Here is a 288,358-nt window from a genome sequence, read left to right as displayed (position 1 = left end):
ATGGGTGCGTGAAAATCACGCGCAGCACACGGATGCACTTCCGTGTGTCGCGCGTGATTCGCACAACAGTAGATAAAGAAATTAAGGAAAAAATAAAAGCACTTCCTTCGTTTCTTTTTCTAAACATCAAAACCGCGTGTCATCAGGATGGCATATGCGTGAAAATCACGCACCATTCACTGATGACACACGGAACTGCAATGCGCGCAAATCGCTGCATTTTTTTTGCGCGCAAAACGCACATGTTCGTGTGAATAAGGCCTGAGGGTATGATCACACAGAGTTTTTTGCAGGCTGAAAATTCTGATTTTGATCTGCCTGCACATCGTTCGCCGTGTTTTTCGCGGCGTCTTTTGCCCGCTGCCATTGAGCGCCATGGGCAAAAATGCAGGAAGAAAAAGCTTTCTATACCTCCCATTGATATCAATGGCAGGTCAGAGTAGTAAACACCAGAAGATAGGGCATGTCGCTTCTCTTTCCCAGAAGCTGGTTTCACCGCTCGCGGGGAAAAAAAAGCCTCCGCCACCCATTGATTTCAATGGAAGGCATTTTCAGACGTTTTTTTGGCGCGATGTCCGACACGGTTTCCACATCAAAAAAACGTGTAAAAAAAACTCTGTGTGAGCAGGGCCTAAAGGATTTTCTGCATGTTCCTAAAGCCTTTAAAAATTGTGCAGAGAACACAAGGGTTAATTTACTCCTGATCACTATTATGTTCAGTTAAAAAGGGGGATGAGTCTTTTCAATAATACCACATGCTGGCGCAAGTCTCATCAGTACTCGATGAGAATAGGCTTGAGGAGGGGATGACCATTTTATGTTTTCAAACAAGAAAGTTTGATGTCACTCGGCATATGGACAACCAACCTGGACCACTGCAGACTGGAAAAGCTGACTGATTTGATGAATCCTTGTCCTGTTCTCATTATTCATTATAGGCAGCGTCAGACTTGCCCACTGGAGGACCGGAGGATCCAATGGTGGGCCCTGGTGCTGATCTGCATCTCTCTCAGGCCACAGAGCAGAGAGCCATTGGCTTCCCAGCCCCGCAATTTAATATAATAGACCACAGGTTGTTTAAGGCTTGTGGCCGACTAGAGTTCGGGAGGACGTCGGTGTCACTGCATCGATGATGCGATGACGTCACTGTGCTAGTGACGTTACAATGTCATTGCGCCAGGCCACGGAAACAGGACGAGTAGGTACCCGCTCGTCATGGGAGCGGGGTTAGGTGATTTTTTTTTTTGTTTTTTTTCATTGGAGCAAGGGGCACCTAGCTAATATATGGAGGGCACAATGAGGCATAACTACTATATGGAGGGCACAAATGGGACCAAACTACTCAAAGGAGGGCACAAGGGGGCCTAACTACTCTATGGATGGCACAAAGGATGCCTAACTACTATTTGGCTATATGGAGGGCACAAGGGGGCCTAGCTACTATATGGAGGGCACAAGGGGAGCCTAGCTACTATATGGAGGGCACAGGGGGGGACAAACTACTATATGGTGGGAAAGGGGGCCTAACTACTATATGGAGGGCACAAGGAGGGCCTAAATAATATATGGAGGGCACAAGGGGGGCCTAACTACTATAGAGGGGCACAAAGGAGCAACTAACTACTAGGGAACCATTTCCTGTGTAGGGAGGGCATTATTGCTGTGTGGTGCCTAAAGGGGGCACTATTACTGTGCGGGGGCACTATTATTATGGGGAGCACAAAAGAGTGGTACTATTACAGTGGGGGTCACCAAGAGTGAGCATTATTTCGGTCTGGGGCACTATGGATGGTGAGTTTTTGTAGAGGATGGGGAATAGGTGGGGAGGGGTGCTGTGAAAGCGAGAAGCCAAATATGTTTGAGTTGCAAATTCTGCAGAGGCGATTCATAGCTGGAAGAAATCATCATGGCGTTCTGGGCTGGATGAAGAAGAAGAGGGAAAGTGAACGACTCCAATCTGAGAACACGTCACCGGTGAGAATCTGGATTTTACTGTACTGTATTCACTTATATGGTCTGCAGAGCACCTGTTTAGGACTGATAACTGTCACTAAATGGTCACTATATAGTGGTAATATTGGTCTTTGTTTTACTACACACGTTTTGCTACACAATTAAGAGTGGTTGCATTATTTCTATATAGCTGAAGGGTGGGCCCGAATAATTATTTCTTCTAGTTGGCCCATAGTGCTCCAGTCTTGCAATGATTATAGGATCTAGAATTTAGTGAGTCCATGTATATGCACTAAGGGCTATATAATGACGATAGGTTTATTCACCTAACACCCATCTCCAGATCTAAAGTCTCAAGTTCTTAACTCCATCAAACATCTCTAAAAGAAAGAACAGGCTGTGCCATTATGTCAGCATTCACTAGAGGGACAGAAAAAACACATGACACTCCATGGTGTACCAGTTTATTGAGATCTGATCTAATTAGAGATGCAGTTGGAAGACCAGGCATAGCACTGTTAAGAGCATCAGTGTAGAGGATATTGTGGCTGCAACACCATCCAATGAAGCCGGGTTCAAATCTCAGTCTGCTGTGAGAAACTGGAAGGATATTTCCAAAGGCCAATGTAGCGGGCACTTCTAAGTCAGGAACCCACAATAAGGGCAAATATTCTTTAATTTATTATTTTTTTAAGTAACATGTGTCAAATTAAAAATATGAAAACCCTTAAATAAACTTTACCTTTATCCTTCATTTCTTTCCTGACTTGGCAGTGCCTGCTAAACCCAGTACACCGACCTTTTGAAATGCCCTTCCAATACGTCAGCATGGTACAGAATCCCAGTAGCATATTTCAAACTTGTAGAATCCACTTTTTGGATCACATTACACCTACAGGAGCTTTCATGACATCCCATTCTAAATCCACAGGCATTATATGTAGTAGCACCCCCCCCCCCCTCCCCGTTGTAGCTAAACAGCTTCCACTTTTCTGGGAAGGCTTTCTAATGGATTTTGGAGTGTCTGTGGGAATTTTTGTCTTGTTTGTCCACAAGAGCATTTGTGATGTCAAGCAATGATGTTGGATGAGAGGGCCCGGCTTGCAATTGGTGATCGAGTTCATCCCAAAGATGTTCCATGGAGTTGAGGTCAGGGCTCTGTGCGGGCCAGTCAAGTTCTTTCACAACAATCAGAACAGAAAAGAGCAAAACTGTTTACAGCGGTGCTAACATAATTGCGCAAGGGTTTTCAAGTGTTTTCTAATCATCCATTAGCCTTCTAACACAGTTAGCAAACTCAATGTACCATTAGAACACTGGAGTGATGGTTGCTGGAAATGGGCCTCTATACACCTATGTAGATATTGCATTAAAAACCAGACGTTTGCAGCTAGAATAGTCATTTACCACATTAACAATGTATAGAGTGTATTTCTGATTAATTTTATGTTATCTTCATTGAAAAAAAACTGTACTTTTCTTGCAAAAATAAGGAAATTTCTAAGTGACCCCAAACTTTTGAACGGTAGTGTATATATATATATATATATATATATATATATATATATACACACATACACATATCTATATATATACATGCATATATACACACACACGCACGCACACACAATGGCCACTTTATTAGATACATCTGCCTGATGATTGGAGCTTCCCTGAATGAAAGTTAGACATGACGTGACCCTGGAGTACAGCAGAAAATCAAGTAAGCATGTTTTCCATAGATCAGTTTCAGTGTGAATACCCATTAGAATGGGTAAATTTAGCGATCTGAGTGACTTCAAACTAGTCATGGACATTGGTGCTAGACTAGCCAGGGTACAGTGGCGTAACTACCGCTGTAGCAGCCGTAGCGGCTGCTACAGGGCCCGCGGCTTGAGGGGACCCGTGCCGCTAGCTGACACGCCCCCCCTTATGCCTGGTGGCGCAGCTAGCAGCCGCTATGGCTGCTACAGCGGTAGCGCCGCTACTATGGGGCCCGGCCACCGAGCCTCCAACAAGTATGGGCCGGACGACACAGGGCCTTTCATGCCTGTAGGCGTCGCTAGCCCCGGAGGGGGCCACGGTGCTAGCGACAGCCAAATACATGCATTAGCGCTGAATGGCCAGGAATGCCCAACCATCCAGCACCTTACAATGATGCTGGTTGGCTAGTGGCGCGATGACATCATCGCGCTGCTTCCATGCTTGAAAGGCGCTGATTGACGCGGCAAGTCATTCTGCCCCGCCAATCAGCGTCATTGGACGACGCTTGTTCAGCTCCGGCAGACATGCTCAGAAGAGAGCAGATCTTCATCGCCAGCGAACAGCGTGGGAATGGGATCATGTGAGTATGTAAAGTTTTTTGTTTGTTTTCTCATAAAACTGTGAGTGGCATTATCTATAGTGGGGGCTCTATCTACTGGGGGGTCGTCTATATGTGGGCCACTATATACAGGGGGGTCTATATGTGGAGATGTGGGGCACTAGCTACAGGGGCGGTCTGTATATGGGGATGTGGGTCACTATATACAGGGGGCTCTATATGTGGGCCACTATCTACAGGGGAGTCTAGATGTGGGGCACTATATGTGAGACACTATACAGTGGTGGGCTATATGTAGAGCACTATCTATAGGGGAGCTATTTTTTCGTGTACTTTATATAGGGGTGGGCTATATGTGGGACACTATATACAGGGGTGGGTTACCTGTGAGGCTCTAGCAACAGGGTGGCTATATGTAGTGCACAGTCTACAGGGGTGGGCTATATGTGGGACACGATATACATGGGGAGCTATATGTGAGACACTATCTACAGAGGTGGGCTATTTGTGGAGCACTATCTATAGGGGAAGCTATATGTACCTAGTTGTTAGCACTATTGGCTTGCAGCTCTGGAGTTAATATGTGCGCACTGTCTACAGGGTCTTCTATGTAGGGCACTATCTACAGGGGCTTCTATGTAGGTCACTATCTACAGAGGCTCTATGGGGGTCACTATCTACAGGGCACTATGGGGGCACTATCTACAGGGAGCACGGTGTGTGTGTGTGTGTGTGTGTGTGTGTGTGTGTGTGTGTGTGTGTGTGTGTGTGTGTGACAGTGTATGGTACTTATAATCAGGGACAGTGTATTTTACGCTGTACAAACCTATACGGCAGGGGTTGCACTAAATTGAACTGTATTTGTTCTGGTGTTGTATATATGTACTGATCTTGGTTCTGATGCTGTATGTAAGTACTGAGCTTGGTTTTGGTGCTGTATATACGTATGAGATTGGTTTTGGTGCTGTGTGTATATGTAATGAGTTTTGTTCTGGTGCTGTATATAGGTATTGAGCTTGGTTGTAGTGCTGTATTTATGTACTGAGGTTGGTTCTGGTGCTGTATTTATGTACTGAGGTTGGATATAGTGCTGTATATATGTATGGGCTTGCTTCTAGTGCTGTATATATGTACTGAGCTTTGTTCTGGTGCTGTATATACTGTATGTCAGAGCTTGGTTCTAGTGCTGTATTTATGTACTGAGCTTGGTTCTGGTTCTGTATATATGTACTTAGCTTGGTTCTAGTGCTGTATTTATGTACTGAGCTTTGTTGTGGTGTTGTATATATGTATGGGCTTGGGGTTCTAGTGCTGTATTTGAGTACTGAGCTTGGTTGTGGTCCTGTATATATGTCATAGCTTGGTTCTGGATCTGTAGTTATATAGGATATATTTATAACAAAATTTGCAGGGCAGATGGAATTGTTCTCAATTCATTGTATATTTAATGGGAATCTTGCAGGTAGTTTTAACCCCTTGAACCGCCGACATGCGGTAATACATGACCTGACAATATTTCCAAACATTCCCTTGTATGTTTTTTCAGATACAGCAAAATCCTTAAAATCCACTTTTAAAACAGCACACACTATATGCTAATTACTCATTAGAGGGTCATGGGGCAGTGCCACTATACTGAAGAGTCACATAGTCCTGCCTCCAAACCCACCTTTCCATGTTTGAGTGACATCTCCCTGGCTGATGCAACTTCTTGGATGCGCCAATGCCTTGTGGCACTATACCCAAGGGGGGGGCTGTGTGGCACTATACACAAAGGGGGGCTGTGTGGCACTATACACAAGGAGGAGCTGTGTGACACTATACACAAGGGGGAGCTGTGTGGCACTATACACATGGGGGAACTGCATGGCACTATCTACAAGGGGGAGGGCTGTGGCTCTATCTACAGGGGGCTGAGTGTGGCGCAATCTACAGGGGTCTGTGTGTGGCACTTTCTACTAAGGGGGGGCTGTGCGGCACTTTCTACTAAGGGGGACTGTGAGGCACTGTATACAAGGGAGGGGGGCTGTGTGGCACTATGTACAGTGGGAGCTGTATAGTGCTATATACAGTGGGGGCTTTATGGCGATATCTACAGGGGGGCTGTATGGCACTATTTACAAGGGGGAGGTGGGGGCGCTATCTACAAATGGGGTGTGACACTGTCTATAGGTGGGGCTATATAGCACTGTCTACAGGGGGGCTGTATGCCACATTCTACAGGGGACACTATTTATAAGGGGGGCTGCTTGTGGCACCCAGGGGGGCCCCGGTCAAGAGTTTGCTAAGGGGCCCAGTCTTTCTCAGTTACGCACCTGCCAGGGTAATTAAAAAAAACTAAAATCTGCCAACCTTGTGGGTTTTTCTTGTGCAACAGCAAGATCAAGAAGACACAGCCAGCGAAAGGGGATCATCTGGACATCAACAACTCGTCGACGAAAGGGGTCAAGTGAGATCTTCAAGAATCGTTCTGACAAACAGACGGTGCACAGTCAAGCCAATTGCAGCTGAATATGATGCTGGTGCACTAACTATTGTGTCCGAATGCATAACCCATTGTTCCTTAGCACTAATAGGCCATAACAGCAGATGACAAGTTCCAGTGCAATTAATGTCTAAGGAAAATACAAAGGCAAGACTCCAGTGAGCAAAGGAGCACAAAAATTGGTTCACTGAGCAGAAAAAAAAAATTGCATGATCAGATGAAATTTAGAAATTTCCTTATTTTTGCAAGAAAAGCACAGTTTTTTTCAATGAAGATAACATTAAATTAATCAGAAATACACTCTATACATTGTTAATTTGCTAAATGACTATTCTAGGTGTATAGAGGCCCATTTCCAGCAACCATCACTCCAGTGTTCTAATGGTACATTGTGTTTGCTAACTGTGTTAGAAGGCTAATGGATGATTAGAAAACACTTGAAAACCTTTGTGCAATTATATTAGCACCGCTGTAAACAGTTTTGCTGTATAGAGGAGCTATAAAACTGACCTTCCTTTGAGCTAGTTGAGAATCTGGAGCATTACACTTGTGGGTTCGATTAAACTCTCAAAATGGCTAGAAAAAGAGAGCTTTCATGTGAAACGCGACAGTCTATTCTTGTTCTTAGAAATTAAGGCTATTCCATGCGAGAAATTGCTAAGAAACTGAAGATTTCCTACAACGGTGTGTACTACTCCCTTCAGAGGACAGCACAAACAGGCTCTAACCAGAGTAGAAAGAGAAGTGGGAGGCCCCGCTGCACAACTGAGCAACAAGACAAGTACATTAGAGTCTCTAGTTTGAGAAATAGACGCCTCACAGGTCCTCAACTGGCAGCTTCATTAAATAAAACGCCAGTGTCAACGTCTACAGTGAAGAGGCGACTCCGGGATGCTGGCCTTCAGGGCAGAGTGGCAAAGAAAATGCCATATCTGAGACTGGCTAATAAAAGGAAAAGATTAATATGGGCAAAAGCACACAGACATTGGACAGAGGAAGATTGGAAAAAAAGTGTTACAGACAGACGAATCGAAGTTTGAGGTGTTTGGATCACACAGAAGTACATTTGTGAGACGCAGAACAACTGAAAAGATGCTGGAAGAGTGCCTGACGCCATCTGTCAAGCATGGTGGAGGTAATGTGATGGTCTGGGGTTGCTTTGGTGCTGGTAAAGTGGGAGATTTGTACAAGGTAAAAGGGATTTTGAATAAGGAAGGCTATCACTCCATTTTGCAACGCCATGCCATACTCTGTGGACAGCGCTTGATTGGAGCCAATTTCATCCTACAACAGGACAATGACCTAAAGCACACCTCCAAATTATGCAAGAACTATTTAGGGAAGAAGCAGGCAGCTGGTATTCTATCTGTAATGGAGTGGCCAGCGCAGTCACCAGATTTCAACCCCATAGAGCTGTTGTGGGAGCAGCTTGACCGTATGGTACACAAGAAGTGCCCATCAAGCCAGTTCAACTTGTGGGAGGAGCTTCTGGAAGCATGGGGTGAAATTTCTCCCGATTACTTCAGCAAATTCACAGCTAGAATGCCAAAGGTCTGCAATGCTGTAATTGCTGCAAATGGAGCATTCTTTGACGAAAGCAAAGTTTGAAGGAGAAAATTATTATTTCAAATAAAAATCATTCTTTCTAACCTTGTCAATGTCTTGACTATATTTTCTAGTGATTTTGCAACTCATTTGATAAATTAAAGTGTGGGTTTTCATGGAAAACACAAAATTGTCTGGATGACGCCAAACTTTTGAACGGTAGTGTATATATATATATATATATATATATATATGTATATATATACAGTATGTACATATACATATATATATATATATATAGAGAGAGAGAGAGAGAGAGAGAGAGAAAAGCAAAGGATTGGAGCAGCACTGTGAACAAATGCCTGACTAGGCTGGTGCAGGGCTTCAAAATTAAAGGAGTGACCTCTCCTTATGTGTTGGATATCCAAAAAAGAGAACGTGAAGCAGCACTCAAAATAAAGTGAATTTATTCATCCAACATGGAACCACAACGTTTCACCTACTCTATGAAGGCATTTTCAAGTGAAAATGCCTTCATAGAGGAGGTGAAACGTTGTGGTTCCCTGTTGGATGAAAAAATTCACTTTATCTTGAGTGCTGCTCCACGTACTCTTTTTTGGATATATATACAGTGAGAATGTGGCTTAAATTTTCACACATACACACACACACACACACACACACACACACACATATATATATATATATATATATATATATATATGTGTGCAAATTGAAGCCACATTCTCCATGCTCCCCAGTCTTGTGTCTACAGTTTCATAGGCTTTAGACTGCTTTTAAATGTCTGAAATAAAAAACTGCCATAAATAACTTAATAAAGTTTGAGTTCCTCATTATTCACTACTGAAATAAAGGAAGTAAAGAATAACAATCTCCATTGAAAGTTTTATTCTGAAAGGAAAGGTTACAGCATCCTAGGGCATTTCAAATGAGTGATTAAAAAAAGAAAAAAAATGCATAAATATAATTTTGCCATAAAAGAAGTACTGAACAGGAAATATATAAACATTGAGGGAGATCGAGACAATGTGCACTTTTGTATATGCATGCACTACACTATGTTGACATGTGCTCTCTTGTGTATATATTTTGCAAAGATGCAAGTTAATGCAGACTTGAATAAAACAGTTTACTTGTGGCCTCTGGCTCTATACAACCAAGGAGAATGTGATTATGCTTATGAACACTTCTACTGTTGGGAAGAAAAACAGAGATGATGGATGAATTTCTCAAACGGAGAGTTAAGAAAGTGTTCTGAGTTATATTTACTCTTTTTCCATCCAGGCAGCTTGCTAAAAAGTATTAAGTGTTAGCCATATCTCTCCCAAATGTTAAAGGAAAATGTATAGGACAGGGTTCTGTTCAATTAAACACATTTATTTAAAAGTTTTGCAACTAGTATAATCAGGGCAAATCATTTACATATGCAAATATATTTTCCATATAAAAGCACATACTTAAAAATGGGGCGTACACTTGATTACTTAAAGGGGTTATCTCCCAGCAAGAACCCATTTCCAAATTCTAGACCTCTATGAGCCAGGAAGGAGAGCAACCTACTATCAGTGGCTCCCGTGCTGGCAGACTATCGCCAGCCATTCATTTGACTGGACTCCTTGCAATGATACATTTTCCCTACAGTGGTACATAGTGGCTGTACCCAATCTGCTGATTGCCAGCTCGGCTTCATCTGCAGCAAGGGTTAGCTTTGTGAGACAATATAATAGTTTGGAAAATACACAATCTACAGGTGCTCCCTGCTTTGGCTGCTCGGGCTGGAGCAAGTGCGGGTGCTTGGCTGTCTGAGGACAGCCTGCTTCTGCTTTAACAGCTGGGATAGGAGAAACTTCAGATCCAGGACATTTAACTCCTTAGATGTCAATAGTAACCAGAGGCACAGTTTAATAGACTGCCTATCAGTTTTACACTGACTGGCAGTAATGTTCTAGTATACTAAGTATACCAGAGGATTACAGTATATCAGCGATCAAATGATCACTTTTTGAAGTTCCCTAGTGGAATTAAAATATTAATCAAAGTAAAATAAAAAATTTAGGGGCATAGTAAAAATAAAATTATTTCCATAAAAAGCTTTCATTTTGTAAAACTGTAAAAAAAATTTAAAATGCAGAAATATATAATTGCCACAATTGTAACGATCTGAACAATAAAGTTAACATATTATTTAAGCCACATGGTGAACGGCGTAAAGGAAAATGCAAAAAACATTCACGGAATAGCTTTTCTTTCACCCCAAAAAATGTTATTAAAGTAAATCAATAAGTCCCATGTGCCCCAAAAGGGTACCAATAAAAACGACATCTCGTTCCGCTAAAAAACAAGCCTTCATATGGCTATATCGATGGAAAAATAAAAAAGTTTTGGCTCTGGGAAGGGGCAATGCAAAAGCAAAAGTGCAGTAGTAAAACATAAAGAAACCTATACATAGTTGGTATCTCCGTAATCGTACTGACCCAATAGAATAGAGGTAACACAGTGACTCATAAATTTAAACCGCAAAAAAAAATTGCTAAATAGTTGTTTTTTTGCATTACCCCCTAAAAAAGTTTAAAAAAATCCATGCGACAATGAAAAAACAAAACAAATTTCTTCATTAAGCTCTAAAATAGGCTGGTCACTAAAGGGTTACTTCTCTATGTGTCGCCCTATCCCTTCCATACCAATTCCTAGCTTTCTCATTTCTAATTATAATTTTATATATTCCTCATACAGTACCTTACTTTAGTAGGGTCCACCGGCTCCTATCTCCATCCCTAAGCTTATGTCATATCTACTGCATCCCTTCAATCAGTGCTATTTTTGTCTAAAAGTATAAATTGCGCCCTTCCCTCACTCAGGGATTCCCTAGGTGCCTTTGTCGTGGTCTGTGTGTGAACGCAAATATGTGTGTGTCTGAGACTGTAGCCCATACAACATACTTTTCTTGGATAGATCAGAGATGGTTCACATTAAACTTTAGTGACTTATTGCATCTGTGACTGATTGATCCATGCATATATGTCACTACAGCTCTATACTGACACATCAGTAAATCATTTTAATTAAATTACCCATGTAAAGGGGTTGACTGTTTTAAAGAGGACGTGTCACTAGATCAGAACAAGTTGAACTGGTTAGTTGACATGAATAGCGCTGTTTCCCTGATTCCAGCACTGTTTTGTTTTTCCTGGACCCCCCCCCCCCCCTTTTCAGATATATGGCCCATTGTTGCATTGAATCCCTATATGCTAATTTGCTATAGTTAGCCAAAGGGGCATGAACTACCTTCAAGTTACCTCGCGCTGATTGGTGAGCATTAGAGGCATGGAAGCTGGCTCCACCTTGGGAGAATGAGGGTAGTTCACGCTACCTTAGCTAACTACAACAAATTAGTATATAGGGAGTCAACACAACAGTGGGCCATATCTCTGGATTGGGGGGTCCAGGACAAAAAAATGGTGCTGGAATCAGGGAGACAGCGCTATTCAGTTCAGTAAACCAGTTCAACTTATATGACTCAGTGACAGGTCCGCATTAAAAGGTTTGTCCAGAATTTGCTGCTTATTCGCCACAGATTTTTACAATATCCACAGTAGAGAGAATCCTGACCTCACTTGAAGCTACTATGAGAAAAGAATATCATATTGTACAATATATTTTAAAAAAAAATCCACCAAGAAAATAAGAAGTACAAGTTAAGTGAAGCAAAGTTTTAGAAATGTTATATTATATATCATTTATGTAAATGTACCATATATTTCAGACTATAAGACGCACCCAGGTTTTAAACAACAGAAAATAGGAAAACATTTTATATTTTACTTATTTTACAAATAAAAAACTATTGGTTAAAAAAAAAATTTCTTCAGTTTCACCACATTCTGAGAGCCGTAACTTATATTTTTCCATCGTTTGAGCGGCTTGAGGACTTGTTTTTTGCGGGACGAGCTGTAGTTTTTATTAGCACCATTTTTTTTGGTACATACAATTTTTATCACTTTTTATTTCATTCTTTTTAGCGCTATGGTGACCAAAAGACAACGATTCTGGGGTTTTAAAAAAAATGTTACGCCGTTCACTGTGATCGTTTCAAACTTTTACGGACGCAGCGATACCATTTTTTTAATAATTTTTTTATGTTTACATTGTGCTTGTGTATAAATGGGAAAAGGTATTTTTTTTAACTCTTAAAAAATGTTTACACTCCTGAAAATTTATCAAACTTTTTTTTTACACATTTTAATAGTTCCCCTGGGGGACTTGAACCAGCGATCATTAGATCGCTGATACTATACACCGCAATACATGGATGAGTTACGGAAACTGAGTTTCCGTAACTCCCATAGTAGTGAATGGAAGTTACAGAAGCAGTGTAGCATGCTACGCTGTTTCCGTAACTACTATTCAGTTCTATGGGAGTTAAGGAAACTGCGTACCTCAAAGAGTTATGCTGTTTCCGTAACTCGACGATGTAACCAGGAAGTGGCCGGAAGACAGCGGAGCCGGGTAAGATAGAACGGGGCCCCGTTCTAGAGATAGAGGTGGGACCCGCATCTATCTGACATTTATGACATATCCTGTGGCTATGAAAGATTGGTAATCCACAGCACTCACTTGATCGGAATACAGCTACTCAATTTCAGCTGGATGCAAATTCCAAGTCCAGTGATCCCTCCTGGACAATCAATTGTAGCAAAAAACTTGAGGACAGCATCCGGATGCTGTCCTCAAGTTTTTTGATATCCTGTGGCTATGTCATAAATGTCCTTCATGGAAAAACCACTATAAATGTCGCGGTCGCTATTGACCGCGGCATTTAACGAGTTAAACGGCCAGGAACAATGCGATCGCTGTTCCTGGCCATTAGAGCAGCATGTCAGAAGCTGACACATGCAGTGTATGGAGCGGGGTCAGCGCGTGAGCCCGCTCCATACATCATCCCCTCCCCGCTCCATGATGTGCCGGCACATCAGGGGTCGGGAAGGGGTTAAGCATACCTTCCAACTTCCAAGTATCACAAAGAGGGACAATTTTTTTTCTTTTAAGCCATGCCTCTAATCCCACCCAATTCCCGGCCACACAAACAATTCAGCCAACAAAGTATCATGCTCCCATAGTGCCTCCCACACAATATAATACCAAATAGCTGCCCCTACACAGTATAATGCCCTCTAGCTGCCATGCCACCATACAGTATAATGCCCCCATAGCTGCCACCATACAGTATAATGCCCCATAGATGCACCCATACAGTATAAAGCCAACACAGATGCCCCCATATACTATAATGCCCACACATACTCCCATGCAGTATAATGGCCATACAGATGCCCCATGCAGTATAATTCCCAAAGAAATTCCCCCATACAACATAATGCCCCCATAGCGTCCCCCATACAGCATAATGCCCCCTAGCTGCCCTTATACAGTATAATACCCCCAAAGCTGCGCCTAGTACCATTGCCCTTGTAGATAATGACACAGTGCCCACAGTATATTGCCCTCTTGCTGTCACCATACAGTATAATGCCCCCATACAGCATAAGGCCAACACAAATGCCCCCATACAGTATAATGCCCACACAGATGACTCCATACAGCATAATGCCCCATAGCTGCCCCATACAGCATAATGCCCCCATAACTGCCTTATACAGTATAATGCCCCATAGCTGCCCCATACAGCATAATGCCCCCATAGCTGCCCCATACAGTGTTATTCCCCATAACTGCCCCATACAGTATAAAGCCCCATAGCTGCCATATAAAGCTTAAAGCCCTCCTACAGCATAATGCCCCCCATAGCTGCCCCATACAGTATAATGCCCCCCTAGCATGCTTGAGAAAGGCCCATGTGGGCTGAAACATTGCACTGACGTATGGGTGAATAAACCTTTTTTCACTGAATTGGAACCTGTGTTGTGCTGCCTATTCGTTTACAAATACCTATCTATCATCTATCTCAGGGCTGCACCATCCATGAGGCAAGATAAGCATCTCGCCTCAGGAGGCGGCCTGCTGCCTCTCTGAGGGGGTGGTGGCGCCACCCCCTCCTGCACTATAATTGTACCTGCATCTATTAGACGCAGATACAATTACATGCCTAAGTGCTAAATGGATATTCAGAGCCTTTCAATGGCGTAAGAAGTGCGATGCCGTCATCGCGCCGCTTGCGTCGTTGATTGACAGGGCAAGATAGATAGATAGATAAACATCTCTATCTAAATTGCATTTTTTTTTGTGTTATACAAATAAAGATTATTATTACTTCTATCTCTTTATCTATATCTTTCATATCATATGTATAGCTGTATTGTACAGTTGCAAGCTGGGGCTACACGGTGACTTTGGCTGCGACACTGGTCGCATGCACAGGGATCGCTATGGAATCAGCTTTGTAAAATTTGCTCTCCAAAAAACAGTTTGCGCACCATTTATTGTAAGCTCCGCCTTGTGCCAAGCATGTAAGATATGCCCACACATTTGGTATAGCTGAAGTCGGCAGAAGCTGCCAAATATGTATTCAGGTGTGTTTACCCAGTGGCATGCACCAGATGTCAAAAAACATCACCTAAAATTATATATTCACATTTTTTTATAAATTCATTTCCCTTTTTTCCCTTTTCCCTTTTTTAAAAAGTAAAACATATCACTTATTTTTTGTACACAATATGGAAGCCCAACATGTTCTGAGAAAAACAACACCAAATATGTAGGTTGGAAGAGTAATAGAAGAACAATTTGCTTTTAAATTGGCACATGGCTAAAAATCTCCTATTTTCGGTGCGGGTTACGCCCTGAAAATTCACTACAAATCACAATATAACTCATGTGAATGGGGTTTACCTTTTTTTTTTTTTTTTTGAAGGATGGAATAGCGTAGTAGACTAAGCTATTCCATCCTGAGAGATCCCACAAAAAAAACTGTATACTGCTCCTGACAACACTATATGTCAGTAATGTCAGGAGCTTCCCAATGCCGGAGTCTCCTGGCAGAGCATCGCAATCGCATTAACGGTTATTAAAACCAGGGCATTAACTGGTCATGTGCTTGACCCATAGTTTTGTTTACTGTAATTGACATCAGTACCAAAATTAGTTAACGCGCATAACGTACAAACGTGAGTGCACCACTTTCCGTTGCCCAACCCTCGCTAATGGAGGGGGGTCCAGACTCCTTGACTGTATGGGGCCCAGAAATTCTTGATGGCGGCCCTGGATAGATAGATGATAGATAGATAGATAGATAGATAGATAGATAGATAGATAGATAGATAGATAGATAGATAGATAGATAGATAGATAGATAGATAGATAGATAGATAGATAGATAGATAGATAGATAGATAGATAGATGTTTAATGGAGAAATGTGTTGTTTTTTTTTATTACCACAATTATTACTATTCTCCCTCTCCTGCCAGGAAAGGGAGAGGTTGCAGCAGTCCCGTGAGGGGGGGTGGTGAGGGGCGGAGCAGGGCGACGGGAGGACGGGTCGCGAGGGGGTGGCGGGAGCCACAAAAAGAATGTGCCTGGAGACACGAGTTTCTAAAATCATAAAGTAATGTCATTTATTTTATGATATAAGAAATGCTAGTGTTCCCAGGCACTAAATTGTTTAAACTGTGTACTCACCCCTGTCCTGTGGCTTCTTTTCCTCTGCAGTGCTCCGCTCCGTTGTGTCTGCTACACTCTGCTCCCTCGCTCCAGGCAGACGGCTGGGCAGGCAGCGTCGTTGCAGGGGGGCATGGCTGGCATCAGGGATGGTCCGGGGCAGGGGGGGACATTGCTCAGACCGCCCGGGACAACGGTGAAAAATCTGGACTGTCCCGCCGGATCCAAGACGGTTGGGAGCTATGGGTTAAGTAAGGAGCGGCCAGATCCCTTGACTGCCGACAATAAGACGCAGGCACTTTTTAGCAAGATTTATTCTTGCTAAAAACTGCGTCTTATAGTCCGAAAAATACAGTATATGTCAACTGCGAATTATTGCATATATGTTGAGCAATAGTGGCCATTTCCTTTAACTAGTATTAGATAATTATCAGACCTATTAAACTTAGATTGTTTTTGAGGTACAATTTGTTATTTTTAATTGTGTATTTTTTTTAGAATACCAACAATGTTTAGCAACAGAAGTCAAAGGAAGCAGGGACATGGCAAAAATCTGACATGTGAACATCGCCTCAATGTAAGTATATTGAGAAGTTTATAATTTTATTCTTTTTGGCATGAGTGACTTTTTTCCATCCTCAGAAAAGCCCTTTTATTTGTTGTCACATTGTATTAATTTTTAAAGTGACATTTTATATAATTTAATCTCTTTCTAAAACACACATTCTGCATTATAGCAAAAGTATGCATTTATTGTTATTAATTATGTATCATCACGTAATATACAGTACTATAAGAGATAGACCATTCTACAAATGACCTTTATTACAGAATGTCAGCCTTAAGTATGTAGTTTACTTCTTACCTTGCAAATAATAAAAGGTAAATGATGACTTGTGAGTGGTACGATATTGCTCATTTGTCGAGTGCTGAGCTTACTGATGAGCTTGCATATATTCAAAGGTTACAAAGCTGCCCTGTCAGCAACAGAACATATGCTTCTGAAATTGCATAACTTTAACTTTAGACCGATTTTCTTTAAAATGTGTTCTCATGATATTTTGGTCTTTTTTTTTTTTAAATAATCTTATCTGAAAGATGTCAGACAGCAAAGTCCAATCACGCAACATTGATTGTAAAGACACATGTTTTGTCGGTTGTCTCTATAAAATGTTGCTGCCTGTATGTTCCGGTAATCTGGGCTGTAAGATTGTATTAGATAATGGATACAGTCTCAGGGAATTAGGGACATAAATCCATGGTTTCACCATGAAGATGAGATGGCCCTATAGAAAAATGTACCGATGAGAAACAGCACCGCTAGAGCTCGACGGGATGCTGGAGTTCTTTCTGCGCCACGGCAGGATCTGTTAAGGATCTGTTAAGAGTATAGGAGTTTCGGTTATTGTGGGTCACTTCTTACATAGGTAAATTTACCTTGTGGGTTTTTTTTTGTCATCTCCCACAATGCCCTCTTTAACCCTCTTTCTACGACTCTTGGACCTTCTTTTAGATAGAATAAATGAGTATAATTACCATAGTCTCCCTGAATGTTCCGGGTTTGAACCTCCCTTAGAAAAGATCCTTCCTGCTCCAGCCCCTCTGGACAAAGACAGCGTCATTCTCTTTTTTACAAGAAACCAATTTTCGTAGGGACCAAATCCGCAAACGTACTAATAAAAGGCTCTCAGAAGCGTACCACATTTGCTCAGTAGACACAAAAGTCGAAGGGAGTCTGAATTTTCATTGCTCATTTCACGCATACTACTACTCACGGTATAATCTTAATCCCCACCTAAAAGATAATGCCTTGGAACAACAGAGTCAAAGTATAGACCAGTATCTGATGCGATCTGCTCTTCCAAAATTAGGCTGTGTTCACATCAGCATTGTGTTTTCGTTGAGGGGTTCCGTCTAAGCTTTCCGTCGGGGGAAGCCCTCAACGGAAAGGCAAACGAAAACCATAGCTTCCGTTTTCATCACCAAAGATCTCAACGGTGACAAAAACTTAACTAATGGTTTCCATTTGCCTTTCCAATGAGGGGTTCACAACAGGCCCTTACCCCAAGAAGATATATCAGTTTTAGAAATGCCAATTTCAGAGAATAAATTATATATAGGCTTTATGGAGTCCCATAGAGGAAAGGCACCAGGCCTGGATGGGTTTACATTTCATTACTATGAGTATTTTGTTAAATTTTACAGAAGAACTTTCTGGCTCCTATTAACTCCATGAACAGGTTATCCCGCTCCAACGGACCCCTTTAAGGGCTCATATTCCGTGATCCCAAAGGAGGATAAAGATCATTCGCAATGCTCAAACTTTACACCTATGCCTCTTCTTAATGTCGATCTAAACCTATTCTCTAAAATCTTAGCTAAACGTCTCATCCCATTAATAGAACATATTATACATAGAGATCGGGTAGGATTTATCCCCACTAGGGAGGCAAGAGATAATACCACTACAGCAATCAATGTGGCTCATTTTATTTCTATCTCGAGGATTCCTGCCATTTTTGTTTATCTACGGATGCAGTAAAGGCATTAGATCAGGTAAACTAGGTTTTTTTTTAGATAAGACCTTGCGATATATAAGGACAGGTCCCAAAATGTTATCTTGGATAAGACAACCTCAAGCAGTGGTTAATGTTAATGGAGTACTATCGGAATATTTACCAATAAAGAATGGAACACGACATGGTTGTCCTCTCTCTTTTCTTATTTTCATACTTTGTTTAGAACCGCTGTTGTGTACCATATGACGAAATAAGAACATCTCAAGGATATACATGAAAGAGGTCATACATAAAATGGCAGCCAATGCAGATGATTTACTGTTTTTATGTCCAAAAAGTTTATTTTGATTCCTAATGTTTTTAACTGAATTATCTACATATGGTGTCATTTCTAATTATAAAATTAATATACAGAAATCTGAGGCCCTAAATATCTCGTTATCCCAAAGCACAGTGGAAGCGTTATCCGCGTCTTTTACATTTTGTTGGTCATCCTCCTCAATAAAATATCTGGGAGTACATTTAATGTCCCAGGTATCAGAATTATATCAAAGGAATTTCCTTCTTCTCCAGACTGTAATTAAAAGCGACCTAGACCGATGGCCAAAGGGAACATTAACCTGGTTCGGCTGCTGTGCGATATTCAAGATGAATATCCTTCCAAATGTTTTATATTTGCTGCAGGCTTTCCAATGGAATGTAAGTGGATTATTACCCTTGGTACAATGGTTCCCACTGACCTTAACCCCTTGACGCATTATCAAGTACATGTACGTGATAAATGTCATAGGGAAATCTGGAGGGTGCTCACGGGCTGAGTGCCCTCCATACCTTACGAGTGTCAGCTGTGTTTTACAGCTGAAAGCCCAGACTAATGGGTGGGAATAGCGATCGCGCTGTTCCTGGCTGTTTAACCCCTCAAATGTGGCGGTCAATCGTGACCACAGCATCTGAAGCGTTGAAAAGAGGGGGCAGCCCTCTCCCACAGCTCACCGGCGCCCCCACATCACAATTGGGGGGTGACGGTGGTTGTCATGGCAGCCCAGGGGCCTAATGAAGGCCCCCAGGTCTGCCTCTGTTAAGCCGTGACACGGCTCGGCATAATGGAAGCCTGTGAAAATGACGATATACTGCAATACATTAGTATCGCAGTATATTGTACAAGCGAACTAACGGTCGCTGGTTTAAGTCCCTTATGGGGACTAATAAATGGTGTAAAAAAAAGTTTAATAAAGTTATTAGTAGTTTAAAAAAAAAAAGTTTAAAAAAAACCCTTTACCCATTTTTCCTCTAAAGTAAAGTAAAAAATAAAAAAATAAACAAAATTGGTATCGCTGCGTCCGTAAAAGTCTGAACTATTAAAATATACCATTATCTAACTCCCACAGTGAACGCAGTAAAAAGCAAAAAAATTGAACCGCCAAAATTGATGTTTTTTGGTCACCTTAGCTCGCAAAAAAAATGTAGTAAAAGTGATCAAAAATTTGTACATACCACAACTTAGTACCAATAAAAACTACAGCTCGTCCCGCAAAAAGTAAGCTCTCACAACGCTCAATCCACGAAAAAGTTATGGCTCTCAGAATGTGATGAAACAAAACAAATTTTTTTTAACAAAAAGATTTGTTTTTTTAAAGTAATAAAATATAAAAAAACTATCTAAATTTGGTATTACCGTAATCGTATTGAGCCACAGAATAAAGTTAAGTTGCTGTTTTTACTGCACAGTCAGAACCGATAAAAACACAGGGACATATACAAAAACACCGAAAAAGGCCATACTTACAAATGGACACAGCCAGGCCAGAAATGCTGATGAAAGGGCGAGCAGGTGCTTTAAATAATAATAGCCACTCCCACTAGTCTTGAGGGGAGTGGTGTGTGGTGCATGGGATGTGTAGTAAGAAATAATAAATGAATAGTCTGTGTGCAAGTGTAATACTATAAGTGAAATATAGGGGGCAGTAATGAATGAAGTGCCTCAATAGAAATAAATGGATAATGGGGTGCAAGTGAGTGAAACATGGAGGGATAGTGTGTACGTCATGAGGCACAGCGTGTATAGCCAGGTAGAAGCCTATTTGTGACGCCTTGATAATTCATAGAGCGGGCTACCCTGCTTGCTATGCCAAACAACAACACACCATGCTCTCCCAGCATCAAAGACCCGGCTGTGTCCAAGAGAAGCGAATATACATAATAATGAAAAATAACTGGGGCATTGGTAATCATTTTGGCCAAAAGGACGCAAGCTCGCAATCCACGACAAGGATCCCCAGACTTGCGAGTCTTGGACACAGCCGGGTCTTTGATGCTGGGAGAGCATGGTGTGTTGTTGTTTGGCATAGCAAGCAGGGTAGCCCGCTCTATGAATTATCAAGGCGTCACAAATAGGCTTCTACCTGGCTATACACGCTGTGCCTCATGACGTACACACTATCCCTCCATGTTTCACTCACTTGCACCCCATTATCCATTTATTTCTATTGAGGCACTTCATTTATTACTGCCCCCTATATTTCACTTATAGTATTACACTTGCACACAGACTATTCATTTATTATTTCTTACTACACATCCCATGCACCACACACCACTCCCCTCAAGACTAGTGGGAGTGGCTATTATTATTTAAAGCACCTGCTCGCCCTTTCATCAGCATTTCTGGCCTGGCTGTGTCCATTTGTAAGTATGGCCTTTTTCGGTGTTTTTGTATATGTCCCTGTGTTTTTATCGGTTCTGTTTGTGCATCAGGAACGTTCTGTTCCAGTTTAGGAGTTAGGGACTCGCAAGTCTGGGGATCCTTGTCGTGGATTGCGAGCTTGCGTCCTTTTGGCCAAAATGATTACCAATGCCCCAGGTATTTTTCATTATTATGTATATTCGCTTCTCTTGGACACAGCCGGGTCTTTGATGCTGGGAGAGCATGGTGTGTTGTTGTTTGGCATAGCAAGCAGGGTAGCCCGCTCTATGAATTATCAAGGCGTCACAAATAGGCTTCTACCTGGCTATACACGCTGTGCCTCATGACGTACACACTATCCCTCCATGTTTCACTCACTTGCACCCCATTATCCATTTATTTCTATTGAGGCACTTCATTTATTACTGCCCCCTATATTTCACTTATAGTATTACACTTGCACACAGACTATTCATTTATTATTTCTTACTACACATCCCATGCACCACACACCACTCCCCTCAAGACTAGTGGGAGTGGCTATTATTATTTAAAGCACCTGCTCGCCCTTTCATCAGCATTTCTGGCCTGGCTGTGTCCATTTGTAAGTATGGCCTTTTTCGGTGTTTTTGTATATGTCCCTGTGTTTTTATCGGTTCTGTTTGTGCATCAGGAACGTTCTGTTCCAGTTTAGGAGTTAGGGACTCGCAAGTCTGGGGATCCTTGTCGTGGATTGCGAGCTTGCGTCCTTTTGGCCAAAATGATTACCAATGCCCCAGGTATTTTTCATTATTATGTATATTCGCTTCTCTTGGACACAGCCGGGTCTTTGATGCTGGGAGAGCATGGTGTGTTGTTGTTTGGCATAGCAAGCAGGGTAGCCCGCTCTATGAATTATCAAGGCGTCACAAATAGGCTTCTACCTGGCTATACACGCTGTGCCTCATGACGTACACACTATCCCTCCATGTTTCACTCACTTGCACCCCATTATCCATTTATTTCTATTGAGGCACTTCATTTATTACTGCCCCCTATATTTCACTTATAGTATTACACTTGCACACAGACTATTCATTTATTATTTCTTACTACACATCCCATGCACCACACACCACTCCCCTCAAGACTAGTGGGAGTGGCTATTATTATTTAAAGCACCTGCTCGCCCTTTCATCAGCATTTCTGGCCTGGCTGTGTCCATTTGTAAGTATGGCCTTTTTCGGTGTTTTTGTATATGTCCCTGTGTTTTTATCGGTTCTGTTTGTGCATCAGGAACGTTCTGTTCCAGTTTAGGAGTTAGGGACTCGCAAGTCTGGGGATCCTTGTCGTGGATTGCGAGCTTGCGTCCTTTTGGCCAAAATGATTACCAATGCCCCAGGTATTTTTCATTATTATGTATATTCGCTTCTCTTGGACACAGCCGGGTCTTTGATGCTGGGAGAGCATGGTGTGTTGTTGTTTGGCATAGCAAGCAGGGTAGCCCGCTCTATGAATTATCAAGGCGTCACAAATAGGCTTCTACCTGGCTATACACGCTGTGCCTCATGACGTACACACTATCCCTCCATGTTTCACTCACTTGCACCCCATTATCCATTTATTTCTATTGAGGCACTTCATTTATTACTGCCCCCTATATTTCACTTATAGTATTACACTTGCACACAGACTATTCATTTATTATTTCTTACTACACATCCCATGCACCACACACCACTCCCCTCAAGACTAGTGGGAGTGGCTATTATTATTTAAAGCACCTGCTCGCCCTTTCATCAGCATTTCTGGCCTGGCTGTGTCCATTTGTAAGTATGGCCTTTTTCGGTGTTTTTGTATATGTCCCTGTGTTTTTATCGGTTCTGTTTGTGCATCAGGAACGTTCTGTTCCAGTTTAGGAGTTAGGGACTCGCAAGTCTGGGGATCCTTGTCGTGGATTGCGAGCTTGCGTCCTTTTGGCCAAAATGATTACCAATGCCCCAGGTATTTTTCATTATTATGTATATTCGCTTCTCTTGGACACAGCCGGGTCTTTGATGCTGGGAGAGCATGGTGTGTTGTTGTTTGGCATAGCAAGCAGGGTAGCCCGCTCTATGAATTATCAAGGCGTCACAAATAGGCTTCTACCTGGCTATACACGCTGTGCCTCATGACGTACACACTATCCCTCCATGTTTCACTCACTTGCACCCCATTATCCATTTATTTCTATTGAGGCACTTCATTTATTACTGCCCCCTATATTTCACTTATAGTATTACACTTGCACACAGACTATTCATTTATTATTTCTTACTACACATCCCATGCACCACACACCACTCCCCTCAAGACTAGTGGGAGTGGCTATTATTATTTAAAGCACCTGCTCGCCCTTTCATCAGCATTTCTGGCCTGGCTGTGTCCATTTGTAAGTATGGCCTTTTTCGGTGTTTTTGTATATGTCCCTGTGTTTTTATCGGTTCTGTTTGTGCATCAGGAACGTTCTGTTCCAGTTTAGGAGTTAGGGACCCGCAAGTCTGGGGATCCTTGTCGTGGATTGCGAGCTTGCGTCCTTTTGGCCAAAATGATTACCAATGCCCCAGGTATTTTTCATTATTATGTATATTCGCTTCTCTTGGACACAGCCGGGTCTTTGATGCTGGGAGAGCATGGTGTGTTGTTGTTTGGCATAGCAAGCAGGGTAGCCCGCTCTATGAATTATCAAGGCGTCACAAATAGGCTTCTACCTGGCTATACACGCTGTGCCTCATGACGTACACACTATCCCTCCATGTTTCACTCACTTGCACCCCATTATCCATTTATTTCTATTGAGGCACTTCATTTATTACTGCCCCCTATATTTCACTTATAGTATTACACTTGCACACAGACTATTCATTTATTATTTCTTACTACACATCCCATGCACCACACACCACTCCCCTCAAGACTAGTGGGAGTGGCTATTATTATTTAAAGCACCTGCTCGCCCTTTCATCAGCATTTCTGGCCTGGCTGTGTCCATTTGTAAGTATGGCCTTTTTCGGTGTTTTTGTATATGTCCCTGTGTTTTTATCGGTTCTGTTTGTGCATCAGGAACGTTCTGTTCCAGTTTAGGAGTTAGGGACTCGCAAGTCTGGGGATCCTTGTCGTGGATTGCGAGCTTGCGTCCTTTTGGCCAAAATGATTACCAATGCCCCAGGTATTTTTCATTATTATGTATATTCGCTTCTCTTGGACACAGCCGGGTCTTTGATGCTGGGAGAGCATGGTGTGTTGTTGTTTGGCATAGCAAGCAGGGTAGCCCGCTCTATGAATTATCAAGGCGTCACAAATAGGCTTCTACCTGGCTATACACGCTGTGCCTCATGACGTACACACTATCCCTCCATGTTTCACTCACTTGCACCCCATTATCCATTTATTTCTATTGAGGCACTTCATTTATTACTGCCCCCTATATTTCACTTATAGTATTACACTTGCACACAGACTATTCATTTATTATTTCTTACTACACATCCCATGCACCACACACCACTCCCCTCAAGACTAGTGGGAGTGGCTATTATTATTTAAAGCACCTGCTCGCCCTTTCATCAGCATTTCTGGCCTGGCTGTGTCCATTTGTAAGTATGGCCTTTTTCGGTGTTTTTGTATATGTCCCTGTGTTTTTATCGGTTCTGTTTGTGCATCAGGAACGTTCTGTTCCAGTTTAGGAGTTAGGGACTCGCAAGTCTGGGGATCCTTGTCGTGGATTGCGAGCTTGCGTCCTTTTGGCCAAAATGATTACCAATGCCCCAGGTATTTTTCATTATTATGTATATTCGCTTCTCTTGGACACAGCCGGGTCTTTGATGCTGGGAGAGCATGGTGTGTTGTTGTTTGGCATAGCAAGCAGGGTAGCCCGCTCTATGAATTATCAAGGCGTCACAAATAGGCTTCTACCTGGCTATACACGCTGTGCCTCATGACGTACACACTATCCCTCCATGTTTCACTCACTTGCACCCCATTATCCATTTATTTCTATTGAGGCACTTCATTTATTACTGCCCCCTATATTTCACTTATAGTATTACACTTGCACACAGACTATTCATTTATTATTTCTTACTACACATCCCATGCACCACACACCACTCCCCTCAAGACTAGTGGGAGTGGCTATTATTATTTAAAGCACCTGCTCGCCCTTTCATCAGCATTTCTGGCCTGGCTGTGTCCATTTGTAAGTATGGCCTTTTTCGGTGTTTTTGTATATGTCCCTGTGTTTTTATCGGTTCTGTTTGTGCATCAGGAACGTTCTGTTCCAGTTTAGGAGTTAGGGACTCGCAAGTCTGGGGATCCTTGTCGTGGATTGCGAGCTTGCGTCCTTTTGGCCAAAATGATTACCAATGCCCCAGGTATTTTTCATTATTATGTATATTCGCTTCTCTTGGACACAGCCGGGTCTTTGATGCTGGGAGAGCATGGTGTGTTGTTGTTTGGCATAGCAAGCAGGGTAGCCCGCTCTATGAATTATCAAGGCGTCACAAATAGGCTTCTACCTGGCTATACACGCTGTGCCTCATGACGTACACACTATCCCTCCATGTTTCACTCACTTGCACCCCATTATCCATTTATTTCTATTGAGGCACTTCATTTATTACTGCCCCCTATATTTCACTTATAGTATTACACTTGCACACAGACTATTCATTTATTATTTCTTACTACACATCCCATGCACCACACACCACTCCCCTCAAGACTAGTGGGAGTGGCTATTATTATTTAAAGCACCTGCTCGCCCTTTCATCAGCATTTCTGGCCTGGCTGTGTCCATTTGTAAGTATGGCCTTTTTCGGTGTTTTTGTATATGTCCCTGTGTTTTTATCGGTTCTGTTTGTGCATCAGGAACGTTCTGTTCCAGTTTAGGAGTTAGGGACTCGCAAGTCTGGGGATCCTTGTCGTGGATTGCGAGCTTGCGTCCTTTTGGCCAAAATGATTACCAATGCCCCAGGTATTTTTCATTATTATGTATATTCGCTTCTCTTGGACACAGCCGGGTCTTTGATGCTGGGAGAGCATGGTGTGTTGTTGTTTGGCATAGCAAGCAGGGTAGCCCGCTCTATGAATTATCAAGGCGTCACAAATAGGCTTCTACCTGGCTATACACGCTGTGCCTCATGACGTACACACTATCCCTCCATGTTTCACTCACTTGCACCCCATTATCCATTTATTTCTATTGAGGCACTTCATTTATTACTGCCCCCTATATTTCACTTATAGTATTACACTTGCACACAGACTATTCATTTATTATTTCTTACTACACATCCCATGCACCACACACCACTCCCCTCAAGACTAGTGGGAGTGGCTATTATTATTTAAAGCACCTGCTCGCCCTTTCATCAGCATTTCTGGCCTGGCTGTGTCCATTTGTAAGTATGGCCTTTTTCGGTGTTTTTGTATATGTCCCTGTGTTTTTATCGGTTCTGTTTGTGCATCAGGAACGTTCTGTTCCAGTTTAGGAGTTAGGGACTCGCAAGTCTGGGGATCCTTGTCGTGGATTGCGAGCTTGCGTCCTTTTGGCCAAAATGATTACCAATGCCCCAGGTATTTTTCATTATTATGTATATTCGCTTCTCTTGGACACAGCCGGGTCTTTGATGCTGGGAGAGCATGGTGTGTTGTTGTTTGGCATAGCAAGCAGGGTAGCCCGCTCTATGAATTATCAAGGCGTCACAAATAGGCTTCTACCTGGCTATACACGCTGTGCCTCATGACGTACACACTATCCCTCCATGTTTCACTCACTTGCACCCCATTATCCATTTATTTCTATTGAGGCACTTCATTTATTACTGCCCCCTATATTTCACTTATAGTATTACACTTGCACACAGACTATTCATTTATTATTTCTTACTACACATCCCATGCACCACACACCACTCCCCTCAAGACTAGTGGGAGTGGCTATTATTATTTAAAGCACCTGCTCGCCCTTTCATCAGCATTTCTGGCCTGGCTGTGTCCATTTGTAAGTATGGCCTTTTTCGGTGTTTTTGTATATGTCCCTGTGTTTTTATCGGTTCTGTTTGTGCATCAGGAACGTTCTGTTCCAGTTTAGGAGTTAGGGACTCGCAAGTCTGGGGATCCTTGTCGTGGATTGCGAGCTTGCGTCCTTTTGGCCAAAATGATTACCAATGCCCCAGGTATTTTTCATTATTATGTATATTCGCTTCTCTTGGACACAGCCGGGTCTTTGATGCTGGGAGAGCATGGTGTGTTGTTGTTTGGCATAGCAAGCAGGGTAGCCCGCTCTATGAATTATCAAGGCGTCACAAATAGGCTTCTACCTGGCTATACACGCTGTGCCTCATGACGTACACACTATCCCTCCATGTTTCACTCACTTGCACCCCATTATCCATTTATTTCTATTGAGGCACTTCATTTATTACTGCCCCCTATATTTCACTTATAGTATTACACTTGCACACAGACTATTCATTTATTATTTCTTACTACACATCCCATGCACCACACACCACTCCCCTCAAGACTAGTGGGAGTGGCTATTATTATTTAAAGCACCTGCTCGCCCTTTCATCAGCATTTCTGGCCTGGCTGTGTCCATTTGTAAGTATGGCCTTTTTCGGTGTTTTTACTGCACAGTGAAAGCTGTAAATTCTAAAACAAAAAAACTATTTTTTTTAATGTAGTTTTTTCCAATTTCAGCCCGCAAATAATTATTTTTCAGTTTCCCAGTACATTATATGGTACTTTAAATGGTACTATTAGAAACTACAACTCCTCCTGCAAACAAAAAACCCTCACATCGCTCTATTGACGGAAAAATAAAAATGTTATGGCTCTTGGAACGCGAGGAGTGGAAAATGAAAATGAAAAAATGAAAAATGGCTCGGTCAATTAAGGGGTTAATGAAAAATGTAGTTTTGCTGCATTTTTGTAGATTGTCTGCTTTTTTAACTGTGTTTGTATTAATTTTTGTCTGTGTTCAATTTGCATTTTTAGATATCCTTTTATTGCCCTAGATGCTGTATCCTCATAATGAAATGCCCGATTTCAAATGGATCGGTGACCATTGACCCTCTTTGGACCAAAATGATGCTAGCTTTCTATAGCGTTTTAGTAATGTAATTAGGTTACAATATGATTGAGAGACTGCCCCCATCCCATTTCCTCCCTTTTTTTCCTCATTTTTTCTGTTATTCACATGTGTATTTTTCTAATCTTTCATTTCATTTTCCACACCTGTTTTATTTCATAATTATCGTTTTGACTTTTCTTTTTTCTTTATTTCCATTATGCTTTCCTTACTTCGTTACTTGTGAGGTTTTTCACTTTTTGTATAGTGATATATGTAACATACAATATGTATGTGGACATGGAATCACAGCTGTTTCGACAGTGATATATGTAACACCTGTTTTGTATGTAGTCATTGAATTACGGCTACTATGATCTATGTGTTAAGGATCTGCCAGGCACAGCTTCTGTATCCACGCCCATAGGTAATCAGTCTGCACCTGCTTCTATGTCTGTGAGACTGACTCCATCTTCCACCACTCAGGGTGGCAGGCTTAGGAGTGGGAGAGCCTATCACAGCCTGGCCAGACGGAGCTAGCTCCCGCCCTCTGTCTATTTATACCTGCCTTTCCTGTTCCTCCTTGCTTGTGATTCTTCTCTGTTGGTTTCCTGGCCCTGCTGCAGCTTCTGAACTACTTGTCCCAGCTTCGTATTGATCCTGGCTTACTGACTACTCTTCTGCTCTGCGTTTGGTACCTCGTACACTCCTGGCTTGACTCGGCTTGTTCACTACTCTCCTGCTCTGCGTTTGGCACCTCGTACTCTCCTGGTTTGACTCGGCTCGTTTACTACTCTTGTTGCTCACGGTGTTGCCGTGGGCAACTGCCCCGTTTCCCTTTGTTCTGTGTTTCCTTGTCTGGTTGTCTGCCGTGCACTTACTGAGTGTAGGGACCGTCGCCCAGTTGTACCCCGTCGCCTAGGGCGGGTCGTTGCAAGTAGGCAGGGACTGAGTGGCGGGTAGATTAGGGCTCACTTGTCTGTTTCCCTATCCCTGTCATTACATAATCACAAGCCTATATACCTACTCTACCCTGGTCCCTCACACCACTATGGACCCCCTTGAGACCCTGGTTCAGCAAATGCAGGGTCTCTCCCTACAGGTCCAGGCCCTGGCTCAGAGGGTCAACCAGCCTGATGCTACCATGCTAGTGCCCCTCACCTCACCTCTTGAACCCCACCTCAAGTTGCCTGACCGGTTCACAGGGGACCGGAAGACTTTTCTCTCCTTTCGGGAGAGTTGTAGGCTCTATTTTCGTTTAAAGCCCCACTCCTCAGGTTCTGAGAGCCAGCGGGTGGGTATAATTATGTCCCGGCTCCAGAAAGGGCCCCAAGAATGGGCCTTCTCCTTGGCTCCTGACACCCCTGAACTTTCCTCCGTTGATCTTTTCTTTTCTGCTCTCGGACTCATTTATGACTAGACTGACAGGACTGCCTTTGCCGAGAGTCAGCTGGTGACCTTACGTCAGGGTAAGAGACCTGTTGAGGAGTATTGCTCTGACTTTAGGAAGTGGTGCGTAGCTTCTCGGTGGAATGACCCTGCCTTAAGATGCCAGTTTAGGTTGGGTCTGTCGAACGCCCTGAAAGACCTGCTAGTTAGCTATCCATCTTCTGACTCCCTAGATCAGGTTATGGCTTTAGCGGTACGACTTGACCGACGTCTCAGGGAACGACAACGTGAACGTTTATGTGTTTTCCCCTCTGACTCCCCCATGATGCCTCCCGAGGTTCTGTTGCTTCGTTCTTCCACGGAAGACTCGGGGGTACCTATGCAACTCGGGGCCTCCGTGTCCCCCCAACAACGTAGAGAGTTCCGCAGGAAGAATGGTCTCTGCTTCTATTGTGGGGTTGACAAGCATCAAGTGAACATCTGTCCTAGGCGTAAGAATAAGCAGCCGGAAAACTTCCGCGCCTAAGTGATCATCGGGGAGGTCACTTGGGCGCACAGGTATTTCCCGTAAATATGAAACGTAATAAAATTTTGCTTCCCTTTCAGGTCTCTTTTGGTGGTAGGTCTGCTACCGGCAGTGCCTTCGTGGATTCAGGGTCGTCTGCTAATATCATGTCTGTGGAATTTGCTATGTCTCTAGCTATGCCTTTGATTGATTTGCCTAAACCTGTCCCGGTAGTGGGTATCGACTCCACTCCTCTTGCTAATGGTTATTTTACACAGCATACCCCTGTTTTTGAACTCCTTGTTGGCTCCATGCATTTGGAGCAGTGCTCTGTAATGTTGATGCAGGGATTATTGTCCGATTTGGTTTTAGGCCTTCCCTGGTTGCAGTTGCATAATCCCACGTTTGACTGGAATACTGGGGATCTTACCAAATGGGGTAATGAATGCTTGACGTCATGTTTTTCTGTTAATTCTATTTCTCCCCCTGAGGAGGTGAACATGCTACCTTAGTTTGTTCAGGACTTCGCTGATGTTTTCTCTAAGGAGGCCTCCGAAGTGTTACCTCCTCATAGAGAATACGATTGCGCTATCGATTTGGTACCAGGAGCTAAGCTCCCTAAGGGTAGGATTTTTAATCTCTCTTGTCCCGAACGTGAAGCCATGAGAGAGTATATCCAGGAATGCCTGGCCAAGGGTTACATTCGCCCCTCTACTTCTCCGGTAGGAGCTGGCTTCTTCTTCGTAGGGAAGAAGGATGGTGGTCTTAGGCCATGCATTAACTACCGTAACTTGAATAAGGTGACTGTAAGGAACCAGTATCCCCTTCCTTTGATTCCTGATCTCTTTAATCAGGTTCAGGGGGCCCAATGGTTCTCTAAGTTTGATCTACGGGGGGCGTATAACCTTATCCGCATCAGTGAGGGGGATGAGTGGAAGACTGCGTTTAACACGCCCGAATGTCATTTCGAATACCTCGTCATGCCCTTTGGGTTGTGTAAGGCTCCCGCGGTCTTCCAGAATTTCATAAATGAGATTTTAAGAGATTACCTGGGGGTATTTCTTGTAGTGTACCTTGATGACATACTTGTGTTTTCCAAGGACTGGTCCTCCCACATTGAGCATGTCAGGAAGGTGCTCCAGGTCCTTCGGGAAAACAAACTGTTTGCGAAGACCGAAAAATGTGTGTTTGGGGTGCAGGAGATACCATTTTTGGGTCAAATCCTCACTCCTCATGAATTCCGCATGGGCCCCGCCAAGGTCCAGGCTGTGGCGGAATGGGTCCAACCTGCCTCCCTGAAGGCGTTACAGTGCTTCTTGGGGTTCGCTAATTATTACAGGAGATTTATTGCTAACTTCTCGGTCATCGCTAAGCCTCTTACGGACCTCACTCGCAAGGGTGCTGATCTCCTCCACTGGCCTCCTGAGGCTGTCCAGGCTTTTGAGGCTCTTAAGAAGTGCTTTATCTCAGCCCCGGTGTTGGTTCAGCCCAACCAAATGGAGCCATTTATCGTGGAGGTTGACGCGTCCGAGGTGAGAGTGGGGGCTGTCTTGTCCCAGGGTACCAGGTCCCTCACACATCTCCGTCCCTGTGCCTACTTCTCCAGGAAGTTTTCGCCTACCGAGAGTAACTATGATATTGGCAACCGCGAACTCCTAGCCATTAAATGGGCATTTGAAGCATGGCGCCACTTCCTGGAAGGGGCTAGGCACCAGGTAACGGTCCTTACCGACCACAAGAATCTGGTTTTCCTAGAATCGGCCCGGAGGCTAAACCCGAGACAAGCTCGATGGGCGTTATTTTTTTACCAGATTCAATTTTTTGGTTACCTATAGGGCTGGGTCTAAAAATATTAAGGCTGATGCACTGTCGCGTAGCTTCATGGCCAGCCCTCCTTCGGAGGAAGATCCTGCTTGTATTTTGCCTCCAGGTATAATCATTTCCTCTATTGATTCTGATTTAGTCTCTGAAATTGCTGCTGATCAAGGTTCAGCTCCCAGGAACCTTCATGAGAACAAGCTATTTGTTCCGCTGCAATTCCGGCTAAGGGTACTTAGGGAAAATCATGACTCTGCACTATCTGGTCATCCAGGCATCCTGGGTACCAAGCACCTCATTGCCAGAAACTATTGGTGGCCTGGGTTGCCTAAAGACGTTAAGGCCTACGTCGCCACTTGTGAGGTTTGTGCTAGGTCCAAGACTCCCAGGTCCCGACCAGCGGGCTTACTACGTTCTTTGCCCATTCCCCAGAGACCATGGACCCATATCTCCATGGATTTTATCACCGATTTGCCTCCATCTCAAGGCAAGTCGGTGGTGTGGGTTGTAGTAGACCGCTTCAGTACGATGTGCCACTTTGTGCCCCTCAAAAAACTACCCAATGCTAAGACGTTAGCTACCTTGTTTGTCAAACACATCCTGCGTCTCCATGGGGTCCCTGTCAATATTGTTTCTGACAGAGGAGTACAATTTGTTTCTTTGTTTTGGAGAGCCTTCTGTAAAAAGTTGGAGATTGATCTGTCCTTCTCCTCTGCCTTCCATCCTGAATCTAATGGCCTAACCGAGAGGACTAATCAGTCTCTAGAACAATATTTAAGGTATTTTATCTCTGACTGTCAATATGATTGGGTCTCATTCATTCCCCTCGCCGAATTTTCCCTTAATAACCGGTTCAGTAACTCGTCAGGGGTCTCCCCCTTTTTCTGTAATTTTGGGTTTAATCCACGGTTCTCCTCCGTTTCACCTGGTAGTTCCAACAATCCCGAGGTAGAGGTCGTTCATCGGGAACTGTGCACAGTCTGGGCCCAGGTTCAGAAGAACCTAGAGGCGTCCCAGAGCATACAAAAAACTCAGGCAGATAGAAGACGTTCTGCTAACCCCTTGTTTATGGTCGGGGATCTGGTGTGGCTATCGTCTAAGAACTTGCGCCTTAAAGTCCCGTCCAAGAAGTTTGCTCCCCGGTTTATAGGGCCGTACAAGGTCATTGAAGTCCTCAATCCTGTCTCCTTCCGACTGGAGTTGCCCCCATCTTTTCGAGTACACGACGTGTTTCATGCCTCCCTCCTTAAACGCTGCTCCCCGTCCTTGGCTCCCTCGAGGAAACCTCATGTCCCCGTTCTCACCCCTGAGGGGGTAGAATTCGAGGTGGCCAAGATTGTGGACAGCAAGATGGTCCAAGGCTCCCTCCAGTACCTGGTCCATTGGAAGGATACGGGCCTGAGGAGAGGACTTGGGTACCCGCCCGGGATGTTCACGCTGGGGTATTGGTCAGGAGGTTCCACCTTCGTTTCCCCAATAAACCAGGTCCATCTAGAAAGGGTCCGGTGGCCCCTCATAAAAGGGGGGGTACTGTTAAGGATCTGCCAGGCACAGCTTCTGTATCCACGCCCATAGGTAATCAGCCTGCACCTGCTTCTATGTCTGTGAGACTGACTCCATCTTCCACCACTCAGGATGGCAGGCTTAGGAGTGGGAGAGCATATCACAGCCTGGCCAGACGGGGCTAGCTCCCGCCCTCTGTCTATTTATACCTGCCTTTCCTGTTCCTCCTTGCTTGTGATTCTTCTCTGTTGGTTTCCTGGCCCTGCTGCAGCTTCTGAACTACTTGTCCCTGCTTCGTATTGACCCTGGCTTACTGACTACTCTTCTGCTCTGTGTTTGGTACCTCGTACACTCCTGGTTTGACTCGGCTTGTTCATGGTTTGACTCGGCTTGTTCACTACTCTCCTGCTCTGCTTTTGGCACCTCGTACTCTCCTGGTTTCACTCGGCTCGTTTACTACTCTTGTTGCTCATGGTGTTGCCGTGGGCATCTGCCCCATTTCCCTTTGTTCTGTGTTTCCTTGTCTGGTTGTCTGTCGTGCACTTACTGAGTGTAGGGACCGTCGCCCAGTTGTACCCTGTCGCCTAGGGCGGGTCGTCGCACGTAGGCAGGGACTGAGTGGCGGGTAGATTAGGGCTCACTTGTCTTTTTCCCTATCCCTGTCATTACACTATGTTTACATTACAGTTCTTTGTATATAAAAATATTTTATATAATTGCACTTTTTGTTTCTACTTCATTTATGCTTTATCATGCTTTAATTATAACAATATTTATTGAACATTTTAATTCTCCCTTATAGAAATGTATATAACACTTTTGTTCAACTTTCACTGTTTTAATATATAGTGTATGTACCTGTCACCTACATATCCATAGAAGAAATGGGTATTCTGGAATGGAGGGGCAATTCTGTGTCTCTTTTTTATATTGCCATATAGTTCTCTTTCCGTAAACTAACATATATGCATTCTTGATCCATGTTTACCTGGGGTTGTGCATGCGTTGTGATTCGATTTGCAGAGTCTCGGCTCTGGGATTCAATTCCGACACTGTGCATCTGCGCCGTCTCCCTAGTGACGCATCCAGGACGCTGCGCATGCACAGTAGCGTTTGATGGCCCGGGACGGTATTCTCATGTTATTTTGATAAATCGTGCGGATGTGCCGTTAACCAGGTTTACTATTGGTCTAGATATAATCATAAAAAATGGAGAGGAAAAGGGGAAGAAGGGAAAGGGAAAGGAAAAAGGGGGAAGGAGCAAAGGAAATAAGCAAGGAATAACCACTGGTAAAGCAGGCACCAGGCTCAGCGTAAATATAAAAGTATAAAAATTTATTAACACGATTAAATAAAGTATGACAAGGGTAGCCCCAATTGCAATCCTATGTCTAAATAAAAATTAAACACAACACAAAAAAACAAACATACAATAATAACAAACATACATAGACGTCACAAGCCCAGCCGGGTCACTAATATGTAGCCCACATAGAACATATATCCCGTTAGTTTATAAGAGCATATATTATGTCCAAACAATGTTACATATAATTGCATGGAGTAATTCTTGAGCGGGTTTAATCGTATGTAGATCATACGAATAGTGAGCCAGGTATAGTCCCGTCCAGTAATAGGGACTGATAGGCAGATAATCCAGCTGATGTGTACCACGTGGGTATTATGAACGTATCGTCTGCAAGTATAGGATAAGTATTCTTGCCTCTTAAAGCACAATTATAACAATTGTATCAATATTTACAAACAGCGATGATTGGCGTTATTGTATTCATATTGTAGTAGCGGTTACTTTAACATGGCGGGCAGAACATAACATAAGATAGGAGCAGCTGCAGTCAATCAAAAGCATATTTCAAAAAACGTATACTTATCGCCATATGATGTAATTTCTGCAATGTAGGTCAGTGTATGATCATCAGTTTCCACTGGCAGTTTCAATCTGTTGTTTTATAAGCACATCGTTTTTCCAGCAGGCAATGTAATGGCCAACAGCTTAGGGAAGAGCCCAATAGCGATAGTGGCTGAGAATAGAGATTGTCCGTCTCATTTATACATTTCCTTTTGTGGCTTGCAAAAGACCATACAATTAGGACCAAATGAATAATACGTTCAGTCGACACAAACCACATGTGTGTTAACCAGCAGGTTTAGTCCGTGCAGATCTCAGCCAAATGTACACAGCACAGCTTAGATCGCATATATGTCCAGGTAATCTAGCAAGTAAGTTCACACATTCCCGGCTTGTGACGTCAGACCAAAGACAGTACGCTGACGCGTTTCATCACCCCGTGACTTCCTCAGTGTTACTATTGGTCTAAACTGCATCACCTGACTTATACAGCCTCCTATTTAAAACTTGGTATGAACACACTTCCAGTACCCCTTGATAAAGCTATTTATGCGAAATGCTTCCTGGGCTAACTGGAAAACACTCTACCAATCAGTGAGGCACTCTGTTTATGGTACCCCTGTGGGACTTTTTTCTCATGCATGGTTGTTAGGGCTTTTCGCTAGTGGCAGCTGACTTTACAGACCTCCTTGAGGTTGTCTATATACATATTGATTTTTTATCTCTGCCAACATCTACAGTGTTTAGAGTGATACTTTCCTTCTGTGGATATGCCAATCTTTTTCTTGTACTATCTGTATTACCATCTCTGTGGTAGCCACTCTTGTGGAGCAACTTTTTGCATTATGTGCTTTTTGGCTTCTAACTTGTCCCAGATTGGGTACCTTATATCCATTGGATGATGTAGCTGATATCACTTATTTCTTACTATTATGATTATATGAACTCCTAGAACAATATAATAACGGGCTAGGTAGTGTCCCAAAGAAACACCCTCCTTTTCTCAATGAATGAGCAACTCCCTATTTAATATTTATACAGAAAGAGCGGAGTACAGAGCCATAGGTATAAAAATATACAAATTTTATTATCATAGAAATAAGACAAACATTTAAAAAGGTATGTAATGGATAGAAGACTCTATAAATGTTACACGGCATAACAGGGAAACAGACAAGCCATATGCATGCTCCCGTGAGGAAGCACACACCGCGAAACGCAAGTTGGAGTTCTGCACATGGCATGCAGGGTTTCATGACCTTCGACATGGGTAAGGGTTCCTATATATTTTGACATTTATGCTTTCCCTATCTCTACCAGGACTATATAGTCCATAATCTATAGTCTCTCCTACCTGTTAGGGATCAGCTATTTTTAGGGGATTGTACCACCCATTCCATATAACCTTAATACAAGGACTCTAGTATTTTTTGCTAGTGCTTTAAGCATATGGCTTGTCTGTTTCACTGTTATGCTGTGTAACATTTATAGAGTCTTCTATCCATTACATACCTTTTTAAATGTTTGTCTTATTTCTATGATAATAAAATTTGTTATATTTTTATACATATTTCTTACTATACTTATCTATGAGATGTACACCATTGTGATATTTTTATTCTGTGTAGCCCTTATACGGTTAATTTTGTTTGGATCTCCTGTATATTTTATACTCCCCATTTGTTGTGATACAATAAAAATTGATATTTTCACTTTCATACTATATTGTTCACTTTTGTAATTAGGCTTTGCCATTCATGTACCCAGACTTTTCTTTGATAAATCTTCAGTTTTTCTCACTAAATTTATCTGGAACAACAAGTCACCCAGAATTGCCAAGTCAATATTGTTTCGACTGAGTAGTGGATTGGCATCATCATGCAGAAACTAAAATATGGGTAAAGATGGAGACAGATCCAGTTGACGATATTACCTTGGTTAGATGGGATACCACAACCAGTAAATTTATGTCCTACTACTACACCTACATTAAAGGTGGTTAGAAAGACCTTAATGAAAGGCCATTTATCTCCCCGTCGAACCCCAATGTTTCTAATTCTGAAAAATCAAGCATTTACCCCAGGGGTTGAAGATCGGATTTTTCACCAATGGTATGGAAATGTTATGGTAATGACCAATTTCATGTTTTAGATTTTAAAGAGAACGGTCACTGGCAGTCCGTTGACATATTAAATTCTCTTTCGGAACCATGTGGGTTGGGCTTCTGAGCTTCGCCAGCCCATGCTATAGCCTATCTTCATCCAAAAACACCAATAGAAGGATTGTGTTCTGGAGCGGGCCGTATTAGACAATCACTTTAATATATGTTATGTTGGGGTCCCCACCTTCTCAAGTCATCCCCATTTATATATAGGTGGGAGAGGGACTTAAATATATCTTTTTCTGAGACTTAGAGGGGAAGACTGTACAAAATGGCCCTTAGTGCCTCTATTTCAAGCCACATTCAAGAGGCAGGCTATGAAATATTCTCAAGGTCGTATAGAGTTCCTTTTAAATTATGTTTGATGTTTCACACAAGATCTGCAACAGGTTGGCGAAGCCATAAATCTGAAGGGACTGTCTTGCATATTTTCTGGGAATGTCCTAAGTCATTACCCTACTGGAGATAGATCAGGAGAATTGTGGCAGGTTTTTCAGAGTACCCTATCCCTAACACACCAGGATTTTTTCTATTACATCATAGTAATATCCCAATAAAACATTATCAAAAATCTATGGTAAGACACCTGGTAAACGCAGCCAGAACCTGCATTTCAGTACTTTGGAAACAGTCAGAACCTCCCTGTAATGACGGGGTAGGGAGACAGACAGGTGAGCCCTAATCTACCCGCCACTCAGTCCCTGCCTACTTGCAACGGCCCGTCCTAGGCGACGGCGTACAACTGGGCGACGGTCCCTACGCTCAATAAGTGCACGACAGACAAACAGACAAGGGTACACAGAAGCTAAGGGAAATGGGGCAGTTGCCCACGGCAACACAGTGAGCAACAAGAGTAGTCAACGAGCCGAGTCAAACCAGGAGTGCATGAGGTACAAATCGCAGAGCAGGAGCGTAGTCAGTAAAGCCAGGGTCAAAAATGAAGCATGGTCAATAATCATAGCAGGAGCAGCAGAGCCAGGAAACAGAAAAGAATCACAGGCAAAGGAGGAGCAGAAAATGCAGGTATAAATAGACAGAGGACGGGAGCTAGCTCCGTCTGGCCAGGCTGTGATAGGCTCTCCCACTCATCAGCCTCCCAGCCTGACTGGTAGAAGATCGTGTCACTCTCTCAGACTTAGGAGCAGGTGCAGACTGATTACCCACGGGCGTCGACACACAAGCTGTGTCTGGCAGATCCTTTACACTCCCTCTATGAGGATGTGATTTCAGAAAATGGATGAGCTGAAGCAGATAGAGGATTTGACATCTCAAATGTATAATAGGCAGGAGAGTTTTGGTCAAACTCGAGAACAATGGGCTGAATTTCAGAGAACTAATGAATACAAAAGTAGGATGATAAAGGAGCGGGGAGGGGGAGGAATGGAGAGTGTGAGTGAATTTTTTCCTTCCTTTCTTTTTTTTTTGTCCGGGTGTCCATTTGATTCCTGTAACATACAGGCAATATTTTCATGTTTTTTGATATGTTGTTTTTTTAAATGATTGGCTGATTGATTGAATGATTGAGGGCCTACATGCTCTTATTTGTAATTGTGTTGGTTATCGCTTTCTTCTCTTATTTTTCTCTTTAATCGTATGTACAAGTATATGATGTATGGTTATTATGGGAGAGAAGAAAAAATAAGAAAAAATGGAAAATGACAAATAGAGAGTTTAAAAAAACCATGTTTTGGTAAAGCTATTTCATATGTAAGTTGTGTTACATGGAGGGGTTGAGGTTGCTGTTAATAAGAATTTCCCCTTTAAAAATTGTGAAGAAATTAAATTAACTCTATTATCATGCTTATATTCCATGGGGGGGTGTCCCTTCACTGCCTGCCTATAACTTTCTATGGAGGGGAGGGGGAGCAGGAGGAGGGAGCAGAGAGAGAGTGTGACTCAGCAACAAAGGCTGCATGTAAGTCTGTGGACTAGAGAGGGGTGTGCATGGGGAGGAAGTAGAAGCAGAGAGAAACACACAGATGTGATAGAAAGATTTTTATGTTACCCCAGTGCTGGATTCTCAGCTACACTGCTCAGTACTGTTGTATAATGTCCTCCATGTTGCTGCCTCTATATATGTGATAGATAGAGATAGGAGAGCAGGATTATCTCTTCTCTGTGTGAAGTGTATAGAAGACATGATAGTCATTAGGCTCCGCCCACTAACATTGAAACAACTGAGCATTAGAGATAGAGCCTGCAGAGGGAAAACTGCTAAATATTGCCACACACAAGTCATATAATGGCCAGAAATAGTGTTATTCCTCTAGTACGCACATATAGCAGCTTAATCTGAAAAGTTAGGTACGCTTTAAATATCTTATGCCTGCCTCAAGTTATTAGAATTTCAAGTTATGACATGAGATTCACTTCCTCTGTCCCCATGACAACAGTTCCCATATGTGGCTCAGTACTATCACAGGGACACTGACACGCATAGCACCCAATTATATTCTAGCTTTATGGAAAGAAGAGATTTCAAATGAAGTTCAATGTTCAAATGATGATATTGAGCTGGTAAAGTAAAGAACAAGAATATTGTCATGTTAAAATGTACTAAGGGGGCTATGATGTATATGTTTCGTTAATACTCCTTGGAAAGGTAAAACAAGACGCATCCCTTAGGCCTAACAGGATAGCTGTTGCCTAGCTCCTTGTCTCCCTCCAGTTATGTTATATTAGTCTATTTCACTATATGATATGGTTGGGACACTAATATGTGACATTTGTGAAAATGTGTAGCATGGATAATTGTTTTGTAAAGTCTGAATTACATGTACCTTTTCTATCCATTTCAAGCTTTGAAAAAAGCAATAATATCTCTGAGGCAATCCAAAGTGACATTTAAGTGAAATAGCAATAATATATCCAAGTTAATATATAAAGACCATTTTGTCTCATCAGCAATAATGTTTCTACTGCTGTGCTAATAGTTACATTTCAATCCATTACATTTTGGCATATATTGATTTGTTATACACATTTCAGTACAATAAGGGCTCTTGCATAAAAAGTGAGTCTCCTCTTCACCATAGTGGACATAAAAGCGTAACTAGAGTCCTATGGGTCCCAGAGCAAATGTTGGACTGGGCCCCCATCGAGCCCTTTACAGCCCAGATAAGCTATTCCTTAGGGCCCCCCTGCAGCATAAAGTACATAAATGTTCACCAGAATTGTGGCTCAACTTGAAAAGTACATCTGGCCCAATGAGTCTTCTCCAGACTACTATCTTGATATGTCCATGTGGCTGCTCTAAAGCAGACCACTGAGCTGCTCTTAATAGAGCAGAGCAAGAGATCATGCAAGATGGCTGCCTCCATAACCATGTACGAAAAAATAAAAAAATAAAAATAACAACAGATAAAAAAAACACCAATGATTAAGTCTAGTTTTTGTTAATAAAACAAATATATAGGTGATACGTTCACCCCCCCCCCCCCCCCCCATGACTGCCTTCACTCTGTCTCTGTTGGCACGGCTTAACAGAAGCCTGTAAAAATGTCAATATACTGAAATACATTAACATTGCAGTGAATTGTACCAGGAATCTAACGATCTGAAAACATTCCCTAGGGGGGCTAATGAAATATGTAAAAAAAAAATGTTTAATAAAGTTATTAGTAGTGAAAAAAAAATTAAAAGGTAAAAAAAAAACTGTCAAAAAAAGGTCAAAACTGATTCTGTCAGCTCGGTTGAAAGCCGTCAGTTTAGCTGACCTCAAGGAATCAGCTTTGACGGAATGATACAGCTTCTATGTATACAGGATACATAGAAGCTGTATCTTAAAAAGTAAAAAAATATATATATTAAAAGTAAATTTAAAAGTTGTTGCAATTCACTTAAAACATTAATTTATTTAAAATGTGATTCAAAGCCTTTATATTCTGAAAACAAACAGAGAAGACAATTATACATAACTAATCATTTAAGATGGGAATTTCAAGCACCCAGATATAAACTTGGATGCTGAAGGCTGGAAGGGAGTTTGGAAGCATTAAAAACCATACAGAAAAAAGTTTATGAAAGTATAATTATTTGTCGATAAAGAAGGTACATCTAATTTAAAATGTGTTTCAAGCATCTACATAGGTACAAAATATAAAATGTAGAGTGTAGGACATCTGAAATAGATATGGAAAAGTTAAAGAACTCCCATGAAATTTTCTATTGCTCTGCCGGTTTGTAATGGGCATCTTATACATGTAAATTATATTTTTTTCCTCATCGAGCGGCTAGCTTTCAATACATTCAAGACTTTGTTCGGCTCCCCCGTACGGTCATGTAATCTGTAAACTGACCCGCCGATTCACACAGCGTCTTATGTGTGGACCAGAAGCTGGTTTCTCTATGTAAGTCTATGAGACTGTTATCTGCCCATTTCACCCCACACTTTCTTCCAGTTCCCCAGTACATTATATGGTACATTAACCCCTTCAGGACGCAGCCTGTTTTGGTCTTCAGGACGCAGCCAATTTTTTCAAATCTGACATGTTTCACTTTATGTGGTAATAACTTTGGAATGCTTTTACCTATCCAAGCAATTCTGAGATTGTATTCTCGTGACACATTGGACTTTATGTTACTGGCAAAATTTGCTCGATACATTAAGTATTTCATTGTGAAAAACACCAAAATTTTGTGAAAAATTGCAAAAATTCGCATTTTTCTAAATTTATACGTATCTGCTTGTAAGACAGATAGTAATACCACACAAAATTGTTGCTAATTAACATCACCCATATGTCTACTTTAGATTGGCATTGTTTTTTGAACATCCTTTTATTTTTCTATGACATCACAAGGCTTAGAACTTTAGCAGCAATTTCTCAAATTTTCAAGAAAATGTCAAAAGGCTATTTTTCCAGGGACCAGTTCAGTTGTGAAGTGGATTTTAGGGCCTTATATATTAGAAACCCTCGATAAGTCACCCCATTTTAAAAACTTCACCCCTCAAAGTATTCAAAACAGCATTTAGAAAGTTTCTTAACCCTTTAGATGTTTAACAGGAATTAAGGCAAAGTATTTATAGATGGCACTGTTGCAGTATCTACAGAGGGCACTGTGGCAGTTTCTGCAGAGGGCACTGTGACAGTATCTATAGAGGGCTCTGTGGCACGATCTAAAAAAGGGCTGCCTAATCTTGACATTTGTGTGTCTGCCAACGCTGCCAACTGAGCTGCCGAACTGCCTTTAGCGACACTTAAACTGTAAAACTGGATTGTGGAAATAAGCACGTTTCCGTTAGGTTTAAACCTGCCGCTATTATTATTATAGTAATGTAGTATTGTTATAGTAATGTAGTATTATAGTAATATAGTATTGTTATAGTAATGTAGTATTATTATAGTAATATAGTATTGTTATAGTAGTTCAAATAACTAATTGATTAACAATAATTTTGATGTTTCAAATTTGAAAGTAATGCGGCCCGTCAACTACGCATTTTTTCTATAAGTGGCCCACATACCCGGCCGAGTTTGAGACCTCTGTTCTAAAGCATTCTTTTTCATGTCTACTCTAATAAAAGGATGAATGCATAATCTTCCCATTCTCGAAGATGATGAGAAGAATCACACCAAAGATCTGTATATAGTAGACTTGTTGGTAAGAAGGAATCTACAAAAGGGAAAAATTATTTTCTTAATGTATATGTAGAAATAGAGTCCTATACTAGCTTCATTATTGCAAATGTTTACTTCACTTACACTGCCTGTGTATCATTGTGCATTGTGGCGTTCAGGATAAGAAGTTTTATGGTCCATCGTGTCTGGAATGAGGCTTTAGGTAAAGTACAGTGTATCACGGGAGAGTATTTATTTACAATATGTACAGTAATATCCAGTATGTCACTTGGGTCACATTTGAGCTCCTGCATAGACTCCTTTATAACTTCCCTATTAACATTTACTCATTACATGCACGTATAAATATTCTTGCAAAATATCGGCTGAAAATAGGGCCCAGTTACACAAAACTATTCATAAATCCTTCATTACTGGAATGTATACTACACTGTAAGTCACCTAACACCTTGTTGGCCTCATGAGGAAAGTTTTCCATCATTAATCCCTCACTGAAATGTTGATTTTTCCTTTTACATTGATAGCTTTATGTTACTTGCTAAGTAAAATGTAGTTCCGTAGAATAACTTTATATAGAATTTAATATTTTACACAGAGGAATTTAATAGCAGAGTAACTGCGATTATCTTGTGTCTTTTCTGTACAGAATGTTCCCATCAATGGTAATGCTACATTTTGGATAGGACAGCTGAAGAACACTATGCTCTTTGTTATAAATATAAAAAGTATAGTAAATTAAAATGTATTTAAGTGGTCATTCCAATGAAACACCCAGTGCTTTTTTTTTTTTTTTACAATATTTTATCCTTAGGGTTTACCTATCCAGTCTTTTTGCAAACTTGGATCTTCTTTTAAACTGATTCAAAGTAATATAGAATGTAGCTCACAGAGTACATCATATTGCAATGTTTAGCCATGGTATTTTGTGGTAGCAGTAAAATAAGGGCAAAAAAATAATTACCTAAACCAAAATGTCTGAAAACATATAATCCAAAATATAAGGGATAGCACAATCACCCAGATCATTTACAGCTCTTTTTAAATTCTTTGGTAGAGGAGTCCAAAAGCAAAGAGAAGAAATACATAAAGAACCTAAAGAAAAAGTCCTTTAGTTTACATTAAAAACAAGAAAAAAAGTTTTTAATTATTGACTTTGTTGCTGATACTAGAAGTTACAAGCCCAGAGCCTGAGGCTGCACTACTAATAGATACTGATGTCAGTATGACCATTTCAGTTTTGTAATGTGCAGTGTGGTCATGGATGTCTTGAGTGGATGTAAATGTCCAAATGCATTCATGATCCACATAGACAGTACACATATCAGCCACTATTCAAAATAATAGTAAATAGTGTTATATTTGTTGATTTGGATCCACAGTTACCTGAATAAAAAGAGAACATATTGTCATCAGAATCTCTCAGGATTGTACCACTGTTTCTGGGTTGTTTTAGTTATGTTAAGTTTCTTGTGTGAACATACACGTACAGTATATGATATACTTGCAGGTCCCAAATCCTTAACTTTTGTTTCTGTAACCAATTTGTGTAAAAAAAAAAAAATAGATTACAGATTTACTCCGAAAAACAATTTTCAGTAATTCTTTGAAAAAATAAAAATTATTATTTTGTGCAAAATATCTGAAAACTCTGAAAGTGAAAAGTTCTGGGCCATTTAGGGAAAATTGGAGTCGGAAACATGTAGGATCAGTGCGTGTGTGTGTGTGTGTGTATATATATATATATATATATATATATACTATATATATATATACTAGTCCTTCTCAATGAATTAGAATATCATCAAAAAGTTTATTTATTTCAATAATTCAATTCAAAAAGGCAAACTCATGTATTATATTGATTCATTACACAAAGAGTGATCTATTTCCAGCATTTTCTTCTTTTAATGTTGATAATTATGGCTAACAGTTAATGAAAACTCAAAAAGTCTCAGAAAATTTGAATATTATATAAGCCCAATTTCAAAATGATTTTTAATGTATTCTGAGACACTAAATTTTGGGTTTTCATTAACTGTTAGCCATAATCATCAACATTAAAAGAAAAAAAATGCTGGTAATAGATCACTCTGTGTGTAATGAATCTATATAATGTATGAGTTTCACTTTTTGAATTGAATTACTGAAATAAATTAACTATTTGATGAAAATCTAATTCATTGAGAAGGACTAGTGTGTATATATACATATATATATATATATATAAAATAAATATATATATATATATATATATATATATATATATATATATATAAAAATAATTGGTTAGGATAAAAATTGTCTCGTGGAATGTAAAAGGACTAGATGATTTTCTCAGAAGGCTAGCTGTCTTTAATGCTCTTAAATCATACCTTCAAGCTATTTTATGCACACAAGAGAAACATCTAGTAAAAGATAAAATCTTTCAAATTAAGAAAAGTTTGCTTGGGACTATCATTCAGTATATTCCTTATAGTTCAGAGGTGTCTCCATACTAATACACAAATATATCACTTTTCGGTGTAAAAATAGCAAAGTGGATGGTGAGATTACTGCTGTATAGATTCCTCCCCCTTTTTCCATAGAGGTTCTTTCCTGTTTTTGCCAATTTTTGACAGACAAAATTTATTTGCCCTTGATGATTATAGGAGATGACAAATAGATGTACTTCCTCTACTGGTCCTTTATATCGACCCCGAATTCCATTTCATATGTTATGCCAACCTAAACTCAATGGCGACATTAACTTCCCAAATGTACGACAATACGTTTTGGCCTTGCTTTTCAGAATTGTTGGAGACTGGATCAATACCACCTCATCCTTCGCAGACAATTTTATTGACCAACACCTTACCCCTCAGATTTTCCTCTCCACAATGCTGCATCTCCCTTTTTCACAACTTCCGGATACAGCGAAATTACTCAGTTCATCTATCCCTCATCCGTTATTCTAATTTCCAAAATGGTCAAGCTCACTACCGTTTATATCACTGGCACTAAATGGAAATTGTGTCTATCGACAACTTGCTAGATCACACAGACATCATATGTTCACTCTCTCAGAAATTTCTGACAAATACCTAGAGATATCCTTCACATTCTTCGCGCATCTTCAGGCCAAATCATATATTTCCACGATTTTGCCGCGTTTTAAGGAATGGAAATGGAATCCATACCGGAGTACTTTTCTCTCCCTGCTGCCATCTGAGGCCTAAATAATTAAATTCTACAAATTGCTCAACATCCCTATCAATCCTGCTACTCAATAACAACATTCTCAAAATGGAATGTGGATATTTACACTTTTACTACATCCTCTTTACTGAACGTCTTTCAACACCAAGGACACAATTTTCTCGCAACAGTAAGAAATGTTGAGATGTTCCATAATATGCCCTACAGGGCAATAAAGGGAAACAGAATGTGTCCTTCAAATGTGGCCTACTTCAAATGTGGCCTCCCAAAGAGCAGACATACAGATGTAGCCGTCTTTATCTTGGCTTTTAATGCATTAACCCCTCCCCGCTCCTTGATGTACTATTCCGTCATGGTAAGCACATTGTTCGCGCTCGTACAACAGTTGACGCAGCTCCTTCAACGTGGACCGATTGTGGCGTCCCTGCTGATTAACCCCTTAGAAGCCGCATTCAATAGCGATCGTGGCTTCTTAAGGGTTAAACCACCATCGACGGCCTGCGACATCATAGTGGGCGGCGATGGTTGCCATAGCAACTGGAGGCCTAACAATGGCCTCCGGCTATGCCATTTACGAAAGCCTAGTGGGTCCTGACGAAGTCAGGACTCACTATGCTTGCTGTCAGCGAGTAGCAGACATCTCTAATACACTGCACCAAGCATGTAGTGAAGTGTATTAGAATTGTGATCAGGGCCTCCTGCTCCCAAGTCCCCTAGTGGGACAAAATAAAAAAGTAAAAGAAAAGTTGTGTAAAAATAAAAAAAGTAAAGTATAAAAGTAAAAATCCCCCTTTTTTCCTTATCAGTCCTTTATTATTAAAAAAAAATAAGAATAAATAAACTATACATAATTGGTATTGCCACATCCATAACGGCCTGCACTACAAAAGTATTTTGTTATTTATCCTGCGCGGTGAACACCATAAAAGAAAATAATAATAAACCATACCAGAATCACAATTTTTTGGTCACTTCACCTCCCAAAAAATGGTATAAAAAGAGATCAAAAAGTTGTATGTACCTAAAAATGGTCCTGATTGAAACTACAGTTTGTTACGCAAACAAGTCCTCACAAGACTTTCTTGATGGAAAAATAAGAAAGTTATGGCTCTTAGAACATGGCAACACAAAAAGTAAAAGATTTTGTATAAAAAGTATTTTGTTGTGCAAACGCCATAAAACATAAAAAAAAACTATAATTATATGGTATCCCTGTAATCGTATCGCCCCGCAGAATAAAGTGAAAATGTCATTTATAGCGCACAGTGAACGCTGTAAAAAAAAATTGGAATAAAAAACAATAGTAGAATTGCTGTTTTTTAGTCACCACGCCTCTTAAAAAACAGAATAAAAACTGATCAAAAAGTCGCATGCACCGCATGAAAACGACAATGAATCCCTCAAGGGGTCTAGTTTTCAAAATGGGGTCACTTTTAAGGGGTTTCCCCTGTACTAGTACCTCGGAAGCTCTGCAATTGTGACATGGCGCCCAGAAATCAATCCAGCAATATCTACATGCCAAATAGTGCTCCTGCCTTTCTGAGCTCTGTCATTTGTCCAACTAGCAGTTTATGACCACATATGGGGTAATGCCGTAATCGGGAGAAATTGTTTTACAAATGTTGGGGTGCTGTCTCTCCTTTATTCCTTGTCAAAATTAAAAATGTGTACCTTTTATCTGAAAAATTAGATTTTCAATTGCACAGCCTAATTCCACAAAATGCAGCAAAAAAACCTGTGGGGTCTAGATGCCCACTATACCCTTCAATAAATTCCTTGAGGGGTGTAGTTTGCCAAATAAGGTCACTTTTGGGGGGTTTCCACTGTTTTGGCACCACGAGACCCCTTCAAACCGGAGATGGGGCCTAATAAAAAGGAGGCCTCAAAATCCTCCAGGAGAGCATTTGCTTCTGAGGCCTGTGCTTCAGTCCATTACCACACTAGGGCCACATGTGGGATATTTCTAAAAACGGAAGAATCTGGGCAATAAGTATTGAGTATTCCGTCCAAAATTTAATAAATAGGATTTTCTGACAAAAAAAGGAAATATGTCAATTTCACCTATACTTTGCTTTAAATTCCTGTGATACACTTAATGAGTTAATAAACGATAAAAAATGCTGTTTGGAATACTTTGAGGGGTCTAGTTTCTAAAATGGGGTGTTTATGGGGATTTCTAATATAGAAGGCCCTCAGAGCCACTTTAGAACTGAACTGGTACCTTAAAAAAAAGAGGCTTTTGAAATTTTATTCAAAATATGACAAATGGCTGCTTATGTTCTAAGCCTTGTAATGACCTAGAAAAATAAAAGAATGTTCATAAAATTATGCCAACAAAATCTTAAATGGCATGGGGGGTTGAGTGGGAGCTCATTTGAAAGCTCTTTTCAATACAAAAACGATGCTGCAAACCATTTTGAAATTGCTTTTTTTTCACTGAGATACAGTGAAGGAAATAAGTATTTGATCCCTTGCTGATTTTGTACGTTTGCCCACTGTCAAAGACATGAACAGTCTAGAATTTTTAGGCTAGGTTAATTTTACCAGTGAGAGATAGATTATATATAAAAAAAAACAGAAAATCACATAGTAAAAATTATATATATTTATTTGCATTGTGCACAGAGAAATACGTATTTGATCCCCTACCAACCATTAAGAGTTCAGCCTCCTCTAGACCAGTTACACGCTCCAAATCAACTTGGTGCCAGCATTAAAGACAGCTGTCTTAAATGGTCACATGTATAAAAGACTCCTGTCCACAGACTCAATTAATCAGTCTGACTCTAACCTCTACAACATGGGCAAGACCAAAGAGCTTTCTAAGGATGTCAGGAACAAGATCATAGACCTGCACAAGGCTGGAATGGGCTACAAAACTATAAGTAAGACACTGGGTGAGAAGGAGACAACTGTTGGTGCAATAGTAAGAAAATGGAAGACATACAAAATGACTGTCAATCGACATCGATCTGGGGCTCCATGCAAAATCTCACCTCGTGGGGTATCCTTGATCCTGAGGAAGGTGAGAGCTCAGCCGAAAACTACACAGGGGGAAATTGTTAATGATCTCAAGGCAGCTGGGACCACAGTCACAAAGAAAACCATTGGTAACATATTACGCCGTAATGGATTAAAATACTGCAGTGGCCGCAAGGTCCCCCTGCTCAAGAAGGCACATGTACAGGCCCATCTGAAGTTTGCAAATGAACATCTGGATGATTCTGAGAGTGATTGAGAGAAGGTGCTGTGGTCAGATGAGACTAAAATTGAGCTCTTTGGCATTAACTCAACTCGCCGTGTTTGGAGGAAGAGAAATGCTGCCTATGACCCAAAGAACACCGTCCCCACTGTCAAGCATGGAGGTGGAAACATTATGTTTTGGGGGTGTTTCTCTGCTAAGGGCACAGGACTACTTCACCGCATCAATGGGAGAATGGATGGAGCAATGCACCATCAAATCCTGAGTGGCAACCTCCTTCCCTCCACCAGGACATTAAAAATGGCTCGTGGCTGGGTCTTCCAGCACGACAATGACACGAAACATACAGCCAAGGCAACAAAGGAGTGGCTCAAAAAGAAGCACATTAAGGTCATGGAGTGGCCTAGCCAGTCTCCAGACTTTAATCCCATCGAAAACTTATGGAGGGAGCTGAAGATCCGAGGTGCCAAGCGACAGCCTCGAAGTCTTAATGATTTACAGATGATCTGCAAAGAGGAGTGGGCCAAAATTCCATCTAACATGTGTGCAAACCTCATCATCAACTACAAAAAATGTCTGACCGCTGTGCTTGCCAACAAGGGTTTTGCCACCAAGTATTAAGTCTTGTTTGCCAAAGGGATCAAATACTTATTTCTCTGTGCACAATGCAAATAAATATATATAATTTTGACAATGTGATTTTCAGTTTTTTTTTTTTATATAATCTATCTCTCACTGGTAAAATTAACCTAGCCTAAAAATTCTAGACTGTTCATGTCTTTGACAGTGGGCAAACTTACAAAATCAGCAAGGGATCAAATACTTATTTCCTTCACTGTACATCATGTCAAATGTGGTTTATATTCTAATTCTGTATATTCTCTAGAAAATGGAAGAAAAAATATTGACTTAGATGTCAGTTTTATTGCATGTCATGGAGCCATATATAAGTTGAACCACTTTGTAAGTGAACCCTCTGTTCTGATACACGGTGTATAGGGTTACTGTATAGTAGACCTGATACATGAAAATGTGACAGGTTAGCATACAGGTCCTGACTTTGGTTACCACGATACACGTAATGGTGAATCGTGAATCCCGGGTCCACGTGTGGGACAGTAGGTACAATCATGTCTTACGAACATGCAATCTGCGAATGTAAGCTCAGAAAATAGCCGTTTATATATCTTCTCTTTCTATTGATAAACAGTCATAACAGATATCAGGATGATTATCCTTCCCCTTAAAGCCAAATTTTTCATTAAGTGAACGTATGAGACTCATCATCATTTGAAATTATACGAAGTTACTAACAACGATACATACTACTTCAGGTGCCTGTGCAGTTACTTTTGTTTCATGTGGTTGCATAGCAACGATCTACTTCCGGTTAAGATTACTGTCACGCACACTGACGCGGCAGGTACGCCATGCAATTAACGAGAGCATGGTTTTTGATATTGATAGCATACCATTTATGATGTTTGCTCCGGTAATGTATGTATGTATGTACTGTATGTGTATATTTGTTGTCTGTATGTATGTACAGTATGGCCTCACGCACACAACCATTTTTTCGCGGCCGTAATTTATTCACATATTTGCGGATAAATTGTGGATCCACTCATTTCTATGGCCCTATGCACACGACCGTGATTTACACGTATCCGTGTGGGGGCCACAAATTCGGACCGCAAAAACTCAAAACAAGTAATTTTACGGTCCGGATTTGCGGATTTACCAATAATGGTGAATTGTTGTGGATCCGTGAATCCTAATGATACACGAATGTACAACTAACCAGTGCGTTTGTGCGCATGAGGCCATAGTGTGTGTAATGTGCGAGCGTGTGCGTGTGTGCGTGTATATATATATACATATATATATATATATGTATATATATATATATATATATATATATATGCATACATACACAAACACACAGGGGCGTAGCTAGAGGCTCATGGGCCCCGATGCAAAAATTCTTACTGGGCCCCCCCCCCCGCAAACTTCTCATGGCCGACGGTCCGCAGCTTTCAGCTGCATCGCTGGGTCTCCTAAGTGACCCAACAATGCAGCACTTGCAACCGGAGCGTCACTAAGGCTGGGTTCACACACCCTATTTACAGACGTAATTCGGGCGTTTTAGCATTGAATTACGTCCGAAAATGCGGCTCAAAAGCGTTGGCAAACATCTGCCCATTCATTTGAATGGGTCTTACGATGTTCTGTGCCGACGGTAATTTTTTTTTGCGCGCCGCTGTCAAAAGGCGGCGTGTAAAAAAGACGCCCGTGCCTGTCACTTCTTCAGACGTAAATGGAGCCGTTTTCCATGGACTCCATAGAAAAACAGCTCCAATTACGTCCGTAATGGACGCAGCAAAAGACGCCTGCACATGCCATTACGGCTGAAATTACGGTGCTGTTTTCTCCTGAAAACAGCACCGTAATTTCAGCCGTAACAGACGCTGCCGTGTGAACATACCCTCAGGGCTTAAAATGAAATAGCCCCAATACATATGTGTCCGCCCCAAAAAAAGTGTGTATATGAGACAGCATAGCATATCTATAGCACTACGACCCTATAAACTATGGATAGGATTAGATACAGTGGCTCAGCAGACAGTATCACACATGATAGGATTAGATACAGTGGCTGAGCAGACAGTATCACACATGATAGGATTAGATACAGTGGCTGGGCAGACAGTATCACACATGATCGGATTAGATACAGGGCCCAGCTCGCTGACATTGCGGCTCCAGCGCTGGACCCAGGATAGGTAAGAATAATAATTTTGCTTCTTTATGTGTTACTGATTATTTTTGTGTGTTTGTGGTTTTTTTACAGGTTCGGTTGTTGGACTTCGGATTCGAGGACTTCAATGACGGCGTTTTTTTTATTCTCAATAAAATGGTTAATGAGGGTTGTATTTTTTTATTTCAATGAAATATTTTTTCTATGTGCTTGTATCTTTTTAAACTTTATTATCACCGCCTTAGTAATGATTGACAACCTCCATTACTAAGGCGAGGCTTAATGTTAGCCGGTGCAGAGGCTACACTAACCCCCATTATCACGCCGGTACCCACCTCCACCAGGAGCACTGGGAAGAGCTGGGTACGAACCAGTACCCGACCATCTGTAGTGACGGTCAGACACCGGGGTGGCCGCAGGCTGGTAGTATTAGGCTGGCGAAGGCCAAAAACAGTGGCCCTTCCCACCCTTGTAATGCTGCCTGCTGCTGCTGTGTTGCAACTGGCTGGTTATGAAAATTGGGGGGGACCCCACATCGTTCTTTCCATTTTTATTTTTTTATTTTTTTTAAATGATGTGGGGTCCCCCCCATTTTTCATAACCAGCCAGATACAATAAAGCAGCAGCAGCCTAGCATCACCAGGGTGGGAAGGGCCACTGTTTTTGGCCTTTCCCCTCCTGATAATACCAGCCTGCGGCCACCCCAGTGGCCGACCATCACTACAGATGGTCAAGTACTGGATCGTACCCGGCTCTTCCCAGCACCCCTGGTGGCGGTGGGTACCGGGGTAATAAAGGGGGTTAGTGTTAGCCTCTGCACCGGCTAACACTAAGCCCCGCCTTAGCAATGGGTGCTGTCAATCAGCCGGCGGCCATTACTAAGGAGGTAGAAATATCGTTTAAAAAAAAACACAAAGACATAGAAAAAATATTTTATTGAAATAAAAAAATACCCACACAACCCTCATTAACCATTTTATTGATAACAAAAAAAAAAGCCGTCATCGAAGTAGTCCTGGAATCCGCCGTAGTCCAACGACCGAACCTGTAAGAAAACACACAAAAAATTATTAGTAACACGTGTGTTAGGCTTAGATACAGGGCCCATGTGTGATACTGTCTGTGGGACCCTGTATCTAAGCCTACCACAACGTAGGCTTAGATACAGGGTCCAGCAGACAGTAATCTTATACAGTATAAGATTACTGTGTGCTGGGGCCCTGTATCTAAACCGACAGTGTGGTAGGCTTAGATACAGGGTCCCACAGACAGAATCACACATGGGCCATGTATCTAAGCCTACCATGTGATTGTCTTAGATACAGGGCCCAGCAAACAGGATCACACAATCTGTGATCCTGTCTCATGGGCCCTCTAAGCCTGCTACATCGTAGGCTTAAAGGGGTTGTCCAGTCCCTAAAAATTGATGGCCTTTCCTCAGGATAGGCCATGAATAGCTGATGTGTCTGGGTCCGACTTCCGGGACTTTCCTGGTTCCGGATCGCAGCGGAGGTCCTGACGTTACAGCGCTATGCGCCGCGCACAACATCGAGAGGACAGAACTTCCGCCGCGGCTGAAGAGGAAGGTAAGATTAGTTGCCCTGACTGGCGGGGTCCGACTCCCGGGACACGCCAATCAGCTGTTTTGAAGGGGCCGCAGCACTCGCACTCAAACTCTCGATGTTGTGCGCGGTACATAGCGCTGTGACGTCAGGACCTCCGCTGCGATCCGGAACCAGGAAGGTAAGGTCAGTCTGTTACTATAGTAACAGGGGCCCGTGGCCCGAGTTACTATAGTAACTTTTTTGTGATGTGGTGCGGGGGGCTGTGGGCCCCCTGGCTTCGGGGCCCGGTCGCAATTGCGACCCCTATAGCTACGCCAGTGTAGATATGAGATAGATAGATAGATAGATAGATAGATAGATAGATAGATAGATAGATAGATAGATAGATAGATAGATAGATAGATAGATAGATAGATAGATAGATAGATAGATAGATAGATACTTTGTCTGTTATGCTAAACTGTCAGCCCTGAGGTGTGACTGCTCAGCATGACAGACATACATACACACAGTGAAGGGGTTAAGAGCTGGATTACTAGTTGCTACTTACATCTGCTGTGGGGTCAGAGAGCAGCCTCTTGTTCCCCCTCCACGCAATGACTCTCTGACAGCTGAGCTGCCACCAATGCTTTAAGCTACATTACTGGGTCTCTTTTGTACCACAGCAGGGACCCAGCAATGTAGAGCAATCATTGCAGCGCTAGTGTGGTGAGGGGGGCCTGCGGGCCCCCCTAGCTACGGGGCCCGGTTGCAGTTGCGACCGCTGCGACCCCTATAGCTACGCCACTGCAAACACACACACACACACACAGGAAAGCCGATAAGAAACGAAGCGGCATAGCGCTCACCCGAGCACTTCTGCTGTTTCGTTTTAGCGATCAGGGGGTGCAAAGTGCTCAGACCCCCAATGATCAAAATTTCTGATATTTTACTATGGCATGTCAAACTTTAAAGGAAAGTTATTTTTTCGTATGTGTTTTAAGTTATGAGCCTAGTTTTTTTCTAACTATTTTAATATGTTCCCTAATGTAACTGTATTTATTCATATATTTGTACTAATAAAGATGGGGGCAGCCATCTTTATTAGCATCTGTGTATGTGTTTCTGCATGACACATACACAGGTGCTATATGGCGCACCCAGGGCATAGGGTCGGCTCCCATCCCTTCTTTCCTATCTCCTGCTGGAGCCGTTCTAGCTTTGAACTGTGCATGCTCTATGGCATGTATGGTTCACAGGGACCCACAGTGACCCTCGCTTCTAGGGGGAAGACGGGTGCCATTTTATCTAAGAGCGACAGCCACTGCATCAGTCATCGCAGGAGTTGTCTGTCAATTGAAATGAATTGGGTTCCCCGAGTTCTCTGCGCGTAGTCCGGCCTCCTACGATGACGTTGCAGGCCATGTGACGCTACATCCTATGATTGGCTGCAGTAGTCACAATGGTTGAAACGTTATCCCGGGAGGCCGGACTGCAGGCAGAAGGAGAGCATTCTGGGTAAGTATGGTTTTTTTTCCGGAGTTGCGATTTTTGCGGAGTAATCGCTGCGATTACGCCGCAAAAGTCGCAACACTTGGCTTTCTGTTGCAGGTTTTGCATCCCCATTGAATTCAATAGGGAAAACCCGCAACAGAAAATCAACAAAAATGCAGCATAAATTGACATGCTGTGGAATTAAATTAACGCTTACGTTTTTTCCACAGTGTGGGCATGAGATTTTCTTAATCTCATCCACTTTGCTGCTACTGTAAAAGCTGCAGAATTTCCGCACAGAATTCCGTTGCGGATATTCCGCAGCGTTTACGCTATGTGGGAACCAGGCCTTAGGCTGAATTCACACTCTGCTTTTTTGCTTGTTTTTAATAGCATTTTTAACTTTAGCAATTTTGTTTTGCGCTTTTTAGTGTGGTCAAATGTCACATTAAAGTCTATAATGAAATATAAAAAGTAATACATACAATTTTGTGGTCAGTGATATTTTTTCACAGCGCAAGATGCTCTGGCTATCGCTTTTTTGGGGCATTTTTTTCATGGGTTTCTCTATAGGACTAAATAGCAGAAAAAATGCATGTACAAAATTACACTGAATGGAAAACACCACTTAAACCCAATAAAAAAAACACTGGTACATTTTACAAAACACTGGCATTTTTACATGTACTTTTTCATGCAAATGCCCAAAAAAAATCTATGTGTGAATGAGGCCTTAGCCCATGTTCCCACGTAGCGTAAACGCTGCAGAATATCCGCAACAGCATATACAGTAGCCACAAAGTGGATGAGATTAAGAAAATCTCATGCCCACTCTTTGAAAAAAAACACAGCGTAAACGTTAATTTCATTCCGCAGCATGTCAATTTATTCCATACTACATAACAAGAAAAACTAAGAAAATGTTCAGAGTTAAAATTATATTAAACAAAATATTATGTAGTACAGACACTATCCCAAAAGTCAATGATGGAAAATCAACAGTCACCCCCTAAAACCCTTGAAACTATCGTGTCGGGAGGAGAGAAAGAGAGAGCGAGAGACAAAAATAAAAAAATATAATAACAAAATGCAAATAAAATAAATAAATAAAAAATCATAATAAAAAAAACCAAAAAACAACATTACTCCTCAAACAACTACTAACACATTTTAAACCAGTCCTAAGGTCTTTTTCAGTTCGGGGGAAAGTTCCATTATCCATCTGTTCCAGCTCTTATAAAAATTTCCCCCTCCTCTTTACTTAGCGTCAAGTGATATGATCTTTCTAAAAGCATCACTATATTCACCTTATGGTGCCATTCTACTTCCCGTGGGAAATCTTTTGAGATCCATTTATAAATGACAACCAATCTTGCCAGAAACAAAATCTTTCTAATTAGTTTGCTGCAACCACAGTCTTTCAAAAGACCGGAGATACCAAAAATAAATAGCATCAGTTCAATTGGAACCTCTTTCCGAATTAATTTACAAATAGATGCTGCTACTCCACTCCAGTATCTATGTAGCTTGGGACAACGGCACAACAAGTTGGTCAGATTCGCTTGATGTATACCACAATTCTGACAACTATCGTTATTCCTTAACTCCATAACCTTTAAGAGCTTCCGTGTATAATAAAGTCTGTGATTGATCATAAAACAAATATATCAGTGATTGTGATTTAATGATGCTTCTCCGATATTGTAAGGTCCATGGCTGCGGGCCGTCGGGTTTACTCACCTCCTGACGCCCGCAGCCATGAATCCGTCAGCGCTGGTCCCTGTCTCCTTCCTAGGAGACGCCAGCGCTCACTTCCGCTCCGTCCTGCTGTGTCCCGTAGGGTGCGCGCGCTCGCTCGCGCATGGCCTTAAAGGGCCAGCGCGTGCACAAATGATTTCGTCATCATCATCATCTGCCCTGATTTCCTGGTCTATAAGAAGGTCCCAGGCCTTCTGATCCTTGCCTGAGCGTTGTTAGTCTATCCGAGTCTGTCTCGCAATGGTCCCTTAGTGTCTCCCGTTCCAGCTGTTACCCGTACCCTGTTACCGTTCCTGTATTCCGTATTGTTATAGTTCCTGTGCCAACCAGCGTTGGAGTAGTGTCTTCTGCCACGTCAAGTGTCTTCTGCCACGTCAAGTGTCTTCTGCCACGTCAAGTGTCTTCTGCCACGTCAAGTGTCGTCTGCCACGTCAAGCGTCCTCTGCCACGTCCAGTGTCCTCTGCTTCATCGGATACTGCCCGCCACATCTGGCGCCACTTGCCGCACCAGCCTCCATCCATGCTGAAGCCACAGCCACCTTCCGGACTATTTGAGGTACCCAAGCATTACTGTCTGCCATTGACTTTCGCATAGACTGTGACCTGGTCAGCTTCCTCCCCGCTACGGCAGAGCGGCCTAGTGGGTCCACATACCCTGTGTCCGTGACAGTACGCTCAGGCCATGGAACCCGCTGGCCAGCCCAAGACCGCAGTACAGAAGATTCAGACAGAGATGCAGGACCTACGCACACGTCAGGATCAACTCCTTGAGGCGGTGAATTCTATCCTGGTCCGTCTGGATCTACTCACTGTTCCACCTCCGGTTCTTCCTCCTGAAGCTGTTGCCGTGCCACTGCCTGTTGCTCCCCCTGTTTGTTCCAAATCCTCAGTTCCTCTGCCCCTTCCTCCTCGCTACGACGGTGACCCCAGAGCATGTAGAGGATTTCTCAATCAATGCACAGTGCATTTTAGGCTACGGCCTCATCTCTTCCCCTCCGAGGAGGCCAATGTGGCATTTATTATCTCCCTCCTCGCTGGCAAGGCCCTCGCATGGGCGAACCCAATCTTGGAGCAACAAGGACCTGTATCTGCGGACCTAGCCTTGTTCCTGCAGTCCTTTCGTGCCGTGATCGAGGAGCCGGGTCGAACATCCTCTGCCGCAGCCACTTTGTTGACCCTCAAGCAAGAAGGCTCCACAGTAGGGGAGTATGCGATCTCCTTCCGTACTCTAGCAGCCGAGCTGGCATGGAACAATGAGGCACTGGTGGCGACCTTCTGGCAGGGACTGTCCTCTCACATCAAGGACGAACTGGCAGCCCGCGACCTTCCTTCTACCTTGGATGCCCTCATCCTGTTAGCCACCCGGGTTGATATGAGAATCCGGGAGCGCTCTCTAGAGGTTCGTCAGGAGAGACGGGCCCACAGACCAGCACCCTCTGTCCAGAGACCACTATTGTCCTCTCCTAGTGCGCTACCTGAAGAACCCATGCAGGTAGACAGAGTCTGGTTATCTGAACAGGAGAAGCAGCGCAGACGCTCCTCTGGACTTTGTATGTATTGTGGCCTCAAGGGTCATTTTGTGCGCCAATGCCCACAGAAACTGGGAAACTCCAGTACCTAGGGTTGATTGGAGAGGCAACTCTAGGTGGAACGTCTCCAAACGTTAAAACCTCTTCCAGATTATCAATACTTGTGGCCATCGTCACCGGACAGACATCACATCCTTCCTCCGCCTATCTTGACTCTGGAGCGGCTGCTAATTTTATCCAGCAGGATTTAGTGGATCGGTTTCGACTACCCAGAGTCCGTCTGGAGAGACCCCTGGCAGTTGCCTCTGTGAATGGTCTACCATTGCCTGATCCGATCATGCTCATCACTGAGCCGTTGACACTACGGGTCGGATCTCTTCACTCGGAACAGATCACCTTCCTGGTACTACCCAAGGCTATCAACCCTATCCTGCTGGGTCTGCCATGGCTCCGTCTACACGCCCCGACACTTGACTGGCATTCTGGAGAGGTTCTTCAATGGGGTTCCAGATGCCATAGCCATTGCCTGTCACAAGTCCGTCCTGTTGTGCCCCCGCTGCCTCAGTCACTTTCCGGCCTACCATCTCAGTATGCCAGTTTTGCGGATGTCTTTTGCAAACGAGAGGCTGAGACGTTGTCTCCACATCGGAATTATGACTGTCCCATTGAACTGGTTCCCAATGCTTCTCTTCCCCGTGGACGAGTATATCCTCTCTCCTTGCCAGAGACTTTATCGATGTCAGCCTATATCAAGGAGAACTTGGAGAGGGGTTTTATTAGAAAATCTTCCTCCCCGGCCGGGGCAGGCTTCTTCTTCGTTAAAAAGAGAGATGGATCTCTCCGACCCTGCATTGACTACAGTGGTCTCAATCAGATCACGGTCAAGAACAAATACCCGTTGCCACTTATTTCCGAGCTGTTTGATCGCATACGAGGAGCCCAAAAATTTTCCAAGCTAGATCTGCGGGGGGCCTATAATCTAATCCGGATTCGCCGGGGTGACGAATGGAAGACGGCATTTAACACCCGCGATGGGCACTACGAATACCTAGTGATGCCCTTCGGACTATGTAACGCTCCCGCAGTATTTCAGGAGTTCATTAATGATATCTTCCGAGATCTCCTATATATGTGTGTTGTAGTTTATCTCGATGATATTTTAATTTTCTCCCCAGATCTGATGACCCATCGGAGGCATGTTCGTCAGGTTCTTCTGTGACTAAGAGAGAATCGCTTGTATGCCAAGTTAGAAAAATGCACTTTTGAAAAGAGGTCTTTGCCCTTCCTGGGCTACGTCATCTCGGATCAAGGCCTTAAGATGGACCCTGAGAAGCTAAAGTCTGTCCTGGAATGGCCACGTCCTCAAGGCCTAAGGGCCATACAATGGTTCCTGAGATTCGCCAATTTCTACCGGCAGTTTATTCCGAACTTTTCTTCTCTGATGGCTCCCATCTCTACCCTTACCAAGAAGGGTGTGAACGCCAAGGTGTGGACTCCAGAGGCAGAGTCCGCATTCATTAGCCTCAAGAAAGCCTTCACTTCAGCTTCAATCCTCCATCACCCTGACGTATCTCAGCAGTTCTCACTAGAGGTGGACGCCTCCTTTATTGGTGCAGGCGCACTCCTGTTCCAGAGGAGCTCCAAAGGAAAGACAGTTGTATGTGGCTACTACTCAAGACTGTTTTCCTCTGCTGAGCGCAATTACTCCATTGGAGATCGGGAGCTACTGGCTATCAAATTGGCCCTGGAGGAGTGGAGACATCTTCTAGAAGGCGCAGCTCACCCCATCCTGATCTTCACCGACCACAAGAACCTCACCTACCTTCAGTCCGCTCAAAGACTGAATCCTCGTCAAGCCAGGTGGTCACTGTTTTTCACCCGTTTCCAATTTCTGCTCCACTACCGTCCCGCTGACAAGAATGTGAGGACCGATGCCCTGTCCAGATAATTTGAGATGGAAGACACGGTGGAGTCCCTTCAGACTATCATAGACCCATCCTGCGTTGTCACTGCCAATCCTCTGCAGCTTAGAAATATCCCTCCGGGGAGAACTTTTGTTCGGTTGGCAGACAGAAAAATAATTCTCTGCTGGGGACACAGTTCTAAACTAGCTGGGCACGCTGGTGTCCGTAAAACCCAAGACCTGATTGCTCGTCACTTTTGGTGGCCCACGCTACCTAAAGATGTTCTGGACTTTGTCTCTGCTTGCACGGTGTGTGCCTCTAATAAAGTGACTCGCTCCAAGCCTGCCGGCCTGCTTCAACCTCTGCCTGTACCCAGTGCCCCCTGGCAGCATATCCCAATGGACTTCGTCACAGACCTTCCTCTCTCAGCAGGATGCAACACCATCTGGGTGGTGGTGGACCGGTTCTCTAAGATGGCACATTTTATCCCGCTGACCGGCCTACCTTCTGCTCCCCGACTGGCGAGTCTCTTCATTCAGCACATCTTTCGCTTGCATGGCTTGCCTCTTCACATTGTGTCCGACCGGGGGGTTCAGTTTACCTCTAAATTCTGGAGAGCCCTCTGTAAACTCCTGGATGTGAGTTTGGACTTTTCCTCTGCCTATCACCCCCAATCCAATGGGCAAGTTGAGAGGATCAACCAGATCATGGAAAATTATCTCCGCCACTTCATCTCTTCACAGCATGATAACTGGGTACAGCTTCTTCCATGGGCCGAGTTTTCATACAACAACCACACAAGTGAGTCCACCACTTCCACTCCGTTTCACATCGTGTACAGTCAACATCCCAGAGTTCCTCTTCCTGTGTCGACTTCATCTCAGGTTCCTGCTGCTGACTCTGCATATGGGGACTTCCTGCAAATCTGGCAACAGACCCGGTCCTTTATTTTTCTGGCAGTGGATCGCATGAAGCGAAATGCAGATACTAAGAGAAGAGAGCCGCCTCAGTATCTTCCAGGGACTAAAGTCTGGCTGTCCTCTCGGAACATTCGCTTGAAGGCACCCTCATACAAGTTCGCTCCCAGGTTCCTTGGTCCTTTCGAGATTCTGCAACAGATCAACCCTTTCTCCTATAAACTGTGGCTGCCTCCTACCCTCAGAATCCCTAACTCCTTCCATGTGTCCCTCCTGAAACCAATGGTCCTGAACCGCTACAGCAAGACTTCTAGTTCCACAGTTGCTCCCAGCGGTCCCTCTGATGTATTCGAGGTAAAGGAGATCCTGGACCGCAAGAGGGTAGGAGGAAGGACTTTCTATTTGGTGGACTGGAGAGGGTTTAGTCCTGAGGAGAGGTCCTGGGAGCCAGAAGAGAACCTCAGTGCTCCTGCTCTCATTAAAAACTTCCTCTCTCACTCTGGCCCCAAGAAGAGGGGGCGTAAGAGGGGGGATACTGTAACGTCCATGGCCGCGGGCCGTCGGGTTTACTCACCTCTCGACGCCCGCAGCCATGGATCCGTGAGAGCTGATCCCTGTCTCCTTCCTAGGAGATGCCAGCGCTCACTTCCGCTCTGTCCTGCTGTGTCCCGTAGGGTGCACGCGCTCGCTCGCGCACGGCCTTAAAGGGCCAGCTCGCGCACAAATGATTTTTTTCATCATCATCATCTGCCCTGATTTCCTGGTCTATAAGATGGCCCCAGGCCTTCAGATCCTGCCTGAGCGTTGTTAGTCTATCCCAGTCTGTCTCGCAATGGTCCCTTAGTGTCTCCCGTTCCAGCTGTTACCCGTGCCCTGTTACCGTTCCTGTATTCCGTATTGTTATAGTTCCTGTGCCTATCAGCGTTGGTTTAGTGTCTTCTGCCACGTCAAGTGTCGTCTGCCACGTCAAGCGTCCTCTGCCACGTCAAGCGTCCTCTGCCACGTCGTGTCCTCCACTTCATCGGATACTGCCCGCCACGTCTGGCGCCACCTGCCGCACCATCCTTCATCCGTGCTGAAGCCACAGCCAACTTCCGGACTATTTCAGGTACCCAAGCATTACTGTCTGCCATTGACTTTCGCATAGACTGTGACCTGGTCAGCTTCCTCCCCGCTACGGCGGAGCGGCCTAGTGGGTCCACATACCCTGTGTCCGTGACAGATATGTTTATAAACTAACCACCATTCGATCCTAATCCCAACATCCTTATCCCATTTTCTTTGTGATTTAATATGGTTTCCTTCATCCCCAGCAGCAGCAAAGTGGATGAGTTTTTCAAAATCTAATTTCCTCACAGCGGAAAAAAAAACGCAGTGAAAATGTTAAGAAATTGCCCTGCCGTGTGGACTTTATATCCGCAACAAGTCAATTTATGCTGTGTTTTCGTTGCTTTTCTGTTGTGTGTTTTCCCCATTGAATTCAATTTGTATGCAAAACCCGCAACAAAGTGTTGTGTCTCTTGCGGCGGAATCGCAGCAATTCCGTCACAAAAATCGCAGCTCGGAAAAAGAAAATGTATACTTACCCAGAACTCCCTGCTTCTTTCTCCAGTCTGGCCTCCTCGGATGATGTTTCATCCCATGTGACCGCTGCAGCCAATCACAAGCTGCAGCGGACACATGGGCTGCAGCGTTACCCCGGGAGGTCGGACCGGACGTCAAAGGAGGGACACGTCACAATGACAACGGCCGAGGTAAATATTAACTTTTTATTTTTTCTACTACCACTGCATAATGTGGTGCAGTTTTTCAGACGGAATGTGCTGCTGGTTCCAGGTCGAATATGCTACGTAGTTTTACGCGCCGTATCCAACCCGTGGGAACCCAGCCTTAGGGTATCCTTTATTTTGTCTCACATCAGCAGTTCTGGCCAATCCGAGAACAGTGGGAGTGTCTCAGACTCGTAGACTAAGAAGCCCTGCAGTCATATTGGGATAGCACAGAGGAGACCCTAAAACCACGGCAGAGGGTCACAACTGGAGGGCACATGGTAATACTACTTCATATACAGCATCATATCAAAATGTTTTCCCGGGACCGTAAGGGTTTCTTTAAGGCTGATTTATAAGAGAGAAGACAGTAGAGTATGCTCATGGTTTTAGTTAAAATGCTACCGAACCACTATTTTTCCTCCACTGACCTACAGCACAATACAATTATAATTTGTAGAGGTGGATAATACAGGATAATAAGGCTATTAGGATACATGTTGCATTGTAGAAATTAGTTGTTATTGTAATAATAAAACATTCTTGATCTAGAATATAAGGGGGGAAAACATTTTCTGGACTTCCTGTCAGTTATCTGAGAAACAAACTTTATGCAGTCTCTTTTTAGTAAAATAATAATAATAATGGAGCCCAAATACTAGTCTGTCATGGTATGAGAATAGACAAAATGATTGGGTCTGATTTTCTTGTGGGTATGAAGACCGGTTAGACTGAAATCACTAAAAGAAAATGTGAAAATGATATTAGGGTATCTATAAGATTCTCTAATAAAATAATTTTCTAAGTCCCATTCAACTATTGGACACACTGTTGTGTTCTAAACAGTGCTACCTTATCAAACAATTGCCCACAGCACCTCTACAAGAAAGCAAAAGTTTAATTAGGCTACTGCACATAATAGATTGACTATCTAAAAAGTATTTCTCCATAACAGATTCTCTTTAATTATTTTTCAACAATATTTTTTTTAAACACAAAAGGCTCTGGAATTTGGTAAAAATATGGAATCCCTAAGAAAATGAAAAAACTACAGTGATTTAATGGAATCGCCAATGAAGACGGTTATTCCAGCTCAGATGGAGGAGATACATTAGCTAACCCAGTGATTTGATCATTAGCCAGCTCAGATAATGAAATGTCTGATGTAGTGTGAAACACATAGATGCAATTTACTGACTTTGGCATAATGAGATCTTTCTACCCTTCTTAGAAAATACATAAGACGGAAATTCAATTGCTCCCTTGTAACACTATCAATACCACCTGTATTCTATGCATACAGCAAACAACCCATAATAAATCAGCACAGTCAAGTAGATATTATTTTGTGTAAAGTTTATATGACATCACATGCCCGTTAGTCAGGAATATAGGACATGAAAGATGCAGCAGTCACTGCATTTTTTATAAGTTCCAAACACAAATTATTGTAATGGATTAGCTAAAGAGATTGAGGTAGGAATTATAGAGGAAAGGAGAAGTAATAAATGACTATGTAACTTAATTGCTTATGTATAAAATTCTTCAATTATCACAAACCTTCACCAGACCTCCTCCTTACAGCAATGTACATTAGAAATCTGGAGAATTTATTATCTTAGAATTCCTAGTAAACTCTTTCTATATAATAAAATGTGGTGCTTATTGTCCATATAAACCGCAGTACACGGGCTATTTCTATCTTAATATCTCCTACAACTAGATAAACAGAACATATATTAATCCAGTAGTTGTTTAGTTCACTAAATCTTATATTTATTTACTTGAATAATTCAACACTAGTGGGCAAAATTAAAAAATGTTAGGGTGAGAAAATGTGTTGCAAAAGACGCCTGGTATATGTTAGTGAATGTTAGAAAACATTATAAACTCAGGACATGGTGGTTGATGTGAAAAAATTTAAATATTACATTTTCAATAAGAACCTACTTAACGTTAAAAAAAACCACAACTGATAATGAAAGATCAAATTCATTGATATAGGAAAAACAGAAAAATTTATAATTTTGAATTAGTTTACAATCTTTAAAAGACATACTGAAATAAAAAAAAAAACGTTAGCGTTGACGGATGTTTTTTTTTTTTTTTTTTACCCCTAACAATGAGCCCCAATATGCTTCAAATGACTAATAGCAACATGTAATATACTTACTATTTAAATTTTGTGCAGAGCTGTGTTTCCCCCACTGCATCTTGTTTACTGTGAAAGCATGATAACGTGAGGTACATAAACACATGAACATGGCAGCCAATCGGCATGTCACTGCTGTGGTCAGCAATTGACTTCTAAGTTCATTGCACAGGGATCGGCTACGAATTCAAATGGTAAGCTTATTAGAGTATCTTATATTTAGGCAATTGGAGCAGGTAATAACTACACAATAAATTCATTATCTTTAGGGGCCAGAATTTCCAGTTTGTAGCCCTTTAAAGGGAATCTGTCCCTATTTAATTCTAATTTTGTTGCAAATAATTATACTTTTGAAAAGAGTTATAAGTTGTATTCTGCTATGACTTTTTTAAAAAAATTCATGCACAAATGGCATAGGGGAGTAGGGATGGCGGTGACCCTATCTCTTATTGTGGAACTGTACAAGCTGTGAACTGGGCATGCTCATTGGCATGTGAAGTTCACAGTGTTACTGGTGTGGTAGGAGGAGCACAGGGCCATGATGTTGCAGTGGTGGGTCCAGGAGGTGGCCAGCAGCAGCATTGTACAAAGCTATTAGTGGTGGGTACAGGAGGTGGCCAGCGGCGGCGGTGCACAGAGCTATCAGTGGTGGGTCCAGGAGGTGACCACTGCCAGTGATGCACAGGGCTATTAGTGGTTTATCCAGGAGGTGGCCAGTGGCGGCGGTGCACTGCACTATTAGTGTGTAGGTCCAGGAGGTGGTCAGCGGCACTGTAATTTTAGTGGTGGGTTTAGGCGATGACCAACAGCAGCGGCAGTGCACAAAGCTATTAGTGGTGGGTCCAGGAGTGGGCCAGCAGCGGCGGTGCATGGAGCTACCAGTGGTGGGTCCAGGAAGTGGACAGCGGCGGTGGTGCATGAAACTATCCAGTCGTGGGTCCAGGAGGTGGCCAGTGGCGGCGGTGCACAGAGCTATCAGTTGTGGGTCCAGGAGGTAACCAGCAGCTGCGTTGCAAGGAGCTATCAGTGGTGTGTCCAGGAAATGGCCAGTGGCAGTTTTCAGAGCAAGAAGAAGATGGCGGCAGTGCCAGGAGCTTGTCAGCAAGCAGTGGTGTGTCCAGGAGGTGCTCACAGCAGTTTCAATGCTGCTCACAACAGACTAACATTAAGTTTAAGAAAAAAGGGCAATAGGGAAGTACAAGTAAGTGGGAAATGGGAACACTTGTAGAAATTCCCCTCACAATTTTTAGTGGTCCGCCCCTATATTTATGTGTTAGCATGCTATGTTTTTACACTTCTATAGCTTGAACACTGTGGCACATTTTATTGTACAATAATATACTTGTCAAAATCTGACAGGTGCCAATTTTTACCTCCCCCTCTTTTTGCAGACAGTTACAAAAGGGAGGGGGAGATAAAAAAAAAATGTGATGTCATCTCCAGGGAGAGGGACCAGCCCTAGTTTACTGCAACCATTTTACAATTTGCTTTTCTGGAGCACATTTCAGATTTGCTCCATCTGTTGGCCAACCGTGGGAAATATGAACAAATAATATGTAATTTTTCATATTTCCTGAAGAGTGAAAAAAATACAAAAAAATGTTTTAAAAAACATACAAATAATTATTTTAGCCTTAATAAAAATAAAAAAAACATATGTGGTGAACCCATTCTCTTTAAAATGAAGTGACTGCAGACCATCTGTTGTTATTCATCGAGGCCAACACTGCCGTGAAGAAAATCTATACATTTGAAAGCAAAAATGGATGTATTATTATGATCTATAAAAATAGATTCTAGTTGTTTTGTTTTTTTGTGCTATTTGATTTTTCTATACTGCTGTCTAAAACATAAGGTAATATGGCTAGATAAGGCTAAGTTCACTTCTGCGTAGTTGCCCGACGTTGCCTGTTCCGTTACATGACGGAAACCATAAAAGTCCGAATGGCCATTCTTGTTGATGAGTGCTTAGTAGGAAATGAATAAAAAGCCCTGGCCTTACAAATATACAGGTTATTCTTTTTTAACCAGCACATACCAAAAATAGCTTATCTGTCTAAGGCAATTAATGACAGAAATACCCTGGTCACTAAGGGGTTAAACAAAAATGTTAACATAACAAAATGTAGATTCCTATCAAAGCTATTAGCCTAATTTTCTACTTTCCTTTGGGAAGCTATTATGATGAAGACAGGTAAATTCTAATGTTATTACTAATGATAAATTATTAAACTACTTAATTATACTGGATTAAATTATAAGAAAATGCCAAATTCGAATTACTTATTGGAAAGTTTTAAAATTGTCAACATGTGTGAGATATTTAAAGCAAATATACACTGCAAAGTGTGTTTTCCCTTATTTCACTATACTGTATAGCCAAAAGTATGTGCACAACCCTCCCAATAAATTCAGGTGTTTCAACCACACCCATTGCTAATAGGTGCATAAAATCAAGCACACAGCCACGCAATCGCCAAGTAGTCATACTGAAGAGTTTAGTGATTTTAAACATGGCACTGTCGCTATATCTGCCCCGATCAACCCTAAGTTCTATTAGTGGAAAGTGGAAGTCTCTAGAATAACAACAGCTCAGGCACAGTCGAAGTGACATCAGCACAAGAACAAGAACTTTGCGTTGGGAGCTTCCAGTGTCAGATGGATTGGTGAAAACTTGCTCTCTGGAGTGATAAATCACGTTTCAATATCTGGCAGTATGATGGCCAAATCTGGGTTTGGTCGATGCCAGGAGGATGCTGCCAAAGGAATACATAGTGCCTACCTAAATTTAGTGGAGAAGGGATACTGGTCTGCGGATGTTTCTCAGTATTTGGGCAAGGCCTCTTATTTTCAGTAAGGGGTAAGGTTAATGCTAAAGCACAAAAATACATTTTAGACAATTGTAGCTTCCAATTTAGTGGCAACAATTTGGGGAAGGCCCTTTCCTGTTCCAGCATGACTTTGCCCCTGTGCACATAGCGAGGTCCATAAAGACATCTTCTTTTTTGTGGAATGGTCTAGGAGGAATCAGCTTATCGTGGTCTGTACTCCCTCGACTTTTTGGTATCTGTTTGGGAGCATTTAATTGTTTTTAACTTTTTTTGTCTGTTTTGTTTATGCAACCCTATTAAAGATTGATTTTATATCATATATTTAGTGCACATTCTTGTTTGTTCTTTCTTTGTCTGGCTCAAAAATGTTTTTGGTATGTGGCGAATGGAGCAGGAATCTTATTAGTGTAGTGCCCGTCTCTTTCTTACTGTACCATAGGGGAATACTAAAACAGGCCTAGTGAGGTTGGTGCCATTCCTGAGATTTGACCTTAATTTTATTCAGCTTTTTAACAAGACCCCTAATACCCTCAGGTAATATACCAAGTCTAAAAATGGGTAGGTTCAAATGGGCTGTAATATGAATATCTTAAACTTAGAGAGCTTAAAACTAGACCAGGCAGTCAGAAGATTCCTGCGGTGCATGCTCTATGATAAATTGGGTGCATTTTAGACACTTTTCTATTCTTTACGCCACCTCTTAGTTGGCTTACATAATTTTTTTTCGTTACAATTTGGCACATTTTGAATGGGTTTTCTGAGTTATTTCTGAGTTATTTTTCTGTGCTCTCATCTATACTAGCTCTTAGTAAACAATTACTTTTAAATATACTTACATTTTGAAAAGTGACCCGTTCTGCATTCCGATTGTGCATTACGTGACCTGTGACATCACCTTTTCTTCTAGCTCTCGTGACATCCCGTATACCAATAACCTGGGCTAGGAGCTGATAGTCATAGCCCTGTATATGGCATTTCACTAGTAACATATCGTTTTGGGGCCGTGAAGTTTTGCATGGTTCCCGCTTTACTGTTCTTGAGAGTTGGCTAGAAAACAAGGGAAGGAGCTTACTACACACTCTTACATCGTGTCAGGCCTCATGGTAACTGTAGACTCAGCATGAAGCTGAGTAAACAAACATGCCTCGCAATTGCAGGCCAGCAATGAAAACAAACGGTGTTCGATAGAAACGCAGATATCGGTAATTACGGGGGATCTGAGTTGACTTTCTTATTGCTGTATTATTACACTGCCACGAATGAATCTGGCATGGACAAAAATTATAGTACCCTTAACTTTATTTTGTTCCTCAACCTTTTGAGGCAATCAATGCAAACAAACGATTTCCGTAACTCTCAATGAGACTTCTGCACCTGTCCACAGGTATTTTCACAGACGCAAAAATAAAGCATACAAAGAACATTGTACCTACTGTGATACATGGAGGAGGCTTGGTTATGTTTTGGTGCTGCTTTGCTACATCTGGCACAGGGTGACTTGAATCTGTGCAGGGTAAAATGAAATCTCAAGACTAACAAGGCATTCTGGAGAGATATGTGTTGCCCAGTGTGAGAAAGCTTGGTCTCAGTCGCAGGTCATGGGTCCTCCAACAGGATAATTACCCAAAACACACAGCTTAAAAACATCCAAGAATGGCTAAGAGCAAAGCATTGGACTCAGTGGCGTAACTACCGCTGTAGCAGCCGTAGCGGCTGCTACGGGGGCCCACGGCATGAGGGGGCCTGTTGCACCCACCGACACGCCCCCTCCCCCTCCATATGCCTGGTGGCGCCTCTAGCAGCCGTTATGGCTGCTACAGCAGTAGCGACACTACTATGGGGCCCGCGCCGCCGAGCCTCTAACATTTATGGGCCGGGTGGCATCACTAGCACTGGAGGGGGCCCCGGTGCTAGTACAGCCACCCCCACTTGCACTAATTGTACCTGCGTCTATAGCACGCAGGTACGAATACATGCATTAGCGTGGAATGTTCTGTGCCCAACCATTCAGGGGGAGCTATTTATAGGGCACTTTCTACAGGGGTGGGCTATATGTGGGACACGACATACAGGGGTGCGTTACCTGTGGGGCACTATCTACAGCGGGGCTATATGTAGGGCACTGACTACAGGGGTGGGCTATATGTGAGGCACTATCTACAGAGGTGGGCTATATGTGGAGCACTATCTATAGCGGAAGCTATATGTAGGGTAGTACGGTGGCTCAGTGGTAAGCACTATTGCCCTGCAGCTCTATGTACAGAGGGCTGTATGTGGGGCACTATCTACAGAGGCTTCTATGTAGGGCACTTTCTACAGAGGCTCTAGGGGGTTCACGATCTACAGGGGGCTATGGGGGCAATAGCTAAAAGGGGCATGGTGTGTGTGTGGGACAGTTAATGGTACTATTATAATCAGGGACACAGTGTCTGGTGCTATTATAGTTAAAGTTGCAGTGTATGACGCAATTATATTCGGAGGTGTTGAGAATTTTTATCTTTGTTTATAGGTGCAGAAATGTTTTAAAAGTGAGAAGCTGAAGACATCTGAGCAGAAAACTGCAGAAATGAGTCGTGGCCAGGAGCAATCCATCATAGAGGTCTGGACCAGAGGGAGAAGAAAAGAGAAAAAGAACTAGAATCTGAGACATCACGGGGAGTCACTTAATGTAAATGTTTATTCTGCCTCTAATTACTGTAGTTACTGTATGATCTGCAGTGAGATGATCGGTGGTATGATTTTTGTTTTGTGAAACAGCATCTCCCAGCATATCCTTACCATTGTTTGGGCCATGCTGGGAGCTATAGTTTTCCGCCATACAAACCTATACGACAGGGGTTGCACTAAATTGAGCTGTATTTGTTCTGGTGTTGTATATATGAACTGAGCTTGGTTCTGATTCTGTTTTTAAGTACTGAGCTTGGTTCTGGTACTGTATATATGTACTGAGCTTGGTTCTGGGGCTCTATTTATGTATTGAGCTTGGTTCTGGTGCTGTATTTATGTACTGAGCTTGGTTCAGGTGCTATATATACACAAGGGGGAGCTGTGTGACACTATACACATGGGGGAGCTGTGTGGCACTATATACAAGGGGCTGTGTGTCACTACTAAGGGGGGATGTGTGGCACTATCTACTAAAGGGGCTGTATGGCACTATTTACCACAGCATTTAATTAGGTAAACAGGCGGAATCGAAATAATCTGCGATTCCACCCGTTGCACTGGTGTGTCAGCTGTAACATACAGCTGACACCCGCTTGGTATGGAGCACGCTCAACCCGTGCGTGCTCTCAATACTTTGCCTTGGCGGCTGTCACATACATGTACGTGACATGTCGCAAAGGGGTTAAAACTTTCAAATTACAGAGACCTTTTTTTAAGAATCTTGTCACTGCTTCACAACGGTGATGGTGATTTGAGCTCCTATTCCATTGCTTGATTATAGGAGACACATTTCTCTTGCTATATTTCCGGCTTGATGGTAACCTTTTTAGTGTAGCCATACCGTGTGTGTGTGTGTGTGTGTGTGTGTGTGTGTGTCATCATTGCATAATCTTTGAGACAGCACACACACATATTTGGCTAATTAGCTACATAATTTACATAGTTCATAATAAGAAAACTGTCTTAAGACCTTCCTGGACTTGGGGGTAAATGTACACCCTCAGCTAAATCTGTTTCCTACATTTCAGCATACATGTATTCACTGATGATCACACAGACACAGCAGTTAAGTCCTTGCCATCACCGGCAGGACTGCAGCTGCACTAATGACTGGAATTGGAGAAAAATTCAATCCCCAGGTGTTTATCCATTTAGGCACAGAAATCAATGATAAACATCAACTTTGTAATTTACTGTTAAAATTGACTTGTTTTATCCATGCTAATTTTGTGTGAAGTTACTGCCACTAGGTGTCTCCCTTCCTGCAATTTGCTATGCCCCTCCTGTTGTCAAGCAGTGGCCACCCCTGGTTAAAGATGGGTTACAGAAAGAGGGGGTGTGTCACTTCACTGCCTGGCTATAACTTTCTATGGAGACGGGGAGAGAGAGAGAGAGGGTGACTCAGCAACACACGCATGTAAGTCTATGGAGGGGTGAGCAGGGGGAGGAAGCAGGAACTGTCACATTGGGTACGTGGACCCACTGGATCCTACCGCCTTAACGGTATGGCAGCTGGCCAACAGGACATAGGTCAAAGTCTATAGTTCGTATAGGTGTACCTGAGGTAGCTTCGGACAGTAGCAAGGCGGGATCGGAAGGGACTTTGGCAGCAGGTGGACACCAGGCGTGGTGTAACAGGGCAGGCGTGGTATACGGCACAGCACAACTCCAACTCAGTACGGCACTAGAGCAGGATAGCACGGGATACAGGTAGCAGGAACGGGAAACACTGTGGAACTGGGAGACACTTGGAGACCATTTGCAGAGACAAACTAGGGAAACGACAACAAAGCTCAGGCAAGACAGGAAGGGGCTGGGCCCTTCTTATAAACCAGGGTGCTCATGGGCTAATTTGGCACTTAACTCACACATGTGTGAGCTCTGGCTCAAGGCTGGACTGAGCTCGACAGCGCACCCTAGTGGTCACTGTGGAACAGGACGGCCGCATGTGCAGACATCTCTGGAGAGAAGGGTGTCGACTGGATGGAAGGAGTTCGGGGTCAGCGACCACGGACGTTACAGGAACACAGTGAGAAACACACAGACACTGCTGCAGGCTCCTGGTAAGATTTTTATGTCATCCCAGTGCTAGATTCACAGCTACACTGCTCATTACAGCTGTATAAACTCCTCTATGCTGCTGCAGCTGCGTCTATATTTATGATATAGAGAGAGATAGAAAAGCAGGATGTTCTCTTCCCTATGTGTGAAGTGTATAGAAGACAGGATAGTCGTTAGGCTCTGCCCACTAGCTTTGAGACAACTGAGAAATAGAGATAGAGCCTACAGAGAGGGGAAACGGCTAAATAATGCCACATACAAGTCATATAATGGGCAGAAATAGTGTTGTTCCTTATGTACACACATATGACAGTTTATTCTGAAAAGTCACCTAAAAAATTAGGCACATCCCTAGTGGGACTAAAAAATAAATGTAATACTAAATAATTACAATAAACAAGATATTTTAAAATCTATTTTTTACTACATAAAATGTAATAAACAGTGAAAATATATATAAAAATCTGTGAAACAATAAATGAATATTGTCGGAATTGCTTTTTTATGTATTCTGCAGACTTTGTATAGCTATGTAGACATATCTGTAACATCCGTGGTCGCTGACCACAAACTCCTTCCATCCAGTCGACGCCCCCTTCTCTGAAGAGATGTTTGCACATACGCCGTCCTGCTCCACAGTGACCAGCAGGGTGCGCTCACGAGCTCAGTCTAGACTTGAGAAGCCAGACCGCAAGCATGTTTGTGATTGAGCTAATTGGTCCAGAGTACCCTGGGCTATAAGAAGGTCCCAGCCCCATCCCCCACACCTGAGCTTTGTTGTTGTATTCCTAGTCTGTCTTGCAAATGGTCCCCTAGTGTTTCCTGCTCCCAGTGTTCCCTGTTCCTGTAACCTGTATCCTGAATCCTGATCTAGTGCCAAGCTTAGCTGTAGCCGTGCTGTGCTGTATACCACGCCTGTCCTGCTCCTCCATGCCTGAGGTCTACCTGCTGCCTAGTTCCTGCCAAGCCTGCATTGCTACTGTCCGAGCGGCCACAGGTACCCTATATAAACTATAGACTCTGACCTGCGCCATGTTGGCCAGCTGTCGTACCGCCAAGGTGGTACGGCCCAGTGGGTCCACGAACCCTACGTGAGCATAAGCTCAGGCCAAGCACCCCGCTGGTCGATCCAAGACCATGAGAACGTCGCAAAAGATACGGGCGGATATGCTAGACCTCCGGTCTCGACAGGACCAACTCCTCCAGGCTTTGAACATTCTCACACGTCGGCAGGAGGCACGAGCTGCCGTTCCTCCTACTACACCTCGTGGCAGTGTTGATCCTCAGACTACACCTCCTGGCAGTGTCGACCCACGTTTTTCTTTGCCACTTCCGGACCGCTATGATGGAGACGCACGTACCTGTCGTGGATTTTTGAAACATTGCCAGATCCACTTCAGCCTGTATACTAGGACAGTTTGATCTGACGGCGCAAGGGTCGCTTTCATCATCTCTCTCCTCACTGGCAAGGCTCTTGCATGGGCGAACCCTATCTGGGAGAGACAAGGACCAGAAACCTGTGACTTCCAGGGCTTCCTCCGGACTTTTCGCATGGTGTTTGATGAGCCTGGACGGGTCTCATCTGCAGCGGCTTCCTTGATTAAGTCCAAACGTAAGAGTAGTATCTCTAATAAGGACAACAAACAATTTGTGTTGTCTTTTGCTTTCATCCCGATGAGCGATGTAATACGTTCTACTATTTACAATAATTGGCATCTGGTTGGGAATGATCCTCTGCTTACGGATGTCTCAACCAGACGTCCAATTATTTATTTTCGTCGATGTCAGAATTTGAGGGATGTACTTGTTGAAGGGAGATTTTCTTCCTGTACTGAGACAGGAGATTGGTTGACAGCATCTCTACCGAAAGGTAATTATAGATGCGGTCAATGTAGATTTTGTAGTCTTCTTCTACCCACAAGGTACCTTAAAATAGGGGGCTGTACATTTTATGTGGATGACATGATCACTTGCAAATCGCAATTTGTTGTCTATGTAATTTTCTGCCCTTGTCAGAAATTTGACATAGGCAAAACAATTTACCAGATGCAAAAGCGCTTTGGCGAACATGTCCGATCTTTAGACACAAGGAAGGGCTGCCCAAGATTTATGCAGCATATGAACGAGTGCCAGCCATGGTAATAATTACTGGGTACTGCGTTTTGCAGGATTAACTCAAATTAAATTGGAACCATTGGGGGGGGAGACAGGCACTGCACCCTATTAAGAAAGGAGGCTGAAATTATTTTAAAAACGGAGGCACTGGGACCGTTGGGTCTCAATGACCGCAACGATCTCAGCTCCTTTTTAATGTAAACTTGTTTCAATTTTTGAATAAATATTGTACTGATTGTACACTGTTCTATTTTAGTATCTTGCTATCTACTTCTATGTATCCTTTTGCTCTATTTATGTTTTTTCTTCATTTTCTGTTAATGTATTATGTAAGCTCTTATGGAGCGTGTTATAAAAGGAGCAATGAGGAAGTGACGTATGAGCCTTGACAAAGCGCTTGTAGCATGAAACGGTCGTTGGCATCCTCCACATCATTACTGACCGATATCAACCTCAATAAATCTTTTTTATTGCCACTGTGGTGAGTGCCTCGTAATTCCTATCTGTCTTCAATCGGCTTCCTTGATTAACCTATGCCAAGGAGACACCCCCATGAGCGAGTACGCCATCCACTTCCGCACCCTGGCGGGAGAACTGTTATGGAAAAATGAGGCCCTGAAGGCTGAATTCTGTCATGGACTGTCTCCTAAAATGAAGGACGAACTTGCCGCTCGAGACCTGCCATCTACCCTGGATGACCTCATCCTTCTGTCCACCCGGATTGATATGCGGATCCGAGAACGCCTCCAAGAGGTTAGTCGGGAGGGAGGCTTTCCTAGTCTGGTACCTACTTTGCAGCAGCCCCTGCTGTCCTCAGATGTCGATCCTTCTAAGGAGTCTGTGATGATGTTCCAGTGTAAGCTATCCAACCAGGAGAGACAACGCAGACGCCCTTCGGGAATCTGTCTATATTGCGGCCTCAGCGTCCATCTTGTGCGCCTTTGTCCCCAAAAATCCCAAAGCCTAGGGTTGCTAGGAGAGGCAACCTTGGGTAAGAAAGGACTTCTGTCTAAATTGTCCATACCAGTGACCATAGTGTCCGGCGAGAGAACGCATCAGGTCTCTGCTTATCTGGACTCTGGATCCGCTGCTAATTTAATCCGTAGAGATGTGGTGGATCTTCTTCAATTACCCACTACCCCTTTAGAGAGGCCATTGACAGTAGCATCAGTGAATGGACGACCTCTACCTGACCCAGTTATAGCTGTGACCAAGTCGCTGGGGCTCCAAGTAGGAGCTCTTCACTCCGAATTCCTGTCGTTCTATGTCCTATCCAAAGCCGTTAACCCTGTGTAGCTGGGCCTGCCTAGGGTTGCTAGGAGAGGCAACCTTGGGTAAGAAAGGACTTCTGTCTAAATTGTCCATACCATTGACCATAGTGTCCGGCGAGAGAACGCATCAGGTCTCTGCTTATCTGGACTCTGGATCCGCTGCTAATTTAATCCGTAGAGACGTGGTGGATCTTCTTCAATTACCCACTACCCCTTTAGAGAGGCCATTGACAGTAGCATCAGTGAATGGACGACCTCTACCTGACCCAGTTATAGCTGTGACCAAGTCGCTGGGGCTCCAAGTAGGAGCTCTTCACTCCGAATTCCTGTCGTTCTATGTCCTATCCAAAGCCGTTAACCCTGTGTTGCTGGGCCTGCCTTGGCTCCGACTGCATGCCCCAGTCCTGGACTGGAATTCTGGAGAGGTTCTCCAGTGGGGCCCGGAGTGTCAAAGCCGATGCCTGGTGCAGATTCATTCGGTTCAGCCTTCGCTGCCTCGGTCATTGGCAGGATTGCCGGGTCATTATGATGCATTTTCGGACGTCTTCAGCAAGAGGGAGGCGGAGACATTGCCTCCACACCGGGCGTATGACTGCCCTATCGAGCTGACTCCTGGTGCATCCCTTCCCCGTGGTAGGGTATATCCTACCTCCTTGCCAGAGACTCTGTCCATGTCCGCCTATGTAAAAGAGAACTTGGAGAGGGGCTTCATACGGAAGTCTTCCTCCCCAGCAGTAGCTGGGTTCTTCTTTGGCAAAAAAAAGGATTGTTCTCTTCATCCTTGTATTGACTACCGAGGTCTCTACCAGATCACTGTGAAAAATAAATATCCGTTGCCGCTGATCTCAGAACTGTTTGATCATATACGTGGTGCCAAGATTTTTTCCAAACTAGACCTGCGTGAGGCTTACAACCTAGTCTGGAATCAGGAGGCTGATGAATGGAAGACTGCATTTAACACCCGTGAAGGACACTATGAATATCTAGTAATGCCCTTCGGCCTGTGTAATGCTCCCACGGTCTTCAAGGAGTTTGTTAATTACATTTTCCATGACCTCCTCTATGTTTGTGTAGTAGTCTACCTTGATGATATCTTGATTATTTCTCCAGATACTGCGACTCATCAGAGACATGTCCGTCAAGTTTTACTGCGGTTAAGGGAGAATCGTCTGTACGCTAAGTTGGAAAAGTGCATGTTTGAAAAAGATGCTCTACCCTTCCTGGGCTATATCGTCTCGAATTGAGGTCTTGAGATGGATCCTAAAAAGGTAAAGTCTGTTCTGGAATGGCCACGCCCTCAAGGCTTGAGGGCCATACAGCGCTTTCTGGGATTCGCCAATTTTTACAGACAGTTTATTCCAAACTTCTCCTCACTGACTTCTCCTATCTCTAACCTCACTAAGAAGGGCATGAGCGCCAAGGTGTGGACTCCTGAGGCAGAGTCCGCATTCAATAGCCTGAAGAGTGCCTTCACGTCAGCCTCTATCCTCCATCATCCAGATGTCTCTCTACAGTTCTCGTTGGAGGTGGACGCATCCTCTGTTGGTGCTGGTGCACTCCTGTTCCAGAGAGGCTCCAAGGGCAAGTCAATGGTATGTGGATATTTTTCTAAGCTCTTCTTGTAAAGGATCTGCCAGGCACTACGTCTGTGGATACTCCCAGGATTAATCAGTCGACACCTGAGGCCAGACCTCTTAGACTGACACCGGCTCCCACCAATCAGGGTGGCAGGCTCAGGAGTGGGAGAGCCTATCGCGGCCTGGTCAGTCGGAGTTAGCTCCGCCCCTGTCCATTTATACCTGCCGTTTTCTCTTCCTCATTGCTTGTGGTTGAGGTTGAGGTTTGTGTTAGGTCCAAGACCCCTAGGCCCCGACCTGCGGGCTTACTACGTTCTTTGCCCATTCCCCAGAGACCTTGGACCCATATCTCCATGGATTTTATCACCGATTTGCCTCCATCTCAGGGCAAGTCGGTGGTGTGGGTGGTAGTAGCCCACTTCAGCAAGATGTGCCACTTTGTGCCCCTTAAGAAACTACCTAACGCCAAGACGTTAGCTTCTTTGTTTGTTAAACACATTCTGCGTCTCCATGGGGCCCCAGTCAATATCGTTTCTGACAGAGGGGTACAATTTGTCTCCTTATTTTGGAGAGCTTTTTGTAAAAAGTTGGAGATTGATCTGTCCTTCTCCTCCGCCTTCCATCCCAAAACTAATGGCCAAACGGAAAGGACTAATCAATCCCTGGAACAATATTTAAGGTGTTTCATCTCTGACTGTCAATTTGATTGGGTCTCATTCCTTCCCCTCGCCGAATTTTCCCTGAATAACCGGGTCAGTAACTCGTCAGGGGTCTCCCCGTTTTTCTGTAATTTCGGGTTTAATCCAAGGTTCTCCTCCGTTTCTCCTGGTTGTTCCAATAATCCCGAGGTAGAGGACATTCATCGGGAACTGTGCACAGTCTGGGCCCAGGTTCAGAAGAACCTAGAGGCGTCCCAGAGCGTACAAAAGATTCAGGCTGATAGAAGACGTTCTGCTAACCCCCGGTTTGTCGTCGGGGATCTGGTGTGGTTGTCGTCTAGGAACTTGCGCCTTAAGGTCCCGTCCAGGAAGTTTGCTCCCCGATTTATTGGGCCTTATAAGGTCATTGAAGTCCTCAACCCTGTATCCTTCCGTCTGGAGCTGCCCCCATCCATTCGCATACACAACGTCTTTCATGCCTCCCTCCTTAAACGCTGCTCCCCGTCCTGGTCCCCCTCGAGGAAACCTCCTGTTCCCGTTCTCACCCCTGAGTGGGTGGAATTCGAGGTGGCCAAGATTGTGGACAGTAGGATGATCCAGGGCTCCCTCCAGTACCTGGTCCATTGGAGAGGATACGGGCCGGAGGAGAGGACTTGGGTACCTGCTCGAGATGTTCACGCTGGGGTATTGGTCAGGAGGTTCCACCTTCTCTTCCCCACTAAACCGGGTCCTCTTAGTAAGGGTCCGGTGGCCCCTCATAAAAGGGGGAGTACTGTAAAGGATCTGCCAGGCACTACGTCTGTGGATACTCCCAGGATTAATCAGTCGACACCTGAGGCCAGACCTCTTAGACTGACACCGGCTCCCACCAATCAGGGTGGCAGGCTCAGGAGTGGGAGAGCCTATAGCGGCCTGGTCAGTCGGAGTTAGCTCCGCCCCCTGTCCATTTATACCTGCCGTTTTCTCTTCCTCATTGCTTGTGATTCTTCTTGGTTTCCTGGCCCCACTGCTGCCTTGCTCCAGCCTGTTTCTGCCGTGCTTCTGCCTTGCTTCAGTTCCCGCTTATCCTGCTTCGCTCTGCCCCCGGCTTGCTTCCTGCTCCGTGCTCTGCGTTTGTATACTCCATTACATCCTGATCCTGACTGGCTCGTTCACCACTCCGTTTCCTCACGGTGTTCCGTGGGCTACTGCCCCTTCCCTTGCTTGTTCCCTGTTTGTATCCCCTTGCACTTAGTCAGCGTAGGGACCGCCGCCAAGTTGTACCCCGTCGCCTAGGGCGGGTCGTTGCAAGTAGGCAGGGACAGGGCGGTGGGTAGATTAGGGCTCACTTGTTCCCTCACCTCCTTCCCGCCATAACATAATCACAAGCCCATACCTAGTCTACCATTTCTCCTACGCTGACGCTATCATGGACCCCCTTGAGACCCTGACCCAGCAGATGCAGGGCCTCTCCCTACAGGTCCAGGCCCTGGCTCAGAGGGTCAACCAGTCTGACGCTGCCATAGTAGTACCCCTCACCTCACCTCTAGAACCTGACCTCAAGTTACCTGACCGGTGCTCAGGGGACCGTAAGACTTTTCTCTCCTTCCGGGAGAGTTGCAGACTTTACTTCCGTCTAAAACCTCACTCCTCAGGTTCCGAGAATCAGCGGGTGGGAATCATTATATCCCGACTCCAGGAAGGGCCCCAAGAGTGGGCCTTCTCCTTGGCTCCTGACGCCCCTGAACTTTCCTCCGTTGATCGTTTTTTCTCTGCCCTCGGACTCATTTACGACGAGACTGACAGGACTGCCTTAGCCGAGAGTCAGCTGGTGACCTTACGTCAGGGCAGGAGACCTGTTGAGGAATACAGTTCTGATTTTAGAAAGTGGTGCGTAGCTTCTCGGTGGAACGACCCGGCCCTAAGGTGCCAGTTTAGGTTAGGATTATCTGACGCCCTGAAGGATCTGCTTGTTAGCTACCCCTCTTCTGACTCCCTAGACCAGGTTATGGCCCTAGCAGTACGACTTGACCGACGTCTCAGGGAACGTCAGCTTGAACGTTTCAATATTTTCCCCTCTGACTTCCCTGCGATTCCCCCCGAGGTCCCGTCTCCTCGCTCTTCCACGGAAGACTCGGAGGTACCTATGCAACTCGGGGCCTCCATGTCCCCTCGACAACGTAGAGAGTTCCGCAGGAAGAATGGTCTCTGCTTCTATTGTGGGGATGACAAGCATCAACTGAACACCTGTCCCAGGCGCAAGAATAAGCAGCCGGAAAACTTCCGCGCCTAAGTGATCATCGGGGAGGTCACTTGGGCACACAGGTATTTCCCGTTAATATGAAATGCAATAAAATTTTGCTTCCCTTTCAGGTCTCGTTTGCTGGCCGGTCTGCCACTGGCAGTGCCTTCGTGGATTCTGGCTCATCTGCTAATATCATGTCTGTGGAATTTGCTATGTCTCTAAAAATGCCTTTTATTGATTTGCCTTATCCTGTCCCGGTAGTGGGTATCGACTCCACTCCTCTTGCTAATGGTTATTTTACTCAGCATACTCCTGTTTTTGAACTCCTTGTTGGCTCCATGCATTTGGAGCAGTGCTCTGTACTGGTGATGCAGGGATTATCGTCCGATCTGGTATTAGGTCTTCCCTGGTTGCAGCTGCATAATCCCACGTTTGATTGGAATACTGGGGATCTCACCAAATGGGGTAGTGAATGCCTGACGTCATGTCTTTCGGTTAACTCTATTTCTCCCCGTGAGGAGGTAAACACGCTACCTGAGTTTGTTCAGGACTTCGCTGATGTGTTTTCTAAGGAGGCCTCCGAGGTGTTGCCCCCTCATAGAGATTACGATTGCGCCATCGATTTGGTACCTGGTGCTAAGCTTCCTAAGGGTAGGATATTTAATCTTTCATGTCCTGAACGTGAAGCTATGAGGGAGTATATCCAAGAATGCCTGGCCAAGGGTTTCATTCGCCCCTCGACTTCTCCTGTAGGTGCTGGCTTCTTCTTCGTGGGGAAGAAGGATGGTGGTCTTAGGCCGTGCATTGACTATCGGAACTTGAATAAGGTCACAGTAAGGAACCAGTATCCCCTTCCTTTGATTCCGGATCTTTTTAATCAGGTTCAGGGGGCCCAATGGTTCTCTAAGTTCGATCTACGGGGGGCATATAACCTTATCCGCATCAAAGAGGGGGATGAGTGGAAGACTGCGTTCAACACGCCCGAAGGTCATTTCGAATACCTGGTCATGCCCTTTGGGTTGTGTAATGCCCCTGCCGTCTTCCAGAATTTTATTAATGAAATTCTGAGAGATTACCTGGGAAATTTTCTTGTAGTGTACCTTGATGACATACTGGTGTTTTCCAAGGACTGGTCCTCCCACGTGGAGCATGTCAGGAAGGTCCTCCAGGTCCTCCGGGAAAATAATCTGTTTGCGAAAACCGAAAAATGTGTGTTTGGGGTACAGGAGATACCATTTTTGGGTCAAATCCTCACTCCTCATGGACCCTGCCAAGGTTCAGGCTGTGGCGGAATGGGTCCAACCTGCCTCCCTGAAGGCACTACAGTGTTTTTTGGGGTTCGCTAACTATTACAGGAGATTAATTGCCAACTTCTCGGTTGTCGCTAAGCCTCTTACGGACCTCACTCGCAAGGGTGCTGATGTCCTCCACTGGCCTCCTGAGGCCGTCCAGGCTTTTGAGACCCTCAAGAAGTGCTTTATCTCGGCCCCCGTGCTGGTTCAGCCCAACCAAAGGGAGCCATTTATTGTGGAGGTTGACGCGTCCGAGGTGGGAGTGGGGGCCGTCTTGTCCCAGGGTACCAGCTCCCTCACCCATCTCCGCCCCTGTGCTTACTTCTCTAGGAAGTTTTCGCCCACGGAGAGTAACTATGATATTGGCAACCGCGAACTTTTAGCCATTAAATGGGCTTTTGAAGAGTGGCGTCACTTCCTGGAGGGGGCTAGACACCAGGTAACGGTCCTTACTGACCACAAGAATCTGGTTTTCCTAGAATCTGCCCGGAGGCTTAATCCTAGACAAGCTCGATGGGCGCTATTCTTTACCAGATTTAACTTCTTGGTTACCTATAGGGCTGGGTCCAAAAATATTAAGGCTGATGCACTGTCACGTAGTTTCATGGCCAATCCTCCTTCTGAGAAGGATCCTGCTTGTATTTTACCCCCTGGTATAATCGTTTCTGCCACTGATTCTGATTTAGCCTCTGACATTGCGGCTGATCAAGGTTCAGCTCCCGGGAACCTCCCTGGGGACAAGCTGTTTGTCCCCCTGCAATACCGGCTAAGGGTACTCAGGGAAAACCATGACTCCGCACTATCTGGTCATCCTGGCATCTCGGGTACCAAACACCTCATTACCAGAAACTATTGGTGGCCTGGGTTGCCTAAAGACGTTAGGGCTTACGTCGCCGCTTGTGAGGTTTGTGCTAGGTCCAAGACCCCTAGGCCCCGACCTGCGGGCTTACTACGTTCTTTGCCCATTCCCCAGAGACCTTGGACCCATATCTCCATGGATTTTATCACCGATTTGCCTCCATCTCAGGGCAAGTCGGTGGTGTGGGTGGTAGTAGACCGCTTCAGCAAGATGTGCCACTTTGTGCCCCTTAAGAAACTACCTAACGCCAAGACGTTAGCTTCTTTGTTTGTTAAACACATTCTGCTTCTCCATGGGGCCCCAGTCAATATCGTTTCTGACAGAGGGGTACAATTTGTCTCCTTATTTTGGAGAGCTTTTTGTAAAAAGTTGGAGATTGATCTGTCCTTCTCCTCCGCCTTCCATCCCAAAACTAATGGCCAAACGGAAAGGACTAATCAATCCCTGGAACAATATTTAAGGTGTTTCATCTCTGACTGTCAATTTGATTGGGTCTCATTCCTTCCCCTCGCCGAATTTTCCCTGAATAACCGGGTCAGTAACTCGTCAGGGGTCTCCCCGTTTTTCTGTAATTTCGGGTTTAATCCAAGGTTCTCCTCCGTTTCTCCTGGTTGTTCCAATAATCCCGAGGTAGAGGACATTCATCGGGAACTGTGCACAGTCTGGGCCCAGGTTCAGAAGAACCTAGAGGCGTCCCAGAGCGTACAAAAGATTCAGGCTGATAGAAGACGTTCTGCTAACCCCCGGTTTGTCGTCGGGGATCTGGTGTGGTTGTCATCTAGGAACTTGCGCCTTAAGGTCCCGTCCAGGAAGTTTGCTCCCCGATTTATTGGGCCTTATAGGGTCATTGAAGTCCTCAACCCTGTATCCTTCCGTCTGGAGCTGCCCCCATCCATTCGCATACACAACGTCTTTCATGCCTCCCTCCTTAAACGCTGCTCCCCGTCCTGGTCCCCCTCGAGGAAACCTCCTGTTCCCGTTCTCACCCCTGAGTGGGTGGAATTCGAGGTGGCCAAGATTGTGGACAGTAGGATGATCCAGGGCTCCCTCCAGTACCTGGTCCATTGGAGAGGATACGGGCCGGAGGAGAGGACTTGGGTACCTGCTCGAGATGTTCACGCTGGGGTATTGGTCAGGAGGTTCCACCTTCTCTTCCCCACTAAACCGGGTCCTCTTAGTAAGGGTCCGGTGGCCCCTCATAAAAGGGGGAGTACTGTAAAGGATCTGCCAGGCACTACGTCTGTGGATACTCCCAGGATTAATCAGTCGACACCTGAGGCCAGACCTCTTAGACTGACACCGGCTCCCACCAATCAGGGTGGCAGGCTCAGGAGTGGGAGAGCCTATAGCGGCCTGGTCAGTCGGAGTTAGCTCCGCCCCCTGTCCATTTATACCTGCCGTTTTCTCTTCCTCATTGCTTGTGATTCTTCTTGGTTTCCTGGCCCCACTGCTGCCTTGCTCCAGCCTGTTTCTGCCGTGCTTCTGCCTTGCTTCAGTTCCCGCTTATCCTGCTTCGCTCTGCCCCCGGCTTGCTTCCTGCTCCGTGCTCTGCCTTTGTATACTCCATTACATCCTGATCCTGACTGGCTCGTTCACCACTCCGTTTCCTCACGGTGTTCCGTGGGCTACTGCCCCTTCCCTTGCTTGTTCCCTGTTTGTATCCCCTTGCACTTAGTCAGCGTAGGGACCGCCGCCAAGTTGTACCCCGTCGCCTAGGGCGGGTCGTTGCAAGTAGGCAGGGACAGGGCGGTGGGTAGATTAGGGCTCACTTGTTCCCTCACCTCCTTCCCGCCATAACACTTCTCTTCCGCAGAATGCAACTACTCGATTGGGGATCGGGAGTTACTGGCCATAAAATTGGCTCTGGAGGAGTGGAGACATCTACTAGAGGGCGCAGCTCATCCCATCCTGATTTTTACGGACCATAAGAACCTTACCTATCTTCAGACGGCCCAACGGCTGAACCCTCGTCAGGCCAGGTGGTCACTGTTATTTACAAGGTTCCAGTTTGAGCTCCATTATCGCCCGGCCGACAAGCATTTGAGAGCCGATGTCTTGTCCAGGTCTTACGAGACGGAAGACACCTTGGAGAGTCCACAGAATATTATTGATCCATCTTGCATTATCTCTGTCAATCCCCTGCAAGTTGGGGACATTCCTCCAGGGAGGACTTTTGTGCGCCTGGCTGACCTTGGAAGAATCCTCCGCTGGGGACACTCCTCTAGACTGGCAGGTCACGCAGGGACCCGTAAGACTCGGGATCTGATTGCTCGTCATTTCTGGTGGCCTACGCTGCCCAAGGACATTATGGACTTCTTCATGTTCAGCGTGTGCAGCCAACAAGGTCGCTCACTCCAGACCTGCTGGTCTGCTCCAGCCATTGCCTGTGCCCAATGCCCCCTGGCAGCATATAGCTATGGACTTTATTACGGCCTCTCTCTGCCGGATGCAGTACTGTCTGGGTGGTGGTGGATCGATTTTCTAACATGGCCCACTTTGTTCCTCTGACCGGTCTTCCTTTTGCTTTTCTGCTTGCCAAGCTGTTCATCCAACACATCTTCCGCCTGCATGGCTTGCCGCAGCATATTGTGTCTGATCGGGGGGTTCAGTTCACCTCAAAGTTCTGGAGAGCCCTCTGCGGACTCCTGGGTATAAAGTTGGACTTTTCCTTGGCCTACCATCCTCAGTCCATTGGTCCGGTCGAGAGGATCAATCAGATCTTGGAGAACTACCTACGTCACTTCATCTCCAAACAGCATGATGACTGGGTGCAGTTGCTTCCGTGGGCTGAGTTCTCTTACAACAATCATACCAGCGAGTCCACACAGAAGACACCGTTCCTTATTGTCTATGGCCAGCACCCACAAATTCCTCTCCCGGTCCCTGTCACGTCCGAGGTGCCAGCAGCTGACACGGCCTTTGGGGACTTTCTATAGATCTGGCAGCAGACTCGATCCTGCATCCTGCTGGCGATCGACCGCTTGAAGCAGAAGGCGGACACATGGAGAAGAGAACCCCCTCAGTTTCTTCCTGTCACAAAGGTATGGCTGTCCTCCAGGAATATTCGACTGAGGGTGCCGTCGTACAAATTTGCTCCCAGGTTCCTCGGTCCCTTTGAGATCCTGCAGCAGATAAACCCTGTTGCCTACAAGCTTCGGCTGCCTCCTACCCTCAAGATCCCCAACTCCTTCCATGTTTCTCTCCTGAAGCCAGTGGTTCTGAACCGCTTTACCAAGACTCCAAGCTGTGCGGTTGCCTCCAGCGGCCCTTCAGACACCTTCGAGGTTAAAGAGATCTTGGAAATTAAAAAAGTAAGAGGAAGAACCTTTTATTTAGTAGATTGGAAGGGGTTTGGTCCAGAAGAGAGGTTCTGGGAGCCAGAGGAGAATCTCAATGCTCCTACCCTCATTAAGAGGTTTCTCTCTCGTTCTGCTCCAAGAGGAGGGGGCGCAAGAGGGGGGATACTGTAACGTCCATGGTCGCTGACCACAAACTCCTTCCATCCAGTCGACGCCCTTCTCTCAAGAGATGTTTGCACATACGGCCGTCCTGCTCCACAGTAACCACCAGGGTGCGCTCACGAGCTCAGTCCAGACTTGAGAGCCAGAGCGCAAGCATGTTTGTGATTGCGCTAATTGGTCCAGAGTACCGTGGGCTATAAGAAGGTCCCAGCCCCATCCTCCCATGCCTGAGCTTTGTTGTTGTATTCCTAGTCTGTCTTGCAAATGGTCCCCTGGTGTTTCCTGCTCCCAGTGTTTCCTGTTCCTGTAACCTGTATCCTGATCTAGTGCCGTGCTTAGCTGTAGCCATGCTGTGCTGTATACCACGCCTGTCCTGCTCCTCCACGCCTGACGTCTACCTGCTGCCTAGTTCCTGCCAAGCCTGCCTTGCTACTGTCCGAGCTGCCACAGGTACCCTATATAAACTATAGACTCTGACCTGCGCCCTGTTGGCCAGCTGCCATACCGCCAAGGCGGTACAACCCAGTGGGTCCACGAACCCTACGTGACAATATCAATAGAAAAAAGTGAAGACTGACAGAATGCGAGGAGACCAAAATCAAATTCCAGAGGTCCTAAAGACCAATGTTTTAAAGATTAGAAGCACTGACAGTAAGGGTATGTTCACACGGCCAAATTTCAGACGTATACGAGGCGTATTTTGCCTCGTTTTACGTCTGGAAATACGTCTCAAATACGTCGGCAAACATCTGCCCATTCATTTGAATGGGTTTGCCGACGTACTGTGCAGACGACCTGTTATTTACGCGTCGTCGTTTGACAGCTGTCAAACGACGACGCGTAAAAATACAGCCTCGTCAAAAGAAGTGTAGGACACTTCTTTGGACGTTTTTGGAGCTGTTTTCTCATAGACTCCAATGAAAACAGCTCCAAAAACGGACGTAAAAAACGCCACGAAAACGGCGTGAAAACGCAGCGAAAAATGCGAGTTGGTAAAAAAACGCCTGAAAAGCAGGGTCTGTTTTCCCTTGAAAACAGCTTTGGATTTTCAGACGTTTTTGTTGACTACGTGTGAACATACCCATAGAAAGTAATGGGCAGATGTTTGACGACGTATTTGAGACGTATTTCCAGACGTAAAACGAGGCAAAATACGCCTCGTATACGTCTGAAATTTGGCCGTGTGAACATACCCTTAAGAAGAAGGAACTCACAAACTTGGTAAAAAAAAAAAAAATGTTTTAATCATGCTATATGAGATTGAAAAACATTTAAACTAAATATATTATGATTGTTACCAGCACCTCAGACATATCAACCTCTGCTTTTAGACATGTTTACAACTGAGACTCCCCACCCTGTACATATGAGCGCAAAAACACAGAGGCTATTTTAGTCAACATTCAATTAACTACCCAATATGGGATTGGACTGTTGGAGGTATCAAAGGCACCTTAAAGAGAACCTTTCACCTCCCCATACATGTGCAGCTGAGTGCAGCGTGTAATGGGGAGGGCTGAACAAACCCTGGGGCATTTTACATTTTTTTTCTACCTCCCTCCGTTATTCAGATATCGGTGCCGTTATATTTGGCGCCTGATATTTAAATAACCCCCGGAACAGTCAATGGGGCGTGTACTGGCAAGCGGGAGTGTTACTATGGCTGTGACACTGTCCAATCAGATATGGACAGTATTACAGTTACAGCAAGAGCGAGGAGAGAGAGTGGGACATCCTACTATTGCTAATAGTAGAGTGTCCCATTGAAAAGACAGCTTACTTAGAGCTGATGGGCCATAGGATAGCGGCACTATATACTCAAGCTGTACCTAATCTGCAGATAGTGGAAATCAAGGAACAATAACATAACTTAAGGGAAACATTAACATAATAATTTGGGTGGTATCATGTTTAATTTGAGCAGATAAGGCTTTAAAAAAAAGTCATATTAGGGTGGACATGGGTAACTATATTTAAAACAGCAATATCTTATAGCTCCACAAATTTATTTGCAAAACTGATTCTTGATTCTTTTTCATACAGGATGGGTAATCAATGATGAAAGCCCACAGGCCCCACACTGAAACTTCCAGGATGGCTGGATGCCTTTTCTTGACTACAGGGACATGACTACCAGCAATTAGTGAAATGTATAAGGAGTCATACTCCCCATAAAAAAACCTCAAACATATAATTAATTAAATAATATTAAATAATAAGAAATGGAAAAAGGAACTCTTCTTTGGTTTAAACCCTGCCTCCTGCATGCATTCTGGGCCCTAATGACCAAGCAATTTTTTTTTTTTCGTTTTTCCATCGTCACATTCAAAGAGCTATAACTTTTTTATTTTCAGGTGGACATGGCTGTATGAGGACTTGTTTTTTTGCAGGATGAATTGTATTTTTTAATGGCACCATTTTGGGGCATATCGAATTTTTTTATTAACTTTTGTGAACTTTTTTTGGGGGGGATATAAAAAAAACAGCAATTTAGCCTTTGTTCTATGCATTTTACATTTGCCATTTTCTGCTGGAACAACCTGGAGAGAGGTATGAGATAAAGTGTCCCTAGATTATATAGATTCCCAAACCCCACCTCTCAAGTGACCCCTGTAAACAAAACAAGAAAAAGGTTGGGGCCAAGGAGAGAGCAAAACAAGTTTTCCCACTTTGACCTGCATTTGCCCTTTAGTTAACCCTATACTGCCCTGTAGCCCAAGGCACCATCCTCAAGCAGTATGGTGCCTGCTAGACTACAGGTACATGTCTACCGCCAATTAGTTAAATGTACGTATAAGACGTCATACTCCCCTCAAACATATAATTAATTACATAACATTAAATAATAAGAAATGTAAAAAGGCACTCTTCTTTGGTTTAAAGTGGAAGGCCACAGCTTTTAGCTTTTATTACAATAACAACCTGCTGTCACAAAGGGTTTGTGGACCCACTGGGCCGTACCGTCTTGGCGGTAAGGCAGCTGGCCAACAGGACGCAGGTCAAAGTCTATAGTTCATATAGGGTACCTGTGGCAGCTCGGACAGTAGCAAGGCAGGCTGTGGAGAAGCAGGTCAGGCGTAGAATACAGCACGGCACTAGATCAGGATACAGGTTACAGGAACAGGAAACACTGGGAGCAGGAAACATTAGGGGGCCATTTGCAAGACAGACTAGGAATACAACAACAAAGCTCAGGCATAGAACTAGGGGTCTGGACCCCTCTTATAGTCCAGAGTACTCACGGGTCAAAGTTCAGGAACGAGGTCCGGTGAGCGCGCTGCCACTTTAAGAGCGGGCACGAGCGTGCGCGCGCACCCTACGAGATCCGGCAGTGGTGAGTAGACGTGAGCGCTGGCTTCTCCTGAGGAGGTGGCTGGGGCCAGCGCTTGCCGACTCGTGGCTGCGGCTGTCAGGGGGAGAATGGAGCTGACAGCCCGCAGCCACGGACATGACAGTATACCCCTCTTACGCCCCCTCTTCTTGGGACCAGAGCGAGAGAGAAACTTTTTCGGAAGAGCAGGAGCATTGAGGTTCTCCTCTGGCTCCCAAGACCTCGCTTCAGGACCAAATCCCTTCCAATCCACCAAATAAAAGGTCTTTCCTCTCACTCTTTTGGTGTCCAGGATGAAGTCTGAAGTGCCGCTGGTGACAACCACAGGGCTAGGAGTCTTGGTGTAGCGGTTTAAGACCACTGGCTTCAGGAGGGATACATGGAAGGAGTTGGGGATCTTGAGGGTAGGAGGCAGCCGAAGCTTATAGGTGACAGGTTTGATTTGTTGTAGGATCTCGAATGGTCCGAGGAACCTGGGAGCAAACTTGCATGACGGTACTCTTAGTCGCTTAGTCGAATGTTCCTGGAGGACAGCCAGACCTTTGTGCCAGGAAGAAACTGAGGTGGTTCTCTTCTCCTTGTGTCCGCCCTCCATTTCATACGGTCAACTGCCAGCAGGATGGAGGATCAAGTCTGCCGCCAAATCTGTAGAAAGTCAGTAAAGTTCGCGTCAGCATCTGGTACCTTGGATGAATCAGGAACCGGGAGAGGTATTCGTGGGTGTTGGCCAAGGACTATGAAGAACGGAGTATTCCTTGTGGACTCGCTGGTATGATTGTTGTAGGAGAATTCAGCCCACGGAAGCAACTGTACCCAGTCATCATGTTGCCTAGAGACGAAGTGACACAGGTAGTTCTCTAAGATTTGATTGATCCTCTCGACCTGTCCATTGGACTGAGGATGGTAAGCCGAGGAAAAGTCCAACTTCACACCTAGAAGTCCGCAGAGGGCTCTCCAGAACCTCGTGGTGAACTGAACCCCCAGATCAGACACAATATGCTGTGGCAAGCCGTGCAGGCGGATGATGTGTTGGATAAACAGTTTGGCCAGCTGAGGAGCAGACGGAAGACCGGTCAGAGGAACGTAGTGAGACATTTTTTAAATCGATCCACCACCACCCAGACAGTGCTGCATCCGGCAAAGAGAGGCAGGTCAGTAGTAAAGTCCATAGCTATATGCTTCCAGGGAGCATCGGGCACAGGCAATGGCTGGAGCAGACCAGCGGGTCTGGAGTGCGACCTTGTTAGCTGCACACACAGAGTAGGAGGAAACAAAGTCCATAACATCTTTGGGCAGCATGGGCCACCAGAAATGACAGGCAATCAAATCCCGGGTGACAGATCCCCGTGTGACCTGCCAGTCTAGTGGCGTGTCCCCAGCGAAGGACTCTCCTTTGGTCAGCCATGCGCACAAAAGTCCTCCCCTGAGGCATGTCCCCATCTTGCAGTGGATTGAATGAAACAATACAGGACGGGTCGATAATGTTCTGGGGCATCTCCATAGTGTCTTCCGTCTCAAAAGACCTGGACAAGGCATCGGCCCTCACATTCTTGTCAGCCGGGCGAAAATGGAGCTCAAACTGGAACCTGGCAAAGAACAGTGACCACCTGGCCTGACGAGGATTCAGCCGTTGGGCTGTCTGGATGTAGGTGAGGTTCATGTGGTCCGCAAAAATCAGGATGGAGTGAGCTGCGCCCTCTAGTAGATGTCTCCACTCCTCCAGGGCCAATTTGATGGACAGTAACTCCCGATCCCCAATCGAGTAGTTGTGTTCTGCGGAAGAGAAGAGCTTAGAGAAATAGCCACATACACTAGACTTGCCCTTGGAACCTCTCTGGAACAGGAGTGCACCAGCACCGACAGAGGACGCGTCCACCTCCAACGAGAACTGTAGGGAACCATCTGGATGATGGAGGATAGAGGCTGACGTGAAGGCACTCTTGAGGGTATTGAATGCGGACTCTGCCTCAGGAGTCCACACCTTGGCATTCATGCCCCTCTTGGTGAGGTTAGAGATAGGAGATGTTAGTGAAGAGAAGTTTGGGATGAACTGTCTGTAAAAATTGGTGAATCCCAGAAAGCGCTGTATGGCCGTCAAACCTTGAGGACGTGGCCATTCCAGGATGGACTTTACCTTTTTAGGATCCATCTTGAGACCTCTATTCGAGATGATGTAGCCCAGAAAGGGTAGAGCATCTCTCTCAAATACTCACTTCTCCAATTTGGCATACAGATGATTCTCCCTTAACCGCAGCAAGACTTGATGAACATGTTTCTGATGAGTCATAGGATCTGGAGAAAAAATTAAGATGTCATCAAGATAGACTACTACACAAACATAGAGGAGGTCACGGAAAATGTAATTAACAAACTCCTGGAAGACCACGGGAGCATTACACAGGCCGAAGGGCATTACTAGATATTCATAGTGTCTGTCCCGGGTGTTAAATGCCGTCTTCCATTCGTCACCCTGGCTAATCCGGATTAGGTTGTAAGCCCCCCGCAGGTCTAACTTGGAAAAAATCTTGGCATCACGTATACGGTCAAATAATTCTGAGATCAATGGCAATAGATACTTATTTTTCACCGTGATCTGGTTGAGACCCCGGTAGTCTATATAGTACAGGGACAAAGAGAACCATGCTTCTTTTTGACGAAGAGGAACCCGGCTCCTGCCGGGGAGGAAGACTTGTGTATGAAGCCCCGCTCCAAGTTCTCTCTAACATAGGCGGACATAGACAGAGTCTCTGCCAGAAAGAGGATATACCCTGCCACGGGGAAGGGAAGCACCAGGAACCAGCTCGATAGGACAGACATACGCCCGATGTGGGGGCAGTGTTTCCGCCCCTTTCTTGCTGAAGACGTCCGCAAATGAAGCAAAATGACTCTGCAATCCTGCCAGTGACTGAGGCAGAGGAGACTGAGCCAAACAAATCTATCCCAGGCAACGATTGTGACACTCAGGGCCTCACTGGAGAACTTCTCCAGAGTTCCAGTCCAGGACTGGGGCATGCAATCGGAGCCAAGGCAGGCCCAGCAACACAGGATCAACGGCTCTGGGTAGGACATTGAACGACAGCAGTTCGGAGTGGAAAGCACCTACTTGGAACCTCAGTGGTTTGGTCACAGCAATAACTGGGTCTGGGTGGGGTAGACCATCCACTGAATCAATTTTCAACGAGCTCTCCAAAGGGGTGGTAGGCAACTGAAGAAGGTCCACCAGGTCTCTACAGATGAAATATAGCAGCGGATCCAGAGTCCAGATACGCAGAGACGCGATGCATTTTCTCGCCGTACACTATGGTCACTGGTATGGACAATTTGGACGGAAGTGGCAAAGAAAAACGCGGGTTGACACGGCCATGAGGTGTAGTCTGAGGATCAACACTGCCAGGAGGTGTAGTAGGAGGAACGGCAGCTCTTGCTTCCTGCTGACGAACGAGAATGTTCATAACTTGGAGGAGTTGGTCCTGTCGAGACTGGAGGTCCAGCAAATCCGCCCGCAACTCCTGTGACGTCGTCATGGTCTTGGATCGACCAGCGGGGTCCATGGCCTGAGCTTACTGTCACGAAGGGTTCGTGGACCCACTGGGCCGTACCGTCTTGGCGGTAAGGCAGCTGGCCAACAAGACGCAGGTCAAAGTCTATAGTTCGTATAGGGTACCTGTGGCAGTTCAGACAGTAGCAAGGCAGGCTAGGCAGGAACTTGGCAGCAGGTGGATGTCAGGTGTGGAGAAGCAGGTCAGGCGTAGAATACAGCACAGCACGGCACTAGATCAGGATACAGGTCACAGGAACAGGAAAAGGAAACACTGGGAGAAGGAAACACTAGGGGGCCATTTGCAAGACAGACTAGGAATACAACAACAAAGCTCAGGCATAGAACTAGGGGGCTGGATGCCTCTTATAGTCCAGAGTACTCAAGGGTCAAAGTTCAGGAACGAGGTCTGGTGCGCGCGCTGTCCCTTTAAGAGCGAGCACGAGCGTGCGCGCGCACCTTACGGGATACGGCAGTGGTGAGTAGATGCGAGCGCTGGCTTCTCCTGAGGAGGAGGCTGGGGCCAGCGCTTGCCAACTCGTGGCTGCGGCTGTCAGGGGGAGAACAGAGCTGACAGCCTGCAGCCATGGACATGACACCTGCCCAGCTAACAATGGGCAGCAACCGTCCTGGTATGTCCTAGCAATATTTGCAGTGGACGTGTGACATGCAACGGCTATAAACGGCTTGCTAGGCAAGCCAAACAACGCCTCAACGGGTGCCGCGTAAACCTTCAAGGTGTCCCGGCCCCCAACCAAAAGGAAGGGGGCCTTTTCAATCCCATCCTGCACGCCCATCAGAAAGATGTCCTGATCAATAGGATTGAGGTGAAATCCATCCTGCAACAACACTATTTCATTGTTGTCTCCTTCGAGCTTCTGGTGGCGAAACACCACTCCACCAAGATTCTGCACATAAAGGGATTCCCTCACATTCAGGACTCGACTCGCCCGCTCGATGCCTGTGAGGTTTTGTGCACCGCGCCACGCCAAGTGTGGCATCACCTTCGACCACACCAGAACCATCCTCTGAAAAAAACTGGGCAACTTGTCCAAATCGGTCTTGATAAGGGAAATCAGCTCCACCAACTTAACCAGACATAGGTCATTTCCTCCGGCATGTACCACCAGCACGACCAGACCACCCACCTCCTAGCTGTACTGGACCACTTCAGGCAAAACACGGAACCATGCCCCTGCAAGCCGTCCAAGATACATCCGCATAATCAAAGCCCAGATGAGACCCTCTGGGACGAACTGCAGCCCTCTGTGCATCCCAGTAGATGTACGAGTGCCCGATGAGACACACTTGGGGCAGCCATTACCTGAAAAAACAACAAGTAAAATAACAACACAGAGGAAGCATGAACATGTCAAACAGTCCACATGCAGAACAACGTTTCACTACACGAGATCTGGGCAAATATAACTACAATAGCTTTGAGACTGCCATTGGCCTAAGCGCATAATACCCGGTTCTGATAACCCCATTGCATCCGCCATTGTGGCCGACCAATGGGGAAGTAATGAGTTCTGAACTCTCTTGGGTTCAAACCCAACGAAGATATGCAATTCTTGAATAGTGATTCAAACTGAAACTTTGACAATGGCGAGCCGTCCAAATGAATTAAAAAGGTAGAAGACACAGAACTAGCAGGTCTGCACCGCACGTACTCACCCACGATGGCTACAGGGCATACCGCGGTACCTAAAGACTTGAGCGACAGCCAGGTACCCCTCCCAAAAGTATACGTTTTTGATCTCTGCACACACAGATTAACTCCATCCTTGACCAAAACCACATCATCTCCCAAGAGACCACCCGATCTACGAGCGCTGGGGGGCACTAATTCGTCATTGCGCAATGCCCCAAAAAAGGCCAATGCAAAGCACGTTCGCAACAGCACGCCTCATAATCAGAAGCACAAACAATTGCGGAGGCCCGAAAAAAATCACCCAACAATTCCAAAGACATAGGACGCATGCGATCCACCCTGGTCACCTCCTTCTTCCAGCCTTTTATAGCCTGCCCAACCACAAATTGCTTTGTAACATCCAGGAAACCATGCAGCTTAAGCATAAAAGCCACACCAGACAGGCGTCTGGAGGCCAAAGCAGCAGACACATCTAGATTCCTTAGAAAAACCAAATAATCCAGCACCACTGTGGCATGAACACCATCGGAAGACGAGTGCGACCGCCAGCCACCGATAACCATTCAGACCACGCCTTACCATAACCACTCCATGTGGACAGAGCCACAGACCTCTCAACCAAACTCAGGAGTTAGCTTCTGCCAGACCCATTAAGTCGACTAGGTACGGATGCGCCTACTCCAGAACAGATGGATGTAGCTCCCTAAAGTGACAAACCTGAAAGCGAGACAAAGCGTCAGCAACATCATTATTTACACTCGGAACATGCTTAGCTCTAAACCACACATTCAACTGCAAACAATGTAACACTAAACGCCAACACAGGCAAAGAACTTGATAATAAACTGTTCAAAACGTGAACCACCGACAAATTGTCAGTTCAGAACAGGATCCTGTGATTAGCCATATCTGAACCCCACAATTCAACAGCTACCACAATTGGGAATAGTTCTAACAGCATCAAATCCTTAGTCACACCAAGCTCGTGCCAGAAAAACCATGGAAACCGTATCGAGCTCAAGCCCTAGAAAAGACAAACAAGTAGTGGGACCTTCATTTTTTTCCGCAGACAAAGGAACCCCGATAGACAACATCAGAAAATGGAAGGATTCCAACAAAATCTCACATACCGGGGAATAATTAGGATCTACAAAGAGAAAGTCATCTAGATAATGCAACACCGAAACAAATCCCGACTCAAAGCGCACCATCCACTTCAAAAATTTACCAAACAACATCAAGCATTCATCCCAACGGGTGAAAACCCACCAGCAGCAACCAAAAGGCAACCTCTATGTAAGACTTTGCCAATAATGCACCCTTACCTGCCTGACCGCACCATAGACACGCCTTTGTCAAAGGATATGTACGACACAGCAGACTCGTCTTTTGAAATTCCATCATTCAACGATTCCACCTTAGGAAAAGAAAAATGGTGAATTAAGCAAAACTTTCCTTCCCCCTTCTTGGGCACCAAACCCAAAGGGGGAAACCTGCAAACTGCCATAAAGAGGTACGGCAAAGGGGCCAGGCATTTGGCCCAAATCCACCGCCTTCACCAACTTTGATCTAGCTACATCAAGGTTACTACCAATAGAATGTAAATTCTTCGACAGCAACAAACAATTGCCGGGTACATAGAGAATCAAATGTAAAGCCTTCACAAAGCAGTTCTGCCTCGCGTCTTCTGTGGTAAATATCGAGCCACCGCCGTATCACGATGACGCTCACATACGTTCTCCGCTCCACTGGAAGAACCCAATCGGGCAGGCTGCTTAGCCATTCGGAAGCAGCCTATCGCCAAGTGGGCCCCCCCACAGACCGAGCATTCATGCCAAAATTTGCAAGCAGCATAAAACCTGCAAGGGCCCTCGTTATATTACCAGCACGCACCGGTTGGCTTGTTGCTATTGTTGGCCACAAGCCCTGGTGGACCACCAGAACCAGTGGCCCCGGCGTGAAAGAGACATCATCAGCTGAATCCAAACGTCGGTGGCCTTTGTTGCCCAACCTAGGGACGGGCTCAAGGCCAACCAGCGCCTGAATTCCTCGTCATAGTGCCACCAAGCCGCACCATAGTGCTTAAAGGCACTATGAATAGTATCCAGATAAACAAAAAATTCCGAACACCGCTCCGGGAAACGCTGACAACACACATGAGCCAAAATGGAGAAACATTGAAGCCAATTAACAAAGGTTTTAGCAACCTTCACCTTTTTCTCTGACCCCCTCTCAAAAACGCAATCCTTGTCGACCGTCACCTGATCCATGGAAACTAAGGACCAAATGTCCACATATTCACCCTTCAGAAGCGCCAAGGGGAGTGACGCCACAGAAAACAGAATCACGAAAAGTTAGGCCAGACAAACCAGCCGGCCATTCAGGCAAGGGCACCACACACCCCGGTAAAGGCAAAACCCCTTCAGACCTCAAAGGATTTTCTAAAGTAGCTAAACAGGATTTCAAAACAGAAACAATATCAGCATTACCACCACCAAAATGCACGGACCATGGGCTCACCATGGTAGACTCACCAGACCCTGCAGTCCCCAGTGGACCCAGGAGTAGCTCCGGAGGTAAAGAAGAAGCGTCAACGGCGATCCCATCAGACAGTTGTACCGTCGACTGCACAGACTGGTCACTCCAACTGTGTGTCACGCTCCGTTCTGTAGTCCCATGATGTTGATAAGGATGTCTGATGCAGCCAGCCGTCCTAGAGGAACAACTGCAGGAGGAACACCCCGGCGATCCATTCCATGAAGAAGAAAGACGGCTAGCAGAGCTCGAGTGCTGCCCATGGCCACCACGGTTATCATACCATCACCGAACGTGATGATGTTTATGGTGCATGCGTGAGCCGCGTCTACGGCAACAAGCTCTCCCATCACTGATAGATGAGCCTGAGGAGGAGGACCACCTGGAGGGGTAGCCATGTCTCTGATGCTGCTGCACTGAACTATAGGTTGCGGGGGGTAAAGGAGTGGACAACTGCGATCCATTAACCTCAAGAGGATGATAAGGCACAGGAGCCGTAAAGCGGCTCTACTCAACTCCTTAGGGGCAGATTGAGCAACAGGAAGGGTAATCAACTCAAAGCCGCCATGCACAAGCGGGGGGAGGGGTGAATCGGTACAATGATTGCCAATGGCCCTAGCCACGGCAACATGGGTGGCGGGGACCGGGCTGCACAAAACAACAGCACCCGCGGGAGGAGGAGATGAACCGGCAGCACAAACCCCCCCCGCCGATGCAACCGAGACAGGCGGGACAACCCATATAGGAGGGAAGCTGGTGAGTAAAGGCTAATGAGGGAAAGGAACGTTACCAGCACTTAACAGTTAACAGCACTGTCCAAGCTAATAGCGGCTGTTGGCACTAAATCAGCTGCAAGAGCATGGACTGACAATATGCTGTCCCCAGCCGGAGGAACAGCTGGAATGAACAGAGCTGCTACAGTGGGCTCTCTTATGGCATGTTGGGGGACTATTTTTGAACCGCTCCACCCGCGCTCATTGCTATTTGCCAGGCGCAGGTGGAACAGGGTTTAGCCGGTGTCGCTAGCGAGCGGACACCTTGTGCAGACTGCACATGCAGCTTCCAGGGACGAGGCTGGCTGGCTCGTGGCCTAGTGGCCTCTACCCACACCTGACGCCAGGACTGAGGCGCTGCAGTAGGATGCGGTGTGGGGGAGATGAAGTCGGATCGCCTACTGCCGCTGTCCTCGAGCAGCAGTTAGCGATCCAGCCGGAGCAAGAGCGTGGCTACTTTGTTTTTCGGAGGGAGGGGTTTCGGGACTAAGGCGGGACAAGGGGTGAGAACGCATGCGTGGTCTACTCACAGCAGGTGCCTCCCCATCGACCGTATTAGCAGCATGAGGAGAAGCCTCAGCTGGACGTAACTGCAGAGCCCTCTCCAGCCAGGCGGAACCTTCCAGCCTCACCTTCTCTATCACCAGGGCGGTCAGCTCATCAGAGGATCTGGCTGCCATGGTCCAATTTTCTGCTGGAACAACCTGGAGAGAGGTATGAGGTAAAGTGTCCCTAGCTTATATAGATTCCAAAACCCCACCTCTCAAGTGACCCCTGTAAACAAAACAAGAAAATGTTTGGGGCCAAGGAGGGAGAGAAAACAAATATTCCTGCCTTGACCTGCATTTGACCTTCAGTTAACCTACACTGCCCTGTAGTCCAAGGCACCTTTCTTAAGCAGTATGGTGCCTGCTAGAACACTATATTGGACAAGCTCCCCAAAACATCAACCAGCACAAACCTTAGATGTAGCATGCCCACTCAGCTCACACAGTTGCACTCAACCATAGGTAGACAACGCAGAAAGCTCCTTAGTGTGAGCTGATCTACAGTTTGCCCTTGTATCAACAAGCAAACGCTCCCAGTACATAAAGTTCAAATTAACTTGTCATTTGTGGAGAAATGTACAGGAGCAAGAACAGTAACACTGGTTACCACTTATCACAAATATGTGGGAGCCAGGTGAGTCCCTTAAGCAAGCAAGTCTTCCAAAGGACAGGAAAGTCCTCCACAAAGTCAGGAGTCTGTTTGGTAGGAGCATTTGTTCACCACTTCACTTGCCAAACACTTTTCTGCAACTGATCTCTTCTGATAGAGATCAGTGTCAGGAGGGGAAGTAAAATGTTATAGGCTGCTTTTTGGTCATACCAAATGTGCACAGTTGCAGGGGAGTCAGGAAACAAATGATGGTTCAGCTGAAAGCTATCTTATCCGTATTGCCAGCTTAAAGGAGTTGTCCCATGGAAACAATTTATTACCTATCCACAGGATAGGGAACAAATGTATAATCACTGCGGGTTGCCCACAGGGACCCCCAGCGTTCAAGAGAATGAGGGTCCGGTGTCCCTCATTTTAATGGAGTGGTGGTCAAGTGTGGGCATTACCACTCCATTCATTCTCTATGGGACTGATGGAAATAGCCAAGTACAAAACTGGGAGAGATTTTTGTGGGACAACCCCTTTAAGAAGATATATTATTCACAATAAATGCAGCAAAATAAAACTGTGTTGATGACTTAACTATAAAAGCAGAAAGCACTGCTTGGTTTAGTTTAAACCCTAACAGGATAGTTAGAATAACTACATTGACTGAAGATTTGAGAGGATTTAATGGTGCCCTGCAGAGATATTTAAATGGTGTTTAAATTGAGATTAAAGCACAGTCCAAAATATGTTTACACTTTGCTTTATTATTTTATTGAAAACTAAGTTATGTTCCTGGAGGAAGAGAACAAAAAGTCAAAGTTAAAAATTGTCTCTTGAAGAATGCAAATAGTAGGAAATAGTACAAAATAATGTATTTTTTCAACAAACAGTTAGCTTTTGTTCTGTTTAACATAATAACTGTCTACTTGATATATATACAAACTCTTTTATCTTGTTCTCTGCAATATTTCAAAAAAAAATATTTTTTTAAATCATTTTAACAGCCAGATGCAATAACTAAGCTACTGTAGCATAACATCTTCCTAATTACTTCTCTCTGAACAAAGCTAAGATATACAGCACACTTTACTTCTGGTTGTGACAAGTCATTCTGATGACATAGGGATAAGGGAAACTGCAGTGTGACTCTAAAAGGTATTCATATATTAAGATGTCTTATACACTATGTGGTCAAAAGTATGTGGACACACCTCCTAATTATTAAATTTAGTTGTTTTAGTCACACCCATTATTCATGCCACCTTCGCCACAAGTCAGTTCATTACATTTCTGATCTGATAAAGTGCTAATTGTCAAGGACTGTGACAGATTCAGAGTCCAGTGGCTGAAACGATCAGGCAGGAGGGTGCAAAAAGCAAGAGTAATCAAGTAACAGTCCAGGTTTGGTACACAGATAAACAGCAACAGGTAGAGTCAGAGATGTGATCAGGAAACAGTCCAAGTTCGGTACACGGATAAACGGAAATAAGTAGTTACGCGAGGCAAAGATGTGGTCAAGAAATAGTCCAAGTTTGGTACACAGATAAACAGCAATTGGTAGTAACATGAGGCAGAGAGGAATTAGACCACAAGCAGGAAGCTCTAAAGTCTGGCAAGAAGCTATTGCAAGGTCCAGGCTTATATAGAAAACACAATGTTGAAACCAATCAAGACAATGAATCCAGAGAGGCAGGAACCAAAAGAAAATGGGCATTAAATCCAGCACCTGAGATGTCCGAAGCACCAGTGGCTCAATAAGTAGAGCTAGTGCCTTGGACACGGTGGTTTCTGGGTTTCAATCCTGACAGTACTCCCCTTCTTTAGGATACCTCATATGAAATTCTTTGGTAAGCCTAGAAGTATAAAGATTGTTTCCAAGAATTCTCCTCAGAGCCATACTTTTTCCACTTGATAGAGTATTGTAGTTTATTCAGATAAATACTGAGGTAAAAGATCTCATGAACAATATATTTTTCACATTCGCTGGTGGTAGAGGCATTGCAGCCTGAAAAAATAATTTGCGGAAAAGGCAAAAAAAAGAGCAATGAAAAATAGTTTGCAACTTCATAGTCTCAGTAAGTTTTAAACGAAAGGTGAATTTATTTGAGCAGATTTTTGAAATGGTCCAATATGTTTCTGGCTTAATTTTGGAGATGGTGTTTTCAGTGAGTCATTTTCATATCCATCCTTAAGTAGAGTCAGGAACTGTTTGGAATAAGTAGCTCATACAAAGTTCTTATCAGATAAAATTGTGTTGTCACACTTGTCCTTCTGTGTGGATTCAGAGAGAGAACATCCTAGATGAATTGTCAGTTTTACCATTTTTTCATTCAGGTTGATAAGTAATCACAAAATTAAATTAAGAAAAGAATAAACTCCATCCTGCTTCTCTGGAGGATAATCTTTTGGCATCACGAATGAATTCTAAATTTCTTTGATCATTAAATACAGTTACAGGATTAGCAGTTCTCTCCAAAAGATGTCTTTACACAGAAAATGCATTTGGTTTTTATAGCTAGTAGTTCTTTTTTCCAATACCATAGCTCTATTCAGATGAGGACATTTCACAAGAAGAATAAGCACAAGGATGCAACCATCTTGTCTCCAGATTGCTGGGACATGACTGTTCCCACTGCAGAATCAGATGCATCAACCTCGATAGTGAAAGATAATTCAGGATTTGAATAATATAATATGTGTTGATGCAAAAAGAGTCTTCAATTTAATGAAAACATTCTCAGCTGTCTAAGTAAAGTGAATATTCTTCTTTAAATGAGTGATTGGCTCTATGAACTTGGAGAAGTCTCAAATTAACTTTCTGTAGAAATTAGGAAAAATAAATCTCTTCTTTTTTTGGGGGGGTGGGGGGTTGGCCAATCAACAAAAGCCTTGAGTTTATTAGGGTCCATACCCAGCCCTTCTGGAGATATAATGTACCCAGGAAAATGAATTGTAGTCTGCTCAAACTTTTTTCAAGCTTAATGTAAAAGCAATGTTCTTAAAATCGTTGTAGTATAGTGCAGACAAGACACTGAAAACATCATTGATAAACTGTTATAAAGTGGCTGGGACATTACAAAGTCCAAAAGATATTACAAGATACTCAAATTGACCGTGTCCTGAAGGCAGTCTTCCATTCATCCCCAAAAAGGATTTAAAGGGGTTGCCCCATGACAGCTGTACTCCCAAACTCTCCCAAACTGCTAATAATAGTCACAGGAAGGGTTAACTGTGAATATTATTAAGTAGAGTTAACTTTTTTATACCCTCTGCTACTTCTTTCCCTACTATGCAGCGCCGAATGCTGGGAGGGATCCAGGGAAGGCATACGTGATGGCACTGTTTCCTACAAGCCCCATAATGCCTTACCTGTACCTCCTCCTGATTGGTTTCTGCTCTTCCTAAAATGGGCACAGATATGTAATTTAAAATTGCCGTGTGTACAACAGTGGCCAGCACACTACTGTTGATTTTTTGTTTGTATACCTAAGGCTTCGTTCACATCTGCGCTGGAGCTCCGTTCTGTCGGAGCGGAGTCCTGACAGACACAAACGGAAACCATAGGTTTCCATTTCCATCTCCATTGAGTTCAATGGTGACGGATGCGGTGCCAATGGTTTCCGTTTGTCTCCATTGTGCATGGGTTCCGTCATTTTGACGGAATCAATACCGTAGTCGACTACGTTAGTATTGCAGTATATCATGCAAGCGATCCAATGATCGCTGCTTCAAGTCCCCTAGGGGGACAAACAAAAAAAGTAAAAAATAGTTAAATAAAGATGAACGACGTAAAAAAATAATATATAAAACATGCAAAATGCTCTTTTTTGGTTACCTTAGCTCTCCAAAAAAAAAGGAATAAAAAGTGATCAAAAAGTAGCATGTACCCCAAAATTGTATCGGTGAAAACTACAGCTTGCCCCGCAAAATTTAAGCCCTCAGACCTCTAAATTGATGAAAAAATTAAAAAGTTATGGCTCTCAGAATATGGCGACACAAAGCATTTTTTTTTTAGCAAATCGTTTTAATTTTTCAAAGTCGCAATTGTGAAAAAAAATAAATAAATAAATTTGGTATTGCCGTAATCGTATCAACCTGTAGAATAAGGTGAATATGTAGTTTTTACAGCCTGATGGACGCCGTAAAAACAAAACCCCCCAAAAAATTGTGTAATGGCAGTTTTTTGCCCATTTCACCCCACAAATAATATTTTTTTCAGATTCCCAGTACATTATGCAGTACAATAAATGGTGCCATGAAAAACTACAACTTGTCCTGTAAAAAACAAGTTCTCATATTGCTATGTCGAAGAAATAGAAAAGTTATGGCTTTTGGAAGGTGGGGAGGAAAAAACTAAAATGAAAAACTCAAATTGGCCTGGTCTTTAAGGAGTTAAGCTTCAGAGTCATGCTTCATTCTGTGCCAGAGGAGAAATTCAGAGTATCTTTGAGTCCAACAGATCTGATGTCTCCAGTTTCATCTGTTCTTTTACATCAGTGACGGCTGTTGTCCTACTGATCTTATTTGGGCAATAAATAGCATAGTACCCTGAAACCCTGCAATAAAGGCAAAGATTTTCTGTACGTAATCTTTCTTTTTCTGTTGTAGTAATCGGTCTTGCATAGGTTCAGATATTGAGTCAGTATTTTGCCCAGTCTTCAGTGTTGATTGGTCAAAGGAGGCTGCATGATAATTTCCAAATGCTTGCAATCTTTCCTCTCTTTTTTTCAGTAAAGGTACTCTTACACGGCCCCTGGGCCGTGTAAACGAGCGCCGATCAACGAATCAACGAGACAGCTCGTTGATGGGCGCTCGTTTGTTCCTTTCACAAGGAGCTATGTATGGGGACGAACCCTCATTACTGCAATCGCTTGGACCCATACATTATTTTCAGGTCTACACAGGGAGATGTGCTGCTAACAACGATAATATTTTACTTTTTTAAAACAATACGATCAGCAGATGATCGAGCGTTTGTTCGTTCATCTGCTGATACAGTGAAGGAAATAAGTATTTGATCCCTTGCTGATTTTGTACGTTTGCCCACTGTCAAAGACATGAACAGTCTAGAATTTTTAGGCTAGGTTAATTTTACCAGTGAGAGATAGATTATATAAAAATTAAAAATAAAAAAATAACATTGTCAAAATTATATATATTTATTTGCATTGTGCACAGAGAAATAAGTATTTGATCCCTTTGGCAAACAAGACTTAATACTTGGTGGTAAAACCCTTGTTGGCAAGCACAGCAGTCAGACATTTTTTGTAGTTGATGATGAGGTTTGCACACATGTTAGATGGAATTTTGGCCCATTCCTCTTTTGCAGATCATCTGTAAATCATTAAGATTTCGAGGCTGTCGCTTGGCAACTCAGATCTTCAGCTCCCTCCATACGTTTTCGATGGGATTAAGGTCTGGAGACTGACTAGGCCACTTCATGACCTTAATGTACTTCTTTTTGAGCCACTCCTTTGTTGCCTTGGCTGTATGTTTCGGGTCATTGTCGTGCTGGAAGACCCAGGCACGAGCCATTTTTAATGTCCTGGTGGAGGGAAGGAGGTTGTCACTCAGGATTTGACGGTACATGGCTCCATCCATTCTCCCATTGATGCGGTGAAGTAGTCCTGTGCCCTTAGCAGAGAAACACCCCCAAAACATAATGTTTCCACTTCCATGCTTGACAGTGGGGACGGTGTTCTTTGGGTCATAGGCAGCATTTCTCTTCTTCCAAACACGGCGAGTTGAGTTAATGCCAAAGGGCTCAATTTTAGTCTCATCTGACCACAGCACCTTCTCCCAATCACTCTCAGAATCATCCAGATGTTCATTTGCAAACTTCAGACGGGCCTGTACATGTGCCTTCTTGAGCAGGGGGACCTTGCAGGCACTGCAGGATTTTAATCCATTACGGCGTAATGTGTTACCAATGGTTTTCTCGGTGACTGTGGTCCCAGCTGCCTTGAGATCATTAACAAGTTCCCCCCGTGTAGTTTTCGGCTGAGCTCTCACCTTCCTCAGGATAAAGGATACCCCACGAGGTGAGATTTTGCATGGAGCCCCAGATCGATGTCGATTGACAGTCATTTTGTATGTCTTCCATTTTCTTACTATTGCACCAACAGTTGTCTCCTTCTCACCCAGCGTCTTACTTATGGTTTTGTAGCCCATTCCAGCTTTGTGCAGGTCTATGATCTTGTCCCTGACATCCTTAGAAAGCTCTTTGGTCTTGCCCATGTTGTAGAGGTTAGAGTCAGACTGATTAATTGAGTCTGCGGACAGGAGTCTTTTATACAGGTGACCATTTAAGACAGTTATCTTTAATGCAGGCACCAAGTTGATTTGGAGCTTGTAACTGGTCTGGAGGAGGCTGAACTCTTAATGGTTGGTAGGGGATCAAATACTTATTTCTCTGTGCACAATGCAAATAAATATATATAATTTTGAACATGTGATTTTCTTTTTTTTTTTTTTTATATATATATATTATCTATCTCTCACTGGTAAAATTAACCTAGCCTAAAAATTCTAGACTGTTCATGTCTTTGACAGTGGGCAAACTTACAAAATCAGCAAGGAATCAAATACTTATTTCCTTCACTGTAGCTGCCCTGTTTACACAGGACAATGATCGTTTGCCCGATAATTGGCCTGTGTAAAAGGGTCTTAAGTCTCTGATTCAAATGCACAATTGAGTTAAGTCCAACTCATCTGGGGTTTCCACTCTGAAAAGTTTATCCTTTACTTGCTCTGAAACTACTTGCCAAAATTTGCTCTTCTGGGCCCCTAGATCCTACGTGTTATCAGCTAGAATTCTGATATGTATTTAGCAACAGAGCGTCTTCCTTGCTACAGAATATGCCAATTGGCTTCATCTGTGGCACAACGATTAGTATTATCAAAAATTTGATTCAAAGCAGTGGTAAAATCATCCAAATCATTCAAAAGATTACTATTCTTTTCTACATTAGGAGAGGCCCATGCCAGAGTTTCATCTGTCAGAAGATTGATTATAAACAATATTTTTTTCCTTTCACTGGTAAATAGAGCAGATATATGCAGCATTGAATAAGGAAACCTCGGCAATGGCGACGATCACCACTGAACTTTGATGACAGTGGCATGGGAGAACCTGAGTCTGTAGCATAGCCACGCACTTCCAGAAGATTTTTTTTGCAATTCAATAAACTTGCTTTTTTATTTTACACTAGATCATGCAGCTGAGATTTTTTTCTTGATAAGTAGCACCACATGCTTGTAATTTGTATATTTGTTGACTCATAGTTGGCAAAGGACTTATTCCAGTAGACTCCATATTGTGCCAGACTATTCTGTCCAGGACTGAGGCAGTTTTGGAGTCCAGTGGCTGAAACGGTCAGACGGGAGGGTGCATACTGGGAGGGAGCAACTCTGCTAAGTATGGAACTTTGTAATTTATTTACTGTTAAAATTTTGATGTTTTATTCATGCAAATAATGCGTGAAATTACTGCCACTAGGTTTCTCCCTTCCTGTCTACCCCTTTTTGTCAAGCAAAGTCCATGCCTGGTTACAGGGAAGAATTGACGAACTGCAGAAGGTGAGGGTGTCACTTCACTGCCTGTCCATACGAGTCTATGGAGAGGGAAGGGAAGGCAGGAGGAGGGAGCAGAAAGTGAGTCAGCAACACACACTGCATGTGAGTCTATGGAGGGGTGAGAAAGAGCAAAATGAGCAAGACAGAGACGTGCTGGTAAGATTTGTCTGTCACACCAGTGCTGGATTCTCAGCTACACTACTCATTACTGCTGTATGATCTCCTTCATGCTGATGCAGATTCTATATTTGTGATAGAGATAAGAGAGAAGGATTTACCGCTTCTATGTGTGCAGTGTATAGAAGACATGATAGTAGCTAGGCTTCGCACACTAGCTCAGAGACAACTGAGAATTAGAGAATGCAGAGGGGAAAACTGCTAAAAAAAATGCAGAATAGGCAAGAAATAGTGTTATTTCTCAAGTACACACATATGACAGCTTATTCTGAAAAGTCACCTGAAACATTAGGTACGCCTTAAGTATATACTTTAGTAATGGAATTATATCTGCTTGTTATTTTGTAAAGGGCCTGCTTAAAGTGTATCTCCTCACTCTTATACCATTGAGTCGTCTCACAGTAAAATGCAGTGGTTTCACAAATAGTTATTTATTGTAGTATGATCTTATACCCAAGATGCGGGGACATCCACACATGAAATATGACGGTTGCTTGACACATAAATGGCTATAATGAGTCTGTAGTCTGCAGATTTAGGGGCAGATACACAACTCACATCTAAAGGCGCTTTAGGCAAGTTGTACACAATCCTTCACAGCCATATTCAGTTGGTAATAGAGTTTGCACGATCACTCAGTATCCATGAAGAAAAGGGCACGTTAAGCATCGCATCAGCGGCTGCTTACAAACGACTTCTGTTCTCTTTTTGATATTTCTTTCAGCAGCATAACATTCACCTTTTCTGACTATTTTATGCCACTGCTGCTTGTCCTCTGTTACTGAAAGGGTTGAGGTACTTCAGGACACTATTTGCCCAGACCTAGCCAGCACATCCTCTCTTCTCTCTCTACTGGCACTAACTGACGTCCTTTTTCAGTTGAGAAGATTCATCCAATCAGATTACAGGCTTCACCAACATGGAGACTGCATATACAGGTACTGCAGACACAGGATAACCAGAAGACACAGAATGACAATTACATCCACAGACACACTCCGTCCACTCATTTTCACTCCCCATATTCATTCTCCTTAAAAGCGTAGTTTCTTTGTTTGAACCTGGATATTTCTCGGTTTAGTGCGAAGTAGATATTATTATGCAGGATTTGTTACATACTTTATAGTTTACCTTTAAATTTTCAGGTACCGTTCCACTTGTACTGCCAGTCAGCGACTTACTGCCCAGTGGTTATCCTGATATTCCATAGCATCCTACAGGAATCGCTCCAGGTTTCTAGGAAGTTCCTGATAGTGGGATCACTCTTATCAGGACGGCAGTACCGCTGCAGGTAGGGCTCCTCTAGAGTTATTTTAGGGTTTGCCCTGTGGACCTCAAAGGTTGCTTATTGGGTAGCTTGCGCCAAGTCTGACTGCAATACCTTTTTGAGTTTAACGGTATCATGACACAAAAAATAAAATAACCCTGAGGTATATAGTGTACCAAAATAGTATTCTTTTATTTATTTCTTAAATCAAAAGTCTCAGAAGAACAATGAGGTTCCTCACTGTAGTACCTCCCCACGTAGATCAACAACATCTGCACAGGAATGTTATTTACCTTCTTATGGGTCATCAGACAAAAACATAGAAAAAAACATCCGATCTAGTGCTTAAAACCTAATTCTCACCCTTTCCATTTAAAATAAAATATTACTGTAACGCTGACGACGGGCCCGCATCTGCCAGAAGTCCTCGCCACTGGGTCTTCTGCATCCCTCGGCGTTTCTCATTTCTGCGGCTCACGGCTGCAGGATCCTTAGTGCACGCATGCTCGCTCTGGTCGCCTCTTAAAGGGCCAGTGAGCTTGAAATTCCAAAAGTTACCCAATCACCCCTGCTGTGTCCCAGGACCATTTAAGGCACCTTCTCCATCTCCCTAGTGCCTGAGCATTATTGTTGCTAACCTTGTGTTAGTCTGCAAAGGTTCCATAGCCTGTTCCTCTATCCATTGTTTCTGACCACTTCCGTATCCATGTCCAGTGTTTGTGTCAAGTCCAGTGTTTATGACGACTTCAGTCTCCGTGTTCAGTGTCGTGTCCGAGATGACTTCTGTATCCGATAATCCAGCACAAACCAGCTTCCAATAATCCAGCACAAGCCAGCTTCCGATAATTTAGCACAAGCCAGCTTCCGATAATCTCGCACAAACCAGCTTCCGATAATCCAGCCCAAACCAGCTTTCAGATATCTGGCACCAGCCTGCCATCCGGGAACCACTGATCAGTGACTGTCCTATATTTGTTTGACCAGCTGCTACTCTGTTACAGCGGAATCGCCCAGTGGGTCTACAACCCCGGTGGACGTGACAATTACTAACTGCACTTATTTTTTGACCTTTCAGGTTCAAACAGTCAACCATAGCGCCAACAATCCAGGATATTCTATTATCAAGGTTAGCCTGATTGACAAGTGTCATGCCTTCACTTTGCCCCATGTCACAGACTTAAATTCAAAGACTACTGTAAGCATTTGTAGCACTTGATCACCAAGCCTCTTGATAATGTCCAGCACTTTGGTCTGTGATGCTAAAGAGTATTGTGACAAAAAGTTCTTAAAGTGAGTCTGTCATGAGTAGAGATGAGCGAACCGGGACAACCGAACCCGGTTTCGGTCCGAACTTCCGGAAAAGTTCGGTTCGCAGCGAATCCGAACTTCACCGGGTTCGGCCGAACCCGTTTTGACCGAACCCGGTCAAAAATATTATACAAATCGGCAGCCACTTGTCTCTATCAATCACTGATAGAGAAAAGAGGCTGCTGATTAAAAATAAAATAAAAAGCATTTCATACGTACCTGGTCGTTGTCTTGCGGACGAGTCCCTCTTCTTCCTCCAGTCCGACCTTCTTTTCTGACGCGGCAGCCAGTGATTGGCTGCAGAGGCCTCTGCAGCCTGTAATTGGCTGCAGAGGCCTCTGCAGCCCGTGATTGGCTGCAGAGGCCTCTGCAGCCCGTGATTGGCTGCAGCGCTCACATGGGCTGCATCGTCATCAAGGAATGTCGGGCCGGATGTCGCGAGGGACGCGTCACCAAGGCAACGGCCAGGAGACCGGACTGGAGGAAGCAGGGAGTTCCCGGTAAGTGTGAACGTCTTTTTTTTTACAGGTTACTCTATATTGTGATCGGTAGTCACTGTCCAGGGTGCTGAAACAGTTACTGCCGATCAGTTAACTCTTTCAGCACCCTGAAGAGTGACTATTTACTGACGTCGCCTAGCAACGCTGCCGTAATGACGGGTGCACACATGTAGCCACCCGTCATTACGGGGCCTCATGCACACGACCGTAAAAACACCCGTTATTAAGGGTCGTAATTACGACCCAAAATAGCGGGCCCATAGACTTCTGTTAGCCACGGGTACCTTCCCGTTTTCTCACGAGAAGGTGCCCGTGCCGTTAAAAAGATATAAAAAGATATTTTTATTTTACGGGTCGTGCTCGTAATTACGACTCGTAATTACGAGCACGGCCGGCCACGGGCAGCCGGCCGCTTTTACGAGCCGTGCTGTCATTATAAGGGTATGTTCACACGACAGCGTCCGTTACGGCTGAAATTACGGGGATGTTTCCGCCTGAAAACATCCCCGTAATTTCAGCCGTTACGGCATATGCAGGCGCTTGAACGCCGCGTCCATTACGGACGTAATTGGCGCTGCTATTCATTGGAGTCAATGAATAACGGCTCCAATTACGGCCAAAGAAGTGACAGGTCACTTCTTTGACGCGGGCGTCTATTTACGCGCCGTCATTTGACAGCGGCGCGTAAATTACGCTTCGTGTGAACAGACAAACGTCTGCCCATTGCTTTCAATGGGCAGATGTTTGTCAGCGCTATCGAGGCGCTATTTTTGGACGTAATTCGGGGCAAAAACGCCCGAATTACGTCCGTAATTAGTGCGTGTGAACATACGCTGTGTTCACACGCACTAATTACGGATGTAATTCGGGATTTTTTGCCCCGAATTACGCCCGAAAATAGCGCAGATGTTTGTCAGCGCTATCGAGGCACTATTTTTGGACGTAATTCGGGGCAAAAACGCCCGAATTACGTCCGTAATTAGTGCGTGTGAACATACGCTGTGTTCACACGCACTAATTACGGATGTAATTCGGGATTTTTTGCCCCGAATTACGCCCGAAAATAGCGCCTCGATAGCGCTGACAAACATCTGCCCATTGAAAGCAATGGGCAGACGTTTGTCTGTTCACACGAGGCATAATTTACGTGCCGCTGTCAAATGACGGCGCGAAAATAGACACCTGCGTCAAAGAAGTGACCTGTCACTTCTTTGGCCGTAATTGGAGCCGTTATTCATTGACTCCAATGAATAGCAGCGCCAATTACGTCCGTAATGGACGCGGCGTTCAAGCGCCTGCACATGCCGTTACGGCTGAAATTACGGGGATGTTTTCAGGCGGAAACATCCCCGTAATTTCAGCCGTTACGGACGCTGTCGTGTGAACATACCCTAAATTTTATAGCAGCACGGCCCGTAAAATAGAAAAATAGAACATGTTCTATTTTTTTAACGGCACGGGCACCTTCCCGTGAGAAAACGGGAAGGTACCCGTGGGTAACAGAAGTCTATGAGCCCGTTATTGCGGGTCGTAATTACGACCCGCAATAACTGGTGTTTTTACGGTCGTGTGCATAATGGGAGCACGGCTTGGAAAAACGACCGGCTGCCTGTGGCCGGCCGTGCTCCTCTCCTGAAATACTCTGTGCTGCCTTAAACTCTGTGGACAGGTCAGGATCCTGTTTCTTTTAAATGCTGCTAGGGAACCCGCTCGATCCACTATATAAGGCTGCGCTACAGTGCAGCATTTAAAAGAAACAGGATCCTGACCTGTCCACAGAGTTTAAGGCAGCACAGAGTATTTCAGGAGATGAGCGTGCAGATTCAGTGCTGCTGTGAACTCTGCTCTTACCATTACGTAGCTCTCAGTCTGTTACCTCTCCTCCACTACTGTCCTCAATAACACCTTCATGATTGGCAAGTCACCACGTAACGGTAAGAGCAGAGTTCACAGCAGCACAGAGTATTTCAGGAGATGAGCGTGCGGATCTTGTGCGCAGTGGTGACTTGCCAATCATGTGAAGGTGTTCTTGAGGACAGGAGTGGAGGAGAGGTAACAGACTGAGAGCTACGTAATGGTAAGAGCAGAGTTCACAGCAGCACAGAATATTTCAGGAGAGGAGCGTGCAGATTCTGTGCTGTTGTGAACTTTGCTCTTACCATTACGTAGCTCAGTCTGTTACCTATCCTCCACTCCTGTCCTCAATAACACCTTCACATGATTGGCAAGTCACCACCCCGCACAAGATCCGCACGCTCATCTCCTGAAATACTCTGTGCTGCTGTGAACTCTGCTCTTACCATTACGTGGTGACTTGCCAATCATGTGAAGGTGTTCTTGAGGACAGGAGTGGAGGAGAGGTAACAGACTGAGAGCTACGTAATGGTAAGAGCAGAGTTCACAGCAGCACTGAATCTGCACGCTCATCTCCTGAAATAATCTGTGCTGCCTTAAACTCTATGGACAGGTCAGGATCCTGTTTCTTTTAAATGCTGCACTATAGCGCAGCCTTATATAATGGATCGAGCGGGTTCCCCAGCAGAATTTAAAAGAAACAGTGTGTGTGTTTGGGTATGTGTCTTTGTCTGTTTTTGTTTTTATATGTGTGTTTGTGTATATATGGGTGTGTTTGTGTATATATGGGTGTGTTTGTGTATATATATGGGTGTATGTGTATATGTTTGTGTGTAGATGTTTGTGTGTGTGTGTTTTTGTATATGTGTGTGTGTGTGTGTTTGTGTATATATGGGTGTGTTTGTGTATATATATGGGTGTATTTGTATATATGTTTGTGTGTAGATGTTTGTGTGTGTGTGTGTGTGTGTTTTTGTATATGTGTGTGTTTGTGTATATGGGTGTGTGTTTATGTGTGTGTATATGTGTGTTTGTGTATATGTGTGTGTTTGTGTATGGTTGTTTGTGTGTGTGTGCGTGTATATATGTGTGTAGGTGAGTAGAAGTATTGGTATTGTTCACATTGATAACTGTTTTTTTATGTTGTTGCAGATTTTGATGTACCGATTGGACTACATCTTCGATTCGTTGGACTACTGCGTAGATCTACGTTTTTTCAAATTTTAATAAAATGGTTAACGAGGGTTTTGTTGGGGATTTCTTATTTCAATAAAAAAGAATTGTCTTTGTGTTTTTTTTTTAAACTTTATTAGTGCCTAGATAATAGCAGTTGGCTGATTGACAGCGTCCATTATTAAGGCGGTACTTAGTGTTAGCCGGTGCAGAGGCTAGCACTAACCACCCATTATTACCCAGGTACCCACCACCACCAGGGGTGCCGGGAAGAGCTTGGTACGATCCAGTACACGACCATCTGTTGTGATGGTCGGGTACTGGGGCGGCCGTAGGCTGGTATTATGAGGCTGGGAAGGGCCAAAATCAGTGGACCTTCCCACCCTTGTAATGCTAGGCTGCTGCTGCTGTGTTGTATCGGGCTGGTTATAAAAATGGGGGGGACCCCACGTCGTTTTTTTTTTTAAATTTAACAATAGACGTTGGGTCCCCCACATTTTTAATAACCAGCCATATACAAGGCCGCAGCAGTCTGGCATTACATGGGTGGGAAGGGCCACTGGTTTTGTCCATTCCCAGGCTAATAACACTGTGTTGTATGTGGCTGGTTATGATAAATTGGGTGGAACCCCATGTCTTTTTAAAAAAAAATAATAATAATTAAAAAAAAAATGACGTGGGGGTCCCCCCCACTTTTATAACCAGCCAGATACAACACAGCAGCAGCAGCCTAGCATTACAAGGGTGGGAAGGTCCACTGTTTTTGGCCCTTCCCAGCCTCATTATACCAGCCTGCGGCCGCCCCAGAGCCCGACCATCACAACAAATGGTCGGGTACTGGATCGTACCTGGCTCTTCCCGGCACCCCTGGTGGTGGTGGGTACCGGGGTAATAATGGTGGTTAGTGTTAGCCTCTGCACCGGCTAACACTAAGCCTCGCCTTAGTAATAGATGTTGTCACTCAGACAGCGGCCATTACTAAAGTGGTAGTAATAAAATTTGAAAAGAAAAAGACAAAGATATAGATAAAATATTTTATTGAAATAAAGCACCCCCAACACAACCCTCATTAACCATTTTATTGTAGAAAAAAAAAACCGTCATCGAAGTAGTCCTCGAAACCGACGTAGTCCAAACACCAAACCTGTAAAAAAAAAAATAAAATTAAATAAAACATGTCGTAGGCTTAGATTCAGTTTAATGTGTGATACTGACTGTTATACCATGTATAGAAGCCTGCCGTGAAGTTGACTTAGATACAGGGCGCCAGCAGACAGTATCATACATGGCCATACATACATATATACAAACATACATACAAGCATGCACATATATACATGCAAATATACATACATGCAAACATACACACATATATACATGAAAACTATCATACATACATGCATACACACACACATGAAAACATACATACATACAAACAAACATGCAAAGATACATACATACATACATACATATATACAAGCATGCACAAATATACATGCAAACATAAATACATGCAAACATAATTACATACATGCACATATATATAAACATACATGCAAAAATAAAAACATGCAAACATACATACATGAACATATATACATACATACATACATGACAACATACATACAAACATATATGACAACATACATACATGCAAACATACATACATGCAAACATACACACATGCAAACATACATACATGCAAATATATACATGCAAATATACATACATACATACATGCCAACATACATGCACATATATACATACATGACAACATACATACATACATGACAACATACATACATATATATATATATATATATATATATATATATACACACATGCAAATATACATACAAACATGCATACATACATACCTGCAAACATACATTCATGCAAACACACATACATGCAAACATACATACATACATACAAATATACATACACACATGCACATATATACATACATACATACATGACAACATACATACATACATACATGACAACATACATGCAAAAATACATACATGCAAACATACACACATGCAAACATACATACATACATACATGCAAATATATACATGCAAATATACATACAAACATGCACATATATACATACATGCCAACATACATGCACAGATATACATACATACATGACAACATACATACATACATACATACATGCCAACATACATACATGCCAAAAAATAATAATAATACGTTCATACTTACTTTCCTCCTGTCCGGCCTCCAGCGATGACGTTTCATCCATGTCGCCGCTGCAGCCTGTGATTGGCTGCAGAGGCGGTCACGTGGGATGAAGCGTCATCCTGACGTGCGTGACCGCCACTACAGCCTGTGATTGGCTGCAGCGGCGAAAGGGATGAAACGTCATCGCTGGAGGCCAGACAGGAGGAAAGTAAGTACGAACGTATAATTTTTATTATTTTATTACATTTAAATTGTATTTTCCGCGCGCCGAGCATGTACTGTGAAGGTTGCTGAAAGAGTTAGTGCAGCCCATTAACTCTATCAGCACCCTGGACAGTAGCATGCTCGGCGCACGTAAGTGACAGGTTCGGTCAGAACTAGTTCGGTCCGAACCGAACTTTTTTGTGAAATTCGGCGAACTAGCCGAACCGAACTTTTGATAAGTTCCTCTCATCTCTAGTCATGAGATTTTAGGCTAACAAACAGTTGACACCGCTAGTAAGAAATAGGGAAAAGGAGTATACTAGTTTTGAAGATTTTAGAGCATGTATCAAGGTAAAAAAGAAGGTTAAGGCTGTGTTCATATCAGCATTGCTTTCCGTTGAGGGGTTCCATCAGAGCTTTCCGCCGGGGGAAACCCTCAACGGAAAGGCAAACGGAAACCTTAGCTTCCGAATGCATTAGCTTTGATCTCAATGGTTACGGAAACATTGCTAATGGTTTCCGTTTGTCACCATTGTGAAAGGGTTCAGTTGTTTTGAGAGAATCAATAGTGCAGCCGACTGCTCCGACGGAACCCCTCAACGGAAACACAATGCTGATGTGAACAGGCCCTTATTCCGATGCACACGGTATGCAAATTAGATTTTCGTGTGCACTGAACCAGTAAGTGTCCAGCATCTAGAGCTCCAACCATTCCCCTCCTCTCTCCAGTTGATTGACGCTTGACTTGTATGACGATGAAGACAAGCAGAGCCGTCAATCAACTGCAGAAGGGAGGGGAGCGCTTAGGTTCAAAAAGTTCCTTTACACTGGCATGTGTAAACAGTCAGTAGGAAGACTGATAGAGGGTAGGTATGTGCCACTGAGATTTCTTATCGCAGTGGTGTAAATCTCTGGGAAGTTCGTTGCTCAGCAAGGTTAGTTGGTGAGCAGGAATTTTTTTAGGCTGGATTTCAGGGTCTGGGATTTAGGAATGGCTGTAGAGATTCTGGGTGGGATGGCCATTCCCATACCTCCACTCCGGGTTTTGGTTTCTAGAGGTTCTGAGTCTCAGCTGGCCCTGATTAAAAGGGAAGCTGACAGTGTGAAGAGAGAGAGTGAGGAGGAAGGAGTTTGTTATTCCTCCAAGGAGACTGTTATGACCGAAACACCTAACAAAGGGGACTGGCACACTGAGGTGGTCGCTGCTACAGGGTGAGAACTTTAAAGATTGTTTTTCCACCAGTTATATTGTTTTGTTTGTTGCTTTACCCAGTGGACGCAAGTTCTGTACAAAAAGGATCTGTTTGTTTGGTGCAAATAAAAAGTACCCGCTGTTTCTGTTTACCCTGTTTCCGTGTGTGTGACTACCCAATACAGCAACCCAAGGGGGACGCCAGCTCACATATGGTGGAGAATGCGGGCATCGCGCTAAGGGTAAACGCACAGTTCCTTAATTTGATTGGACTTCCCGTATGTCCTGGGTAAAAGCAGCAACAGGATTGAAAAAAGAGACTGTTATGGAAGAGCTCGTAAAACAGATGATGCAGGCAAACCTGCAACAGCAGAGGGCTCATGCGGAGGCTATACAGCTTCAACAGGAGACCAACCGCCTGCTGGGTGAGCAAGTTTCCGCCCTAAGAAAGGCGGTCGTGGCTCAATCACAGTTACCACGGGAAACAGCCACCACCCTGATAAATGTGCGCACAACAGTGCAAAGCACCCTGCAGAAAATGACTGCTGCAGATGATGTGAAGGCATATATAACCATGTTTGAAAGGTTGGCAGAGCGAAAGAAACTCCCTCTGAAAGAGTGGGCAGAGGTCCTGGCACCATTTTTAGTGGGAGAACCACAAAAGGCATACTTCGACCTGACACAGGAGCAAGCCAGTGACTATCACCTATTGAAAGCAGAGATCCTGGGTCGGTTGGGGGTTACCCTTTCTGTGCGGGCTCGTCAGGTTCATGCTTGGCGGTACGAGAGGACTAAACCACCGCAATCCCAGCTGTTTGATCTCCTGCATCTGGCACGCAAGTGGCTTCAGCCCAAAATCCTAAATCCTAGGGAGATGGTGGAAAGAGTGGTGATGGACCGCTACATGAGTAGCCTGCCAAGAGAGTTGTATCGCTGGGTTGCCCAGGGAGACCCCCAGACTCTAGACCAAATGCTTTCGGCAGTCGAGAAGTATACCTCTACTGAAGATTTTCTTGCCCCTGAACCAAAAGTGCGACCTCCTGAGCGAAGCTACGAGGTACACCCTGCTGTGGTCGGAGCGAATCCGGTCCCCAGGATCCGAATGGCAGAGTTGCCACGAGGAGGGAGGCTAAACTTTAAACCCCTAGCACCAGGCACCCAACAGTTCCAGCCTCCAATCCGGAGTAGACCTGACTTTCTCTGTTGGAGGTGCCAGCAGCCGGGCCACATTGCGGCCCACTGTCCCCAAAACACGGAACCGATGGATTGCAGTGCCACTCGACGATGTTCCCTGTTTGCCGATTTGGCCTGCAGTGCTGGTACCCGACAGGATGAGGGACTATGGGAGCGACAAGTCCTTGTGAATGGGGCTGTTGTCACAGCCCTCCTGGACTCAGGGAGTCTGGTCACACTCTTTCAGGCCACCCTACCACATGTACTGGTTAACCCGGAAAGGTGGGTGGGGGTGATATGTGTACATGGGGACACCAAGGACTACCCGGTGGCCAACGTCACTATAGAGACTGACTGTGGGTCTCAGGCCCATGAGGTCGCGGTTGTAAATAATTTGATTCATGCCTTTATCATTGGCCGTGACTTTCCCTTGTTCTGGGAGCTGTGGGAGCACAGGTCGGCTAGGGTGGGCAGGAATAATGTTGATATTTTTTCTTTGCACCCTGTCCCTTTAAATGAGGATGGGCCCACTGAGGCAGTAGCGGTAACAGAAAAGGGGGCCGACAATTTTCCTCTGGCGGCTTTAGCAGGAGAAGAGGGTGAGCCTGCAGGTCCCGAGGCAAGTCCCCCTGATCTTGAGGTATCCCGGGACCACTTCGGAACAGCTCAACTGAGAGACCCCACCCTAAAAAATGCCTTCGGAAATGTGACCGTCATTAATGGTGTTCCGCAGGGTCGTAATTCAGATAAATGTTTTCCCCATTTTGCTCTTAATGGGGATCTACTGTATCGGGTCACGCAAATAAGGGAGACTCTAGTTGAACAGTTGCTGGTACCCGCCCCATATAGACGTATGGTACTGGACATGGCTCACACCCATGTGCTAGGTGGTCATTTAGGTACAGATAAGACACAGGAAAGGATCCTACAAAGATTCTACTGGTGATGCTGTTATAAAGAGGTTGCGAACTATTGTAAATCATGCCCAACCTGTCAGTTAACTACTCCGGTAGCCCACTTTAGGAGCCCGTTAGTTCCCCTACTTATAATTGAGGTCCCGTTCGAACGAATCGAGATGGACCTAGTGGGACCGTTGGTTAAGTCTGCCCGGGGCCACCAGTATATTCTGGTGGTGTTGGACTATGCCACCAGATACCGGAGGCTATCCCCCTGCGAAACACCTCCTCTAAATGTATTGCTCGGGAGTTGGTGCACATATTTTCGAGAACTGGCCTGCCAAAGGAAATATTGTCAGATCAGGGAACCCCTTTTATGTCTAAAATCATGAAAGAGTTATGTAGGATCTTGAAGATCAAACAAATAAGAACCTCTGTCTATCATCCTCAGACCGATGGACTTGTAGAGAGGTTCAACAAGACCCTGAAAGGGATGTTAAAAAGGGTTGTGGAGAAGGATGGTCGGGACTGGGATTGCTTATTGCCCTATTTGTTATTTTCTATCAGAGAGGTCCCTCAGGCCTCCACTGGGTTCTCTCCATTTGAGTTACTGTACGGCAGGCACCTCCGTGGTCTCCTCGATATTACCAAAGAAACATGGGAGAGTGAGGCGACACCTTATAGGAGCATAATAGAACATGTTGCACAAATGCAAGATCGGATAGCCAGGGTTATGCCCATAGTAAAGGACCACCTACAGAGAGCTCAGGAGGCACAGAGCCGGATATATAACAGGGCAGCCAAAGTGAGGCAGTTTAACCCGGGTGATCGCGTGTTGGTGTTAGTGCCCACAGTTGAAAGTAAATTTTTGGACAGGTGGCAAGGCCCCTATGAAATTGTGGAAAAGGTTAGTGAGGTAACTTACAAGGTACATCAGCCGGGGAAAAGGAAGCCGATCCAGCTCTATCACATAAATTTAATTAAACTCTGGCAGGATAGGGAGTCCTTGCTAACTTTCTCAAAAATATGTAATGACGGGGGTAGGGAAACGGACAAGTGAGCCCTAATCTACCCGCCACTCTGTCCCTGCCTGCTTGCAACGACACGCCCTAGGCGACGGGGTACAACTTGGCGGCGGTCCCTACTCTCAGTAAGTGCACGAGACAAACAGACAAGGGAACACAAAGCAAAGGGAAAGGGGCAGTTGCCCACGGCAACACCGTGAGCAACCAGAGTGGTGAACGAGCCAAGTCAAACCAGGAGAGCACGAGGTACCAAACGCAGAGCAGGAGAGTAGTCAGTAAGCCAGGGTCAGTATGGAGCAGGATCAAATAGTTAGGAGCTGTAGCTGGGCCAGGAAACCACACGAAAAGAATCACAAGCAAAGGAGGAACAGGAAAGGCAGGTATAAATAGACAGAGGGCGGGAGCTAGCTCCGTCTGGCCAGGCTGCGATAGGCTCTCCCACTCCTAAGCCTGCCATCCTGAGTGGTGGAAGATGGAGTCAGTCTCAGAGACGTAGATTCAGGTGCAGACTGATTACCTATGGGAGTTAACCCCGAAGCTGTGCCTGGCAGATCCTTTACAAATATCTGAAGATCTGGATGTGCAGATTAGAAAGGTTAAGATTGCTGAAACTTTGTCACCGCCACAAAAACAAGAGAAGAATGAATTTTTACAGCATAATAGGGACCTGTTTTCAAATCTCCCAGGGGTTACTGATGTGATAGAAAATGATATTATTACTGACTCGAAAGTCAAAGTAAGCATTAAGCCCTATAGAATCCCAGAAGCCAGGAGACAGGCCATCTCAGAGGAAGTAAAATGCATGTTAGAACTGGGGGTGATTGAGGAGTCTAATAGTGAGTGATCCAGCCCCATAGTATTAGTTCCAAAACCCGACGGGACATGGAGGTTCTGCAATGACTTTCGTAAGCTGAACGAAGTTTCCAAATTTGATGCCTACCCTATGCCTAGGGTAGATGAGTTAATTGAGCAATTGGGGCCAGCCAGATATATTACAACCCTAGATCTCACAAAAGGGTACTGGCAAATTCCGTTGTCAAAGGAAGCCAGGGAGAAAACTGCCTTCTCCACCCCAGAGGGGCTGTTTCAGTATGTAACCATGCCCTTTGGGTTACAGGGTGCACCGGCCACATTTCAAAGGGCGATGGATCGGGTTTTGAGTCCGCACAAAAGATACGCGGCAGCCTACCTAGATGATATAGTCATCTTCAGCACTAACTGGGAGACCCATTTGAATAAAGTTCAGTCTGTGTTAGATTCCCTCAGAAAAGCAGGGTTTACTGCTAACCCAGAAAAGTGTGCCATTGGGTTAGAGGAGGCCAGGTATTTGGGATATTTGGTAGGAAGAGGTGTGATAAAACCTCAAGTGAACAAAATAGAGGCAATACAAAATTGGCCACAGCCCCTTACAAAAAAAACAGATGAGGGCATTCTTAGGTATTGTGGGATACTATCGAAGGTTCCTCCCAAACTTTGCCTCCATTGCAGCACCCTTAACAGATCTAACGACAGGGAAGAAGTCCGTCATGGTTCATTGGTCCCCAGAAGCAGAAAGGGCATTTCAGGGGCTTAAGAAAGCCTTGTGCTGTCAGCCGGTGTAGATAGCACCAGACTTTTCGAAAGAATTTGTTGTACAAACCAATGCCTCCAATGTTGGTTTAGGGGCAGTCCTATCGCAAGAAGTGAATGGGGAGGAGCATCCCATAGTGTACCTAAGTAGGAAACTCACTTCTTGTGAGAGGAATTATTCAATAGTGGAAAAGGAATGTTTGGCCATAAAGTGGGCACTAGAGACGCTGAGATACTATCTACTAGGCAGAAAATTCCGGCTAGTTTTGGATCATGCCCCCTTGAGGTGGATGTGCCACAACTAAGGAAATAATGCAAGGGTAACTAGATGGTTTCTAGCATTGCAAAATTTAAATTATAGTGTGGAACACAGACAGGGGAAACTACATGTCAATGCCGATGCCCTTTCACGTCTCCATTGCTTATCGGCTACAAGTGCCCAGTCCCCTGGCCTTGGGCAGAGGGGGGGGAAATGTAAACAGTCAGTAGGAAGACTGGTAGAGGGTAGGTATGTGCCACTGAGATTTCTTATCTCACTGGTGTAAATCTCTGGGAAGTTCGTTGCTCAGCAAGGTTAGTTGGTGAGCAGGAGTTTTTTTTAGGCTGGATTTCAGGGTCCGGGATTTAGGAATGGCTGTAGAGATTCTGGGTGGGATGGCCATTCCCATACCTCCACTCCAGGTTTTGGTTTCTAGAGGTTCTGAGTCTCAGCTGGCCCTGATTAAAAGGGAAGCTGACAGTGTGAAGAGAGAGAGTGAGGAGGAAGGAGTTTGTTATTCCTCCAGGGAGACTGCTATGATCGAAACGCCTAACAAAGGGGACTGGCACACTCAGGTGGTCGCTGCTACAGGGTGAGAACTTTAAAGATTGTTTTTCCACCAGTTATATTGTTTTGTTTGTTGCTTTACCCAGTGGACGCAAGCTCTGTACAAAAAGGATCTGTTTGTTTGGTGCAAATAAAAAGTACCCGCTGTTTCTGTTTACCCTGTTTCCGTGTGTGTGACTGCCCAATACAGCAACCCAAGGGGGACGCCAGCTCACACATGTTGATACTCCTTTACACTATTGCTAATTAAAAGTGTCGATCTTTGTTAGCCTGAAATCTGATGACAGACTCCTTTTAATAGTTGGAACTTCATGAAACAATACATTCCTTAAACAAAAAAGTGCTATAGAACACTAATTAGACAACAAGGGATTGTCTTATTAAATTGAAGCCATTCTCGACATTAAATTTCTCTGGTAATGAGCTTCTATCTTTGGGTGAAGCTGCAGCCAGCCGTACATTTCCTCTGCAGTGTGCACTCGTGGGGAAATTAGTATTACTTGCTAAAATATATCAAATAGTTTTTACTGCTCTGATGGCCAAAGAAAATCCAGCTTAAAGAGGCTCTGTCACCAGATTATAAGTGCCCTATCTCCTACATAATGTGATCGGTGCTGTAATGTAGATCATAACAGTGGTTTTTATTTTGAAAAACAATAAATTTAGAGCAAGTTATGCACAATTAAAATTTATGCTAATTAGTTTCTTAATAGACAACTGGGCATGTTTTTACTTTTTTACCAACTGGGCGTTGTAAAGAGAAGTGTATGACGCTGACCAATCAGCGTCATACACTTCTCTCCATTCATTTTTAGAAGTCGGGAGTGTGAATAGACATCGCGTCCTGGCTGGAGGTAATGTCTATTCACTCTGAAGACACTTAATGTGAGAGTATGTGACTGCACAGCGTGATTTCGCTAGATTACGCTGTGTTGCGAGTGCTGCTAAAAATGAATGGAGAGAAGTGTTTGACGCTGATTGGTCCGCATCATACACTTCTTTTTACAACGCCCAGTTGGTAAAAAAGTAAAAACACGCCCAGTTGTCTATTAAGAAATTAATTAGCATAAATCTAAAATTGCTCATAACGTGCTCAGCTGTTGTTATCTACATTACAGCGCCAATCACATTGTGTAGGAGATAGGGCACTTATAATCTGGTGACAGAGCCTCTTTAAACTTGATCAAAAGGATGTGTGTCCCAAACTCTCTGTGAATGGATTAGTCCATGATCCAGTGTAGGTGCAGATGGTCCCTCTGATCCCTGTAGTTCCACAAGGTTGTTGCTGGTCTCCCAACGTCGACGATCCTATCAACAGCCTATAACTCCAGTGTGGATAGAAAAAGGGACATAGTGAAACACCCTTCGACACTGTTCAAATCACGCTTTCTTTATTTGATACTTACAAAAAGACCATCGTTTCAAACGTATAAAAGACAAGTAAAATAAATGGTTCATAGGCGGCACACCAAAGACTCTCGCTCTTTTATATTGTTTTTTTGCTAGTATTACTTGCTGGCTATTCAAATAAATGGCTGACCATGTGATACATGGACAGACCACTACTGCCAGTGGGAGAATTTTTGTTGGAAGTGGATCTCTACTCTGAATCATAGACAGAGTTCCCGAGTGGGGGATCCTCTTCTTTGACGTCCTAATGCCCTACTAGATTATAAGGAAAAAGTGTTGTCTTTATGAGAAAACCCTATTAATTATAACAAGAGCAGATTTGAAAACATACAAAACAGGCGTTGCAATACTGTCATCTGCATCCTAATTAATATTTCCATAATGTATTTAATTTTCTGTTTTGCATAACATTAAACTATTTGCTTTAGTGATAATTATTATCTCAGGGGGATATCACATATCCTCATATAAATACAATTGATTTCAATGTGTTACATTAACACATTTATTTAAGAATAGCTGTTATTCTTTATAAGAGATGGGTGATGCATGCTTTTTATTAATACTGTTATCTGCATACAGACGTTTGTGGTGACTTCATATGACAATCTATTATGCTACAGCATCTGTTTCTTTGTAGCAATTACAATTACTCTACAGTTGTACCATTTACTATAGAAAATAGATAGATGAAGGTTTTGATTTTCTGTTCAACGCCTACCAATAAATAACGGTAGATTCTCCTTCTGCATATAGCAGTATATATGAAATACTAAACTGTGAAAATGAGTTTAATTAATAGTAAATAAGTTAATAAAATGCTGTCAATTTTTAACACAATTCATACAACTCTAATTTTTTAATATACATTTTTCTCTAAAGTAGTGTATGATAGTGTCCATGAATAAACCAAGGAATAAAATGTTTTATCATGTGCTGAAAATAAATATATTCTTTTATGTTGCTATATCAAAAGGAAGACAAAATGAATTAACAGATGAACCCTTCTCTTTTCAGGCTGCGTTGTCTGTTCAGTAAATGTCAATGCATTCTGCAGTCAAGGATAATGAACAAACATATAAGAGAACAGAAAAGAAGAGAAGTGAGATGTCTTGCATATAATATACAGTAAATAAGGAAGATATATTTACTATTAATAGGTAAAAAATATAAAACAACCAAACACAAATCCAAAACCTACAAACAAGAAAATCTTTTGTGCCCCCTGTTACAGTATAGTGTCAACATAGTGTTCATATATATTTTTTGGGTAATAAATTTGTCAAACTTCTCCTTAAATTAATTTAACACTGATGTATCTGTTAAACCAGAGGCGTAACTAGGAAAGACTGGGCCCCATAGCAAACTCTTGACCGGGCCCCCCCCCCCCCGGGTGCCACAAGCAGCCCCCCTTATAAATAGTGCCCCCTGTAGAATGTGCCCTACAGCCCAGTGCTATATAGCCCCGCCTATAGACAGTGTAACACCCCATTTGTAGATAGCGCCCCCACCTCCCCCTTGTAGATAGTGCCATACAGCCCCCCTGTAGATATCGCCATAAAGCCCCCATTGTATATAGCGCTGTACAGCTCCCACTGTATATAGTGCCACACAGCCCCACTCCCTTGTATACAGTGCTCACAGCCCCCCCCCTTAGTAGAAAGTGCAGCACACAGACCCCTGTAGATTGTGCCCCACTCAGCCCCCTATAGATAGAGCCACAGCTCTCCCCCTTGTAAATAGTGCCATACAGTGCCCCCATGTGTATAGTGCCACACAGCTTCCCCTTGTGTATAGTGCCACGCAGCTTCCCCTTGTGTATAGTGCCACACAGCCCCATTTTGTGTATAGTACCACACAGCCCCCCACCCCCGTGTATAGTGCCACAAGGCAATGGCGCATCCGAGAAAGTTGTATCAGCCAGGGAGATGTCACTCAAACATAGAAAGGTGGGTTTGGAGGCAGGACTATGTGACTCTTCAGGATAGAAGCACTGCCCCATGACCCTCTCATGAGTGATTAGCATATAGTGTGTGTCATGTTAAAAGTGGATTTAAGGTTTTTGCTGCATCTGAAAAAAACATACTTCGGAATGTTTGGAAATATTGTCAGGTCATGTATTACCGCATGGTGGCGGTTCAAGGGGTTAAAACTACCTGACAGATTCCTATTAAATTTACAATGAATTGAGAACAATTCCATCTGCCCTGCAATTTTGTTATTATAAATATATCCTATATAACTACAGATCCAGAACCAAGCTCTGACATATATACAGTACCACAACCAAGCTCAGTACATAAATACAGCACTAGAACAAAGCTAAGTACATATATACAGCACCAGAACAAAGCTCAGTACATACATACAGTACCACAACCAAGATCAGTACATATATACAGCACCAGAACAAAGCTCTGACATATATACAATACCAGAACCAAGCTCAGTACATAAATAAAGCGCTAGAACCAAGCTCATTACATAAATACAGCACTAAAACCAAGCTCTGACATATATACAGCACCAGAACAAAGCTTAGTACATATATACAGCAGTAGAACCAAGCCCATACATATATACAGCACCAGAACCAACCTCAGTACATAAATACAGCACTACAACCAAGCTCAGTACATGTATACAGCACCAGAACAAAACTCATTACATATATACACAGCACCAAAACAAATCTCATACGTATATACAGCACCAGAACCAAGCTCAGAACTTACATACAGCATCAGAACCAAGATCAGTACATATATACAACACTAGAACAAATACAGCTCAATTTAGTGCAACCCCTGCCGTATAGGTTTGTACGGCGTAAAACTACAGCTCCCAGCATGGCCCGAATAATGGTAAGGATATGCTGGGAGATGCTGTTTCACAAAAAAATATCATATCATAATCATCTCGCTGCAGATCACACAGTGATTACAATACTGATTAGAGGCAGAATAAACATTTACATTAAGTGACTCACCGGTGACGTCTCAGATTCTAGTTCTTTTCTTCTCCCTCCGATCCAGACCTCTATGATGGATTTCTACCGGCCATGACCCACTTCTGCAGTTTTCCGCTCAGATGTCTTCAGCTTCTCACTTTTAAAACATTTCTGCACCTATAAACAAAGTTAAAATTCTCAACACCTCTAAATATAATAAAGCATCATACACTGCACCTCTAACTATAATAGCACCATACACTGTGTCCCTGATTATAATAGTACCATACACTGTCACACACACACCGTGCCCCCTGTAGATAGTGCCCCCAAAGCCCCCTGTAGATAGTGACCCCCATAGAGCCTCTGTAGATAGTGACCTACATAGAAGCCCATGTAGATAGTGCCCACATATGGACTCCAGAACTGCAAGGCAATAGTGCTAACCACTGAGCCACCGTGCTGCCCTACATATAGCTTCCCATATAGATAGTGCTCCATGTATAGCCCACCTCTGTAGATAGTGTCTCACATATAGCTCCCCCTGTATATAGTTTCCCACATATAGCCCACCCCTGTAGACTGTGCACTACATATAGCCACCCTGTTGCTAGTGCCCCACAGGTAACCCACCCCTGTATATAGTGTCCCACATATAGCCCACACCTATAGAAAGTACCCTAAAAAAATAGCTCCCCTATAGATAGTGCTCTACATATAGCCCACCCCTTTATAGTGTCTCACATATAGTGGCCCACATATAGACCCCCCTGTAGATAGTGGCCCACATATAGACCCCCCTGTAGATAGTGGCCCACATATAGACCCCCCTGTAGATAGTGGCCCACATATAGAGCCCCCTGTATATAGTGGCCCACATATAGAGCCCCCTGTATATAGTGGCCCACATCCCCACATATAGACCCCCCTGTAGATTGTTCCCCACATCCCCACATACAGACCTCCCCTGTAGCTAATGCCCCACATATAGACCCCCCTGTATATAGAATGGCCCACATATAGAGCACCTGTATATAGTGCCCCACAGGTAACCCACCCCTGTATATAGTGTCCCACATATAGCCCACACCTATAGAAAGTACCCTAAAAAAATAGCTCCCCTATAGATAGTGCTCTACATATAGCCCACCCCTTTATAGTGTCTCACATATAGTGCCCCACATATAGACCCCCCTGTAGATAGTGGCCCACATATAGACCCCCCTGTAGATAGTGGCCCACATATAGAGCCCCCTGTATATAGTGGCCCACATATAGAGCCCCCTGTATATAGTGGCCCACATCCCCACATATAGACCCCCCTGTAGATTGTTCCCCACATCCCCACATACAGACCTCCCCTGTAGCTAATGCCCCACATATAGACCCCCCTGTATATAGAATGGCCCACATATAGAGCACCTGTATATAGTGGCCCATATCCCCATATATAGACCCCCTGTAAATTGTGCCCCACATCCCCACATACAGACCTCCCCTGTAGCTAGTGCCCCACATATAGACCCCCCCTGTATATAGTGGCCCACATATAGATCCCCCCCCTGAGATAAAAATATATAAACCTGACATCCCACGCTGTTCACTGGCGATGCAGACATGCTCTATTCTGAGCATGTCTGCTGGAGCTGAACGAGCGTCGTTCAATGCCGCTGATTGGCGGGGCAGAATGACTTGCCCCGTCAATCGGCACCTTCCAAGCACATCATCGCGCCGCTAGCCAATCAGTGTCATTGTAAGGCACTGGATGGTCGGGCACGGAACATGCCCAGCCATTCAGTGCTAATGCATGTATTTGGCTGCCGCTAGTACCGGGGCCCTCTCCAGTGCTAGCGACACCTACAGGCATGAGAGGGCCTGTGTCGCCCAGCCCATACTTGGAGGCTCGGCGGCGCAGGCCCCATGCTAGCGGCGCCACCGGGCATATGGGGGGGCGTGTCAGATGGCGGCACGGGCCCCCTCAAGCCCTGTAGCAGCCGCTACGGCTACTACCGCGGTAGTTACCCCACTGTGTTAAACGGATCCGATAATAATCTATGTGACGAATGCCACTCACAGACATCTGTCCCCCATAGGCTATTATGGCATCCGTTTAACAGATACTTCATGAAAAGCTATTGAAAAGCTCATGACGTATGCGTTTAACGTATGCCCAAAACGCATGCATTACAGTGGCATACGTCAACCATAGGCTCTCATGTTGAAAAGAAACTTATAGCATGCTGTATGTGCTTTTTTATGTGGGACCCGATTGTATGGAATAGCATAGTCTATTACACTATTCCATACTTCAAACAAAAAAGGTATACCAATATATACTATCCTGATAGTGGCGAAAAGGACACTCTTTTTACCTCTGTCAGGCTAATGGAGCCATATGGACAAGTTTAGCTGGTACTCCTGGAGCACGCTATGTTCTGCTATATGGTGATTTGTGCGGTACTGCATTGCAAGATTATTCTGCCCCAGAAGCAACGTCTCTAGGAGAGAATATCTCTGTAATACAGCAGCAGATGAAACCGGTTCCAATTTTTTTTCTGTCAGATTCTTATGGAGTCTAACATTAAAAAAAAACCTCTGTATGGCACCATATCATATTGAAGGCATACAGAGGAATAGTAAGGTAACACATGTTGTCACGAAGGGTCTGTGGACCCACTGAGCCGTACCACCTTGGCGGTAAGGAAGCTGGTCGACAGGGCGCAGGTGAAAGTCTATAGTTCGTATAGGTACCTGTGGCAGCTCAGGAATACCGGTCAGAGGAACAAAGTGGGCCATCTTTAAAATTCGGTCCACCACCACCCAGACAGCACTGCATCCAGCAGAGAGAGGCAGGTCCATAATAAAGTCCATAGCTATATGCTGCCAGGGAGCATTGGGCACAGGCAATGGCTGCAGCAGACCAGCAGGTCTGGAGTGAGCAGCCTTGTTGGCTGCATATACAGAACAGCAAGAAACGAAGTCCATAATGTCCTTGGGCAGCGTGGGCCACCAGAAATGACAAGCAATCAGAGATAATGCAAAATGGATCAATAATATTCTGTGGACTCTCCAAGGTGTCTTCTGTCTCGAAAGACCTGGACAAGGCATCGGCCCTCAAATTCTTGTCGGCCGGGCGAAAATGGAGCTCAAACTGGAACCCTGTAAAGAACAGTGACCACCTGGCCTGAAGAGGGTTCAGCCGTTGGGCCGTCTGAAGGTAGGTCAGATTCTTGTGGTCTGTAAAAATCAGTATCGGATGAGCAGCGCCCTCTAATAGATGTCTCCATTCTTCCAGGGCCAATTTGATGGCCAGTAACTCCCGATGCCCAATCGAGTAGTTGCGTTCTGCGAAAGAGAAGAGGTTAGAAAAATATCCACATACCCTTGACTTGCCCTTGGGATCTCTCTGGAACAGGAGTGCACCAGCACCGCCAGAGGATGCGTCCACCTCCAACGAGAACTGCAGAAAGACATCCGGATGATGGAGGATAGAGGCTGACGTGAAAGCACTCTTCAGGCTATTGAATGCGGACTCTGCCACAGGAGTCCACATCTTGGCGTTAATACCCTTCTTAGTAAGGTTAGAGATGGGAGAAGTCAGTGAGGAGAAGTTTGGAATAAACTGCCTGTAAAAATTAGCGAATCCCAAAAAGCGCTGTATGGCCCTCAAGCCTTGAGGATGTGGCCACTCCAGAACAGTCTTTACCTTCTCAGGATCTATTTCGAGACCTCGATTCAAGACGATCTAGCCCAGGAAAGGTAGAACATCTTTGTCAAACACGCACTTCTCCAACTTCGTGTACAGACGATTCTCCATTAACCGTAGCAGAACTTGACGGACATGTCTCTGGTGCGTCATAGGATCTGGAGAAAAAATCAAGATGTCATCAAGGTAGACTACTACACAAACAAAGGGGAGGTCACGGAAAATGTCATTCACAAACTCCTGGAAGACCGCGGTAGCATTACACAGGCCGAAGGGCATTACTAGATACTCATAGTGTCCATCACAGGTGTTAAATGTAGTCTTCCATTTATCACCCTGGCGAATCCTGACTAGGTTTTAAGCCCCACGCAGGTCTAGTTTAGAAAAAATCTTGGCACCACGTATTCGATCAAACAGTTCAGAGATCAGTGGCAACGGATATTTATTCTTCACCGTGATCTGGTTGAGACCTCGGTAGTCGATACAAGGACGAAGAGAGCCATCTTTCTTTTTGACAAAGAAGAACCCGGCTCCTGCTGGGGAGGAAGACTTTCGTATGAAGCCCCTCTCCAAGTTCTCTTTCACATAGGCTGACATGGACATAGTCTCTGGCAAGGAGAGAGGATATACCCTGCCACGGGGAAGGGAAGCACCAGGAACCAGCTCGATAGGACAGACATACGCCCGATGTGGGGGCAGTGTTTCCGCCCCTTTCTTGCTGAAGACGTCCGCAAATGAAGCAAAATGACTCTGCAATCCTGCCAATGACTGAGGCACCGAAGGCTGAGCCGAACAAATCTGCACCAGGCAATGACCTTGACACTCAGGGCCCCACTGGGGAACCTCTCCAGAATTCCAGTCCAGGACTGGGGCATGCAGTCAGAGCCAAGGCAGGCCCAGCAACACAGGGTTAACAGCTTTGGATAGCACATAGAAAGGCAGAAGTTCGGAGTGAAGGGCTCCCACTTGGAGCCTCAGCGGCTTGGTCACAGCTGTATCTGGGTCTGGCAGAGGTAGTCCATTCACTGAAGCTACTGTCAATGAGTACTCCAGAGAGGTGGTGGGTAATTGCAGAAAATCCACCAGGTCTCTATGGATGAAATTAGCAGCGGATCCAGAGTCCAGATACGCAGAGACCTGATGTGTTTTCTCGCCGGACACTATGGTCACAGGTATGGACAATCTAGACGGAAGTCCATTCTTACCCAAGGTTGTCACTCCTAGCAACCCTAGGTTTTGGGATCTTTGGGGACACAGGCGCACAAGATGGCCACTGAGGCCGCAATAAAGACAGAGTCCAGACGTGCGTCTGCATTGTCTCTCCTGGGTGGATAACATACACTGGTCCATTATTACCGACTCCTTAGGAGGATCGACATCTGAGGACAGCAGGGGTTGCTGCAAAGTAGGGGCCAGACTGGGAAGGACTCCCTCCCGTCTAACCTCTTGGAGGCGTTCTCGGATCCGTACATCAATCCGGGCAGACAGAAGGATGACGTCATCCAGGGTAGACGGCAGATCCCGAGCGGCAAGTTCGTCCTTAATTCTAGAAGCCAGACCATGCCAGAATGCAGCCAGCCACCAGAACCTCATTGTTCCATAACAGCTCTCCCGCCAGGATGCGGAAGTGGATGACGTACTCACTCACGGAGGTGTCTCCTTGGCGTAGGTTAATCAAAGATGCCACTACAGATGAGACCCGTCCAGGCTCCTCAAACACCATGCGAAAAGTCCGGAGGAAGGCTTGGAAGTCACGGGTCTCTGGTCCTTGTCTCTCCCAGATAGGGTCCGCACATGCAAGAACCTTGCCGGTGAGAAGAGAGATGATGAAAGCGACCCTTGCACCATCAGATGAAAATGTCCTATTATACAGGCTGAAGTGGATCTGGCACTGATTCAAAAATCCATGACAGGTACTTGCTTCTCCATCATAGCGGTCAGGAAGTGGCAAAGAAACACGTGGGTCAACACTGCCAAGAGGTGTAGTCTGAGGATCAACACTGCCAGGAGGTGTAGTAGGAGGAACAGCAGCTCGTGCCTCCTGCCGACGTGCAAGAATGTTCAACGCCTGGAGGAGTTTGTCCTGTCGAGACCGGAGGTCCAGCATATCCGCTCGCATCTCCTGTGACGTCGTCATGGTCTTGAATCGACCAGCGGGGTCCATGGCGTACTGTCACAAAGGGTCTGTGGACCCACTGAGCCATACCGCCTTGGCGGTAAGGCAGCTGGCCAACAGGGCGCAGGTAAAAGTCTATAGTTCATATAGGTACCTCTGGCAGCTCAGACAGCAACAAGGCAGGCTTGGCTAGGACTAGGCAGCAGGTAGACGTCAGGCGAGGTGAAGCAGGTCAGACGTGGAATACAGCATGACATGACTTTGGCACGGCACAGTGCCCGACCAGGATGGTATGGAATGCAAGGAACAGGAACTGGAACTGGAACAGGAACTGGAACTGGAACAGGAACAGGAACTGGAACAGGTACAAGAACAGGAAACACACTAGAAGTCCATCACATAGACAAACTAGGAAACATCAACAATGCTCAGGCATAGAAGCAGGGGGCTGGATCCCTCTTATAGTCCAGGGTACACATGGGTCAAAGTTCATCAAGAAGTCCGGTACGCACGCTGCCCCTTTAAGAGCGGATCTGGCTGAGGTGAGTGGAAGCGAGCGCTGGCGTCTCCTGAGGAGGAGGCTGGGGCCAGTGCTTGCCGACACGTGGCTGCGGCTGTCAGGAGGGGATTGGAGCTTACAGCCCGCAGCCACGGACATTACACATGTCCATTAGCACTGTATTACAGCTCCATATAACTCGGAGGTCGTGGATGTTTTGAAGATATTCCTGTAGCTTCCTGTAGCTATGAAGAAAATAAAGATTCTTCCAAGTTGTAGTTCTAATGCACACTGCTGCTTTCTCTTAAAGTTTCTCTTTTTGATATTAAAGGCTGTGTTAAACCTTTGAAAGTTTATTTATTTTTTTAAATGTCAGTCCATGTGTTTGGTGCAACTTTCAAATTAGTTTTTACTAAAAATTATTTTTACTTTTTGAGATACAGCTGCTCTTACAGAGCAGCTGTATCGTTCGCTCAGACATGAATCCGTCCAGTCCGCGGGATATGAACTTAGATGTGATAGAAAACAGGTGGATCCTGCGTGTCAGAGACATACTGGACCCGCTTTCACTGAACCTGTCAGTCACCAGACCTGGTGGGTACAGGATTAAGCGAACGATACAGCTCCTCTGTGTACAGGATACAGAGCAGCTGTATCTCAAAAAGTAAAAATATATTTTTATAAAAACTAATTTGAAAGTTGCACCAAACACACTGACTGACATTATATATATATATATATATATATATATATATATATATATATATATATATATATATATATATTAAAAATCCCTTTCAAAGGTTTCCACAGCCTTTAAGGCTATACTCACACGGTATATGTCCAGGTAAAACAATGCAAGGCTGATTTCAAAAGAAAACAGACTCTGAAATCCAGGCGTTTTTGGATTTGATTTTCAAAATGTATTTTGTACGAAGCTTATTTTTACGAGGCGTTTTTTAATTTAGCACGTAAAAATACTCATGTGAACTACACAGAATATTCTCCATTTAAATCAATGCAAAGCAGTTTGCAGGCGTATTTGAAGTTTATCACAAATCAATTATATTAATATTCCATTTACTAATCAGACAACAAGCAACCTTTACCAATGAAACCATATTTCTTATTAAGTTATGATAGATGAACAATTTCATTAAAAGGCATCTACTTGTAATCCAATTAAATATAAACAGCATAGCAATAGGTAAATGTATCGTAGGTGTAGTAACCTAGTAGAAAAACTAGATTCTATTCCTATTTCATATTTTGTCATTAGCCTTTTGTCCAGTTATTAAGTCAGTCAATGATATGGCGCTAATAATTAAAGTTATTAATAATCAAAAGTTACAATTTAATTATACAGTGGAATGAATAACTCATTCATTTCACCTTGCCATGTTCACATTACACTAGGAGTTGGATTATTTAGGTATATGTGAACTTAGATTCTGAATTACACAGTTAATATATCACCTCTTCTCAGCAATTTGTTTCTCTATTATAAAACTAATTTCTTTCAAAGCACTAATGATTCATGGCAACGCTGCACACCACACCTCTACATGTTATTCATTTATTTCCATTACTCTGACTCAGTTAAAGGCAAATTCACTTAAAATAACAATATTCTATTTACTTAGTAGCAAATCCATTTCCTATTACAATTCTGCATGTTGTAATGATTTAAAAGCTTAGAAATAAGGTGTTAAAATGTTATATGGTTTTACTAATATAAAGTCTATTTTTATAAAATGCATTGTATCACTTGGGACAGGTTCACACACTGCAGTTTTGGTTAATTTCGTTTGCTGTTAATTTAACCTAATTATTTATTTTTTATTTAGTCACAAAATGCTGTGCTGATTAATGTCCTAATATATCTTTATAATGGTCAGAGCTTCATTTTTCTCTCATGCAGAACTCCAAACTCTGACATAGAGTTAAATTCTACCTGCAGGTAGCAACCACTGGGGGAGATTAGGAGATTACTGTATACATTCAATTAGTACATTAAATATTAATATAACAGTATGCAGTAAGCGCCTAAACTTTCCTACTGGTGGCTGGAGGCAGTCAGAGTTTTTAGAATTTATCTCTACGTCAAAGCAGGGGATTTGGAGCTTTGTATAAAAAAAAAAAAGCTGAGCTCCAACCAGTATAAAGATATATTATTAAATGATTTAGTGCAGAATTTTAGACCTAAACATGACATGACCTATATAGAGGAAAAGTATAAACTGAACTTATACGTCTTATGCATCTGCTTTTGTTTTGCTCTAGCCCGCATTTTAACTGCTCAGGGGTGGAGCTTAGCTACAGGGTGTTTACCTGCTTTTGTTTTGATCTAGCCCACATTTTAACTGCTCAGGGGTGGAGCTTAGCTACAGGGTGTTTACCTGGTCCTCACTGCAGACTGAGCAGCAGCATACTGCCTCCCTATAAGAGATGTTATAGACTAACCCCGCCCCTTTTTCCAAACCTGTGGCTTCACATGCACTGGAACAAAGAGAAGGGGGAACAAAATTGAAGGGTCTTATAGAAGACTTTTCTTGCCTTTGTATTAAAGTGTAGGAACCAATAGGATTAAACAACAGAATCGTATAATAACAATTAAGCCACTTCAACCAGTTTGGTCAAAGCAACAATGACTACATGTAAAACTGTAAAAGCTTCCAGACCTTGACAGATATGTATTAAAATTCTTTGTACATAACAGTAATAGTGTTATCATAGTCACAATCTCCTGTGTGTAATAAAATAATTACTGCTTTAATCACAACTTTATCTAAAATATGTTCAGATTTTATAATATCCGGAAAGTAATATATACAGTATATATACTGAATATTTGAGACTGTCATAAAATACGTTTTAACTTGTGCTTATAAGAATAAATATAGCATCTTAGGCTACTTTGTAATTTACTTTATGTTCCATTAGGGTCCCTGGTATCTGAGCCTCATACAGAAAATAGAGCGTAAACTACAAAACACCCCATATACCAGTCAGATTTCATCTTTAATTTTCACACTGTATGCTTTAAAAAAAAGAAGCAATCTGATTGTTTTTTAGAAAAGTTGCATTAGGCCAATTTGGACAAATTTATCAAATCTTTTAAAGAAAAATAGACTATGCACATACCATCAAACAGGAGGCCACATTTTATGTCTTGAAGTGGTTATGAGCTTTCCACAATTCCATTGTGTTAGAAGGATCCCTTGACAATTAGTTATTCACAGGTTGTCCCAGTGTTGGCACCCCAAGGATCAGCTGTAAGGGTATGTTCACACGCAGTGTTTTCAGACGTAATTCGGGCGTTTTACGCCTCGAATTACGCCTGAAAAAATGCCCCTAATACGCCTACAAACATCTGCCCATTGCTTTCAATGGGAATTACGATGTTCTGTTCCCACGAGCCTTTATTTTACGCGTCGCTGTCAAAATACGGCACATAAAATGACGGCTCATCAAGCAGGATACAACTAAGGGACCATTGCTGGGAGGGAGACGCTGGCAGGATGCCACCCGGTCTGTGGTCGTGGCCATCGCGATGTAAGGAACGGCGGCAGTCCACGACCACGGCCATGACAATAGACACACCTAGTTAAAGTCAATACAGGAAAATTACTCTAGAACATAAACCTTTAATTTATAGAACTCTCAGTTACATATTAACACTATAGGTTTATGAACAAGGACTTAATATTACCTTGTATTAGACCTTGAATATGTATAGAAATTATAATTATTATTAATAATAATTATTATTATTAATCATAAATTGTCACACATTTTTTTTATATGCTTAACACAGATCTTGAATTTTTTATGCGTCAAAGATATGGTGAAAATATAATGTGTCATAAGATTAATAATTAACCAAATCTTTTCAGTGAGCTTGAGGCTAGATTGGTTGGTTTCATATCTTTCATAAAGGAAAGATTAAGTTTTATTTGTATTGCAAAATGTATTTGTTTCTTGAACGTGATTGATGGTTTAGCACACATACCTGGTACCAAGAAGTGCTTTGCTTTGTTTTAAGCAAACTGAATATGATACGTGTGTGGGTTATATTATCAGATTGGGTGGAGTTGGCACATTCCCTTCTTAGGTTTCAATCAAGCCTGGTTCATTTGGAGTCTGCACTGATATCTCTCAATTCTCCGACTGCACAAGACAACCGACGCCACAATGTTTTGTGGAGGATATGTAAGTTACACTATTGTGTATAACATACATCTGTATAACATGTGTTTAAGCTTGGACCTACCCACAGTATCTAATATCAATCGGGTGGTCATGTTAAAATTAACATAATTGTGTTATGTACATCATTATTTTGGTGAATATCACTGCAACACTGTGGTTAAACGTATTTTGCTGTTTACAACTAATCAACCACACTCCTCTTTCAGACGAAAGTAAATTTTTTGTATTCTTAGTATTTGGGTTAAGATTTGGCACCGTACAAATATGGCTCAGTTTCCAAACAATGCATTTTTGTGACATTTGTTTTTTCTTGCCCTGATTATTATTTTTTTATTGTCTCTATCAAAAGTGTAAATTGCATGTAAATTGTATTTTTATACATAGTTTATTTCATTTTCAAAAGTTATCAGCAAATATCAACATTTTTGCCTTGTGTGTCTTGTACTATGGCGTAGGACCTTTGACTGAGATCACTAAACCTTAACAAAATCCATCTCTGTAGATAGTATGTGTCTTCTATGTCCTTGAGTGTGTGTGACTATTATACGTAGCCAAAGAGCAGCACATCCAGGACTCTATATCTACTGTACATCATTGCTTTCAGGCAGTATATAGTTTACTGCATTATATGACAATTTCATGATCTGACCCATTGTCGTCTTCCTCTATCGCTGATAATCCTATACTATAAAGTACAATCTATTTTGATTAATGATTTTTAGCAAGACAGTGCTTAAGCAACTTTTAGCAATACAGTACACGGGTTTCAGGGGCAGACATAGACAGCAGAAGTCACCAGGGCATGAAAGGTATGTGGGATCTCTGGGAGCAGGAACCCCACATACTGTCATGGGAGAACTCCTTTAAATAATAAAATTGTGGCTGCAGCCACCACTAGAGGCAGCTCAATGCATATACATTATACAGTTACTATGGAAGTCAATGAGAGTTGTGTAAATACATAGTTCCCCTCCCCCTTGTGTTGGCCACAGGTAGCCAAAATTTTATCCTTATGACTTTATGCAAGGAAGCAGAGGATTGTAACTTCCAACCCCTTTAAAGATATATTATAAAATAATCAGCACAGAATTTTGGCCTAATCTCTTCTTTTTTTTTTTTTTGTAAATTTTATATTTTATTATGATCTTTTTAGTGTAACATAACTTCAATACAAAAAACAAATCCACCACAGTTATTGTCATTAAATAGTAAAATAATTAGTAAGAACACTTGCAAAAATCGAGACAGAAAGAAAAAAAAAAAAAAACAATCATAGGAGGAGGGAAAGACCAATCAATTAATACAATCATAAGGGGAGGCGATCCTCCGGGTCCAACCTCTATTCATAAACTAAGCTCCCAACACCTATATTGACTACCGCAGGATAATGACATAGCCCTTACAAAGTGTATCCTCCTTAATCCATACACCCCCATCTGTTATAGTTGTCCATACATCCTTTCCCGTTGTTCCCCAACTGATACTCATACAGAAAATAGGTACATTTTGGACCAATCTGACTATTTGAAATGAAATAGTAGGAACACTATAAGGTGGTAGTGGGCCTCCTTGCCTATCGGGTACCTGTGCAGCTGTGAAGGCTGCACATATGGTATATCCTCCCCTGACTGGGTTTAGAAATTTTCCATTCACACATTTTTACCCATTGGGGTTTTGCAGCAGTTTTAGAGCATGATGCAGATTTTTAAAGATGGCCAAATTATTTGCTACTAGTATAGAGCTGAAATGCATGTATAAAGTTATCAATAGAAACTACTACACCAAAACTTATTACATAAACTTAAACATTTAAATTTATATTTAAATACATTCCTTGAAAAAATAAAAGCTGAAATCTAATGGGTGTCTATGGAAAAAACTTCTAGGTCTGCACTAGCTTTCACACATGAGACCCAATCTGGTTCTGATGCTAAGGACCGAGCACCTTTTCGCAGTGCCACCCATAATGAGGGGCATCTCAAGCCTAAAGGAAAATCCTATTCTGCTTTTATTTATTGTTATTAATATCTCTTCTATCTTTAAATAAATGACTGGTGAATACTTATTAGCCAATTTAACTTTAAATGTTAATATATGTTATATATGTTTCTAGAGAAAATTAAAATGTTTGCGAGCAAAGCTTACAAGCTAATCATGTGTAGAGTCTAAAGGGATTCGTCATCGGGAACTACAGTATTTTTCATGCTGTGAAATTGTTTATTTTTTGTCATTGAAAGCGATCAGGCCTCAATATTGTAATTAAAAGCTTCAATGTAAAACGAACTACTTCATTTCAGGCTTCTGTGCACATAAATTGTATATAGGCTTATCCAAAGACTTGGCTGTGTTGGAGGATTTTGGAGAATAACAAGTATAAAATTTTATTTTAGTGGTTGCTTTGAAGGGAAAGTTAGCAGAAACTCGTAAGGTAGAACATTTTGATGTTAAGTCCTTTTACAATGCATAGTCAACCATATCATATGGGTTTGGTCACTAACAGAAGTTGACTTTGTGATAAGCTTCTTCTGCAAATAAAAGTAAATCGGCATTTATGAGGCAGACAGTGTGCTTTATTATATGTGACATAAATACTTGTCTTTATGGATCATTTTTAAAGATTAAACAAATTTGTAATTATTTTAACATGGTTATTTCGTTTTTATGTTAAAAAAGGTTTATCACTATGTAAATGAAAAGTTATAAAACTTTCTAATATACTATGGGGGAATTTATTAACCTTTCTACGCCAGTTTCCTCGTAGAAGAAAAGTCTTGAAAAGGCCCAAAAGTTGCAATTTGCAATTCTTGGCGCTTTTACGTTGTATTCGCCACTTTTGCTGATGATGTTGAGTACTGTGTAGCATATAAGGCCCTAAAGCTGCTCGGTATCAGGACCTTGCATGAGCCGCTCAGTATGCGGAGGTAGCCTGAGAGGACACGAAGAGGAGCGGTGAGGTGAGTACACTTATTGTTTATTTTATGGCCGATGGGAAGGAGGGAATGTATACGGCACATGGCAGCGGTCCATGCACCACAATTGTGGCACGGTTGGACAAAAGATGAATAAATGTGTTGCATCTTACTCCAACTTTCTTTCTATTTAGGACACGTTCAGACGTGGCGGAATTGCTGTTGAATTCCGCTGCGGACAGTCCGCAGTGGAATTCTGCAGCAGCAATTTTTTTCATTTCTTTCTATACATTTTTAGGAAAGTTAGTTCAGACATTGCAGAAAATAACTGTGCGGAAATTAGACTGCGGTGCAGATTTTTCCCTCCGCAACATGCTCTTTCTATTGCTGAGAAGAAGTGGAATTTCACTGTGGATTTCAGCCTTTGCAATGAAAAACTGAAATCTGTGGCAAGTCCGCTGTGATATCCGCAACGTCTGAATTACCTGTCAAATATGCAAATGTTGCTGCAGATTCGTTGCGTAATTGCCCCAAATCTGCACCAATATTAGCAGCGGAAAAATTCCGCAACGTCTGAACGTGCCCTAAAACTGGTGTATAAAACGCCAGTCTTAACAAATTCCCACTTTGTGTTTCAGCTCCTCACCATTTGCAAGATGTGAATGAAAACACTGTTATTTACATTTAGAAGCCTACTCAGCTGAGAAATGGATATCCCCTGCAGTAGTATAAGTGCTGGGCAACGCTCTGTTAGCTAAAGAACTTTGACTCCAGAATGATACATTCAGTTACATGGACTATAGGAACCTGTGAACAGGAGGGGACAGATTATCTTCTTTGGGAGAGTTTTCTGGTCATTCTCAATGATCTGTGCAGAGATCATTGTGCAGGAAGGGATAGGAGAAGTGTCCATCACCTATTTTCAATGATGGACCCTTTGTTATCTATATAGAGGTGTTACCTTTCATTGTAATCTTGCCTGTGATGATAATGAGATGACTGCAGGGAAGTGATCTCTACAGAACAGGAAGTGTCAGTCTATTCATAGTCTCCGTGGCCAGTATGAAAACTTTTAGGATTATTTTTTAATATAGATAATAACAAAAAAAATTAAAAAGAATCATAAATTTAAAAAAAAAATATGTTTAACATAAAGACTTGATTTAAACAATAGGTCATTTACTGATGACACATTCCCTTTAAGGCCCCTTTTAGTCATCCATTAAAGAGGTAAATATTAGCATCCGTATTATAGTCTGGACCTCCCATAGTTCTTCTAAACCAGACTTAGATCACTATAGGAATTTAAAGAGGCTCTCTAACCACATTATAAGTGCCCTATCTCCTACATAATCTGATCGGCCCTGTAATGTAGATAACAACAGTGGTTTTTATTTTGAAAAACGATCATTTTTGAGCAAATTATGAGCAATTTTAGATTTATGCTAATTAGTTTCTTAATAGACAACTGGGCGTGTTTTTACTTTTTACCAACTGGGCGTTGTGAAGAGAAGTGTATGATGCTGACCAATCAGTGTCCAATCAGTGACCAATCAGCATCATACACTTCTCATTGTTCCAGCCCAGCGTGATTGTGCAGAGAAAGAAGCTGGGCTGGAACAATGAGAAGTGTATGATGCTGATTGGTCACTGATTGGTCAGCGTCATACACTTCTCTGTACAACGCCCAGTTGGTAAAAAGTAAAAACATGCCCAGTTGTCTATTAAGAAACTAATTAGCATAAATCTAAAATTGCTCATAACTTGGTAAAAAATGATAGTTTTTCAAAATAAAAACCACTGTTATCTACATTACAGCGCTGATCAGATTATGTAGGAGATAGGACACTTATAAACTGGTGACAGAGCCTCTTTAGCAAATAAACCTGATTGGCAAGAAAATTAAAAAGTAAGTTTGTAATATTATTTTAATTTTATTATTGAATTGTCTTCCAATGTAGGCAGCAATATTAACAATGAAGGTCCCCATTTTGGACATGTTTAGATGTGTAGACATGGATAGATTTCTGCTGTAATTGTGTTTCGTTTATGTATTTCATTTATAAGAAAAAATGTCCCTAGACATAGTAAAAATGAAAATTTGACTGCTCCCACTGCTGGCTGCATTCAGAGAACTGAAAAATAATGCAAAACAGAAGTAAGGTTTATATAACATAGTCACATTTAATAAATGAACAACTTCATTTATATAAATATAGAGCCCCCTTAAAGAGAAATTCTGCCAAAAAATGTGTCTCACACTGCACAATCCTCACCATATTAATGGTCGACAGAGCTCTATTTATACAGCTGAACCAATCCCCATATAAACACGTTTTACAATAATGTTCTTACAGAAAAATCTTTCTGAAGCTGCCATATAATATGCGTAGAAAGTAGTCACGTTTTAATGGGAAATTATAATTCTCCATTCAGTGCACTCTGCATGTCTGAGGCCCTACTGCAGATTTTGTGAAATTTCTGTGTATTTGTGGTGGTATATTTTTCCCCATGTAACACAGCTGTTTTGTTTTTTTTGTTCTTTTTAAATATGAAACAACTCTGTTAAAAAATATTATGTTAAAAAAAACAACAACAAGAAAACCGCATTCATAATAAAAAATGCAGATACTTTTTGGGGATGTAGTTGTTTGTAAGTTGAACCAACACAATAGGGTAAATTCATTAAGGCATATGTGAACATTTGTTATAAAAATAAATTATTTTTAGGGTGTGTTCACATCAGTGTTCGGTTTCCGATGATGGATTCCGTCAGACCTTTTCGTCGGATGAACCCAGTCGACTGCGCTATTGATTCCGTCAAGAAAACAAAAACCTTACGGAATGGAGACAAACATAAACCATTAGCAATGGAAGCATTACCATTGAAATCAATGGTAATGCAAATGTAAGCAATGGTTTCCGTTTGCCATTCTGTTGTTATGTTCCTTCGACGGAAAGGTCTGACAGAACCCATCAACGGAAACCGAACGCTGATGTGAACCGGCCCTTAGACATGTATTTATGTACCCAGGCTTTCATGTGGTTGGCTTCTTTTCATCTTTTACTTTTAAGAACTGCTTTCTCTGACTTGCCTAATTTTGGAGCTGCAAGTTGCACGCTAAGTGGGCATTCCCAGTACAGGATGCTCTCTCTCTGCTCCTACCTCTTTCAACGCTCTAGCCTGTGTTTCCTCACCACGCCCTTATGAGTATTCAATGTTAGCAGTCTTTGTTTTAACATGTGTAGAGAGGCTGCCATCACTCTGTACCGCAGAAGAAGGTAGAGGAAAACAAGAGCAGGCCAAGGCCAATGAACAGAGCATACTCAAAAATTATTTCACATTTTCCCTGTAAGATTAGGCCGATCAGCACAATAAACCTGTGCCTATAATATGCTACCTTAGATTAGCCATATGAGGGATTGTTTTTTTGTTTTCTGGACAAGCTGTAGTTCCTAATTGCACCATTTAATGTACTTTAGTAAACTTTATTTAACAGTTTTTTTTACTCTTTTTTTAGTCCCCCTAGCAGACTTGAACAACCAATTCTTTGTTCGCTGATTCAATACACTGCATTACTTATGTATTGCAGTGAATTGTAGTTTTTACCAGACGACAAAGATAGCAGACCTGGTGGCCTTCCCCAAGGCTGCCATGACTACCATCAGCACCCCGCGATCGCGCTGCAGGTGGGGGGGGTGATGTGTTGACGGAGGAGGCCCTCCATCTTTCTTATGGCTTAGATGTCGTGGTTGCTCTTGACCACAGCAAATAAGTGGTTAAATGGTTGGGATCGGAATTATCTTAGATCTCATCATTACAGTGAAGTGTCGGCTGTAACATGCAGCCGACACTCGCTGAGTTTGGAGCTGGCTCAGCCTGTGAGCTAGCTCCACACTCCCCTTCCCGGCCATGACGTACAATTATGTCAAATGTCAATGTCAAGAAGGGGTTAAGACAACATATTAAAGTGACAACCTCTTTAAGGAGTATGTTCTGTGTGAAACAACAGGCATAGGTTTTTGTAAAACAGCCTGGGTCTGCAGACGACACTGATCAGGAAGCTGATCTTACTCTGTTAGAAGACTATTGACCCTCATAATGGGAATTTCCAATAATATTAATGGAAATTAATGTATTTGCAACTTCCTAATATACACATGTAGGTTCAACCTAGGTCATGTATAAACCTCTGCATTAAAGGGGTTCTATAGATGTAACATTTAGAGATTAGTGTACAAAAAATGTTAATGGGAATAACTTTTTATTTTAAAATCAGATTCCTTATGGCTCATGTACACGGCCGTATTATGGATTCGTACAATTCCTGATTTGTACAGAGATGTGTTATGGCACTCATAAAAGTGTTTGGGCCCTTATGGCACCCTGTATGCGACTGTTGCGACATGCTTCATCGGATTTCGTACGTATGTAGGTAATCTCCCCCAGAATCATTGTTTCTAGGGCGGAATATCTCCGCATATCTCCGTACCAGGCTTCTCTGTGCACTACTGGACAGGCTCTGTGCTCTTCCGGGTGCTTGAGCCCTAACACTGCCCATGCACTTGCCTCTATGTATATGGCTCATTCTTGGGGAAAGCTGTATACAAGCAATGTACATAGAGATCAATGTATGAAAAAGGATCACCTTTGAATTTATTATACCGTGCATAGCAGTCCAATGCAAATGATGTAGATGACAAAATTTTATATTGCTTAAATTATTTCATTGTGTAGAACCAGCGTCCAATATAGTGAGAGTTTCATGTTACGATATGAGATATTTAATAATACAGATGTATATGTGACTATAAATGTAGTTACCATTTTTAACATGTTAGGAACTTGCTGGGATTAATATAATATACCCAATGGAAGCAAATTTTGAATTTGGCTTCTAAGCTTCACTGCACTTTTGTATTTGCACTTTCAAAATGTTTTCCATTATTCTAGTAAATAGCATGTACACAATTCTTTGGCTTTTCCTCTCCTGAGTGTTTTGTGTAAAGGTCAGTAATCAGTAAAATAATGGATAGTAATACGTCCATCTGTCATCCTACAAATAAGCAGACAACATGATATTTTGTACAGTGAGGGACTTCCATTGATGCTAAAATAAAAAATAAAATAACGTTGTAACCGAGTAACAACTTTAACTCCTTAAATATTTTCGGCCTTGATGACCAGACAGAGTTCAGTGATTTTTAGTATTGTCAAGATGAATGGGTAAAATGTTTATAATCGTTTGGGTATTTCTAAGTATTATTTTTTTCATCACAGAAAGGGAGTTATATCCATATAATTTTTTTAGACAAATAGCCATTGCTGTTTTAGAGTTATTTGAGCTCTGGTAGACGGAAATAGATAAAAAAAATAAACCTTTCCTCATTATATACATCTATAATAGTGATATAATTCAGATTTACTGGCTTTAATTTATTATATGGAGTGCAGGTTTTTTTTATATTTTTTTTTAAAAATATGTGTTTTCTTAAAAAATATATGTTTAATTTGTTTAATTTAAAAAAAAACATATTATAAAGGAAACATGTTTTTGTTTCCGTAACTCATCCATGTATTGCAGTGTATTGTACAAGCGATCTAATGATTGCTGGTTCAAGTCCCCTAGGGGGATTAATAAAATTAATAAAAAAGAAAGTTAAATCAATTTTCAGGAGTGTCAAAAAAAATTCAAAGTTAAAAAAAAAAACATTTTCCATTTTTCGACAACCTATATGTGCATCCAGAAAAAATATATATCCTTCCCTTTTAATATTAATCGTGTTTCGAATAGAGCACGAGAAGAAGGAAATAGAAGTATAACCAAGCAAACCTTGGTGCATTGACCTATTAAATATATATGTCTCCTACAATTGAGCTCAATTAACACGAAAATATTTATTGAAAAATACAAAATATACTTTATTGTTACATGTATTAAGATAAACGGTTTAAAACTGAATCATACAGTGCAATACCAGGTGTCTATCAGGGCAATGAGCATATGGATGTAAACCAATGTAGTATATGGCCACAACAGATGTAGAATAGATGCAAAAATTAGTAATGGGCAAAACCCCTGTGCATGTATTAGAAAGAGACCTAGGTCAAGTCATGAGAATATTTATAGAAAAATGGTAGATTATCTCATAATGTAAAAAAAACTCTCTAATATGTGTGCTGTCAGCATCTGAGAGTAAATAGGTAAGAGTGATTTAACCTAGTAAAAACAGAAGAGTGGACAGAGTAAGCCTACACATATTACTGCTCCTGCACCGTGGAGACACCAAACCCGAAGCGCGTTTCGGCGGGATGCCTTCGTCCGGGGGTGGTGTCACTCCAGCGGAAGTCTCTATTTATGTGACGTCTGTCCAATCATATAAGGAATATAGTAAGTTGCAAACGAAGGAGGGAAAAGAGCCTCTATGTGGCGTGGCATACGCCGGGTGTAGAGTTGTCCTTCGGAGTGCTTCCGGTGTCGTGTTATCGGGACGGGTCATGGAGAGAGCAACATAGACGTCACTCGAACTCCGCTCGCTCCGATAAAGACCCCCAACCTCGCTTGGACACTCCCCCGATGCATAAGCACTCAGCTCATCCATAAAGTGTATCATAGAAGATGCAATACATGATCGGGCAGATGTGAACCAATTTATGCAATGAATACATGTAGCTAACAGGTTGGCTGGATTGTACTAGGAATACCGATGTTAGATTAAAATATGTAGTGACAGGAAAAAGTGTGAGTGAATTAATGTTATGTAGGGATTGTAATAAGAAAAGGCAGTGAATAGACTGCTAGAAAATGTGTATGTGCATATATATGAATACATCTATAAACATTCCTCTGTTGTAACAAAAATGAATATATGTGTGCAAGAAATTAATAAAAAAGGTGAATAAAAATGATAAAAAATATACAAAATACAATGTGAAATTGATTAATAAATACGAAAATATATATATATATCTCTTGAAACACAGAATACATTATACATACACTACCGGTCAAAAGTTTGGAGTCACCCAGACAATTTTGTGTTTTCCATGAAAACTCACACTTATATTTATCAAATGAGTTGCAAAATGACTAGAAAATATAGCCAAGACATTGACAAGGTTAGAAATAATGATTTTTATTTGAAATAATAATTTTCTCCTTCAAACTTTGCTTTCGTCAAAGAATGCTCCATTTGCAGCAATTACAGCATTGCAGACCTTTGGCATTCTAGCTGTTAATTTGCTGAGGTAATCGGAAGAAATTTCACCCCATGCTTCCAGAAGGCCCTCCCACAAGTTGGATTGGCTTAATGGGCACTTCTTGCGTACCATACGGTCAAGCTGCTCCCACAACAGCTCTATGGGGTTGAGATCTGGTGACTGTGCTGGCCACTCCATTACACATAGAATACTAGCTGCCTGCTTCTTCCCTAAATAGTTCTTGCATAATTTGGAGGTGTGCTTTGGGTCATTGTCCTGTTGTAGGATGAAATTGGCTCCAATCAAGCGCTGTCCACAGGGTATGCCATGGCGTTGCAAAATGGAGTCATAGCCTTCCTTATTCAAAATCCCTTTTACCTTGTACAAATCTCCCACTTTACCAGCACCAAAGCAATCCCAGACCATCACATTACCTCCACCATGCTTGACAGATGGCGTCAGGCACTCTTCCAGCATCTTTTCAGTTGTTCTGCGTCTCACAAATGTTCTTCTGTGTGATCCAAACACCTCAAACTTCGATTCGTTTGTCCATAACACTTTTTTCCAATCTTCCTCTGTCCAATGTCTGTGTGCTTTTGCCCATATTAATCTTTTCCTTGCATTAGCCAGTCTCAGATGTGGCTTTTTCTTTGCCACTCTGCCCTGAAGGCCAGCATCCCGGAGTCGCCTCTTTACTGTAGATGTTGACACTGGCGTTTTGCGGGTACTATTTAATGAAGCTGCCAGTTGAGGACCTGTGAGGCATCTATTTCTCAAACTAGAGACTCTAATGTACTTGTCTTGTTGCTCAGTTGTGCAGCGGGGCCTCCCACTTCTCTTTCTACTCTGGTTAGAGCCTGTGTGTGCTGTCCCCTGAAGGGAGTAGTACACACCGTTGTAGGAAATCTTCAGTTTCTTGGCAATTTCTCGCATGGAATAGCCCTCATTTCTAAGAACAAGAATAGACTGTCGAGTTTCACATGAAAGCTCTCTTTTTCTAGCCATTTTGAGAGTTTAATCGAACCCACAAATGTAATGCTCCAGATTTTCATCTAGCTCAAAGGAAGGTCAGTTTTATAGCTCCTCTAAACAGCAAAACTGTTTACAGCGGTGCTAACATAATTACACAAGGGTTTTCAAGTGTTTTCTAATCATCTATTAGCCTTCTAACACAGTTAGCAAACACAATGTACCATTAGAACACTGGAGTGATGGTTGCTGGAAATGGGCCTCTATACACCTATGTAGATATTGCATTAAAAACCAGACGTTTGCAGCTAGAATTGTCATTTAGCACATTAACAATGGATAGAGTGTATTTCTGATTAAATTAATGTTATCTTCATTGAAAAAAACTGTGCTTTTCTTTCAAAAATAAGGACATTTCTAAGTGACCCTAAACTTTTGAACGGTAGTTTATGTGTAAGGGTGGATTTACACGAGCGTGTGCGTTTTTGCGCATGCAAAACACGCGGCGTTTTGCGTGCGCAAAAGGCACTTAACAGCTCCGTGAGTCATCACGTAGGATGCGCGACTGCGTGACTTTCGCGCAGCCGCCATCATTATGACACTCTGTTTGGATGTTTGTAAACAGAAAAGCACGTGGTGCTTTTCTGTTTGCAAACATACTTTTGACTGCTGTTGCGCGAATCACGCGCGTCCCACGGAAGTGCTTCCGTGTGGTGCGCGTGATTTTCACGCACCCATTGACTTCAAAGTGTGCGTGATGCGCGAAAAATGCAGAAATATAGGACCTGTCGTGAGTTTTACGCAGCGGACTCACGCTGCGCAAAAATCCCTGACAGTCTGCACTGCCCCATAGACTAGCATAGGTCCGTGCGACGCGCATGAAAAACACGCGCATTGCACGGACGTATTACACGTTCGTGTAAATCCGCCCTTATTATGGGGGGAAAAAAGTGATGTACATAAAGTGAATGAAACATCGTTGATGGTCCATTTTTATCTAAAGACAGATTTTCTCTTCAGCTTTTCTTTTCGTATTATGCAAACCCATCATTTAAAGCATGGAATTAAATCGCGACTCCATCCACGTCTAATAAGTTTCTGAAAAAATAGAGATATGTTAAAAACAAAAATAAAAAACTATGAACATGTATTAAAAAACTGATAAAAAAGATGACCGCTGGAGATGCATGGTCACAGAAATGGAACTTAATTTAACCCATAAGGGCGCATGGTTTTGAGAGTCCAAATCCAGTTTTTAGCGTATATCACCCCTCCGAATGCCAGCTTCAATGCAGTCAATACCCCTTACCTTTAGTTTTATGGCTTCACATGCATGATGAGTCTTGAAATGTCGAGGTATCGATTTTAATGTTTCCAAGGTTTTTTCTTCTTCGGCCGCTCCCAAGATATCTCGTACATGCTCCCTTACTCTCACTCTGAATTCCCTAGAAGTAAGGCCAATATATATTTTAGGACATGGGCATATAGCATATTACACAACTGCCTTTGTAGAACAGTTTATGTGATGTGTGATGTCAAAAATTCTCTCACCCATTGCATCCACAAAGGTGGACGTCCTTTCGATGTTAGGACATGCAACACAATGTCCACATGGGTTGCAATCTCATTTAGGGCCTTTTGTACCAAACGGGAATTTAGAGTTTCTCGATTGATGGTGATTTCTCACAAGATGACCCTTTAAATTTCGTGAACGTCGGGCAGAGATGCTTGGAAATTGCATAATATATTTTTCGATGGTGGGATCTGTAAGAAGAATAGGCCAAAACTGTTTCATAATCTCTCTCATTTGAGGCCACCGTGAATGGTAATTGGTTGTAAACCTTACCCTTGATTAATTTTTGTTCTTGTTTTGGAAATAAAAGATTTTTCTCTTGAAGTATTTTTTGCAGGGTGATACGCCTTTTTTAAGGATCTCTTACTGTATCCGCGACAAAAAAAACGGTTGGTGAGATCATATGCCTGTTTTTCAAATACCTCATCCGAGGAACAAATCCTCCTGATCCTTAGGAATTGTCCCATAGGCACTGCTTGTATCGTCTGTATTGGATGAGAGGAAGACGCATGAAGTAGTGAGTTTACTGCAGTTGACTTTCTATGTATGTCGGTCTGGAGGAAACCATCTACAGCCTTTGATAATTTGACATCTAGAAAGTCGATCTGACTCTCATCATATTGATACGTCAATTTGACCAGTTTATTCATGTTTAGTTTGTTAATGAATGTCTCCAAGGATGTTGAAGTACCCTTCCAGATGATCAGGATGTCATCAATGTACCTGGCCCAAAATATGACGTGGTCCATTGAGACATCCTGACCATCCTTAAATAGGTCCCTCTCCCACAGCCCCAGGAACAGGTTGGCATATGAGGGTGTGCATGCAGCCCCCATTGCTGTTCCCTGGAGCTGTAGGTAGAAGGACCCGTTAAATAAGAAAAAGTTGTGTGTTAAAACATATTCCAGAAGGGTAAGTATCAAATTGGAAAGAGATGTTTCCACATTCCCCATAGTCATGACTGAGGCAACCACCTTCAGGCCATCTGTGTGTCGAATACTGGTGTATAGTGACTCGACATCACAGGTGACCAATAACATGTCTTCCTCAATGTTAATTCCATCAATTTTCTGTAAAAGATCTGCTGTGTCCCACACATATGATGGCAGATTTTCCACAGTCCCTTTTAAATGATAATCAATAAATGTACAAATCTTTTCAGTCAGGCTCCCCCTACCGGATATGATTGGTCTTCCCGGGGGAATTATGGCATTCTTGTGGATTTTAGGGAGTAGATAGAGTGTTGGAATCATGGTTTCAAGAACAGTCAATGCCTCGTGGGGTTCCCTGGAGATAACATTACTACTTATAGCCTCGTTAAGTATCTTCTGTAAGTCAAGTCTGTAAGCAGAGAAAGGATTAAATGTCAATTTTTTGTAACACTTCTTATCATGTAGTTTTCGATAGGCTTCAGCTTCTTACATATTGCAAGGCCATACAACTATATTTCTGAATTTATCGGCCGCTTTAAAGACAAGATCATTCATCTTAGACAATTTCTTAAGACTGTCGTTGTAAATATGTAAGGTTATCAGATTTATTATTATTTGGTATTTTTTCAAATTCTCTGCTTACAGACTTGACGAACAGATCCACTGCTGGACATAAAGTCAGCGGTGGAAAGCGTTTTGATTTTAATCGTAACGGTACAGGTACCTGATGGATCAAATTCCTGTTCTTTCAATAGTTCTTCCAGGGCCTGTATAGTTTGTTGTTCATCAGAGGTGACAAAGATATTGTCATATTTGGGCCTGTGGAAGAAATTTTTGTAAATAAGCAATCTACCAAAAATATGTAGCTCTTTAATAGCGGAAAAAGTGTAGAATCGAGCACAATGAGAAAAGGTTAATCCTTTTTGCAGTACGGATAAATCCGAGGCTGTGTATTCCTGTGAAGATAGATTGATTACCTTTAGGGCGAATTTACATGAACGTGTAATACGTCCGTGCAACGAGCGTGTTTTTCACGCGCGTCGCACGGACCTATGCTAGTCTATGGGGCAGTGCAGACTGTCAGTGATTTTTGCGTAGCGTGAGTCCGCTGCGTAAAACTCACGAAGGTCCTTTATTTCTGCGTTTTTCGCGCATCACGCACCCATTGAAGTCAATGGGTGCGTGAAAATCACGCGTGAAGCACATCCGTGGGACGCGCGTGATTCGCGCAACAGCAGTCAAAAGTATGTTTGCAAACAGAAAAGCACCACGTGCTTTTCTGTTTACAAACATCCAGAGTGTCACTCATAATGATGGCGGCTGCGCGTAAATCTCGCAGCCGCGCATCCTATGTGATGACTCACGGAGCTGTTAAGTGCCTTTTGCGCATGCAAAACGCCACGTTTTTTGCATGCGCAAAAATGCACACGCTCGTGTAAATCCGCCCTAAGGCTGTTGGAGGATTCTCCCATCTCTGGTTTCCTTTTATTTGTTTATTTTTCCTTTTGGACCTCGTGCCATATGATTGATGTAATTTATATGGTCGCTGGCGAGACATCCCTTCTGTTTCACTTTGGGAGGACAGTGAGGTAATAGAAGAGGAACGATTTAGTGGTGTAGAGTGGTTATTTTTCCTCCATCTATATACCCTTTTCTGAGCAAAGTCAGTTACATCTCTGCTGAATTTCTTCAATTTAGTGTCTTGGATCTCCTTTTCCCAGTCTACAAACTGTCCTTCCAGAGTTTGCTTAAACGTTGTCCAACCTTCTGTAGTCATTTTAGAACTCAGTTGTGACTGTATATTTTCAATTTCTGTTTCTAACTTATCAAGTAGTTTTTTAGACAAAACTAGGAAGAGCAAGGTTGGATCCAGCACGGAAGATACGATAAAACGGAAAAGATTTTTCCAAGTTTAATGGGCCAATAAGTTCAGCCATGATTAAGGACGCTCGCAGCGTCTGAAACGCGTAGGCTCTCCATTAACCACTATAATCTTCCTTACACTACCAGGATGTCACGCTGTGCACCCAAGTCCTGATTTTAACCAGCCAAACTTATTGGCCCATTAAACTTGGAAAAATCTTTTCCGTTTTATCGTATCTTCCGTGCTGGATCCAACCTTGCTCTTCCTAGTTTTGTCTATTTACCGTGTGCCGACACGAGGATCCGTGCATGATTATCCAAAACCACATATGCAACGAAGGTGAGCTGGAGGTCTTTCTTTCTATTCTTGTTTACTCCAAGTAGTTTTTTGTCTAATCCTATCAAGAGTTCCATAAATTTAGAGGAACTATTGTTACACACATCCTCCCAATTTGTAATAAAATTTTCATCATCTATGGGAAAAGATGGAAAGATTTGGACTCTCAAACCCCTGGTTACGGAAACAGCGTAACTCGCTGAGCTACGCTGCTTCCATAACTCCCATAGAACTGAATAGTAGTTACGGAAACAGCGTAGCATGCTACGCTGCTTCTGTAACTGCCATTCACTACTATGGGAGTTACGGAAGCAGCGTAGATCAGCGAGTTACGCTGTTTCTGTAACTCATCCATGTATTGCAGTGTATTGTACCAGCGATCTAATGATCGCTGGTTCAAGTCCCCTAGGGGAACTAATACAATTTGTAAAAAAAAAAAGTTAAATACATTTTCAGGAGTGTAAAAAAAAATTACAAGTTAAAAAAAACAACATTTCCCATTTTTCCCCAAGCACAATGTAAAAAAAAATTAAAAAAAAATTGGTATCGCTGCATCCATAAAAGTCCGGATCTATTACAATATAGCATTGTTGGACATTTAAAACCACAGAATCATTGTCCTTTGGTCACCATAGCGCTAAAAAGAATGAAATAAAAAGTGAGAACAAAATCATATGTACCAAAAAAATGGTGCTAATAAAAACTACAGCTCGTCCCGCAAAAAACAAGCCCTCACACCACTCAAACGATGGAAAAATATAATTTATGGCTTTCAGAATGTGTTGAAACTGAAGAAATTGTTTTTTTTTAACCAATAGTTTTTTCTTTGTAAAAGAAGTAAAATATGAAATTTTTTCCTATTTTCTGTTGTCTAAAACCTGGGTGCGTCTTATAGTCCGAAAAATACGGTACTTTGTAGCTCCCCTCATTCCATTTGATTGTGAGATCTTATGAGCACTTTGTTACTTTCGCAATTGTAAAGAGCTGTACTATATGTTGCTGCTATATACTATAGATTACTATTATTATTATTATTATTATTATTACTATTATTTTAAATTAATTTTATTTCATAGCAACAAGGGATATGAAAAAAAAAGTCTAACTTAGCCCAAAATATCAAAATATGATTTTCTCACACTTATGGGGATCAGAAAGAATCTAATATCTTACTGCCTGCATAAGTCACATGGAAAGATGAAGATGGCCGCTGGTGAATTTAAAGAGTACTCTCATCTTAATCTAAGTTGAGATTTGATCAATAGTAGGGTGATCTGTGTGTCCGATGCACACAGGAGCTGCTCTGAGCACAGACGTCAATCAGCTGGAGATATATTGAAAAAAAACTATTTTGATGCAAAAATACATACATTTAAATAAAAAAATGATAACATAGCCTTTAAGATTTTGTGAAAGAGATACAGCGTGGTAACCTTGTCTAAATGTTTTCTTCACTATGTATTTTCCTTACTTGATACTGTGATATCTTTGTTCAACTGTTTCATTAACTTTTATATTTCGATATTCAGCAGGTCCAGGGGACAGTATTCCCAAACCCCAACTGTGATCCCATGATGGACGCACAGCTGATTGGTGGGGCTCTACAAGGATTTGGTCTGTATTATATGGTTACGTTAAAATATATAAATTTGTATGTTACATGTACTTCTCAAAAATGTAAACAGTGAGTAGTGACAACTATATTTAAATTGATAGTACAATAAACAGTAAGATGTTATATGATTTAGGCCCTGTTTACATCTGCGTTTGAGGCTCTGCCAAAATGACGGAAACCCCAATAGAACATATTAAAGTCAATGGTTTCCATCATTCTCGTTGCTCCACTCCTATCAATGGAAATAGCAATGCAAGCAATCATAGCTAAAAACATTTTATTATTTTGAATTCCACTCTTATCATGCCTCAGGGTGGTGCACAATTTTCAATTTCTTTTTACCAAGGAAGCTGTTTCTTCATTGAATCTTGGTACTTTTTTTTTTTTTCAAAATTCACATTCTATTTTTCCAGTGCAGTGCTTGCTATGAGCAAAAAATATTTTTTTCTAGACTTTTCATATGAATGTGCCTGACTGTTGCATAAGCCACATTGTATGATCTGGCAAGAACTATTGCTCACTCCGGGCAGGTAGATTTCTTCCGTTGTAGTAACTATAATAAGCACTTGACTTTCTTTATGAACAAGGCTTCTTGTCTCTGGTCAAACATTTCAACAACTTCTTACAGTTATGTTTGATACCAGGTAGCAGCTTCTGCCGTATACAGTATCTGCAGTATAACTGTCTGCCTGTCTTAAAGAGGCTCTGTCACCAGATATTGCAAGCCCTATCTGCTATTGCAGCAGATAGGCGCTGCAATGTAGATTACAGTAACGTTTTTATTTCTAAAAAACGAGCATTTTTGGCCAAGTTATGACCATTTTTGTATTTATGCAAATGAGGCTTGCAAAAGTACAACTGGGCGTGTTTACAGAAAAAGTACAACTGGGCGTGTATTATGTGTGTACATCGGGGCGTTTTTACTTCTTTTACTAGCTGGGCGTTCTGACGAGAAGTATCATCCACTTCTCTTCAGAACGCCCAGCTTCTGGCAGTGCAGACACACAGCGTGTTCTCGAGAGATCACGCTGTGACGTTACTCACTTCCTGCCCCAGGTCCTGCATCGTGTCGGCCACATCGGCACCAGAGGCTACAGTTGATTCTGCAGCAGCATCAGCGTTTGCAGGTAAGTAGCTACATCGACTTACCTGCTAACGCCGATGCTACTGCAGAATCAACTGTAGCCTCTGGTGCCGATGTGTCCTCGCTCGTCCGACACGATGCAGGACCTGTGAGTGACGTCACAGCGTGATCTCTCGAGAACACGCTGTGTCTGTGCACTGCCAGAAGCTGGGCGTTCTGAAGAGAAGTGGATGATACTTCTCTTCAGAACGCCCAGCTAGTAAAAGAAGTAAACATGCCCAGATGTACGCACATAATACACGCCCAGTTGGACTTTTACTTTAAACACGCCCAGTTGGACTTTTGAAAGCCTCATTTGCATAAATACAAAAATGGTCATAACTTGGCCAAAAATGCTCGTTTTTTAAAAATAAAAACATTACTGTAATCTACATTGCAGCGCCGATCTGCTGCAATAGCAGATAGGGGTTGCAAAATCTGGTGACAGAGCCTCTTTAAATAAGTGAAAACTCAAGACATATTGCACATTTTTTCTTTATTTTTGCTATGTATTTTAAAGGGGTATTCCCAACTGACTTTAGCATATCCATAGGATATGTCCTTAAATGTCTGATGTATGTTGGTCATAACTCTGGGACCCACACAAATGTTGAGATCCCCGACCCCCATTCCATTTCACTACCTCATGCTTGCTCGGCTGTTTCCTTATCTCCCATAGAAGTGAATGTAGAGAGCCACGCACATATGCAGCCACATCTCCAATCATTCTCTGCCTTGATGTGGCGGCCCTTGTCTGCCTCACTCAGGGCGAGGGACACCCATTCTGACATAGATCTGGTACCCACCTCTGGGACTTTTATAGCATATCTTGTGGAGTTGAGTCTGAGTTGGGAATACCCCGTTAAGTAAATTAAGCATGGCAAAAATCTGCTGACCGGTACATTTTAAAGCAGATAAGCCTACCCTGACCTACGCTATACCTGATCCTGCATACTATCTTCTCTTTCTCTACTACGCATATCCATGTCAGCCATTGCCAATGGAGACTACTCTGGGTGTAACGACCTGGCGATACTGGCGGCCAAGTCCACATCTACGTATGGAGGTCTAAGGGTGAAAACCTAGTCAACCTTTAGACTCTGCTTCCAAGATTAGTCCTACCTTAAATCCCTTGGTGACACCGTGGGACCACACCATTCTCTGTAGGCCCCCGTGACAGTCTCACTATACACAGGTCCTGTGACACCCAGTAGTCAAAATGAAAAAAAAAAAACATAAACCCTTTGCTTTTAGGATACATGTTGTGACAATTCACATGCCAAAAGCATAAAACATTCAGGGCTTGGCTCAAATTTTTTTTATTTTGGCAGTAAAGGCTGAAGAAATTCGGTACTGTAATGCTAAAACAGGTACACTTTGAGGGTTTGAACAGGGCACGTGCCTTAAGAAGCTTTTCTCACTACAACTATTGCATAATATATACCATAATAAATGAAGGACCTGTTGAAATGTGCTTTTTGCTTTGTCAGGGGTCCCGGTATATTTGACAGAAAGAATGGTATAGTCTTCTGCACTACTGTTGCAGTCAAAAATACTGGGACCCCTGACATACCGCATTGTAAGTCAAAGACGTCCGTGAGGACTTCTTGGGTTCTGTTAGAAAACAGATCTGTCATATCTGTCATGGTTCCATTATTAGCGGAAGCCATGGCGCCAGTGTAAACTGTGCCTAACGACCAACAAATCTATCAAGAAGATATTTTATTACAGGAAAGATGAAACAATCAATAATATAAATGTGTTTTTAAAGTCTACATTTAAGCCCCCATATTCTCTTCATCAGCACAAGATGCCTATCATTAATGAGTTTGAAGGGGGTCTTGCTCTAATTGTTTTTGTTTTTGTTATTTAACGCACTTTTTGATAACTGATCATTTTAAGCACTTTAACAACTGTTCTACACAACACTCCATCTACAAGGAATTTAATAGAGTTTAATTACTAGGCACTGTATGCTAAAGGCAAAAATGTTGCTCGTCTGAGATACATACAATTTATAGTTTAAATGATGCATCTACATTGAATTTTAATCGGGTATATACGAATGCTAGGCAGAGTTATAGGCAATTATAAATTTAGACATCTCATTAGCAATTTATTCTCTGCACAGATCAAAAGTTCTGAGCTATAAATTAACCAGCTATTCTTTTATGCAAAGATAAACGTGTACGTACAGTGCATAATCTGTGTATATATCTAAATTTACTGCAACACATTCTGATGTCTGCACTACATAAAATATCCTGCCGCATGGCGCACTGTATCATCATTGCAAATGGCACAAGAGGAGACATTTTGAGGAGACATTTTGTTACTGACCTTATTGATTTTGAGAATGACTTTGTTCCCTACTATGTTTTACTATATCAATGAGATCAAGGGAAAACATTATAGGTTGTGCTATGAGATTCAAGTTTATGCACCTTTATGCTTTAATTATGCACTTAAAGGGGTTTTCCCACAAGGGACATTTATAACATTTATGACATATCCGCAAGATATGTCATAAATGTCAGAAAGATGCGGGTCCCACCTATCTCTAGAACGGAGCCCCCTAAACCTCGTTCTACTTCTTTGTGTTCCAGCTGATTTCCAACCATGAAGGAGAAAACAGCGTAGCTCGCTGTGCTACGCTATTTCTGTAAGCCCTATAGAACTGAATGGTAGTTAAAGAAACAGCGTAGGCTATGCTGCTTCCATAACTGCCATTCACTACTATGGGAGTTACGGAAACAGCGTAGCTCAGCGAGTTACGCTGTTTCCATAACTCCCGCCCATGTAATCAGGAAGTGGCCAACAGTCAGTGTGATCACAAAAAGCTAGAACGGGGTTTAGGGGGCTCTGAGCTAAAGATAGGTGCGGGTCCCAGAGGTGGGACCCGCATCTATCTGACATTTATGATATAACCTGTGGATATGTCATAAATGTCCCTCATGGGAAAACCCCTTTAATCTTACACAGGTAAGGAGATGTAAATTTCATTTTACTCAGTAATTTTCCTATAGTGTTAACCACGCGTTTATATGCTTTAGAGCGACCTGACTTTTCAGAATAAGCGGTCATATGTGTGTACATGAGGAATAACACTATTTCTGACCATTATGTGACTTGTATTCTGCATTTTGTATTAGCTTTCCCTTCTGCAGGCTCTATCTATAATTCTCGGTTTTCACTGAGCTCGTGGCTGGAGCCTAACAGCTATCATCTTGGTCCACTATCTCTCTGTAGTACACCCATAGAGGCAGAAGCCGTATATAGGAGATCCTACAGCTGTAAGGAGAGTAACTGAGAATCCTGCACTGGGATGACATATAGCTCTTCCCAGCAGCCTGTCTCCTCTCTGTCTCTCTGCTCCTGCTCCCTTCTACTGCTTCCCCTTTACTCTCTATGGCCTTCTGTGGACTGCAGTGTCTGTGTCTCTGCTACTGCTCCCTCTCCCCTCTCTTTAGAGATTTCTATGAGCAGCAGCATCTGTGTCTCTCTCACTCTGCTCCCTCCTCCCCTCCCCATAGACTTCTATGAGCAGTGTGTCTGTGTCTTTCACTCTCTGCTCCCTCCTTTTGCTCTCCCCTACCCTCTACATAGACTTCTATGGACAAGGTGCCTGTGTCTTTCTCTCTCTGCTCCCTCCTTTTTGTCACAGTCTGTGGGTATGTGGACCCACTAGCCGCACCGCCATAGCGGGGAGGCAGCTGGCCAAACCACAGAGTACCCCAGCAATACAAAGTCCCGCACAAGGGTACCTGTATAGTCCAGACAGTGGCCGAGGCTTTGGCACGGATGGAGGTGGGAGCAGGAGGTTACGCCAGATGTGGCAGAGGACAACAGGTGCAGCATGTTGCGCCAGACATGGCAGATCACACTGGACGTGGAAGATGACACAGGACGTGGCAGATGACACAGGATGTGGCAAACGACAGCAGGTCCAGTAGACACGACTCCAACACTAGTAGGCACAGGAACAAGAACACAGCACGGGATACAGGAACAGGTAACAGGGCATGGGTAACAACTGGAATGGGAAACCACTAGGGACCATTTGCAAGACAGACTTGGGATACACTAACAATGCTCAGGCAAGGATCAGAAGGGCAGGCTTCTTATAGTCCATGAAATCTTTGGTTTGTGATATTTTTTTTGCCCAGGAGACACACCTATTGCGCAGAGATGCACATCGTATCAAATCTCATTCCTTCTCACACATTTACCATTCGCATTATACGACTAAATCTAGAGGCGTTCTGATAGCTGTCAAAAATACAGTTGCTTTTCAGCCACTTCATGTATGTATAGATCCTAATGGATGCTATATTCTATTAGATCAACAATGTAAAATATACTCTAGTGACTTTATATGCCCCAGACACCAAATTAGCTTCATGCATAAAATGCTCAGACTTATTGATAAACACTGTGAGGGGAAACTTAATATGTAGGGACTTCAATACAGTTATGGACTCCTTATTGGATACTACCACCAGTACTAGACAAACACACGCCTCACTGCATACCTTCTTCTGGTCTAAGGAACTATACGATATTTGGCGCATACTAAATAGTACTGAAAAATACTTTTCTTTTTATTAACAAACCCACAATAGTTATTCCCGCATTTACATGTTTATTACGGATAGAGATTTACTGTTCTTAACACATGCTGCGACCATAGAATACATAAAGTGGTCAGATTATGCTGTGATAACCCTGACGCTAGAGGAACATAAAAAGGAGTAGCAGCTCTAGAGATATGTCTAGTGTTGTTACTTTCCCAGCCTAAATATGAACTGGAAATAGAAAGGAACCTCCGTGAATATTTTCAAACCAATGACTCTCCAGAAGTACACATTAATATAATTTGGAGTGCACATAAGGAGTTCATTAGGGGGTCTCTGATACGTATTGGTCATATAGTAAAGAAACATACGGATGAGATTCACAAACCAGAACTGTTATTCCATCACAACAACATGCAGAACAATTATCTTGCCTCCGCCAAGACCTACATAACTGTATGTTGATGGAATATGAAAAGAACTACGGAAAACAAAAGCAAGTTATTACTCCTAAAATAATAAAGCGGGGAAACTACTTGCTAGCCGTCTCAAAAACCATCACCAAAAATCAAGAATCTCTTATCTCTTTTAGACCCCCACACGAGGGGACAGGCATTGCATTCCAGGGATATTGCTAACCAATTTCTGAAATTTTATTCTTCCTTGTATAACTTAAAAGATTACCTGTTTGAGCCACATCCGACCACTCGGAAATCCAAAATTTCCTAGACAACATTCCACTTTCTAAACTAACGACCAGCCAGTTATCATTGCTTAATGCCCCAATATATTTTAAGGAAATTATTGATGTCCTTAACAAAATTCTGCATGGGAAATCTCCTGGACCTCATGGTCTGTCCAATATTTATTATAAATCCTTGCAGGATATTTTAACGCCTTTCATGATTTTTCCAGACAGCATCGCTGTTGGGTTCCCTCCCAAAATAAAATCCAGCGGCACTGATTGTAACAATTCCCAAACTGGGGAAAACTGCTGATACACCCCAAAACTTCAGACCTATCTCTCTGTTAAACACAGATATTAAAATACACGCACAATTGCTGGCTACTAGATTAGCCCTATTGCTCCCATCCTTGATTCAGGAGGACCAAGTGGATTTCGTAATGGGTAGACAGGCATCTGACAATACAAGGAAAGTTGTGGGATTGCTTTATCATATTGAAAGACAAAGGATTCCTTCAACGATGTTGGCTCTAGATGCCGAGAAGGCCTTCAACCCCATTCACTAGTCCTACCCCTTCTCGGCTCTTGAAACAATGGGTTTTACCGGTGAAATACTCTCGGCCATAGAAGCGTTATATTCTAACCCATCAGCAAGGTTCTACACCAGTGGCGTATTGTCCGATGATTTCTAGATTTCTAACGGTACCCGACAGGGATGCCCTCTATAACCCCTCATATTTATCTTATCAATGGAACCACTGGCTTAGCTTTTGAGAACACATAAAGACATATAGGATATAAAGATTGGTTCTAGAACTCATACTATTTAATTATACGCAGACGACATTATCCTTTCATTGTCAAACCCGGAGAAATCTTTAGATTGCTTTGGAATCCATTAGCAACTTTGGTCGTGTCTCCTTACACAAGCTCAATACACAATCACAGCTTTTTCCACTTTTTCTTTCTCCATCTGCACTTCATTTCCTCAAAACTAAATACCCGTTTGAATGGCAAAATTAAAACATTTGTTACCTGGGCCTTTCTTTGACCCCATCGCATAAGGTCTTATACATGGCAAATTATGTACCACGTATATGGGATATACAGGCTGACACCTCTAGACTACACAAATTTGAAATCTCATGGATGGGTAGAATAGCATCATTTAAAATGCCGTTGCTTCCAAAGATTCTTTATTTGTTTTGAACTCTACCAATTACACTATCAAGAACATTTCTCCAACAACTTCAGAAAATAGTTCTACAGTTCGTTTGGGCGAAGAAAAAACCAAAGATTGCGTCTCGTCTTATTATCAAAGACAGGAAATTGGGAGGTTTAGATATTCCCGATATACATGGCTATTATGTAGCTACCGTAGCTGCACACATCTCTTCCTGGAGGAGATCTGATATGAATAAACACTGGGTTCATATTGAAGCCTCTTATATATCTCCTATAAGTATGAAAGATCTTCTATTTTTATAGTTTTAGAAACTTACCTTATCCAAATATCGCCACTTAATACAGCTGCTTGTAGGTGCTGGACATACATGCATTCAGAAACGCTTGATCGCCTACCTTTAGTAAAATCTTATATCCCCCTTGATTTCCTGGAACTATCTATTCCTGACCTAAATTTAAGCCCATGGAGAAACAAAGCTATCATGGACTTTTCCCTACTGTTTGAAAATAACCATATAGTGAGTTTCGAAAACCTAATGGCAAAATATTTCCTGCCTAGTAATGGAGGTTTTAGTTATATGTAAATTAAGCATTTTATTAGACATCACAGGAATTTAAACTCACTATGTAATCTCAAATTGATAGGATGGTACAACAGAGGCTCCAAAGGACATAAGTATATTTATAACACAATTGATTCTCACGTGTGTTTTACTAAAACATATCCTATTAAACAATGGGAAAGGGATCTTGGGAAGTCATTTGATGATGTTCAATGGATCACTGCATTTTGATGGCTTCATTTCTCTCTACACTGTGTCTCACATATTGAAGCTGCTGTAAAAACTGTTTTACGTTTGTATTATACTCCAGACCGTCTGCAACAGATGTTTCCTAATACGTCTTCACTCTGTTGGAGAAGTTGTGGTTGTAGAGGGACACTACTCCATGTGTTGCGGGACTGCCCTCTAATCCAAAACTATTGGAGAGAGATGCTTGCTCTTCTCGAAGATCTGCTCCACTTTAAAGCTCCCTCCTCACCCCAATTTGTCCTACTCTTTCTAGAAGTAGACACTGTCCCGACATTACATAGAAAGCTGGTTTGCAAGACCCTTGTGATGGCTAAGCTTACCCTGAGGAGATATTGGAAAAGCTCTAACATTCCACCAATAGGAGAGTTGATATCTATGATTGATACGTCATATATCTCTGGAAAAACAATTGCTTATGGTAATTTTACATACTCAACCTATGTTAGACATTGGGCTGCCTGGTCGAGTACTGTAGTTGTTACTGCTCTAAAAGATGAGGGACAACTACTATTGTTAGATCTGGTTACTCCTATGCGTCTGCCTGGATGTCACTGAACTCCAGATATACTTATATTTGTAGGAATATGGTGATTCATGATACGATGCCGGCTGTGTATGGCTTTAAATTGTGTTTTTGTGTTTGTTTATTTGTACTCATGTTCATCCTTTTTCTTTACTTAAAGATATATGCATTGTTTTCGCATGTTTATACATATTTGTGAATTCAACTCAATAAAAATCATTGAAACGAAAAAATAAACGGATATGGCTATGTTCAGATCTGTGTTGGAAGCCCTGTTACGAGCCTTGCAGATTTCAGTAAAAATCCTGGAAAAAATAGCGCTGCATGCAGCACTATTTTGTCTTGGAAAATAATGAACACCATGACATAAACACATCGGAATTTAATGAAGTCAATAGGATCCGTCGCTGCCATCATTTTCATTGTTTTGCTCCTATGACGATGCAGAAGACCCAAAATGACAGACGCAGATATGACCAGCTGCCTCCTGCACCAGAAGTTATGCCGTTATTGGTGCCGGAAGCAGATGGCTCCAACCACGGAACAGCTGATTGGTGCGTGTCCAGGTGTCAGAGCCCCACCGATCTTATACTGATGACCCGACCTATCCTGTCCTATCATCAGTAGGAAAAAACGCCCCATGCCCAAACAAACCCCTTTAAGGATGGACATATCTGTATATAAACAACCACAGTAAGGACACAGATGCACATCAGATTATAAATGTACATGGGATAATAGTGGCTCAGAGGTTAGAAGTGGGGCCCTTGGTTTGGACACAACTGGGGCAACATATGCTTGGAAATTCTATGTTCTTAGTGTGTTTCTATAGGTTCCTGTGCGTTCATAGGAAGCGGTCAGATACTAGCATTTAAATGAAATTATACGTTTGTCCAGTATTATAAAAGCAAACATCGCAAATGGAAATAGCATAAAACCTAAACCTATGGAAATATAAATACATCTTTATTAGAATAGCACAATCATAAAATCCTAATAAAATCATGTTGGATCTTCCACCCTTAATAAGGTGATATCTTATCAGTAATTTAACATTGCCATAATAAATACTCTCAGACATAGAAAAGACTCTGCATGCAGGAAAAAGTAACCCTATTATTTAATGCGTAACAGAACCCATAATATTATGGCAATATAAAACCCCGCCGATATTGTGTTAGAGAACACATGATGACTAGAAAAGACAAATACTTATCAACCACAAAAGAGCGCCGCACCACAATGTACATTTCGTCCACACTTTGTCCACATCTTGTCCTTGTTTGACCTTTCATTGACATCCGTAGTGTCCCGATAGAGAGAAAGGAACCACAGGAGTTCCAAATTGAGGACGACTCTAATCATGCTACACAAAAGAACAGAAGGAAATGGAATCCTGGGTATCAGTGAGGTAGAAGTTTGCCTATGACACTGTAGTTATAGGAACATATTTTACTTTAAGTTTACTCCTGGCCTGCAGGAGTCCAGTGTCTTGTGGTAGTCTCCATCTCCACAGTGTCTCTGCTCTGAACTTTTATCTTATGTTACAAATACTTGCATTTACCCACTTTTCAGTAGTTTGAAGCGGTGAAGATTTGAATGAGCTCTCGGTACTTATATATCTCAGTTAGCCTTGAGAGAACAACCATGCCAGTATACACAGTATCGAGCATTACTGAGCACTAGTTGTATCAGTTCAAGTCCCTTTCTGCAACCTTCATATAAGCACAAGCAGTGTTTAGAAGAAAGTGTTTCTGTTGAATAGTTGTAGTAGGTCAATTGTTATCAGATGCTTACGTGTAAATCTTGATGAAGAATAAAACTCACACAAACTGAAAAAAATGGACAGAAAGTGAGTGAATGGTTACTATGGAGCCTATTCTCTAAGCATATGCAAGGCTGTACATCTTTTCAATTCCCTTTGTGATCGGTAATTTTATATGGATGGAACACTCGAATTGGCAGATTCAGACAAATTAATCTTTCACTCTTTTATTTCATTAGCCATGCAATCAGGGCTCACTCAATGCCAAAGCCGATTTGACAATTGCACAATTTAGATACAAATTGTAACATTTTCACTTATAGTAAGGACACTTTGACATAGCAGCATTTTGGTCAGTATAATCGCATCAGTATTTATAAGCCAAAATCAGGAGTGGAACCCAAACAGAAAAAAAGTATCATGGAAATTAAATTAAATTATGATTAGATTAAATTAAATTAGATTTCTTACTTGTTTTAGGCAAATGCTCAATCATCTGCTGATCGCATATTGCTGCCAAAAAAAATGGTTGCTTGTCGGCAGCGTACACAGGGGATGTGTTGCAGACAAGATACAAATGTATGGGGATGCACAATCGTATTAGCCATTGTTCATTCCAATACATTGAAATTTTTCCTCCGTGTAAATAGTGCTAAAGAGCACCGAGCGATCTGCTATGTCGTCGATCGGCAGTCGTTAACCAGCCATGTAAAAGCCCCTTTAGTGTCCTGTTAAGCTGTTTTTCATGAAATTTTACCTAGCAAAAGGCTGGAGTTTCAGTGATTGCTTTGACCAATCACATTTGCTATTGCACAGAAAAATAACATTTTGGAGACAGGTATCTTTATGAATGATAATAGTATGCAGGAAATGCATTTGCTCACAAACAAACAAACAAACAAACAAACAAACAAACAAACAAACAAACAGTCTTGTAGAAATCCTGCATAGAACACAGGGATGTATTTCCTTATCTCTTCCATTTCGGCTGTTGAATGACTTAAGGGTAGGGCTTATGAAGGGGCGGGGCTTAGCATTTTAGAGTTGATTCGAAACTTTTTCATACTTATTACAGAACAATATAACTTTCTCCACTTATCAGACTCTTCCCTCTTCCTGCTGCACTAATCACTCGCTCTCAATTCACTGGAAAAATCTATATTCAGTGAGGCAGAGTTGAAGACGAGTTATCAGCCTCACTGAGAGATTAGGGTACAGATGCAGCCCATCCATGTCTATGGTGAAGGGAGGGGGAGGAGGAGGAAGCAGCTGCAGAGAGAGACAGGGATAGAAAGAGAGACACACAGAGACATTGTTGTTACTTCTGGAAAGTGTTTTACTGTCCCACCCAAGAGTTGGATTCACAGCTACACTGCTACTTACTGTTGTATAATGTCCCCCATATTGCTGCTGCTGCGTGTGTTTGTGTGTTAGATAGACAGAGGAGCATGATCTCCTTTTCTCTTTGTGTGCTGTGTATGGGAGACATCATAGCAGCTGGTCTCTTTTCCCTCTGGAGCTGAGTTCAGGGAAAACGGACAATTTGAAAAGGAGGGGAAAACTGCAGAGGGGAAAACTGGAGATAATGGCAGGATACAAGTCATATAATGGTTAAAGATTAGTTTTATTGGTCATCAAATAACATACATTTTTTTTTTGTATTTCCGGTATCCAATCGACATTATATTTAAACTGACAAAATAACGTTTTGACCCATCCCAGGCCTTTGTCAAATCGTATCTGGAGTAAATATTGCAGGACTTGGAGACAAGTGCAGCCACTGAAACTTCATTGCAAAACAATGAGTGCGTGGATTTCTTTTACTAGTCACTTGGATTAAATAATCCTTCCAACTCGCACCCATTCTACATAGACATGCTATTCCTATTTTACTCAAACAAGTCATAAAATGGTCAGGTATAGTGTTATTCCTCAAGTACATGCACATCTGCTTTTTCTGAAAAGTCACCTGAAACTACAGTTACACGTTCTATAGCCAGTTTCTCACAACTAGACGCAGGATTGTGAGCAAGAGGAGGGGGAATAGCTGATCTCCTGGAACACATATATAAGATTTCTTTATATATTTGTCAGTTTTAATCCCAATTTGAGACAAAATAGGTTAAAAAAAAAGTATATTAAAGGTTCCTTATCAATAAGCTAATTGCAGACTGTTCCCCCTGCGATTAACTGTAATCTGTTGGGGAATCCGGAGGTGTTTTCAATTTCCTTGCAGTGCCACCACAGTAGAAACTAGATATGTGGATCCTGAACAGTGAACCCCTCTTTATGATCTCAGAATGCCCTAATGGGGTATATGAAAAAGTGTCTTCTAAACTAGACAAACCTTTAAAGGGGTTGTCCGGCCATGGGACCATTTTTCATATTGATGACCTATCCACAGGGCACCAGATTTTATGCATGGTATGCAGTGTTCGGTGCCGGAAGTAGAAGACTCCGACCACTGCATAGCAGCCGTGCTGCAGAACTGCAACTCTGCTCCTATTTACTGGAAATGACTGCAGCTCGGCCGCTATACTGTGACTGGAGCCATCTGCTTCCGGCATAGACATCCGGTGCCCAGAGGAAGCTGGAGCAGCTGATCGGTGCGGGTTGCCGGTGTCAGACCCCCACCCGTATACTGATAACCTATCCTGTGGATAGATCATCAGTCTGAAAACTGTCCCATGGCCTGACAATCCTTTTAAGGAAGGAATTGCTGGGATTTTATTTGATCTTTTTTATGTATTTTCTGTTTAGTTTTAAAATTAGAGTTGTCTTTGTAATGTAGGGAAATAGAGGTCCTCTAGTGTTAAATAAATCCCCCTCTATTCACTCAGAATCCCCTAAGGGTATGTGCACACGATAACGTAAATTACGGCTGAAATTACAGAGCTGTTTTCAGGAGAAAACAGCTCCTGAATTTCAAACGTAATTGCTCGTACTCGCGTTTTGCGAGGTGTCCATTACGTATGTAATTTGGAGCTGTTCTTCATTGAAGTCAATGAAAAACGGCTCAAATTACGTCCCAAGAAGTGTCCTGCACTTCTTTGACGAGGCTGTTATTTTATGTGCCGTCTTTTGACAGCGACGCGTAAAATTACAGGTCGTCGGCACAGTACGTCGGCAAACCCATTGAAATGAATGGGCAGATGTTTGCCGACGTATTGGAGCCATGTTTTCAGGCGTAATTCGAGGCGTAAAACGCCTCGTTTACGCCTGAAAATAGGTCGTGTGAGCCCAGCCTTAGTGTTCCTTTAGGTAAAAAAGGGCCATGAGTTTCAAGCACTTTTAATAATGTTTTTGCACAGGTTTTGTGGTGTTTTTATTCAATGTCAATTTTTACATGCATTTTTTTGTTGTATAGTAAAACATGCATTTTTAGGTCATATAGTAAAACGTATAAAAAAAATGCTGAAAAAAACCTACCATACCTGCATTTTGAAAAAAAAAAAACCCTGACCATAAAACGCTACAAAAATACCACAAACCAAAACGTATGTAGGCTTTCTCAAATTTAGTTACAGACCTTAAAGTAACATCTGACCATAGCGGTTTAGGGCAAAATCAAATAGCAAAAACACCACTAAACACTCAAGAAAGCACTGTTTGGGGGGATTCAGACGAGCGCGATTTGCGCGCGTGCAGGCCGCGTATTTTCTGCGCATCACGCACAGCACTATAGAAGTCAATGAGGCAGTTCAAACAGTGCGTGATTCTTGCGCAGCGTTTGTTCGCTGCGTACTATACGCGACAGGTTCAAAAACTCTGCGTATTTCACGCATCACGCACCCATTGAAGTCAATGGGTGCGTGAAAATCACGCATGTCATACGCTGGCAGCAGCTGCGAACGCGCGTTTTTCACGCAGGACACGTTGTCTCAATGCAAATGAGTTTGAACTAACTAGTTGAAACCAGCAGAAAAGCAGGAAGTTGGTTAGACAGCAGGTTTTGCAAAAGAGGCCACACCGTTTGCAAAAGCACCACAAGCACTTTGCAGGCATGCCTCGGCAGATGGATGTTGGGAAGCTCATTCGGTTAGTTCAGGAGCGGCCGGAGGTCTGGAACACCCATGCGGAGTCGTACCATGACCGCACATTGAAGGAGGCAGCATGGGAGCAGATAGCAGAGGCGCTATTTGAGCAGGAGTGGGCCGACAGCCGCACCCGTGACCGGCTACAAATTGGTGAGTGGATATCTGTGTGTCGCCATTGATGTGTATAATGACATCCATATTGGATATTGCGTCCCTGCTGAATAATTGCCTGTCATTGCCAACGTTTCGGTTCAGTGCCATCTTTATATATAGTATCATCAACTTAGGCTTGTTCTTGTGTAGACGTGTGTTTAATAACACCAGTTTATACATGCACTGTCTGTGTGCGCACTCACATCTGCTGAGTTTAATCAATGATGTGTTCTTATTCATCATACAGTGGACGATGTAAAGAGACGGTGGCGCAGCTCGAGGGACCAGTTCCGTCGAGAACATGGATCCGGCGCCCGTAGCGGAGATGGTGGTCCCCAAAAACGGCGCTACATGTACTACGACCAGCTGTTGTTCCTGCGGGAAATAATGGACATGCGACCGTAAGTACTCGTTGTTGTCCCTTTGTGGCCACGTCACCCTCCAAACATGTTACATACCCCAAAACGCCTTGGTGTTTGCACATGACATTTGTTTCCTCAACTGACGTGTCCCCTATATTATAGAACTAGCGACACTCTGGATGCTTCAGAAGAGGAGGCACGGCCCCAGTGTAGCCAGGCGTCCGAAGCCGCTGCTCCCCTGGTCGCCCTCACCCCGGAGGCCACTAGAGAGGATCCTGGCCCAGTCGCCTCAGCGCCTGAAGCAGGACAACCGGACCAAGTGGCACCTAGACAAGCAGCACCCCGCCGCAGACGTCCTGGTAACCCACCCGCAGCTGCACAGGTGGACGCCCGTGTTCTGGAGTACCTGCGCCGTGCAGCCGATGAGGACCAGCACGATTTTTTTTGCCGGAGCATGGCACCTTTGATGCGGCGGGTACCAGAGGATAGGTTGGTGCGGCTGCAAATAAATATGCTGTCTTTAATCGACTGTGCGACACCCCCGCTAAGTCCAGGCCGGTGCTTTACTTCTCTGGAGCACTGGCGTAGTGTATATATGCCCTCAGCGCGTGCCCATGTGCCAAGGCCCTCCCAACCTGCCCCCGTCTTCTCGCAGATGGCGCAATACCCTCCTGCCCCAAGATACCTCTCCCCTGCCCCAATGCCTGGGCCAGTCCATCACTTTCCTCAATACTCCATACCTGGGCCAAGTTTACAGGCTCACATGCAGCCTCAGGGTTACCACCCGCAGTATCAACCCCAATATGCTGTGCAGGAACAGGCTCCTCAGGGCCGGGGACAGCAGAGTGGTGCGGAACGGTCGGGTTACAGCTCGCCGACCCATGCCTATCAGAATCTTTAGGGGCTCTTTTTTTCTACCGACACATGTTAGAAATCGATGACATGCTAGGAATTTGTTGTATATGCATCATGTTGGTGCACTTTTTTGTTCGGGTATGTTTTCCCGCCTCTGTATTTATTTGGCTGATATGGCGAGTATGTGCCACAAACATGACTACTACTAAAGTTCGATATTTTGAAGTTCTGTGTGGACAATCCTTTTGTTACCTTGCACACCTTTTCTACTGCCTCTACCGCTAGGAGGTGCTGTTGCCTTAGAGGTTGTGACGGTATTAGATTTCTCCACCACATCTTTGAGGTCTTCGTTGTTCGGAAGGGGTTTGGAATACCAGGAACTCAGCTGTAATTAGTATAGTTAGTGTTTGGCCAGAACTAACTTTACTCCCCCCGAAACGCTCACATACATATAGGCCAGGAAATACATAGTTTCCACAAGAGGATGTGATGTCCATGCATTCCTGCCGTCTAAAAAGGGTATTCCAAGCGCCTACCGAGCTTTAAGCTCGCAACCCACGTCAAGGGGCCTCAAGTTTTGCGAGTCCCTAACCCTCCCCCACACCCCCCCCCCACCAAAAAAGGCCTTGAGGGATAAACAGACGTTCTCTCAAATAAGATTAACTTCACCACAACTCAAATGGCAGCGTTCTGGCAGGTCACTTCTCAAGCCTGCCTGGCAAAATACTCGGCAAATTGGTGGCGCACTCGCTGCCCACATGTCGGTGGCCGGCCAGGCCGAGCAGCCTGGCTCAGGCTGGTGGTGGGTGCAGATGTTCCCATATATTCCACATCATGAGCGGCATCATTGATGCGGGTAAAGTTGTGCAGCACAACACAGGCTTTGATCACGCATGTGACATTTGACGGCGACAATTGCATTGATGTCATCAGGACCCTCCACTTGCTGGTCATGATGCCAAAGGCACATTCCACGACTTTCCGTGCTCTGCATAGTCGCTGATTGAAAATGCGCCTACGGTTATCCATGCCCCTCCGCGCAAATGGCCGCATTACGTGTTTGCTGAGGGCAAAACCTTCATCTGCAACCATAACATAAGGAAGGGGTGGCCCGCTGGTGCCAGGGAGGATGCTAGGCTCGGGGACATCAAGTTGGTTGGACATTAGACGCTGTGCCATTCTAGATGAGCGAAAAATGCGTGCATCCGCCGAGCTGCCATAGGACCCGATGTCCACGATGGTAAAGCAGAAATTACAGTCCGACAACGCAAGCAAAACTATTGAAAAATACTGCTTGTAATTGAAGTAGCGAGAGCCAGAGTGGGGCGGTTTCTGCACACGGATGTGCTTCCCATCGAGTGCACCAATACAGTTAGGAAATTGGGTGTGTCGTTCAAACTGCTGCGCTATGCGAAGCCAGTGTTGGGCCGTAGGCTGAGGGATCACGCTGCTCTTCAATCTCTGCCACAGGACCACACAGGTTGCTGGGACAATGCCGCAAATAGTGGAGACTCCAATTAGGAATTCAAAATGAAGGGCATGGTAGCTAATGCCGGTCGCCAAAAAACTACAGAAATTCATACAAGCAAAGCACAAAGAAAACATGTTAGTTTAGGACATTAAGGACATTAAAAAAGGTGTAACCTGGCTCACAAAACTGCACATACCGTAACGTCAGAAGGAGACGCTCCTCGGGGGAAATACAGCGTCGCATGTTTGTGTTCTGATAGGTTATTCCAGGGCGAACCAGCTCCAGCAGCATATCAAAGGCATGCACAGACAGGCGGCAAAAGGCCCGAAATTTCTCAGGGTGACGACGGAGGTCAGCAAAGAGGATATGAAAATGCCCTTTAGAGGTGCGTTGGGCCACTATTGGGTGAACCCACATCCTACCTGATCTCCGCCGGTGTGGCCGTAGAGGGCTACCTCGTTGCCCAAACCTACGGGATATCATCCATGCTAATAGCACACGGGCCAGAGAGCTAGGTGGCATCAATGCAGTCTGGCAGACAAACTTCACTAAAATACAGGTAGAAACAGTGGGTTGCATCCAAAGCACACAAATGAATTAACACAGGTGCACAGATGAAGCAGGGTTATTGCATTAATGGCCCTTTTGAAGCCTGGCGTAAACAGAACAGCTGAGTGCGTTTTTTCCACGCGCGGGAAAAACGCATGTCTTACGCGCGTATTACACGCATACATCGTTCAAAAACGCATTGGCCACGCTGCTGACACGCTCGCAAAACGCTGCGTTGTTTGCGCGCGCAAAAACGCAACGTTCGTGTGAATCTCCCCTTTGTGTGTGAATCCAGCCTTAGCGTACGGACACACACAGCGATAACACTGTGGACTTTCCGCAATGGATGCAGTGTTTTAAAGTCCCCACAAATCTCATCCCCACACTGTGGAAAAATGCCACCGAAAAAACATACATAAATTGACCTGTGGTGTGGTTTCTTCAACCGCAGAATGCCAATTAATGCTGCAGAATCGCAGCTCTTCTGTTGTGGGTTTTCCCATTGGATTCAATGGGGTGCTTAAACACGCAACAAAGTAGTGTGTGTTGCGATATTTGCGTCGGAATCACAGTGATTCCGTCGCAAAAATCGCAAGTAAAAATAAAAAATAAAGTTATACTTACCCTGAGTTACCTGCTTCTTCTCCAGCCAATCACAGGCTGCAGTGGTCACATGGCCTGCAACGTCATCCAGGGCGGCTGGAGCGGACGTCAGAGGAGGGAGGGGGTAAGTATGTGCGATCTTTTACGCAGTGGAACTCACGCCCGAAAAAACGCACCACACTGTGGTGCAGGATTTCAGACGTTATTCCCTGCGATGTTCAGGGCGGATACGCTGCCCAGCTTGGCGCAGTGTATCTGCCCTGAATACGCCATGTGTGTTCCTACCCTTAGAATGTGATCACGTGGAATGGAATGGTGCCGTTTTACAGCCTGCGATTGCAGTACAGGTTTTAGAAGACTGCAATTGTGGTAAAATCAGTGTAAATACACCAAAGAGTATGTTTGTAGAGTATGATGTAGTAGATGTCATTTACCTATTTGGGACTGCTAATTTGAACATCGTGATAGTTCTCTGAGTATTTGCAGACCCAAGTAATAACACACATTATAATTTCTCAAAATGTTGTGCCAAATGACTCTGGCTCTGTTAAAAAAAAAATAATTCAAAAACAGCAAAGAATTAGACAAAAAATGCCACCTGTGAACATAGCCTTGCGCCTGTAACTGAAAATGTGTCTACGTAAAAAAAGAAGTTAACAACTCATGTTATGCCATTTCCCTCCTCTACAGGTTGTGACAAGGACGTCCTGATTGATATTCTTACCCAACGCAGCAGTGCACAAAGAATTATGATTGCAGAGGCCTATGGGAGTTTGTATGGCAGGGTATAAAATATCTAAATATCTGGTATTTGTATAGAATTATGTATTCCTTTAAAATCGGTCATTGTAAATTATGTTACTTTTTACACATAATAATAGTATCTGCAGCTACAGTATCTGCATAAAAAGGACAGATGCTTTAGGCTATGTATCAAGAGAAAACAGCCTAAAAAATCCAGGTGTTTTTGAAGCATTTTTTATTTTTGCCAGCATTTTTTAAACGCATTTTGAGGCGTATTTTCAGAGTATTTTTTGAAGTGTCAAAGAGAAATGGGAAAAATCAGCTTGCAAAATTCTTTTTTTTACTAAGCGTATTTGTTCAGGGCGTACATTTTTATATTCAGCAGCGTAAAAATACGCCTTTATATCAACTTCACAGCATATTTCCCATTTAAATCTATAGAAAGCTGTTTGCAGGTGTATTTCAAGTGTATTTCAGAGCGTAATTCAAGCGTTTTACACTTCGGAATATGTTTGAAAAAATATGTTGTGTGAACATGCATGCTTTTGTTTAAAGCCAAAACGAGAACTGGATCCAGGAGAGGAGACACTTTAAGGGTATGTTCACACGACAGCGTCCGTAATGGCTGAAATTACGGGGATGTTTCCACCTGAAAACATCCCCGTAATTTCAGCCGTAACGGCATGTGCAGGCGCTTGAACACCGCGTCCATTACGGACGTAATTGGCGCTGCTATTCATTGGAGTCAATGAATAACGGCTCCAATTACGGCCAAAGAAGTGACAGGTCACTTCTTTGACGCGGGCGTCTATTTACGCGCCGTCATTTGACAGCGGCGCGTAAATATACGCCTCGTGTGAACAGACAAACGTCTGCCCATTGCTTTCAATGGGCAGATGTTTGTCAACGCTATTGAGGCGCCATTTTCGGATGTAATTTGGGGCAAAAACGCCCGAATTACGTCCGTAATTAGTGCGTGTGAACATACCCTAAGGCCTTCCTTTATATATTTCTTATGTTATGGTTCCGTTCCTGGTTTTAGTTAAAAGAAATACATGCAAAATCTGCACTGTGTGAACAAGGCCTTATAGTTCTAATACTCATAGTTGCCAACATTTAAAAAAAAAAATTCTAGGGACACTTTGGTTTTGACTGGGCGTGGTTTATCGGGTCGTGGCTTGCCATGAGGTTTGCTAGAATATAAATTTTTTACTGTATATTTCCTCACTCTTAGGCTAGATTCACACAAGTGTATGAAACCCAGATTAGAGTCTATGGACCATTCACACTGTCCGTTGAAACAATGGCAGTATGAACGGCCCCATTGAATTACATAGGTCCGTATGACGGCCGTTGTTTTAACGGCCATCACACGGACGTAATCAACATTCGTGTGAATAAGGCCTAAGAACCTTACAGTGAGGATAGTATAGAGGGAGGGGATTGCCCAAAACAGTGATTTCAGGCACTATTTGCTGTTAAAGTTACAGTTTTATTAAGCCTGGATAACCCCTATAATCCATTCCAGACCTCAAAATTTTTGCATACCCCATAATTCATATCCCAGAGAAGACCCCATAATTTCAACCCCAATATACAGACCCCAACCCAAACCAGACACCAATATTAGGACCTCAGACCATACCCTAGATTAGACCCCAATATCCAGAGCCAGACTGTCACGTGTGGCTACCCTCAGAGTCGAAGAGGAGTTGGGCCTGCAGATGAGGAGCACAGTAGTAAGGAGAGGTGATAAATTAACATTTTCTGTTACCTATTAGGGTATGTGCACACGTAGTGTTTTCAGACGTTTTTTGGGCCATAAACGTCCCAAAAAACTGCTGAAAAATTAGAAGCAGAACGCTTCCAAACATATGCCCATTGATTTCAATGGGAAAAACGGTGTTCTGTTCAGACGGGGCGTTTTTTACGCGGCCGTTTTGAAAACGGCCGCGTAAAAAAACGCCATGAAAAAGAAGTGCATGTCACTTCTTCAGCCGTTTTTGGAGACGTTTTACATAGACTCTATAGAAAAAAGCTCCAAAAATGGACGTTAAAAACGCTGCGAAAAACGCGACTTTGAATAAAAAACTTCTGAAAATCAGGAGCTGTTTTCCTTTGAAAACAGCTCTGTATTTTCAGCCGTTTTTGGTTAAGCATGTGAACATACCCTTGGATTAATCCAATAGGTAACGCCCAATTTAAAAAATAAAAAGCTGCAGCCCCTGCATTTGTGGGACAGTGTCCAGGACAAATATTTGCTGGGATTGCCTTTAAAAAATGGGGACAGTCCAGGCAAATAAAGTGGACAGCAAAGGATCCAGTGGGGCATTGCGCAGAGATGAAAAGGAGCCAGGAGTGGTGTTTATTTCTATCTGTTATCTATCGGATTAATCCAATAGATAACAGCCAGTTACATAATGGCCCTTCGCCCCTCCTTAATACACCCCTGGTGAGACAGTTGTATGCATGGTCCCATGGAAATGCATTAAAATTTCCTTAAAGAGGCTCTGTCACCAGATTATAAATGCCCTATCTCCTACATAATGTGATTGGCGCTGGAATGTAGATAACAGCAGTGGTTTTTATTTTGAAAAACGATAATTTTTTAGGAAGTTATGAGCAATTTTAGATTTCTGCTAATGAGTTTCTTAAAGACCAACTGGGCGTGTTTTTACTTTTGACCAAGTGGGTGTTGTAAAGAAGTGTATGAGGCTGACCAATCAGTGACCAAACAGTGTCATACTGTTAGGGATCTGCCAGGTACTACGTCTAGGTATACTCCTGGGATTAATCAATCCACACCTGAGGCCAGACCTTTTCGACTGACACCATCTCCCACCAACCAGGGTGGCAGGCTCAGGAGTGGGAGAGCCTATCGCGGCCTGGTCAGTCGGAGTTAGCTCCGCCCCCTGTCCTTTATTACCTGCCGTGTTCTCTTCCTCAGTGCTTGTAATTCTTCTGGATTCCTGGCCTCACTGCTGCTTGCTCCAGCCTGCTTCTGCCGTGCTTCTGCCTTGCTGCAGTTCTGCTTAACCTGCTTTGCTTTGCCCCTGGCTTGCTTCCTTCTCCGTGCTCACTTTGGTATACTCCACTTCATCCTGGTCCTGACTCTCATTCACCGCTCCGTTTCCTCGCGGCGTTCCGTGGCTACTGCCCCTTCCCTTGCGTGTTCCCTGTTTGTTCTCCCGTGCACTTAGACAGCGTAGGGACCGCCGCCCAGTTGTACCCCGTCGCCTAGGGCGGGTCGTTGCAAGTAGGCAGGGACAGGGCGGTGGGTAGATTAGGGCTCACTTTCCCTTCACCTCCTTCCTGCCATTACACATACACTTCTCATTGTTCCAGCCCAGCTTCTTTCACTGCACAATCACACTGTGCTGTGGTTCATGCTGGGCTGAAACAATGAGAAGTGTATGAGGCTGATTGGCACTTATAATCTGGTGACAGAGCCTCTTTAACCCCTTCCCTCTTTGGCCACTTTTGACCTTCCTGACAGCCTCATTTTTTAAATCTGACATGTTTTACTTTATGTGGTAATAACGTCGGAATGCTTTTACCTATCCAAGCGATTCTGAGATTGTTTTCTCGTGACACATTGGACTTTATGTTACTGGCAAAATTTGCTCGATACATTCAGTATTTAATTGTGAAAAACACCCAAAATTTTAGAAAAAATTGCAAAAATTTGCGGTTTTCTAAATTTTAATGCAGCTGCTTGTAAGACAGGCAGTTATACCACACAAAATAGTTGCTAATTAACATCCCCCATATGTTTACTTTAGATTGGCATCGTTTTTGAAACATCCTTTTATTTTTCTAGGACGTTACAAGACTTAGAACTTTAGCTGCAATTTCTCACATTTTCAAGAAAATTTCAAAAGGCTATTTTTTCAGGGGCCAGTTCAGATGTGAAGTGGCTTTGAGAGCGTTATATATTAGAAACCCCCAATAAGTCACCCCATTTTAAAAACGGCACCCCTCAAAGTATTCAAAACAGCATTTAGAAAGTTTCTTCACCTTTTAGACATTTCACAGGAATTAAAGCAGAGTAGAGGTGAAATTTACAAATTTCATTTTTTTTTGCAGAAATGTATTTTTTAGTTACAATAGATTTTTATTGAACAGGTTTTGTTTTACATTTTTTGTTTGAGAAAGTAACAAAAATATAGAATCGCAGAGTCCCATAAATTGAAATACAATAATAGTTAGGCCAACATGGCCCTTATCCAAACTCACAGTACATGAAATCTGTGATGTCAAAAATCCTGCAAAGTATAACGCATGTAAATGCAATCGGATCAAAAATAGGTAACCATTATAGACATCACATTTCTTATAGAGGTGCACTAAGTGTCCTCAGTAGAAAAGAAAAACACACAATAACAAAGAGGTGGGAGGGAGGGAGGAAAGGTATAGGGTAAAGGGGGGTCATAACCATCTCTATGTATTCATGGAAGTGCACGGTTCCTCCACGGAGGCCATATTCTGTCAAATTAGAGTGCCAGACAATACATGTGAAAGGTGGTCATTGACCATTATCCACGAGATCTTAAAGATCGGTATCTCCATAGATAGTGTAGATGAGCGCCAAGCCCTCGCAATGGTAATTTTAGCTGCCAAAAATACATATTGGATGAATTTACGCGTGTATTCTCGAACTGCTAGAACTAACGGACCACATAGCAGTGCCGTAGTAACATTATTTGGCGGCTCAGCCTGAATAACGGATCGAATAAGCTGGTATACCTGACGCCAAAAATTGACGACTATTGGACATTCCCATAGAATATGCAAAAGTGTGCCTTCAGAACCACACTGCCTAAAGCAATGGGAATCAACAGAAAGATAGAATCGAGGTATACGAGTCGGAACCATATACCATCTCATCAAGACCTTATAACCCGCCTCAACCAAGGATGTGTTAATTGATCATTTCGATGTCAGACACGCCATCTCTCTCCACTGCTCCAGGTCAATTTCAGAACCTAAATCACTCTCTCAATGGATCATGTAAGGAAGTTTACCCACAGGAGTAACCAGATTGGAATAAATAGAAGATATCTTACGCCTAGATCTAGGGAGCCAACAAAGCCGTTCAAAGGTAGTCAAGGTACTGACATCTTCCATCTTGGATTTCCAGGCTAATAAGAAATGGCGTATCTGCATATATCTCAAATGTTCCGATGGAGTCAACAAATGTGAGTCTTTAAAGTAATCCAAAATTCTAATGTCCCCCCCCCCCCAATAAAGAAATCCTTAATCCTGTAGAATCCTTTGTTAAACCACCATCGAAATTCTGAACTGCGCAGTCCCGGAGGAAAAGAAGGATTACAAGCAATAGTCATAACAGGATTATGAGGAGATTTAATATGAAGCTTCTTTTTAAGAGAATCCCACAAATGTAGCATCTGAGAAAGCACAGGGGAGAGGACCGGAGGCCTATCCGAGGACTCCATCCACAATAGAGTTTCCAACGGGAAATGAGAACATTCGGTCATTTCTATATGTGTCCATTGTGGGCAATAGGGCCGTACATAAATATCCGTAAACTGAGCCAATCTAGCCGCATGGTAGTAATGCCGAATATTAGGAACTCCCAATCCTCCCAGTAATTTTGGAGTGAACAAAAGTTGTCCTCTGTATCCTCGGGCGTTTAGTGCCCCATATGAAAGACATAATAAGTGTTTGAATCATTTTAAGTAATTTCTGTGGGACCACAATAGGGATCGTGCAAAAGAAATAAAGGAGTCTGGCAAAATCGTCATTTTAATTGAAGCAATATGACCAAACCAGGAGAGATGAAGGGGAGACCACCTAGTAAGGTCCGCAGCTATTTGTTTAAAAAGTGGAGGGAAATTTTCATTATACAGGGATGCTATAGTGGGTGTTAATTTCATACCTAAATATGTCAATCTACGAGCATCCCAGTGAAAATCATAATTGAGTTGGAGAAGCTTAATTACCCTATCCGGCAATGTAAGATTCATTGCCACAGATTTGGTATGATTAACCCTAAGGCCAGAGAGCGCACCAAACTTATCAAGGACATGGAAAAGATTCGGCAAAGAAGTAAGGGGAGCCAACACAAATAAAAGGATATCATCCGCAAATAGTGCACATTTATATTCAACTCCCCCCACCTCCACCCCCTTAATGTCGGATGGTGATAGAGGGCATCCCTGACGCGTTCCTCTGTGTATAGGAAAAGCTCCTGACAAATATTCTCTAGAATAGAGTTTTGCCGCAGGTAAGCGATATAAGATATTAAGAATAGACAAAAAGTTGGAACCGAATCCCATCTTACTAAGGACAAAGAACAAATATTCCCAGGATAAAGAGTCAAAGGCCTTCTGAAGATCAAGGCTTAAAAGCATACATTGACGTCCAGAAGTACCATCCCATCCCGAGCGGAGTGCCGAGATAATACCCACATCTCGTCTCGTCTAATCCTCCGCCTGGCGAAATGGGATAAAACCCGTTTGATCTTTGTGAATATAGGATGGGAGAAAGGAATTCAGTCTGACCGCCAAAATTTTAGTCATAATCTTAATAACTACATCTAGTGTAATGATGGGGGTGGGGAAACAGACAAGTGAGCCCTAATCTACCCGCCACTCAGTCCCTGCCTACTTGCAACAACCCGCCCTAGGCGACGGGGTACAACTGGGCGACGGTCCCTACGCTCAATAAGTGCACGACAGACAAACAGACAAGGGTACACAGAAGCTAAGGGAAATGGGGCAGTTGCCCACGGCAACACCATGAGCAACAAGAGTAGTGAACGAGCCGAGTCAAACCAGGAGTGTACGAGGTACCAAACGCAGAGCAGGAGAGTAGTGAACAAGCCGAGTCAAAACAGGAGAGTACGAGGTACCAAACGCAGAGCAGGAGAGTAGTCAGTAAGCCAGGGTCAGTATGAAGCAGGGACAAATAGTTCAAGAAGCTGCAGCAGGGCCAGGAAACCAAACGAGAAGAATCACAAGCAAGGAGGAACAGGAAAGGCAGGTATAAATAGACAGAGGGCGGGAGCTAGCTCCGTCTGGCCAGGCTGCGATAGGCTCTCCCACTCCTAAGCCTGCCATCCTGAGTGGTGGAAGATGGAGTCAGTCTCACAGACATAGAAGCAGATGCAGACTGATTACCTATGGGCGTTGACACAGAAGCTGTGCCTGGCAGATCCTTTACATCTAGAAGGGAAATCGGATGATCATTGGAATGGTTGGTATGATCCTTATGAGGTTTAGGAAGATGTATGGAAGCCAAATTTGAAAAGGGAGGCAAGCTATTTCCCCCCCGATATGCATTGAACAACTCAACTGAATGTGGTACCAGAACATCTCGAAATTGTTTATAATAGCCTGAATAGAAACCATTAGGTCCCTGGGCTTTGTGAGCCTTCAGATATTTAACAACATCTAACACTTCGTCCAAATTAAATTCAGCATCAAGCACCTCTCTATCCATTTGGGAAAGCTTAGCAGGGATAGCAGTCTCCATAAGGGCTTCAGCGTTATTAACATCAAACCTAGATGGTGCCGAATACAATGCTGTATAAAAATCGTAAAAGGCTTTCAAAACCATTGTGGGGTTCTGCGAAAGAGTTCCATCAGCTAAGCGCAATTTTGGAGGTGTCGAGTCAACCAACCTAGGCGTGAGACGTCTGGCAAGTAAAGTCCCCGGTTTATCTCCCTGAGAAAAAAAACTTATGCTGAGACCACCTAAGACTTTTTCCGCCCAGCTAATCAGACACAAATTCAATTCAGTCCGTGCCTCCGCAAGTTGAGTTTTTGTGATTCCCGATGGGTCCATTTTAAATAGACTGGACAAATCTGCGAACATTTTTCCTTTGAAGCTAATAACTCTTTAGAACGTTTCTTATTTTGCGAGGCTATCTGAAGGATTTTACCCCTAATCACAGCTTTATGAGCTGCCCAACTGGATATTACCGAAGTGTCCTGGGCTTTATTAAGTAAGAAATACGTTTCCAATTCCTCTTGAATTTCTTTGACTATCTCCTGATCCAAAAGTAAGGACTCATTCAATCTCCAAGATGAGATAGGAGGTCTACCACAAAAATCAGACAAACTAACCACAATCGGATCATGATCAGACCAGGGGGTAGCCAAAATTCTAGCATCAGTGACCTTCGGAAGCAAACTAATAGAAAGCAAAACATGATCAATGCGAGTATGGATATTATGAGCCGAGGAAAAAAAGGTATAATCCCTTGCGGTAGGATTTAAATCCTGCCATATATCTATAACATCAATGGAGTGAAAGAAGCGCGCTACCTGTAGGCTAGTTGGAGTAGGAGGGATGTATCGTACCCGAGATGCATGTGATTTATCCATAGAAGCATCCAAAGCAATATTAGAGTCACCCCGCTATAATTATCGGACCCTCTATCAATGGTTGAAGCTTATGCCACATTCGTTGGAAAAAAGAAGGCTGATTAGAATTCGGAGCATAGTAGGTAATATGCAACATAACTGTGACCAAGATGTACCTGCCATGTGGATCAGATATCGTCTTATGAGGTGTGAATGGAACAGACCGAGCCATCCATATGCCAACATCCCTGTGCTTAGTAGAGGTGCTAGCCAAGAAGTACTGTGAGTAATGTCTATGAAAGTACGATGGAACAGAAGGAGGTAGAGAAATGTGTTTTGTGCAAGAAAAGTATATCAATATGAGTAGGCTTATAATACAGAAAGGCTTTACGACGTTTGATCAGAGAATTAAGTCCCTGCACATTATGAGTAAGTAAGCAGTAAGCCTTAGTTGACACAGTGGTTGCCATCATAGAACCTGAGATAAAACCATGTGCTAATTAGTATCTTTCCATAGAGAAGAAGTACAAGAATAGGGAAAAAGGGGAGGAAAAGAGAGTGAAAAAAACAAATACAGAACAGACATAAAAGACATCTAGTACTGGACATAGTCTACCGACTAGACAGTCAAGAAGGACTGTGAAAGGGGGGCAGCAGACCTTCGAGAAGGCAAAGCTTATTATTAAGTACAAATAAACACATGTGGACCGTGTAAACATACAATCCCTAAATATGCTTAGGAGGTCGTAACCCACAACAAACCCATCGATGGCTAGGGTGCTAATCCCAACTTCTACCTTGCAGTTAACCCCATAAACAACTCCAGGTGATATCGAAGACCTGAGGTACTAGCTAATGTAAACATGTAAAATGCGATCACACACTGGAATCAAACATCACATCATGTACATGGCATATATATATCCATAGTGCCATGACCTCTGGAGAACGAGTTCCATCGATGCAGCACCCAATCCGATAATCAAGGTCCGAGATCCCAGGTGGAAATCCTCAAAGTGAGTTATGCCCATGGTACAATGTCCCCTAGAGACCAGAGAACTGCAAAAGTCATTAGTCTTAGAAACCTGAAATCAAAACCGACCCTTCAAGATGTTATAATCCAAGAAGTAGGTCCCATCATCAGTCATCCAAACATCAAGGAGGATTAGACTGTTAGCAACGAGAGTTGATTCGCTGTTCACGAGGTGCAGTGTCACGACCTTCCTGAGTGCGCCATATCGGAGACAACGGAGGAGCTGGCAATGACGAGTTAGATGGGTTGGAAGTTTCTGGCATCGGGAGGATCTTCTCCTTCCTGCAGTGTTGAAAAAACATATTGTCGGTTATTATGCATAAAGAGGAGGCGAAATGGGAAGGCCCACCTGTACGTAATAGCGTAGTGTTTGAGGGTCTTCAGAATAGGACGTAACATTCTTCGTTTTTGTATGGTTTGTGAAGCCAAATCTGCGAAAATCTGTATAGCAGTGTTACAGAGTGTGATCACAGGAAGTTTCCGTGCCATTTCCATCACGTTCTCCTTAACAGAGTAATAGGGGGGTTGCACTATAATATCTCTAGGACGTCCATCCCGCCTCATGGCCGTCAATGCTCTGTGAGCTCTGTCGATTTCCATATGAGATTCCGATAAATCGGTTATCAAGGTGGTGAGCAACCGACGAACCACTTTCGATACATCCGTATGAGATTCAGGGACCCCCCTGATCCTGAAGTTGTAGCATCGAGACCTATTTTCCAAGTCCTCAATTCTAGTAGTCGCCACATCCAACTGACTTTGCAGATCCTCAATAAATCTAGTATTCTGATTAACCCTTGTCATCGTGGAAATCAATTTTGTTTCTATGGCCTCCATATGAGCACCCACCTTATGGAGATCAAGGCGGAATGCAGCTATTTTAGAGCAGATCTCCCCCATCTGAGCTTGCATGGCTCTAGAGATGTAGGAGAATATGGCGTCCTCAGAAAGGGCGGAAGTAATACAGACGGGAGAGGGTACTGTACCTCATGTGAGGACGATGATTGCTATGCACCCAAGTCCGGAATCAGGACCTCAGCCATCAAACCCTCCGGTATAGGTGACGATGGCAGACTCCGTTGCTTCCTAAGAAGTACAGAAAAATCCTGCGAAAGTGCAGATAAAACGGGCTGTGTCTGCGACTCCGGCTGCTGCGGTCCCATAGCCGGCAGGTTTGGCGCCATAGCAAGCATGTTGGCCACGGATCTATGTGCCTGGGTTTGCTAACCCCGTCTGCCGCTCCCTCTGGCCATAGGTGAGTGCCCGAGCATTCGGTCAGCTCCTCCAGCCGTCTGTTGGGTCCAAGTATGTCTGATAGCTAGATTATAAGCTGAATTGCCCTCTCAAGGTGCGGAGCTTGGCTAGAAGACGTCTGCCATGTTCAGCTGCGCGAATGCCCCCCCACCCCTCCAGAATTTTATTTTTTTTGTAACACAGAAGGTTTTACAAGAGAAACACAACTCAAGATTTATTGCCCAGATTCTGCAGTTTTTATCAAGAAATATCCCACATGTGGCCCTAGTGTGCTTATGGACTGAAACACAGGCCTCGGAGCACCTAGTGAATTTTGGGGCCTCCTTTTTATGAGAATATACACCGCATTCCAAATTATTATGCAAATGTTATTTTTCGCTGATTTTCCTAAATAGTAGATGCAAAGGACAGTCAGTATAATCTTCAAGCCATCATCCGTTGGAGTATAATGCGAATTTTATTGAACAAATCTCCTAATGATAACAGTAAAAAACTCAAAATGCACTGTTTCAAATTATTATGCACAACATAGATCAAAATATTTTAAAGGTTGTAAAGAGAACTAAAATGGTAATTTGTTGAATTTGCAGCATCAGGAGGTCATATTTATAGAAATCAAAAGCTCTTTCGATCAAAAAAAATGTAACAGGCCAAGTTACATGTTAACATAGGACCCCTTCTTTGATATCACCTTCACAATTCTTGCATCCATTGAATTTGTGAGTATTTGGACAGTTTCTGCTTGAATATCTTTGCAGGAGGTCAGAATTGCCTCCCAGAGCTTCTGTTTTGATGTGAACTGCCTCCCACCCTCATAGATATGCTGCTTGAGGATGCTCCAAAGGTTCTCAAAAGGGTTGAGGTCAGGGGAACATGGGGGCCACACCATGAGTTTCTCTCCTTTTATGCCCATAGCAGCCAATGACACAGAGGTATTCTTTGCAGCATGAGATGGTGTATTGTCATGCATGAAGATAATTTTGCTACGGAAGGCACGGTTCTTTTTTTTGTACCATGGAAGAAAGTGGTCAGTCATAAACTCTACGTACTTTGCAGAGGTCATTTTCATACCGTCAGGGACCCTAAAGGGGCCTACCAGCTCTCTCCCCATGATTCCAGCCCAAAACATGACTCCGCCACCTCCTTGCTGACGTTGCAGCCTTGTTGGGACATGGTGGTCATTCACCAACCATCCACTACTCCATCCATCTGGACCATCCAGGGTTGCACGGCACTCATCAGTAAACAACACGGTTTGAAAATTAGTCTTCATGTATTTCTGAGCCCACTGCAACCGTTTCTGCTTGTGAGCATTGTTTAGGGGTGGCCGAATAATAGCTTTATGCACACTTGCAAACCTCTGGAGGATCCTACACCTTGAGGTTCGCGGGACTCCAGAGGCACCAGCGGCTTCAAATACCTGTTTGCTGCTTTGCAATGGCATTTTAGCAGCTGCTCTGCTAATCCTATTAATTTGTCTGGCAGAAACCTTCCTCATTATGCCTTTATCTGAATGAACCCGTCTGTGCTCTGAATCAGCCACAAATCTTTTCACAGTACGATGATCACGCTTAAGTTTTCTTGAAATATCCAATGTTTTCATACCTTGTCCAAGGTATTGCACTATTTCACGCTTTTCAGCAGCAGAGAGATCATTTTTCTTTCCCATATTGCTTGAAACCTGTGGGCTGCTTAATAATGTGGAACGTCCTTCTTAAGTAGTTTTCCTTTGATTGGGCACACATGGCAAACTAATTATCACAGGTGTCTGAGATTGATTACAATGATCCAAAGAGCCATAAGACACAATACCATCCATGAGTTTAATTGAAAAACGAATAATTAAATGTTTATGACACTTAAATCCAATGTGCATAATAATTTGGAACACGGTGTAAATAATAATAAAAAAATCCTTTTTCTTCAATAAGACGTAGATTTAGCTCAAAACTTTTCACTTTCTCAACAAATAAAGGAAAAAAAGAACCCCAACTTTTCTAAAGCTACTTCTCTAGAGTACGGAAATACCCCATATGTGGTCCTAAACTGCTGTTTGGGCACACGGCAAGGATCAGAAGTGAAGGAGCGCCATTTGGCTTTTGGAGTACAGATTTTGCTGGATTGATTTCACGGCACCATGTCGCTTTTGCAAAGCCCCTAAGGTACCGGTACAAGGGAAACTATCCAAAAGCGACTCCATTCACGAAACTACACCACATGAAGAATTAATCTAGGGGTGTAGTGAGCATTTTGACCCCCACAGGTGTTTCATATACTTTATTAGAATTGGGCAGTGAAAATAATAAAACTACCTTTTCTTCAATAAGACGTATCTTTAGCTAAAAAAATGTAATTTTCTCTACAAATAAAAGGAAAAAAAGAACCACAAGATTTGTAAAGCAATTTCTCCTGAGTACGGCAATACACAATTTGTGGTTATAAACTTCTGTTTGGGCACACGACGGGGCTCAGAAGAGAAGGAGCGCCATTTGGCTTTTGAAGTGCAGATTTTGCTGGATTGGTTTCTGGGCGCTATGTCGCATTTGCAAAGCCCCTGTGGGACCAAAAACAGTGGAAACCCCCCAGAACTGACCCCATTTTGGAAACTACACCCTCAAGGTATTCACCTAGGGGTGTAGTGAGCATGTTAACCCCACATGTGTTTTACAGAAATTTGTGTGCACTCGATGTTACAGAGTGAAAATGGGATTTTTTTGAATAAAAATGCCAATATGTGGTGCCCAGCTTGTGCCACCATAACAAGACCGCTCTCTAATTATTATGCTGTGTTTCCCGGTTTTAGAAACACCCTACATGTGGCCCTTATCTTTTGCCTGGACATTCGACCAGGCTCAGGAGTACAATGCCAAGTTGAGGCCTAATTTGGCGATTTAAGAAGTATTGATTCACAATTGCAGGGCTCTGATGTGAAATAATAAAAGGAAGCCCTGAGAAGTGAACCCATTTTGGAAACTACACCCCTCAAGGCATTTATTAAGTGGTGTAAATCAAATTTTTAAATGTTCCCCTCGGGCATGCACAACTGAATATTTTTTTTTCCTGACTTATTGGAGCATTAACCAATTTATTTTTTCATAGACGTAGTGGCATGGGCGCTATTTTTTTTTGTGGGACGCACTGTAGTAATTATTGGTACCATTTTGGGGTACATGCGACTTTTTGATCACTTTTTATCCTATTTTTGGGAGGCAAGGTGACCAAAAACCAGCAATTCTGGCATAGTTTTCCCGGGGTTTTTTTTAACGCCGTTTACTATGCTTTATAAATTACATGTTAAGTCTATTCTGCGGGTCAGTACGATTCCAGCGATACCAAATTTATAGCACTTTTTTTATGTTTTACAACTTTTTGCACAATAAAATTACTTTTGTAAAAAGAATGTATTTTTTTCTGTGACCATGTTGTAAGAACCATAACTATTAAAATTTGATGGAACGGTATGAGGGCTTATTTTTTGCGAGACAAGCTATAATTTTTATAGGTGCCATTTTTGGATACATGCGACTTTTTGATCACTTTTTATTTAAATTATGTAGGGCAAAGCGTCCAAAAAACAGCAATTCTGGCATAGTTTTTTTAGTTTTTTTATACAGCGTTCACCATGCGTTTTAAATTACATGTTGACTTTATTCTGTGGGTCAGTACGATTCCGGCGATACCAAATTTATAGCACTTTTTTGTGTTTGACAACTTTTTGCACAATAAAGTTACTTTTGTAAAACTAATGTATTTTTTATTCCAATGATTATTATTCAAAATTTTTGTAGGGCAAAGTGACTAAAAAACCGAAAATACGGGCTTTGTCTTTTATGGCTTTTTTTAGGTCGTTCACCATGTGGAATAAATAACATAATATTTTTATAGTTCAGGCTGTTACGGATGCGGCAATACCAAATATGTATGGTTTATTTTATTTTTTTCAATAATAAAAGGACTTGATAAGGGAAAAAGGGCAATTGTGTTTTATTTTATTACTTGAAACTTTTATTATATTTTTTATAAATTATTTTTTCACTATTTTTACACTTTTCTTTAGTGCCTTTATGGAACTTGAAGGTCCAAATGTCAGATTATTTTTCTAATACATTGCACTACCTATGTAGTGCAATGTATTAGATCTGTCAGTCATTCACTGACAGCAAGCCGATTATGGGGCCTAATTGGCTTCCATAATGGCAGAGCAGGAGGGCATTGTTAGGCCTCCTGTTGCCATAGCAGCAGTCGGCAACCATGCTATAGCATGGCAGGCCTGCCGATCTGCTACCAACCACAAAGATGCAGCGATCGCTTTCGATCGCTGCATCTAAGGGGTTAATGGCAGGAATCTGAGCTAGCTCCGGTTCCAGCTATTACAGGTGGATGTCAGCTGTAACATACAGCTGACATCCACCGCTGATGAAGTCGGCTCAGCTCCTGTGCCGGCGCCATCTTGCCTGGGGCTACGGAAGCCTTTTAGGCCCCACCTCCAGTCGGGCCTGAAAGTCTTCCATACTAGGCATACCGGGAGGCCAGTGTTAGCCTTTGCAGCCACCGGCATCCTGGAAATTTCATTGCTGTGGTGCCGATGAGCTGCAAACACCTTAAATGCAATGATCTCTTTTGACCGCTGCATTTAAGGGGTTAATGGTGGGGATCGGTGCAAACTTTGGTCCTCGCCATTACCCCAGGATGTCAGCTATAAAATGCAGCCGACACCCGGGGATGGTGGCATCGACTCAGCTTCTGAGCCGATGTCCACCATTTGTCTTATGGATATGGCAAAATGCGGGAAGCACTGGCTTTCCATGACGTATCCATACGACAAATATTAAACTGTTAAATTGATGGAAAAATAAAATGGTTATGGCTCTCAGAACATGGCGAAACAAAACATTTTTTTTTAGCAAATATTTATTTATTTTTTTAAAGTGGTAAATCATAAATCAAAACATATAAATTTGGTATCGCCGTAGTCGTATCAACCTGCAGAATAAGGTGTACATGCACAGGTTTTACCGCCTGATAGACATCGTAAAAACAAAACCCCCCAAAACACGGCATAATCGCTGTTTTTTGCCCATATCACCCCACAAATAATTTATTTTCAGCTTCCCAGTACATTATGCAGTACAATAAATGGTGCCATGAAAAACAATATCTTGTCCCGCAAAAAACAAGCCCTCATTTGGCTATGTTGACAAAGAAATAAAAAAGTTATGGCTTTTGAAAAGCAGGGAGGAAAAAACTAAAATGAAAAAAGTTAAATTGGCCGTGTCCTTAAGGGGTTAACCAGTTCAACTTACAGTTAGGTCCAGAATTATTTGGACAGTGACACAAGTTTTGGCATTTTAGCTGTTTACTAAAACATATTGAATGTACAGTTATATAGTCAATATGGGCTTAAAGTGCAGACTCTCAGCTTTAATTTGAGGGTATTCACATCCTAATTTGAGGAAGGGTTTAGGAATTACAGCTCTTTAATATGTAGCTGCTTCTATTTCAAGGGACCAACGGTAATTGGACAATTATCTCGAAAGCTATTTAATGGACTGCATGGGCTCTTCCCTCGTTAATCCATCATCAATTAAGCAGGTAAAAGATCTGGAGTTGATTCCAGGTGTGGCATTTGCATTTGGAAGCTGTTGCTGTGAACCCAAAACATGAGGTCAAAGGAGCTCTCAATGCAAGTGAAACAGACCATTGTTAGGCTGAAAAAATGAAGAAATCCATCAGAGAGATAGCACAAATGTTAGGAGTGGCCAAATCAACAGTTTGGTACATTCTTGAAAAAAAAAAAGGCCGCAAAAGCAACCCAGAATTTTTTTAAGGCAAAGATGTGGAATATTCTGCAATGGCCAAGTCAATCACCACATCTCAACCCGATCGAGCTGAATTTCACTTGCTTAAGACAAAACTTAAGGCAGAAAGACCCACCATCCAGCAACAAGTGAAGACAGCTGCAGTAAAGGCCTGGCAAAGCATCACAAAGGAGGAAACCCAGCGTTTGGTGAAGTCCATGGGTTCCAGACTTCAGGCAGCCATTGCCTGCAAAGGATTCTCTACAAAGTATAAAAAAAAAAACATTTTATTTATGGTAAGGTCAATTTGTCCAATTACTTTTGAGCCCCTGAAATGAAGAGGCTGTGTAGAAAAATGGTTGCAATTCCTAAACGTTTCACAGGATATTTTTGTTCAACCCTTGAACTAAACCTGAAAGTCTACACTTCAATTGCATCTCAGTTGTTTCATTTCAAATCCAATGTGGTTGGATGCAGAGCCCAAATCATGAAGATTGTGTCACTGTCCAAATAATTCTGGACCGAACTGTATATAACAGGTCCTCTTAAAGGATTCGTGTTGTGAACTGAATCTAAAAAATGTGTTTGTGTTCATCAGGTCATTTTATGACAACCTGTGTCTGCAGTTTATTGACAAAATATCTATAATCGTGCTAAAGGAACGGCAGAGCAGACACTGGTCATTTTAAATTTACTATGCAGGAATATTTTTTGAGTACTCGCAAATGGAGTGTAATTATGATAATAATATTGTACTATGTAACTGATATCTACGTAAATCTTTAACGCAGGTAGCACTTTATAGATTGTCTTTATATTTAACTGTCAACATTCATGTTAAAACAAATTATAGCTGGTTTTACACAAATGTAATTTTAAGTGCAATGTAACTCTAGCTGTGCATGGACTGACAATTAAATACACATTACAGGAGGTGTAAAAGCTATAGATGGACACATAAGGGCACACAGCAATCATAAAGCATATCTTCTCTGTGTGATATAGCCCTTACTATAGAAAACCTGGGGAATAGATTACCTCCATAGAAATCATTTGGAAATGTTATAATTCGGCTACTAGAAGGTTTAAAAGCTGACTGTAGAAAAAAATATATATTTTGTATTGACAGACAGACAAACTGACAGACACAAAGGAAAGCAGAACTTCAAGAGAACAATTGTCCATGGGTGCCAGTGAATGTGACCTTGATCCAGAATATCTCATCCTGTTGCCACTGTTATTCTCACAGTGTGTATTGCTGCCTATTGATCCCTGGTGACTAAGGACGCATATCGCTGCCTCCCTGCAATCGCCCCTTGCCTGGGACTTCAGTCCTGACGTTGGCAGGCTGGGATTGCTTGGCCGGGCGCCGCATCACCGCTGGGTAGAAGGGATATTAGCTATTTATGTCCGGCGTTCGTCCGGCTCGTGTGCGACCAACTGACTAGTGTCGTGCATGAGCCGAGTGAATGTCAGAACAAGCAAAAGGTGCTCACCGGCCATTAGGTGTTCTACTACAATAATATTTGTGACCCCTAATGATGCACCCTGTAAACTGAGGGTGCAGAAACGCGTTGGGACGCAACTTTTACTGGCATGTGTGACTAGGATTCTATATAATAATCAATAAGAAGGGGGAGCAACACGTTGGCTTCTGTGGTGCACATATGTGTGTGATACCTGCTCTGCACCCCCTCTCTGGTCACTCTGCTTACGCCTGTTTAGTGTTTGGCTATCCAGCCTGTTTTTAGTGTTTTGATTTACCATAATAAAATTAAACTTTTAATCGTTCATACAGGCAGTGATAGTGTTTGATCCAGAATATACAAAAAACAAAAGAATCGCAGCACTCCAAGGAAGTCTGCGTCCATGTCCCAGCTGTGACATGGATGAATAAACCACCAATTTGTTTGGACTTTCTTAGAGTGCTGCGATTCCTGTTTTTTTTTTTGTAGATAAATAAATTAGATAGATGATTGATAGGTAGATACATTTTAGTTACTGTATAGTTAGGCCTCATGCAGATGGCCTTAATATGACCCATATAGGTGCATAGGACCTTACTGTACCTCTGTTTAATACGGAGACAAAGATTTTTCTTGTCGGATTCTGTACGCATCCAACAGAAAAAAATAATGCAATGCTCTGTGCATTACTTCTAAGGGAGAATAGTTCCATATAAAGGGCACCTGCTAGGGCATCATACAGCAATACACGGAGTTCATGCAGCTCAGGGGACCCTGTGTGCCGCCGTATAGCGTGCAGCACATGAGACCAAAATTATTTTGGGAATCTGCTCCATCAGTCTAAACACTTATCATTCATTCTTCAAGATATATCTGATGTTAATGGTAAATGATCATAGCGTTCACTATCTCTGTGGGAAAAAGCATTCATATTGTGGGAAATATCATTTTATGTATGCCCTTTTCCCAACTAGTGTTTAGATTGCAAAACAAGTAGAAAATTGAAACAATCTTCATAGCGTGGAGACATTTTCACGGTCCTGGCCAGGTTTTGTTTTAGCAAAAATTCTTATGGAAGATCAGCTCTTGCATGAGATTACAACCTTTTACTTATCTTTTTCAAAGAACTTGCTTGAAGACTTGAGAGAAAATCTTGATGGTCATCTTAAGGAAGTTATGGTTGGCTTGATGTACTCTCCACCAGCCTATGATGCACATGAACTCTGGCATGCTATGAAGGTAATACTAGCGTTACCAGTCACTAAAATGATTATATGCTTTATATGTTGATCTAAAACTGGAGCACAAAGAGGGGGATTTAAAAGAGTTGTCTGGGATTAAAAAAAAGTCTTTTTTTTCCCCCTCCAAAACAGTTTCACTCTTGTCCATAGGCTGTATCTGGTATAAGTTTTCCCATGGACAAGAGCAACGCTGTTTCTGGAAAAGAAAAACAAGCAGAGACGTTTTCTAATCGTGGACAATTCCTTTATCTGAATTTGGCTTTCATTTTCAAAAAAGTCTTTGTATAATAGATGGAATTTTATTGATTGCTATAGGTAACTACTCTACTTTTCATTTTCACTACTTTTAATAACACTTTACTCCTGGCCCCAGGCAATAGCTCTTCTTGTTGAGCTATCTGAAACATTGGATAGCTCCACTGCTGAAACTATTGTCCAGGTTCTCTTGATTCCTGCCTCTTTGGATTCCTTGCATTGAATGCCTGTTTGGTTTAAACATTTTGGCTTACTATTTAAGCCTGGACCTTGCACTTCCTGTTTACAAGACTATTGAATTTCCTGCCTGTAGTCTAGTTCCTTTCTGCCTCTCTACAAACTGTTGCTTCTTATTTGTGTATCAAACTTGGATTCTTTCTTGACCACGTCTTTGCCTCACGCTACAAACTATTGCTGCTTATCTGTGTACTGAAATTAAAACTGTTTCCTGACCATTTCTCTGCCTCACGCTACAGCCTGTTGCCACTTATCTGTCCACCGAACCTGGACTGTTGCTGGACTGCTCCTGCTATTATTACCCTCCTGTCTGATCTTTTAACCACTGGACTCCGAATCTGCTACAGAACTTGCCAGAGTAGTTATCATAAAGTCTCCCATCGGACATAAATTAAAAAAATGTATTCTCACTGATTCGCTTCTCCCCTCTGCAGGATGCGGCTTATACAATGTCCGGGCACAGAGCAGTGTCAGGACCTTATTTCAACGTCCTGAGTGCTGTGTCACATATAACGTCCTGATGCTGCCTGTCGTCAGTACATTGTATGAGCCGTGACCTGCTGAAGGAGCAGGAGAGGAGAAGAGGCAAGTATTCCTATTTTTTTGTTTTTTACTTTCTGATGGGGAAGGATAAGGGTGGGGGTTGGTAATTATGACTTTTTGGACTTTTGCAACTTTTCCATGCCATAGAATTGGCATGAAAAGGTTACTAAATTCCCCCCTCATAGATTAACATTATCCAAGCAGAATGCTTAAAAATTCCAATGACTTTACAAAGGGCGCTATGCGCCAGCTACTTTAACTACCCTCAGGCATCTTACAAATATTTCAGTTTTTAAAGTATCATGACATAGTGGCACATTAACCGGTTGAGGACCACCAAATATATATATACAGCGCGGGTTTAAGCTTGCTACTCGAGCTATTGGGCACTTAAATGTTGGGTGCCCAGCAGTCAGTGACTGCCAATAAACCTGGAGGGAAGACAGAAGAGATTTTTAACACTTTTGTCTTCTCTGTACCCATGTACACAGCGCTTAATGAGTACTGTGTATAGAATATAGCTATTGATCATGTGACTGGTCACATGATCGCCGGGATGCTGGTAGTAAGAGGCTCCTGCTAGGTCTAACTAGACCCAGCACAGCCCTATCAGTGACAATAGTCACTATTACAGGGCTGATTAACCCTGTAACTCGGGGTGCTATGCAGTGCCATATACAGTGGAAAAGTATAGTGTCAAAATAATTAAATGAAATAATAAAGTCCCCCAAAGGTCTTTTTTGACCTTTGAGGGACAGGCCATAATAATACAAAAATAAAAGTAAAAAAACAAACAAAAATAAATTATAAAAATGACACAAAAAATACCCCACCAAAAAAACGTTTAGGGTAACTGTATTATTTTCAGAAAAACATTGCTAAAATGAAAAAATCATTTTTTTTAAAAAAACTGTAAGCCTAAAAATGCTAAATAAGCAAAAATTATATGTATAAAAATCATAAGAAAAGAAACCGGCATTGATCACGAAAAAACATTGCAAAAATCACGACAGCAGCCAAACAAATAAAAAAAGCTATAGCCGTTAAAAATGACTAAACATTGCCTGGTCCTGAACCGGTTTAACCCCTTTGTGCACTTGGACATAATGGTACATCCTGGTGCAGGGGTGATGTACGAAGCGGACTCACGTGCTGAGCCCACTCCATAAGCTGCGTTTGTCAGCTGTGTATTAGAGCTAACACCATGGACTAACGATTGTGCTGTTCCTGGCCGTTTAACCCCTCAAATGCTGTGGTCAATCGCGACCGCAGCATCTGAGGCGGTAAGGAGGGGTGGCCCCCTCCGACAGCTCATCCTCTCTCCCCCCCGCAATGTGATCGCAGGGTGCCGAGGGCTGTCATGGCAGCCCAAGGGCCTAATGAAACATTTAGATTGTTTACTTATTTTTACACTATGCACTTGTTGACAGGGTGCCGGCACAGATGAAAATTGCCTTATTGATATTTTAGCTTCAAGAACAAGTACAGATATATTTCAGTTGAAGGAAGCATATTTAATGCGTGAGTATTTTTTAAGTTACAATATTCTAAACTAATGACATAACAGTCACATTGTCTACAGTCTACTGTCCTGTTTTGTACCTTTTTAATACTTTTTGCATATGTATTTATGTGTGTAATAAAGCTATATATTTTTATTTATGGCTCCCATGCTCCTGTTTCTCTTCTAGTGTATATAAATATATATAGGAGTTGCCTTTTTCCTGTTACCTAGGTAGTATGCTTCACCTTAAAAGCATCTAGCCCCGTACTTGCTATAGGAGTCTTTTTGTGTATTCACATTGTCTACATTGTAGCATTCACAGTGAAAATATACTTATATTTGCACAATTTATGAAGTTTAGACTGCAGCTATGGTTGGGTTTGTTGTGTTTGTTCATATACAATTTATATTGTAGTAAGGAATATAGTACTGAATGTCGCCTATTCCTTAATTTGCTAGACCAGGACTACATACAGATGTTTTATTGTGCAATAGTTCCAGTTTGAACTGTGCGTGGTAGTTGAGGTCCATGAGAATACATGCTTGAAAATCTCTTAGGGGCCGCTCATATATACCTGTTGCCCCTGTCAGTTTCCCTCCGGCGTGTTGCAGAACAGCCAGAGGGAAACTGATGCTAGAACAGATCCCATAGCTTTCTATGGAAACGGTCCTAGCACAGGGAACATCAGTCGTGGCCGGGGATTCCGTTCAGGAAGAAACCCCTGACATCACTGTCCATATATGGACATGGTCAGGGGCTCCTCCTGAAGGGAATCCCCGGCAACAGCGTCGGCAATGCTGTGGCCGGGATTCCTCTGATAGAGGGAGCTTCAGTGGCGCTATCTACAGGGGAAGGGATGTGCTATAAACAGTGGGGGTGGCGCTATGTGGCACAATCTACAGGGGACGCTGTGTGGCGCCATCTACAGTGGGCGCTATCTACAGGGGGGCTGTGTGACAAATCTACAGGGGGTACCATGGCATGATATACAGAAGGCACTGCGGCATTATCTACGGGGGGGGGGGTGTGGCACTATCTACAAGGAATGGGGTAGTGCTTTATACAGTGGGGGTGGTGCTATCTACAGTGGGCACTGTGTAACACAATCTACAGGGGGCACTGTGTGGTGCCATCTACAGTGGACGCTGTGTGGCGCTATCTACAGGGGGCTTTGTAACTATCTATAGGGGGTACTGTGGTATTATATACAGAGGGCTCTGTGGCATTATCTACAGGAGGGTGTGTGGCACTATCTAGAGGGAAAGGGGGTAGCGCTATATACAGTGGGAGTGGCTCTATCTACAGGGGGGCGCTGTGTGGCACAATCTACAGGGGGCGTTGTGTGGTGCCATCTATAGTGGGCGCTGTGTGGCGCTATCTACAGGGGGCTGTGTGACATTATCTACAGGGGGTACTGTGGCATTATATACAGAGGGCACTGCGGCATTATCTACGGGGTGTGGGGGTGTGGCACTATATACAGAGAGCAGTGTGGTACTATCTACAGAGGGAGCTGTGGCATTATCTACAGGGGGTGTGGTGTTGCACTATATACAGAGGGCACTGCAGCATTATGTACAGTGGGCATCTTTTCATTATCTATGCATGAAACTCATCTGTTTTAAAAAATGTGTCAAAAATGGAAAACACAGACACGGAATGGATACAAATCAGATGCAAAACGGCCGTCAAAAATGGACCTAGACGTCCGTTTTCAACGGCCAACACCCGAACCCTGTTGTGTGATTAGAAACAAGAGCAATCCCTGTGTGGTGTAGGGTGGGTAGGAGATGCGGGGTAGGATGGGGTAGCTGTAAAGGCGCCAAAAATGAGCTACTCCCTGAAGTTAGGGCTAGTGTTTGGCGTCTTAGCAGGCTCACAAGGCTGCTTCGAAGATCTGAGGTGTGGTCAGTGGACAGCAGCTGCCTTCTGGGCTCTCTCTCAGCGCCGGCCTTGGCGCTGCACTGAATATGACACACGTGACATTACAATGTGTGTGTCAGACTTCAGTGTAGCGCTGAGGCCGTAGCAGAGAAGGAGAGCCCTGACATGATACACAACAAGTATCTAATCTATCATGTATCCAACCTATCAAAAGCTATGCACCACTGATAAAATTGGCACTTTTTTGTTGGACCATTGTGGTAAAAACATGTTAAAAACGGATGACAAAAACTGATGACAACTAATGACAACTGATGGTTTTGTAGTAAAAATCATGAAAAAGCCTGATGGCAACTGATACATTTTTTCATCAGTTTTTGCATCAGTTGTAATCACTTGGGACAAAAAAAACTGATGCTGATGCAACTAAGGGCCTGTTCACATCACCGTTCGCTTTCCGTTCCGGGGTTCCGTCGGAGGTTTCCGTCGGGTGAACCCCGCAACGGAAAGTGAAAGCATAGCTTCCGTTTCAGTCACCATTGATATCAATGGTGACGGAAACATCGCTAATGGTTTCCGTTCGTCACCATTCCGGAAGGTTTCCGGTTTTCCGATGGAATCAATAGCGGAGTCGACTTAATTTATTGAAGGGAAATTAAATTCACTGCAGATGCTCTCCTGTGCATCAGCGAAGTACAAGATTGATTCTGTCAATGAAGACACAGTAGGCCATGAGATTGCAACAGCCCATCCATCTCCTTTCTCCATCACCAGCCACAATTAATCTGATCTGCCTGCAGGTTTGCCTAGGTTGGTCCCTTGTTTTCTCAGTCAGTTTTCCTGTGTTCGCTGTATAAGAAGTTAGGGATTCAAATACAGAAGTACAGAAAATGGAAATATATTATACCTAAACATTTTTTATATACATGCATCAGTAGATGTAGGGCACTGTTTTACTAAATGATTTATATAAAACGTAAAGAAGTATAAGTCAGACAAAACAACACTACAAGGTCCGCCAACGAAATAAAAGAAAAACAAATATGGGTAATTTGAAACAGGCTATCTTTACTAAACAATGATGCAGTTTATTTTGTTGCTGCTTCTTATAAAACACATAGTCTGTGTTTGTACATTTCTGCTGCTTTGATGCTTATTTTTACTTTGCCTTTGCAACGGCCTCCATGCAGTTAAACAAAGATATACATTCACTGTAAATGTAAACCTCTAAAAGCATGATCATTCAGCCTCCAACCAAGGCTTTGTAAATGTCCAAACACTCAAGTGTCAGGCTAATCCTACCGTGGGTGTCTGCTTTTTGTTGCATTCGGTACAATTTTATGAGTCTTAGGGTATGACCAGACGTCACTGTCCGCATCAATGCCGCACATAATCTGTGTTGCAGATTCTGTTGCGGCTTTGCCTAAAATGGGCATTAAATTGATGCGGATTAGCCGTTGCGTATTCAGGTGAAGAGTGCTTCCCTTTTCTCAATCAGTGCAGGATAGAGAGAAGGGACAGCCCTTTCCCTAGTAAAAGTAAATTAAATTCATACTTACCCGGCCATTGTCTTGGTGACACGTCCCTCTTTCGACATCCAGCCCGACCTCCCTGGATGACGCGGCATTCCATGTGACCGCTGCAGCCTGTGATTGGCCTGTGAGTGGCTGCAGCCGTCACATGGACTGAAACGTCATCCCGGGAGGCCGGACTGGAGGAAGAAGCAGGGAGTTCTCGGTAAGTAGGAACTTCTTTTTTTTTTTTACAGGTTGATCTATATTGTGATCGGAAGTCACTGTCCAGGGTGTTGAAACAGTTACTGCCGATTGTTTAACTCTTTCAGCACCCTGGATAGTGACTATCTCCTGACGTCGCCTAGCAACGCTCCTGTAATTACGGGTGCACACACGTAGTCACCCGTAATTACGGGAGCCCCATTGACTTCTATGGGCCTGCCCGTGCCATAATAACGGCCCGTGATTAGGGGCGTTTTTACGTTATTTGTGCATGGGGCCTCAGTAGACCTAGAAATACATAGGTCCAGCCAGAATGAAGAAATGTCATGTTCGTCAAACCAATACACTACACAACACACTTAACATCTGCGGATGTCATTGCGGAATTTCGAATCTCCATTGAAGTTAATGGAGAAATTCCGCAATGAGTCCACAACAAGTCCGCTACACATTCGCAACAGCCAGTGTATGCTGCGGACACCAAATTCCGCACCGCAGCCTATGGTCTGCAGCGGAGTTTTCTGCAACGTGTGCATGAACCTAACTAAAAAGCTGTGGAAAGTAATGGAGAAACGTGTACGCTGCGGATTTTCACAGCGGACTGTCCGCAGCGGAATTCCAGAGCAATTCCGCCACGTCTGGCTATGCCCTTAGGGTATGTTCACATTTTAACAACTCGTGTTGTTCGCTGCGTTTTTTACAGCGTTTTTGGAGCTGTTTTTCAATGGAGTCAATGAAAAACGCCTTAAAAAACGTCCCAAGAATAGTCCTGCAGTTCTTTTGACGAGCCGTCATTTTACGCGCCGTATTTTGACAGCGACGCGTAAGATAAAGACTCGTGGGAACAGAACATCGTAATTTCCATTGAAAGCAATGGGCAGATGTTTGTAGACGTATTAGGGGCGTTTTTCAGGCGTAATTAGAGGCATAAAATGCCCGAATTACGTCTGAAACCACTGCGTGTGAACATACCCTTAGATATTTCTTAAATATCTGTCTGCAACTGTTCTTCATAGAAACATTTCTGATGACGTAATCAGCACTTCAGATGCTTGATTAAACATTTGTCTTACACGGAATGGATGTTTTCACAGAACACATGCATGAAATTTTAAATAATATGCAAACATTTGTTTCCCTTATAGAATATGGCAACAATCTGGATCAAGACATTTATTCTGAAACCTCAGGGCATTTTAGAGATGCTTTAATAAACGTAGCCCAGGTACTGTATACTGTATTCTATTGTTGATAGATAAACTGGAACAATAAAAAAACAAAAAACGATTAAATATTAAAATACAATGTAAATCGTTTAAATCATAAAGAGATCATAATAATAATTCTAAAATAATATAAAAATATTTAATAGTGGCATTTACTAAGGGCATTTCAGGAAAATATCCCTCATTAAATGTTTTCTTAGCTAGGCAGCAGTGAGATGATGAAGTCTGGATTAAATTGTAACACTTTAGGATTCTTATAGTTTGTTCAGGAAAGTTGTTGCCTATGATCAAATGCAACTAATAAGCGCCACATGAAAGACTGGTCAGGGCAAAACTTTCAGTGATGTCAGTGCTTGTTAGTAAAGCTTAATCCCGACGTGTCTGCCTGCTGTTGGACAGTAACATTTTAGAACATATGGTTAGTTCCCTGAGAAAATTAGGTTTCATGTGAATCCCATTTTTATTAGCTTTGCATACAAGATTTAAAATGCATAGGGCTTAAAATCCCCTGTAAAACCTTAAGTGCAATTCCTTGCTTGACCACATGGTTTGCTGTTCAAGAGAAAAGCACCATAGACCGCACAAAGCATGTTCAATCGGGCATATTTAATAAATTACAATTATACGAACATCTAGAGGAAAAATATGTGTATAGTGTTAGTATTAGTTTAGGCTATTTCTGTATAAAGTTCTGAAATAAATTATTCCTTTTGTGCAAATACAATCATAGCACTAATGTTACATTTAGCAGTAAAGTGTTACAGTGCTAAAAACAGTAACAGTGGTGCGATGATTGTATTCAGTCCCAGATCCTAATTCCTCCCCGGATCCTCATATCCCACTAAACTGACCTCATTTGGTGTTGGTTAGCACATGCTGGGACATCTCCTTCTAACTAATGCTAGCTAAGGACTAAATCATTGTGGAGATGTCTTCCAGTGTCCTATTGCTTTAAAAATTATCCAGCAACATACTGTCACACCCAATTAATATAATGGGTCTGGTCTCATCAGTTACATATAAAATGGGCACCCTCTTGTGTCACTCACCAATCACATGCTCATACTGACTCCAATCCGTCCATCTCATCCTGATCATGACCACGCCTCCACAGATTTACCATATCTCACTATGGGTGCTTGCGTATTTTGATGACATAGAATCCATTAAAAATGTTTATAGCGTCTATTAAAGCCATGTTTGTAGATTTATTTTATCTCTACATTACAGGGAGTAAGAGAGGAAGGATATGCAGATCCTGGAATGGCATCTCAAGACGCTGTGGTATGTGAAGCGCTACTTACTGGATACCTGATTTTCTCATCCAGTATTTTATAATTTCAAGATTTCTTTTAAATATTCCTAATTACGTATTTGACAAACATTTGTTAATGGTTTCCAACTAAAATATAAGTGGAAAAATAACACAATTGAAGTATACTGTAAACCTGCTAAAAATGACATTTGCTGACTAGATGCCCAATTTAACAAGGTTTTCTAGCCATTAGGGTATGTTCACACGGCTTAGCAAAATACGTCTGAAATTACGGAGCTGTTTTCAGGTGAAAACAGCTCCTGGATTTCAGACGTTTTTTAAACAACTCGCGTTTTTCGCTGCATATTTTACGTCCGTTTTTGGAGCCAATGGAGTCAATGAAAAGCGACTCCAAAAACGTCCCAAGAAGTGTTATGCACTTCTTTTGACGAGCCATCATTTTACGCATCATATTTGGACAGCGACGCGTAAAATAAAGGCTCGTGGGACCAGAACATCGTAAATCCCATTGAAAGCAATGGGCCGATGTCTGTAGGCGTAATGGAGCCGTCTTTTCAGGCATAATTCGAGGCATAAAACGCCAGAATTACGTCTGAAAACACTGCGTGTGAACATACCCTTACAATCATTAGTATTACTCCTGATAGCCCAACATGTATTTCACCTAAGGGTGCAGTCACATGTGGCAGATTTTGTTGCAGAAATTTTGGAGACTGAAAATCAGTTCCATTCATCTGAATGGGGTTGTTTCTGCAGTAGGTGCATGGATTTCGGTAAATTCTATTTAGATAAATGGAACTGATTTTCAGTCACAGAAAATTTCTGCAACAAAATCTGCCGTGTGTGACTGCACCCTACAGGTGAGGGCAACCTCCCTAATGGCAAACTGCCTCAACCTAGATCTGCACATGTTTATACATTAAAGTGACTCCCGCACCCATACACAGAAGTGCCTGCAGATTTCGAGATAGCTTTTTTGTGTTATTACTTGCCTATATGATGCCAGGACACACGTGTAATGTGATGCTGAGAATAGTAGTGTGCAGGGGAGCTATGCATTCACATAAATTGTGAAGTGCTGCGGAATATGTTGGCGCTATATAAACAAAGATTATTATTATTATGGTAAACCTGTCCATGGACTGTGTCTCAAGAAGTTACACACTGGGATCCTCTAGGAAATGGCGGATCTGAAGGAAAATAAATTTCAACATGAAAATGCCTCACAAGGAGACATACACAGCTAAACCTCCCCAAAAGTACACCTCTTTATTCTACACCCAATTTTTTTATTCCCTTAGTCTTCTTCACACATGCTTTGTGTGACTTTTTTTAGTTTTTTAATAAAATGGTACATGCATTTTTTATGGTGATTTTTGGTGGTGTTTTTTTAAAAATAGTGTGTTTTACTACCTGCGGTTTTTCTTTCATGGGATTTTTAACATTGCACATTAAGTGTTTCAAAGATCATGTGATGCAAAGATTCCTGTTTGCAATACGTGCTTTTTTTCTGAAAGCACACCACCAAAAAATTCCTAAAAAATGCAACATACATTGACACTTGCGCTTTTAGGTTTTATTCACAGTGTTATAGGTCCGTGATACGCGCATGATTTTCACGCACGTCGCACGGACCTATGTTAGTGAATGGGGACGTTCAGACTGTCAGTGATTTTCACGCAGCGTATGTGCGCTGCATAAAACTCACGACATGTCCTATACTTGCCCGTGTTTCGCGCAGCACGCACCCATCGAAGTCACTGGGTGCGTGCGAATCGCGCACGGCACTCGGAAGCACTTCCGGGTGACGCGCGTGATTCGCGCTACAGCTGGTAAAGAAGAGAAGGGAAACATAAAATCCCCTCCTTCTTTACTGTGTCGTCACATAAAAAGGGAGTGTCATAATGATGCCGGCTGCATGAAAATCACGCAGCCACGCACCATATACACATGTCACACTGAACTTTTGCGCGTGCAAAATGCAGCATTTTTTGCGCGAGCAAAACGGACACGGTCGTGTGAATAAGGCCTAATAAACAGGAAAAAACTATGGTGGTCTACAAAAATGCCACTAAATAATGTCAAAAAATACCAAAGCCAGGCTTGCGGCAATGTTTGAAAAATGCCACTGACCCATAAAAAGTTAAAATAAAGAAAAAAATTCCCTGTTTACAGGATGTTTTATATTTCAAGCTAACATTTGGCGGCATTATTGTTTTTTGCTAAAAAATGTTGAAAACTGCCACTAAAAATGCTGTGTGTGAATCCACTCTTCTTATACTGTGAAATCTCCCAAAATTGTTTTCTAGAGGGGTGTTCCTATCAAAGAAGAGGCCAATATACATAAGATATAAGAGAATAGAAATCTGTCACTGAAAAATATAGACCAGTTGTGGAGGTCTTTCACTATATCATATTGGCCCTCTTCTTTGATAGGAACATCCCTCTAGAAGAACATTTTCACTGCAATTTTAGGTATATACTGTAACTCCTGATAGTCCAACGTGTATTTTCGGTCACCTTATACAATGAAAAAACCCCTTTAATAAAAGGTGGAGTTAATAATGTCTCCTGTTGCGTTCTAGGCTCTGTGGGAAGCATGTCAAAGAAGAACAGGGGAGCACAAAGATATGATGCAAATGATCTTATGTAATAAAGGCTATCAGCAATTATGGATGGGTAATGATTTCTTGTTACACATTGTCTAGATAGAATAAGCGTTTATTAACAAATACTATTTTGCAATCGATTTTACTATCTACAATTAAAAATGGCACAAAAAATGGATAAAAATGGGGTGTTGGAATCCAGTCTTATGTCTGCCCTGCACAGGCACACTGAGCAGATGACCTTACACAACTGTAGCATACCTGGCACGAAGAGGCAGGGGCAGGACAAGGGGTAGGCATAGAAGGTGGTCACCTAGGGCGCAATTGAAGCGGGGCACAATTTATGGATTTAAAAATAAAAAACAATGTTCTGCCTTGAAATGCTTCACAAATCTGTGTTTTCCTATGTAAATAAGAACACTAGATGATTTTCCATCTGACAGATATCTATCTGACGCACTTCAGGGACCAAGGCTGCTGGGGCACATTCTGAAACCAATGCATCGAGCGTGTCCCACCCCTGCCAAAAAGATCAGAGATTGTTTTACCTAGACCAGTGTCAGTATACTCGGTCTAGTACTAGCGATGTATCCGCTATTCATTTTCCATTTTTCCATAAATGTTCTTGTTCTTCAGCAGCCTATAATTTTCCAAATTACTATTATGCATTACATTTTGGAACATTGGTTGTATATTCAAACTAAAAAGCACAAAATATCAAATATTAATGAAAAAATTTAAAACGTGGGTGCTAATATGCAAATGGAAATAAGACGAAAACTTTCTGCAGCAATATAGTGATTTTAATAATGCAAATATAGATGTATATACATTTTATAGATTTGTGCCAAAATAGTGATATTTGAGGACAGTCTCTCTGAGAATACTTGAGAGGTATGAAACATCTTTAGGCCAGGATCACACACAGTTTCGATGCAGTTTTTGATGAAGTTTTTGGCTCAGTTCTTTCAGCCAAATACAGGAATGGAACATATGAAAGGAGATGCATCTGTCTTTTCTTTATACCTTTCCTTCCTTTTAGATCAATTTCTGGCCTTGGCTCAAAAAACGGAGACAAAAACTGCATCAAAAGTGTGTGTGTGTGTGTGTGTGTGTGTGTGTGTGTGTGTGTCTGTCTGAAAGTTAGTGACCATTTAACAGTTTATATATTGTATACTGTGGATATAATCGACATAGAAATAAAGTAACCTTTGTAACTTGTGTAAAATACATTACATTACTTATCTTATTGGTTGTTATCGGAAACATTTGATAAGCTTGGTAGTTTGACACCTTACATTTCTTATTACGTTCCATATTATGTTGTTAAGGAATGGACCTAAAAAAATGGTAAAGGCAAAGATAAATTTGGCGCAGTTACCACAAGTTGTACCGCTTCTCTTTGTGGCATCTACTGTATTTCAAATGCTTTGTACATTTTACAGAACAAAATATAAAACAACACAAAAATTATATAAATATGAAACATTTCACTTGCAACCTTTTTTTTTTTTAATCCACATTATGCCACTTTTCACCAGAGTGTAACTATAGTGGGTTCAGAGGTTGCAGTCACACCCAGACCCTGAAGCATAATGTGGCCCAAAAGGTTCCCTCTGCCCATTGTGTGGAGACTAGCACTATGAATGATACGTGAAGGTTGGGGGCCCTGTTAAAGATTTAGCATTGGGACTCAACATTGCAAATCCCCATTGCAAGCTTTGTGCAGATAATAATACATCAGAGATGTTGGCAGGGGCGTCGCTAGCACCGATGCCCCGGATCCCCGGCTGACTGTTACATTCAGTGCGTCTATAAAAAGTTACTTTAGTAACTGGGGCCTATGTAATAAAATACACAGGCCCCTGTTACTATAGTAGTGACACTATACTTATCCTCCTCCTTCCCAAGTGCAGCGGACGTCATGATGTCTTCTCACGTCATGACATCACGATGCTGTGCGCCGCGCATGACGTCACGACGCTGGATGGTGTCAGGACATCCGCTGCACCCGGAGCCGAAGAGGAGGGTAAGTGTAACGCTACTGTCTGCTGGTGCCCTGTATCTAAGCTTACCTTGTAGTAGGCTTAGATAAAGGGGTTAACAGACAGCATCACACATGGGCCCTGTATCTAAGCCTACCACATAGTAGTAATATTTTTTCTATGTCTTTGTATTTTCTTTTAAACTTTATTACTACCGCCTTAGTAACGGCCGCTGGCTGATTGACAGCGTCCATTACTAAGACGAGTGCCCCATATCTTTTAAGACTCTAGCAATGCCCTTGGATGTTGGGATATGATAGCTCTGAAGCAGTGGCGTAGCTACCGCTGTAGCAGCCGTAGCGGCCACTAAGGGGCTCGTGCCGCCCGCCGACACGGCTCCCCCATTGCCGATGGCACCGCTAGCAGCCGTTATGGCTTCTACAGTGGTAGCGATGTCACTACGGGGCCCGCACAGCCCGGCCCCTAACATTTATGGCCTGAGCAGCACAGGCCCCCTCTAGCGACAGCCCCATTCACTTGTATCTGCGTACTCTGGACATAGATAGAAATTAATATTATAGGGTCGCACTGTCCATGAGGCGAGATGAGCTCATGCCTCACATATAGACCCCCCTGTATATAGTGGCTCATATCCCCACATATAGACCCCCTGTATATAGTGCCCCACATATAGACATAAATACAGAACCAGAAACAAGCTCAATACATATATACAGCACCAGAAGCAAGCTCAGTACATAAATACAGCCTCAGAACCAAGCTCAGTACATAAATGCAGCACTATAACAAAGCTCAGTACACATATACAACACCAGAACAAAGCTCAGTACATATATATACAGCACCAGAACGAATCTCAGTACATATATACAGCACCAGAACAAATACAGCTCAAATTAGTGCAACCCCTGCAGTATTGGTCTGTACGGCATAAAACTACAGCGTCCAGCATGGCCCGAACAATTGTATGGATATGCTGGAGATCATGTTTCACAAAATTCATATCATAAACATACCACCCATGATCTTGCTGCAGATCATACAGTGACTTCTGTACTGATTAGAGGCAGAATAAACATTTACATTAAGTGACTCACCGGTGACATCTCAGATTGTAGTTCTTTTTCTCTTTTCTTCTCCATCCGGTCCAGACCTCTATGATGACTTCTCCCGGCCACATCCCATTTTTGCAGTTTGCTGCTCAGATGTCTAAGTCTTCTAACTTTTAAACTCAACTCCCCTAAATATAATAGCGCCATACACTGCACCTCTAATTATAATAGCGCCATACACTGTGTCCCTGATTATAATAGTACCATACACTGTCACAAACACACACACACACACACCGTGCCCCCTGTAGCTAGTGCCCCCATAGCCCCCTGTAGATAGTGACCCCATAGAGCCTCTGTAGATAGTGCCCTACATAGAAGCCCCTGTAGATAGAGCACCACATACAGCCCTCTGTAGATAGTGCCCACATATGGACTCCAGAGCTGCAAGGCAATAGTGCTAACCACTGAGCCACCGTGCTGCCCTACATATAGCTTCCCCTGTAGATAGTGCTCCACATATAGCCCACCTCTGTAGATAGTGGCTCACATATAGCCCACCCCTGTAGACAGTCCCCTTCATGTAGCCCCCTGTAGATAGTACCCTACAGGTAGCCAACCCCACATATAGCCCACAGCTGTAGATAGTGCCCTACAAATAGCTCTCCCTATAGATAGTGCTCCACATATAGCCCACCTCTGTAAATAGTACCTTACATATAGCTCCCCCTGTATATAGTGTCCCACATATAGCCCACCCCTGTAGACAGCGCCCTACATATAGCCCCTCTGTAGCTAGTGCCCCACAGGTAACTTACCCCTGTATATAGTGTCCCACATATAGCCCACCCCTATAGATAGTGCAGTACAAATAGCTCCCCTATAGATAGTGCTCTACATATAGCCCACCCCTGTATATTGTGTCCCACATACAGCTTCCCCTGTATATAGTGCCCCACATCCCCATATATAGACCCCCCTGTAGCTAGTGTCCCACATCCCCACATGTAGACCCCCCTGTATATAGTGCCCCACATATAGATCCCCGTAGATAGTGCCTCACATATAGACCCCCTGGATATAGTGGCCCACATCCCCACATGTAGACCCCCCTGTATATAGTGCCCCACATATAGACCCCCCTGTATATAGTGCCCCACATATAGACCGCCCTGTAGATAGTGCCCCACATGCCCACATATAGACCCCCCTGTATATAGTGCCCCATATCCACACATATATAGACCCCCCCACTGTAGATAGTGCCCCACATCTCCACATATAGACCCCCCCATGAAGATCAAAAGATCCTGTTCCCGCGCCGTCCGGTGGCAATGCAGGTCTGCTCTCTTCTGAGCAGGTCTGCTGGAGCTGAACGACGAGCCGTTCAAAGGCCCTGATTGGCAGGGCAGAATGACTTGCCCCGTGAATCAGTGCCTTTTTCAAGCACGGAAGCGGCTAGTGTCGTTGGAAGGCACTGATTGGCAAGGCAAGTCATTTTGCCCCGCCAATCAGTGTCATTGTAAGGCGCTGAATGGTCGGGCACGGAACATGCCCGGCCATTCAGCGCTAATGCATGTATTTGTACCTGAGTGCTATAGGCACAGGTACAATTACTGCAAGAGGGGGTGGTTGTCGCTAGCTTCGGGGCACCCTCCGGTGCTAGCAACGCCCCCGGGCATGAGGTGTCGCCCGTGTCGCTCTGCCCATAATTGTTAGAGGGTCGATGGTGCGGGCCCCGTAGTAGTGTTTCTACAGCTGTAGCAGCCATAACGGCTGTTAGCGGCGCCACCGGACATATGAGGGGCGTGTTGGCTAGCGGCACGGACCCCCTCAAGCCGCGGGCCCCGTAGCAGTTGCTACGGCTGCTACCGCGGTAGTTATGCCGCTGACAAGGGGGACTGTGTGGCACTATATACAAGGGGGAGCAGGGTGGCACTATATACAAGGGGGGCTGTGTAGAACTATACACAAGGGGGGCTGTGTGGCACTATATACAAGGGGGGAGCTGTGGAGCACTACTTAGGGGGAAGTATGGCACTATCTACTAGGGGGCTGTATGGCACTATTTACAAGGGGGAGGGCTGTGTGGCGCAGACTACAGGGGTCTGTGTGTGGCACTATCTACAGGGGTCTGTGTGTGGCACTATCTACAGGGGTCTGTTTGTGGCACTATCTACAGGGGTCTGTTTGTGGCACTATCTACAGGGGGCTGTGTGGCACTATATATAAGGGGAGGGCTGTGTAGTACTACATACAAGAGGGGCTATGTGGCACTATATACAAGGGGGGCTGTTTAGCACTATACAGGGGGGCTGTGTGGCACTATACACATGGGGGAGCTGTGTGGCACTATATACAAGGGGCTGTGTGGCACTACTAAGTGGGCAGTACAGCACTATCTACTAGGGGGCTGTATAGCATAATTTACAAGGGGGAGGGCTGTGGCGCAATCTACAGGGGGCTGTGTGTGGCGCAATCTACAGGGCTCTGTGTGTGGCACTATCTACTGGGGGCTGTGACACTATACTAAGGGGGGGGCTGTGTGGCACTATGTACAGGGGAGAGGAGCTGTGTGCCACTATATACAGGGGGAGCTGTATGGCACTATCTACAGGGGTGCTTTATGGCAATATCTACAGGGGGCAGGTGGGGCGCGCTATCTACAAGTTGAGTGTGACACTGTCTACAGGGGGGCTGTATAGCACTGTCTACAGTGGGGCTGTATGATACAATCTACAGGGGGCACTATCTATAAGGGAGGCTGCGTGTGGCACCTGGGGGGCCCAGTCTTTCCTAGTTACGCCACTGCTCTGAAGCCTCTAGAATTGCACCTCTGATCTTTAATATAAGCTGTGTGTGGGATCAGTACAACTAATGCAATGTATTGATAAACTTACTCCGCTTTTTATATAGATACTATTGTTGGATTCTTCATGGATATCTAAAATATTTAGTTATTATCTGTTTTATTACATAAGTATGTGTGGATGGAGACTAATCTTAAAAGTCATAATCCTAGGAATTTAAGTGTAAAATATGTGTCAACTGCCCCCTTGTGTTGGTGTTAACATATTAACTGATGTATATTGCAGATGCTATATAAAATTAAACACAATTTTTTTAATTGAATGCAAAATATTAAAACAGTTTATCTTTTTAAAGTTTTTCAGGAATTTCAAAATATTTCTGGACAGGACATAGCCGGAACCATTGAAGAATGCTACGATGGATACTTTCAGCAGCTGCTCTTGGCAATAGGTTAAAAGCTAGAAAATCATCTTATTCCATATGTTTAATACACATTTACCACCAATTTATAATAGCAGCCTATGATGAGTGTGATTAACTTAATATTATGGCCAGTATTTAAAAATAGTACAAATAGTAAATAGTAAAAAAAAAAAAAAGTATAAATGATATAACATAAAAGCAAGCACTTGAAATGTGAAAATGGTTTAATTTATACAGTGTGCTAAAGCTTTCACACTACACTACGACTAATGCCCTGTGTCTATACAGAGAAGATTCATTTATATAAATGCAATTTCCTCTTGGGATAATACTCTTTGTTATTTTGCTTGTTGCTTGAGGCGGAATGAATTACTATGAAATGTCATCGTACATAAGAGTTCCCGCTTCTGTTTCTATATATTATATTTGTTGGGTCAGTTGTTGTCTATATTGAAAGATATTAGTGTAAAAATTCTATTCCATCTGTTTCTTCACAAAGGTGACACCTAAGGTACATTGTAGACTTCAAATAACACAATTCATACATGCAAGTTGTTCCTCTCTAATGTTAGTACCTGAATAGGGAACAGAGCAACACTTCCACATCACTGCTCTATCACCTAGCAGGTATGGACATATATACATAGGACGGAAGACCCTATAGTTTACTTCAGCCCAGTGGTTGGAGATAGAAAAAAAATATTTTTTACCTAATAAAAGCACAGGGTCTTCTTGAACCCTTGCTCTCTTCCCTGATGTGGAGTAGTCGGAAGCCATCTGCACATCTTCATACACTGGACTCTGGGGAGTCTACGGAGAACATTTTAGACTACCACATCCCCTCATGGTCCTTACTAGAAAGTGGTAGACCAATGTCAATGTAGAATTTGTTGCTATGTCAACCCCTGTAATATTGCTATTAGGTGCCAGCATGATTACTACTCAAATTTAATAACTGATATTAATTGAATGATTTTGCCTAACGTGACCAATCCACTTGAGTGTCCCTTTAAGATACAATAGTGCTGGTTGCTATGAACCTTTTACTTTTGTGCCAGGGTTTAGAAGGCATACTGAAGCTATACGTTAATGAGTGGATTACAGTATATATATATATATATATATATATACATATATATATATATATATATATATATATATATATATAAATATATATATATGTGGATATATATATATATAGATGTATAGATATACTATATATATCCATATATATATAGATAGATATATAGATAGCCATGAGTAGTAGTAGTAGTAGTTGAATTGTCATTTTTTTACAGATGCCTAAAGAAATCTAGTGTTGATTATAAAATATAACGAATAAATTACCGTAAATTTTTGGGTATTTTTCAGTGTCCTGCGTTCGAGACAAGCCATCATATTTTGCATACAGATTGTACTCTGCAATTCATGTAAGTGGATATTCTTTATTATAGGTACATTGTTATTATGTATCCTATTTATAACAGCTAATGGACATACAACACAACCTAGTTCAGATGTGATCTGGTCTGGGTGAGATATCTATGGCTCAAAAATATCATTCTTGGAGCATTGTGAAAGTCAACATCACATAGTAATATAACTAAAGCTACTGTCTGATTCAGACAACCCCATCTGAAATTGAAGACCCCTCCAGAGTTAAGCTATTTGATAGGGGTCTCACCATGGATGGGAAACTAGAAAACAGTTAAAACATATGTATTTAACCAGGTGGTACAGAATGTTTTACCATGTCAAATTGACATACTGCCTAAAAATAATACGTGTCATCTCCTAAAATTCACCTGGCTCATCCACTACATTACTACACTGCATTAGATGTAAAATTATATTTTAATGATAATGATTACTTGTTCTATGCAAATTAAAAGGCTATAGATAATTGGTAATGTAATGTTACTAGTTTTAAAAAAAATGTGATTCCCTACTGTAAAAATACTTTTTTTTATATATGGACTTTGCTGCCATCTGGTGTTACATTTTGTAATGCATGTGCTTCATCAACTGCAGTTATGATTAGTACAACTATTAGTGACGACTTAAAGTTGTTTGCCCGAAAGTTTATAACACTACCCGCCTTTTAGGCTGGGTTCACACAGAGTTTTTTGCAGGAGGAAAATCTGCCTCAAAATTCAATTTGGAATTTTGAGGCAGATTTTCCTCTGCCTGCACGCCGATTTTCGCGGCGCTTTTCACTGCGTTTTTCGCCCGCGGCCATTGAGCGCCGCGGGCATAAAACGCCATGAAATACGCTTTCTCTGCCTCCCATTGATGTCAATGGGAGGTCAGGGGCGTAAACGACTGAAGATAGGGCATGTCCCTTCTTTATCACGTGAGACAGTTTTTCCGCTCGCGGGGAAAAAAACGCCTCCGCCTCCCATTGAAATCGTCAAAAAACAGTGTGAACTCCCCCTTAGATCTCTGTACAGACAGCTTGCAATGAGCACTGTGTATACAGAACAGGTAGCAGTAATGCCTCTTCTAGTATTACTGCAAATGGTCAGATTATTATGTGTAACACCTCAAATTATTCTCTACAATTTCATACATGAGGACAACTATATGTATATAGGTGGTATAGAAATAAAACTCAGGTCCTACTGTACTTCCGTATAAATCAGATTTCATACAAAGGGTTTTTTTCTGTCGGATTATATATGAATCCAGAAAAATAAAATAGTGGCATTTTCCATCAAATGCCATAATATGGAGCTATTCTCTTGTAGAAACATTGCTGCTAGTTGAGACTATCTCTGCCATGTGCTTGACACCTAATGCAAAAAAATTTATATATAAATATATAGCCATAAAAACTGTTGTTCTTTGGTCATTATAAGTGATTTTCCAAGGCAGTTTTAAAGGATAAGTTAAGAAGATAGGTCATAAAACAGTGATCATAGGGGTCAGCCCACTGACATCCCCTCTAATTTCAGGAACAGGTCAGTTTTTGTCCCATTTGCAATGGGAAAGTCCTACAGTATGACCAACACAATGTTTTATAACTTAATTAACAACTGGGTGTCAGTAAGCAACATGTACCTACACACTTTAACACTGGAACAAATTATTTATATGTTTCCAGGAGGAATAACCGAGGAATAGCACAACACAAATTTCTAAGAAAAGATGCTCCATAATTGGCATTTTATGTGGAATACAAGTGCAGTATGTCAGGGGAGGTGACAGCTTGAGCGATAGACAATCTTGAGCGAAGCATGCTGCTCACGGAGCATGCAGTTAGTGGGTTAGAACTGGAGGGTGAAGACATGGGTGAGCAGGATCAGGTAAGTAGCTGGGTTAATGTAGTTAGGGGCAGTAGAAAGGGGTCAAAGAAAAGGAAGGCCGATCCGGTTTCTGACATTCCAAGCAAAATTGCCAAGTTGGGTGATGATGCGAGGGTGTCAGTCTCAGAAATGGCAGCCCTAGTGGATACTGATCTCCCTAACCGCCGGGAGAACAGCCCAGCTAGTAGTCGGCGGGATGGTAATGCAGGTAAGCCAAGGCAATTGATAGTCGTAGGGGATTCTATAATCAGGAAGACGGATAGAATAATTTGTCGCCAAGACCACCTCAACCGAATGTTTTGCTGTCTCCCTGGTGCCAGGGTTCGGCATGTGGTGGAACGGGTGGACAAATTGCTGGGAGGGGCTGGTGATGATCTAGCTGTCGTGGTCCATGTCGGTACCAACGACAGAATAAATGGTAGGTGGAGGAGCCTTAAGAATAATTTTAAAAAACTAGGCTACAAGCTGAAGGGAAGGACCTCCAAGGTTGTATTCTCAGGAATACTGCCTGTGCCATGCGCATCACAGGAAAGACAGCGGGAGCTCAGGGAGTTAAATGCATGGCTTAAGTATTGGTGTAGAGGAGAAGGATTTGGGTTCCTAGAGCACTGGGCTGACTTTTCATTGGGGTACAAACTGTATTCTGCAGATGATTTGCACCTAAACGGAAGGGGGTCCGCTGTGCTGGGGGAGAGAATTCTAGCTGGGGTGGTGGAGTATTTAAACTAGGGCTGAGGAGGGAGGTCAATGTAGAAAAAAAAGGGGTAGTCAGGTTAGAGAGGGGTCAGACTATATTGGTGGGGGGAGAAACAGAATGTGGGGAGAGGACTAGACAACAGGATAAGGAGATCCTTTTGTTACAGAACAGCAGTGTAAATAAAAATGCCCAAATAATGTCAAATCACATTTCTGATAATAAAAGTGAAAAACTGAAAGGCAAGTTAAAGTGTATGTTCACAAATGCCAGAAGTCTAGCAAGCAAAATGGGGGAGCTGGAGGCCTTGGTACTTGAAGGGAATATAGATATAGTTGGTGTTGCTGAAACATGGCTGGACTCTTCACATGACTGGGCTGTAAATCTACAGGGTTTTACACTGTTTCGGAAAGACAGGACAAATAGGAAAGGCGGTGGTGTATGTCTGTATGTGAGAAATGATATCTAGGCAAGTGTGAAAGAGACAATAGTGGGTGAAGATTGTGAGGAGGTTGAAACCTTGTGGGTGGAATTACAAAGGGAGGTAAACACTGAAAAAATTACTTTTGGTGTAATCTATAGACCCCCCAATATAACTGAGGAGATGGAGGGTCAGCTATATAAACAGATGGAGCGGGCTGCAAAGGCGGGTACTGTAGTGATAATGGGAGATTTTAATTTACGGGATATTAATTGGTGTCATGGTTCGGCTTCAACTGCAAAGGGGAGACATTTCCTCAAAGAGCTTAGTTCAGTTATTTCTGTCCCCCTTTTCATAATATTCAGAGAATCTCTAGTGACTGGCATAGTGCCAAGGGACTGGCGCAGCGCAAATGTGGTGCCAATTTTCAAAAAGGGCTCTAGGTCTTCCCCGGGTAATTATAGACCAGTGAGCTTAAGATCCATCGTGGGGAAAATGTTTGAGGGGCTATTGAGGGACTATATACAGGATTATGTGACAATAAATAGCATTATAAGTGACAGCCAGCACGGTTTTACTAGGGACAGAAGTTGTCAAACAAACCTAATCTGTTTTTATAAAGAGGTGAGCAGAAGTCTAGACAGAGGGGCCGCTGTGGATATAGTGGTTTTGGACTTTGCAAAGGCATTTGACACTGTCCCCCATAGGCGCTTAATGGGTAAATTAAGGACTATAGGTTTAGAAAATATAGTTTGTAATTGGATTGAGAATTGGCTCAAGGACCGTATCCAGAGAGTTGTGGTCAATGATTCCTATTCTGAATGGTCCCCGGTAATAAGTGGTGTACCCCAGGGTTCAGTGCTGGGACCACTATTATTCAACTTATTTATTAATGATATAGAAGATGGGATTAATAGCACTATTTCTATTTTTGCAGATGACACCAAGCTATGTAATATAGTTCAGTCTATGGAAGATGTTCATGAATTGCAGGCAGATTTAAACAAACTAAGTGTTTGGGCGTCCACTTGGCAGATGAAGTTTAATGTAGATAAATGTAAAGTTATGCATCTGGGTACCAACAACCTGCATGCATCATATGTCCTAGGGAGAGCTACACTGGCGGATTCACTTGTTGAGTAGGATCTGGGTGTACTTGTAAATCATAAACTCAATAACAGCATGCAATGTCAATCAGCTGCTTCAAAGGCCAGCAGGATATTGTCGTGTATTAAAAGAGGCATGGACTCACGGGACAGGGATGTAATATTGACACTTTACAAAGCATTAGTGAGGTCTCATCTAGAATATGCAGTTCAGTTCTGGGCTCCAGTTCATAGAAAGGATGCCCTGGAGTTGGAAAAACGAAGCTAATTAGGGGCATGGAGAATTTAAGTTATGAGGAAAGACTGAAAGAATTAAACCTATTTAGCCTTGAAAAAAGACGACTAAGGGGGGACATGATTAACTTATATAAATATATTAATGGCACATACAAAAAATATGGTGAAATCCTGTTCCTTGTAAAACCCCCTCAAAAAACAAGGGGGCACTCCCTCCGTCTTGAGAAAAAAAGGTTCAAGCTGCAGAGGCGACAAGCCTTCTTTACCGTGAGAACTGTGAATCTATGGAATAGCCTACCGCAGGAGCTGGTCACAGCAGGGACAGTAGATGGCTTTAAAAAAGGGTTAGATAATTCCTAGAACAAAAAAATATTAGCTCCTATGTGTAGAAATTTTTCCTTCCCTTTTCCCGTCCATTGGTTGAACTTGATGGACATGTGTCTTTTTTCAGCCGTACTAACTATGTAACTATGTAACCTGTTGCAGGAAAATTTTATGGGCCAGTTTGTGGAAGGCCCAACTAGAGGTGAAGCTCTGTTGGATCTGGTCATTTCTAATAATGCAGAGCTTGTTGGGAACGTCAATGTTCGTGAAAACCTCGGTAACAGTGAGGACAATATAGTTACATTTTACCTATACTGTAAAAAACAAACGCAGGCTGGGAGGGCAAAAACATTAAGGGTATGTTCACACGATGAGAGGCATTTACGTGTGAAAAGACAGACTGTTAACAGCTGCCTCGTTTCACACGTAAATGCTCCTCCTCGCATTTTGCGAGCCGTCTGAGACGCTCGTAAATCTTGAGCTGTGCTTCATTGAGTTCAATGAAGAACAGCTCAAATTACGTGGCAAAGAAGTGCCCTGCACTTCTTTGCCGAGGCAGTCCACTTACGCATCGTCGTTTGACAGCTGTCAAACGACGACGCATAAATTACAGGTCGTCTGCACAATACGTCGGCAAACCCATTCAAATGAATGGGCAGATGTTTGCCGACGTATTGTAGCCCTATTTTCAGGCGTAAAACGAGGCATAATACGCCTCGTTTACGCCTGAAAATAGGTTGTGTGAACCCAGCCTTAATTTTAAGAAAGCCAATTTCCCCAGGATGAAGGCTGCAATTCAGGATATAGACTGGGAAGAACTAATGTCAAATAATGGGACGAATGATAAATGGGAGATTTTCAAATCTACTTTGGGTTATTATAGTGCAAAATTTATTCCTATAGGTAACAAGTATAAACGATTAAAATTAAATCCCACATGGCTTACACCTTCTGTGAAGGGGCAATACATGACAAAAAAAGGGCATTTAAAAAATACAAATCTGAGGGTACAGCTGCAGCCTTTGTAAAATATAAAGAGCGTAATAAAATCTGTAAAAATTTAATAAAATTAGCAAAAATACAAAATGAAAGGCAGGTGGTCAAGGAGAGTAAAACAAATCCCAAAAAATTCTTCAAGTATATAAATGCTAAAAGGCCAAGGTCTGAACATGTAGGACCCCTAGATAGTGGTAATGGGGAGTTGGTCACAGGGGATCAGGAGAAGGCAGAGTTACTAAATGGGTTCTTTAGCTCTGTATATACAACAGAAGATAGAGCAGCCGATGTAGCCGGTGCCAGTGCTGTTAATACATCAGTTGATATAATGAATTGGATGAATGTAGATATGGTCCAAGCTAAATTAAATTAAATAAATGTGCACAAGGCCCCGGGACTAGATGGGATACACCCTAGAGTTCTTAAGGAGCTTAGTTCAGTTATTTCTGTCCCCCTTTTCATAATATTCAGAGAATCTCTAGTGACTGGTATAAGGCCAAGGGACTGGCGCAGGGCAAATGTGGTGCCTATTTTCAAAAAGGGCTCTAGGTCTTCCCCGGGTAATTATAGACCAGTAAGCTTAACATCCATCGTGGGGAAAATGTTTGAGGGGCTATTGAGGGACTATATACAGGATTATGTGACAATAAATAGCATTATAAGTGACAGCCAGCACGGTTTTAATAAGGACAGAAGTTGTCAAACTAACCTAATCTGTTTTTATGAAGAGGTGAGCAGAAGCCTAGACAGAGGGGCCGCTGTGGATTTAGTGTTTTTGGACTTTGCAAAGGCATTTGACACTGTCCCTCATAGACGTCTAATGGGTAAATTAAGGACGTAGATGTAAAGGATCTGCCAGGCACAACTTCTGTGTATACGCCCATAGGTAATCAGTCTGCACCTGAGTCTATGTCTCAGAGACTGACTCCATCTTCCACCACTCAGGATGGCAGGCTTAGGAGCGGGAGAGCCTATCGCAGCCTGGCCAGACGGAGCTAGCTCCCGACCTCTGTCTATTTATACCTGCCTTTCCTGTTCCTCCTTTGCTTGTGATTCTTCTCGTGTGGTTTCCTGGCCCAGCTACAGCTTCTAACTATTTGATCCTGCTCCATACTGACCCTGGCTTACTGACTACTCTCCTGCTCTGCGTTTGGTACCTCGTTCACTCCTGGTTTGACTCGGCTCGTTCACCACTCTTGTTGCTCACGGTGTCGCCGTGGGCAACTGCCCCATTTCCCTTAGCTTTGTGTACCCTTGTCTGTTTGTCTCGTGCACTTACTGAGCGTAGGGACCGCCGCCCAGTTGTACCCCGTCGCCTAGGGCGGGTCGTTGCAAGTAGGCAGGGACAGAGTGGCGGGTAGATTAGGGCTCACTTGTCCGTTTCCCTACCCCCATCATTACATAATCACAAGCCCAATACCTAGTCTACCCTGGACCCTGACACTACTATGGACCCCCTTGAGACCCTGGCCCTGCAAATGCAGGGTCTCTCCCTACAGGTCCAGGCCCTGGCTCAGAGGGTCAACCAGCCTGACGCTACCATGGTAGTGCCCCTCACCTCACCTCTTGAACCCCACTTCAAGTTGCCTGACCGGTTCTCAGGGGACCGGAGGACTTTTCTCTCCTTTCGGTAGAGTTGTAGGCTCTACTTTCGCTTAAAGCCTCACTCCTCAGGTTCTGAGAGCCAGTGGGTGGGTATAATTATGTCCCGGCTCCAGGAAGGGCCCCAAGAGTGGACCTTCTCCTTGGCTCCTGACGCCCCTGAACTTTCCTCCGTTGATCATTTCTTTTCTGCTCTCGGACTCATTTATGACGAGACTGACAGGACTGCCTTTGCCGAGAGTCAGCTGGTGACCTTACGTCAGGGTAAGAGACCTGTTGAGGAGTATTGTGCTGACTTTAGGAAGTGGTGCGTAGCTTCCCGGTGGAATGACCCTGCCTTAAGGTGCCAGTTTAGGCTGGGTCTGTCGAACGCCCTGAAAGACCTGCTAGTTAGCTATCCCTCTTCTGACTCCCTTGACCAGGTTATCGCTTTAGCGGTACGACTTGACCGACGTCTCAGGGAACGACAACTTGAACGTTTTTGTGTTTTCCCCTCTGACTTCCCCATGATGCCTCCCGAGGTCCCGTTGCTTCGCTCTTCCACGGAAGACTCGGAGGTTCCTATGCAACTCGGGGCCTCCGTGTCCCCCCGACAACGTAGAGAGTTCCACAGGAAGAATGGTCTCTGCTTCTATTGTGGGGATGACAAGCATCAAGTGAACACCTGTCCTAGGCGCAAGAATAAGCAGCCGGAAAACTTCCACGCCTATGTGATCATCGGGGAGGTCACTTGGGCGCACAGGTATTTCCCGTAAATATGAAACTTAATAAAATCTTGCTTCCCTTTCAGGTCTCTTTTGGTGGTACGTCTGCTACCGGCAGTGCCTTCGTGGATTCAGGGTCTTCTGCTAATATCATGTCTGTGGAATTTGCTATGTCTCTAGCTATGCCTTTGATTGATTTGCCTAAACCTGTCCCTGTAGTGGGTATCGACTCCACTCCTCTTGCTAATGGTTATTTTACACAGCATACCCCTGTTTTTGAACTCCTTGTTGGCTCCATGCATTTGGAGCAGTGCTCTGTACTGTTGATGCAGGGATTATCGTCCGATTTAGTTTTAAGCCTTCCCTGGTTGCAGTTGCATAATCCCACATTTGACTGGAATACTGGGGAGCTTACCAAATGGAGTAATGAAAGCTTGACGTCATGTTTTTCTGTTAATTCTATTTCTCCCCCTGAGGAGGTGAACACGCTACCTGAGTTTGTTCAGGACTTCGCTGATGTTTTCTCTAAGGAGGCCTCCGAAGTGTTACCTCCTCATAGAGAATACGATTGCGCTATCGAATTGGTACCAGGAGCTAAGCTCCCTAAGGGTAGGATATTTAATTTTTCTTGTCCCGAATGTGAAGCCATGAGAGAGTATAACCAGGAATGCCTGGCCAAGGGTTACATTCGCCCCTCTACTTCTCCGGTAGGTGCTGGCTTCTTCTTCGTAGGGAAGAAGGATGGTGGTCTAAGGCCATGCATTGACTACCGTAACTTGAATAAGGTCACTGTAAGGAACCAGTATCCTCTTCCTTTGATTCCTGATCTCTTTAATCAGGTTCAGGGGGCCCAATGGTTCTCTAAGTTTGATCTACGGGGGGCGTATAACCTTATCCGCATCAAAGAGGGGGATGAGTGGAAGACTGCGTTTAACACGCCCGAAGGTCATTTCGAATACCTAGTCATGCCCTTTGGGTTGTGTAATGCTCCTGCGGTCTTCCAGAATTTCATAAATGAGATTTTAACAGATTACCTGGGGGTATTTCTTGTAGTGTACCTTGATGACATACTTGTGTTTTCCAAGGACTGGTCCTCCCACATTGAGCATGTCAGGAAGGTGCTCCAGGTCCTTCGGGAAAACAAACTGTTTGCGAAGACCGAAAAATGTGTGTTTGGGGTGCAGGAGATACCATTTTTGGGTCAAATCCTCACTCCTCATGAATTCCGCATGGACCCCGCCAAGGTCCAGGCTGTGGCGGAATGGGTCCAACCTGACTCCCTGAAGGCGTTACAGTGTTTCTTGGGGTTCGCTAATTATTACAGGAGATTTATTGCTAACTTCTCGGTCATCGCTAAGCCTCTTACGGACCTCACCCGCAAAGGTGCTGATCTCCTCCACTGGCCTCCTGAGGCTGTCCAGGCTTTTGAGGTCCTTAAGAAGTGCTTTATCTCGGCCCCAGTGCTGGTTCAGCCCAACCAAATGGAGCCATTTATCGTGGAAGTTGACGCATCCGCGGTGGGAGTGGGGGCTGTCTTGTCCCAGGGTACCAGGTCCCTCACCCGTCTCCGTCCCTGTGCCTACTTCTCCAGGAAGTTTTCGCCCACTGAGAGTAACTATGATATTGGCAACCGCGAACTCTTAGCCATTAAATGGGCATTTGAAGAGTGGCGCCACTTCCTGGAGGGGGCTAGGCACCAGGTAACGGTCCTTACCGACCACAAGAATCTGGTTTTCCTAGAATCTGCCCGGAGGCTAAACCCGAGACAAGCTCGATTATAGGGCTGGGCTGGGTCTAAAAATATTAAGGCAGATGCACTGTCGCGTAGCTTCATGGCCAGCCCACCTTCGGAGGAAGATCCTGTTTGTATTTTGCCTCCTGGTATAATAATTTCTTCTATTGATTCTGATTTAGTCTCTGAAATTGCGGCTGATCAAGGTTCAGCTCCCGGGAACCTTCCTGAGGACAAGCTGTTTGTTCCCCTGCAATTCCGGCTAAGGGTACTTAGGGAAAATCATGACTCCGCACTATCTGGTCATCCAGGCGTCCTGGGTACCAAACACCTCATTGCCAGAAACTATTGGTGGCCTGGGTTGCCTAAAGACGTTAAGGCCTACGTCGCCACTTGTGAGGTTTGTCCTAGGTCTAAGACTCCCAGGTCCCGACCAGCGGGCTTACTACTTTCTTTGCCCATTCCCCAGAGACCTTGGACCCATATCTCCATGGATTTTATCACCGATTTGCCTCCATCTCAAGGCAAGTCGGTGGTGTGGGTTGTAGTAGACCGCTTCAGTAAAATGTGCCACTTTGTGCCCCTCAAGAAACTACCCAATGCCAAGACGTTAGCCACCTTGTTTGTCAAACACATCCTGCGTCTCCATGGGGTCCCTGTCAATATTGTTTCGGACAGAGGGGTACAATTTGTTTCATTGTTTTGGAGAGCCTTCTGTAAAAAGTTGGAGATTGATTTGTCCTTCTCCTCTGCCTTCCATCCTGAAACTAATGGCCAAACTGAGAGGACTAATCAATCTCTAGAACAATATTTAAGGTGTTTTATCTCTGACTGTCAATATGATTGGGTCTCTGTAATGGCAGGAAGGGGGTGAAGGGAAAGTGAGCCCTAATCTACCCACCGCCCTGTCCCTGCCTACTTGCAACGACCCGCCCTAGGCGACGAGGTACAACTGGGCGGCGGTCCCTACGCTGTCTAAGTGCACAGGAAAACAGGGAACATGCAAGGGAAGGGGCAGTAGCCACGGAACGTCACGAGGAAACGGAGCGGCGAACGGACAGTCAGGACCAGGACGAAGTGAGTACACCCAAGCGGGCAAGGAGACAGAAGCAAGCCAGGGGCAAAGCAAAGCAGGTCAAGCAGAACTGCAGCAAGGCAGAAGCACGGCAGAAGCAGGCTGGAGCAAGCAGCAGTGGGGCCAGGAATCCAAAAGAATTACAAGCACTGAGGGAGAGAACAGGGCAGGTAATAAAGGACAGGGGGCGGAGCTAACTCCGACAGACCAGGCCGCGATAGGCTCTCCCACTCCTGAGCCTGCCACCCTGGTTGGTGGGAGATGGTGTCAGTCGAACAGGTCTGGCCTCAGGTGTGGATTGATTAATCCCAGGAGTATACCTAGATGAAGTACCTGGCAGATCCCTAACAGTCTCATTCATTCCCCTCGCCGAATTTTCCCTTAATAACCGGGTGAGTAACTCGTCAGGGGTCTCCCCCTTTTTCTGTAATTTTGGGTTTAATCCACGGTTCTCCTCCGTTTCACCTGGTAGTTCCAACAATCCCGAGGTAGAGGTCGTTCATCGGGAACTGTGCATAGTCTGGGCGCAGCTTCAGAAGAACCTAGAGGCGTCCCAGAGCGTACAAAAAACTCAGGCTGATAGAAGACGTTCTGCTAACCCCTTGTTTATGGTTGGGGATCTGGTGTGGTTATCGTCTAGGAACTTGCGCCTTAAGGTCCCGTCCAAGAAGTTTGCTCCCCGGTTTATTGGGCCGTATAAGGTCATCGAAGTCCTCAATCCTGTCTCCTTCCGACTGGAGTTGCCCCCATCTTTTCGAATACACGACGTGTTTCATGCCTTCCTCCTTAAACGCTGCTCCCCGTCCTTGGCTCCCTCGAGGAAACCTCCTGTTCCCGTTCTCACCCCTGAGGGGGTGGAATTCGAGGTGGCCAAGATTGTGGACAGCAAGATGGTCCAAGGCTCCCTCCAGTACCTGGTCTATTGGAGAGGATACGGGCCTGAGGAGAGGACTTGGGTACCCGCCCGGGATGTTCACGCTGGGGTATTGGTCAGGAAGTTCCACCTTCATTTCCCCAATAAACAAGGTCCACTTAAAAAGGGTCCGGTGGCCCCTCATAAAAGGGGGGGTACTGTAAAGGATCTGCCAGGCACAACTTCTGTGTATACGCCCATAGGTAATCAGTCCGCACCTGAGTCTATGTCTCTGAGACTGACTCCATCTTCCACCACTCAGGATGGCAGGCTTAGGAGCGGGAGAGCCTATCGCAGCCTGGCCAGACGGAGCTAGCTCCCGACCTCTGTCTATTTATACCTGCCTTTCCTGTTCCTCCTTTGCTTGTGATTCTTCTCGTGTGGTTTCCTGGCCCAGCTACAGCTTCTAACTATTTGATCCTGCTCCATACTGACCCTGGCTTACTGACTACTCTCCTGCTCTGCGTTTGGTACCTCGTACTCTCCTGTTTTGACTCGGCTCGTTCACCACTCTTGTTGCTCACATTGTTGCCGTGGGCAACTGCCCCATTTCCCTTAGCTTTATGTACCCTTGTCTGTTTGTCTCGTGCACTTACTGAGCGTAGGGACCGCCGCCCAGTTGTACCCCGTCGCCTAGGGCGGGTCGTTGCAAGTAGGCAGGGACAGAGTGGCGGGTAGATTAGGGCTCACTTGTCCGTTTCCCTACCCCCATCATTACAATAGATTTAGAAAATATAGTTTGTAATTGGATTGAGAATTGGCTCAAGGACCGAATCCAGAGAGTTGTGGTCAATGATTCCTACTCTGAATGGTCCCCGGTTATAAGTGGTGTACCCCAGGGTTCAGTGCTGGGACCACTATTATTCAACTTATTTATTAATGATATAGAGGTTGGGATTAATAGCACTATTTCTATTTTTGCAGATGACACCAAGCTATGTAGTAATGTTCAGTCTATGGAAGATGTTCATGAATTGCAAGCGGATTTAAACAAACTTAGTGTTTGGGCATCCACTTGGCAGATGAAGTTTAATGTAGATAAATGTAAAGTTATGCATCTGGGTACCAACAACCTGAATGCATCATATGTCCTAGGGGGAGCTACACTGGGGGAGTCACTTGTTGAGAAGGATCTGGTTGTACTTGTAAATCATAAACTAAATAACAGCATGCAATGTCAATCAGCTGCTTCAAAGGCCAGCAGGATATTGTCGTGTATTAAAAGAGGCATGGACTTGCGGGACAGGGATGTAATATTGCCACTTTACAAAGCATTAGTGAGGCCTCATCTAGAATATGCAGTTCAGTTCTGGGCTCCAGTTCATAGAAAGGATGCCCTGGAGTTGGAAAAAATACAAAGAAGAGCAACGAAGCTAATTAGGGGCATGGAGAATTTAAGTTATGAGGAAAAATTAAAAGAATTAAACCTATTTAGCCTTGAAAAAAGACGACTAAGGGGGGACATGATTAATTTATATAAATATATTAATGGCACATACAAAAAATATGGTGAAATCCTGTTCCATGTAAAACCCCCTCAAAAAACAAGGGGGCACTCCCTCCGTCTGGAGAAAAAAAGGTTCAACCTGCAGAGGCGACAAGCCTTCTTTACTGTGAGAACTGTGAATCTATGGAATAGCCTACCGCAGGAGCTGGTCACAGCAGGGACAGTAGATGGCTTTAAAAAAGGGTTAGATAATTTCCTAGAACAAAAAAATATTAGCTCCTATGTGTAGAAATTTTTTACTTCCCTTTTCCCGTCCCTTGGTTGAACTTGATGGACATGTGTCTTTTTTCAGCCGTACTAACTACTATGTACTATGAAGTGGTTAAACATACTGTACATTTTTTTTTGCATGCATCTATAAAACTATAGTGGCTGTTGCAAAGTTCAAGTCAGTTGGATGATACACTTGTAAAAGTCAATCTGAAATGCAGAAAATTTGATGTAACTGTACTTCATTGACGGGAGAATGGAGTGGACTCACGGGCTAAGCCTGCTCCATACTCAGTGGGTGTCGGCTGTATGTTACAGCCAACACTTCATTGTAACGGCTGGCATCGGAAATAACTCCAGTCCCGGCCAATTGACCAATTAGATGACACAGTGAATAGAAACTGCCGCATTTTAGCCGTTAGATAGAGTAGGGGCCCTCTCCATCATCCTATCGGCCCAGCTATCCCGCGATGCGATTGCGGGTGCCGGTGGTTGTCACAGCAGCCTGTGGGTCTAATGAAGGCAAAACAAGCCCTCATACAGCTATGTCGGCAAAAAAAAATAAACGGTGGGGAGGAAAAAATTTAAATGAAAAGCAGCAATGGATTACAAAGGCACCTAACCACTAAAATGATTAGAAACAGCAAAAAAACAGAAGAGCTCATGTGCCCCACATTCAAGGCAGAGTTCATTTGAATTATTCTAATAAAATACAAAGGCTCCTCTAACAACAGCCTTACAATACAGCTGTTAAGGATCTGCCAGGCACAGCTTCTGTATCTACGCCCATAGGTAATCAGTCTGCACCTGCTTCTATGTCTGCGAGACTGACTCCATCTTCCACCACTCAGGATGGCAGGCTTAGGAGTGGGAGAGCCCATCACAGCCTGGCCAGACGGAGCTAGCTCCCGCCCTCTGTCTATTTATACCTGCCTTTCCTGTTCCTCCTTGCTTGTGATTCTTCTCGTTTGGTTTCCTGGCCCTGCTGCAGCTTCTTGAACTATTTGACCCTGCTTCATATTGACCCTGGCTTACTGACTACTCTCCTGCTCTGCGTTTGGCACCTCGTACACTCCTGGTTTGACTCGGCTTGTTCACTACTCTCCTGCTCTGCGTTTGGTACCTCGTACACTCCTGGTTTGACTCGGCTCGTTCACCACTCTTGTTGCTCACTGTGTTGCCGTGGGCAACTGCCCCATTTCCCTTAGCTTCTGTGTACCCTTGTCTGTTTGTCTGTCGTGCACTTATTTAGCGTAGGGACCGTCGCCCAGTTGTACCCCGTCGCCTAGGGCGGGTCGTTGCAAGTAGGCAGGGACTGAGTGGCGGGTAGATTAGGGCTCACTTGTCTGTTTCCTTACCCCCATCATTACATAATCACAAGCCCATATACCTAGTCTACCCTGGTCCCTCACACTACTATGGACCCCCTTGAGACCCTGGCTCAGCAAATGCAGGGTCTCTCCCTACAGTTAAAGGCCCTGGCTCAGAGGGTCAACCAGCCTGATGCTACCATGGTAGTACCCCTCACCTGACCTGTTGAACCCCACCTCAAGTTACCTGACCGGTTCTCAGGGGACCGGAAGACTTTTCTCTCCTTTCGGGAGAGTTGTAGGCTCTATTTTCGCTTAAAGCCCCACTCCTCAGGTTTTGAGAGCCAGCGGGTGGGTATAATTATGTCCCGGCTCCAAGAAGGGCCACAAGAATGGGCCTTCTCCTTGGCTCCTGACGCCCCTGAACTTTCCTCCGTTGATCTTTTCTTTTCTGCTCTCGGACTCATTTATGACGAGACTGACAAGACTGCCTTTGCCGAGACTCAGCTGGTGACCTTACATCAGGGTAAGAGACCTGTTGAGGAGTATTGCTCTGACTTTAGGAAGTGGTGCGTAGCTTCTCGGTGGAATGACCCTGCCTTAAAGTGCCAGTTTAGGTTGGGTCTGTCGAACGCCCTGAAAGACCTGCTAGTTAGCTATCCCTCTTCTGACTCCCTAGACCAGGTTATGGCTTTAGCGGTACGACTTGACCGACGTCTCAGGGAACGACAACTTGAACGTTTTCGTGTTTTCTCCTCTGACTCCCTCATGATGCCTCCCGAGGTTCCGTTGCTTCGTTCTTCCACGGAAGACTCGGAGGTTCCTATGCAACTCGGGGCCTCCGTGTCCCCCCAACAACGTAGAGAGTTCCGCAGGAAGAATGGTCTCTGCTTCTATTGTGGGGATGACAAGCATCAAGTGAACACCTGTCCTAGGCGTAATAATAAGCAGCCGGAAAACTTCCGCGCCTAAGTGATCATCGGGGAGGTCACTTGGGCGCACAGGTATTTCCCGTAAATATGAAACGTAATAAAATCTTGCTTCCCTTTCAGGTCTCTTTTGGTGGTAGGTCTGCTACCGGAAGTGCCTTCGTGGATTCAGGGTCTTCTGCTAATATCATGTCTGTGGAATTTGCTATGTCGCTAGCTATGCCTTTGATTGATTTACCTAAACCTGTCCCGGTAGTGGGTATCGACTCCACTCCTCTTGCTAATGGTTATTTTTCACAGCATACCCCTGTTTTTGAACTCCTTGTTGGCTCCATGCATTTGGAGCAGTGCTCGGTACTGTTGATGCAGGGATTATCGTCCAATTTGGTTTTAGGCCTTCCCTGGTTGCAGTTGCATAATCCTACGTTTGACTGGAATACTGGGGATCTTACCAAATGGGGTAATGAATGCTTGACGTCATGTTTTTCTGTTAATTCTATTTCTCCCCCTGAGGTGAACACGCTACCTGAGTTTGTTCAGGACTTCGCTGATGTTTTCTCTAAGGAGGCCTCCGAAGTGTTACCTCCTCATAGAGAATACGATTGCGCTATCGATTTGGTACCAGGAGCTAAGCTCCCTAAGGGTAGGATATTTAATCTCTCTTGTCCCGAACGTGAAGCCATGAGAGAATATATCCAGGAATGCCTGGCCAAGAGTTACATTCGCCCCTCTACTTCTCCGGTAGGTGCTGGCTTCTTCTTCGTAGGGAAGAAGGATGGGGGTCTTAGGCCATGCATTGACTACCGTAACTTGAATAAGGTCACTGTAAGGAACCAGTATCCCCTTCCTTTGATTCCTGATCGCTTTAATCAGGTTCAGGGGGCCCAATGGTTCTCTAAGTTTGATCTACGGGGGCTTATAACCTTATCCGCATCAAAGAGGGGGATGAGTGGAAGACTGCGTTTAACACGTCCGAAGGTCATTTCGAATATCTCGTCATGCCCTTTGGGTTGTGTAATGCTCCTGCGGTCTTCCAGAATTTCATAAATGAGATTTTAAAAGATTACCTGGGGGTATTTCTTGAAGTGTACCTTGATGACATACTTGTGTTTTCCAAGGACTGGTCCTCCCACATTGAGCATGTCAGGAAGGTGCTCCAGGTCCTTCGGGAAAACAAACTGTTTGCGAAGACCGAAAAATGTGTGTTTGGGGTGCAGGAGATACCATTTTTGGGTCAAATCCTCACTCCTCATGAATTCCGCATGGACCCCGCCAAGGTCCAGGCTGTGGCGGAATGGGTACCAGGTCCCTCACCCATCTCCGTCCCTGTGCCTACTTCTCCAGGAAGTTTTCGCCCACTGAGAGTAACTATGATATTGGCAACAGCGAACTCTTAGCCATTAAATAGGCATTTGAAGAGTGGCACCACTTCCTGGAGGGGGCTAGGCACCAGGTAACGGTCCTTACCGACCACAATAATCTGGTTTTCCTAGAATCTGCCCGGAGGCTAAACCCGAGACAAGCTCGATGGGCGTTATTTTTTACCAGATTCAACTTTTTGGTTACCTATAGGACTGGGTCTAAAAATATTAAGGCTGATGAACTGTCGCGTAGCTTCATGGCCAGCCCTCCTTCGGAGGAAGATCCTGCTTGTATTTTGCCTCCAGGTATAATCATTTCCTCTATTGATTCTGATTTAGTCTCTGAAATTGCTGCTGATCAAGGTTTAGCTCCCGGGAACCTTCCTGAGAACAAGCTGTTTGCTCCCCTGCAATTCCGGATAAGGGTACTTAGGGAAAATCATGACTCTGCACTATCTGGTCATCCAGGCATCCTGGGTACCAAGCATCTCATTGCCAGAAACTATTGGTGGCCTGGGTTGCCTAAAGACGTTAAGGCCTACGTCGCCGCTTGTGAGGTTTGTGCTAGGTCCAAGACTCCCAGGTCCTGACCAGCGGGCTTACTACGTTCTTTGCCCATTCCCCAGAGACCTTGGACCCATATCTCCATGGATTTTATCACCTATTTGCCTCCATCTCAAGGCAAGTTGGTGGTGTGGGTTGTAGTAGACCGCTTCAGTAAGATGTGCCACTTTGTGCCCCTCAAGAAACTACCCAATGCTAAGACGTTAGCTACCTTGTTTGTCAAACACATCCTGCGTCTCCATGGGGTCCCTGTCAATATTGTTTCTGACAGAGGGGTACAATTTGTTTCTTTGTTTTGTAGAGTCTTCTGTAAAAAGTTGGAGATTGATCTGTCCTTCTCCTCTGCCTTCCATCCTGAAACTAATGGCCAAACTGAGAGGACTAATCAGTCTCTAGAACAATATTTAACCCCTTAGTGACCAGCCCATTTTAGGCCTTAATGACCAAGCTATTTTATTCGTTTTTCTATAGTCGCATTCAAAGAGCTATAACGTTTTTATTTTTTCGTCTACATAGCTGTATGAGCACTTGTTTTTTGCGGGATTAGTTGTGCTTTTTAATAGCACCATTTTTGGGTACATATAATTTTTATATTAACTTTTATTAACCTTTTTGGGGGGGGTTATAAAAAAAAACTGAAATTCCGCCATTGTTCTATGCGTTTTTAAATTGACGCCGTTCACTATGCGACGTAAATAACATGTTACCTTTATTATATGGATCGGTACGATTACGGCGATACCACATATGTGGAGGTTTTTTTATGTTTTACGACTTTTGCACAATAAAAACACTTTTGAACTAAAATCATTTGTTTTTGCATCGTCGCTTTCCAAGAGCCATAACTTTTTTATTTTTCCATCAATGTAGTGATTTTTTGGGCTTGTTTTCTGCGGGACAAGACATAGTTTTGAATGGTACTGTTTTGGGGTACATGGGACTTATTGATTCATTTTTATTATGACTTTTTTGGGGGGCAATGGAAAAAAATTGCAATTTCGCCATAGTTTTTTGCGTTTTTTTTTTTTACGGTGTTCACTTTGCGGTTTAAATTACATATTAACTTTATTAATGGAGTCATTACGGTCGCGGCGATACCACATATGTGTACTTTTTTTTTTTTTTTACACTTTTACTAAATAAAACCACTTTTTATGGAAAAAAATGGTTTTATTTATTTTTTTACTGTACTTTTTATTAATAATCTTTATTTCACTTTGATGACTTATTTTATTAGTCCCACTAGGGGACTTTACTGTGCGATGTTCCGATCGCTGCTATAATGCTCTGGTATACTTCGTATACCAGAGCATTATTGCCTGTCAGTGTAAATCTGACAGGCAATCTGTTAGGACGTGCCTCCGGCGCGTCCTAACAGGCATATGTCCAGGGCAGACCTGGGGGCTTTTATCAGTCCCCCGGCTGCCATGACACCCCATCGGAGACCCGCGATTGCATTCGCGGGCCGCCGATGGGTGACAGAGGGAGCGCACTCCCTCTGTAAACAAAGTTAAATTCCGCGGTCGCTATTGACGGCGGCATTTAACGGGTTAAACGACCGCGATCGAAGTAAACTTCGAACGCGGGCGTTGGAGCAGGAGCTCAGCTGTCATCAGACAGCTGAGCCCCGGCTCCTGCCTGCACGGGAGACCCGTGCAGGACTTAGACTAGGCTGACGTGAAAAGGCGTCAGCCTAGCCTAAAGCCCATTAGTGAATCACGTAAAAAGGCGTATTAGTGGTCACTAAGGGGTTAAGGTGCTTTATCTCTGACTGTCAATATGATTGGGTCTCATTCATGCCCCTCGCCGAATTTTCCCTTAATAACCGGGTCAGTAACTCGTCAGGGGTCTCCCCCTTTTTCTGTAATTTTGGGTTTAATCCACGGTTCTCCTCCATTTCACCTGGTAGTTCCAACAATCCCAAGGTAGAGATCGTTCATCGGGAACTGTGCACAGTCTGGGCCCAGGTTCAGAAGAACCTAGAGGCATCCCAGAGCATACAAAAAACTCAGGCAGATAGAAGACGTTCTGCTAACCCCTTGTTTATGGTCGGGAATCTGGTGTGGCTATCGTCAAAGAACTTGCGCCTTAAAGTCCCGTCCAAGAAGTTTGCTCCCCGGTTTATAGGGCCGTACAAGGTCATTGAAGTCCTCAATCCTGTCTCCTTCCGACTGGAGTTGCTCCCATCTTTTCGAGTACACGACGTGTTTCATTCCTCCCTCCTTAAACGCTGCTCCCCGTCCTTGGCTCCCTCGAGGAAACCTCCTGTCCCCGTTCTCACCCCTGACGGGGTAGAATTCGAGGTGGCCAAGATTGTGGACAGCAAGATGGTCCAAGGCTCCCTCCAGTACCTGGTCCATTGGAGAGGATACGGGCCTGAGGAAAGGACTTGGGTACCCGCCCAGGATGTTCACGCTGGGGTATTGGTCAGGAGGTTCCACCTTCGTTTCCCCAATAAACCAGGCCCATCTAGAAAGGGTCCGGTGGCCCCTCATAAAAGGGGGGGTACTGTTAAGGATCTGCCAGGCACAGCTTCTGTATCTACGCCCATAGGTAATCAGTCTGCACCTGCTTCTATGTCTGCGAGACTGACTCCATCTTCCACCACTCAGGATGGCAGGCTTAGGAGTGGGAGAGCCCATCACACCCTGGCCAGACGGAGCTAGCTCCCGCCCTCTGTCTATTTATACCTGCCTTTCCTGTTCCTCCTTGCTTGTGATTCTTCTCGTTTGGTTTCCTGGCCCTGCTGCAGCTTCTTGAACTATTTGACCCTGCTTCATATTGACCCTGGCTTACTGACTACTCTCCTGCTCTGCGTTTGGCACCTCGTACACTCCTGGTTTGACTCGGCTCGTTCACCACTCTTGTTGCTCACGGTGTTGCCGTGGGCAACTGCCCCTTTTCCCTTGCTTCTGTGTACCCTTGTCTGTTTGTCTGTCGTGCACTTATTGAGCGTAGGGACTGTCGCCTAGTTGTACCCCGTCGCCTAGGGCGGGTCGTTGCAAGTAGGCAGGGACTGAGTGGCGGGTAGATTAGGGCTCACTTGTCTGTTTCCTTACCCCCATCATTACAACAGCTGTCCTCCATGGACGAATATATACCATGGGGAGTATTTAAGTAACAAAAAATATAGAGGGCATCTTCGTGACTGTGATACAATACACACAGGAGTTTAGGGCTTCTATAGCAGGCAGAATGAATCACACTTGATCACAGAAGCCACTGTGTTATTACAATGAGACTTCAGTAAAAAAACAAGAGCAGATAACTTGTGGCAAAAGGTGCATAAGAACGAAATACATTTTCTTGATGATAAGTAAACACACCCGTATGAATATCTAATTTCTGCCAATATAATAACGTAGAGTTACAGCAATGGTTGCAGATTGTAGTGTTTGTAAGCTATCCTACAGCAGCCACAACTTCCATGTTGCTGGAGACTATGGGGCATATTTATTAATGAAATTTAAGGGGTGTTCCCAACCTAGACATTTATGGCATATCCTGTGTCTGATAGATGTGGGTCTCATATAATTTAACTAGTATAGAAAACCCGTTACACGGGTCTTAAAGCAAAAGGAATGCAGTGGTCTGTTAATATATATAAATGCTCCCCATAGCTGCCCCCACACCGTATAATGCCCCCATAGCTGCCCCCACACAGTATAATGCTCCCCATAGCTGCCCCCACACAGTAAAATGCCCCCCATAGATGCCCCCACACAGTATAATCTCCCCATATCAGCTCCTCTCACAGTGAAATGCCCCTCATAGCTGCCCCACAGTATAATGCTCCTCATAGCTGCCCCAACAGTATAATCCCCCCAAATCAGCTCCTCTCACAGTGAAATGCCCCTCATAGCTGCCCCCACAGTATAATGCTCCTCATAGCTGCCCCCACAGTATAATGCCCCTCATAGCTGCCCTACACTGTATAATGCCCCCCATAGCTTCCCCCACACAGTATAATGCCCCCATAGCTGCCCCCACACAGTATAATGCCCCCCATAGCTTCCCCCACACAGTATAATGCCCCCCAAAGCTTCCCCCACACAGTATAATGCCCCCCATAGCTGCCCCCACACAGCATAATGCTCCTCATAGCAGCCCCCACAGTATAATGCCCCCTCCCTCCCATACACAGTATAATGCCTCCCTCCCTCCAATACACAATATAATGCCCCCCTTCCCTCCCATACACAGTATAATCCCCCGCCCCCCCTCCCATACACAGTATAATGCCCACTCCCTCCCATACACAGTATAATGCTCCCCCTTCCTCCCTCCCATACACAGTATAATGCCCCCCTCCCATACACAGTATAATGCCCCCATATGTACGGACCAAATAGAAAAATAATATTATACATACTTACCTATCCCTATTCCCACAACGGGTGGAGGATCCTTTGCCTCCTCTGCACTGTGCTCAGTGTGCTGTGAGCGGTTCGGCGAAGGCAGGCACGATGTAGTGAAGTCATCACGCCTGTCTGCACCGAGTCACTCACATCGCACAGACCGGAGGAGGAGAAGGATTCTCCACCCGGCGGGGGAACGGGGATAGGTAAGTATGTATGTTATTATTTTTCTATTAGGTCCAAACTTATGGGGACCTTATACTGTGTACAGGAGGGAGATGGGGGCATTATACTGTGTATGCGAGGGAGGGGGCATTATACTGTGTATGGGAGGGAGGGGGGAATTATACTGTGTATGGGAAGGAGGGGGGCTTTATACCGTGTATGGTAGGGAGGGGGCATTATACTGTATATGGGAGGGGGGGCATTATAGCTACACCACTAATCACTCACATCCAGGGGTGGGATTCAAATTTTTAACAACATGTTCCCTATTTTGTAGACAAAGACATACGTGCCGCGGGGCATGGGGTTCACAGTGTTTTGTGGTGTATCGCGCCATTGAAAATGATTCTAATAACAATTACGATATTCCAAATTTTCCCTACATTAGAGTGGACTTTAAATAAAGATATTCCCTGTCCAGAATGTTTTAGTGTGGATAGCCACACTATGTATATAATTAAATAAGTGTACAGACCTACCCACACATTATATTAAACTCACCCATTACGTATAGACCTATATGTTCACATTCAATATCCCAAGCGTGCTCAGCCCATTTAGTTAGGCTGTGCAAATCTCAGTACATATATACAGCACCAGAACAAAGCTCAGTACATATATACAGCACCAGAACAAAGCTCAGTACACACACACACATATATATATATATATATATACATATATATATATTGTAATGGCCGTGGTAGGGAGACAGACAGGTGAGCCCTAATCTACCCGCCACCCAGTCCCTGCCTACTTGCACGACCCGTCCTAGGCGACGGCGTACAACTGGGCGACGGTCCCTACGCTCAATACGTGCACAACAGACAAACAGACAAGGGTACACAGAAGCTAAGGGAAATGGGGCAGTTGCCCACGGCAACACCGTGAGCAACAAGAGTAGTGAACGAGGTCAAACCAGGAGTGTACGAGGTACCAAACGCAGAGCAGGAGCGTAGTCAGTAAAAGCCAGGCTCAATCTAAAGCAGAGGTCAATAGTACTAGCAGAACAGCAGAGCCAGGAAACAGGAGAGAATCACAGGCAAAGGAGGAGCAGGAAATGAAGGAATAAATAGACAGAAGGCGGGAGCTAGCTCCGTCTGGCCAGGCTGCGATAGGTTCTCCCACTCCTCAGCCTACCAGCCTGAGTGGTAGAAGATCGAGTCACTCTATCAGACCTAGGAGCAGATGCAGACTGACTGACCACCATCCTTCTTCCCTACGAAGAAGCCAGCACCCACCGGAGAAGTAGAGGGGCGAATGTAACCCTTGGCCAGGCTTTCCTGGATATATTCTCTCATGGCCTCACGTTCGGGACAAGAGAGATTAAATATCCTACCCTTAGGGAGCTTAGCTCCTGGTACCAAATCGATTGTATTCTCTATGAGGAGGTAACACTTCGGAGGCATTTTTAGAAAAAACATCAGCGAAGTCCTGAATAAAGTCAGGTAGAGTGTTCACCTCCTCAGGGAGAGAAATAAGATTAACAGAAAAACAGGACATCATGCATTTATTACCCCATTTAGTAAGATCCCCAGTACTCCAGTTAAACGTGGGATTATGCATCTGCAACCAGGGAAGGCCTAAAACCAAATTGGACGATAATCCCTGCATCACCAGTACAGAACACTGCTCCAAATGAATGGAGCCAACAATGAGTTCATAAAACAGGGGTATGCTGCGTAAAATAGCCATTAGCAAGTGGGGTGGAGTCGATACCCACTACCGGGACAGGTTTAGGCAATTCAATCAATGGCATAGCTAGAGACATAGCAAATTCCACAGACATAATATTAGCAGAAGAACCTGAATCCACAAAGGCACTTCCATTGGCAGACCTACCCTCAAAAGAGACCTGAAAGGGAAGCAAGATCTTATTAGGTTTCATATTTACGGGAAATACCTGTGCGCCCAAGCGACCTCCCCGATGGTCACTTAGGCGTGGAAGTTTTCCGGCTGGAGTAATCTTACGCCTAGGACAGTCGTTCACTTGATGCTTGTCATCCCCACAGTAGAAGCAGAGACCATTCTTCCTGCGGAGCTCTCTACGTTGTTGGGGAGACACGGAGGCCCCGAGTTGCATTGGTTCATCCGAGTTTTCCGTGGAAGAACGAAGCAACGGAACCTCGGGAGCCATCATGGGGGAGCCAGAGGAGAAGGCACAAAAACGTTCCAGTCGTCGTTCCCTGAGACGTCGGTCAAGACGTACCGCTAAAGCCATAACCTGGTCTAGGGAGTCAGAAGAGGGATAGCTAACTAACAGGTCTTTCAGGGCGTTCGACAGACCCAATCTAAACTGGCACCTCAAGGCAGGGTCATTCCAGCGAGAAGCTACACGCCACTTCCTAAAGTCAGAACATTACTCTTCAACGGGTCTCTTACCCTGACGTAAGGTCACCAGCTGACTCTCGGCAAAGGCAGTCTTGTCAGTCTCGTCATAGATGAGCCCGAGAGCGGAAATACAAAATTCAACAGAGGAAAGTTCAGGGGCGTCAGGAGCCAAGGAGAAGGCTCATTCTTGTGGCCCGTCCTGGAGCCGGGAGACAATAATACCCACTCGCTGGCTCTCAGAACCTGAGGAGTGGGGCCTTAGACGGAAATAGAGTCTACCACTCTCCCGAAAGGAGAAAAAAGTCTTCCGGTTCCCTGAGAACCGGTCAGGCAACTTGAGATGGGGTTCAGGAGGTGAGGTGGAGGGCACTAGCTGGTTAGCATCACGCTGGTCGCACCTATGAGCCAGGGCTTGGACCTGTAGTAAGAGACACTGCATTTGCTGAGCCAGGGTCCCAAGGGGGTCCATAGTAGTAGGAACCAGGGTAGAAAAGGTATATGGGCCTGTGATTATGTAATGGCAGGGGTAGGGAGACAGACAGGTGAGCCCTAATCTACCCGCCACTCAGTGCCTGCCTACTTGCACGACCCGTCCTAGGCGACGGCGTACAACTGGGCGACGGCCCCTACGCTCAATACGTGCACAACAGACAAACAGACAAGGGTACACAGAAGCTAAGGGAAATGGGGCAGTTGCCCACGGCAACACCGTGAGCAACAAGAGTAGTGAACGAGCCGAGTCAAACCAGGAGTGTACGAGGTGCCAAACGCAGAGCAGGAGCATAGTCAGTAAAGCCAGGGTCAATCTAAAGCAGAGGTCAAAAGTACTAGCAGAACAGCAGAGCCAGGAAACAGGAGAGAATCACAGGCAAAGGAGGAGCAGGAAATGAAGGAATAAATAGACAGAGGGCGGGAGCTAGCTCCGTCTGGCCAGGCTGCGATAGGTTCTCCCACTCCTCAGCCTACCAGCCTGAGTGGTAGAAGATCGAGTCACTCTATCAGACCTAGGAGCAGATGCAGACTGATTAACCAGGGGCGTCGACACAGAAGCTGTGTCTGGCAAATCCTTTATATATATATATATATATATATATGTTTTGAGTTTGGTTGTTCTGATCATATATGTACTGAGCTTTGTTCTGGTGCTGTATATATGTACTGAGCTTGGTTCTGGTGCCGTATATATGTATGAGCTTGGTTCTGGTGCTGTATATATTGTGACAGACCATGTGGAGAGGTTGTGGATGGGGTCTATATTTCCCCAAGATTTCTGTCTTCTGCTATCTGAAAACAACCAGGGACAAAATTCAGAAGAGAATGTGGTTCACCCTCTGCAATAGGTTTTATCTAAAACCTGGAAAAGGGCATGGCTGTTGGAGTGGGGAGAGATGGGTGGGCCCCACTCCATCCTCACAGTCCTGGTCTTGGGCTGTCTAGCTATTAATCAGGGGTGAGGTGTGATAGCCCTTTAAAAAGGCTGCAGTTCAGTCAAACTCTCTCTCAGCCTTGGGAGAGGAGCTTGTGAGAGCAAACCGACTGCATTCATAACAGGTTGTATGGTCTGCATGGTTTATGGTGCCAGGCATTAGAACTGCACTGTGTTAGTTAGGATACCTGACTGTATAGTTAGTGCCGGACAGGCATAGAGTTTTCTTTTTGTTTGTTTTCTTTTTATTCATGTACAACCTGTAAATAAATCTGGCTGAGGCCAGTAGTACCACATCTTTGCTGTGCGGACTGAAATTTACTGGCGTGTTTGATATCGAGTGCCCGTCTACCCTAGGAGATGACTGTCCCGTTACCTAATTCCCTTACAATATTTACTGAGCTTTGTTCTGGTGCTGTATATATGTACTGAACTTGGTTCTGGGGCTGTATTTATGTACTGAGCTTTGTTCTGGTGCTGTATATATATATACTGGGCTAGGTTCTGGTGCTGTATTTATGTACTGTGCTTGGTTCTGGTGTTGTATAGAGCACCACAACAAAGCTTAGTACATATATACAACACCAGAACCAAGCTCAGTACATATATACAGCACCACAACAAAGCTTAGTACATATATACATGTACTGAGCTTTGTTCTGGTGCTGTATATATGTACTAAGCTTTGTTGTGGTGCTGTATATATGTACTGAGCTTGGTTCTGGTGCTGAATTTATATGCGGAGCTTGGTTCTGGAGTTGTATATATGTTCTGAGCTTCTCTTTGGTGCTGTATATATGTATTGAGCTTGGTTGTTATGATGAATATAACTCCAGAACCAAGCTCAGTACATATATATACAGCACCAGTACAAATACAGCTCAGTACAAAGATAATTTGCACATTTTGTTTAACCCCTGTCATATAAGTTTGTACGGCATAAAACTACAGCTCCCAGTACAGCAGATCATACAGTGACTACAGTACTGAGCAGTAACAGGGAGAATAACATTTACATTTAGTGACTCACCGGTGACGACTTCTCAGATTCTAGTCGTTCTCTTTACTTTTCCATCTGGTCCAGAACTCCATGATGCCTCTTGGCCATGACCCATTTCTGTGTAAATGGGTTAATTTGCTGCTCAGATGTCATCGGACGCTCACTTTTCAAAATTTCTGCACCTATAAACGAAGAGCAAATTCTTATGGTACCACACTCTATGCCCCCAAATATAATAGTATCATACACTGTCCCCGAATATAATAGCGATACACACTGTGCCCCTGAATATAATAGCACCATACACTGTGCCCCTAAATATAATAGTACCATACACTGTGCCCCTGAATAAAATTGTGTCAAACACTGTAAAGTATTGCACCACACACAGTGCCCCCTGTAGATAGTGCTCCCAGTAGAGCCCTCTATAGATAGTTCTCCCCATAGAGCCATCTGTAGATAGTGCTACCAGTAGAGCCTTCTGTATGTAGTAGCGTTCCCTGTAGATAGTGCCCCCTGTGGCATTCACTGTAGCATTCCCTGTATAGTGCCCCCTGTAGCTTTCCCTGTATAGTGCCCCCTGTAGATAGGGCCCCCTGTGGCATTCCCTGTAAATAGAGCCCCCTGTGGCATTCACTGAAGCATTTCCTGTATAGTGGCCCCTGTAGTGTTCCCTGTATAGTGCCCCCTGTGTCATTCCTTGTAGATAGAGCCCCCTGTGGCGTTCCCTGTAGATAGGGCCCCCTGTGGCCTTCCCTGTAGATAGGGCCCCCTGTGCCGTTCCCTGTAGATAGGGCACCCCGTGGCATTCCCTGTAGATAGAGCACCCTGTGGTGGTCCCTGTAGATATGGCCCCATGTCACATTCCCTGTAGTTAGGCCCCCTGTGGCGTTCCCTGTAGATAGAACCCCCTGTGCCGTTCCCTGTAGATAAGGACCCCCTGAGGCATTCCCTGTAGATAAGGGCCCCTATATAGTCCCCTGTAGTTAGTGTTCCCTATATAGTCCCTTGTAGTTAGTTCCCTATATAGTCCCCTGTAGTTACTGTTCCCTATATGGTCCCCTGCAGTTACTGTTCCCTATATAGTCCCATGTAGTTCGTTCCCTATATAGTCCCCTGTAGTTACTGTTCCCTATATAGTCCCCTGTAGTTACTGTTCCCTATATAGCCCCCTGTAGTTACTGTTCCCTATATAGTCCCCTGCAGTTACTGTTCCCTATATAGTCCCCAGTAGTTACTGTTCCCTATATAGTCCCTTGTAGATACTGTTCCCTATATAGTTCTCTGTAGTTTGTTCCCTACAGTCCCCTGTAGTTAGTTTCCTACAGTCCCCTGTATTTAGTTCCCTATATAGTCCCCTGTAGTTACTGTTCCCTATATAGTACTCTGTAGCTACTCTACTGTTCCCTATATAGTCCCCTGAAGTTACTGTTCCCTATATAGACCCTGTAGTTACGGTCACCTATATAGTCCCCTGTAGTTACTGTCACCTATATAGTCCCCTGTAGTTACTGTCCCCTATATAGTCCCCTGTAGTTACTGTTCCCTATACAGTCCCCTGTAGTTACTGTTCCCTATATAGTCCCCTGTAGTTAGTTCCCTATATAGTCCTCTGTAGTTACTGTTCCCTATATAGTCCTCTGTAGTTAGTTCCCTACAGTCCCCTGTAGTTAGTTCCCCATATAGTCCCCTGTAGTTACTGTTCCCTATATAGTCCCCTGTAGTTAGTTCCCTATATAGTCCTCTGTAGTTACTGTTCCCTGTATAGTCCCCTATAGATAAGGTCCCCAATGCTGCCCACAGTAGAAGGAAAAGGAAAAAAACACATTATATTCTTACCTGTCCCGCGCGACACCAGTCCTTCTCCAGCGGAAAGATGCAGCGGCGCGATGACGTCATCTCGCCGACTGCATCATCACTAACGTGCCGAATGGCAGCGCAAGGCTACTCAAGTGTATCCGTGTCCTAAGGATGTGGATACCATTGAGTGCAGGGGACCGGTTCCGGCTTCCTGCTTCACCCGGTTCTGCGAAACGGCTGTAATTTTAACAACTGGTTAGGGATAACCGGGGTGAACCGGCCGGATCCCACCCCTGCTCACATCTCCTTCCTCAGTCTTCTGGCTGTGGGCAGAGCTCTATGTGGGCGAAGCTCTATGTGAGCTTCGGACACCACGTCCTTCCCGGCTATATAATAGATGGTGAGATCCACACATATGCATTCCCCTCCTGGATGCAGCAGCCGCCTCTCCAGGTGGGACGAGGGTTGAGTGACCAGAGGTAGAACCCACATCTATCAGATACTTATGGCAAATCCTGTGGATATTACATAAATGTCTCAGTTGGGAATACCCATTTAAAGAGGCTCTGTCACCAGATTATAAATGCCCTATCTCTTACATAATCTGATCGGCGCTGTAATGTAGATAACAGCAGTGGTTTTTATTTTGAAAAACAATAATTTTTGAGCAAGTTATGAGCAATTTTAGATTTATGCTAATTCGTTTCTTAATGACCAACTGGGCATGTTTTTACTTTTTACCAACTGGGCGTTGTACAGAGGAGTGTATGACGCTGACCAATCAGTGACCAATCAGAATCATACACTTCTCATTGTTCCAGCCCAGCTTCTTTCACTGCACAATCACGCTGTAACAATGGGCTGGAACAATGAGAAGTGTATGATGCTGATTGGTCACTGATTGGTCAGCGTCATACACTCCTCTGTACAACGCCCAGTTGGTAAAAAGTAAAAACACGCCCAGTTGGTCATTAAGAAACTAATTAGCATAAATCAAAAATTACTCATAACTTGCTCTTATAATCTGGTGACAGAGCCTCTTTCAAGTTTAGCTTTACTCCCCTTTACGCACTCTGCATTTGATTTACGATTCTGTGATATGTAACATGGATTTGTCTCTTGTTCTTTTTAGGATTTTGGCTTCCACAATAAAACAATTATAAGGACTATCATAGCCAGAAGTGAAATAGATCTCTTGACTATCAGACAGAGATACAAGGAAAGATATGGAAAATCCCTCTACCACGACATTAAGGTAAATCTGAAGACACTGGGGCAATTTTACTACTGTGCATGCGTCTAGAATGTGTCGAAAAATGTGCCAAATTTTGGTGCATTTTATTTTAAACTAATTTAAGAACAGATGTTTGTGCCTCACAGGACACTTTTAAAAAGAGTCTAAAAAAAGAGGGTGTGACGCATCAGGGAAGGCTGCGTGGCTTAAATGCACCAAAGGAAAACTTAGCCAACCAAGAGTTGGTATTAGAAAGAGAAAAGTATCTAGCATGCCTTTTAAGATGCACCAAATTTATCATACAGCGTGTACCATTGTGACAAATTTGGCGAATCTTCAGACTGCCGGGTCTAAGTTTATGCTGTCTAAATCTTAGGGTATGTTCACACGGCCAAATTTCAGACGTATACGAGGCGTATTATGCCTCGTTTTACGTCTGAAAATACGGCTCCAATACGTCGGCAAACATCTGCCCATTCATTTGGATGGGTTTGCCGACGTACTGTGCAGACGACCTGTTATTTACGCGTCGTCGTTTGACAGCTGTCAAACGACGACTCGTAAAAATACAGCCTCGTCAAAAGAAGTGCAGGACACTTCTTTCAGACGTTTTTGGAGCTGTTTTCTCATAGACTCCAATGAAAACAGCTCCAAAAACGGACGTAAAAAACGCCGCGAAAACGGCGCGAAAAACGCCGCGAAAAATGCGAGTTGGTAAAAAAACTTCTGAAAAGCAGGGTCTGTTTTCCCTTGAAAACAGCTCTGGATTTTCAGACGTTTTGGTTGACTACGTGTGAACATACCCTTAGGGTATGTTCACACGTAGTCAACAAAAAAAGGTCTGAAAATACAGAGCTGTTTTCAAGGGAAAACAGACCCTGCTTTTCAGAAGTTTTTTTTACCAACTCGCATTTTTCGCGGCGTTTTCACGCCGTTTTCGCGGCGTTTTTTACGTCCGTTTTTGGAGCTGTTTTCATTGGAGTCTATGAGAAAACAGCTCCAAAAACGTCCAAAGAAGTGTCCTGCACTTCTTTTGACGAGGCTGTATTTTTACGCGTCGTCGTTTGACAGCTGTCAAACGACGACGCGTGAATAACAGGTCGTCTGCACAGTACGTCGGCAAACCCATTCAAATGAATGGGCAGATGTTTGCCGACGTATTGGAGCCGTATTTTCAGACGTAAAACGAGGCATAATACGCCTCGTATACGTCTGAAATTTGGCCGTGTGAACATACCCTCAGACAACCTCAGTAAATCTGTCCCACTGTTTTTTGCTATAGTTTTATCTCCCTTTAAAGTGTACCTGTAAAGTTATAAAAGTTTGCACAGATGTGTTAGTAATGAGAATATAAGTATATTCTCAATATATATTTATTACATTATTCCTATAGTTTTTCTGCTGGTGTCCCTTCTTTCCCCATATCTCCTTATGTATAAGCTGCTGCTACTTGCCCGGGCCATGATCGTTAGGGTATGTTCACACGTAGTGACCAAAAACGTCTGAAAATACGGAGCTGTTTTCAGGCGAAAACAGCTCCTGATTTTCAGACGTTTTTTTAACAACTCACGTTTTTCGCTGCGTTTTTTACGGCCGTTTTTGGAGCTGTTTTCCAATGGAGTCAATGACAAACGCCTCCAAAAACGTCCCAAGAAGTGTCCAGCACTTTTTTTGATGAGCCGTCATTTTATGCACCATATTTTGACAGCGACGCGTAAAATAAAGGCTCGTGGGAACAGACCATCGTAATTACCTTTGAAAGCAATGGGCAGATGTTTGTAGGCGTATTAGGGGCTTTTTTTCAGGCGTAATTTGAGGAGTAAAACGCCCGAATTACGTCTAAAACCACTGTGTGTGAACATACCCTTAGGCTGGATTCACATGAGCATGTTCGGTCCGTAAATGACGGAACGTATATCGGCCACAAGTCCCGGACCGAACACACTGCAGGGAGCCGGGCTCCTAGCATCATAGTTATGTACGACGCTAGGAGTCCCTGCTTCTCCGTGGAACTACTGTCCCCTACTGAAAAGATGATTACAGTACGGGACAGTTGTCCCGCAGCGAGACAGGGACTCCTAGCGGCGTACATAACTATGATGCTAGGAGCCCGGCTCCCTGCAGTGTGTTTGGTCCGGGACTTGCGGCCGAAATACGTTCCGTTCTTTTCGGACCGAACATGCTCGTGTGAATCCAGCCTTAGGGTATGTTCACACGCAGTGACTAAAAACGTCTGAAAATACGGAGCTGTTTTCAGGCGAAAACAGTTCCTGATTTTCAGACGTTTTTGTAGCAACTCGCGTTTTTCACCGTGTATTTTACGGCCGTTTTTTGGAGCTGTTTTTCAATGGAAAACTCCTCCAAAAACGTCCCAAGAAGTGTCCTGCACTTCTTTTGACGAGCCTTCATTTTACGCGCCGTATTTTGACAGCGATGCGTAAAATTAAGGCTCGTGGGAACAGAACACCGTAAAACCCATTGAAAGCAATGGGCAGATGTTTGTAGGCGTATTAGGGACGTTTTTTCAGGCGTAATTCGAGGCGTAAAACGCCCGAATTACGTCTGACAACACTACGTGTGAACATACCCTAAAGTAGAATCCGTAGCCAGCTCTAACAGATGCTGGCTACGGATTCTAGGTAGTAGAGATATATCTTAGGGTATGTTCACACGCAGTGATTTCAGACGTAATTCGGGCGTTTTACGCCTCGAATTACGCCTGAAAAAATGCCCCTAATACGCCTACAAACATCTGCCCATTGCTTTCAATGGGAATTAGGATGTTCTGTTCCCACGAGCCTTTATTTTATGCGTCGCTGTCAAAATACGGCGCGTAAAATGACAGCTCGTCAAAAGAAGTGCAGGACACTTCTTGGGACGTTGTTAAAAAAACTTCTGAAAATCAGGAGGTATTTTCACCTGAAAACAGCTCCGTATTTTCAGACGTTTTTGGTCACTGCGTGTGAACATACCCTCAGGAGACACGATGTAAACTTGCGTGATCCCTACGCAACCTTGTAGTATATGATCACAGTGGCCACTGCTGGCCGCTGTGAGTAATATACTAGCAACTTGGAGGAGGTTAGAAACATGAGACAGAAACAAGAGCTCCTGGACGCTCATTGGTTGATCTGACATGCGCGTTCATGGGCAGGCACGCATGGTAGCATGGGAACTAGGGGAACTACAATTCCCTTGGTACACGTCATCATTAGGAAGTGACCGCCCATTTGCTTTGCCAGCTATAGAAGAATGAACAGTTATGGCTGCTACATGATCATCGGGGATAACTTCGGACAGGAGTAAGTTACGAAGACGGGTTGTACATCTTGTTTATTGTCTTTTAATTATGTATTCAGCTGTGTGTTTATTAATTTTTAAGTATTATTGGAGGTACACTTTAACATCAATTACTGTAAGCACATATGTTATTGCCAACAAGAGAAATTGGAGCTTTTCACATGAGAGTCACTCCATTTTTTCCTCTCGGCAATGACCTCTGACAAATACTTACATGTAGCTTCCACCAGTGGAGGTGGGAGTTATGCAGGAGAATGGAACAAGGTAAGTTGAAGCATTTAGCCTTTAATAAAGAACTAAATAGGCTGTCTGTTAACGGGTAACTAAGCTTTCAAAAGAATGATGGGGGTCCGAGCACTGAGACCCCCACTGATCACTAAAACAAAAAGGCAGAAGCGCTTGCGTGAGCACTGAGCCGCTTTGTTTCTGATCGTCGTTTCTCGTAAAGCTTAGTGGACGGTGTACGGGCTAATAGACTTTCTATTGAGCCGGTACACCAATTGCTTGGCTTTCCGAGAAAAGACGATCAGACACAAAGCGGCTAAGCGCTCACCCTAGCGATCGGTGGGATTCTCAAAATCTCTGACATGTCACTATGACACGTCAAAATTTTTTTTTAAGTTTAGTTACCCTTTAAAGTTTTGCGATATTCTCTGTGCTATTAAACAAATGGCATCTTTGCATCCTTTGCCATTACATACATTTGTTCAGAAGTTGAAATCGATAGGCCCAACAAACTGGAGATAACACTAGTTTAAATTATGTCTTCCTCTATTGCAATGAATCCCATTAAATAATCGAAGAGCCTCCTAAGGTTAAAGGGTATTTGTTTTACAGAATATCTAGTGGCAGATTGATGGCCACAGTGTAGGGGTGTTTAACATTACCTATAATTCTGGGAGAGTGCAAGAAGGTTTATCTTTTCAATTATTTTCATAACGTTGGTGTTGTCATGGATACATCCATTCTGTAGTCTATTCTACGGTCTTACAAGATGAAGGACAGTGCATAAAGTTAACTAGATAACAAAGTGGGGTCTGAGGGCTCCATTCTATCAGATTAATATGCTGTAATGGGGCACATAACAGGGGGCTGTCTTACCCCATTATGTCAGCTCCATTTCTACTCCTTATGCCTTCTCCTATCTGCAAATAATACAAAGACTTACTAGACGCATTCTTTTTCTCCAGATCTTTTCATTCTATGGCTTCATGCACTGTTTATTGTCAATACAACAAATGCCATATGGTGTTCTTCACATATTTAATTCACAATAAAGATTTATAGGATTCTTTTTTGTCATTCCCTAATATAAAACATCTCAGTTGTAGTAAATTTTTGCCAGAAGGGGTAATAATCCTATTTGGCCATTTTGCTATTTGCAGCACGTTGCATAATGCAAAATCTAAAATGCTATTAAAACAGCAAATTCACTTTTCCTCCATCTGATTTAGTAAGACTTTGCAGCAAACAGAGAAATCCAAATGTCTCTTATGACTTTTTTATTTGCAAAGAGATGTTAGACTGGATATTAAAATCCACAATACATATGCAAGAACACTGCTAATTTAATCTGAATGGCAGTGCACTTTATGTGGCACCGAGGACACTTGTTTAACTATTTATTTCTGCATTATGTACTTCCAATAAGAGGCTAAAACATATGTTTGATTCTAGTGAAAATAAATGATGAAGGACACACTATTATACTATTGATTTCAATAATGAACAGCGTGGACAACTACTTTCTCAACAAAGTCTACATGCACTGATATATATTATGACATGCCCAATAATATACTTTAGGATCTACTATTTGACCATTAAATTAAAGCTGCGCTTCTGAAAACAAATTTGGGAAATATATATTTTTTGCTGTCAGGAACATAATTTTGGAGGAGTGCCACTACAATAGGGGCTATTAAGTGAGGTTCCCTTACTCGATATGGGAGCACTTGCAATTTGTACTTGGTATGGTGTTATTAAATATATTATGAAAAGCTTCAGCTGGGCAAGTTCTACATCATTTTATTCTCTCACCCTTGGTGAAATCCACTTGGGAACCTTCTCCATTTCCTAATAGCACATGCATATGTTGTATGTTACACAGATCCGTAAGACAGTCAGCCTCCTATAGAACCATACTGTACCGTCATGTGTCTGATTTGTTAAGCTCCTTTGCATGTCATATTACAGAAATATTCTACCACAGAACCATTGTTTCTAGGGGAAAATACAGCACACAGGAGGGTCTACAGTTCTTGTGCATGAGCCCTTAGAGTGATTGTCCATCTTTCAACATGATGTAGTTTCTTAGCTCCAAAAGTCTGTGCTGATAAATTTCATGATATACGTTTATAAAAGGTTTGAGCTTAATTTTTCTGATACTAAGCACCAAATCTCCTGCAGAGACATACAGTGAAATTATAACATTTTGGCTGCTTATAGTCACCATTAGGGGGAGCTTATGACCATACTGAACACTGCTTATACATTGAATTCAACAGTAAAACAGTGTACTAGGATCTCCTTTGTGGTAACTGAAGTCAGGCTGAGTTTTATCTATATTCAGAGGATTTGGAGCTAAGTATCAGAAAAATAGAGCTCCAACCTCTATGGAAATATCTTATGAAATAAATCAGTACAGTATTTTGGTCCTATTTAGATTAAAATAAACCAAATGGCCTTAAAAGGTGGGCATTCACTTTAAGCTGAGAACCATGGAAAGTGCAACTGAGTAGGTCTGTGGTAGGTATGAAGACATTTGGGTCTGATATCATAAACCATGCACACAGAATTTGTGGATACTGCAGGTCGAGTAGAAATGCTACCAGTTAAAGGAGTTATCCAGTTTCTTTTTAATTATGTGCGGATGGTTTACATGCAGAAAGATCTATCACTTATTAATGTACTGTCTGTAGCTGAAATGTCTCTGTAAACCACACTCACATGACCATTCTTCAGGTGTTTATCTCCTGCTTGTGTGAGGTTTCGTATTATGAACACGTGGTGATCTCTCCTCTCCCTGTAGTTCAGGGCATCACACCTCACATGCCTCTTATCCCAGATTTCACAGATCTGTGTTGTGTGTAAAGACCGAGTAGTTACAACATTACCTTACACCTTGTAACAGAGGGGCCTGTAATTATAGGCAATGTCTGTGAGGAGAAAAGAATCATGGGAACTGTAGTCCTTTACATGATAATCCCACACACAGAAACTATTGCCAGCATCAAAACAGAGGTGCTGTACAGAGCAGGGTAACAAAATGAAAATTAAAAATAATTACTTATGAGATTTGGTGGCATCACCTGGTTGGCATTTGGCCCCATACAGGCACTTTTCTGTATTTTCATAATCTCGGATAACCCCTTTAAAGAAACATAAGATATTGTGTAAAAGGGTTATTTATTATGGTATTTTTCTTATATTACCTTCTTTAGTATTATAAATGGTAAGTTGTAGGTGGGGCATTATAGATTTTACATTGGAGCCCAGGAGCTTCAAGTTATGCCTCTAAATCTGAGAAAGCTAGGTGACAACACTTGTGATAACTATAACAAATTGCTTGTACAATTTGCACAGAAATCATATTGGTGAAGATAACGTGAGAACAAAAATAACATGATTATTATTTTTTTTGCAGCACTTTGCTTCAGGACACTATGAGAAGGCTTTGCTTGCGATTTGTGCTGGTGACGGACAAGACTTCTGAGAGACATCTTCGGGGCAACATTTAAGGGCCTGTTCACATCAGCGTTCAGTTACCGTTGATGGGTTCCATCAGACCTTTCCGTCGGAAGAACCCATCAACGGAAGGGCAAACGGAAACCATAGCTTCCGTTTCCATTACCCTTGATTTCAATGATAATGCTTCCATTGCTAATGGTTTCCAACTGTCTCTGTACAGTAAGGTTCCAGTTTTTTTAATGGAAACAATAGTGCAGTTGACTCCGCTGTTGATTCCGTCAAAAAAACAAAACAGGAACCTTACGGAACGGAGACAAACGGAAACCATTAGCAATGGAATCACTACCATTGAAATCAATGGTAATGCCATCGGAAGCTATGGTTTTTGTTTGCCCTTCCGTTGATGGGTTCTTCCGACGGAAAGATCTAATGGAACCGATCAATGGAAACCGAACACACCCTAACAAAGAAGTGAATAACTTGAACAATGAAAAAAATATTAAATACTTGCCACGAATATGAATAATTGAATCATAACATGTGTCTAATAAAGAGTCCTAGAAAATTCCATACATACTGATTATGCAATGGATGTGTGCTTCTATAGCAAAAATCAAATAACAATTACCCCCCTTTGATCACATCACAGGGATCTAAGCCAATACCTTACATGGACCGATGGCCCAGGATCCACTGAAGGACCCCAGGGCTGTCTGACCTAGGGATGCACGATGCATCGAAACTTCGATACTGTTTCGATACCCTGCATCCCCAAACGGTTCGATACCGCTATTTCCTGTATTTCGATACTTAGCTGCACAGCCGCACAGCTCAGTATAGTAACACATGAGTGTATGAGAGCGGGGCTGCGGCTGTGTAATTCAGCCATTGCCCCGCTCTTGAGTCCTGATAACAAGTGCGCGCTGTCAGGATGATGTGATGTGGCCGGCGCTGCACTAATGAGCGGCCGCACTGAAGACAAAACATGGCGGGCGCACTACAAAACACCCCCATTGTTAAGGATCTGCCAGGCACAGCTTCTGTAGCTACGCCCATAAGTAATCAGTCTGCACCTGCTTCTATGTCTGGGAGACTGACTCCATCTTCCACCACTCAGGATGGCAGGCTTAGGAGTGGGAGAGCCTATCATAGCCTGGCCAGACGGAGCTAGCTCCCGCCCTCTGTCTATTTATACCTACCTTTCCTGTTCCTCCTTGCTTGTGATTCTTCTCGTTTGGTTTCCTGGCCCTACTGCAGCTTCTTGATCTATTTGACCCTGCTTCATATTGACCCTGGCTTACTGACTACTCTCCTGCTCTGCGTTTGGTACCTCGTACACTCCTGGTTTGACTCGGCTTGTTCACTACTCTCCTGCTTTGCTTTTGGTACCTCGTACACTCCTGGTTTGACTCAGCTCGTTCACCACTCTTGTTGCTCTCGGTGTTGCCGTGGGCAACTTCCCCTTTTCCCTTGCTTCTGTGTACCCTTGTCTGTTTGTCTGTCGTGCACTTATTGAGCGTATGGACTGTCGCCCAGTTGTACCCCGTAGCCTAGGACGGGTCGTTGCAAGTAGGCAGGGACTGAGTGGCAGGTAGATTAGGGCTCACTTGTCTGTTTCCTTACCCCCGTCATTACATAATCACAAGCCCATATACCTAGTCTACCCTGGTCCCTCACGCTACTATGGAACCCCTTGAGACCCTGGCTCAGCAAATGCAGGGTCTCTCCTTACAGGTCCAGGCCCTGGCTCAGAGGGTCAACCAGCCTGATGCTACCATGGTAGTGCCCCTCACCTCACCTCTTGAACCCCACCTCAAGTTGCCTGACTGGTTCTCAGGGGACCGGAAGACTTTTCTCTCCTTTCGGGAGAGTTGTAGGCTCTATTTTCGCTTAAAGCCCCACTCCTCAGGTTCTGAGAGCCAGCGGGTGGGTATAATTATGTCCCGGCTCGAGGAAGGGCCCCAAGATTGGGCCTTCTCCTTGGCTCCTGACGCCCCTGAACTTTCCTCCGTTGATCTTTTCTTTTCCGCTCTCGGACTCATTTATGACGAGACTGACAGGACTGCCTTTGCCGAGAGTAAGCTGGTGACCTTACGTCAGGGTAAGAGACCTGTTGAGGAGTATTGCTCTGACTTTAGGAAGTGGTGCGTAGCTTCTCGGTGGAATGACCCTGCCTTAAGGTGCCAGTTTAGGTTGGGTCTGTCGAACGCCCTGAAAGACCTGCTAGTTAGCTATCCCTCTTCTGACTCCCTAGACCAGGTTATGGCTTTAGCGGTACGACTTGACCGATGTCTCAGGGAACGACAACGTGAACGTTTTTGTGTTTTCTCCTCTGACTCCCCCATGATGCCTCCCGAGGTTCCGTTGCTTCGTTCTTCCACGGAGGTACCTATGCAACTCGGGGCCTCCGTGTCCCCCCAACAACGTAGAGAGTTACGCAGGAAGAATGGTCTCTGCTTCTATTGTGGGGATGACAAGCATCAAGTGAACACCTGTCCTAGGCGTAAGAAATCGCTGTATTTTTCCTATTCCACCCCACAAAGAATTTTTTACCAGTTTCCCAACACATTGTATGGTACAATAAATGGTGCAGTGAAAAACTAAAACTCATTCTGCAAAATACAAGCCCTCATATGGCTTTATTGAGGGAAAAATAAAATAGTTATGGTTTTTGGAAGGTCGGGAGGAAAAATTGAAAATCCACAAAATGGCTGTGACAGGAAAGGGTTAAAAGTTTAGTCACCCTTTCATTTAAAGATAAATAAGAAAAAAGGTCACACAAATGCAATTTTTTTACAATAAATAAGCTTTATTATATATAAATCCCAAAACATAAAATAATACACATATTTGGTATTGTCCCGACCGTAACAACCTGTACAATTGTTTTATAGCATTTTTTTATAATGATCGGAGTATACTGTAAAAAAATAAGTAACTAAAAACTGCAGTGGAACTGCATTTTTTTCCCATTTTTGCCAAAATAAAAATTTATATAAACTAAACACTAATGTACCAAAAAATGGCACCTACATAAAGTACAACTCGTACCGCAAAAAAACTAAATGTCATACAGGTACGTCGAACAAAAAAATAAAAGTTAGGATTGCCGGGAAGAAAAGTCAAAAAATTGTTTTGGTCAAGGCCAAAATTGGCCCAGTGCTTAAGGGGCTAAAATAGTATCTTCTTTGCATTAAGCCTAATTCACACGACGTGTTCGGTCCATGATATACGGTCCGCATGTCGGCAGTGTTTCGGCATAGTTATGTATGACGCTAGGAGACTACTGAAAACATGATCACAGTACAGGACAGTTGTCCGGCAGCGAGGCAGTGACTCCTGGCATCGTACATAACTATGATGCTAGTAGCGTTCCTCCCTGCACTGTGTTCGGTCTGGGAAATACGGCCGACATGTGAACCATATAACACAGACCGAACACGGTCGTGTGAATTAGGCCGTTTAAAGTTGTTTGTTAGGGTATGTTCACATGCTTAACCAAAAACGTCTGAAAATAGGGAGCTGTTTTCAAGGGAAAAGAGCTCCTGATTTTCAGACGCTTTTTAAGCCACTCGCGTTTATCGCGGCCGTTTTTTTACGCAGCCGTTTTTCAAATCGGAACAGAACGCTGTTTTTCCCATTGAAATCAATGGGCAGATGTTTGGAGGCGTTCTGCTTCTGATTTTTCGGGCGTTTACAGCCCGAAAATGGGCCGTGTGAACATACCCTTAGAGTGTCAGTTTCTATATTTTATATATTATTGTAATTGTTCCCTTTACAAGTGGAAGCCGTGAGAGAAAATTCAAGTTTACTGCCTTTGCCCTGAAAATCCAACAGCAGAATACAGGTTGCCATTTAGTGTTGTTTGCTGTAGAGCAGCCTGTATCTAATGGTAGGAAGATCTACTACCTGAAAGCTTCAATATTTTGTAGAGTGAGTGATTCCGATAGTAGGTATATATTAGGATATATTAACATGAGGAACTCTAGCAGGCACATGAAATCATTACCACCTACCTCAAACCTAATCTACATTATAATTGTTCTTCTATTCTCCTCAATCCTACTTCTACCTTGCTTTTTAGAAGAGCATAAACCAACTTCTGTCCGCCATCTTGATTCATAAATCACTGCTGTAGACAATAGCTCTGGTAACATACGGAGGTGTGCGAGGATCATAGAAGCCATAGTTCTATACAGTAGATCCTTCTAAATTGTGAGCAGGATGCTGGAGAGCCACATATGAAGGCGGCAGGGGAAGCTGCAGACAGTCATTCATGGTTCAGGTAGCGGTCAAACACCAGCCCACTGCAGAGATGAAGGCTTAGAAATAGTCTTACATCATATTCTATGGGATGCCGCTGCAGGAGATTCAGTGACCACAGCAGAAGACACAGGGCAATGTAGATTGGAAGTGACCACCTGGTACATTCCTGGATTGTTGCTATGAAATGATATTTTAATACTCAGAAAATTAGACAGCAGTGACATCAGACATCTTGATTATAGGTGAGAAATGACGAGGAAAGCGATTTCCTTTTGACCGCTAGTCGCTAAACTCTGTACATGTACGGCGATGACGCTATGTAGTTAATGTCAGGCATTCTACATATACGACATGGGGAATGGTGCAGGCAGAGGTGTATATTACAGCAAACACTCCGCTGCAATGGTCTGGTCAGAGATTACTCCATTAGACTATGCTATTCCTTCCCGCGGAGTCCAGTAAAGAAACGCATACATCAAAGTTACAGTGTTTTTTTTTTTAACATGGTAGCCTAAGGGTTATGGATGCGACTGTATGGCATCCATCACAGGCATCTGTTAAATAGGCACTAACTTTCAAAAACTTATGCTAATCTAAGGGTATGTTCACACGCAGTGTTTTCAGACATAATTCTGGCATTTTGCGCCTCGAATTACACCTGAAAAAACGGCTCCATTACGCCTACAAACATCTGCCCATTGCCGGCAATGGGTTTTACGATGTTCTGTTCCCACTATTTTACGTGTCGGTGTCAAAATATGGCGCGTAAAATGACGGCTCATCAAAAGAAGTGCAGGACACTTCTTGGGACGTTTTTGGAGCCGTTTTTCATTGACTCCATTGAAAAACAGCTAAAAAAAAACGGCCGTAAAAAAGAGTTGATTCTGCAGCAGCATCGGCGTTTGCAGGTAAGTCGATGTAGCTACTTACCTGCAAACGCTGATGCTGCTGCAGAATCAACTGTAGCCTCTGGTGCCGATGTGTCCTCGCTCGTCCGACACGATGCAGGACCTGGGGCAGGAAGTGATGTCACAGCATGATCTCTCGAGAACACGCTGTGTGTCTGTGCACTGCCAGAAGCTGGGTGGTAACGAAGAGAAGTGGATGATGCTGATTCGTCAGCATCATACACTTCTATTCACAACGCCCAGCTAGTAAAAGAAGTAAAAACGCCCAGATGTACACACACAATACACGCCCAGTTGTACTTAAGAAAGCCTAATTTGCATAAATATAAAAATGGTCATAACTTGGCCAAAAATGCTTGTTTTAAAAAAAAAACAAAAAACGTTACTCTTATCTACATTGCAGCGCCGATCTGCTGCAATAGGAGATAGGGGTTGCAAAATCTGGTGACAGAGCCTCTTTAAAATGTAGCTGTTTTATGTATGTCAATTCTGTATGAAGTTACTGCCACTAGGTGTCTCCCTTCCTGTCCACTCCCTGTTGTCAAGAAAAATCTGGCCCTGGTTACAGGCACACTGCAGAAGGTGGGGTTGTGTCACTTCACTGCCTGCCCATACAAGCCTATGAAGAGGGGAAGGGGAGCATAAGGAGGGAGCAGGAGCAAAGTGAGATAACGACAGACAAGCTGCATACAAGTCTATGGAGAGGGGAGGAAGCAGGAGCAGAGTGAGCGACACACAGAAGTGGCAGTAAGATTTCTATGTCACCCCAGTGCTGAATTCTCTGCTACACTACTCAGTACTGATGTATAATCTCCTCCATATTGCTAATTCTGTATATATGATAGAGATAGGAGAGCAGGATTCTTCTCTTCTATGTGTACAGTGTATAGAAGACATGATAGCAGTTAGGCTCCGCCCACTAGCTCAGAAAAAAGTGAGAATTAAAGAGAGGGTCTGCAGAGGGGAAAACTGCTAAAAAAAAAAATGCCACATTGAAGTCATATAATGGCCAGAAAGAGTGCTATTCCTCATGTACACACATATGACATCTTGTTCTGAAAAGTCACCTAAAAAACTAGGTACGCTTTAAATGTCTGCATCATGAGCTTTTCATGCTCTTTACATTACTGCCCAACATCCGTCACCCATAGGATATAATGGGAACCGTTTAACGGATACGTCATGAAAATGGCAATAAAAGTATATGACGTATAGGTTAAAGTGGTGTTCATAGAATCATAATGATGGCTCATTGTCCCATATATGTAAAATAAATAAATGTAGCAAATATGATACATCTTTAACCCCTTGCCTCTTTAGCCACTTTTGACCTTCCTGACAGAGCCTCATTTTTCAAATCTGACATGTGTCACTTTATGTGGTAATAACTCCGGAATGCTTTCACCTGTCCAAGCGATTCTGAGATTATTTTCTCGTGACACATTGCGCTTTAAGTTACTGGCAAAATTTGCTCGATATGTTCAGTATTTAATTGTGAAAAACACCAAAAATTAGAAATAATTAGCATTTTTCTCAATTTAAATGTATCTGCTTGTAAGACAGCCACTTATACCACACAAAATTGTTGCTAATTAACATCCCCCATATGTCTACTTTAGATTGGCATCGTTTTTTGAACATCCTTTTATTTTTCTATGACATCACAAGGCTTAGAACTTTGGCAGCAATTTCTCACATTTTCAAGAAAATTTCAAAAGGCTATTTTTACAGGGGCCAGTTCAGTTGTGAAGTGGTTTTGAGGCCCTTATATATTAGAAACCCCCAAAAAGTCACCCAATTTTTAAAAACTTCACCCCTCAAAGTATTCAAAACAGCATTTAGAAAATGTCTTAACCCTTTACACATTTCACAGGAATTAAAGCAAAGTAGAGGTAAAATTTACAAATTTCATATTTTTTTGCAGAAATAAATTTTTAATACAATTCTTTTTATAACACAGAAGGTTTTACCAGAGAAATTCAACTCAATATTTGTTGCCCAGTTTCTGCAGTTTTAGGAAATATCCCACATGTGGCCGTAGCGTGCTACTGGAATGAAGCACCGGCCTCAGAAGCAAAGGAGCACCTAGAAGATTTTGGGGCCTTATTTTTGTTAGAATATATTTTAGGCACCATGTCAGGTTTGAAGGGCTCTTGCAGTGCCAAAACAGTAAAAATCCCCCAAAAGTGACCCCATCTGGGAAAGTATACACCTCAAGGAAATTATCTAGGGGTATAGTGAGCATTTTGACCGCACAGGTTTTTTACAGAAATTATTGGAAGTAGGCCGTGAAAATTAAAATCGACATTTCTTCAAAGAAAATGTAGATTTAGCGATTTTTTTTTCTCATTTCCACAAGGACTAAAGGAGAAAAAGCACCGCAAAATTTGTAAAGCAATTTCTCCCGAGTAAAACAATACCCCACATGTGGTCCTAAACGGCTATTTGGACACACGGCAGGGCTTAGAAGGGAAAGAGCGCCATTTGGCTTTTGGAGATCACATTTAGCAGGAATGGTTTGCGGAGGCCATGTCACATTTACAAAGCCCCTGAGGGGACAAAACAGTGGAAACCCCCCACAAGTGACCCCATTTCGGAAACTACACCCATTGAGGAAATTATCTAGGGGTATAGTGAGCGTTTTGACCCCACAGGTTTTTTGCATAAATTATTGGAAGTAGGCCCTGAAAATGACAATGTACATTTTTTCAAAGAAAATGTAGGTTTAGCAAATTTTTTCTCATTTCCACAAGGACTGAAGGAGAAAAAGCACCGCAAAATTTGCAAAGAAATTTCTCCTGAGTAAAACAATACCCCACATGTGGTAATAAACGGATGTTTGGACACACGGCAGGGCTTAGAAGGGAAAGAGCACTATTTGGCTTTTTGAGATCACATTTAGCAGGAATGGTTTGCGGAGGCCAGGTCACATTTGCAAAGCCCCTGAGGGGACAAAACAATGAAAATGCCCAAAAAGGGACTCCATTTAGGAAACAACACCTCTTGAGGAATTCATCTAGGGGTGTAGTAAGCATTTTGACCCCACAGATGTTTCATAGAATTTATTAGAATTGGGCAGTGAAAATAAAAACAGTCCTTTTTCTTCAATAAAACGTAGCTTTAGCGCAAATTTTTTCATTTTCTCAACAAATAAAGGAAAAAAATAACCCATTATTTGTAAAGCAGTTTCTCCCGAGTACGGCAATACCCCATATGTGGTCATAAACGGCTGTTTGGGTACACGGCAGGGCTCAGAAGGGAAAGACCGCCATTTGGAGTGCAGATGTTTCTGGATTGGTTTCTGGGCGCCTGTGGGCCCAAAACAGTGGAAACCTCCCAGAAGTGACCCAATTTTGGAAACTACACCCCTCAATACATTTACCTAGGGGTGTAGTAAGCATTTTAACCCTGCAGGTGTTTTGTAGAAATTAGTGTGAACTCGATGTTGCAGAGTGAAAATGGGATTTTTTTCCATAGATATGCCAATATGTGGAGCCCGTCTTGTGCCACTATAACAAGACAGCTCTCCAATTATTATGCTGGGTTTCCTGGTTTTAGAAACACCCTGAATGGGGCACTAATCTTTTGCCTGGACATTTGACAAGGCTCAGGAGTGAAAGAGTACCATGTAAAATTGAGGCCTAATTTGGCGATTTACAAAGTATTGGTTCACAATTGCAGAGGCTCTGATGTGAAATAATAAAAAGAAACCCCTGAGAAGTGACCCCATTTCGAAGCTACACCCCTCAAGGCATTTGTTAAGGGGTGTAGTGAGCATTTTCACCCCACAGTTCTTTTCCATAAATGAATGCACTGCGGATGGTGCAAATTAAAAATGTATATTTTTCCCTAGGATTAGAAGAGACGAAACGTCAAAAATGGCAGAGAGATGCCGATGATTATACCAATGGAAACATCTACAATTGGCAAATCTAACAAAAAAATTTCCGGCATTATGTTGGAAACGATAAATCCCAGAACAGACGCACACGCTTTGATGACAGGAGGGATGAGAATTTAATTGCGGAACACAACCAACATGCTCAGAATAGACGCACACATGACGACGAAAGGGGAAAAGGCCCCATTGAGCAGGGCTGAAACGTTGCATGTGGTGAATAAAAAGATCCTTCTTTCACTTAAACCTGGAGTGCTGACCTGTGTATTGGATTTTGCTGTGGATTTGGGACACTGGTCGTGTGTCTGAACAGGGACTTGCACCCTACACTGGAAGAACGGTGCTGCTTTTACTTTGCTTGTTTCTACTGTTGACCGATAAAGCTTTGCACGTTCATAAAATGTCTACTACTAAGGATCATCATCAAGATTCTAAACAACCTGATGTCTTCTCATATACCCAAGCCGATATGGAGAGGATACTGCAAGGCGCAGTGGAAGATGCTACATTCTTATCGATTCCCTCAAGTAGAGAATCAAAAAAGAAATATGAGTATGAAAAGAAAAGAACCATTACTATGGGTTTACACCTGTCCACCCTGACGGAATACTACAGAGCACACAGGATTCCGAGAGGTATGCGTTCTCAAATGAGACCTAACCTTTTCTTCCAGAATAGTGATTTCTGCACCAGGTATACGCAAATTTCCAATAAATATGCATTAGATATCCTACTACTCAACATCGAATATTTACAAAAAGATTTATTATCTACCGAGGATAAAATGCACACTGCTGAGTTATCATTGAAAACATTGTTGAATACAGAAGAATTTGATGACTATATGGCCAAATTTAATAGCCATTTGGAAAAATTCCGTTCGGGATTAGAAGAGACGAAACGTCAAAAATGGCAGAGAGATGCCGATGATTATACCAATGGAAACATCTACAATTGGCAAATCGAACAAAAAAATTTCCGGCGTTATGTTGGAAACTATAAATCCCAGAACAGACGCACACGCTTTGATGACAGGAGGGATGAAAATTTAATTGCGGAACACAACCAACATGCTCAGAATAGACGCACACATGACGACGAAAGGGGAAAAGGCCCCATTGAGCAGGGTTGAAACGTTGCATGTGGTGAATAAAAAGATCCTTCTTTCACTTAAACCTGGAGTGCTGACCTGTGTATTGGATTTTGCTGTATATTTTTCCCTAGATATGCCATTTCAGTGGCAAATATGTCATGCCCAGCTTATGACGCTGGAGACACACACCCCAAAAATTGGTAAAGGGGTTCTCCCGAGTATGGCGGTGCCATATATGTGGAAGGAAACTGCTGTTTGGGCACGCTGTAGGGCACGCTGTAGGGATCAGATGGGAGGGAACGCCATTTGGCTTTTGGAGAGCGGATTTTGCTTGGTAGTAGTTTTTTTGAGTATTGCTGGTGTTTCCGTTTATAATGTGGGGGTACATGTAAGCTGTGCGGAGTACCTGAGGGGCATAGTCAGGTGGGATGATAATGGGGTAAAAAAACAATAAAATTATCCATAGACGTGTGTTACGCTGTGAAGCAATCCTTTCTGCACAGGCCGGTGTCGCACTGATATATGGCGTCCTTTCTTATCCCCCTTTTGGTCCACACTCCGCACCTTTGCAGTTTGGGGAATTTTGCTGAGAAGTGTTGTCCTGGTATAATACGGGCACTGTCGCTTCCAGCGGATATGTTTGGGCTCTCCCCTTCCTGGTTCCCTAGTTTTAGGTCCTTGATATATCGCCTCTTCAAACAGAAGAAATGTTCTCCTCGGGCACAACTGAATATTTTTTATTTCCTGACTTATTGGAGCCATAACTAATTTTATTTTTTCATAGACGTAGCGGTATGAGGGCTGTTTTTTTGCGGGACGAGCTGTAGTTATTATTGGTACCGTTTTGGGGTACATGCGACTTTATGATTACCTTTTATCCTATTTTTTGTGAGGCCAGGTAAACAAAAAAACGCAATTCTGGCATAGTTTTATTTAGGTTTTTTTATACAGCGTTCACCATGCGTTATAAATTACATGTTAACTTTATTCTGCGGGTCAGTACGATTCCGGCGATACCAAATTTATAGAACTTTTTTATGTTTTACAACTTTTTGCACAATAAAATTACTTTTGTAAAAATAATGTATTTTTTCTGTCGCCAAGTTGTGAGAACCATAACTTCTTATTTTTTTGTCGACGGAGCTGTATGAGGGCTTGTTTTTTGCGAGACGAGCTATAGTTTTTATAGGTACCATTTTTGGATACGTGCGACTTTTTGATCACTTTTTATTCCTATATTTATAGGGCAAAGTGACCAAAAAACAGAAACTCTGGTATCGTTTTTTACGGGTTTTTTTACGCTGTTCACCGCGTGCAATAAATAATATAATATCTTGATACCTCAGGTCGTTACGGTCGCGGCGATACCAAATACGTATGGTTTATTATTTTTTTTCAATAATAAAGGACTTGATAAGAGTAAAAGGGGGATTGTGTTTCATTTTATTACTTGAAACTTTTATTGTTTTCAAACTTTTATTGTTTTCACTTTTTTTTACACTTTTTCTCAAGTCCCACTAGAGGACTTGAAGGTCCAGCTGACAGATTTATTTTTTTCTAATACATTGCACTACCTACGTAGTGCAATGTATTAGATCTGTCAGTTATTCACTGACAGCAAGCCGATTAGGCTTCGCCTCCAGGCGGGGCCTAATCGGCTTCCGTAATGGCAGAGCAGGAGGCCATTGTGTCTCCTGTTGCCATAGCAGCAGTCGCCAGTCCTGATTGCCTGTCAGGGCTGGCGATCTGCTAGTAACCGCTACGATGCAGCAATCGCTTTCGATTGCTGCATCGAAGGGGTTAATGGCAGGGATCGGAGCTAGCTCCGGTTCCTGCCGTTACAGGTGGATGTCAGCTGTAACATACAGCTGACGACGCCGGATCAGCTCCTGACCCGGCGCCATCTTGCCGGCAGCTACGGAAGCCGATCAGGCTCCGCCGCCGGGCGGATCTTGACCGGTTTCCGTGCTAGGCAGACCGGGAGGCCAGTATTAGGCCTCTGGTTGCCATTGCAGCTACCGGAACCCCGGCAATTTCATTGCTGGGGTTCCGATGAGCTGCAAACACCTTAAGTGCAGCACTCGCGTTTGAGTGCTGCACTTAAGGGGGTTAACGGCGGGGATCGAAGCTAATTTCGGCCCCCGCCGTTACAGTCGGATGTCAGCTGTAAGATACAGCTGAGGTCCGACGATGATGGCACCGACTCAGCTTCTGAGCCGGTGCCAAACATTTGGCGTATGGGTACGTCAAAATGCGGGAAGTCAATGCTTTCCATGACGTACCCATACGGCAAATGTCGGGAAGGGGTTAATAATGAGCCTTCACAACGCCGCCATGTTATTGTATTGTTGATAACTTCTCTTGCCACTGGACACATCCTCCAGTAGTCTTTGTGTACTCCTATCTCTGTATATTTGTTAATTTGCTCTCCTAGTGCAGCGTATGCTCAGTACTCTCGTCCTTGCTGCACGGGGCGAGTATTCACAATGAAGACCTCTGTACTCAGCTGCTCAGTCTATACAAGCAGATCCACCACATTCCATCGGCGCTATCCACAGGAACCACCGATCAATTCATTGATGTTTGCTATAGGACGGCAGGCATGTGTATGATGTTGTGCAAATGGTGACTTCCTACATAAACAGAGGGGATTCTGGGAACTATAGTTGCTCAGTCTCAAATGTGGGTCACATGGGCTGAGCAGCAGTACCGCCCGGTTTGCTCATTGAAGAACGGAGAACCAGCAGGGAAACCTGAGTCCAAAACAAGTGAAGGGAATTCCCTAGTAAGTTATTTCTGCATGGGGAAGTCTGCTATTTTCATAGGTTTTAGTAGTACTGGACTATTCAAAAAACGTTTAGATTGTGGGAGAACCCCTTTAAACAGATCCCATTATAGTCTGATGAAAGATGCCATAGCTCGCACGTCGTGAGCTTTTCACGGTGTACATGTCAAACATAGGCCAAAAACCGGATATGAACATATTGCCTAAGGGTATGTTCACATAGAGTTTTTTGCAGGCAGAAAATTGAGCCTCAAAATTCCGTCTAGAATTTTGAGGCAGATTTTGATCTGCTTGCACGCCGATTGCCGCGTTTTTTGCGGCGTTTTTTACCCACGGCCATTGAGCGCCGCGGGCAAAAACGCAGCGAAAAACGCTTTCTCTACCTCCCATTGATGTCAATGGGAGGTAAGAGATGTAAACGCCTGAAGAAAGGGCATGTCGCTTTTTTTTCCAACAAGCTGTTTTTACCGCACGCGGGGTAAAAACGACTCCGTCTCCTATTGAAATCAATGGGAGGCGTTTTCAGACGTTTTTTGCCACGTTTTCCACGTCAAAAAAAAACTCTGTGTGAACAGGGCCTAACAGCTAAACTGGTAAGAGATGGAGTCATAAGACTCTACGGCAGAGCCTGTTGATGTGCCCTCTGTAGATGCTGCCACATTGCCCTCTGTAGATGCTGCCACAGTGCCCTCTGTAGATGCTGCCACAGTGCCCTCTGTAGATGCTACCACAGTGCCACCTGCAGATGCTGCCAGTGCCCTGTAGATGCTGCCACAGTGCCCTCCGCAGATGCTACCACAGTGCCCACCGCAGATAATGCCACACACACCCCAAGTAGATAGCTCCATTGGGGCTCCCTCTAGGAGTGGAATTCCCAGCCAGAGCGTTGCCGACCAGAGCCGGTGTCCCGGAGCAGAGAACTAGTATAAGCTCTGGTAAAGCCCCGTGATGTATGGACAGCGATGTCAGAGACTACCCCAGAGTCCCGGAGCAGAGCCTATACTAGCAGCTCCGTGTCCCGCGGGCCGCAGATGACAGCCCCAGGGGCCGCGTGCTTGAGACCCCTGCTTTAAAAGTTGAAGACGTCCAATAGACAATATATGCAAAGTGTGAATCACGGTCACCGACACCAAGCTGAAAGTCTGCAGTATGCCCGCAAATACTCTAGGTTTTTTTGCAGCCAGGTATGAATGGGCTGTTGTACTGTAGTTTGTTGCGGATTTCACAACACATCTGAATGTGGGCTGGGAAGCTGCTTGGCAACTCCCACAGTGGTCACTATCATACACTGAACCGAGTCGCACTTGTGTGAACATACTCCACTAGGCCGTTCACAGCTGACTAAACACGTGACTCCGCCCCTCAGTTTACTAAACACTCGTTTACCTTATAAAACCACGTGTACTGCAAGCCAGTCACGTGTTGTACGCGGCCGGAAGATGCGTCGCGGGGACTTTCCATTGGGTGCAGCGTAAAAACGTAGCGAGAAGCCTGACATCCTCTCCAGACGAGCCGGTTCCACATATCGCGGTGTAAGAGCAGATGGAGGCCAGCCTAACGTGCGCTGTGTGTCTGGGTGTGTTCCGTGAACCGGTGACGCTGCCTCGCTGCTCCCATAACTTTTGTAAGTGCTGTGTGCTGGAGTGCGCCACCCCTCAGAGGGGCACGGTGGTTCAGCCCACTAATGGCGAGTATAGGACCGTCTCCTGTCCACTCTGCCGCAAAGTGAGCACCCTGTACGGCGACTTGGCAGCGCTACCCGTCAACACCACGCTGGCAGAGGTTGTCAGACTTTTACCGCTGAATGGAAGAGCCAAAGAGAGCCATGTAGCGCGGGGGTCCAGCGGGAATCCGGACTCGTGGAAGAACTCCTGCGTGGAGCACCCAGAGTACAAGCTGGAGCTGTTCTGTAAGAACTGTGAGCAGCCGTGCTGCGGGAAGTGCGTATCCCTCCGCCACCAGGGCATCTTCCACAACGTCAACCTGCTGGACATGATCTACCAGGAGGAGAAGGTGAGATCGGGGTCTGATGCTCCCCTGAAGTCCCCCCTAATAAATGGAAGCCTGACTCTTTGCTCTAACCTGTTTCTCTGAAGGATGGATGACCCCTAAATCCTATCATTACTACAGCTCCCGAGTGGTTGCCACCCAGCTTTCCCAGACTCCTCGCCACCCAGCTTTCCCAGACTCCTCAACGGCACATTTGTCCATTTATATAGCAAAGCCTATATCCTGTATTGCTGACAAATCTGTCGGTCAGGTGTCTGGAAAAGCTGAGAACCAGTTCTGTAGTTATTACCCAGCCTTTCCAGAAACCAATTTTACTTCGGGCCCGTACAGGTGAACGTGAATAACGTCCTTGTGCTGCGCAGGGAAGTCTCGCACAGCACGTGGACCCATTGATCTTAACGGGGCAGTTCACACATGCAGGAGTTTCGCGCAGCGTGTATCCGTTGTGTAAAACTCACTGCGTGTCCTATATTGGTGCGGTTTTCACCACCTATCGCCCATTAAAGTTAATGGGGGAATGAAAATCATGCACCACACACGGATGCATATCCGTGTGCGGTGCGTGATTTGCGCATCAATTTAATTGAAAGTAATGTGAAAAAAATGCGTTGCGAGTGCGTGAGTAATGCATGCCACTGGCGAAGCACTCTGATGCGTAACAGACCCAATTCACGTGCGTTTTTCAGATGCGTGAATCTGATACGCTCGTGTGAATGTAGCCTTAGGCCTCGTGCGCACGAACGTAGTGGCCACGTGCGTTCATTTCTATGCGCCTGCACCGCAGAATACGGCTGTAATAAGACATGTCCGTTCTTTTTGCGGTCCTGGGCCATGCACGGACAGTGAAAACCATGGTCGTGTGCATGGGCCCATAGGAATGAATGGGGCTGCAACTCACCCGCAGATTTGCGGGTGAATTGCGGCCACAAAAAATACATTCATGTGCATGGGGCCTTAGAAATAGAAGAATGGATAGAAGAGGAGAGCAGAATCAGTTGATTTTAGGCCTCGTGTACACGCATTGCCTCTGCTGACTGCAAATCCATGGGTCCGTAGCGGTTCATTGGACTGCAAAAATCCCTTGTTGTGAACCAGTGTGTAAGCCGGGCCCACGGATCCACAACCATTCACCAAAATGTGGATAAATTGCGGGCGCAAAAAAATATGGCCATGGCCATGTGCATGAGAGCTTAGTGGTTTTATTTTTTAAGAAATAAACTTTTATGATCTTAATTTTAAAAAAAATTATATATATTCATTACTTGGATTTTATTTATCCTGCTGCTACGTTTCCCCACCATAATGTTCTTATAATTTCTCCATGGGGTAGGTCATAAAACATTGGTGCTGGTTCCAAGGTCTAGGTAAGAGTGGCCTGACAGTCTTTTATCACTGAAATCCAAGGAGGTAACGTAAACTGAAGAATAAAAATGCAGTTTCCTGTCCATGTTTTATGGCTGACCTTATCAAGGTGACAAAATATGATGGTGGAATCCCCCCTTTAAGATGGTTGTAGAAGCAAGGGTGTTAGGCTTAAAAGACATGGGGCACAAGTCCCAAGGCAAGTCTGATATATTTTTATTGGAGGGGGGCAAAGACAGCATAACTATATATTTTCTAACCCTTGACAAGGCAGTGAGGCCCTCGGATCTCACCCTGCAGACCACAACGGTGACTAGAGTAGTGGTCAGACGTGGTCACAGGCAGAAAGAGAAATGAGATTTAATAACATAGTGAACTTGTTTCCACATTGTGGCAGATGGATGGGGGTCCCAACAGGGGGACACTTTGTGATCCGCTTATTTTCAAGGGAACCTTCTAACAAGTAGGGTTGGCCCAAAGCGGAGGACCACTTTAATATATCTGACCGATTGAGTTATGAAAGTAATGATATGTATCAGGGCTGTAGAGTCGGTAAGCCAAGCTTCTGACTCCTGTATTTTCCCTGTCCGACCCCCTTCATAAATGGCTCATGTAGCACATTTACTGTAGTAAAATAGTAACCTCATCACCGGGTAAATAATAAAATATTTATTGGAATGACATTTCTGAGCAAAAAACATAAATTCCTGTACGTAAATAGGCAACACATTGTATTTGATAAATTCATGCACTAATTATATAATTTTATTTAAATTCCAGACACAATTATATATTGCAGTATCTTGCCCATTTTTTTTTTTGTCTTTAAATTGTACATAACCCCCCCCTCCCCCCAATCCTTAAGTAGCAGCCAAAATGGGGTTGTGCACCCGTGTAGCGGGTTCTTGTAGGTCGTCATCTCCTTTACGATTTCTTGAATGGCAGGGAATCGTAATTGCGTTGTTTCTCATCATTCTATAGAAATGGAGAATTTTGTATTCCTGCAGACTAAACCTGTTTCATGCGGCATCCCTTCAGTTCAAGAGGTGATAATCGTTTGTTTTAGCTTTGTCGCAGATGCCGCCATTTTTGTCAAGAGCAAATTCCCATTTCTCGAAGTTCAATACGTGTTTTTGTGTTTCTCTCATTTTATTTGTTTCCCTTTTTTCTAGCTCTTGTTTTTCGGCAGTTTGAAGACCCTGCGTGAAATACATGAAAGACTTTCAAAGGAAATGCCCGATAATGAGGAAAATGCAGAAGTGAGTTCTCACTGCTCTGATACGCTTCTCCCTGACATGTTTTGTTTCACTAGATCATAAACACCATAATCTCTATAAATGCAATTGGAACCTACTTACAAACAGTTGTGTGGGGCGTATTGTCCAAAAAGATTACAGCTCCCGTGGCATGTTGGGAAAGGAGTGGTGACCTGATTCTTATGGGTAGCTCTTCTGCTTCAGGAAATGATTTTTATGAGGTGATGGGAGTGAGCGGTGCACCCCCTCATCCTCTGTGACCACCTCTGATGGCTGCTACTTGTCTTATTGGAGAGTGATCGCACGTGCGCAGCCATCTCTCCCCTGCAGACAGGGAGCAGTATTCCCTACTTTTGGGGCATCAATCTTATTGAAAGCAATTATAAAGTATGTAATTACAGGGTACCAGGCTTAAAAATACTTGGGTGCTTTTAAATCTTCGGTATTAATATTTACAGAAACACTCTGGCGAAACAAATTTCTACCCCACCGCTTGAAAATGTGATTAAGTGATAGATGAGTGTATTGGCTTACCGGGCATTTATTTGACAGACGCTGCATTTCGGGCCACTGTTGGGTCACGTCCTCCCTCCCCCCCCCATTCTGAATCTTAAAGCATCTGCTTTAGGGACTGGATGTCAGTCTCTTAATTCAAGCCTATGGGAGTCTCGTTGTCTCATGGACTTGCATTGAGAGACTGACCTCCGGTCCCTACAGTAGACGCTGTAGGATTCAGAGTAAGGGCATGTTCACATGCTAAAGTAAATACGGCTGTAAAATACGGAGCTGTTTTCAAGAGAAAACAGCCTCTGCTTTTCAGCCATTTTTGAAACCGCAAACGTTTTTGCGGCTGTTTTTCTATTGGCCCAATGGAAAACTGGTCAAGAAGTGACATGCACTTGTTTTTACGGGGTGTTTTTTTTTTTTTTTTTTTATGTGCAGTTTCTTCAATCTGCTGTGTTAAAAAAAAAAAAAAAAGCCTCATCTGAACGAAACGCTGGTTTTCCCATTGGTGGCAGATGTTTAGAGGCGTTCAGCTTCAGTTTTTTTTTCAAGGAGTTTACTCTCCCAGAAAACACTGCATGTGAACACACCCTAACGATCCTGTGACCCAATGGTGGAACGGAGCAGCTGTCAAATAATGTGCCCGGTAAGCCGGTACACCTCACTATCCTTCACTTAATCACGTTTTTAAATAGATGGGAAGAGGGAATTTCACCGGAGTGCTTCTTTTAGGAGCCAAATAAATTTTGAGGTCGCTAAATGATATGCCAGGATAGACGCACAAACAGCGCTCGTGTCCACATTTCTTCCCATATCAAAGTTTTACACTAGAAAAGGGGATTTCCTTAAACACCTGCCTTACGGGAGGATTTACACGAGCGTGTGCGTTTTGCGCGTGCAAAAAACGCAGCGTTTTGCGCACGCAAAAGGCGCTTAACAGCTCCGTGTCACCCTCGTATGATGCGCGGCTGCGTGAATTTCGCGCAGCCGCCATCATTATTACACTCTATGTTTGTAAACAGAAAAGCACGTGGTGCTTTTCTGTTTTCAATCATACTACTTACTGCTGTTGCGCGAATCACGCGTGTCCCACAAAAGTGCTTCCGTGTGCTGCGCGTGATTTTCACGCACATATTGACTTCAATGGGTGCGTGATGCTCGAACAGCGCAGAAATATAGGACATGTCATGCGTTTCATGTAGCGGACACGCTGCGTGAAAATCGCGGACTGTCTGCACGGCCCCATAGACTAACATAGGTCCATGCGAGGCGCGTGAAAATCCTCCCTAAGACTTTATCAAAGTCCTTGACCATAGACCAAGGAAGGCCTTCCTTCTACCCCTGCTGTCAGGTCTTGCTTGTACTTTAGGATCCTACGTCCCCAGCTGTGTCACATTACTCTAAGGCCCCATGCACACGAATGTGCTTTTGTGGCCGCAATTCCCCTGAAAATCCACAGGAGAATTGCGGCCCCATTCATTCCTATGGGGCCATGCACACGACCACGGTTTTCACGGTCCGGGCTTATTGAAAATAATGGCCGCGGCCATGTGCACAGCCCGCGATTTGCAAGCGGCTCGCGGCTGTCACGCCGTGGCCGGCCGACCCGGAAATCACGGCTCGTGTGCATGAGGCTTAAAACTGACCTCTCTCCGCATCAAAATGTAACACGACAATGTTTTCCACTTTGTGACGCAATATTTCTGTACAGCCCGTGGACTTCATCATGTGGATGAAATCACCAGTGGTCACTTCTGTCGAGCGATAGTCTGCAGCAGAACAAGCCTTCTTAAACCATCAATGATTTGAGTGACATGATGGATTTAGGTTACTTGAAGTCTTGATTCATATTCGAATAAGTTAATAAGTAACCTTCATTGATCAGAGCCCAACGTGCCACTGAAATTATTGATGGGCATCACACGGCAGAAGTTGCCATTTATTCTTCCACCAATGTCTCTAAATTTCGTATCTATACAGGGCCCTGTCCAAAAATTACGCTGAATGTTACATCTTATTATTCCATGATATCCTCTCCCAGGTGGCTCGAGCCCCGTGTATGATTGCAACAAGATAATGAAGGGAAAACATCCGAAGGCCCCAGCGAATTACATAACCAGTGGAGGGAGGGAGGGAGGGAGGGAGGGGGGTGTGCGCTGTTGTTTTTTTTTTTTTTTTTGGTCCTGTGATCTTCTATGTGCCCTTTGCCTCCCTTAAGGCGCACTTCGTACAAGATTGAGTATATAGCAGTCGGTAGCCTTGTCTGCAAACGGCCACGGCAGCTAGATTTCTAGTGGCAATAGAAAAATTGGGTCACATTTGCGACTATTTTAGCTGCCATTTAGTTGCGCTGTCTAAAGCTGGTACCTAAAGGTTTTGGACCCATAGTCTGTTCTGTACGTTAATTTTAAATCCTTATTTTAATGGCAATGCACACTGCCACTGACTGAATCAGGCATTGACCGTGACTGCACGAAAGTATGTAAAGATCAGCTCAACCCTTTTTTGTAGTAATGTGATCTATGCAGTAAAAAATATATTTTCTTCAGCAACCAAAGAACAGGACGATCAGCGTCTTGTGGACATAATAGCTGCAGCGGACAGCTGCCACGTAATACATTTTATAACTGTATTGCCTCATTAATGATAAAGCTACCAGGGTTTTTGACCTGCGGCAATCGACGCAAAAATAAAAAGTTATAGCTCTTGGAACGCGATGATGGAAAAACGCAAAAAATAGCTCGGTCATTAAGGTTTAAAATAGGCCGGCCATTAAGGGGTTAACGTAGTTTGATGATCTGAGGTCTTGTTTTTTGCAAGACCAGTTGTAATTTTTAATAGCACCACTTTGGGGTACATATAATTGATTAACTTTTTTATAAACTTTTTTTTTGGGGGTTAATGGGAAAAAACCCATAAATTTCACCACTTTTTTTTTATTTTTTTTTGTGTCATAGATTTATGCCGTTTACTGTGTGGTATAAATAACAAATATTCAGCGGGTCATTACGATTGTGTCGATACCAAATTGATATAGATTTTGTATGTTTTACTACTTTTACACAGTAAAAACACTTATATTTTTATTAAATTTTTTTCAAAATTATTTGTTTTTGTGTCGCCATGTTTTTAAGAGCTGTAATTTTTACGCCAATGCAGTTGTATGAGGGCTTGTTTTTTGCGGGACGACTTCTAGTTTTTATTGGTACTATTTTGGAGTACATGTGACTTCTTGATCACTTATCACATTTTTTTGAAGGCAGGATGAACAGAAAACATCAATTCTGGCATTGGTTTTTATTTTATTTTTTTTACAGCATTCACCGTGCGGGTTAAATAATGTAATCGCTTTATAGGTGGGGTCGTTACGGATGCGGCGATAAAAAAATGTGTAATTTTTTTTTTTTTTTAATTTTTCTCATATTAAAGTATTTTATAAGTGAAATTTTCTAAGGGAAATTATTTTTTTTATTTTTTTTGAAACTCTTTGAAAGCTTTATTTTTAGTCCCATTAGAGGACTTCACTATGCGATCTTCTGATCGCTTTTATAATACACTGCAATACTTTTATTCCCTGTCAGTGTAAAACTGACAGGCACCTGCTAGGTCATGCTTCGGGCATGGCTTAGCAGGCATCCACTACAGGCAGACCTGGGGGCCTTTGTTAGGCCCCTGGCTGCCATAGAAGCAATTGGCAACCTGTGATTGCGACCGCAGGGAGCCGATGGGGTGAGAGAGGGAGCTCCCTCCCTCCAAAACCACTTGGATGCGGTGCTTGTTATTGAGTGCCGCATCTAAGGGGGTTAAACCGATTAGATCGATGTCGAAATCGATCCCACCTGTTAGTGCAGGTGTCTGGCTGTCTTTAGACTGCCCGACACCCGTGGACTTCTGCCAGAGCACCGCCTTCTCATGGCACTCTGACATAAGTACCCTTAACGGCCGCAGTGAAAATGCGTATTGGCAGTCGTTAAGGGGTTAAACATTCATACGGTCGGATATAGGGCGGGCTCATGGGCGAAGCCTGCTCCATAGAACGATTATGGCTACTGTATGTAATAGCCAACACTGCAGTGTAACGAGCGGGCTGCTGCTAGTTTAACCCCTTAGATGCCGCAGTCAAAAGAGACCGTGGCCTCTGATGTTGCATCGTGGTTTTTTGTGGTGTTTTTTTTGTTTTGTTTTTTCCCCCGTGACACGATGGTTGTCATGGCAGCCTGGGGGCCTAATGAAGGCCACCAGGTCTGCCATCTTTGTACTCCTAGAGAGACTGTCGGTACATCGTGCTAGCGATCAAATGAGTTAATAAATACGAGACTGACTTTATTTATTTAAAAGTTTGGTGGAACCATGAATCCTATCAGAAGATCCTAAAGTAGAATGTCCGCCCGTCATTTCGTGACCCAGAGCCCAAGTGCAGTTTGGTTGAGTTTTATTGAGATGCTGTGGCAAAGCCCTAAACGTGCAGATCATGCTCGGAGAGTGGACCACAGTGATGTAAAAAGACTCCTCACAAGTTATCACAAGCATTTGATTGCACAACCAGTTATTAGGTTTAGGGGCAATTGTTTCCACGTGGGTGATAAAGGTTTTGAATAAATCTTTATCCTCCGGAAATGGAATGATTATTTAAAAGAAATTAGTTGATCTGAAACGTTTGTGTGACCGTTCAGCAAAAATAGAAGAAATCGGGTAAGGGACAAATACTTTTTCACAGCGCTGTTGAAGAATCCACCAACCAATGGGTATTTATATAGTTAAAGGGGTTTTTGAAAATATGATGGTATCTCGGAGAAACCCTTTAGTCTTTGAAGAATGGCAATGTTCGGTTAGTATATTGGGACCGAAAAAAACAAAGATACATAAAGATTAAACTAAAGCTCTCTATATAGGTGTCACCTTCTCATTCTCTGGTATTCCTATCTAATTGATCACAGCTCATATAGCTGCTAATAAGTTACGTGTAACAAGTGGGAGGGGGTTTAGAATGGTACCTGTCCCGCAGAGGAAATTGCACAGCAAGAACTTCAGACGACAGGTATAAGATGCTTAAAGAGACTGTCACCAATCAGCATCATGCACTCCTCTCCATTCATTTACACTGCACTAGCGATATAGATATATCACTATGTGCAGCCTCATACACAAACCCTAACATTACTACAGTGTCCTGATAATGAATATACATCACTACCAGCCTGGACGTCATGTGTACTCAGAATCCTGACACTTCTGACTCTTTTTTTTGTGAGATTCCAGCAACGGATACGAAATCTCGCGAGATCACGGAGCTAAACGAGATTTGGTTTCACTTGCCGGAATCTCACAGAAAAGATTCAGAAGTGTCAGGATTCTGAGTACACATGACGTCCAGGCTGGATGGTCCTGTGTATTAATTATCAGGACACTAGTAATGTTAGGGTTTGTGTATGAGGCTGCACATAGCGATATATCTATATCGCTAGTACAGTGTAAATGAATGGAGAGGAGTGCATGATGCTGATTGGTCAGCGTCATGCACTCCCTCTGTACACCGCCCACTTGGTCGAAAGTAAAAGTACGCCCACTTGGGCATTAAGAAAGCTCATTAGCATAAACTTAAAGAGGCTCTGTCACCAGATTTTGCAACCCCTATCTGCTATTGCAGCAGATCGGCGCTGCAATGTAGATTACAGTAACGTTTTTATTTTTAAAAAACGAGCATTTTTGGCCAAGTTATGACCATTTTTGTAATTATGCAAATGAGGCTTGCAAAAGTCCAAGTGGGTGTGTTTAAAAGTACAAGTCCAAGTGGGTGTGTATTAGGTGCGTACATCGGGGCGTTTTTAATACTTTTACTAGCTGGGCGCTCTGATGAGAAGTAACATCCTCTTCTCTTCAGAACGCCCAGCTTGTGACAGTGCAGATCTGTGACGTCACTCACAGGTCCTGCATCGTGACGGCCACATCGGCAGCAGAGGCTACAGTTGATTCTGCAGCAGCATCAGCGTTTGCAGGTAAGATCGACTTACCTGCAAACGCTGATGCTGCTGCAGAATCAGCTGTAGCCTCTGGTGCCGATGTGGCCGTCACGATGCAGGACCTGTGAGTGACATCACAGATCTGCACTGTCACAAGCTGGGCGTTCTGAAGAGAAGAGGATGTTACTTCTCATCAGAGCGCCCAGCTAGTAAAAGTATTAAAAACGCCCCGATGTACGCACCTAATACACACCCACTTGGACTTGTACTTTTAAACACACCCACTTGGACTTTTGCAAGCCTCATTTGCATAATTACAAAAATGGTCATAACTTGGCCAAAAATGCTCGTTTTTTAAAAATAAAAACGTTACTGTAATCTACATTGCAGCGCCTATCTGCTGCAATAGCAGATAGGGGTTGCAAAATCTGGTGACAGAGCCTCTTTAAATCACTCCTAACGTTGTGAAAAAAGCGTTTTTTTTTAAATAAAAAGCATTACTGTCACCTACATTACAGCGCCAATCTCCTTATGTAGGAGATAGGGCACTTATAATGTGGTGACAGAGCCTCTTTAACAGAACTTTACTCCAACACAGGCACAATCTTCATGGTTACAATATCTGGTGCATAAGCTTGACTTTCTTTAGTAAATCGTCCCAATACTTGGCACTTTCTGATATAACTAGTGGGAACGGGACACTGTTGGCTATGGTTCAGTCAAGTTAAAGAGACTCTGTCACCACATTATAAGTGCCCTATCTCCTATATAAGTAGATCGGCGCTGTAATGTTGGTGACAGATCGTTTTTCTAAATAAAAAGCACTGCTATTTTAAACCACTTCATGAGCGATTTTTAGCTTTATGCTAATGAGTTTCTTAATGCCCAACTGGGCGTGTTTTACTTTAGACCAAGTGGGCCTTCCTACAGAGGAGTTTGACACTGACCAATCAGCGTCCTGCACTCCTCCATTCATTTACACTGCACTAGCGATCTAGATATATCACTATGTGCAGCCACGTACACAAGCCCTAACATTACTACAGTGTCCTGATAATGAATACACATCACTACCAGCATAAAGCTAAAAATCGCTCAAAGTGGTTTAAAATAGATCATTTTTCTAAATAAAAAGCATTACTGTCACCTACATTATCTCGCTGATCTCCTTATATAGGAGAGAGGGCACTTATAATGTGGTGACAGAGCCTCTTTAAAACTTGTGGTGAAGGTTTTTGTTCTCATATGAAGTGCTGAGCACCATTCAGACATTTTAGTGGATCAGTCACTTGGTAGCTTGCGCCCTACCTGGCAATCTCAACTTTCATCTCCCGCCTTGCCCAGCTATCCAATCTAGCGGCTCACGCGCCCCTCGGCAAATCCGCTCACTTTGTACTGGCTTTTCTCCCTCTCCTGCTTATCCCACACACATTACTCTTTCTGTCTCTCTCCTCCGTCACTCACCAACCACCGCTATATAAAAAAAAATTATCTATCTCCTTTTTTTTTTTTTTTTTTAGACTAGGCTCCTCCCTTTATTTTTTTTTAAGGGGTCGCATGCCACAACTGACCTCTGACGCTAATGCGCCTTTAGAGTCCTGTCTGTACAAAACATATAGTGCACTATGGAGAAGAACCTTTTCTCCTTATACACATACAGTTGCATTACATAACCGGTGAGTAACCTATATAAATAAGTGGGTTTGGGGCACACCCTACATATGTATCTATTACCCTTTTCCACCATTCTATTCCTTGTCCACCCCGTGTCCCTTTTTAGTTGTTTACTTTGCATTTCCAAGGGTTACGGTAATAATCGCAGTCCTGCAGCGGTGGCACCTGTGTTCTTTTCTATGATCCTGGCTAGGTTCTCGTGTGCACGCTTTCTTTGATCATGCGTGGTAACACCCAGCCCGACCAACGCACTGCCATTCAATATAGTGGAATGGAACAGCTCCTGAGTGTACATAGTAGAGCTGGGACCCTCCCATTCAGATGTGCTGGCTCTCGTGATTGACATGGGAGCCTGAAAAACAGAGCGCTGCTTGTGGCAGGTACTGATGGTTGCAGCCGATGCCAGGAGTGATAAGGGATTTGTGCTCGGTTATCCTCGCTCCCATGTCCAGCTATGGAGCCAGCACTGTCTGAATGCTCGTCCTCCAAATCAAATAGCTCGGAGACTGTTTGTCCCGTTTTCATCAGGAGAGCCAGCACTGTGAAGGGGCTGGACACAGGACACTGGCAGGCAGAGCGGTACAAACTGTCTCTGGGCTTCTTGGCCAAGCGTTCCAACAGTGCTCGTTTCTATGCTGCACATGTGAGCCTGGTATAGAGGGGCACTCTGTCTCAGTGCCAATTGGGGGGATGAGCTTTGTCTCCTATGCTCCTGTGTACAGAGGGAAGACAACACTTTCATAGTACTGACTGCATGGGAGACAGGGTGGGAGGCCTTGTTTCATAGGGCTATTTGGGGGGGGAAGAGTGTTCTAACAGCGCTGGCTCCTGTGCTGGGCAGCAGTGACCAACAGCAGCACAGACCTTGGGCGCTCTGATCGGGAGTGTGCATGAAGAAGCCAGCTGAGCAGGGGAAAATCAAGTAAAAGGTTAAGAATTTTATCTGGTGTGCAATAGCTTTACTTTTGATCATTTATTAGGGCTCATGCACACGACCGTATTGGGTTTTGTGGTCCACAAAACTACCGGTCAGTTGCGTTCCGTCTTGACTGCAAAAAACACCCTTGCCGTGTGTCATCCGGACTCCGTTCCACAACCATTCACCAGTATTGCTGAACCATAAATCCAGGCCGTAAAATGACTTGCCCTGAACTTTTGCAGTCCTGATTTGTGGCCCCCGCACCGATCCGTCTAAATCACGGTCGTTCACGTGGGACCATAGAGTAGAATGAGTCTGCAAAAATGCAGATAAATTGCGGCTGAGGGGGGGCACCTTGAGATGGGAATACCCCTTTAACAGTCTTGCTGCCTTGTATGTTTTTTGGAGGGACCTCTTAATAGCATCTTCTATTTTACTGTAAGAGGTGAATTATTCCTATGCTGATTTCACTTTTTGTTTTTTCTTTTTGTTGTGCTTTTGCTAAGGCTTTATAATGGACCCCTCTGTGGTAAGTGATGTTATTTTCGATATAAGTATTTCTCCGCCCTCTATTATGCCCAGTTAACATTTTTTTTTTTTTTTTTTGCCATGTCGAAATCCGCATAAAAAGACGTCCGAAACCGCCTCCCATTTAAATCGGGCATTTTTTTTTTCCTCGATCAGGAGACAAATGCGCCATTTTCTTTCTTGCCGCTGGTCCGCCTCAGACCTCCCATTGAAATCCATGGAAGGCAGAAAACGTTCTTTTCGCTGCGTTTTTTTTTTTCTTTGCTCCACCGTGGGCGAAAAATGCTGCGAAAATCACGACCAGAAAGTGCAGGCAGGTCAAAAGCTGCCTCAATATTCCTGTAAGGAATTTTGAGTCGGAATTATTTTTTTTTGTGTGTCAAATACGGTGTGTGAACTTGGCCTTGGTGTGCGTCTAGTAATATGAAACATCATTATTTGGTGATTTGTACACAATATACTTCTGCCCTTTTCCTATTATCTTGCAGCTTGATCTGCCCTGCACTCCTCTAATAAAGCTCTCCTATCATCCTGTATACACCGGGGGGCTCTGTTTACATCACGTTTGTAAAACAATATTTGGCATGTGCTCCAAACGTATCCATAGGACCACATTTGCCTGGCGTATGGCAAAAGGGTGTCACGATTATTGTGCACCGTGCCAGTATGTGTTGCATCGCTTTTACTTTTTACTGTATAGAATAGCGAAATAGACTACTCTATTGTATACAGAAAGATACAGTAAAAAAAGTATATAGTGCGGTATGTCTTTACAATGAGTCTATTAGAGACGCGTGCCACTGGAGCGGCTATAAATGCCGTCTCCCGCTCTGGATGACGGAGTGCAGCCATGTATTACATTGTGTACCATCATTTGTAATACGAGGTATCTTCAGATAGGGAATGTGCTGCCACCTGCAGCTTCCTCTGATGGTCAGCAGTTCTGGCTGATCGTTGAGGAAACCCCTTTCACTGTATGAGGATTTGTGCCTGATATATATATATATATATATATATATATATATATATATATATATATATATATATATATATAATTTTTTTTTTTTTTTTTTTTTTAAAGCAGACAATTCTAAAAGCCAATGAAGATGCAGTTACGTTGGCCTTTGGGGAAGTGCAGAAAGCTTTGGATTTAAAGAGGCAACAACTTGTGGACTTGGTTAAACAGCAGCAAAGCGCGTCTATGAAGCGCAGTGAAGTACGGAAAGTAACGAAAGCTCATCACAGAACTACAGTTGAAAGTCTTCTTAAGGATTGTGAAAACCTTGTGGATGACTATGAGCCAAGAAGCTTCCTTGAGGTAATCTATACTTTACACTGCCCTTTTGAAAAGGAAATTGGTAGCGGATTCTGGAGAGCAAAAAAAAACCGCAAATATTTAATTGCTAATCTATCACTTCTGCTCACGTGTTCTGAAGGTCGAGATGCCAGGTGAAGCATTTTCATAAATGAAAAGTGTTTAAATCACAAAGTGGAGATAAATTGTGAGCAGAATGAAATCTGGCGGCTTGTTCCTAAATCACCCATGCAAAGCCTACACAGGACAATGATCCAGAATACCTACTAATAGGGTCTTTATTGGTACTAGATTAAAGGAATTTTACTCTATCATATGAATAAAAAAAAGTGAGGTGGGTAGAGTGGCATAGATGATGCTGTATGAGTTTAAAGGCTATGTAAACGTTTAAAATGCTATTTTGTCTTAATAAAAAGGTGTATCACTGCGATTGGTCCAACTTTATAAATTCTATTAAATTTAGTTATACTTCTTTAGATGCAGCTACTCTGGATTCTCTACAGAGCAGCTGTATCTAGCGCTATTCACTGAATCCGTCAGTCCCGCGGATCTGACAGGTATTGATAGGGTTGTCACGATACTTTGTGTAGTATTGCGATACTCCATACCAAAACGATACTTTGCCATAAATAAAAATTTTATTTTCTGATGGGAGGCGCGTGGTGTGATGAATTTTGAACCTCCATGTATCTTATTAATAGTAATTAGCCCCATAATGTTCCTCCGTCATAATGGACAATACTGGGTTAATGTGTGAGGTACATGATTGGCTTAATTACTACGAAGGTGAGGCACATGGAGTTTCAAAATTCAGAATACTTCGTGCCTCATATTAAGGCCGGATTCACACAAGCTTGTGCGTTATTTGCACGCAAAAGGTCCATAACGGCTCCGTGTGTCAGCAGCATATGATGCGTGGCTGCGTGTTTTTCACGCAGCCGCCATCGTTATGACACTCTGCATGTGGTGCTTTTCTGTTTTCATTCATAGTTTTGACTACTGTAGCGCGCGGTTTTCACGCACCCATTGACTTCAATGGGTGCGTGATGCATGAAAAACGGGCAAATATAGGACATGTCGTTAGTTTTACGCAGCGGACATACGCTGCGTGAAAAATCACTGACAGTCTGAACGGCCCCATTGACTAACATAGGTCCGTGCGAGACGCGTGAAAATCACGTGTGTTGCACGGACGTATTACACGCGCAACAGCAGTAAAATAATGAATGTAAACCGAAAAGCACCACGTTCTTTTCTCTTTACAAACATCCAAACGGAGTGTCATTAATGATGACTGCTGCATGAAAAGCACGCAGCCGCGCACCATATGAACATGGCACACAGAGCTGTTAAGTGCCTTTTGCGCACGCAAAATGCAGCGTTTTATGCGTGCGCAAAACGCACACGCTCGTGTAAATCCCCCCCCCCCCTAACAATGGGCGATAATTGGACCAAAGTAACGCATGCTGTTAGATTTTTCCGCTTGTAGAGAAATCACAAGTGAGTTGGCACATTGACTCTAAGGCTAGGTTCACACGACCTATTTTCAGACGTAAACGAGGCGTATTATGCCTCGTTTTACGTCTGAAAATAGGGCTACAATACGTCGGCAAACATCTGCCCATTCATTTGAATGGGTTTGCCGACGTATTGTGCCGACGACCTGTCATTTACGCGTCGTCATTTGACAGCTGTCAAACGACGACGCGTAAAATGACTGCCTCGGCAAAAGAAGTGCAGGACACTTATATACATTATATGCAGGACACTTCTTTGAAACGTAATTTGAGCTGTTTTTCATTGAAGTCAATGAAGAGCAGCTCAAGATTACAGGCGTCAAAGTCGCCTCGCAAAATGCGAGGAGGAGCTTTTACGTCTGAAACGACGCAGCTGTTTTCTCCTGAAAAGTCTGTCTTTTCAGACGTAAAAGCCTCTCATCGTGTGCACATACCCTGATATGTCAGTTTGCGGTCTGTTCTACAACCAATAACACAGATGTGAACATCACTCATCTGAATAGGGCCTTGACATATTACTCCGATTAAGAAGCTGGAATTGTGTGAAAAGGCCCAAAAGAGGGGGGCTAATTTATCAGGCTTTGCTTTACAACTCGCACAATTTTTTTTAATGTGTATTGTTAAGATGTAGTTTGGCAAAATGTTGACAAATTGACAGGACTTCTATTGTGGAACCATAATTTCCCCATTTAATACAAGGGAGGCTAAAATGTGGATCTGTAGTGTAGCGTCCACTGTCTTTAAAGAGTCTCACCAGATTATAAGTGCCCTCTCTCCTACATAATCTGATCGGCGCTGTAATGTAGATAACAGCAGTGGTTTTTATTTTGAAAAACGATTATTTTTGACAGTTATGAGCAGTTATAGATTTATGCTAATTCATTTCTTAATGACCAACTGGGCGTGTTTTTACTTTTGGCCAACTGGGCGTTGTACAGAGAAGTGTATGACGCTGACCAATCTGTGACCAATCAGCGTCATACACTTCTCATTGTACCAGCCCAGCTTCTTTCACTGTAACAATGGGCTGGAACAATGAGAAGTGTATGACGCTGATTGGTCAGGGTCATACACTTCTCTGTACAACGCCCACTTGGTCAAAAGTAAAAACACTTCCCAGTTGGTCATTAAGAAACTAATTAGCATAAATCAAAAATTGCTCATAACTTGCTCAAAAATGATTGTTTTTCAAAATAAAAACCACTCTTATCTACATTACAGCGCCGATCACATTATGTAGGAGACAGGGCATTTCTGGTGACACTCTTTAAGTGCTGGAAATACATTTCCGTAATGGGAGTGAAAGAAATAAACTGACAGTCAACATTGGCTCAAACTCACAACTTTCTTAGGGCCTGTTCATATCCGCGTTGGCTTTCCGTTCAGGGGTTCCGTCGGCGGTTTCAGTCGTGGACCCCTCAACGGAAACCTTAGCTTCCATCTGCATCACCATTGATATCAATGGTGACGGAAACATTGCTGATGGTTTCGGTTTGTCACCATTCCGGCAGGTTTACGATTTTGACTGAATCAATAGCGCAGTAGACTCAATGGTGATGCAAACGGAAGCTAAGGTTTCCGTTTGACTTTCTGTTGAGGGGTTCCACGACTGAAACCTCCAATGGAAAGCCAATGCTGATGTGAACAGGCCCTGAACTCTATTCTTCTAGTTTAAGTCCTTCAGTGTTTTTTTTGTTTAACCAATCTCTCCTTTCTATTTACAGGTGGCTTGTGGCCTAAATAAAAGGTGTGTATTTTGGCCCCCACCCCCATTCTCGTATGGATTTTGAGTGCATTATTGGAAGTAACTCCCTGCTACAGACTAATCAGGTAGTTTGTGGTCTTCATATGAAGCGCAGGCCACGGATTGCTGTCAATGGTTTTCTTGCAGCAGTTTGTCTAGCTGGAGCAATTCTGCTGAGACACCATACCAAGCTAGAATTTCCCCATTTAGATTTTCGAATTGGCTTTATGATCTTGTCTTTGAATTTTGTTTTTGTCCCTTGTTACAGGATGAAGTCTAACTTTGAACTGATCGAGTTCTGTACTGATCACAATAAAGACCTGAGATGTGAACCTCAGTGTGTAGATGTACAGGCCGTACTAGATGCCGTTTCCACACTGAAAACTACAAGCCGTTTAAATGGTTAGCGGCTAATGGGTTTTTCTTTTCATTATTTAAAGTAGTCGTTGTTAATCCTATTTATTTGTTTCCCCCTTCTTAATGACAAGTTAATGTTCTTGCAGAACAATGTTAAGATTTTAAGCGATAAATAAATTTTGTTTTCTACATTGGGTGTTTTCTTTCCAAAAAAAATGATGTTACTCTGCCAGATATTTGTTTGGGAAGGGGCGGTCTTTGTTATACATATAAATTATTTGTCAAGCTGCTTTTCACAAATCTAAAATAAAAAATTGGCTTGTTTACCCATGTAGACCACGTGGCTCTATTAGGGCACATAAACCCCATAGGTGAACCGCTCCATGTATTACATAGACAGGCATTCCTTTGAATCACTGCCATGTAATGCTAAACTTCCCTGCAGTGTCTGCTGTAGTTCCTGAAGTCTCTTCTTCACTCAGTGAGGACAGCTGATCACTGAGGGTTAGATCATTGCACTAAGGCACCTCGCACACGAACGCAATTCCTCCGAAAATCCACAGGAGAATTGTGACCCCATTCATTCCTATGAGGCCATGCACATGACCGTGGTTTCCATGGTCTGTGCAAGTGCCAGCAGCCCGGACAGCAGAAAGAACGGGCAAGCCTTATTACGGCCGTGTTCTGCAGTCCAGGCTCATAGGAAAGAATGGCCGCGGCCCGTGATTTGTGGTTATCTCGCGGGTGACCCGAAAATCACAGCCGTGCATGAGGCCTTACTTTTATTAAAAAGAAAAGTAAAAGTTTATTCTCAGACACTTTTTTTTTTTTTTTTTTTTTTTTTTTAAACAAGTATGTAAAAATACAAAGGTTCCTGAATTCTGTTGATTAAGGCCCCATGCACACGACCGTATCCACAAATACTGACCGTAAATACAGTTCTGTATTTCTTTATAGTAATCAGCAACGTACCCATTTCTGCTGAATGGTATCCGAAAATACGGTCCATACATACGGATCCGCAAAAAAGAGGCCTGGTTGATGGGAAAACTTCCTTTGTGTCGCGTATCAACACTTCGCAAATACGGATAGCCATCCACAAATACAGGACGCACCTCCGTAGCCATCTGCAATTTTGGCTTCCCCCATAGAATTCTATGGAGTCCGTGCCGCAATTGCGGACCAAGAATGGACATGCTCCATAACTCCCAGCACAGTTCTGCGGCACGGACACATCTTTAGCGATACGGAAACGTGTCCGCGTTCAGTGGAATTAAACCAATTGCGGTCCACAAAAACATATTTTTATTTTATTTTACGGTCGTGTGTTTTGGGCCCTAAGTCACTGACCGTGCTGGGCAGCAGTTTATCTGTCTGGATATTGCAGGCAGTGAGAATACTGTATTGGTGGTCCACAAGGTAAAGGCAAGAGGGTGGTGACGTCTGTACCTAAGCAGCAGTGATCTATTGAAAGATCATAGCACTGCAACCATGAGCGAAGGCAATAGCGAGTGGGACTACCGTAAAACCGCCATTGTCCTTAACGTAAGATGACATGCCGAAATCTTAGAAAAGTTGTCAAGATCTCTCTGGATTGTCTATCCTCTTGTCTAAGACTGACTGTTTACATCTATCCTGTGGAAAATTAGTTCTATTATAGTTTTGGAAATTCGCCTCTACATGTCCTCTAAAATAGAAGAGCAATTACGCCTTTCTTTCTTTTTGTTGTAGACAGGAGTAAACCAAATGGAAGCTTTTCATTTAAAACTATATCCAGAAATTGGGATCGTGGAATGGCAACTAATGAGAAGTATTGTGTAAGTGGCCACAAATTCAGTCCCCTCCATTATCAAGCTGCCTATATAAACACGACATACTTTCTATTGTTTTCCCAGCCTGTTCAGGATCAAGAACTGATTTATCTTCAAGGTCAAATGCAAAAACTGTCCATCCGCTTTGTATGTATAACACTGATGCCTGAATATCAGCACTTGAGCTATGAGGTAACATACGACTAAGGCTCCCTTCTTGAGTCAAAATCTTTTTCAATATTTTGAGGTATTCTAGTCTGTTCCAAGTAAAGGACTATATAGAAATCTTAGTAGCGATGTTCTCTACTTAAAAAAAAGAACACCAGACCTAATGTTTCTTACCCTTTTTGCTGTTCACAGGAGATGCTAGATATTATTCACTTATCAGCAGTTGTAGTCTGGGAAGAGTTAGGCTATGTTCACACGGGGTATTTTGGCGAGTTTTTTGACGCGGAAACCGCGTCGCAAAACTCGGCAAAAACGGCCAGAGAACGCCTCCCATTGATTTCAATGGGAGGCGTCGGCGTCTTTTTCCCGCGAGCAGTAAAACTGCCTCGCGGGAAAAAGAAGCGACATGCCCTATCTTCGGGCGCTTCCGCCTCTGACCTCCCATTGACTTCAATGGGAGGCAGGAGAAAGCTTACTTCTCGCTGTTTTATGCCCGCGGCGCTCAATGGCCGCGGGAGAAAAACGGCGCGAAAATCGGAATTTTGAGGCAGATATTCCTCCCCCAAAATACTCCGTGTGAACATAGCCTTAGGCAACGTTCACACTGAGTTTTTTGCAGGCAGAAAACTCTGCCTGGAAAAATTGGCTCCAGTTTTTTAAGTGGTTTTTCACCACACGTTTTTTTGTTGTTTTTTTAAAAAGCTATCTCCAACAGAAAGCTGGAATAACCACAAGCAGTTTTTGCCGAAAAATCGCGGCAGAAGAAGCGTTAGTTTCCATCTCCGATTGATTTCAATGGGGTTTTTGAGGCGGAGAACGCCTCAAGATAGGGCATGTCGCTTCTTTTTACCGCAAGCTGGGTTTTCCACTTGTGGGGAAAAAAAATGCCTCTGCCTCCCATTGAAATCAATGGCAGGCGTTTTCGGGCGCGTTTCAGACGCGGTTTCCGCGTCAAAAAAAAACTCAGTGTGAACTGGCCCTTACTGTGTAGTTCTCTTAAATGGCCTTTCTGACTAGTTTTAAGTCGTATCCTCTCATTGAGAGACACTTCAGGTCTAAAGTCCTGAGACCCTCAACTTTTATGTACTTATTGAATGCCATTAACTGCTCATATTTGAAGACTTTGTCCAATAGAATTAGTGGCCCTTTAATAATTATGTTAACCCTTTTATGACCAGATGTTGTGCCTAGAGCCGAATGTCACATTTTGGAATGCTGCATTGTAAGGGCTTATTCAGACGCACGTATAATACGTCCACGCACGGACCTATGTTAGTCAATGGGGCCGTTCAGACTGTCCGTGATTTTCACGCAACGTATGTCCGCTGCGTAAAACTCACGACACGTCCTATATTTGCCCGTTTTTCTCGCATCACGCACCCATTGAAGTCAATGGGTGCATGAAAACCGCACATGGCACACGGATGCTCTTACGTGTGATGCGCGCTACAGTAGTCAAAACTATGAATGAAAACAAAAGCACTACGTGCTTTTCTGTTTACAAACCGTGTCATAATGATGGCGGCTGCGCGAAAATCACGCCGCCACGCATCAGAAACTCAGACGCTCGTGTGAATCCGGCCTTAAGGGGATTTTTATTTAGTCGCCCACTAAAATAATTCTTTAAAATGTTCCTGTGCGTAGCGATGGCAAATTTATGTAAACTTTAGCGTGTGGGGCTGCTATAGTGCTACAAGGACCTGTTTGTTTTATATGCACGTGCGCTCCAAGAGTTTTACAGACAAGGAAGTTCACGGTCACAGTACACAGTTGGTCTATCATGACCAACCAAACCAGTTGACCCACTGCATTGGAGCGAGAAGTGAAATCAGAGCCTACTCTAGTGAGGACCGTGTGAAAGGGTCTTAGGTTTGGATCCGCATGCAGTGAAAGATCTGCTGTGGATTTAGATATGAAACCGCAGCAAAATTGTGCGTTACATGCAAATTGATCTACAAATTTCACCCTGGGCATTGTAAAATCCCCAGGCCATTTGAAAATCCACAGCATTGTTTTTTTTGTTTTTTTTAAAAACCCCATCCACTTGTATTGTAATGTACAATTTGCACGTCTGGGCATAGCCTATTGGAAATCTGATATAGCAAATATCTGTCTGGTCTTAAATATGCTTGGCTTAGTTCAAATAGTTTGAAGCTTCCATAGTGGCAAGATGCATTTGAGGGTAATAAAAGGCTAAGGGTATGTTCACACCGTTAAGAAAATACGGCTGAAAATATGGAGCTGTTATCAAGCGAAAACAGCTGATATTCAGCCGTTTTTTTAAAAATCAAACTCTGTTTTCTTTTACGCCTGTTTTTGGAGCTGTTTTTCTATTGAGTCAATGGAAAAACTCATCCAAAAATTACTCAAGTGACATGCACTTGTTTTTACAGGGTGCTTTATGAGCTGTTTTTTTTTTTTTGTTTTTTTTTTTTTAAATGAAGCGTAAAAAATTGCCCCGTCTGAACAGAACACCATATTTTCTAGACGTTTACGTCCCGAAAATAGCCCCCGTACACTACAGTATTTGGATGACTAAACAGGCTGCTCAACTATGGACATGTTCCAAAACCAATTTGAAACCCTCGCTACTACTTCAGTAGTGTTTTCATGTCCTTCAAGGAAAGGTGTGCAAGCTGGTTCTGAAGATGGGGGGGCCACCATCTGCCAGAAAGGAAATCTGTCCAGGTTCTGTGATTTCCAAAGACCATGGCAAAAACGTTTGGGGTTTGAGGTAGTTTTGCATGTTTCATTCTGTAAAAGCAATATAGTAAGCAAATGTGCAGCACTTGATGATTATGATGATGATTATCTCTGTTTCATTGGTAGGAACTCCGTCTGAAATATTATGAGTCATCCGTTGTGCAAGAAAACGAGGCTTATGGAACACCCGGGCCATTTCTTTGCAATAACAACCAATTCGACTTCAAGATGTCTTTACTGAGTAGTGTAAACGCCACCGCACTGAAAGACGGATTTGGCCGGGAACTTACAGTTTATGGTAAAGATTTATTAAAAATAAAATCTACAAAAACAGACCATGGGAGAATGGAGCAAAAGAACAGCCTATTTGCACTGAAAGATAGTCCATTCAAGGCCCAAGACTTTCCTAGCTCTTCCTCAGGGGGACTGACTATTGAATTGTCCTCTGCCATTAAAGCTGAGAAAACTCCTAAACTCTGCAATGATTTAAGCAACAAAACTTTCTTTCCAAATTTTTGCTTGGGGAAATCTGAAAATGCAACTAAAAAGAAGTCTAGTAGGAACAAGAAATCTTGTATAAAGCAGAAGTCCATGGCATGCTTGCCAGAGCTTCTGAGTGCGGGATCGGCTAAGAGCACGCCTGCCGTGGCTGACAATACGGCTCCTCTACTTTCTGCATTACCAATACCATTGCCGAATAGGTCTCCTGGCAACCATTCCCCCTCATTTCCCAAAAACATCAGATGATTCAGATTTTTTTTCTTCAATATAACACTGCTGGAACAGCATATTTTTTTTTATTTTTTTTCCCTTGTATGCAACTACAATAGTAAAGGTTGTTAATGGATTGTTCTGATCATGGCTAAATCGGTGCAGTTACATTTTTACGTAGCTCATCATTAGAATTGTTTATATGCTTTAAATATTATTGGCCTATTTTGATAAGTTTTCTTTCTTATGGAACAGATTTCTGTCAGACAGAAATGATTGCATGGTCAGCAGAGCCTTTATCTCGCCACCTTGACCGTCTGCATGGACATGTCTGTCAGTTCCGCCTCAGAAGAATTTTACGATGTGAGTTGTAATGTAGATCCAGATGGGGAGGAGCCCTGTGAACAAAGTCATAACTACAGACGGTGACTGCCATCTTTACAAAGGAATCGGCATTAATGCTATACACTTAATTATGTGCAATAGTATAGTTTATGAAGTCATCTGTTTAGCCTTACTGCTTATTAGCGATACAGTAAGGCCCAGTTCAGAGGGGTTGTTTTTTTGACGCCGGATCCGCGTTTAGAATCCATGCCAAAAACACAGCCGAAACAGCTTGCCATTGATTTCAGGCGACTTTTTTTTTTTTTTTTTTTAATTTTTTTTATGTTTGCGTTGCGGTTACACCTTTTGACCTCCCATTGAAATCAATGGGAGGCAGAGAAAGCGTTTTTGCCTGCAGCGCTCAATGACTGTGGGTGAACATCGCAACAAGAAATTGCAGGCAGGTCAAAATCTGCCTCGACATTTGTGAAGGAATTTTGAGGCAGACTTTTTTCTGTGAACAGGGCCTAAAGGAGTAGCAACATACCAGAGTGGAATTTCTTAGGTGCTTGCATCCGGGTAACAATTGAGTTTGTCTGCAGTGCCATATACAAAGAGGCTTTTCTGTGTCCACTGAACCAGGAAGAATCTGGCATCTTGAGCTCCATCCACTACCCTCTCCTCTGCAGTTCATTGCCAGCTCTGCCATGTAAGCAGAGCTGTAAATCTACTGGAGAGGGGAAGGGTTGGCGCTCAAGATGCCGGGCACTTCCTGGTTTGGCGGACATGTAAAAGCTTATTTTCATATGGCACGTGGTAGAATAAAACTCCATTGTTACCCTGATGCAAGCACTATAACTCCACACTGGTTTGTTGCTGCTCTTTTACCCTATGTAGAAGTGTCATGCATCAACTCTGCACATCCTGAACTTTTAGCATTAGGAGCTATTGTGTGTCTTGGGTTAGACATTTACCTGCAATCATGACTTTCTATTAATTTTTTTTTGCGAGGTGTATGCTTTCATTTATTGTATGGCTATGGGATTATATGATTTTTTTTAATTTTATTTTATAATTCGGGTTTTATTTCGGTTTCCAATACGCGTGGAAATTGTTGCAGCAGCGAAGAAGTAAAAAGATATATGGAAAAACCAGTGAACTGCAGTCACATCTCTATTAGGTTTTGCATGCAGTTTCACACATCAATTTGCACTATACCAGGGGAAATTAATTACTAATCTTTAATTTGGTTTACAAAAAGTGTTCAGGATTTTCTTTGAAAATATTTTCTATTGTATGCGAATGAATCTCCTACAAGGTCTGTTGAATCTAAAAATGTGAACTTCTGCACTAGAATTCTTACAAGTTAATGGAATCCGTTTTGTTTTTTTTTATGGAAATTTTGTGTACAGTATATAGAAGTAGAGCCCCCACAATGCTCCTCTGAACTCTTTTCAATAAATTGTCTTTAAACTATTTCTATCTAATGTCAGAGTAAATAGTAGTTAATTCTTCTATGTATGGGGGGGAAGGGATGGTTTCCT

General features: G+C 43.4%; 3 protein-coding genes across 3 annotated transcripts; all 3 read left to right on the top strand.

Moving 5' to 3' along the window:
• Window positions 1-119,197: 119,197 nt before the first annotated feature.
• ANXA10 (annexin A10) lies at window positions 119,198-249,026 on the top strand. The gene is made up of 13 exons (XM_075847191.1): window positions 119,198-119,716; window positions 120,952-121,173; window positions 154,436-154,520; window positions 173,909-174,003; window positions 192,969-193,082; window positions 195,550-195,640; window positions 200,390-200,469; window positions 201,701-201,754; window positions 204,332-204,425; window positions 210,579-210,674; window positions 212,019-212,077; window positions 241,910-242,032; window positions 248,958-249,026. Exons 1-13 carry the CDS (start codon window positions 119,198-119,200, stop codon window positions 249,024-249,026), a joined length of 1,701 nt encoding a protein of 566 aa, XP_075703306.1.
• Window positions 168,880-173,694, top strand: LOC142761482 (uncharacterized). The gene is made up of 4 exons (XM_075864647.1): window positions 168,880-169,375; window positions 169,626-169,779; window positions 169,903-170,099; window positions 173,510-173,694. The coding sequence occupies exons 1-4, from the start codon at window positions 169,192-169,194 to the stop codon at window positions 173,692-173,694; spliced, it is 720 nt and encodes a 239-aa protein (XP_075720762.1). The 5' UTR covers window positions 168,880-169,191.
• Window positions 249,027-263,372: 14,346 nt separating the features above from the next.
• On the top strand, window positions 263,373-286,526 carry LOC142736749 (uncharacterized). Its single transcript, XM_075849662.1, has 8 exons — window positions 263,373-263,964; window positions 266,496-266,582; window positions 277,249-277,482; window positions 280,721-280,743; window positions 281,009-281,142; window positions 282,829-282,914; window positions 282,993-283,100; window positions 285,906-286,526. The coding sequence occupies exons 1-8, from the start codon at window positions 263,494-263,496 to the stop codon at window positions 286,524-286,526; spliced, it is 1,764 nt and encodes a 587-aa protein (XP_075705777.1). The 5' UTR covers window positions 263,373-263,493.
• The last annotated feature ends 1,832 nt before the right edge of the window (window positions 286,527-288,358 follow it).

This window comes from Rhinoderma darwinii, chromosome 1 (genome assembly GCF_050947455.1).
Source record: "Rhinoderma darwinii isolate aRhiDar2 chromosome 1, aRhiDar2.hap1, whole genome shotgun sequence".
NCBI classification, from domain to species: Eukaryota; Metazoa; Chordata; class Amphibia; order Anura; family Rhinodermatidae; genus Rhinoderma; species Rhinoderma darwinii.
Note: the sequence above shows the minus strand (reverse complement) of the source record. Positions and strands in the feature narration are given on the sequence as shown.

Bases quoted from the DNA above. Each gene is read 5' to 3' on its own strand.
- ANXA10 (XM_075847191.1), top strand. From the start codon at position 119,198: ATGAAAGAGTTATGTAGGATCTTGAAGATCAAACAAATAAGAACCTCT. The intron at 174,004-192,968 runs GTATAAAATATC...TCTTTTTCAAAG, and splicing joins ATGGGAGTTTGTATGGCAGG to AACTTGCTTGAAGACTTGAG. The intron at 212,078-241,909 runs GTAAGTGGATAT...TGTTCTTTTTAG, and splicing joins GATTGTACTCTGCAATTCAT to GATTTTGGCTTCCACAATAA.
- LOC142761482 (XM_075864647.1), top strand. From the start codon at position 169,192: ATGCCTCGGCAGATGGATGTTGGGAAGCTCATTCGGTTAGTTCAGGAG. The intron at 169,376-169,625 runs GTGAGTGGATAT...TTCATCATACAG, and splicing joins CCGTGACCGGCTACAAATTG to TGGACGATGTAAAGAGACGG. The intron at 169,780-169,902 runs GTAAGTACTCGT...CCTATATTATAG, and splicing joins GAAATAATGGACATGCGACC to AACTAGCGACACTCTGGATG.
- LOC142736749 (XM_075849662.1), top strand. From the start codon at position 263,494: ATGGAGGCCAGCCTAACGTGCGCTGTGTGTCTGGGTGTGTTCCGTGAA. The intron at 266,583-277,248 runs GTGAGTTCTCAC...TTTTTAAAGCAG, and splicing joins ATAATGAGGAAAATGCAGAA to ACAATTCTAAAAGCCAATGA. The intron at 282,915-282,992 runs GTAAGTGGCCAC...TTGTTTTCCCAG, and splicing joins CAACTAATGAGAAGTATTGT to CCTGTTCAGGATCAAGAACT.